At 39.5% G+C, this 288,358-nt stretch overlaps 6 protein-coding genes and 5 pseudogenes across 20 annotated transcripts; 9 read left to right on the top strand and 2 right to left on the bottom strand.

The window, feature by feature from the left end:
* Positions 1-5,694: 5,694 nt before the first annotated feature.
* CCAR1 (cell division cycle and apoptosis regulator 1) lies at positions 5,695-55,954 on the top strand. 4 transcript variants are annotated; one of them, XM_079135758.1, is made up of 25 exons: positions 5,695-5,793; positions 6,965-7,087; positions 15,935-16,107; positions 16,531-16,575; positions 18,831-18,863; positions 21,542-21,735; positions 23,011-23,125; positions 23,226-23,418; positions 26,703-26,832; positions 27,393-27,554; positions 30,742-30,967; positions 32,303-32,416; positions 32,956-33,122; positions 33,846-34,056; positions 34,862-34,945; positions 38,401-38,586; positions 41,508-41,699; positions 43,232-43,471; positions 45,304-45,415; positions 51,633-51,715; positions 52,047-52,193; positions 53,398-53,518; positions 53,616-53,801; positions 54,568-54,773; positions 55,612-55,954. In XM_079135758.1, exons 2-25 carry the CDS (start codon positions 7,015-7,017, stop codon positions 55,669-55,671), a joined length of 3,453 nt encoding a protein of 1,150 aa, XP_078991884.1. In that variant the 5' UTR covers positions 5,695-5,793; positions 6,965-7,014; the 3' UTR covers positions 55,672-55,954. The 4 variants fall into 4 exon arrangements, with proteins under 4 accessions (XP_078991884.1, XP_078991883.1, XP_078991886.1 ...); XM_079135757.1 differs by having other exon boundaries at positions 5,740-5,920; XM_079135760.1 differs by lacking the exon at positions 18,831-18,863 and having other exon boundaries at positions 5,740-5,920.
* LOC306658640 (thioredoxin reductase-like selenoprotein T) lies at positions 43,482-44,575 on the top strand (annotated as a pseudogene). Its single transcript has one exon. The product of its transcript is annotated as a thioredoxin reductase-like selenoprotein T (transcript).
* Positions 46,547-50,964, bottom strand: LOC306658635 (ethylmalonyl-CoA decarboxylase-like; annotated as a pseudogene). The gene has a single exon. The product of its transcript is annotated as an ethylmalonyl-CoA decarboxylase-like (transcript).
* A 9,776-nt stretch (positions 55,955-65,730) lies between the features above and the next one.
* Positions 65,731-70,129, top strand: LOC306658631 (heterogeneous nuclear ribonucleoprotein A3-like; annotated as a pseudogene). Its single transcript has one exon. The product of its transcript is annotated as a heterogeneous nuclear ribonucleoprotein A3-like (transcript).
* Positions 70,130-82,400: 12,271 nt separating this feature from the next.
* Positions 82,401-137,738, top strand: STOX1 (storkhead box 1). 3 transcript variants are annotated; one of them, XM_079135766.1, is made up of 4 exons: positions 82,401-82,797; positions 130,241-130,393; positions 132,389-134,678; positions 136,734-137,738. In XM_079135766.1, the coding sequence occupies exons 1-4, from the start codon at positions 82,488-82,490 to the stop codon at positions 136,879-136,881; spliced, it is 2,901 nt and encodes a 966-aa protein (XP_078991892.1). In that variant the 5' UTR covers positions 82,401-82,487; the 3' UTR covers positions 136,882-137,738. The 3 variants fall into 3 exon arrangements, with proteins under 3 accessions (XP_078991892.1, XP_078991894.1, XP_078991893.1); XM_079135768.1 differs by lacking the exon at positions 82,401-82,797 and adding an exon at positions 113,041-119,313; XM_079135767.1 differs by lacking the exon at positions 82,401-82,797 and adding an exon at positions 123,425-124,452.
* Positions 137,739-143,045: 5,307 nt separating this feature from the next.
* On the top strand, positions 143,046-178,971 carry DDX50 (DExD-box helicase 50). 5 transcript variants are annotated; one of them, XM_079135783.1, is made up of 16 exons: positions 143,046-143,308; positions 147,605-147,658; positions 148,025-148,324; positions 151,421-151,496; positions 151,990-152,168; positions 155,154-155,271; positions 155,388-155,573; positions 156,047-156,192; positions 158,597-158,746; positions 169,187-169,348; positions 169,802-169,921; positions 170,685-170,758; positions 170,978-171,137; positions 174,466-174,600; positions 176,312-176,356; positions 178,482-178,971. In XM_079135783.1, exons 1-16 carry the CDS (start codon positions 143,222-143,224, stop codon positions 178,758-178,760), a joined length of 2,271 nt encoding a protein of 756 aa, XP_078991909.1. In that variant the 5' UTR covers positions 143,046-143,221; the 3' UTR covers positions 178,761-178,971. The 5 variants fall into 5 exon arrangements, with proteins under 5 accessions (XP_078991909.1, XP_078991907.1, XP_078991905.1 ...); XM_079135781.1 differs by having other exon boundaries at positions 143,048-143,308; positions 147,547-147,658; XM_079135779.1 differs by lacking the exon at positions 147,605-147,658 and having other exon boundaries at positions 143,048-143,308.
* An 8,479-nt stretch (positions 178,972-187,450) lies between these two features.
* On the top strand, positions 187,451-212,133 carry DDX21 (DExD-box helicase 21). The gene is made up of 15 exons (XM_079136922.1): positions 187,451-187,623; positions 189,617-190,069; positions 191,548-191,623; positions 192,590-192,768; positions 194,131-194,248; positions 195,556-195,741; positions 197,230-197,375; positions 198,136-198,285; positions 198,758-198,919; positions 199,411-199,530; positions 201,117-201,190; positions 203,846-204,005; positions 205,303-205,437; positions 207,751-207,795; positions 208,403-212,133. The coding sequence occupies exons 1-15, from the start codon at positions 187,537-187,539 to the stop codon at positions 208,667-208,669; spliced, it is 2,358 nt and encodes a 785-aa protein (XP_078993048.1). The 5' UTR covers positions 187,451-187,536; the 3' UTR covers positions 208,670-212,133.
* A 1,976-nt stretch (positions 212,134-214,109) lies between these two features.
* On the top strand, positions 214,110-237,632 carry KIFBP (kinesin family binding protein). The gene is made up of 7 exons (XM_079135784.1): positions 214,110-214,608; positions 220,564-220,662; positions 226,049-226,128; positions 226,569-226,752; positions 229,396-229,480; positions 233,190-233,305; positions 236,079-237,632. Exons 1-7 carry the CDS (start codon positions 214,183-214,185, stop codon positions 236,952-236,954), a joined length of 1,866 nt encoding a protein of 621 aa, XP_078991910.1. The 5' UTR covers positions 214,110-214,182; the 3' UTR covers positions 236,955-237,632.
* Positions 237,633-243,640: 6,008 nt separating this feature from the next.
* LOC306660219 (eukaryotic translation initiation factor 2 subunit 2-like) lies at positions 243,641-247,465 on the bottom strand (annotated as a pseudogene). The gene is made up of 2 exons: positions 247,460-247,465; positions 243,641-244,692 (listed from the first exon to the last, which is right to left on the bottom strand). The product of its transcript is annotated as a eukaryotic translation initiation factor 2 subunit 2-like (transcript).
* On the top strand, positions 247,033-248,081 carry LOC306658711 (protein MIS12 homolog; annotated as a pseudogene). The gene has a single exon. The product of its transcript is annotated as a protein MIS12 homolog (transcript).
* A 9,837-nt stretch (positions 248,082-257,918) lies between these two features.
* On the top strand, positions 257,919-258,808 carry LOC306660003 (histone H3.3A-like). Its single transcript, XM_079138065.1, has one exon. It carries the CDS (start codon positions 258,046-258,048, stop codon positions 258,445-258,447), a length of 402 nt encoding a protein of 133 aa, XP_078994191.1. The 5' UTR covers positions 257,919-258,045; the 3' UTR covers positions 258,448-258,808.
* The last annotated feature ends 29,550 nt before the right edge of the window (positions 258,809-288,358 follow it).

Raw genomic sequence — 288,358 nt, 5'->3', positions numbered from 1 at the left:
CTTTATTTTTAGATGTAGTCTTATTAAATTGCCCAGGTTGGCAATGAACTTGCAATTCCTGGCCTTAGACTCTCCAGTAGCTCCCCTGTGCATCACCACATCCTGCAAGACAAGCTTACTTTACAGTTCATATGGAAATTGGGCACAGTAATGCAGGTTTGTAATCCCAGCAGCTGGGAAGTTGAGGCAAAAGGATTGAAGGGGCAACCTCAGAAATTTAGCGATACCCTCACTCAAAATTAAACAACAACAACAACAACAACAAAATACTGTTTTTTAAGGGTTGGGGATGCAGCCTAGTGGCAAAGTGCTCCTAAGTTCAACTCCCAAAATGAAAATAAATAAATAAATAAATAAATAAATAAATAAATAAAACCATGCACCATGGTGCATGCCTATAATTTCAGTTAATCAGGAAGTTGAAGCAGAAGGATCTCAAAATCAAAGCCAGTCTAGGGAACATAGTGAGTCCCCCATCAAACAAAAAGAAAACATTATAACAAGAATACAACCAACCAATTTTAAATTGGAGAAAGGAGTAATGGTTTCACAACAGTGTGAATGTATCCAATGCCACTAAACTGTGTTCTAAAAAGTGGTTAAAATTGTAAATTTTATGCTACATATATTTTTTATTACAATTAAAATATTTACCAAGGCTGAGGTTGTGGCTCCAGGGTAGAGTGCTTGCCTAGCATGTGTGAGGCACTGGGTTCAACATCACATAAAAATAAAACAAAATAAAATAAATGAAATGAAATAAAATAAAATAAAGGTATTGTGTCCATCTACAACTAAAAATTTTTTTTTAAATATTTGCCAAGGGAACTAGGGTTGTGGCTCAGTGATAGAGCACTTGCCTCACGTGTGAGACACAGGGTTTGATTCTCAGCACCACATAGAAATAAATGAGGTCTGGGGCTGTAGCTCAGTGGCAGAGTGCTTGCCTAGCATGTGTGAGGCACTGTGTTCGATCCTCAGCACCACATAAAAAAAAAAAAATAAATAAATAAATAAATAAATGAATGAATTAAATAAAGGTACATCAACAACTAAAAGAAAATATATTAAAAAAAAATTTGCCAAAACATGGAGAAAGGGAGAGCAAAGGAATTGAATAGACGTTTCTCCAAGGAAGATGGTCAATAAACATATGAAATTGTGCTCAACATCTTTAGTCACTGCATAAGGGACTTGCAAATCAAAACTGCTATGACATTTCACTTCACGCCCATGAGGATGTCTATTTATTTATTTAGTTTTTATTTTACAGACTGCATTTAGAGTCATTGTACACAAATGGGGTACAACTTTTCATTTCTATGGTTGTACACAATGTAGATTCACACCATTCATGTAATCATATATGTACATAGAGTAATAATGTCTGTCTCAGTCCACTATCTTTCCTTCCTCCACCCACTCCTGCCCCATTTTCTTCTACACCACCCGAAGTTTCTCCATCCTTCTCTTGCCCCCCTGAGCTGTCTATTTATTTTTAAAAAGAAAAAAGAAAAGGCAGAAAGAAATAAAATAAGGGTTGGCAAGAATATGGTACAGTTCTTGTGATAATGCAAAAGAGGGTAACCACAGTAAATATAGTTTGGCAGTTACTCAACAAGTTAAATATACAATTATCATGTGATTCAGAATTCCATTCCTAGTACATACCCAAAACAATTGAAAAAAAGGTCAAACAAAAACCAGGTGCAGTAATGTACTCCTTTAGCCCCAGGGACTGGGGAGGCTGAGGCAAAAAGGTTGCAAGTTCAAGACCAGCATGGGTAACTTAGTGACACCCTATCTCAAAAAAAAAAAAAAAAAAAAAAAGGCTGGGAATGCATCTTAGTGGTAGAGCACCTCTGGGTTCAATGCCCAGTATTATAAACAAACAAACAAACAAATAAAAATAACACTGTCTGAATTGGGATTTGGTAGTAAAGAATGATATTTGCTGAATGGTGCTAGAAGCAGGCTTTGTGTGTGTGTTTGTGTTTGTGTTTGGGAATTGAATCCAAGGACGCACACATGCTTAGCAAGTATTCTACCCCTGAGCCACATCCCCAGCCTTTTTTGTATCTTCTTATTTTAAGACAAGTTCTCCCTAAATTGCCTGGGCTGGCTTGAACTTGTGATCCTCTTGCCTTAACTTCCTGAGTAGGCTGGGATTATAGGCCTGTGCTAGCAAGAGGTACCCAATGGGATGGGTGGGTGGGGGGTTCTATGAAAGAAAGAAAAACAAAGATTAATAGTTGGAAGCCCAGTTTAAGACTCTAGAGGGCAGTAGTGAACACTTCAGGACCTTGGCCTTGAGGGTGGCATTGGCACTCTCACTTGATCACTTACTTCAAATTTTGTTTTGCAGAAACATTTTATTTAAAATTTGTTTTGAAGTTGTAGATGGAACAGAATGTCTTTATTTTATTTATGTGGTGCTAAGGATCAAACCCAGTGCCTCACACATGCTAGGCAAGTGCTCTGCCACTGAGCTATAGTCCCAGCCCTTGCAGAAACTTTTTTTTTTTTTTTTTTTTTTTTTTTTTTTTGCAGTACCGGGGATTGAACTCAGGGCCTTGTGCTTGTGAGGTAAGCGCTCTACCAGCTGAGTCTCCCCAGCCCGGGGGGAACTTTTGATAAGGAATATTAGACTGTACTTTTTTTGATGGTGGTGATGCTGAGGACAGAATCTCGAGTCTTTTACATGCTAAGCACAGGATCTGTCACTGAGCTATCCTGAGCTATCCCCAACCTCTCAGATGGTATCCCCCTACCAGTTTTTTTTTTTTTTTTTTTTTTCCAGACAGGATCTCACTATGTTGGCCAGGTTAGGCTCAAGCAGTCCTTCTGATGCAGCTTCCTAGTAGTTGAGATTATAGTCATGTACTACCATATCTAGCAGATTATATGTTTAAAGCCCTAGAGACTAGAAAGTCAAGTCAAACACTTTCCATCAGATTTTTCGTGAAATATCTATAAACTGGGTGAATTCTTCCCTTCTCCAGAGGCAAAAAGTATAAGTCACAAGGTATCTTAAACGCCAAAGTATCTTAAATGACATTTCTTACTGTACAGTAACCAGTAAGGGAACCATATTTACCAAATACCAGGTATCAGGCTGGTATTCTTCCAAAGAGCTTTATTGGCTCCATATGATTACCCTTAGTTCTTTAAAGTTGCCTGGTTATGGGGCTGGGGCTGTGGTTCAGTGGCAGAGTGCTTGCCTGGCACATGTGAAGCTCTGGGTTTGATCCTCAGCATCACATAAAAATAAATAAAATAAAGGTATTATGTCCATCTACAATTAAAAAAAAATTTTTTTTTTAAAAGTTGCCTGGTCATATGTGAAAATATGACATTCCAGTCAAAACCTTGGAAATATAAGCACTAATTGTGTCCAATTACAAGAAAACTTATTAAATTTATGCAAGTTACTATATAAGAATATTCATTAATAGTTTCTGAAATCTGGAGGGGATAGGTAGGGAGAAAAAAGTTTGTTCCATCTTTGCTCACAAAGGCATACTTTACTAAATTTACTGCAAGCTATACATAGCTTAGTGGAAATAGTTTCCTTAAATCTGGGGACTGGGGTTGTAACTCTAGAAAAAGCTTGCCAAGCTTGTGCGAGGCCCTGGGTTCAATGCTTAGCAACACACACACATACCCCACTGCTTAACTCTGGAAAAACAAAACATTAAAGAACAAGTAATATTTATGATTTAATGAAAAACTGATAATGTGACAATACCGTCAAACCCTGAAATTTTTGAACTAAATCAAAGAACCCAAACATGTGAAAAGTCACATAATGCATGATTCTACTTATATGAAATGTCTAAGATGGGCCAATGCAGAGAAAAAGATCAGTGGTGACCAGGGATTTATTGGTGGGGTTAGAGGGGCAGACTGGGCTCTGTTCAGAGATATCTATGATGTATAGACCAGTAGTTCTTAGACTGTCACAATCTGAGTTACTGTTTTGTAAAGCAGTAGCTTGCCATAAGTTACTCTAAGTGTTAAGGTAGAATGACTCCGGACCTTGTTTGTTCAAGTAAACCCCCACCATCTGCCTGGCACAGGCACAAGGTACCAATCAATCAATAAATCCTACTAATAAAAATGACTACCTGTGAACTGATTAATCAGAAGCACATGAATACATGGTATATCAAAGTCATATCAGAAAACCAGGTCCATGAGCTTACAGAACATACGAGACCACAGAATGAACAGATCTCCTACTTGAGATCCATAAAAGAAGGAGCACCCGAAGACTGGACACTGCAGTACCCCAACCTCATCACCTGGTCACTCATCATGGACCTTGCCCAGGAAAATCACCACAGCACAAACCTCTGAATTCCTGTCCTCAAGCGTTAGCATCGTGTGGTTTCTCCGACCCATGGCCCACTCCAAGTTGACACTCTGAAACTGTGGTCTAAACACACCTTGGCCTAAAATAAGGTTCTGTGCTCTACACCCGGAACAAATTATTACAATGGTCCTTAATCTTTTATTTTTATTTTTTTGGTACCAGGAACTGAACCCAGGGGCGCTTTACCATTGACCCACATCCCCAGTCCTTTTTATGTTTTGAGACAGGGTCTCACCAAGTCATTTGGGGTCTTGCTAAATTGCTGGCCTTGAATTTGGGATTCTTCTGTCTCAGCCTTTTGAGCCGCTGGGATTAAAGAACTATGCCACCCGCTGGGCCTGGACCTTAATCTCATCCGACCCCCTACAGTGGCTATCTGCTTTCTGCCTTCGCTCTCAGTTCAGCCTCAGAACACCTGTGGCTGCTTTAAGGCTCTTTTAGTCTTCACTGTAACACACACACACACACATACACACAGTGTAAAGTGTATGACGAGTGTTTTAGCTATTAAAAATTAAGACTGGCGTAAGGAACCTGTGATTGTCTGGTTTACGGCTATCAGGTGACCCACAAGGATTCAGTAAACTGGCACTGATGAAAGAAGTGTAACCTGTGAATTTATCGTTATTCACTAAATTGTGACATTGTGGAAAGACACCAAACGTATTTCGTCTATGCAAATGACACTGCTCACTCACGACTACTTAATGGGTGCAGGTTTATTTGGGTGATGGAAAGGTTCTGATAATAGTAGTGGTCATGGTGGCACAACCTTATGAACACACTAAAGGCCATTAAATCGTACACTTTAAAATAGTCCACCTTTGGCGCAGCGGCGCGCGACTGTGGTCCCAGGGCTGGAGGCTGAGGCAGGAGGATCGCTTGAGTTTAGCAGTTTGGGACCGGCCTGAGCAGCACAGCAAGACCCGGACTCACAGAAACGAAAAAACCCAAATAGAGAATTGTACGTTAAGAGAAATTTACCTCAATATAAGAAAATACTTGAAATGTCATAGAATATACCCATTCTTCCAATTAAACGTACTAAGTTAAAAAAAGGAAAAAGAAAAATCACAAAATGGCGTCGGGTCTCGTCGGATCACGTGACCGCTGATTCTTTCCTTCCACCCACTCAGGACAGCCTTTCCCTCAGAGCTAGCGCACAGACGTAGCTCGCTTATTGTTAGGCTAAGCCAAAGGTAACCCTTCTCAGGCGCGATCTACTTCTAGCCGCACAGTCAAAGGGGCGAGCCTATTGGGGGCGAGCCGGGAGCGCGTGCGTACGACGTCAAGCCGTAAGCGTTGTGCCTCTGGGAGATTGGGAGGGGGGCGGCGAGGAGCGAGAGGGGGAGTTTGGCGCATGCGCACAAGGCTGACGGGTTTGAAATGGCTTCGGTGTTAGCCGGGACCCGACTCAGGTGAAGGTCTGGTCAGCGCTTGGTTGGAGCGCGGTGGGCGGCCGAGCCAGGGTTCTTAACGTCCGTCCTATCGCGGAAGGGCTGGGAGCCTTCGTTTTGAAGGCACAGAGGCCCCGGACCGGCATCGGTGGGGCTCTTGTGGGACTGGGGCGGGAGGGACGCGGTCCCTTTTGTGCCGGTCGGACCAGGCCCTGTGCTGCCCGCCCCTCCCCCACCGCCTCGCTCTTTCCCGGTCGCCCCTCAGGTGTCCGTCCCTAGCTCTCCTCCGCCTTGGTCTGACCGGCTACACTCTACCGTCCCCTTTCCGGAGCTGCTGCGGCTTTAGCCTCGAAGCCCGGGGCGGGGGTGGGGGTGCTCGCCGTGGCGTGGGTTCGGGGATGGAGGCTTTCTCTGTCGAGCGCGGGGCTTAAGGAGGCCTGAACTCTTGAGTATCCCCCTGTTGGCTCTTCACCCAGTGTTGTGGGGCGGTGGGTTCCGCCTTCCGCCGTCCGTGGCCCACGAGGAGCTGGGGCCGGAGGAAGATGGCAGAACCCTGGCTGGTCAGAGTCGCCGCGCCCGGGCGATGTGCGGGCGAAGATAATCACATTTTCTGACTTTTCTTTGTCGGGAGGGGGGATCTTCGCATCGGTTCTTTAAGGGGCATCCGTTATCTCAACTGCCTTTCCACACGAGGGAGAGGGGGGCGAAGGCAAGGGAGGTCCTAGTTGATTTCCTACCAGAGAAATTAGAGATGTTCGTTATTTTTAATAATTACCTTGGTTCGGGGTCTCGTCCAATTTTCCATTATCGATTTCACCACCACTTTGGCCCCAATCTCCATCTCCATTGCCTAAAGAAACACGAAGGCTAGATATCATGTGAATATAGAGTTGTGAACTTCTTGTTAATAATCCAGTGGATACAGCAGATTGTCTTCTGTTTAAATGTGACGGTTTGTAGTCGCAGAAAGAAGTGCCCTTTCAGTCTGTCCCTAAAATTAGGGTACTTTGGTGATCTAGTTGATGTAAAGTGTTTTTGCTGCATTTGAAGTGTTGTTCATTTGCCCTTCTCCTACTTCGTTGTTATTTCTACTTAGGAAGATGTCCTTGATACGTTGAACATTTCTTTTAAACATCCTTTTGTGATATTTGTAGTTTGGTTGAACTTTGAAACGTGGATCCTTTCTTAATAGATCGCTGCTATAGAAGAAAAACAAGTGAAGGTTTTTTTTCCCCTTGCATCATGGCTCAGTTTGGAGGACAGAAGAATCCGCCATGGGCTACTCAGTTTACAGCCACTGCGGTATCACAGCCAGGTCAGACTGCTGAACACATGTACTGTAGATGAGTTTGTGGGTGTTGGGGGAATCCTGTTATAACCGAATTAGGTTATATATGTTATGATAAAATGTTTTGCAAATGATGTATCCTTTATTTGTGAAGACCCTTTTAAAATTTTATAGATCAACTAGGGAAAAAGCTGTTTTGTACTTTGGACAGTTTTATGTTTTGTTTGTTTTGCAGTTCTGGGGATCATTCCCCCCCTCCCTTTTCTTTCTGGGTTGAACCCTACCATAGAGATACATTCCCAATCTCCCACCCCACTTTTTTTTTTGAGACAGTGTCTCCCTCACTTGCTGAGGATCTCACTAAGTTGCTTAGGCTTGCCTCAGTCTTGTGATCCTCCTGCCTCAACTTCCTGAACCACTGGGTTTACTGACATGTGCCACTGGGCCTGGCTAAGAAGTAACTTAGATTTGGTGAAATGAATTAGTGTCAACCACTGTATGTCCAGAAGCATGTATTATGTTCTCATTCTTTAATATACTCAAAGTGTGTTTTAGCTGACTTTTTTTTTTTTTTTTTTTTTTTGGGTGGTGCTAGGGATCAAACCCAGGGCCTTCTAGATGATACTTCTAGATGCCACTGTAGCATGTCTCCAGTTCTTAGCTGACTTATGCTCATGTTTAGTTTTGGATTCATGTATATTGTGCCAATAAAATAGCTGTTTTTACAGACTTATGTTCTCTATAAATATTTACATTTACGTTGTGATCATTTGAATGTATGTCATAGACCTTTGTTTTTATTTAAAGATGGAGCAAAGGACACATCAAAGGTTTATACAACTTTTTGGAGACAGTAATATATATGTATCCTCTTTCCATATTTGACAATAGAGACTCCAAATGTAAATAATGGAATTTTGTAAATGGAAATTCTATAAAATATGTGCTATATTAAATTATTTATGGAAATTCTTGGAAATATCCATCATAATTTTTCAGAGCCTAAATTTATTTTTTGCTGATACATCATCACTTCAGTTAAATAAGCAAGTTTTGTTTTTTTTAGTATCTCTGCCTAGCTTTCCTCTTAAAAGCCTAGAGTAGGTACCAGTGAAACTCTACAGTGTTATTGTTTGAATAAAATATTAGGTTCTAGTTGCCATATTTTGGACCACTTCCAGAATGTTTGATATTTTCTTTTCTTCCTCTTCTTTTTTTTGAGATGGTGGTCTTGCTGTGTTGCTCACACTAGCCTCAATCTTCCCAAGTAGCTAGGATTATAGATGTGTGCCACTGAGAGAGTTTTTTTTTTTTTTTTTTTTTTTTTTTTTTTTTTAATTTCAACAAAAGATATTAAGACTTGAGAATCATAGTGCCAGTTATACTATATTAAAGAAGTACACATAGCTGGGCATGGTGGTGCACACCTGTAATCCCAGTGATTGGAGGCTGAAGCAGAAGGATCTCAAGTTTGAGGCTAGCCTCAGCAATTTAGAGAGGCCATAGGCGTTAGTAAGATCCTGTCTCAAAATAAATAAAAAAGGGCTAGGGATGTGTCTCAGTGGTTAAGCAGCCTGGGCAACTTAAGTGAGACACTGTCTTGAAATACAAGCCAGGTGAATTGAAACACTCAGAAACTAGCTGGGCTGTTGAGCAACTTAGCAAGACCCTGTCTCAAATTAAAATGAAAAGACTAGGGTTATGACTCAGTGGTAGAGTAGTGCCTAGCAGGTACAAGGCCTTGGCTTCAATCCCCAGTGTTGAAAGAAAAGAAAAAGACATTGGCTTACTGTTGGTGAGGCAGTTCAGTGCAACCATATGCCACCTGAATTCAGTGTCAAATTGGTGATCATACAGACCATACTAGAGGAAAAGGTTAAAAGAATTGGTCAACTTTTATTTTCCTTTGTGGTACTCAGGATTGAACCAAGGGCCCTCACAAATGCTAGACAAGTGCTTTTTCCCTGAACTACATCTCCAACTCTGTGTTTTTGGTATGGGGGATTGAACCCAGGGGTGCTTAGCCACTGAGCCACATTCCCAGCCCTTTTTAAATTTTATTTAGAGACAGGGTCTGGCTAAGTTGCTGAGGCTGGCCTTGAACTTGGAATCTTCCTGCTTCAGCTTCTCAAATTGCTGGGATTATAAGCATGGGTCACTGCACTTGGCCCCAGCTCTTTTTTTTTTTAATTGGTTTGAGATAGGGTCTCCCTGAGTTGCTGAGGTATCCTCCAACTTTCTGTCCTCCTGCATAGCTCTGATTATTGGCATGGGCCCCAGGCCTGGTTTTAGCATTTAATTTTATAACAAGGTTAATTTGCATTTGTACTAAAAAGTGACTAAAATTTTAATGCCTTTACACAGATGAGACATGTAAAATAATGCTACAAACTTTAATTGAAGCTTTGAATTGTTGCTGTTTAGCTTTTATACTGAGCCTATTCAGTTCCGGAGTCAGTAATTCCTGGGTGTTATCATCTGTCATCTTTAATATTCTTTTCCTTTAAATCTCATATTCAGTCATTATGAAACTTTGATCCCCTCCTCACCCCTTGCCCCACCCCTCTTTTATTTTTTTTCCTGTAGGCCTGGCATTTGACCCCTGTGTCTACCTTTGAGCTATATCCTCAGTCCTTATTAGTTTTTATTTTGAGATAGGGTCTTGCTGGGTTGCCCAAGTTGGCCTCAAACTTTTTTTTTTTTAAGCTGTAGATGGACACAGTACCTTTATTTATTTATGTGGTGCTAAGGATTGAACCCAGTGCCTCACACATGCCAGGCAAGTGCTCTACCACCAAGTCACAACCCCAGCCATGGCCTCAAACTTTTAATTCTCCCGTCTCAGCCTCCCCAGTCACTGGGATTATAGAAATGTACAGCCATGCCTGCCTGACTGTTCCCCCTTTTAAAAATGTCTTGTATTATTCCTCCTCCATTTTACATTCAGGTCCAGTGCACTACATCAGTAGCAGATTTCTCTGGGGTACTACTCTTACCTAAAGTTTCCATTCCAAAGTCACTTATCTAACTCAGATCCTTTCATACCTTCACTAGACCTTTATATCCTACTCCATAGTGTTTAGCATAGATTCTTTAGTCACGAATTCTTTTCTCTTTCTCTGACTTGAGGAGATACTGTATAGATATTGTCCTTTATTGTCTTCTATTTACTTTATTGTCCTCTATTTACTTTTTTTGTTTTTAATTTTTTTGTAGTTGTAGATGGACAGAATGCATTTATTTTGTTAATTTTTATATGGTGCTAAGGATTGAACCCAGTGCCTCACCAGTGCCAGGCAAGCGCTCTGCCACTGAACTACAACCCTGCCCTCTATTTACTTATACTTAGTTCTTACTACTTACTTTTGTTTTTTTCCATACTGGGGACTGAATCCAGGGATGCTCTACCACGGAGCTACATGGCCAGTCTTTTAAATTATTTTTTATTTTGAGGCAGGTGCTCACTAAATTGCCCAGGCTGGTCTTGAACTTGTGATCTGCCTGCCTTAGCCTCCTTAGGTAGCTGGGATTACTGGTGTACCTGATTACTTTTACTTGATTACTCTTTTACTATAAATAGTACTTCTTATATCTCCTAAATAATCATAGTTTGCTAAAGCATGATTTCTATCAAAATTGCTGATTTTAAAAATGTATTTTTTTGTGGTGCTGGGGAATTAAACCCAGGGCCTCATGAATGTTTTGCAAGTACTCTAATTTTGAGCTGCCACCCTAGTTAAATATCACAGAGTTTTTGAAAGCTGGATAGAACTGAAGTTATACTCTGTTCCAATTCCTTTCTTTAAGACATGACAAAATTGAGATTCACAAAAGCAAAGGAATTTATTTAGACCTAACAAAAGGTTATAGAGTCAATGTTAGGGCGTCAGAATTGTGGTTCATTGTCTCTCCCATTACTCCATTCTCTCATTCTTCTATTATTCAAAGTGTTCTATCTTTCCAGCCCAATTTCACATTTCTTTCACAATTGAAATAGTGTTTGTTTTTTATTATTTATCTGATTTTCCATATCCTACCTGAAGTGCTGTCATATGTCTTCAGTGGTAACAATACTAGGGAACAGAACTTCAACTTCATTTTTTGTTTTTTGGGATGCTGGAAATCAAACCTTGCCTTGTTCATGCTAGGACTCGATACTAGACTCGAACTTACAATCTCTTTGCCTCAGCCTTGCAAGCTGTTGGAATTACAGGGGTGCGCCACCCCACCCAGCAAGCTTGCAATTCTTATTTGTGAAGTTGTGAACTGTGAGTTTTATAATCTGGGAAATTTTGATCTATTATAATGACACGTATTAGAAGTTATAGTGAAAACTTAAATATTAACTTTGGGCTGGGAATGGAGCTTGGTGATAGAGTGCCCACCTTGCATGCATAATGTCGTGGGTTTAATTCCCAGTACCATGCGAAAAATAAATAGTAAATACATTTTAAAAATAAATAAATGTTAGCTGGGTGCAGTGACACATGCCTGTAATCTCAGACGCTCAGGAGGATGAGGCAGGAGGATCATGAGTTCAAAGCCAGGCTCAGCAAAAGTGAGGTGCTAAGCAACTCAGTGAGACCCTGTCTCTAAATAAAATACAGAATAGGACTGGGGATGTGATTCAGGGGTTGAATGCCCCTTCATTCAATATCTGGTACCCCCAAATGAATTAAATAAACAAACAAACAAACGAATAAATACGTATTAACTTTTGGTGTTATAGAACTCCGGAGCAGACCAGCCTAGACTTGTCATGAATCTTAGACTTTTTGAAACACTGTCAAATGCTCATTTTGAAATTATGAAAATGTTTTGCTGCTTCTGTGCTGGTTTAAATTCTGGTTTTGTGACTTCTGGCAGGTTTTTTAACTTTTCTAAAGTTAGTGTTTTCATCTGTAAATTGAGTATAATTACTTCTCATGGGTAACTTTGTAAATCAGATTAACCAGGCATGATTGTGCCCCTGTTATACCATTGAATCTGGATGCTAGGCAGAGGGATTTCAAGTCCAAAGCCAGCCTCAGCAATTTAGCAAGGCCCTAAGCAATTTAGCAAGACCGTCTCAAAAAATAAATTTTAAAAAATGACTTGGGTCAGTGGTTAAGAACTCCTGGGTTTAATACCTGGTATCAAAATAATAGTAATGATAATGATTTTCAAAAACCAGTAACAGACCAGGCGTGTTGGTGCATGTCTGTAATCCCAGTGATTTAGGAGGTTAAAATAGGCAAATTTGAGACCAGCCTCAGCAGTTAGACCTTTTCTCAAAATAAAAAATAAAGCTGAGGGTGTAGCTCAGTGGTAGAGTGCTTGTCTCGCATGTATGAAGCCCTAGGTTTAATCCTAGTGTGGCAAAAATAAATAAGGGCCAAGGATATGTTTTAGTGGTAGAAGGTTGCTGGGTTAAAACCCCTCCCCCTTACTGCAAAAAAATAAAATAAAACTCTTTGAAATGAAGGAATGGGAAACAATAAATGTCAGAGGTAAAGAAGGAAGACGCACTTGAATGGTACCTGATGGAATATACCAAAAAATAATTCACGTAGAGGAGTTTATGACCTGGAGCACTAGCCATCACTTTCAAGGGACTTCAAGGAAGTGGGAGAGCTGTTGTCTGCTGGGATATTAATTTCTCTATCTGTCTATTTATCTATCTATTTATTTACTTATTTTAGTTTTTGAGATGGAGTCTTGCTGTGTTGTTCAGCCTGATTTTGAACTCATGGGCTAAATTAACCTTCTTACCTCAGCCTTTGAGTGACTGGGATTGTCGGCATACTCTACCACACCCAGTTTTGAATTTATCTTTATAGAGATTCTCAGAACCCCCATGTAACACTGATTTAGTTAGGACTTCACATTTTCCTTACAGTACAGCACTGTTCAAAATAAATAGAATATTCTGTGAAGATTAATGTGTTCTATATCTGCATTGTCTGATAATAGTACTCACTAGGGCTGGACTGTAGCTCAGTGGCAGAGTGCTTGCCTAGCATGCGTGAGGCACTGGGTTTGATCCTTAGCACCGTGTAAAAATAAATATGTAAAATAAAGACATACTGTCCGTATACAACTACAAAAAAATTTTTTTTAAATGGTACTCAATAACCACATAAGGCTTTTGAACTCTTGAAATGTGATTAGCATAACTGAGGAACTGAATTTCTTTTCTTGTTTTATATTGAGAATTGAACCCAGGGGTGTTTTACCACTGAGCTACATCCTGAGTCCTGTTTTAATTTTCAGTTTTTTACTTTGAGGCAATTTTTTATTTTGTTCAGTTTATGAGACTCGTCTTGGATTTGCATGTTCCTCCTGCCTCAGCCTCCTGAGTTGCTGGGATTATAGGCATGAGCCACTGCCTAAATTGCTAATTTTGTGTAATTTTAATTCAGTTGAATAGCCACATGCAGGGTGTGGTGGTGTACACTTGTAATCCTAGCTACTCAGGAGACTAGGCAGGAGGATTGCAAGTTCAAAACCAGCCTGAGCAACATATCAAGACCCTAAGCAACTTAATGAGACCCTGTCTCAGAATAAAAAATTTTAAAGAAGGGCTATGGTTGTGGCTTAGTGGTAAAGTGCCCCTGGGTTCAATTTGTGGTACCAAAAATAAATAAATAAATAAATAGAATGACCACATGTGGCTGGTGGCTAGTATTTTGGACAGTACAGTTATAGAAGTTTATAGCACTTGGGATATATTTAAAAGGTGATTTCTGTGGCATAACTTCTTATTCTTAAATTAATGATAATGAGTATTTCCTATCATTGAGTTCTATTTTATGGACATAGCCGAACACCTCAAAAGCTGCAACAGTGAATTGACCAGGGAGCTATTTGATTGTGATAAAGTTATTTGTGTATAGAATAATCAAAGGTTTTTTGTTTTTCATAGTGTGTATTGGATCCATAGACACTTTACCACTGAGATACATCCTCAGTCTTGTTTTTGTTTTTGTTTTTGTTTTTTTCAAATTTTTGAATTGTCAGTGAACTTTATTTTACTTATTCATATGTGATGCTGAGACTCGAACCCAGTGCCTCACACATGCTAGGCAAGTGCTCTACCACTGAGCCACAACCCCAGCACTGTTTTTCATTTTTTGAGAAATGGTCTTGGTAAGTTGCTGAAGATCTTGCTAAGTTGCTGAAGCTGGCCTTCCAATCCTCGTGCCTCAGCCTCCCTAGCTGCTGGGATTATGGGCATGTACCACTGCACCTGGTTGGTTTTTTGTTGTTTGTTTGGTACCAGGAATCCTTAACCACTTAGCCACATTCCCAGCCCTTTTTTGTATTTTATTTAGAGATAGTCTCACTAAGTTGATTTGGGCCTGGCTAAGTTGCTGAGGCTTTGTTTTGTGGGGTGGGGACTGGGGATTGAATCCATTGGTGCTTTACCACTGAGCCACATCCCCAGCCCTTTTTATTTTTTATTTGAGATAGGGTCTTGCTAAGATGCTTAGGGCCTCGTTCAATTGCTGAGGCTGGCTGCTGGAATTATAGGTGTGCAGTACCATGCACAGCTGTTTATTTTTTGAGACAGGATCTCACTAAGTTCCTGAGTCTGGCCTCAAACTTGTGATCCTCTTGCCTCAACCTCCCAAGTAGTGGGGATTATAGGCGTGTGACACCTTGCCCAATTCTAGTTCTTTCTTTCTGTTTTGTTTTTGCAATATTGGCAATCTAACCCAGAGCCTTGCATGCGCTAGGAAAGCACTGTACCACTGAGCTATATCCCCAGACCTAGAAAATGACTTGCTTATGTAGGAGAATTCCCTATATCACTATGTTGTTTTCTCTTTAAATAGTAGGAGATTGCCCCCCCCCCTTTTTTTTTTTTTTTTTTTTTTTTTTTGGTGCTAGGGATTGAACCCGTGCACTTAACCACTGAATTACATCTTCATCCCATTTTATTTTTTATTTTGATAACAGTGTCTCACTAAGTTGCTTAGGGACTCTGATTTGGGGAGGCTGGTTTCGAACTTGAAAACCTCCTGCCTCGCCCTCCTGAGTCACTGGGATTACAGACTTGCAGCACTGTGCTTGGCTGAGGCTGCCTTTTAAATTTTAAATTATATGTATTTATCGAGAATGCTTTTTTTTTAATTAATTTTTTGTTCTAATTAGTTATAGAGACTGCTTTTGTGGTATATGTCCATATGTGGAAATACAAATGATAAGACATTAATTTAGCTTTTGTTTTTTTCTTGGTACTAGGAATTGAACTCTGAGCTATACCTCCAGCCCATAGGGTCTCACTGAGTTTGTTAGAGCCTTACTAAATTGACTGAGTCTGACCTGGAACTGCTTATTCTCCTGTCTCACCCTCCCAAGTCACTGGGATTATAGGTGTGAGTGTATCACCACACCTGGCTCATATAGCTCTGTGAGCTGCATCCCCAGTCTTAACACAGTAAATTCTATATTAGTGAATGAAGATAATTTCTTTTCCTTTTTTTTTTTGGTCATGCTGGGGATCGAACCTAAAGCCTCTCTAATGCAGAGCTTCTATGCATGCTAGGCAAGTGGTCTACCACTGAGCTATACTCTCAGCCCAGACAATTATGTTTTTATACTTCTTCCTAAAAATACTTCCTGAGGACATGGTAATCACTTTGTCTAGATAAGTTTGTGTGTGTTTATTCTGATGTTTAATAGAATAATGTTTTCTTACATTTACCATGGCATGAACATAAATAGAAAATCTTTGGCATCTGGAGGGATATAAATCAGCTAAATTCAACAAATATTACTGAAATTGTTCTTTTAACTTTTTAAATTAGCAGACTGAAATGCTCAATTAAGCATTCTTGGAAGGGATCCAAATAATCTTAATTTTTCCCCACCCTTTTAATTTCATTTTAGCTGCACTAGGTGTTCAGCAGCCTTCACTTCTTGGAGCGTCTCCTACCATTTATACACAGCAAACTGCATTGGCAGCAGCAGGCCTTACCACACAAACGCCAGCAAACTATCAGTTAACGCAAACTGCAGCATTGCAGCAACAAGCTGCAGCTGCAGCAGCCGCATTGCAACAGGTAAATTTTTAATAGATTTTAATATGTGATATGGAAGATTGTAAAATCTGAGTAACTAGGATTGCGATCTCCATTTTTTTTAAAAAATGAAGAATTGTGGTTTTTGCTATGATTTTTTTTTTTTTTCCTGACGATCAATATTACACTGTGTATGCCCATCACATATAGAGAAGTATAGTGGTATAGTGAAAATTCTTGAGTTCTTAAATTGGACAGTTCTTATACCTCAGTTATTTGAAAAAAATTCAGACTTTGATGGATTCTAGAGTGTAAGAAATCATAATTTTATGTATGTTAGATGTTTATTTTAGCAAATTTCAGAGTAATTTTGGCTGTGTATTTCTGTATATGTATATCACTTTTTTGAGAATGAAATTAATATCTATATTTTTCTTTGAATAATCTTTTGTTTTAATCTTTCAGCAATATTCACAACCTCAACAGGCCTTGTATAGTGTGCAGCAACAGGTTAGTTTCTATTTTCCATGTTAAGAACTGATTTTAAAATAGCCATGTGTTACAAAATTCAGTTGACACAGATTTATATTCTATTAGCTACCTTAATATGTGATTTGAATTCTTTTTTGGAGGCTAGGGATATGGAGTAGAAAAAAAGGGAAGGTCCTAAAAACTCAAATCTTCAACTCGTAGCCATTCTTCTAAGACAGTATATTGAGGATAATCTAGAATGAACCAGATTCTCTCTCATTATTTGGACTGTACTCCTATATGGAACTTCTGTGCCCACTGTGCTGAATTAAGACAACTTAGGAAAAGTAAAACCTTTTTCCGCTTGAAGCCTAATCCTTTCGTGGGCCACTGGCTTTCAACCTTTATTTTTTAGGTAGTAGAATTTCTTGGTTCCTCCTGCCCCAATGAAATGACGAATGGAATTTAATATATAAAATATTAAAATAGAGCTGTTGAAAATGGGAGGAAGCCTCTCCTTATAGTTCATACCCCTATACCTAAGGCACATTCGAACACTTTGAAAATTCCTAACTTAGACTTAAAGCATGTTTCTTTGGCCCCTTAAACTCATAGTGTAACCATTTCCTCAAGGTCTTAACCTCTGGGAGCTAGAAAGAGGTAAGAAAAAAACTCAAAGAAAAGATTGTCAAGGAAAAATTCCCTCGCTGGAATTTAGAAAAATTCTAACCTAAGTACCCATTCTTGGATTGTCCATGGCTAGTAGGTAGTGTTCAATCCTTATGAGTATTAAGAAGTTTTAGGAATAGGGGTGTAGCTCAGCAGTAGAGCACATGCCTAGCGTGTATGAGGCTTGGGATTCATTCCCCAGCACTGACAAAAAAATTTTTTTAAGGAACATAAAGCTCTCAGAAGAAAAAAAGGGAATATAAAAGAGGATCTAAAATTTGAATCCAAAGACAATATTGAACCAGGTGTGGTGTTGCACACCTGTAATCCCAGCTAGTTGAGAAGCTTAGGCTGGGGGATCACAAGTTTGAGACCAGCCTCAACAATAAAGTGAGAGCCTATCTTAGAGTATAAAGGGCTGGGAGTGTTGCTCAGTGGTAAAACACTTGCATTGCATGGGTGAGACCCCTGGGTTCAATCCACAGTACTGCCAAAAAAAAAAAAAAAAAAAAAAAAGACAGTGTGTAGGAATATTAGGGCCTCTCAGTCCACAAGCTCTTTTCTCTAGATACATGGTCCATTTTCATCTTTGGCTTAAGCCCTTTGGGGCTTCAAAAGCATTTCATTTTCTCTAAAGATTACAATATTTCACTAGTAATTGCTTTAAACTTCTGAAAATGGACTAGAGATTAATTTCACAATAGTTACCTTGTTTTTAAAATACCTTGAGAGGGCTGGGGGTATAGCTCTGTGGTAGAGCACTTTCCTAGAATGCACTGAGGCCCTGAGTTCAATCCCAGCACCACACAGAAAACTTGTTTTAAATTTAAAATACCTATAGACTTATATTAGTGTTGTTATGAAATACACTCTTTAAGATTATACTGGGTTAGGTTGAACCACATTAAAATGGTGGTACCCAGCTACTCTTAGAGAAAAATATAGTATGTTAGTAAAATTGAAATTTTTAATACTGGTGACTGCAGGTAATCTGAGTAGTTTGAATTAGAACTTTGTAAAGATTCTTTTTCCTCACATATGTTGTTTTTATTCCAGAGTTTATGTTTTCTCCCTCACATCAGTTTCTTTTCTTTTCTGGTAATGGTATATTTTTCTATTGCCAGAGAAACCATATGGCAGAGCGTATACTTCTTCATAGTATGCATGTCTATGGTAAATACAACCATTAGGAATGCTTCTCATTTTGTGAGATATTTATATATGAATTGGATGGCCAGTTCTATTCTTTGGCACAATTATTAAATTGATGATATGGAATCATTTCTGTAGCATGGTAATGAGCTTATTTTGGAACTAGAAATCTTTTTTAGGGAATTGTGGACTTTTTAGAAAAAATTTTTATGGGTGTTATTTCTGTGAAATAACAAAAAATCAATTTCTCTATTAACTATAGCTGTGTGTGTTCCTTCTTTATACTAGATCTGCAGTTAGAAATAGTTGTAGGTAGCCTTAGGCCTAATGATGTGGTACTTTTCACATTTAAAGAAAAATTATACTTAAAAGTAATTTTTCCATTTATGAAACATCTATGAAACAAAAATTGATTGCTCCTTTTCTTTTGTATGTTTTTTGTTTTTTTTTTTTTGTTTTTTTCCTTTTTTCAGTTACAGCAACCCCAGCAGACCCTTTTAACACAGGTTAGTTTGGCATTACTTTATTTCTTTTGAGTGTCTGAATAGAGAGTAGACTAAAGTTTTATTTCTATTCTACTTTTTATTTCACAGTTTAAAGAAATTTGTTGGACTCACATAATAGTTTAGCAGTATATTGCTAAATGAAAATGGAACTTTGTTACTGTGTTTGATTGCAAGCCCAGCTATTATATAGCTTGAAAAAATAAGAATTTATTTTAAATGTAATGCTGATTTTTTTACTTTTATATTTTCTTTATAGCTAAATTTTTGGAAATTTTTTGACGTTTAATTTTTAGCTTGACTTTAGTAGGTAAAGTCATCATGTTATCAGTTTGATTTTTGAGCACTATTAAAATGTTTTAGAACTTTTGGGCCTGATGGTGTATTTTGGACCTGATGGTATAACTCTGGTAGAGTGCATGTTTAGCATGTGTGTGAGGCTCTGGATTTAATCCCTAACACAAAAGACAAATGAAGTTTTGAACCTTAGGGTTTGTTACAAACCACTTAGTTCCTGTCACATAATTCTTTTTCTTTTCTTACAGCCCTTTAAAAAGTGTTAAAAAAACATTCCTTGTTTATTAACTCAGGCTGTGGGCTGTATTTGGCCCATGGACCATAGTTCACTGGTATTACTTACAGTAAATACTATGCGACTCTGAAGAAATGGAACAGAATCCCCATGCTGGGGATTGAACCCAGGTCCTTGCACGTGCTGTGTACCCCCTCTTAAGCACTGAGGTCCACACTCATCCCTAGAACTTAAGTATGGATGTAAAATGATATCTCAGATAATGGGAGGTAGAAGTAAAAGTATGGTGCAGTATGCACTGTATGCTTCCATTTACTTAAGAGGGAAGAGTAGGTGCATTATCTCTATGAGACCCTTGATAATAGAAGGTGATGTGATTGCTTCCTAGGTAGGGAACTGGGTACTGAGGAACAAAGATAGAAGAGACGCTTTTCACTATGTGACTTGTATCTTTTTAGTTTTCAGTCTGTTTTTTAAAAGTAAAGTATTAGAAGTATTTTTTAGCAGTAAAATGCATTATAATTGAAAAATCAACCACACTATTCTTTTTAAAGAACTAAAATCCAATAACACCAATCTTACTTTCAATTCCTAACATGAGAATTTCGAAATTAAGTAGAATAGCTGTAGAAGTTTCTTTCCTTTAACAGCATCTCCCGGTATGTGTCCATAAAGTATTAACATGTTAAAGAAACTTTTTGAGGTGTTTTTCCCACTATGGGAAATTGAACCAAGGGGTAATCTACCACTGAGCTATATCTCCAGTTCCTTTTATTTTATTTTATTTATTTGTACTGAGGATTGAACCCACTGGTGCTTTACAACTGACCTAAATTTTCCAGACCTTTTTTTTGTTTTTTATTTTGAGACCGGATCTCACTAAGTTGCTTAGGGCTTTGCTGGGTTGCTGAGGCTGGTCTTGAACTTGTGATCTTCCTGCCTTTGGCTCTCAAGTTGCTGGGATTACAGGCATGCACCACCACACCCTGCCCTTTTATTTTGAGACAAGGATTTGTTAAATTTCCCACAATAGTCATGAACTTCTTGTAATCTTCCTGCCTCAACCTCCTGAATTACAGGTGCATCACCAGGCATAGTGTGTTTTTTTTTTTTTTCTTTTTGAGATGGTGTCTTTGCCATGCTGCCCAGGCTCATAGCAAACTTAATGGATTCAAGCATTCTTCTTTCTCAGCCTACACGCTACTTGAACTACTTAACCACTGAGCCACATTCCCATTTCTTCTTTTTTATTATTTTTGAGACAGGGTCTCACTAAGTTGCTGAGGGTGGTCTCAAACTTGCCTAATTTTGTGGCCTGTGGCCTAATTTAATGAAATGCTGAGTTCCTCTACTATATTTTGGAGTTTCCTGAACCTTTAGTGTGCTGATAAGAATTTTGATTTCTTTTCCTTATTTTGGGGGTATTGGGATTGAATCTAGGGGTGCTTTACTACTAAACTATGTTCCCAATCTTTTTTTCAGAGTAAATATTTCTTTTTTTTTTTTTTTTTTTTTTTTTGGAATAATTACATTTTGGATGTTTGTGAAAGCCATTGTACTTTTTTTTTTTTTTGCAGTACTGGGGATTGAACTCAGGGCTTTGAGCTTGTAAGGCAAGCACTCTACCAGCTGAGCTATCTCCCCAGCCCCCCAATCATTTTTTTATTTTGAAAAATGGTCTAAGTTGTTGAGGCTGGCCTCTAACTTGTGATCCTGCTGCCTCAGCCTCCCAAGTAGTGAGGATCATAGAGACATGTGATACTGTACCCAGCTTTTTTTTTTTTTTTTTTTTTTGGTGGTGCTTAACCATAGGTTCTTGCATATGCGAGGCAAGTTCTCTTGCACTGAGCTACATCCCCAGTATGTCCTGCAGCTTGAATTTCAAAGGGTGAGCTAAAATAGAGTTTTAAAAACTCATTGCACCATAATTCTTTTGCCTTGGAGCAACCTGAAAACTTGTCTGAGGAAACTTGTGAATGAAATAAGTTGAAAATAATTTGCAAATTTTCAAACTTAATTTTCACAAGATGTACATGTGTATTTTTATAACTTCATATAGTTTTTAACATTTTGGGTTAAGAGTTGTCATTTTTAATTTTTAGGTGATTTCAAGTCATTATCTTAATATGATGTTGATTTTCTTCAATAGCCGGCTGTTGCACTGCCTACAAGTCTTAGCCTGTCTACTCCTCAGCCTGCAGCACAGATAACTGTATCGTATCCAACACCAAGGTCCAGTCAGCAACAAACTCAACCTCAGAAACAACGTGTTTTCACAGGGGTGGTTACAAAACTACATGATACATTTGGATTTGTGGATGAAGATGTATTCTTTCAGCTTAGGTAAACTTCATTAGGTGTTGAGATGACTTCTTGAATTTGTTATAAAGCATTCATGATGAAGATAAGCTATAATTTTCTGTTACCATTCCGCTTGTATTATAGTCATATCTGTGATGTTTTTTGATAGAAAAATGTAATTAAGTATATGTTTGATTGTTGAACACCAGCTAGTTGTGAATTCTTTATAAATGTTTTGTTGGAGGTAGGTGGTATTTCTAACTAACTCTTCATGGGTAAACTCTGAGATTGGGGGTTGAAAATTATATGACTTTTAAAGCTTAATATTCTTGTTTGGCATATCTGACAATAACAGTCATAAGAATTTTTTTTTTTTTCCCCAGCAGTGGGGGTGGAGGTACATGGGATTGAACTCAGACACTGGACCACTGAGCCACATCCCCAGTCCTATTTTGTATTTTATTTAGAGACAGGGTCTCACTGAGTTGCTTAGCACCTTTGCTTTTACTGAGACTGGCTTTGAACTTGAGATCCTCCTGTCTTAGCCTCCCAAACTGCTGGGATTACAGGTGTGCTACACCGCCCCTGACATTTTTGTTTTGTTTTGTTTTTTATACTACTGGTGATTGAGCCCAAGGCCTATACATGGGCCACTAGTGCTGTAACCATTGAAGTGCATCCCTGGCCCTTTTATAAAATTGTACTTTGAGAAAGGGTCTTGATAATTTTCACATGTTGTCCTTGAACTTGCAATCTTCCTGCCTGAGCTTCCCAAGTAATTGGGATTACAGGCATGCATCACCATGCCTGGCAAGGATTATTTTTTTAGTTGAAAAGTTAGTGAACAGGAGATGGACTAACATTCACATTATTACTTTGGTAGCTTTATGATAGTTGAAGGAAATATGAATGTCTTTAGATATTTCAAGTATATTTCTAATGAGCTTCATTAGAAGGTGTCACATTTGGGACTCAATTACTGTACAGGATTTTTGTATAAAATGAATTCCCATTTTTTGTCTTTTCTTTCCAAAGCCTGAAGCAAATCTTACTCTTGGGCTATAAAAGCTAGTGTTATAAGCAGAAGGGCATAACATTTGGAGATTATGAAGTGGTCACTTATTTCTTGCATTTCAAACCTTCTGTTTATATATAGAGGTCAAAACGTTCAGTTCTAAAATGAGTTTACAAATATAGCTACTTTCATAAGATCTTTCCAGGCTTTCATTTCTGGTATAGTGTATTTTAAAATGCTAAGTGTGTGAATCTTTTGTGGGGGCAGTCTCTTAATTGTGTTTGATTTCTTTTTTTCCTCAGTGCTGTCAAAGGGAAATCCCCACAAGTGGGTGACAGAGTATTGGTTGAAGCTACTTATAATCCTAATATGCCTTTTAAATGGAATGCACAAAGAATTCAAACCCTACCAAATCAGGTAAATAAAATATTGAATTATTATGGAAACTTGGTAATTGAATCTTCCATTTGACAAAAGTATTTTCTTAAAACATTTTTATCTTTTTACTTTTGTTAAGAATCAGTCCCAAACCCAACCTTTACTGAAGACTCCTCCTGCTGTACTTCAGCCAATTGCACCACAGACAACATTTGGTGTTCAGGCTCAGCCCCAGCCTCAGTCACTGCTGCAGGCACAGATTTCTGCGGCTTCAATTACACCACTATTGCAGACACAGCCACAGCCTTTATTACAGCAGCCACAGCAGAAAGGTATTGAATGCCATGTGTCCTTGTTTTTAATTTCAGACTAATATGTTATTATTTATTTGTTAAAATAAAAAAGAGTATGCGTTTAATTTTAAAATAGGCAGAAACATCCAGGAGGTTGAGAAACAAGGATCTCTTGAGCCAATGAGTGTATGACAAAACTGGGCAATATAGTGAGACCTGTCTCAAAAAAATCTGACAGGGACTTTGAGGAAACTTGGAAGGAAGCTTAAATATCTTGAACACAATGTCCTGTAGTTCTCTAGCTATATGGAAATAGTTTTGTTTTATTTCTTATAGTGATAACAAGCTCAATGAATAGGAAATTCAAGGGTATGCTCCTTGTGTATCTATCAGAACTGTTATCCCTTGTCTGCCCCCTTTTGGTATATCCCATACCAGCAACATTTTATTTATACATGTAAATCTTTTCTTTTTAATTAACTAATTATTATTATTATTATTATTATTTTGATATCAGGGATTGAGCCCAGGGGTGCTTAACCACTGAGCCACATCCTCAGTTTCTCTTTTCGTTAAATACATTCATGTAATTTTACTTACTCTAATTAGGATCCTATTATTGTGGTTGTAGTTATACATGATGTGGAGTTACCCTGGTTGTGTAGAAAAGAAAAGTTATGTCTGATTAGTTCTATTGTCTTTCCTATTTCCCTCTCTCCTCCCTTCCTTTCATTCCCCTTTGTCTAATCCAATGAAATTCTATTCTTCCCCTCCCACCCTTGTTGTGCATTAGCCTCCACATATCAGAGAGAACTTCACCCTTTGTTTTTTTGGGACTGGCTTATTTCACTTAGCATGATATTCTCCAGTTCCATCTATTTACCAGCAAATGCCATAATTTCATTCTTCTTTATGACTGAATAATATTCCGTTGTATATATATACCACATTTTCTCTATCCATTCATCTGTTGAAGGACACTTAGATTGGTTTCATAGTTTAGCTTTTGTGAATTGTGCTATGGACATTGATGTGGTTGTATCACTGTACTATGCTGATTTTAAGTCCTTTGGGTATAAACCAAGGAGTGGGATAACTGGATCAAATGGTGGATCCATTCCAAGTTTTCTGAGGTATCTCCATAATGCTTTCCATAGTGGTTGCACCAATGTGCAGTTCCATTATCCATGTGAATCTGGTGTCAGTATTTCTGTTATGCTATTGGGGATCCCAATTCAGTGCTCAACAACTGAGCTACATGCTCTAGCCCATTTTATTTTTGGTACTGGGGTTATTGAACCCAGGAACACTCTTCCACTGAGCTAATTTTAGTTTTATTTATTAATATGTGGTGCTGAGGATCAAACCTAGTACCTTACTTATGCTAGGCAAATGCTCTGCCACTGAGCTGCAGCCCCAAGCCCCCCTACTTTCTAATTTTTTTATGGGAATTTTTTAGACCTTTTTTAAAATTTATTTTTATGTGGTGCTAAGGATCAAACCCAGTGCTTCACACATGCTAGACAAGCACTCTACTACTGAGCTACAACCACAGTCCCTTCCCAGCTCTTTTTATTTTTTTATTTTGAGACAATATCTCAATAAGTTGCATAGGGCCTCACTAAATTGCTGAGGCCAGCCTCAAACTTTCTATTCTCCTGCCTTAGCCTCCCAAGTTTCTGGGATTACAGGTGTGTACTGGATGAATCCAACTCTTTTTTTTTTTTTTCCCTTTTATTTTGAGACAGGTTCTTGGTAAATTTATCCAGGCAAGTTGTCTGGGCTTGCCTCCAACTTGTAATTCACCTGTCTCACCTTCCAGAGTAGCTGTATATACAGTTGTGTGTCACTGTGCCTGGCAGTAAACAGTGTTTTAAATGTCAGTTAGCCCCCTGCATGCAGTGGTGCATACCTGGAACCCTAGCAATTTGGGATACTGATAATAGGATGATCAAAAGTTGAAGGCCGGGCTGGGGATATAGCTCAGTTGGTAGTGTGCTTGCCTCGTAAGCACAAGGCCCTGGGTTCAATCCCCAGTACCGCAAAAAAAAAAAAAAAAAAAAAAAAAAAAGTTGAAGGCCAGCTTGGGCTACTTGGTAGGACCTGTCTCAAAACAAAAAACAGTAAAGATCTAGGGATGTAGCTCCATATTAGAGTACCTCTAGGTTTAATTTTTTAAAAAAATATTTTTAGTTGGAAATGGATGTGATAACTTTATTTTATATACATATTTTTATTATATATATATCTTTATATATGTAGCATATATATATGTCTATATATAATTATGGCATTCTCTTTTATTATGAGCTATGATATAAGTGATAAAACATTGTAGGACTCATTAATGGCATATTTATAGCAAAATGATAAAACAGGTTACAGTGTAATAGATTATTAATTCTAAATGAACACCTAATTGTTCACTACTCAGGTCAAAAAATGCACATTGCTAATACTTTTCTTTGTGTATAGTGCCTTGCTCATAACAGGCAAGCACTCTACCAGTGAACTACATCCCTCAGCCCCCGCCCACCTCCTTTTTGATAGTTTATTCTCAAAGTATGTATCCTGAATACAGTGTAGCTTTTTCTGCTTTTGAACTTAATGCGTGATTCCATTTATATAATAGCTTGTGTAAGATTTCTTCATCATTATGTTAAAGTTTTTCCTGCTGTTTATTCCATGCGGGTCTAGTTTTTTCATTTTCATTGTGCATTTGCATTATATGAATATTATATATGTTCTCCTTTGGTGATCATTTTGGTTATTCCTCATTTTTAGTTTCTTTGGTGATCATTTTGGTTATTCCTCATTTTTAGTTTCTGTAAACATTCTTGTGTGTGTTTACAGACAATGTGAGTTTCTAAAGGATATAGATCTTTGAGTGGAATTGTTGGGTGTGAGGAGTATACATATCTTACACTTCTTAGAGGATACCAAACGATTTCCAAACTTTTTTTTTCCTCCAGGTATCTGACATTTATTTCTCTGATTTCTGTTTTTTTGTTTTTCTTATATTTTTCTTAAAATATCTTATTTTCCAATTGTGAATTGGAACTTGAATTCCTATTTTTTTGTTGTTGTTGTTTGTTTTGATACTAGGTTTTCAAACTTGGATCTCGCACATACTTAGCACTCTATCACTGAGCTGTATTCCTAGCCGTAAGATAGTACCTGTTCTTCAATAAAATGTAATTATGATAAATTTAATGAACAATTTTATTCCCAGTTGTTAGACTATCTTCATCTAATTTAATCTCATAATACTTTTGTACTTTCTTTAAACGTGTTAATTTTATTTTTTCTATATTTTTTTGAAGCTGGCTTATTGCAGCCCCCTGTTCGTATAGTTTCACAGCCACAACCAGCACGAAGATTAGATCCACCATCTAGGTTTTCAGGAAGGAATGACAGAGGGGATCAAGTGCCTAATAGAAAAGATGACCGAAGGTATGTTTTAAGAATATAATATAGATGGTGGTGGTGATTACACAAAAATGTGAATGCACTTAATGCCACTGAACTCTGCAGGTAAAACTGGTTAAAGTGATAAATTTTGTGTCATGTACATATAGCTTTTTTTTTTTAATACTAGGGATTGAACCCAGGGGTGCTAAACCACTGAACCACATCTCTAGCTCTTTTTTCATTTTTATTTTGAGACAGGGTCTCACTCAGTTGCTTAGGGCCTTGCTAAGTTGCTAACATGCCCAGCAACATAACATTAAAAAAAATATTTTTGAACAGTTAAAAAAAGGTATATTGTAGGGCTGTGATTGTGGCTTAGTGGTAGAGCGCTTGCCTAGCTTGTGTGAGGCCCTGGGTTCATCATCAGCACCACATAAAAATAAACAAATTAAATAAAGGCATTGTGTCCATCCACAACTAAAATATATATATATTTTTAAGTATATTGTATTGGCTTGTTTCTATTGCCTATTACATTTATTTCTTTAAAAAACTACCATAATGCCAAAAATATTAGTAATGTTAGAAAAATTTGCTTTAAGTCGTGAAAGGGAGAGAGAAAGACGTAGATCCAGAGAAAGATCACCTCAAAGGAAACGTTCCCGGGAGAGATCTCCCCGAAGAGAGAGAGAGCGATCACCTCGAAGAGTTCGGCGTGTTGTTCCACGTTACACGGTGCAGTTTTCAAAGTTTTCTTTAGATTGGTAAGTTCTTTTCTCCTCCCATTGTTTATTCAATTATTAATAATTTGTAATTTTGTGTAGTTTAGTGTAGAACTTGTTACAATATCAGGATATTTTTCCTGCAAAAATCAATATGAACTGATATTTAGTGCTCTTTATTTAAGGTAAGAAATTTGAAGTAATTTATTTCCCTGCTAGAGTGTATTATTTATATATACTCATTTAAGTTATCAACCATTGAAAAAGAAAACCTCTAAAATAAATTCTGTTGTGATGAAATTGTTGCTTAACGTTAGGATTATTTAAGATCCACATTTATTGATGAATAGTCCATTATATATGATGAAATAGTAACAGAAGAGTGAAGTGGTTGTTTCAAGCTTATCTATAACAGCATAGTATAAAATATAAAATGGATCTATATGTATTCTGAGACCTATATAATATACATGTGTATGTATATTTAAATACATCATTGAGTCTTTAGAATCAGGTTGGAGTAAGTTACCAAGAATTTCTCAACTTTAACTATAAAATCTCATCAGCTTGCAGAATTATTGTTTGGTTCAGTTTTTCTCTCTGGAGTACTTTTTTTTTGGGGGGGGGGGGGGGGTGCTGGGGATCGAACCCAGGGCCTTGTGCTTACAAGGCAAGCACTCTACCAACTGAGCTATCTCCCCAGCCCCTCTCTGGAGCACTTAACCCTGTGCGTGGCAATTTTAGATTTTCCATAATTGATGGTAGTAGTGAGTTGTGATGGAAAAGTGTAATTTTAATGTTGGCTATCAGAAGTTGAAATTTCTACGCATTCCATTCTAGATCTGATAAAACAGTGTAATTTAAGATACTGAATACCAAGAAATTCTTAACTGGTGGCTTTGCTTATTTATATTATTTCATTGTTCATTTACTCTTGCTTTGGCCAGACCAGCAAGTACTCTTAATTTATACTAGTTTTATTGTTATTCTTGTTTACTATTATACTTAAAAATAGCCTGTCTGTGTTAGAGAAACCAGTTGGTATCAAAACTGCTTCTCCAACCACCAACATACTAAATAGAGGAGCTCTCATTTTTATGCATCTGTTCCCAGTGTTAAACGCTATTCTAGGAAAAGTTGGTAAGATATGACATTGAGCCAGGTACCATGGCTCACACGTGTAATACTCATGATCAGCCTCAGCAATTTAGGGAGGCCCTAAGCAACTAGTGAGACCCTATCTCTAAATAAAATATTAAAAAGGACAAGGGTTGTGGCTCAGTGGTTAAGTGTCCCTGGGTTTAATCCTGATAGTAAAATAAATAGATATGAAATGGAACAGCTCCTACTAGGATCACCTTCACAATTTCACTTTTATGACTAATAGAACATGAAATTGAACCCATTACAAGTAAAAATCCTTTTAAAGTTTCTGTGTCTCCTTATGTGTAGTTCAGGAAAATAAAAATTTTTTCTTATACTAATACAATTGGAAGCACTAATTGTGCAATTAATGATTTTCCTGTACTTATGTCTGTTTTATCATATCGTTTTTTTCTGATTTTTCATAGGTTTTATTCCTGTGGGGTAAAACTTCTAAAATTCTGGTACCGAGGAACTGTTACCTATACTTTGTTCCTTAAAAATAAAACTCAAATACATTTTGCACACTTTTGACAGAATCTTAACCAGATAAAGTATAATTATATCAGCAATCACAACAGAGTATTGTCTATATTCCTTTTATTTTGTGATGCTGGGATTGAACCTAGGACCTTATACATGCTAGGAAGTCAATCTACTTCTCAGCTATATATCCCTAGTGTGTATCTATTTTTTGTTTTTAGGTGTCAGATAAAGACATCTCTACACGGAGATTAGTTCTTTTTAATTCTTTTTTTCCTCTTTTTCTTTCCTCTCCTCCCCCTCTGATCACCTCTCCTCTCCCTCTCCTCCCCTCCCTTCTTCCTTCCTGTATTAGGGATTGAACCCTGGGGTACTGTACCAATGAAGTATATCCCTTGCCCTTTTTATTTTTTGAAATGGGGTCTTGCTAAGTTGCTGAGTCTGTCCTTGAACCTGCCACCTTCCTCTTTCAGTCTCTTGAGTTGCTAGGATTGCATGTGTTGCTCCAATATGCCTAGTGAATTTCATTTGTGTTTTTTGAGTTGTTGTTTTTTTTTTGTTTTTTGTTTTTTGGTTTTTGGTTTTTTTGGTACTGGGGGTTGAACCCAGGGGCACTCTAGTGAGCTACATCTTTACATCTCTAGCCTTTTTAATTTTTTATTTTTTTAGCTGCAGATGGACACAGTGCCTTCATTTTTAAAAATTTATTTATTTTTATATAGTGCTGAACCTAGTATCTCACATGTTGGATAAGCACTGTACCACTGAGCTACAACCCCAGCCCTCGATTATGCATGTCTTGGCCTTTTGCCTGATTCATTTATCTTTGAGTTTCTCTCCTTTAAAATCTTCACTTCTTGGGAAAAGGAAATGCCAGTGCCAGATTTAAAAGGCATGCCTGCCTCACATGCTCGAGGCCCGGGTTCGAGTCCCCAGCACTGTGGGATTGCGGAAATAACGAACAGATATAAAAGGCAAGAATTCTATCCCCTTTTTACAAAATAATCAAGTATTGATATACTTACATCATTCCTATAGAGGATTATAGAGATGTGGTTCTCTAAAGAAAACTTGGATTTTTTTTCTCATGTAGTTTGGTATTAGATTTTTAATTTATGTACTGATCTAGGAGCTTACTCTAGAATAGGACTTAGATTTTTTCTGTGCTGTATAAGTCTGATTGATGGGTATTTGAGTACTAATTTGTTATTACTTTTTCCCCTTCTTTGTATGTATTTTGTGTGAATTATAATTTTCTCAAGTAATATGCAGTTCAAATGAGTCAAAACTACTTTTGTTTCAATCTTCTCTAGAGCGTGGGTTGCCTTTGTTTCAAAGTGTCTTCTCTAATGAATTATAAGCTACATACAAAAAGTAGAGAAGTAAAGGTAACACTTAGATACTGTTTATTCAGAGCTGCAACTATACAGATTTGAAAAATAAGATTTTTCCAATGTCTCCATCAGAATTTGTAGTTGATTTAATTAATTGACTGTGTTTTCAACTTGCTTTTTACTGTTTAAGGTTACTTAGCTTCAGAATTATGTGGATGTATAACCTTTGATATAAGGCTGCTTATTCACTACTTATGTCTGTTTTTCAGTCCTAGTTGTGACATGATGGAACTAAGGCGCCGTTATCAGAATTTATATATACCTAGTGACTTTTTTGATGCTCAGTTTACATGGGTGGATGCTTTCCCTTTGTCAAGACCATTTCAGCTGGGAAATTACTGCAATTTCTATGTTATGCACAGAGAAGTAGAGTCATTAGAAAAAAATATGGCCATTCTTGATCCTCCAGATGCTGACCACTTATACAGTGCAAAGGTTTGTATTTGTGATTTACAGCTTAAGTTTCTTCATAGTTGTTCAAAAATAGGAGAATATGTGGAGCTATTCTTTAGAACATTATTGTTAAATACCTAAATACCTATGTTGTCTTCTTGTTGATCTGATTATATTTCACATAAGTAATTCAACCTCTCTGTGCCTCACTTATTATGCTATAAAATAATGGTTATTTTAACATTAATGCTTATAAAAATGTGAAGATGAAGTTGAATGTTATATGACTTTTGTGGGCTTTTTTTATATTGGGGATTTAACCCGGGGCATTTTTCCACTGAGCTATATCCCCTATCCTTTTTAATTTTTTTTATTTTAGGTTCTCACTAAGTTGTTGAGTCTGACCTTGAACTTGTGATTCTCCTGTGTCAGCCTCCTGAGTTGCTAGGATGTCAGGAATGTGCCACCATGCCTGGTGTTACATTATGACTTTAAGCCCCAGATAAAACTTAATGTTGGGTGACTGTACTAAATGTTAGTCTTTAGGATAACATTCAGAATATGGCTTATAGGAATTAGTTTTCTTCTGGCATTGTTTGGTCTAAAAAGCATCCCTAACAACATCTCAAGTAGTGGCAAGAGAGGCACTCATGGTCAAGTAATGCAGTTTGTTGAGCCAAGTTGGCAGTTTGAAGATCTCAATTTGTTTTGTTCAAAAATGCCTCAAGCTAGACTCAGTGGTATTTGCCTGTAATTCCAGCAGCTCAGGAGACTGAGGCAGGAGGATCATGAGTTCAGAGCCAGCCTCAGCAACTTATCGAGGCCCTGTCCCTAATAAAATACAAAAAGGGACTGGGGATGTGGCTCACTGGTTAAACCCCTGGGTTCAATTCCCACTACCCAAAAAGAGAGAGAGAAAGAGAGAGAGAGATGTCCCAAACCTGATAGAAAAGAATTCCAGAATATTTCCATAGCAACAGCAACAGATTTTGCTATAATGGGATTCATTTGGTTCTTTGTAAAATTAACCCATATCCCTGTTAATAACATCATTGTGGGTGGTTGAATACTTTTTGGCAAGGGGTTTGAGAAGCTCATGAAGTAAAAATTTGCTGTATGCTTTACTTACCTCATGAAGTAAAAATTTGCTGTATGTTATTTTCTATTTGTAAACAAATAATTTCAAAATTTTAAAAAACCTTCCCTTGACAATTTAAAACTTTGTGAGGTACTAATAGCAATTATTTTCTATAACATTTTGCATCCATTTTTATAAGAAATTTCACATATCTAAAATGTAAGGTTAAGTAGTAGTACTTCTCATTTTTTTACATTACTTTAGACTTTTGACAGGATTGAATTATTTGACTATAATAGGTAATGCTGATGGCTAGTCCTAGTATGGAAGATTTGTATCATAAGTCATGTGCTCTTGCTGAAGACCCACAAGAACTTCGAGATGGATTTCAACATCCTGCGAGACTTGTTAAGGTAAAATAGATCATTTGTTTTATCTGTAGGTGTATATTCACTTATCTTAGTGCTTACTATGTATGCATAAATTTAAAAACAGCATATTTTTAATCTTGTTACTAAGTTATTTTAGTATTATTAAGGTACTAACAATTTAATGATACAGCTGTTTTTCTCACTGCAGATTGTGGCTATACCTTACTTGTATATTACTACTTCAACTGTCGTTTTGATTTGTTATATTTGTAGCATATTAAAATCTTAGTGATAATGGGATTTAGAATGTCTTTGGATGCTGTTAAAGTTTGTATTATAGCTTGTTTCTTTAAAAGAATGCTATCTGAAGAAATATTATAGAAGGATGAGTTATGATGTGTAAATCCTATTCCATTGCTGAAATGCAGTGTGGAACAAGATGAACTGAACTCTTCCTTGACTGACAGATATCTGAGGTAGTAAAATGATATTGGAAAGGTTTGTACCTTTCCTTTTCAAGTATTTATTTGTAATTTGACAAATTATATAACATATGTAAATGATTCTTTGTTTTGAATTAGTTTTTAGTGGGCATGAAAGGCAAGGATGAAGCCATGGCCATTGGAGGGCACTGGTCTCCTTCGTTGGATGGACCAGACCCAGAAAAAGATCCCTCTGTGTTGATTAAGACTGCTATTCGTTGTTGTAAGGCTCTGACAGGCATTGATCTAAGTGTGTGCACACAATGGTAAGTATCAATTCATTTCTTGATTAGAAATGTTTAATAGATTTGTAGATGTTTTTATCGATCAGTCTTTTCCCCTTCCTTATTTTAGCAACACTGGTCATACAGGTAATCTCAAAGGAAAATCCCCAGTTGTAGCAAAAGTTTATTTGGTGCCAAAAATGTTTTGGGGAAAAAGGATTAAGAACTAATCAAAATATACTGAAAATTTAAATGTTTTATTATGCTGTACTTCGGAAGTTGGTTGTATGTTGAAAATACTTTTCATTTCATGTATAGCTGGAGAAGATCGTCAAGAGAGAACTTCATTTCATAATTCTTTTGTTATAAAATGATGTAGTTGCTGATTATTTTTGTTCAGCCATATTTTCTCTTGAGGCTTATTTGTCCTATGTACTTTAGTATATTTCTTGTGATTTAATTGAGAATATTCTTTTTTAGCACATGAAATCTGAACAGCTATCCAGCTTCTTCAGGTATTCTCTAAAATATGGGTAGCTTTGTAATCAAACTTGAAAATGCCTTGTGGGAACATATTCTTTTATTTGATAAAATATTGTACAAATGTACCAAAAGAGGAACTATGGCTTCTATAATTTTTTTTTCTTTAGACCAACCTCAAGTTCTTGCAGCAAAATTTCTTTACTTGATGTGCTACAAGTGAACTAGGGTCTTTAAAATGTATTTTAGAATTTTTTTTCCAACATGCTTCTTCCCTTGCAACAGGTACCGTTTTGCAGAGATTCGCTACCATCGCCCTGAGGAGACCCACAAGGGGCGTACAGTTCCAGCTCATGTGGAGACAGTGGTTTTATTTTTCCCGGATGTTTGGCATTGCCTTCCCACCCGCTCAGAGTGGGAAACCCTCTCCCGAGGATACAAGCAGCAGCTGGTCGAGAAGCTTCAGGGTGAACGCAAGGAGGCTGATGGAGAACAGGCACTGAACGCTAATCCCTTTTTCTATTTCCGCTTCTCACAGGCACAGGAACACAGGCACAAATGCACACCACACACTACATAACAAACACACATGGAGGAACATAACTGGTAACAGCGACTGGTAATCCAGCTTTCAGCAGTATAGTCGAATGTTCTTTTCTCTAAAAAATTCTGTCTATTCTAACATTAAGAGTGTTGAGACCTCAAAGGAAAATAAGTTGTGCTTAAATTGCACAGAATTTTGTTTCTATCATAGGTCTAGTTGCTGGAATCTGGGACCAGTTGTTGAGCAAGATTCAGTATTAAGCCATTTTAAACATTTTGCCATTTTCTAAAATTTAAAAGATTTTCTCTTTCACGGTCATCAGTTCTAGTCATGGATATTTGAAATTGGACAACCACAAGTCTGAGAGATTTGAAATTTCAGGCTATGTGGCAACGTCTTTGGTACATTTCAAAGGTCTGACTAAATCAGTCTTTGGGTGGCTTGAAAATTGGGGCAAATCACACACTGTGTGGTTAGTGGAGACCGGCAGTGTTTGTGCATCCCTGATATCCTTTGTGTTGTAATTTATCACCCTTTTGTGTTTCACAGATCTGGCTTTGATTGGCTGATGAGTGTCTTTGTGATCAGTTAAAAGTGATAGAATGTATGTACGTGGACTTGCCTAAATAATAACTTTAGGAGAAGACAATCTGAAACATTTGTGACCTTGCACAGATCAGCAACAGACTTTTAAAAATAAATTACTTTTATTTTAAGGTTTCAGAATAGTAATTATGTTCTTAACTTTGTATATTAGGATGAAGAAGAAAAGGATGATGGTGAAGCTAAAGAAATTTCCACTCCTACCCACTGGTCTAAACTTGATCCAAAGACAATGAAGGTAACTTTGAAAATTATGTTTTTTAATTTGAAATCTCTTATTAGGAATACATAACTTTGGTGAGAATGATGGTAGTATTTTTTTCAAATAAAAACCATTCAAGATGAATTCTGTCTTTGCACCAGGGCACACATCTATAATCCAATCCCAGCTTCTTTGGAGGCTGAAGCAAAAAGATGGCAAATTTGAGGCTAGCCCAGGCAACTTAGTGAGACCGTTTCACAATATAAAATAACAAGGGCTGAAGATTTAGCTCAGTGGTAGAGCACCAGGGATGAAGTCCACAGATTTTTTTTTTTTTTTTTTTTTTTGAGGTACTGGGATTTGTACCCAGGACCTTGTACATGCTAGACAACCACTCTACCTCTGAGCTACATCCCAGCCCTTTTTATTTTATTCTAAGACAGGGTCATGCTGCATTGTCCAGCCTAGCCTCAAACTTGGGATCGTCCTGCCCTCAATCTGTGCCATCAGGTCTGGCTGTTCATTGATTTTATTTTATATAACTATAATATGTTGCATTAACATGTGAATGTACACATGTATGTGTAAATAAAAGGTGACTTTAAGTATCAGTCTAGTTGGTATCTGTTAAATGCTTGCACTATATAAATGCCTGTAGTGTCAGGAACATTGTTTCCTGGTTTTGTAACTGGGAAGGCAGAGTTTTACTGGGCACAGTGGCACAAGCCTGTAATCCCTATGGCTTGGGAAACTGAGGCAGGAAGATCACAAGTTCAAAGCCAGCCTCAGCAAGTTAGTGAGACCCTTAGCAACTTAGTGAGACCCTGTATAAAAATAAAATATAAAAAGGGCTAAGGCTGCTGGGTTCAGTTGTGCATGCCTATAATCCCATCTGCCTGGGAGACTGAGGCAGGAGGATCTCAAGTTCAAAGCCAACTTCAGGAAAAGCCAGTTGGTAAGCAACTCAGTGAGATGGTGTCTCTAAATAAAATACAAAATAGGGCTGGAGTTGTGGTTCAGCGGTTGAGTTTAATCCCCAGCACCCCCGCCTAAAAAGGGGGGGTGGCTAGAAATGTAGTTCAGTGGTTAAGTGCCTCTGGGTTCAATCCTTGGGATTCCCCCCACCCAAAAAAAAGCATAATTCTACGCTTATATAACTTAAATTCAAGGGGAAGAGAAGAAACGTAGGAAAATGATACCTTGTTTTAAGAATAAATTTAAAAGTAAAATATAGAAGGTATACTTCTAAACTGGGAAGGAAATAATTTAATAACTTCTTTTGAAAATATTTGGTTAACCTGCATTCATTTTTTTCTTTCCACTGTTTCTAGCCCAGTTATCTTAGTTTTCTTTCTGCAATTTTGCAACTCTGAAACTATAATGCTATTACAGGTGTATGGTCAAGATAGAGACTGATCCTTACTTCACATTTTAGTTTGTTTTTAACATATGCCCTTCTGGTTGACTTGTTCTTAGCACAAAATAATTTTTCTATTTTGTTAGAAATGATTTCTTTCTGATTTTTTTATTGTTTGTGTTTTGTTTATTTTTGAGACTGATTGTTGCCCTTTGGTCAGCTTGGCTCATACTCTTGGATTCAACTAATCCTCCTGGTTCAGCTTCCCATGTAGTGGTACTACTGAGTGAGTCATGACACCTGAGTAATTGAACCTTTGATTTTTTTTTTTTTTTTTTTTTTTTAATTCTTGGCAGTACTTAGGATTGAACTCTGGGGTACTCTATTACCAATTTACATCCCCAGCACTGATTTCATTTTCTTTTGTTTGGGTTTTTAGGACAGTTAGGACAGGATCTTACTTATTTCTTAGTGAGATTGACCTTGACTTGTTACCCTCCTGTCTTAGCACCCTAAGTAGCTGGGATTACAGGCATGCTCCACCTAACAAGGCTTGAACCTTCACTTTAAACTCATATTGCTTTTTAGTAAATAGAGGATGTATGTCATAAGTGTTTGTTATTCTTTCATTACTTGAAATTTTCATCATCAGTATCAGGCTTCATAAAGGGTACTCAAGATTATGAAAACATTGGCAGTAAGACTAAGCCTGTACCCAACATTTTTTTTTAAACTGATGGTTTTGGTGTTAAGTTCTGTTTTGTTATTATTTATATACCTTTTGGTACTGGCGAGTGAAACTGGGGCCATTTTACCACTGAGCTACATCCCACAAGCCTTTATAATTTTTATTTTGAGATAGTCTTGATAAGCGGTATCAAGACTAAGTTGCTAAGTTGCCTGTGGTGGCCTCAAACTTGGGATCATACTGCCTCAGCCTCCCATGTAGCCACAATTACAGGTGTGTGTCACCACATCCAGATTCTATTTTCTTTTCTATAGGATGCAAGCAATGTGTTTGGTTATTTGGCTGGCTCAGATCATGTTGTATTTGAAAGTTGTATCTTAATCCTTTTCATTTAACATTATTTTTTCTCATGTAATTATTTTAAAATATTCTATGCCATTCTATGTTGTTTATTGTATTGATACTTCTTAGATAGTTCTCTTTATTGGAATGTGCAGATTCTTTTTTGAAGTGAAGGACAACTGTAAGTAAATCTACCAAGGTATGGTGGTGCAACTGTGTAATCCCAGTGTCTAGGGAGACTACAGTAGAAGGAATACAAGTTCCAAGCCAGTCTCAGCAACTAAGTGTGACCCTATCTCAAAATAAAATGAAAAAAAGGGCTGGGGATATAGCTTAGTAGTAGAGTGCTTGCCTAATACCCACAAGGTCCTGTGTTCAATTCCTAGTATTGCCAAAAAAAAAAAAAACAAAAAGTAAAAAATCTATTTTTCTCCCTGAGTTCAGGACTTTTTTATATAAAAAACTTTTTTAAAATTTATTTATCTTTATATGGTGCTCAGGATCAAACCCAGTGCCTCACATGTGCTAAGCAAGCGCACTGAGCCATGACCCCAGCCCCCTGGGATGTTCTTTAGGTAAATTTCCAGAAATTAGAATTGTTGGGTCAGGGGTTAGAGAGCTGGATCAGTGGCAGACTACCTGCTTAGCATGTGTAAGGTTCTTGGTTCAACCCCTAGTACAATTAAAAAAAGGAAAAGAAGAAGTAGAATTACTGAGCCAAAAGAACATTAAAAAACTTCTGACTTATCTTAAAATGTTTTGAATTATTTTCCAAAATATTCTATCCATTTCATCAAATTTTTGGCAGGGAGGGCATGGATACTGAGTATTGAACTCAGGACCACTGAGTCACATAACCAGCACTTCTCAAGTTTTTATTTTTTATTTTGAGACAGGGTCTTGCTTAGTTGCTTAGGGCCTTGCTAAATTGCTAAGGCTGTCCTTGAATTTGTGATTCTCTTGTTTCAGCCTCCCAAGTCACTAGGATTATAGGCATGTGCCACCATGCCCAGCTCCTTTCACAAAGTTTTTTAAAAATCAGTTAAAGGTATTGTTTGTTTATATCCCTTTTTGTTTCTGTGTTTTTATGCTGCATACATTTAGGTAAATGATCTCCGAAAAGAATTAGAAAGTCGTGCTCTTAGTTCCAAAGGATTAAAATCCCAATTAATAGCTCGATTGACAAAACAACTTAAAGTAGAAGAACAAAAAGAAGAACAGAAGGAATTAGAGAAATCTGAAAAAGAAGAGGAAGAAGAAGATGATAGGAAATCTGAAGATGATAAAGAGGTATTTATTCAACATTTGAATGTAGTTGTATTGGTATTTCTGTTGGTATATTGGGTGTTCTGGGACCGGATGACTTAGGTTTGTGTGTGTGTGTGGTTTTATCAAGGTATGTATGGTAAAATTCAAATTTTTCCCCTCAGTACTGGGAATTGAACCTACGGGTGTTTTGTCACTGAGCTATATCCAACAATCCCTTTTATTTTTTGAGACAGAATTTTTTCACTGACTAGCTCTGAGGAACTTGCTAAGTTGTTAAGGATGGCCTCAAACTTGTACTCCTTCTGCCTTATGCTTCCAAATAGCTGGGATTACAGGCATGTGCCATTGCGCCTTTCTAAAAATTCATACTTAAAATGAACAGTTCTATAATTAAAAAATAAATTTTTTTTTAGTTGTAAATGGATACAATGCCTTTATTTTATTTATTTATTTTGTATGTGGTTCTGAGGATCAGACCCAATGCCTCACCACTGAGCTACAGCCACACCCCAGTTTTTTTTTTTTTTTTTTAAATTCTAATTAGTTAATATATGACTAAGTAGAATGCATTTTGACACATCATACATATATGGAATATAACTTTTATTCTTCTGGTTGTACATGGTGTAGAAGCACACTGGTCATGTAATCATATATGTACATAGGGTAATAATGTCCATTTCATTCTACTACCCCTATTTTCTTTTCCCCTCATTTCACTCCCCTCTGCCTAATCCAAAGTACCTCTATTCTTCTCTAGTTCCCCTTCCTCCCCGCTTACTGTGGACTAGCATCCATTTATCAGAGAAAACATTTGGCTTTTGCTTTTTTGTGATTGGCTTATTTTACATAGCATAATATTCTCTAGTTCCATCCATTTACCTGCAAATGTCATAATTTTATTCTTCTTTAAGCCTGAGTAATATTCCATTGTGGATGGATTTTCTGTATCCATTCATCTGTTGAAGGGCATCTAGGTTGGTTCCATAGTTTAGCTATTGTGAATTGAGCTGCTATAAACATTGATGAAGCCATATCACTGTAGTATGCTGATTTTATGTCCTTTGGGTATAAACTGAGGAGTGGGATAGCTGGGTCAAATGGTGGTTCTATTCCAGTTTTTCTTAGGAATCTCCATCCTGCTTTCCATAATGGTTGCACCAATTTGCAGTCCCACCAGCAGAGTATGAGTATACCTTTTTCCCTACATCCATCCTGGCCAACATTTATTGTTGCTTGTATTCTTGCTAATTGGCATTCTGACTGAAGTGAGATGAAATCTTAAGTAATTTTGATATTCTTTTCTCTAATTGCTAGTGATGTTGAACATTTTTTCATCTATTTGTTGATCAATTGTATTCAGTTCTGTAAGTTTTGATGAAAGTATTTGGACATTAACCACTGTGACAGTCAAGATATAAAATATTTCTATAGAAACCACTCAGATTGAATTCCAGTAAAATGCTTATGACCTAATTGTGATGCTTCTAAAGTAATTTTGATTGGATCCTACTTGAGAATGGAGAAATATTCAAACCATTTTTTTTTTATTATAACAGATCATTTCCTTAGTGTGTAAGCTTGTTTTGATCTCTGAATTTGAGAACTAGTGTGGTTTAGCCCCAGTAATTGGATAAACCATACTTAGAGTTTTTGAATGTGATGCATTATAAAGATACCCATCTATAGTTCTTAAAGTACTCCTGTGAGAAATATGTGACCTAGATCAAATTTCGAGGGAAAGAATCAGGTAAGACTGTAAAGTGGACAATTGTATAAAGCAAGTTACAAGAACTTTTTGAAAAATGTCCATGTTAATGGAAGGACAAAGGAAAGAAATTTAAAAGCTGTCTTAGATCGAAGAAAATTAGTGAACATGATTGGATCTGGACTAGGAAAAAAATGTCATAAAAAATGTTTGGTATAGGGACTGGAGTTGTGGCTCAGTGGTAGAGTGCTTACCTAGCTTATGAGAGGCACTGAGTTCAATTCTCAGCACCACATATAAATAAATAACTAACTAAATGTCTATTGAAGAGGCTGGTGTAGTTCAGTGGTGGAGCACTTGCCTGGCATATGTGAGGCCCTGGGTTTGGTACTCAGCATCACATATGAATAAATAGATAGATAGATAGATAAGGTCCATTAAAACAAAGTGTGTCTATTGACAACTAAAATATATATATATATTTTAAAAAGAATATTTGGTATAGTTGGAGAAATTTCTTTATATATATAGGTGTGACGTTAGATATTATTGAAGTCTTGTTAAATTTTGTGGATGTGATAATGGTTTTGTGATTCATGTAGGAGAATTACCTTGTTCTTAGACAACATATGGACTTGTGATTTCTTATTCAGTGGCAAATAAAATACTTATTTTGGTGATAAAATTTTTTCAGAGTTGACCAGTGGGAACCCTTTAAAAATGTTATATGCCCTCCTGACATATCATCATCAGTTTTTGAAGGATTTCTTACTTTCTGGCCTGATACGATGCTTTAGTCTTACTGTGTATATTTTTCATTTTTGCCCTTCAGTCTCTTATGGTCAGAAACCCCGAAGAACTTGATGTGGTCTTGTAATCCTATTCACTAGGGAGGCAGAGGCAGGAGATTCCAAGTTCAAGGTTAGCCCAGGTAACCTAGTGAGATTGTTTCAAAAAGAAAAATAAAATGGACTAGAAATATTGAGTAGTATAGTACCCCTGGGTTCAATCCTTAGTATAACCCCCCCCCCCAAAAAAAAAAAAAAAAAAAGATACCTGAAAGAAAAAGAATTTGGACCCTTCATAAATTTGAACTGTTCCTTCTTTTTCAACCCTATGGTCATTTTGATCACCCTAAAGAATTTTCCCTTTTTATTTATATGGCGTGTATTTTTTGAATACATACATATTGTGCATGAAAGTTTAAAATATGAGTTAAATTTTCAAAATCTAGGAAGAAGAAAGAAAACGTCAAGAGGAAATGGAACGCCAGCGTCGGGAAAGAAGATACATTTTGCCTGATGAACCAGCCATCATTGTACATCCAAATTGGGCTGCAAAAAGTGGCAAGTTTGATTGTAGCATCATGTCTCTTAGTGTACTTTTGGACTACAGATTAGAAGATAATAAAGAACATTCATTTGAGGTAATATTTTGTGTTTGAATTAGGATCCACATAAGGTCCACACATTGTGACTGGTTAATCTGTCTCTTAAATCTGTTTTTTCTCCCCATTGCAGATTGGGAAAATCAGCAGTTCTATAAAGTTTTATAATTACTTTTTTGATTTCAGTCTTGTGGTATGGTTATATCCGCTGTGGTATGCTTAAGTCCTCTGTATTTCCTGTAAATTAATAGTTGGATCTGAATTCTTAATCAAGTTGTGGTCTCTTAAAAGAATTTTGAACTTCTTGAAGAATCTGTTGAAATCACTGAATATTAACTTTAAAAATATTTAGATAGAGCCTGGCACAGTGGTACACACTTGTAATCCCAGTGATTCAGGAGGCTATGGCAAGAGGATCATTAAGTTCAATGCCTGCCTGGGCAACTTAGCCAGACCGTTTCAGAAAGTTTTTAGGAGAGGGCATGTTGCTCAGTGACAAAGCAGTGCTATAAATAAATAAGGAAAAGTGACAAATAAATTTACATAGAAATTTTAGTATATAACTTTAAGTTGATGAATATGTGGTAGCCATTATCCATGGATCCCTGCATAATAATAATGGATATTCCCTATTCAGGGTTTTGAATTGTTTTCATTGCCTGAATTGTTCTTCTCCTAGATATCTTTATGACTCATTTCTTCACTGTCTTCTGGTCACTTTTCCAGTGTCAGAAAGAGACCTTGTCTAACTATTCTTTCTCATGATACTCCCTCTTTTTTTTTTGTGGAGTGGGCAGTGCTGTGGATTGAACCTAGGACCTTGTGTGTGTTAGGCAAGAACTCAGCCAACTGAGCTATAGTCCCAGCTCTTTTTTTTTTTTTTAAATACATGCTATGCAAATGTTTTACTTCTGAACTGCATCACCAATCCCTTTATGTGCTTGTTTTTCTTATAATTTGATATTAATTGGGGTATTTCTTTTATACACTAGGTTTGTTACCTTTGTGACAAAAAAAATTTTTTTTTTTTTCTTCTTCTGCTATATTCCCAACCCATGGTACATAGTAGTCATTTGATTAAAAACTTATTGACCAGGGCTGAGGGTTGTAGTTCAGTAGTAGAGCACTTGCCTAGCATGTATGAGGCACTGAGTTTGATCCTTAGCACTACATAAAAGTAAATTAGTAGAGGTTTTGTGTTAATCTACAACTAAAAAAAATTAAAAAAAAATAAAACTTATCAACCAACCATTGGAAATATAAATTTAAAGAAAGGTTATTGAATAAATAAAATATCATGATGATTAATGATTTCATTAGGATGGTGTAGAATTCTTTCCTTTCAGATTTTCTATAGTGGGATTATTATTCATAGTATTTGACTAAAACTATACTAACCCTATTATTTTATATCTTTGAAACATTCTTTTTAGCCTTTTGAGTCTTTGACATCAATTATTATAACTACATTTTAAGTATACATAATAGATTCAGCAAATTTTTATTCAATAAATTACTGCTACATGTAATATTTCTGTTGAATTTGTGTTAATGTTGGTATCGTTTTATAGGTTTCATTGTTTGCAGAACTTTTCAATGAAATGCTTCAGAGAGATTTTGGTGTCAGAATATACAAATCACTACTATCTCTTCCTGAGAAAGAGGACAAAAAAGAAAAGGATAAGAAGAGCAAAAAAGATGAGAGAAAAGATAAAAAAGAAGAACGAGATGATGAAAATGATGAGCCAAAACCCAAACGGAGAAAATCAGGAGATGATAAAGATAAAAAAGAAGATAGAGATGAAAGGAAGGTCTGTATTTATTTCCATCATTCCGTCTTTTAGGTTGTAACAAATATGTTATTTCCATGAGAATATTAAAATATAAAACCAAACTTAAAGACTTTAAAAAATTTGTCTTTGAATTAAGCCTGCATAAAATAAACATTTATAGCTAGGTTCCTGATACTGATATTTTATTTCTTTTTTTGGTAGTCTATTCTTTTTTGTACTGGAGATTGAACTCAGGTGCTTTAACACTGAGCTACATCCCCAACATTTTTCTTTTTTTTAATTTTGAGACAGGGTTTCCCCAAATTATTGAGGATCTCACTAAGTTGATAAGGCTGGTCTCCAACTTGAGATTCTCCTGCCTCAGCCTTCTGAGTTACTGGGGCTACAGGCATGGACCACCACACCCAGCTGTAGTTATTCTTAAGAAATTTATAGTTTTTGGCTGCCACTGGCTAGTCTCTGGGCCAGCTGCAGTCTCCATCTGATGGTGGCTGAATCGGCTGTCTTGTTTAAGACGAGGCTTCTGCTGTTTCTCTTGTTGTCCATGTCAGCAGTGGCACAGAGGGACGCCTTGGCCAACTTGGGCGGCATGCCCAGCAAGAGTTAAAGATGTAGTACACCAGGGTACCACTGCTCAAGTTCCAGATTTGTGTTTCCTGAGGTTACAGGCGGGTGTTTGAAGAGTGCATGTAGGTTATTAGTTAGTGGTACCCAGACATCTGAATCAAAAGAGAGAATTACCTCCCTCAACCAGTTTGTAGACACACAGCATCTTTCCTGTCAGTCTTCAAACTAGTGTTAATAGGCTTAATAATTTTTGGCAAGGATCCTTTTGCTTTCTTTGGCATGCAAGCTCCTAGCATCTGGTAGTGGGCCAAAAGAATAAGATATTTGCATGCATGATGGTTTTCATCTTGAGCAACATGAATGAGAACCATTGTATGTCAGTGGGCATTTAAGATAACTTTAAATGGCATACCTGTATGGTTTAAGCTGGAATATGGTCATCTTCAATCCATGCAACAACTTGTTCAAATTTTTTACAATGAAATAAAGCGCAGTGTGCATATGGATTCAGTTCCACATCATTGACCATGGCCCCACCTTAAAAAGAGTAAACTCTTTTTTAAGTTAAGGGATCTTAGCGGGCTTGGGATATAGCTCAGTTGGTAGAGTGCAGGCCCTGGGTTCAATCCCCAGGACCGCAAAAAAAAAAAAAAAAAAAAAATTAAGAGATCTTTGCAAGAGCATTGTGACTGACACTACAAAGGCCTGTACTGAAGATAGCAAGCTGTTAGTACAGACCAGATGCTGTTTTGGCAGGCTTGTTGTACCTCTTCGAAAACCTCAATGTAAGATAGTTTTTCAGTGCTGGCACATTCTGGCATTCTGCATATTCGTGGAGTGCAGTAATACTGCAAAGCTTTCCCCAACCCAGATTCACCCAATTAATAGTGTGTCTTTTTTTAAATGTAGACGTTATTACTTGTAACTTTTTTCTTAGTCATATTTAAAAAGTAGAAAATTGAGTTACAATTTGACTTTTTTTCAAGGTGTCTGTTAAATCTTGTCTATTTTTTAATGAGTTTTTTCTTTTTTTTAATATATAGTTTAAAGTCAATCTTTTGGGGAATACAGAAGTTCCCAAATATTTATGAGTTTGTCAGTCATCTCTAAGTTGGTCATGTCCAATTTATATAGTTTTCAGAATACTGCAGGATTAAATCCAGGGCTTTGGACACATGGTAGGCAAATGCTCGACCATCAAGGTACTTCCCCACCCCTTCAAATAAATAAATTTAATGGATTTAATATTTTCTTACTTAATTTTAAGACATTTTAAATTACAGAAAGAAGATAAAAGAAAAGATGATTCTAAAGATGATGATGAAACTGAAGAAGATAATAATCAAGATGAATATGACCCAATGGAAGCAGAAGAAGCTGAGGATGAAGAAGATGGTATGATTCAAATTTACTTATTAGTGATTAGATTTGAAAAGAAGTTTGCTGACTTTATCAATAATAAAATAATTTTAATATTTTTTATTATATGTAATAGAAAGTTAAAATATTGTCTAATGAAAATACATTTATATTAAGTAATTATTTACTAATTATTAGATGAGAAGGCTACATTTTGGTGCTTTTGTTAGTTTTTTGTTTTGTTTTGTTTTCTTTTGGGTACTGGGGATTAAACTCAGGGGCATTCGACCACTGATCACATCCCCAGCCCTATTCTGTATTTTATTTAGGACAATGTCTCACTGAGTTGCTTAGTTCCATGCTTTTGCTGAGGCTGACTTTGAACTCGAGATCCTCCTGCCTCAGCCTCACAAGCTGCTGGGATTACAGGTGTGCTCCACTGCCCCTGACATTTTTTTTTTTTTTTTCATACTACCGGTGATTGAACCCAAGGCCTACACATGCGCCACTAGTGCTGTAACCATTGAAGTGCATCCCTGGCCCTTTTATAAAATTGTACTTGGAGAAAGTGTCTTTAAATTTCACAGGCTTTCACAGGCTGTCCTTGTCCTCCTGCCTCAGCCTCCCAAGTAACTGGGATACAGGTATGCACATTCATGCCCAGCCAGAATATATTCTTTAGAAAAATAATTTAGGCTTTTTGGGTTTTTTAAAATATGAAGACTATCATAAATGCAACGAGAACATACAGTTGCAGTTTAAAGGCTAGTAATAATAATCACTCATAATACCTATTAACCTATGTCTTAAAAGCAAAAGCAAGTAGGGCTGACATTACAAATACTTTTAATAAATATGCTGACCAGTAATTGATGTTGGCCATCTGTGATATGTATTATCAATTATCTCTTGATAATACCTTACCTGTATCTCTCCATGTTGATTTGTGACTTGAAAATTTTGTCTTTTTCTCAGATCAGAAAACTAAAAACCCTTTTTGTTTTGTTTTTTGTGGTGCTGGGGAATGAACCCAGGGCCTTGTGCATGTGAGGCAAGCACACTACCAACTGAACTGTATCCCTAGCTCCTTCTTTTGTTTTGTTTTATGCTACCTGTGATGATGATGATGATGATGATGATGATAATGATGATTTAAGGTAATTTTGGTTGGCAGCTTTTCTTTTTTTCCAGTACTGCAGATTTAACCCAGAGGCACTTTACTACTGGGTTACATCCTCAGTCCTTTTATTTTTATTTTATATTTTTTTTATTTTGAGATAATCTCACTTAAGTTGCTAAGGACCTTGCTGAGTTGCTGAGGCCTACCTTGAATTTGCGATCCTCTAGCTCTACCTCCCAAATTGCTGGGATTTTGGGCTTAAGCCACCATGGCCAGCTACATCTATATTTTCTTCTCATGTCATTTTATTTTTCTTCTCATTGATGAAAATATTCACATTTAAAATGTTGAGAGAATTGTGCAGTGAACACCCATATGTCTTTCAACTAGGACTCAATAATTGTTAATATATGTCTTATTTGTTTTGTCTGTTTTTCCAATCTTTTTGAAAGTATGAATTCTTAACTTGCTTAAGAAAGAACATGCTCTTAGCTGGGAATGGTGGAGCTTACCTGTAATTTCAGTGACTTGGGAGGCTGAGACTGGACGATCACAAGGTTGAAGTCAGCATCAACAACTTAGTGAGTCACTAAAACTTAGTGAGACCTTGTCACAAAAAAACAAAAAGGAATTGGAAATGTAACTCAGTGGTAATGTTCCCCTGGGTTCAATTTCCAGTACCAAGAAAAAAAAAAGCAAAGAAAGGACATACTTTTAAATAACTATAATTCCCCAATCATACCTTTATTATGCAGTAATGTTATAAAACATTTAATACCTATTTTTTATTTTCTCTAATAACTCAATAGCAATGACACACTATGCATATACTAGTATCACTTCATTTCTCTTTTTTCCTTGCATGGCTCAGTGCAGACTTAGCCCTATTACAGCCATGTTTTCTTTCTCCAGCCTCCCCGTATTGTTTTATCACTCCTTTAATTAAATCACTGAACTGTGATTTCAGTTTTTTTTCCTGTGTCAGGATGTCCTACCTGTCAGCCTTACTTGACATTTCAGTTCTTCTTTAACTCACATAGTGGTGGTTTCATCTGTTCTTTTTTTTTTTTTTTGTCCTTGTGCCAATGGGGATTGAACCCAGGACCTTGTGCATGCAAGGCAAGCACTGTACCAACTGAGCTATATCTCCAGCCCTGTTTTTCTGTCTTTAAATAATTATCTGTAGACTGATAATTCTCATTCATATCTCAAGTCAGACATTTTTTGCCAGTTTACCATATTCAGGTGTCTGCTTGACATTTCCACTTAGTTATTTGACATTTCAAAATCAACATGTCTAAAACTGAACTCCAGCTGTCTGCCTTCCCCGAAAAGAAAACAAACAAATATCTTCTACCCTCATCCTTCTCCACCTCATTTGATTGCAGATCCTTCTAGTTTTTCAACTAAAACCCAGGAATCATCCTTGATTCTTTTCTCTTGGTCATATCCTACTTTCAGCCTGTCAGGAAGACATATTGGCTCTACTTTGTTTTCAGAACATCCTGGAGTCAGACCATTTCTCACTAGCTTCACTGGTCTTTGCTAATCCAAGCCACATTGTATAACATTATTAGCCTCCTAACTAGTTTTCCTGCTTCTCCCTTTCTTCAGTAAACTGTCTCTTCAACATAGTTGCCAGAATGAACTTTTTTTCCCCCCTTTTTTGGGACGCAGGATTGAACTCAGGGGTTCTCTATTCTCACTGAGTATATTCCTACCCCTTTTTATTTTGAGATAGAATCTCACTAAATTAACTAGGCTAAGTTGCTGAGACTGGTTTTGATCTTGTGATCCTCCTGTCTCAACCTCATGAATTGCTGTCATTTGAGGCATGCATCACCAGTATACCTAGCACTAAAGTTAAAATCATAACTTTCTTTTGTTTAAACTCTTCTAGTGGTCCCTGTTATTTTACAGATTTTTTTCAAAAACCCATTGGTTAGATGTATAATTACACTGTTTTTTATTTTTTATTTTGAGACAGGCTTTCGCTAAGTTGCTTAGGGCCTTGCTAACTTGCTGAGGCTGTCCTGGAATTCATGATCCTCCTGCCTCTGAGATTTCAGGTGTACACCACTGTGTCTAGCTACTCACGAGCTTGTTTTTCATTTTATTACATTTGAATAGATGCTTTCCTAGTAAATTCACATTCTAAGATACTGTGTGTTAGGGATTCAGCAAATGAATTTTAGTAGTCTTAATTCAGTCTATAATGCACAAAGACTTCAATATCAACTCTGTAATAAGCTGATGAGGGTGACTGTCCTGAAAATAGTGACTGAAGAATTGTGTTGTGTGGCCAAGGAGATGGGTAAGACAAGGAAGATTTTACTTTTTACTAGCTACATTTTGAATATTTTTTGAATTTTATACAAGGTTAATTGTACTATAAATATCTGTGTATTAGTAAAGATAGTATTATAACCTATAAAATAAAATTAGTGTCATGGTTTACATAAATCACTCAAGTATTCACTTCAATATTTAAGTTTTATTAAGACTTTAAACCAGGCACAGTGGTACACTCCTGTAATCCCAGTGTCTCAGGCTGATGCAGGAGGATCAGTAGTTCAAAGCCAGCCTCAACAACTTAGCAAGGTCGTAAGCAATTTAGTCAGACCCTATCTCTAAATAAAAAATAGAAAAGTGCTGGAGATGTGGCTCAGTGGTTAAGCGCACCTGGGTTCAATCCCCAGTACCCCTCTGCCTCCAGAAAACACAAGGTTTTGTGTGTGTTACTGGAGATGAAACCTAGGGCCTTGCACATAGTAGGTAAGTGCTCTGCCAGTGAGCTACATCTATGGCCCCACGGTACAGATTTTGAGTCTTACCTTCCACAGTTTTGGATTTGCCTTAACTGTGCTAGAGTGTTTTGGTTTTCCTTTCTTTTAATGAATAAATTATGAAACTATCTTTTTTTTGATACCAAGGATTGAAACCAGGGGTGCTTAACCTTTGAGCCACATCACCAGTCCTTCTTAAATTTTTTTTTATTTTTAGACAGGGTTTCACTAAGTTGCTTAGGACCTTGCTAAGTTGTTGAGACTGGCCTTGATTTTGTAATCGTTTTGCCTCAGCCTCCCTTGCCACTTTGATTACGTGTATGCACCATCTCACCAAGCTCCAAGTCAATTTTTATCATACCAATTTTTATCATAAAATACATGTTAATTTCAACAAATATAAATTTTAACAGTTAGATTATCTTTTTGTTTTTTAAAATATTTACTAAATTTTCCTTTCCTAGCAATAGCCTCTAAATTTGCAGGTCCACCCCATACTGTTCCTAAAAGATATCTTCCATTTTGTAATTTCTCCTCTAAACACAGCTCTCTGCGTGAACAGATTTTTTCAAAGCTGTAATGCCCTCTGGTGGCTCGTTGACAAATTGCATTTGGCACCCCTGTACTTGAAGAGATTTGTTTCATCTGAAGACTACAAGACCTCTTCTACCATTCTTATGTTTAAAACTTTTTGTGAATTCAATTTGAGGGCCCTACTTAATGCTTTGAGAGCCTGTCTACTGCTGATGATTTTGACCAGCTGATTTCAAGCTGGCCCCACCCCACCTTGGAATTAAGCCCTTCTCCTTGGGGACAAATCTGATCTCTCTCTCTCTGGAGTCATTAACCTGAAATTGCATGCTGTAGAAAATTCTGCACCCAGTACCCAGCCTTCAACTAGTACAATACTTATTAAAGGAAGTCTCATAAATCTCATTAAGGTGTTTTGCATGAACATAGGTAAGTCCACTCCATCCTCTGGAGCTCCTAGTGCTTTCACAGCATTCAGATCAGATCCTAAAGAGAAGGCCTTTTCCTTTCCATCCAGTTTTCCAACTAGTCATCCTTTGCAAATATAATAGCATCATAAACCTGAGAAGACATTAATTTAATTGGGATTGTTCAGAGTAACAATGCCAGCACCATTGTCTTCCTTGTGCAGATCAACAGATCCACCAGGAAACCACTGAAGTGTCATTTTCACTTTTTCCTGCAACTCATAAAACATATTATAAAGTGATGCTCTGACTCAATGTAGTAGTTTTGTCCTTGCAGACAAAGATGATGTCTTCAAAAGACTTACTGCCATTTCTAAGTTAGCACAAGGCTTTGAAGTTTTTCAGAAATTAAGTAAGTGCTTTTTTTGAAATTAGGCCTTCTTATGTTTTAAAAGTGCTGAATGCATTATTTCTCCACTTTCCCTGAGAAGTTTTTCAGTACCCTCCTGCTTCTCTGCATAAGCCTCTGCTTTCCCCATGCCCAGGAGGGGGCTTTGGGTCTGAGCTATCACCTAGCTGGGAAGCCTGGAGGCTCTCTGTTTGAGATTCACTGGGAAAGGTGCTAGTATCCATTCCACAACCACTCTTCCTGATGACACTTAAAAGTTATGACCAGCTCCTACAAAGTGCCCTGGAAACCGCTGGGGTGACTTTCCCTTCTTTCTGCTTTCCTAGATCATCTTAATTATTTCAAAAACATCTCAATTTCTCATATCCTTTTTCTTTCAATTTTTAGAAAATACACTTGTTTGTTCAAGTTTGTTATTTTTTCAATTTTATACAGTTAATTTTATCTTTTGAAATATGTCCTTCAGATATTTATAAAATTAATACCATTTAATTGATTATTTAATAAAGTCTGTATGGGCTTGGTAGGGTAACTTGGTGGCAGAATGCTTGCTGGCATGTGCAAGGCCCTGGGTTAGATCCTTAGCACTGCAAAATGAAATAATGTAGTCAATTTTTTCCTCCAGTTTTTCTCCCACTCCCAGTAGTGGGGATTGAATCCAGGGGTCTCTACCAGTAAACTGCATCCTCAGTCCTTTTTTCTGTTCTGAGATAGGGTCTCACTAAGTTGTCCGTGCTGTTCTCAACCTTGCGATCCTCCTTCCTCATTTTTTTGAATCACTGGAATTATAGGCATGTACCACTGTGCCCAGTCACCCTCTATATATTCTTCCTCTTATTTTTTGTAATTGTTTCTTATCACATCTACATATTAACATATTTGTTTACTACTTTGTCATCTGAAAATTTGTTCTGTAGTAGAGGAAATAGTTTTAGCTTCTACAGTAATTAAAAATATCTGTGGTAATGAGTTTTTGCTGCTCTTATATTTGTTTTTATAGATCGTGATGAGGAAGAAATGAACAAACGAGATGATAAAAGAGATATCAATAGATACTGCAAGGAGAGGCCTTCTAAAGATAAGGTATTTATTGAATGTTGTATTCTTTATAATCTGATGATTTATATCTTACATAATTAAATTTTATTTTAAAATACAACATAGTCATGAAGTTCTTAGTATTTATATGCCTGTGTACTACCACTAAGCAAAATGCAATTGATGGGTTTTTGCTATTTGGGACAGTCAATAACCCTTTTGTGTGATTTCTTTCTCCCATAGTCATTTACCAAATGAACTTATTTTACTAGTATGAAGCAATGATCTTTTAAGATTATTGCTATTACACTGACATAGTCTATTTCTCATTTTTCAATGGTAAAAAAAAGTCTACATACTTCTGCATTTTCTTTAGGAAAAGGAAAAAACTCAGATGATCACAATTAACAGGGATCTGTTAATGGCCTTTGTTTATTTTGATCAAAGCCATTGTGGTTACCTTCTTGAAAAGGATTTGGAAGAAATACTCTATACTCTTGGATTACATCTTTCTCGAGCTCAGGTAATCTATCCTGTGAATTTAAAATAAAAGCCATTTTTATTAACTTTTTTTTTTTTTTTTCCCCTATACTTGGGATAGAACCCAGGGCCTTGTACTTACTAATAAGCAAGTGGTCTAGCACTGAAATCACCACTCCTGTAACTTTCCAAGAAGTTTTTTTTTTTTTTTTTTTTTTGGTACTAGGGATTGAATCCAGGAGTGCTTAACCACTAATCCATATCCCCAGCCCCTGGCTCTTTTTAGTTTTTCTTTTGAGACAGGGTCTCACTAAGTTGTTTTGGGACTCACTAAGTTGCTGAGGTTGGCCTCAAAACTTTTTTATTCTCCTGCCTCAGCCTCCTCAGTCACTGGGATTATAGGCATACACCACCATGCCTGGCTAAGAAGTTACCTTTTCAAAAGAAAAGATAGAGTAAGTTTATGTATTCAATTCCATAGGCAAGTGCTCATCTTTTTTTTTTTTCTTTGTTGACTTTTTTATTTAAAAAATAATAATACAAATTAATTGTAAAACAGTCACACAGCACTGAAATTTATAAAGTAAAAAGATTAAAAGCCCCTCTTACCTCTTCTACTCCTCAGGGCTGACATATAACCTTCTAGATCATTTTGTAATCAACTAAGTTCCATTTTTATAAACAAAATATGAAACCATTTCTTACATATTGTTAGAGCCCTTTTTAAAATTTCCAACATATCCTGGACATTCATACCATGAAAATAGAGATCTCATTCTCATAGCTGTATAGTATTCCATTATATTGATGTATAATTTACTTAACTACCCCTTACTCTGCTTATGGTTATCATATTTTGGAATTATAAACTGTGCTGTAATAAAACATTTTTTTACTTTTTTTTAATATATATGTTAGTGTTCCTATCAGTGTTGCAATTTTTAACAATTAAATTTTTTTTTTCAAATGTAAATTGATCTTAGATGCTTAAAAGTAAACAGCTATGGGGCTGGGGAGATAGCTCAGTCGGTAGAGTGCTTGCCTTGCAAGCAGAAGGCCCTGGGTTTGATCCCCAGCACCCCAAAAAAAAAAAAAAAAAGTAAACAGCTATAATTAAGTAGGAATAAATAACCTGACAAAGCAGTTTCCATGGATGTTCTTCATTTCTGAAAATTAGAACACAGTTTTTCAAGGAAAATCAAAAAACACTTTGATCTTATTACTGTGTTTACTTGCTTGTGTTATAGGTAAAGAAGCTTCTTAATAAAGTAGTTCTCCGTGAATCTTGCTTTTATCGGAAACTAACAGACACCTCAAAAGACGAAGAAAACCATGAAGAGTCTGAATCATTGCAGGAAGATATGTTAGGTTTGAGTATATTGAGATCTTGCTTTTTTATTAATATGTCATTCATTAGTTAAAAAAGAAGAAAAAACTTATTAAAACATGGTGTCTTTTATTATAGGAAATAGGTTGTTACTGCCAACACCAGCAGTAAAACAGGAATCAAAGGATGTGGAAGAAAATGTAGGGCTCATTGTGTACAATGGTGCAATGGTGGATGTAGGAAGCCTCTTGCAAAAATTGGAAAAGAGTGAAAAAGTAAGAGCTGAAGTAGAACAGAAGCTGCAGTTACTAGAAGAAAAAACAGGTGAGGGACAATATGGATATGTTAGTACTTTTGAAACCCTCAGGGGGCGGGGCTGTGTACACATATATGTAGACATACCTCACATTTTACTCTATTTATTTTATTTTATTTTTTTGCGGTACTAGAGATCAAACTCAGGGCCTTGTGCTTGCAAGGCAAGCACTCTACCAGCTGAGCTATCTCCCCAGCCCTCACATTTTACTCTAGACAATGTGTAACTCTACTTTTGTCTATTTCTGTTGGAGATTATAAAATTGCTTAGTTTTATAAAAATTTGTTTTTCAGCTGGGTGTGGCAGGGCACACCTGTAATTCCAGCAACTAGGGAGGCTGCTATAGAAGGATCACAAATTTGAGGTCAGCCTAGACAGCTTAATGAGACCCTGTCTCACATTAAAATTTAAAAGGACTGAGGAGGTATTTTGGTGGATTTTAGTTGTTCATGTGCATTCTCATGTTCACTTGATATTGTTGCATCCCTTCAGATCTCTGCTAGTTCCACTTAATTTTTACCAGTTTCTATTTTCACGAGTTTGTATAGTCATCTAAAAATTGAACCTGGGTTTAGAAATAATACTACTTAAAATTTAATTTCAATAAAAACAGTATCACATCATACTTTATGTAACTAATGAAGTTGTCATTTATGGGCCTTTTAAAGAATTGCATCTACTTTTTATTTTCATAGCTTAAATATTTTTAACCTCAAGCTATACTGGGAATTATAGGGGTTGAAATGGTTTGTTTTGGATTTTTTTTTTCAATAGATGAAGATGAAAAAACTATATTAAATTTGGAGAATTCCAACAAAAGCCTCTCTGGTGAACTCAGAGAAGTTAAAAAGGACCTTAGTCAATTACAGGAAAACTTAAAAGTTTCAGAAAACATGAATTTACAGTTTGAAAACCAACTGAATAAGACAATCAGAAACTTGTCTACAGTAATGGATGAAATCCACACTGTTCTCAGAAAGGTTTGAAATTTTATGCTTTCAGCATTTTTGGAATTTACTTAAATTTTAAAAATTATTTTGTGGGGGATAAGGGAAGAATGGAGGACCTTTGGATTGTGTAGAGGGAAATGATGGGAGGGGAGGGAGCTGTCAGGGGGAGAAGATGGTTAAATGAGGCAGACATTACCCTGTGTACATGTATGATTACATGAGTTGTGTGACTATGTAGTGTACAACCAGAGAAATGCAAAGTTGTACTACATTTGTTTACAATGAATCAAAATGCACTCTGCTGTCTTGTGTATCTATATAGAACAAAGAAACAACAAAAAAAACCCCAACTATTTCTGGTATTTTTTTATGTACTTTAATGTTATTTTGCTCTTCATAAAAGTTTTTCCTGGAAGCAAGTGGTAGCATTCCATCCTTCTTGAAACTAGTCAAAAGTAATTCCCAAAAGATTATATTTTCTAAAACTTAATGAGGAATGTCAGTATGTTTTATGGGTATAGATTGCCTGAAGCAGGTGTTGAACTGGAGATGTGGCTCAGTGGTAGAGTATATGCTTAGCATTGTGTGAAGCCCTGGGATTATTCCCCAGCACCACACGATTTATTTGTATTTCTTCGGAACCCAAAGAGTAGTTTTTAACTAAGATACAAAATCATTTGTTTCTTTTAAACCACTTATTGTGGGGCAGAATTTAGGAAATTGTTTGGCATCAAGATACTAAAATTAGTTTATTAGTATTTTTTATCACTAGAAAAAATTTTATAACAATTCCATTATAAACTATGTTCAAAGTAACATTTAAGAAAATCTAATAAAATATACCTTTTCCTTATCTGTTGTTTTACAGGATAATGTAAAGAATGAAGACAAAGATCAGAAATCTAAGGAGAATGGTGCAAATGTATGATAAAATTCGTGTCGTGATGAAAAATGGTGTTAAATAATGTAATATATAAAAATCATGATACAAGAATGTTTGAAGGTGATGCATGTTTTAGTAGTATAAATTCTGTTAGTTCAAATGATGTATAAAGTTTTATGAATGTTGAGTCTGCTTTTGAAAATTGCTTGTAATTTCTAGCATTCAAATTATTAAACACTCCTTGAGTGAAATAATTTTGCATTGCAAAATGTTTTAGGATGAACTTTGTTATAGTTTTAACCTCAATAAAGTTCATCAATTTACTTGACAGTAGTATTTAATTACCAAATGTCTTTTATTAAAATGCCTAAAAAAACTTTTGTTTTTATTAATGCCTAAAAATTTTATTTATAGAATTATTATTAACCTTTTAATTTCATAGTCTGTATTTTAAAATTTCACTATAAATCATAAAATAGCATGGTGCTTCATTTTTGCAACTTTTGAACCAGAAATTATTTTACTTCACCAAAAATTCCCTCTAATTATCAATATCTAAAAACATTTATTAAAATTTCAGTTCATCCAAAAGACAGTATATCAAGAACTAAGAAAGCAGTGGACAACTAGTATTGTTATTATATCCGTGAGGCTTTACATAAAATTCATAGACCTGATGTTAATATTAACTACTTTCAATTAATTGTTCTGTTTTCCCAGAGTAGCACCTCTTATTAATTTAATTATGAGGGTCTCTTTTTTTAAAAATTCAGTGTATGTCAAATGTACAGTTTAGTTCCAAACCATTAGATGTCAGTATATGCCTTAAGTTAAATTTTTAATTAAAAATAATTTTTTAATTAGTCTGTGTATGTACTTCAAAGTTTAAGTGGATGCTTAAGAATTCATTAACTATTGAGTAAAAAAAGAAGGAAATGTGATGTACTCTGCAACAGTGTTTCTCAACAGGTGGTGAATTTATCCTTTGGAGGGCATTTGACAGTGTCCGGAGATCTTTTTAGGCATATAGTTGTTTGGGGCTACTAGCATCTCTTTGGTAGAGACTAAGACTGCTGTATAGGACAGTTGCCCACAATGAGGAATCATGCAGCCCAAAATTCCAGTAGTGCCCAATTTGAGAAATCTTACACTTAAAGAAATATAAGGTTAAACAACATTTTATCTTTAAAGTTGTACGTAGGGAAAACTTAGTTGCATCTTTAATTGATTTTTTTAAACTTAGAAAACTCTTAGAGGAATGTTTTGCTCTCATAAGAATACATACTATATTAGAGTTTACTCTTTCATTTTGATAGAATAATGGCCAAATATTCTAAATAGGTGAATATGAGGCTGTAAAGTGCCATGTTACATGTGACTTAAGACAAATGGAATCCACATGGCTCTTACTAAGAAATGGATTAAAACGCTTCAAATTCTTCAAACCACTTTTTGTCTTAAATTGATATTTCTGCTCTTCAGGTCTTTTTTACAATTTTATTTTTAAGTTGTTGATGAACCTTTATTCATTTATTCATATGTGGTGCCGAGCATTTGACTCAGTGCCTCACACATGGTAGGCAAGTGCCTTACCACTGAGCCACAACCCAGCCTTGCTGTTTAGGTCTTGTTGAACCTCTCCAAAGTCATTTTACCTCTTGAGCCATAATTATATTGTTAATATGTAAATATTTCTCTATCTTTAAGATGAGATGAAACTTGATAGGCTTTTAGTTTGTTTTTTGGCAGTAGGGATTAAAACCAGAGGTACTTAACTATCCCCTATCATTTTTATGTTCTTCTTGAGACAGGATCTCAGTAGGGTTGCCCAGACTGGCCTCATTACATGGGGTCCTTCTGCCTCAACCTCCCAAGTAGCTGGGATTACAGGCATGTCCTCCATAACCAATAAATTGTATGGGGTTTTTGTGTGTGCTGTACTGGGAATTGAACCTTGGGGCTCTCACATGTTAGGCAAGCATTTTACCTCAGAGCTATATCCCCAGTGCTACATTTTGAGACAGGGTCTTACTAAGTTGCCTTATCTGTCCTTTCATTTGCAGTCCTCCTGCCTCATCCTCCCAAATTTCTGGGATTAGGAACTGGTGGTGTAGCTTGGTGGTAGAGTGCCTGTGAGAGGCCCTGGGTTCAATCCCTAGTACCACAATAAGAAAAAAAAGGTTTTACCAATTTGCTGGGATCGCAGGCATATGCCACTGCACCTGACTGGAAACTTTTAACTAAAATATAGTAATGATAGATTTCCTTGAAAGAATATATTTTTAAATGAAAGATCAGGGCTGGGATGTGGCTCAGTGGTATACTGCTTGGTTAGCTTGCACAAGGCCCTGCATTTTATCTCTGTTACCATAAAAGAGAGAGAGATCATATGAATGTCACTGTCAGCTTTAGTTTTGTACAATAAAGTTTAAATAAGCATAAAGTTGTGATGATGAAAGGAAAATCTAAACCTCCCAATTTTTATTTTTATTTACAGGTATAATTTCTTTTTTAATTCAATTTTATTTTATTTTTTTTAGATACTAGGATTTAATCCAGAAGTGTTCTACCACTGAGCCACATCCCTGGCCTATTTGTATTTTTATTTTGAGACAGGCTCTCACTAAATTGCCCAGGCTGGCAATTAAGTCTCTTGTTAAATGAGAGCGTCATCGCCTGGAGTAACAAAGAAGTAGTCCTAGTAGAAGAGAGAACTTGTGTTTCTCTTTGTGAATGAACTTGATGATGAACTGTCATAAGGAGCAGTGAACTACTTGTGATTCCAGCATCTTTTTTGTTGTTAAATTTAATATCATGATATGATACCAAATTGTATAGTTTGGAGAAGCAAAGATCAGGCCATGATGCTTTGAAAATATTCAGCAAAGCCATTAAATAAAAATTTTGAAAATAACCCAAAGAATTAATGAAATGAGATATATATCTTTCAGAATATTTTGAATACATTCTATAAACATTCTGGAGAAATGAACAGGGGAAAAGAACTTAGTGTAGACTCAGTTAAGTAGTATTTAAGTCATTTAATAAAATTGAAATAGGTGATTTTGGTAGTAATCTAATAAATCATCTGATTTTTGGATGACTCCAATTTTTATAGTTTTTTTTTTTTTTTTTTTTTTTTTTTTTTTTGGTGCTTGTGATTGAACCCAAGGGCACTTAACAACTGAGCCACATCATAGACTTTTTTATTTTTTATTTTGAGACAGGGCCTCAGTGAATTCTTAAGGCTGATCTCAAACTCGTACTCTTGTCTCAGCCTCCCAAATCACTAGGATTACAGGTATGCACCATTGCACTGGGCAATTTTTATGGGTTTATAAGATGTGTTTTAATTTTTTTTAGTTGTCAATGGATATTTATTTTATTTATTGGTATGCGGTGCTGAGAATTGAACCCAGTGCCTCACAGGTGCCAGGCAAGTGCTCTACCCCTGGGCTACAATCCCAACCCCTATAAAATGTTTTTTTATGTAATTGACCTCAATAGTTAAAATTGCATCCAAAGGAATTCCAAAAGCTGTGGCAAAAATAAACAGAATATCCAGGTACAGTATTATATGCCCGTAACCCCAGCAGCTCAGGAATTTGAGGCAGGAGGATCTCAAGTTCACAGCCAGTCTTGGTGCAACTTAGCAAGACCTTATCTCAAAATAAAACATGAAAAACAGGCTAGGGATGTGGCTCCGTGAATAAGTACTCCTGGGTTCAATCCCAGGTACCCAAACAAAACAAACAACAAAAAAACAGAACTAATCCACCCAAACTCCATGTGGTAGTACCAACCTGTAATCCTAGCTACTGAGCAACATAGTAAGACCTTGTAGCAAAAAAAAAAAAAAAAAAAGCCAATCCAAGGCCTTTTCCAACTTACTTTTCTTTCTTTTTTTAACTTTTTTGTAGTTGTTGATGGACCTTTATTTATTTATTTATTTATATGTGGTGCTGAGAGTCAAGCCCAGTGCCTCATGCATGCTAGGCATGCACTCTACCACTGAGCCACAACCCTAACCCATCCAATTTACTTTTCATAAATTGAAATTCTTTGGAAAACATTTTCTCAGTCTATATGGAAATTTAAAAAATATGTAAAGACCCTGAATTTATGGATGAGCCAATTGAGGTTGTACAGGATAGCTAACGCCCTTGTTATCTTCCTTTCTGTGTACCCTGAGATCTCGTAGTAACACCATGTCGCTATATAAGCACACCCCACCCTGACACATAGCATGAATTTCAAAGAACACATCAACAACGTGTAACCTTAGGCTTTTTTTTTTTTTTTTTTTTTTTTTTTTTTTGCGGTGCTGGGGATACCTTGGGCTATTTTTTCTTCAAACTCAGAGAGTGGCCAATATAGGAGTGTACCTTTGTTTAGGTGCCAAACTTCGGGAACTTTTACCAGAAGTGTACTCAGGAGGAAAAACAGAGATTCTTATTATATTTTTAGTAAATTTTAATGTTTATATTCAGCATCAGAGAGGACATGTGAATTTGAACATGAATCCACAGGCAATGGGCACTCTTGAAAATCTCAACACTCAGGGAACTCACCTGTACTTCAGGGGAAATCTCAAGTGTCTTAGTCCCCTGGGCCACAGAGTTGTAGCAGAAATCAAAAGGGATGAATAGGAATTATTTCTGCCACAGTGAGAATTTGTGTTGTACCTCACTACAGAGTTGTTCACTTCTTTTTGTTAAGAAAGTAATGTTCTGGAAGTGTCCAATTTTCTGCTAAAGGTATTTGTATGGTTAAACAGATGGAGTTGGCATATTAGAACGTGAATAAAATTTATAATAATTGTATTAGGGAATCTACCCCTGGGTAATGTTCACCAGCCATGAAAGCATTTGATGAAAACATCGTGCTACTTGTACATAGCAAATAGCAAAGACCCAGTGCCCCTGGGTTCAATCCCCAGTACCAAAAACAACAACAACAACAACAAAAAGCTGCTAGAGGGAGTAGGTTACTGGGCTAGAGGGGAAAAAAATTTAAAGAACCAAGATGGTCAGCAGAGGGAAGAGGTAAATTAAGACAACAGTGCTTTGTTTTGACAAGGGAGAAGTCAAGAAAATGGCAAGGCAGGGATTAGGCAGATGTAAGAAGAAATCAGGGAGAATCTCTTAAAGAGATATGAATTATAAAGAAAGACTTTCATTTCCAGAAAGATAAGGTCTACTCATCTAATCAAATTTAGGGGGTAGAAGTATGCATATGCCTTTGTAATTGAAAATAGGAATTTTCAAGGTTCATTTAAAAAAATTCACTCATTTGTCCTTTAACTTTTAGTAAGAAATTTTTAGGACTATGCAAGGGATATGTCTAGAAATATCCCTTGAAACGTCATATCAACTGAATGTCATATCAAAACAAGTTTCTCAAGCAAAAAATTATGCCACTTCTAGCTGGGCATCATTGTACATACCTGTAATCTCAGCAACTCAGGAGGCTAAGGCAGGAGGATCACAAGTTTGAGGCCAGCCTCAGCAACTTAGTGAGATTCTGTCTCAAAAGAAAAAAAGGACTAGAGAGATAGCTTGGTGGTAAAGCAATCCCAGTACCAAAAAAAGGTAACTTCTAACATCTCATCATAAGTACCTTTATTATGTACAAAGAAAGATATCTATCTGCCCACAAAAGTTTTTGTTATTGTAATTAGGATACCCTCAGGTACCCCTTGAGGCATAAGGAATAAGAATTAATGAACTAGGTATGTTGGTAGTCAGTAGAACTGATGATGTAAGGATCATTAGATTTGTGTGTACAGGCCAACTTCACTATCCAGAGGTTTCATCTGGTAGGTGGAAAGAGAAGGGGGTGAAGATATGACAGTGAAAAAGTCAGTGTTATTATTACTAAGTCACATAAATTTTAAACTTAATGGGAAGCATTTCTGAATGATACTTCAACTAGTGGCAGAGCTGTGAAGGCAGAATCTAGCCCTAATGTAAAAATGTTGTAGATTGTCAGGGAAGATTCAGACCTGGACTCCAGGTTCAGCAAATGACTGGGGCAGAGGCCGGAAACCATAGTAGGGGTTCATCTACACACATTTTAAGAGCTTGAGTAGGCGGGTGGCATTTGGGTTCTATACTTAGGGCACTCAAACTATAAATCCATTGGTGTGATGCATACCTAATATGTCAGGCACAATTTAGATTATCAGAAATCTAGTGAGCTTAAATCTGTAGTTTGAAGTTGGGGATATATAGCTCAGTGGTAGAGTGCTTGCCTAGTATGTGCAGTGCCCTGGGTTCAATCCCAAGCACTGAAAAAAAAAGAAATTTCAAACTGACAGCTTGAAGAAAACTAGTACTTAAGCTAGGCAGGGCTGAAATGCAGGTTTAAATTCAGGTTGTGGGGCTGAGGTTGTGACTTGAGTAGTGCACTTGCTTAGCACATGTGAGACACTGGGTTTGATCCTCAGCACCACATTAATAAAATAGAACAGTTATAACTTTTAAAAAACGTGGTTTTACAGACATTAATTTACAAAATCTATCTTCGTATATTTAATATGTTTTGTTAATCAAGTGAACCTAATTTCAAATGGAGTGAAACTGTAACTCTGGTTTTGGAATAAAATAAAAATTCTACCATTCTAAAGCTAATCCCCCTTTTTAAAAATTTTATTTGTTGTTTTGAGTTACACATGATAGTGGAATGTTTTTTGACATGTCATACATACATGGAGTATAACTTCACTTTTGTGGTTGTATATGATTTGGAGTTACACTAGTTGTGTATTCATATAGGAACATAGGAGGGACTGGGGCTGTGGCTCAGTGGTAGAGTGCTTGCTTAGCATGTGTGAGGCACTGGGTTCAATTCTCAGCACCATGTATAACTAAGTAAAATAAAGATCCGTTAACAACCAAAAAAAAAAAACACATTAAAAATAAAAGAACATAGGACAGTTATTCGATTCATTCTACTGTATTTCCTATTCCTATCCCCCTCAAGCCCTTAATTCCTGTTAATTTATTTTTGTTTTGAGACTGTCATGTTTGGCTGGGTTGTCTAGGACCTTCAGTGGTCTGCAGATAAAGATCACTGTAAGGCAACTGAGGCTCAGAGGTAAAAGCTGTGATCCATAAGCTTCTTGCTTTCCCATGCATTCAGCATTGCTCCAGCAGTATTCTTCCTCTCAAGTGAATTCAAGGCCAATAAGCAAAACTAATGTTTTTATAGAGTAAATATGTTTTCCATAGGAGATCCTAAGCTGCTGTGAAGTAAGAAATTTAGCTGATGCAAAGTGCATGAGTTTGTCAGGACAGCTGCTTTTTTCTTTTTCAATACTGGGGATTGAATCCAGGGCACTTAACCATTGAGCTACTACCCAGTCTTTAAAAAATTTTTTAAAATTTTGAGACAGGATCTCATTAAGTTGCAGAGAACTTAATGTTCTAGTTAGAGGACTTGAACTTTGAGATCCTCCTGCCTTAGCCTCCTAAGCTGCTAGAATTACAGGCATGTACCACCATACCCAGTTCCCCTCCTTTTTTCTGAGTGGATATTTTAAAACATCTATTCCTTATGAAGATATTTAAACTTTAAAAATATATATATTTGGGGGGTTGAGGGTGTAGCTCAGTGGTTGAACATGTGCTTAGCTTGCACAAGGACTGGGGTCAATACCTAGCACCAAAAAATATATAGATAGCATTGAAGTATAGGTTTAGGTATGTATCTCAGTTACCTTTTAAATATTTGGTTGTAGGCATTGTTTTACAGTGTCTTGAGAGCAAATGGCTTTCCAGTTCACCAGTAGCCTAAACCAAACATCAAAGAATGCCACATAAGCACTTTAATTTTTATTCCTTGTGGCACTAATACAGCAGTTTCATTATTTGCAGGTGGTTATGAGGGTACCTGTATGGAGTTTATTATAATTGTCTAATTTGGAGTATTTAACTTCAGAATTTAATTCTTTCCAGAACCCCACCTTTTTTGAGTGTTAGCATTTATTTGTATTTTCATGGCTTTTGCCCTAAAAGCTGAGTGCAGATTTTACCAAATACACATGTATTTGGTTCCAGCTAAAACAGATTGATATTGTAGTGTTGTTATAGTCGTTGAGGAAAAGGAAAGTTCATAAAGCACAGGGAACAACTAATATGATCTATAGGAAACCATTTTTTAAAAACCATTAAAACACTGATCTTAGAGTTTAGGACTTTTAAAAAGCTTTCTTAGCCAGGCACAGCGATACACACCTGTGAACCCTGTGGCTCAGGAGGCTGAGACAGGAGGATCATGAGTTCAAAGCCAGCCTCAGCAACTGCAAGGTGCTAAGCAACTATCTCTAAATAAAATTCAAAATATTGACTGGGGATGTGGCTTAGTGATCAAGTACCCCGAGTTCAATCCCTGGTACCCAAAAATAAAAAATAAAAAGCTTTCTACATCTAAGGACAGTAAAGGGGCTGGAATTACAGCTCAGTGGTAGAGTGCTTGCCTAGCATGTGCAAAGTCTGGATCTGATTCTCAGCACAGTATAGGGATTGAACTGGGGTTGCCCTACTACTGAGCGACATCCCCAGCCCTTTTTATTTTATTATTTTGAAACAGGGTTTTGCTAATTATCTGTGCTGACTTTGTACTTGTCATCCTCCTGCCTCATCCTTCAGAGTTTCTGGAATTATAGCATATGCTGTGGTATCCAGCACAAAAAGAAATATTAAATATGAATAATTTGCATATCATGACTCATGATCTTTCTAAAATTTCAGTTTGAAGATAAACTGAAAACAGTCTTGGAATAAGTTTGCTATAACAAATTCTCCTTTGCAAGGTCTTATTAGAGTTTGGAAAATTGATGTAGCAGTAATGTAAACATCAGTGAAAAATTGCTATGTTTTAGTCCCCATTCTAAAAGTGAGAAAAGGCAACAACAAAAATAATTTCTTTCTTCATGGTCTCCAGGTAAATAGTAAAGGAGTCAATGTTTCACATCATGTAGCCATAGTAAAACCACAATTCCTTGTCCTAATTGAACCTGGCTTCCTAATCTATTCAAGGATCATATTTCTAAAGGCATATTATTGGTTATCTCTAACAATTTTTATTTTCCTTTAGGCAGGAGAAAAAAAGACTCTCCTAATGTAACAAATTAATATTTCATGGCCATTCATTTTTTTTCTTAGATGTATAGACCTGGCCACACAAAGACCATTTGCTGTTTCTGGCTATAACATAAATATTTAATTAAAGGAAAACCTACTTTGAACCATTCTTCCATAAGGCATAAAGTGTACTAGCCTTGGGCTACACCATTGTCATTTCCCAAAACCATCTGTTACTTACCCCAGGGTTTTTAACCAGTTTTGCAAACTAAGAAAGCATTTATCTGGCTGTTGAAATGTCTTAGGTACTAAGGATTGAACCCAGGGATGCTTAACCACTGAGCCACATCCCCCAGCCCTTTTTTATATTTTATTTAGAGAAAGGGTCTCTCTGAGTGGCTGAGTGGCTAAGTGCCTCGCCAAGTTGCTGAAACTGGCTTTGAACTCTCCATCCTCCTGCCTCAGCCTCCCAAGCCACTAGGATTACAGGCATGTGGCACAATACCCACAGGGAGATGAATTTTTAACCTTTGAGCTGCTGTAGCCAGAAGAGAACAGCCAACCAACTACCACTATTAGAATCTAAACTTAGAATAAAGTGAGAGTCCTCCTAAAGCCAAACTTTTAGCTCCATTGTTTCTCTGTTTTAGTTTGGTCACATTTAACTCTTGATAGACTGGAAACTCCGGTAATCCACAGATATTGCTTTGCTTTCCCAGACATTCATTGTTGCTTTAGCAGTATTCTCATTGTAATTGCTAATGATGTGTTGTAAATAAATGATGACTTAAAAGATTCTTTTTTTTTTTTTTTTTTTTTGTGGTGCTGAGAATTGAACCCAGGGTCTTGTGCTTGAGAGGTAAGAACTCTACCAACTGAGCTATATCCCCAGCCCCCAAAATATTCTTTTTTAATAAATAGTGAACTAGTTCTTCTTTTCTGGGAGCCAATCATTATTTACCTAGATAGGACAAAGATTTTAAAGAAAGTTATTTATGTGCAGTGGCACATATATTGATCGCAGAGGCTCGGGCTTAGGAGTCTGAGGCTTGAGGATCACAAGTTCAAAGCCAGCCTCAGGTTTGAACTCAAGTTAGAAGAGGCGAGTTTGGTCTCAGAATGGAGGGCCATGATCCAAAAGAAGCAGAGCAGTTGAGGAAGCTGTTTACTGGTGATCTGAGCTTTGAAACTACAGATGATGGTTTAAGAGAACATTTTGAGAAATGGGGCACACTCACAGATTGTGTGGTAATGAGAGACCCCCAAACAAAATGTTCCAGGGGCTTTGGTTTTGTGACTTACTCTTGTGTTGAAGAGGTGGATGTAGCAATGTGTGCTCAGCCACACAAGGTTGATGGGCGTGTCGTGGAACCAAAGAGCGCTCTTTCTAGAGAGGATTCTGTAAAACCTGGTGCCCATCTAACAGTGAAGGAAATTTTTGTTGGTGGTATTAAAGAAGATGTAGATGATTTAATTGGAGAGATTACTTTGAAAGATATGGCAAGATTGAAACCATAGAAGGTATAGAAGACAAGCAGAGTGTGGAAAAAGAGGATTTGCTTTTGTAACTTTTGATGATCATGATACAGTTGACAAAATTGTTCAGAAATACCACACTATTAATGGGCATAATTGTGAAGTGAAAAAGACCCTTTCTAAACAAGAGATGTAGTCTGCTGGATCACAAAGAGGTCTTGGAGGTGGATCTGGCAACTTTATGAGTCATGGAGGAAACTTGGGAGGTGGTGGAGGTAACTTTGGCCATGGTGGAAACTTTGGTGGAAGAGGAGGCTATGGTGGTATAGGGGGTAGGTATGGAGGAGATGATGGTGGATATAATGGATTTGGAGGTGTTGGTGGCAACTATAATAGTGGTCCTGGTGATAGAAGTAGAGGAAGCCATGGTGGTGGTAGACCAGGATATGGAAACCAAAGTAGTGGATATGGTGGTGGAGGAAGACGATATGATGGTTCCAATGAAGGAGGAAATTTTGGTGGTGGGAACTATGGTGGTGGTGGGAACTATAATGATTTCGAAAATTCCAGTGGACAACAGCAATCAAATTGTGGACCCATGAAGGGGGATAGTTTTGGTGGAAGATGTTCTGGCAGTCCCTGTGGTGATGATTATGGATCTGGTGGTGGAAGTGGTGGATATGGTAGCAGAAGGTTTTAAAAACAGCAGAAAAGGGCTACAGTTCTTATCAGGAAAGAGAGAAGATTGTCAGGAAAGCTGCAGGTTACTTTGAGACAGTCGTCCCAAATGCATTAGAGAAGTGTAAAACTGCCACAGAAGGAACGATGATCCATAGTCAGAAAAGTTACTGCAGCTTAAACAGGAAACTCTTCTTGTTCAGGACTATCATAACCACAGTTTGCAAAAAGTGCAGCTATTGATTAATGCAATGTCATGTCAGTTAGATGTACATTCCTCAGGTCTTTTGTCTGTTGGAGCTTTTTCTTTTCATCACATTAGGTATATTGCCCTGTAAATTGTGGCAGTGGTACCAGGAATAAAAATTAAGGAATTTTTAACTTAAAAAAAAAAAAAAAAAGCCAGCCTCAGTAATTTAGCAAGGCCCTAAGCAATTTACTGAGATCCTGTTTCAAAAAATAAAAAAGGGCTGGGGGTATGATTCAGTTTTAAGCACCACTGGGTTCAATCCCTGGTACCAAAAAAAAAAAAAAAAAAAAGTTATTTCTTTCAATTCCATTGCCCAAGATTATAAAGTCACACATACATTTCTCTTATGATTATAGAGAAAAGTGGTGGTTAGCTCTGTTAACATAACTAGTCCAAATTATAATTGGCAAAGAGTTGAAGTGTCACAGCATAAGCTAAAGGGATAGGAATTTAATAAAGGTGTACAGTGTATGGCATTAAGTCAATGTGGATAGAAAGGCTTGATTGATCTAGCATATTAAAATGGGTTTTATTTTGACTAAAAAAATTAAGAATTCAACCTCTGGTTCCATTATACAACTTTTAAAAAATTCTAATTCAGGCCAACTGTGATTTAATGTGCATTTTGAGTTAAACGTCTTAAAATAGAGTTGAAAGTCTAAATTGCACAATAAGAGCCACCTGTTTTATAATCTTAAGTGCTATTTTTTAAAATATTTTTAGTTGTGGATGGATACAATACCTTTATTTCATTTATTTATTTATGTTTATGTGGTGTTGAGGATTGAACCCAGTGCCTCACAAGTGCTAGGCAAGTGCTTTACCACTGAGCCACGACCCCAGTCCCTTAAGTGCTATTTTGACCAGCTTAAAATGTTGTCCATATGCAAAGGGATTGCTCAGTATTAACTTTTTTCGGGTACCTGGGATCGAACCCAGGGTTGTTTAGCCACTGAGCCACATCCCCAGACTTTTTAATTTCTTATTTTGAGACAAGGTCTCACTGTTACTGAGGCCTCTCTGAGTTACTGAGACTGACTGCAAACTTTCCATCCTCCTGTCTCAGCCTCTGGAGTCCTGGGGATTACAGGCATGCACCACCATCCCTGGCCAGTATTACCTTTTTTTTGGGGGGGGGGGGGTCTAGGGATTGAACCCAGGGTTGCTCTGCTACTGAGGAATATCCCCATTCCTATTTATTATTTGCTTGTTTATTTATTTTGGTACCAGGAGTTGAACCCAGGGGCATTTTACCACTGAGCCACATCCTTAGAACTTTTAGTTTTCATTTTGAGACAAGTTCTTGCTAAGTTGCTGAGGCTGAGCTTTGAATTTATAATCCTGCCTCAACCTTCTGAGTCATTGGGATTACAAGTGGGTGCCACCATGCTCAGCCAGTATTAACTTTTTAATGTAAATTATTTTCAGCAAACGTATATTATCTGCAAAAGATGTAATACCATATAGGTAGCTACATTCTCTCACGTTAAGGCAAAGAGTTTCATACCTTTGCTGAATACCTTGAAGACAATGTAATCTTTCAAATAAAAGTGGTTGTACATTGTTACCTGAGAGAGTGATGAACAAATAAAGATGGAATTATCTAATCCCAGTGACTTGGGAGATGAGATAGAAGAATTCCAAGTTTGAGGCCAACCTGGGTAACTTAGTAAGACCCTGTTCAAAAAAAAGAGTAAGTGCTGGGGATGTAGCACAGTGGTAAAGCACCCTGGGTTCAATCCCCAATACTACAAAAAATAATAATGATCCTTTGGAATTCTGTATAAACTTCTAAAGCTTCTATTTTGTAGTATAATGTATAGTCTTCATCTTATTGTAGTATTTCTGTACTCCTTCCCTAATCTAATCCTTAACCACAAGTCATACTTCAGTTAGTCAACCTTTTAAGGTTATGTGATGTGACTCTTCCTTATTCTCCCACTTTGCAGATGAGAATACTGAGGCAGTGAACCAAAACTGTGGGCACTAATCTCAGGTCTTACACTCAAAGAATGTTTACCTTCCAAATCACGTAATGAAGTTCCTTCCTCCCCAGCTGTATAAAAAAGTAAAAAATTTGGGGGCTGGGGTTGTGGCTCAGTGGTAGAGAATTTGCCTAGCATGTGTAGCACTGGGTTTGATTCTAAGCACCACATATAAATAAATAAAATAAAGGTCCATCCACAACTAAAAAAAAAAAATTAAAAAATCTGGATTGCTTTCTTTCTTTCTTTTTTTTCCCCCTTTTGGCTGTGTGGGGAATGAAACTCAGGGCTTAATGCATGCTAGGCAAGCACTCTACCATAGAGCTACATTGCTTGGATTGCTTTTCTTGGTTCATATGATAGGCACCAGATAAATACAAGATGTCTTAGATTCTCTTCATAATAAAACTGAATTCAAGGAAATTTACTAAAAAATTTCCTATGCTATTTTTAGAAAAACAATTTATGGTAGGTACAGTATAAGAATGATATAAAAGGGTTGGGGGATGGTAGCTCAGGGGTATAGCTCACTTACTAGCATGCATGAGACTCTGGGTTCCATCCCCAGAACTGTGAGGGGAAAAAAAAAAAAAAAGAATGATATAGCTCTATTGAACTGGTCAGAAACTGATACACTGCCACTTCATTTTTCTTGCCCCTCTTGCTCATAGTATTTCCTCAGTGCCTAACATAGTGTCTTAGTTCATTTTCTATAACAGAACACCACAACTGAAAAACTATAAAGAGTATTTGACTCCCTCTGGAGATTGGGAAGTTCAGAATTGTACCATATCTAGTGAGGGCTTTTGCTACTTCATATGATGACAGAAGAAAAGGAAACTTAATTCCCCCTTTTTATAACTAACCCATTCCTGCAATAATAGTCTTAATTAATTCATGAAGGCACAGCCCTCATGGCCTCATCACACCTTTAAATTCCCCACCTCAGGGCAGAGAATGTAGCTCAGTGGTAGAGCAGTTGCCCAGAGTGCAGGAGGCCCTGGGTTTGATTTTCCAGCACCAAAAAGAAAAAAAAAAAAAAAAAAGAGAGAGAGAGAGAGAGAGAGATTCAGTTTCTGTCTAGGTGATAAACCAGGTCACCCCTGCTATTTGTAGCTTTTTAACTAAGGAGGAATCGTATAAGTGAAATGAAGTGAAGGAGGTGCTGTGGTAGCAATAGGCAGAGAGCCTGTGACCTAAAGAGCTTTTCAGGTAGGTCAGCTCTCTTGAATCCTGAGATCTGAGGGGAGATGTATCCACAGAGAGCAAAGGTAAACAACAGCTTTGGTGAAAGGGCATTTGAGATAACCGGGAAGGTTCCCCAAAGAACACAGAACCCAAGTGTAAAAAACATTGTCTCACCAAAGGAATATAAGCAAAATGCTGATGAAAAATATGAATTCACAAAAGAAATTCCCTCCAAACTCTGACTAATAGTTCTCTATGACCCTTAAAATTTCCTTTTTTGAAAAAGGTTGAGGGCTGGGAACATAGCTACATGGTAGAGCAGTTGCCTAGCATGTACCAGGCTGTGGGTTTAATCCCCACACCACAAAAATAAATCAAAAAGTTTGTAGAAATTTAAATGTCCAAAGAAGAAGTAAATAACAAGAGAAAAATGCACCAACAGTTGATGACAGTTAATGGAAGTCAAAAATTAAAGCTGATAGAAAAAGTCACCTTAGAAGCAAACAATATAAGAAGTTGAACCAGATGAGACTGCAATATCCAATTTTTTTTTTTTTTTTTTTTTTAACAAAGGCGATTTCTTAAGGTTCAACCTTAAGTTTTCCATACGAAATTGCACTTATTAGCTGGGTGCAGAGGTGCGTGCCTGGTAATCTCAGCGGCTCTGGAGACTGAGGCAGGAGGATCACAAATTCAAAGCCATCTTTGGCAACTTGGTGAGGTCCTGAGCAACTCAATGAGACCCTGTCTCAAAATAAAATAAATAAATGAAAAGGGCTGGGGATGTAGCTCAGTGGTTAAGAACCCAGGGTTCGGTCCCTGGTACCAAAAAAGAAAGAAATTGCACATATTTGATCATTCTGACCTGTGAAAATGCCAATTTCATATGGTTCAAAAGAATAAAAATGTTGCTGGAAGAAATGGTAGACCCAACCAAAATGGGAAATCCTCTACAGTAGCTCTCAACGTCAGGGGACAGAGCAAAGGGCCTAGGGCGTTGGCCTCAGCAATTTAGCAAGGCCCCAAACAGTTTAGTGAGACCCTGTTTCAAAAAAAAAAAAAAAAAAGAGTCGGGGCAGGGTAGGAAAGACAGTGGGATTAATTGGTCATAACTTTCATAGCCTTGCATTTATATCCACAACCAGGGTAACTCCACATCATGTATGACCACAAGAGTGGGAACCTAATAAAGTAAGTTATACTTTATGTATGTATATTCTGCCAAAATACATTCTACTGTCATGTATCACTAAAAATAAAAAATAAAAATAAATAAAAAGTGCTGGGGGGCTGGGGAGATAGCTCAGTTAGTAGAGTGCTTGCCTCTAAGGCCCTGGGTTCAATCCCCAGCACCGCAAAAAAAAAAAAAAAAAAAAGGGGGGGGGGGAAGTGCTGGGGACTTAGCTCAGTGGTTGAGTGCCCCTGAGGTTCAATCCCCAGTACCAAAAAATTTGAAAAAGGAGAGAGAAATGAGCCTTCATATAAAAATAATGTAATAAAAATTAAAGGTATCCTAATTACATCTTTCATTGTAAGGGAACACTCAATATCTAAAGTTTAAAAGTATTCAATTAAGCTGGGTATAGTGCCATATGCCTGTAATCCCAGTGTCTTGGGAAGGTTAAGGCAGGAGGATTGCAAATTCAAGGTCAACCTGGGCAATTTAGTGAGACCCTGTCTCAAAACAAAATCTAAAACTGGGTACAGTGGTGAATGCTTGTAATCCCAGCACCTCAGGAGGCTGAGGCAGGAGAATAAATCCAAGGCCAACTTCAACAAGTTAGCAAGACCCTGTCTCAAAATAAATAAGAAAGTATTGAGCTCAGTAGTAAAGTGCCCCTGGTTTCAATATCAAGTACCCGCCCCCCCCCCCCAAAAAAAAAAAAAAAAATCCCTTAGATGTGAGTCCCTGATTCCCTAAGAAATTCAAAACTCTCAAGTGGAGACCTACTATCTGGTGCTGTTGAATTGAATTCCAGGGAAACCGAAGACTGTATGGCTCCAATAAAACTTTGCCATACACATCTGTGGGAAATCTGAGGATGAACTTGTAGAGGGATGTTACATTTGCAAGACCAGTTGGCTCTTCACTCCTGTTGTTAGGCCCTTTGGCAAATGAGCTGGATGCTTTGATACTTTTCCCTAAGGAGTCTAGAGAACTCCTGGGATTGGTAAAAGTGCTACACCACCACCACCACCCACCACCCCTGCCAAACCCAGGGGCACTCTACCACTGAGCTATATTTCCCCAGCCCTTTTTATTTTTCATTTGAGACAGTGTCCTCCAAACTGGCAATTCTGCCTCAGCCTCCTGAATTGCTGGGATTACTGGCAAGAACCAACATGCCCAGCTAGACTTTTAACTTCTTTAACAAATGTGTTCAGACAGAACTGGGAGAAACAGGAAAAGATTAAACAAAGTTCCTTTGACTACAGTATTAGATATCCTGATTCTATTATAGGAGCATAAATCAATCGAAACACTGTTATGTGTGCAATGGAAACTAGTTTACTTAAAAGTAACAAATCTTAACATTGTCAATGTAAATCTATTCCTGTGAGGAACAGTGTCTAACTGATAGCTGTACTAAATTTTGCAGCCTTCTAACCCTATTTGGAGGTTCATGCCACTTTTATTTTTTCCAGTGCTGGTTTTCTTTTCTTTCTTTCTTTTTTTATTTTTTTATTTTTATTTTTTGGTTGGGGTGGGGAATATATATGATAAGGAGATAGAGTTTATTGAACATTTTTCTCCTTCAAAGATGTTAATTAGAAAAATGTTTTTTGAGGTCTTATTTACAAATATATTTCATAAGCATTCTGCTAGCCACATGCACCTTATTGTAGGAGGTGTTGATAGAAGGTTAGTAATCAGAGTAGAAGATCAGAAAATCATGAAATTTATCCACTACACAGATATTTTTAAAAAGTAAAGGTCAAGGACTGAGGCTGTGACTCGGTGGTAGAGTGCTTGCCTAGCATACGTTAGCAGCACATAAATAAATAAAGTTATGTCCATCTACAACTAAAGATAATTTTTTAAAAAGTAACGGTGGAACTATTTTAACAGCATATTACATGCCGGTAATCCCAGCAACTGGGGCAACTGAGGCAAGAGGATGCAGGTTTGACACCACCCTCAGCAATTTAGCAACGCCCTATTTCAAAATTAAAAAAAAAAAAAAATAGTAAGAACCAGGGTTATAACTCGGGGTCTCTGGATTCAATCCCCAGTACCAAAAAGGGAAAAAGAGAACTTGTTGAGTGTGTGGGAGGTTCTGGGTTCAATCCCCACACACATAAATTTCTCCATAAATTCATATTTCATGTATCCCTTCATTTTCCCTCTTGTTCTCCACATCAAATATCCAATGTTTGAATTTCTCTATTTCTCATAAATTGCTTTACATTTGACTTGTTCAACATCGGATCTGATAAAGTCCACACTTTCCACTACATTGGTTCATTCATACATCTCACATCTCTCATATATATAACCTTTATTTAATTTATTTTTATGTGGCGCTGAGGATGGAACCCAGTTCCTCACAAGTGCTAGGCAAGCGCCCCTGAGCCACAACTGCAACTCATTCACATCTCTTTTTAATTTAAAGGATCCCCAACTTTTGCTTTTCTTATCATGATTTGTTGAAGAGGGCTGTGCTGTTTTGAGAAATGCTAGAGAGCACAGTGTGTGTATGTATTTTAATTTTTTGAGACAGGACCTTGCTATGTTGCCCAGACTGTTCTCAAACTCCCGGGCTCAAATGATCTTCCTGTCTCAGCCTCTCAAGTAACTGGATTACAGGAGTGTGCCACCACCTTAGTTTGTCCTCTCCTTTTTCACTCAAAGCAGTACCTGGAATTTATTATTTTATTTTATTTTTTTGCGGTGCTGCGGATTGAACCCAGGGCCTTGTGCTTGCAAGGCAAGCACTCTACCAACTGAGTTATTTATGGACTCAACATGTATTTATTTCTATAGTAGTATATAGTTTTTTGTTTTTGTTTTTGTTTTGTTTTTGTGTGTGTGTATGTGTTTTGTTTTTTTGGTGGGGTTGTTTCTGCAGTACAGAGGATTGAACCCAAGCTACATCCCCATCCCTTTTTATTTTGAGATAGGTCTTGCTAAGGTGCTTAGCCTGGCTTCAAACTTGGGATTTCTCTGTTTCAGCCTCTAGGTAGGATTATAGACATGGGCCACACCTACCTTCATATTATAAATATTTCTATGAAGACTTTTACATTTTAAGATCCTCACATTTTTTAAAAAAATACTTCTGTAGTTGTACATGGACATAATATCTTTATTTTTTTATTTTATATATATATATATATATATTTTTTTTTATGTGGTGGTGCTGCGGATAGAACCCAGTGCCTCACACTTGAGAGGCAAGTGCTCTACCCCTGAGCTACAGCACCAGCCCAAGATCTTTACATTCTTATTAAACCTCCCAAAGTAGGATCTGAGTAAATTTCATTTCTTTATTTAAAAAAAAAAAAAGACTTTTACATTTTATTTTACTCCTCTATAGACTGTTGAATAAACTAAATCTGTTCAGTTCCAAATCAGGGTTGGTACCAACTTGATCTAGTCATCCTGCGTCACACCTTTGTCTTTTACCATTTTGTTCAGAGAACCATTTTCTTGATTTTCACAGGTACTATGGGGATATTCTAGAGATATATGGATGAATAAGTGAAATCCTGGATTACTGCTGTTAAGTTTAAAAAAGCCAAGCATAGTGGCATTTGCGTGTAATCCAGGCAGCTCGAGAGATTGAGGCATTGAGGCAGGAGGATCTAAGTTCAAAGCCAGCCTCAGCAATTTATTGAGGCGTTAGCAATTCAGTAAGACCCTGTCTCTAAATAAAAAATAATAATAATATATTTTTTGGGGGGGGGGAATACTGGGGATTGAACTCAGGGCACATCCCAAGCAGCCCTTTTTTGTATTTTATTTAGCAATGCAGTCTCACTGAGTTGCTTAGGACCTTGCTTAATTGTTGAGACTGGCTTTGAATTCACCATCCTCCTGCCTCAGCCTCCTGAGCTGCTGGGTTTACAGGTACGCCACTGAGCCCGGCAAGAACTTAAGAGGTAGAAAGAAGGTAGAAAGCAGTAGTTCATTTTTCAATCAATAATAATTTCAGGATGCAGAGGGGAGGTGCCTTAGCATTTTTCTTTCCTGTCCCCATAAAAAACAGGAGAAAAACTCAGACTAGGAGGCAGGGGCTTCCCTGAAAACAGAGTTCCTTTTAGGATCTGGACACTGGGAGTGGGGCCAGCTTATATTTAGTAGAATTTGCAGGTGGTGGAGTACTGGAGACCCAGTTTATACCCTTTGCCGCAATAAAACTGAAGAGAAGTGTGGTTTCTCCTTTAAAATCCTGGGACTGGGCTGTAGCTCAGTGGTAAAACCCTTGTCTAGGGTACGTGAGACCCTGGAGTTCTAGCCCCAGCACTTCCAAAATAAGTAAAATCCTAAACTGGGTTTAGCATCTTGCCTTACACCTCCATACTTCACGTGTGTGTGCGCGCGCCTGTGTGTTAGTCTGACTTTCTATATTTCACATAAGAATTTTGCTAAACTTGTTCAGGCTCCAGGGCACTTGTGGCACAAATTTTTGACAGGCTGGTGCTCTGGCTTTCCTTTAGGAAGTAATATTTTTCAGACTCTGCAACCTGCCTTCTGACCCTAAGTGTACTGGGGTAATGGAGGGGTGGAGTCTCCTCATTGAGTTGAAGACTTTTTGGCTTTGGTGGTCCAAATGCAGAAAAGCCAGCTGCCTTTTCTCCACTTGCTTTTGCTGGAGTCAGTACAGCCCAGTCTCTCTTCCCTCATTGCAGTCATCCACCTTGAATAGTCTTTGCCATATTTGGCAAGTGTTATAAATAATTCTTTTTTTAACATCCCCATCCCTCATCTCTTTCTCTGTCCTCTGACTCGACACAGTTTCTTAGTGGAGTCTCACATTTCCCTTTGAGAAGACAGTCTCCAGGTAAGTTTGTTTTCTGGTGAAGAGAAGGTGCTATAGAAGAGCATAATACAGAGAATGTAGATGAGAGATGCTTTCTAGCAGAGTATGGTGGTCTACACCTGTAATCCCAGTAACTGGGAGCCTGAGGAAGGAGGATCACAAAATTGAGGCCAGCTTCAGCAATTTATCAAGACCCTCAGCAACTTAGAAAGACCATGTCTCAAGATAAAAAAAAATTTAAAGGTCTGGGGATATAATTCAGTGGTAAAATGACCCTGACTTCAATCCTCATTAGCCCCCTCCCCCACCAAAGAGAGGGGGGGGTGGAGAAATACCTTTTAAATTAGCCTTAAGTGTCAGGGCTTGATTTTTCTGTGCTAAAGGGAGGGAAATTCAGCCTATGAACTTTGGTGTGGAAAAAATCTTGAGGCAGTTAATCTAGACATCATCCTCGCTATGTGTGCAGTAAACCCTGATGTCTAGGTATGGGATGAGCTGCTCCTTGAGGTTTTGCCTTGGTCACTAACTGTTGGATAACCAAGCAGTTCACCTTTACAATGAGAACTGCTCTTGTGTATGGTGACATAATACAGTGATAAATTCACAAAAACTGTAATCCTACATCAAGTACTAATTAAATTGGATTTGATTTAGGCTGAACAAATTTATATACCAAGCACTGGACTATGGCTGGGATGCAGAGATGAATCAGGCAGGAACCTGGCCCTCAGGTTCCTGATAAAACAGGTAACTTAGTATTGCCTGATAAAACAGGTAACTTAGTATTCTAGCTCCTTAATGCACAAGTGTTATGAAATGGTTAACGACGTGCTTGAGAGTAGATGGAATCTTTCTGGATGTGTCACAGATTTATGAGCTGGGTTTTATAGGATACCACCTGGTAGAAAAAGGGCCTTCCCTTCTAGGCAGAAGAAATAGTGTGAGGGGCTTGGGTTGTGGCTCAGAGGTAGAGTACTTGCCTAGCATGTGTGGAGCACCGGGATCAATTCTCAGAACCACATAAAAATAAATAAATTTGAATAAAGGTATTATGTTCATCTATAGCTAAAAAAATATTTTTTAAAAGAAAAGACATGGTGTGAGCAAAGACAGGAACATTTATTCTTTTTTTTTTTTTTTTTTTTTTGGTGCTGGGGATCAGACCCAGGGCCTTGTGCTTGAGAGGCAAGCACTCTACCAACTGAGCTATACCCGCAGCCCTAGGAACACTTATTCTTAGAAACTAATTTGTGGCTGGAACACAATGCCATGGTGTGGATTGGGAGAGAAAGAGATGGAGTTGGAGAGGAAGCTGGAAAGATAAGCTGGGTCAGAGTATGAGTTATACTGAACCGCCCCCCTTAGGACAGACACAAGAAAGATGTGAGTATCAAAGACTAAGTTTATCTTCTATAGCAATTATCATTGGCAGGTATGAATTTGTTTCCCTTTGATTAATTTTTCTAAACCAAAAAAATTTTTTTTCTTTTTTTGGAATCAAGGACTGAATCCAGGGGCACCCGACCATTGAACCACATCCCCAGCCCTTTATTATATTTTATTTAGAGACAGGGTCTCGCTAGTTACTTAGGGCCTCACAAGTTGCTGAGGGCTGGCTTTAAATTTACCATCCTCCTGCCTCAGCCTTCCACGCTGCTGGGATTACAGGCATATGCCACTGTGACTGGTTTCTGAACCAGATAAAATCTAACTCCCATTTTTGTTTGTCTGAGTTGGAAAAATTGAATTTTGTATGGGGTATTAGTGGGAGGCACTCTCTTGAGTTTTCCAAGAATCTCAGGGTGGGGGAAGTTTTCACAGTGCTCAGGAAAAGTGGGGAAAGGAGCCTAGTCTTTTGCTTGGGGTGCTCATTAAAAATACCCTGGTACCTGCTACCACACTATAGTGATGTTGAGAGCTGCTCCTTTATCTTCTTCAGTCACCCAGCTCCATAGATTTGTATTGGCTCAGAGAGGCCTCCCCAGTTGTCCTTCCTGCATTGAGTTGCTTTGGAGTCTTATAAATATAGGCAAGTGTCCCTCCATCTAGGGCACTCTTGGGAAAGGAAGCTCCCAGTAGTGTCACCCCTCAATTCAAAGGTACTAGCTTCCCATTTTTTCCTTTCTAGGACAAACCATCTTAATCCTCAAGTCCAAAAGTTCTTTACAAATCCTGTTCCTTGAAAAACTGCTATACTTTTGAAGTCAGTGGCAAGTTGGATGAGCTAAATAAGTCTTCATCAAAAATATAATGGACTGGGCACGGTGGCACATGCCTGTAATCTCACAACTCGGGAGGCTTAGGCAGGAGGACTGAAAGTTAAAAGCCAGCCTCAGCAATTTAGTGGGGCCCTAAACAACTCAGCCAGACACTGTCTCTAAATAAAATACCAAAATGGGAGAGGTCATGTATCTTCATAGTAATATCTCCTTTTCTAAGATGGAACTGCCTCAGTAGAAATTTCAAGCCTGACAAAGGGGAAAAATTGAAGTTGCTATAAATTATTTACTATGGAGGGAATAAATTGGATAGTTATATTATTTCTCTAAAGGACAATATTTAATCTCTTACTGTCCTGAAATATGTTTTTGAGAGTTTTTTTTGTTTTTGTTTTTGTTTTTTTTCTGTGCTGGGGATTGAACCCAGGCCCTTGAATAAGCTAGGCAAATGCTTTATCACTGAGCTACACCCTCAGCCCTTTTTTATTTTGAAACAAGAGCTCACTAAATTGCCCAGGTTGACCTTGAACTTGTGATCCTTCTGCCTCAACCTCCTAACTAGATGGGATTATAAGCATGAGCCACCAAGCCTGGTTTCTATTTAATTTTTACAACATGTTTCATTTTATAGCAGTTTGGGCATATGTAGGGATTAGCTAATTCTTTTGGGAAAAAAGTAGGTAAGTATCTGGCTATGGTTTAAAATTTCTCTCCTTATATTCTTTTTAGTCTTCTTTTGCTAATTGAACTAGCTTAATCAAAATGGTTAGAAGAATGTCTTACATTTAAACAAAGGGTTCCAATTCTTAAGATAGTTCTACTTCATAATTTCACACCAAGGACTGGGGATGTGGCTCAGTGGTAGAGCGCTTGCTTAGCATGTGAGGCCTTGGGGTTCGATCCTCAGCACAACAAACTTCTATAATTTCAGGTCCTGAAATAGCTGTCTTCTACCTTGTAGTATCTTTTCAGCTACAACCCTGCTCAAGTCCTGTATATCCCTGTGTATTTCCAATTCAGATTCTTAGAAGAGGGAATCAAGCTCAGGACAACTTTTCATACCAGGCCATAGGTCCATTGCACCAGGCAATAGTCTCTTGGCCTCACTCTCTCATGTGCATGGGTAAGAAGACTCTGGAATCACTGCTTCACCATCTAGTGCTTTGTCCTCATGGACCAGTTGCCTAAACTTGCTGACCTTTTGTTTTGCTGTAGGAGATGTGATTTAATAATATTACCCTTTCAGAGGATTAATTCTGTAGATAAAATTAGATCATATGTACGAACACTAGCAGAGCCCAAGTACAAAGTGAACTGAAAGTAAACAGAAATTATCACCATCCTTGTTATTATGAGAATGACACTGTCCTAGATGCTAGAGATATGGAGATTGAAGTCCCAGTTCTCCAGCATAGGGAACACAGGAAGGTCACCCTTGATCCAGTAAGGTGAGTACCATGGAGAACCAGAGAAGGAAGTGTTACCCCCAGTGGGATTACACAGGCAGAAGAGATTATTACATTTGTCCTCTGTATTTATCCACCCATCCATCAACCTGGAATCAGAATTCAGATGTGAATTATTATGTCAGGTTCATGTCCTTATTTATTTATTTTTGCGGTGCTGGGGATGGAACCCAGGGCTTCACACATGCTAGGCCAGGGCTTTATGATACATCAGCAGCCCTCATGTGCTTATTTGAAAATTAAGTCAGACTTATTTGTCATAAGGAAGCCTGACATAACTGGTTATCTGACTTTATTTCCTACACCCCATGTGACTGGAAAATACTTCATAATCTAATGAGCTGCAATTTCTTCTGTGGAAAAACAGGGATAATAATGTAGGTTGAGTATCCTGTATTCAAAATGTTTGAGGTCAGAAACATTTTAGAGTTTAGAATTTTTTTTCTGATTTTTTAATATTTACATAAGCATAATGAGCTATGTGGGGATGGGTCCCAAATCTAAAGGCAAAATTCATTTGTTCCATATTCACCATATGCATATAATCTGAAAGTCATTTTATACAATATATGTAGTGCACCTGTTTTGATTGTGTGGAATTTTCCATTTGTGACATGTTGGTGCTCACAGAATTTCAGACGGTAGAGTTGTGAAATTAATGCTATTGTTATTAACATCATCTGTCATTTATTGTGGGTTTACTAGGGGCAGGGTATGAATTAACCCAAATTATTATAGTTATCGATGATTGATGACTCCTGGGATGACTCCTAGATCTTGCTAAACATCTTTATTCCCTCACAGTATTGAGTTCTAGTGCTAAGTTGGATGCCCTGCCTTTCCCTTTCTGAACTAGCGTGCTTGCTTGCTTGTTTGCTTTTCTTTCCTCTCTTCTTTCCAGCTCTGAGGTCACTTTTCAAATGCTCTTTTTCCTCAAGGAGCCCTCATCCAAGGCCCCTCAGGGTTCCAGCCTCTTTGTCCCTGAACATTTGAATTGTCCTTGGTTGCTCTGAGGCAAGGGCCATAGTCTGTCCGGGCAGATCAAAATCTTTCCTCCCTTCTCCCCCAGGGGATCCTGGGGCAGGATGGCGTGGATCTTCTCAAAGTCCCGGTTTCAACTCCCTGCTCAGTTCCATGAGTTTCATCATTGCACCTCACCAATCGAAGTGGCACCTCACTAACACTTTACTTTTCTCATCTCTCAAGAGTATGGAAAATCTCAGGGGCGGGAGTAGGTTCCAGAATTTAAGAAAGTCATAAATAAAGGGATCCTTGGTTTAGCTGGGCGCGGTGGCACACGCCGGTAATCCCAGCTGCTCAGGAGGCCGAAGCAGGAGGATCGCAGGTTTGAAGCCAGCCTCAGTAATTTAGCGAGGCTGTAAGCAACCTAGTGAGACCCCGTCTCTAAATAAAAAATAAAAAGGGCTGGGGATGTGGCTCAGTGGTTAAGCACCCGAGTTCAATCCCCGGTACTTAAACAAACCACACACACACACACACACACACACACACACACACACACACGGGGCGGGGGGGGGGGATCCTCAGTTTACTTTCCTGTAAAATGAATTTCTCCAGTGCTTGAACCAGACTGAACCCCCATCCCCATTCCCTGCAAAGTGGGAACAAAATTCCTTCTGAGAAAGGAAGTTGAAGGACTGCAATCCCTCGCTTTGACAGCCAAAAAAAGCCCGGAGCCGGGATCTGCCAGCTGGCCCAGTTCTAACACCGGATAACTATATCTCCATATGTATAGCACCTGATTTTTTTCCCCCTCTATAAATTGAACTGCTTCTTTGGGACTGGTAGGGAAAAGTAATCAAGTTGCTTCTTCCCACTTTGATCAAACTGCGTAAAATTCATCGTTTTGAGTATTTCTTATGCGGGTGGGAGGCCGAATCTGGCAAGCCGGATCCAGGTAGGGTCCCTGGGCTAGGCTGCCAGTGACATTCTTAAGTTAGAGAAGCAAAATGACTTGCGTAAACAGGTTAGGAGCAAATTTGAGATTCAAACCTGGGTCTCTTGCCTCCCGACCACAGAGAAGTCCACGATCCCCAAGTCCTGGTCCTCACAGAAGCAGCCCCAAAGCCAAGGTGATAGGGACAACCCTGATCCGCTCAGCTCTCGGTACTTTAGCGCTACATCTCGCGCTGCCGTTGGCGACAGCTCAGCTATCCAGGGGACTGTGGAGCTCCCCAGAGATTTGGAAAAGCTTCAGCGCGGGCCCTTCCGGGATAGGGGAATTTCTCCGAGGCGCCGGAGGCTGGGAAGTGAAGGGGTCGCCCGGGGCGGCGAACAGAACTAAGGCGGAGATGTAGAGACAGAAGCTGAGCCCTTGGAAACCCCTTCGCGGCGCGGGAGCAGCAGCCGTCCCACCCCCGGCCCGTCGGCCACGCCCCCTGCAGTCAGTTCCGCGGCAGCCCCAGCGGCGCGCAGTCAGTAGATCCCTCCTGCCGGGAGTGCGGCGCCTGAGCCACCAGCACCGCCGGCCGCTCTCTAGGCTGCGGTTTCTCGGCCGCGCGCGGCAGCATGGCCAGGCCGGTGCAGCTGGCGCCGGGCTCGCTGGCGCTGGTTCTGTGCCGGCTGGAGGCGCAGGAGGCGGCGGGGACCGCGGAGGAGCCGGGTGGGCGCGCGGTGTTCCGTGCCTTTCGCCGAGCGAACGCGCGCTGCTTCTGGAACGCAAAGCTGGCGCGCGCCGCCTCGCGGCTGGCCTTCCAGGGCTGGCTACGGCGCGGGGTGCTGCTGGTGCACGCACCCGCCTCCAGCCTGCAGGTGCTGCGCGATGCCTGGCGTCGCCGGGCGCTGCGCCCACCTCGCGGCTTCCACATCAGGGCGGTGGGTGAGTGCGGGGCCCCAAAAGGAGCGGCGTTCCGCGAGAGCTGCAGGGACCGTGTGCGAACCTCGGCCCGGGCCACAGGGACGAGACATAACCCTGAGAGAGCAGGAGCAGAGGGTGTGGGGCCAGGAGGGTGACTGGAGGAGGGCTGGCTTGCCGAAACACTCTAGAGACTGTTCCTCCTGTTAGGACTAAAGTACCAGCCCCCAGGGTGTGCCTAGCTCCAGGATGCCTCCTTTCCGCAACTCTTAAAAGTTTCAGCACAGGTTCCTGAAGGAAGGAACTTTCTATTTAGAAAAGTAATGCTGTGGGTAGAGCAGTTCTGGGCCCAGATTACCAGAGCTGCAGTCAAAAGGAAGGGGCTCCCGTGTAGGCTTCATGGGACACCTTACGGAGGAAGAATCAGCCGAATCTGGTTGCTGCTCTTTTTTTTTTTTAATTACTGACTTGGAGTGAATGACACTCTGTTGTTTTCGTGTCCTACTGTACTGCATGGTGTGGTGGTCTTGGTTCAGGGTCTAGCAGGCTTCTTAACTGCTGGGCAAAGAAAGAGGTGGTGCTCCCGCACACAGCCCCTCCCATTAACTGAATAGAGAAGCTTCCACCTTCCCATTCTTTGTTAGAAAACAAACGACAGCTTTTTGCCTGCATAATATAGCCTCTTATTTGAGAAACTAAAGACTGCACCGGTGAGTGGTCACTGATACTGGCCACTAAACTCAGGTAAACAATGCAGCAACCAATAATAGCCTAGTATTTATGTGGGCTAAATTTACATGGGCCCATGAGGGCCATTTGATGGTATGTTGTTGACAAATCACCAGTTGCTCCAGCCCTGAGTTTTGATTCCAAGGAACCCCTCTATCTTAGTGCATAAATCCTCCTCCTCCTTCCATCTGAGGAGGAGGAGCAGTAAGTAAACCTTTGCTTTAGTTCCCAGGGACAAGGGAACAGGGCAGCAGGAGGCACCTGAGGCTGGGTGTCATCTCTCCAGGGATGGTGTCTCCACACAGCCCAGGCAGCTGCAGGCCAGTGCAGCTAAATCTTGTTTGTTTGTTTGTTTGTTTTAACTTATTTGTTTGTTTATGTTTGTGGTTTGGGGGATTGAACCCAGGGGCCCTTTTACCACTGAGCTACATCCCCACCCCTTTTTATTTTTTAATTTGAGACACGGTCTTGCTAAGTTGCCCAGGCTGGTCTGGAACTTGTGATCCTCCTGCCTCAGTCTCCCAAGTAGCTGAGATGACAGGCGTGCACCACCAGGCCTGATCAGTGCAGCTTCTCATCTCCATACTGTCTGCTTCCTCCCCACTCCCACTTTTCTTTCCTTAAAAGCAGCAACTACAACAAAAAGTGCTCACTGCAAAACCACATAAGCACATTTCGTCTTCTTTTACATGCAGGAGTGAGTGAGGAAAATAGTTTTCTGGCTCTGAGAACAGTGAGCCAAGTAGCCAAGCCAAAACCCTCGCAGGGAAGGGGTCTTTCAGACAGGCTGGATGAAAAACTCTTTTCAGTTCTGTGTCCTGGGTTTTTCTGGTTTGAATTAGTGGTTACATTCTCTGGTTCTCCCACCCCCCTTTCAAAGGGTAAGCATAAAGTATATTGCAGAGAGGGAGTGGGCTGCCGTGGGGGTCTAGACCTGGGAATGAAATAAGAGAGGGCTTATGCTAAGTCAGAGGCAGCCTTGATGCTACTATCTGGGCCCACCAAGCATTGGTGAATACTGATACAGAAAATTTGCTTCCCATTATAATGAATGTGACTGAGATTCCTGTAACAAAAGACAGATGGTGGTGCATGCTTATAGTCCCAGCTATACTCTTGAGACTGAGGGAGGAGAATGGCAAGTTCAAGGTCAGCTTCAGCAATTTAGCAAGACCATGTCTTAAAAAGTGGGATGGGGCTGAGGTTATAGCTCCATGGTAAAGCACCCCTGGATTCAATCCCCAGTACAAAAATAATCAAACAAAGTAACAAGAAAAGCATAACAGATTTATTTAATCAAAGTTTTACGTGACTTGGAAGCCTTTAGAAATGATTCCAAAGATCCAGGGAGAACTGCTCATTATAATGCTTAGATCCAGTGAAGAAGGGACAGCCATGTAGAAATGAGACCGGGCAAAAAGCTTCTGACCTGATGGTAATGGACTGATGGGGGAATCTCAACAAGACCTGTTTGTTCAGATGCTTCTTGGCTTCTCTGTGGGGCATTCCTTCCTCCAGTATGTAGGGCAGGACCCCTCTGGAATGAGGGTCTTATGATCTACTATCTGACAAAATAGGTCAGAACACTTCTTTATGGCCAGATCTTAACACAGAAAGGTGGGGGGAGGTTAAAGTAATATTTCTAGGTTTTATGGTTATCTTTGGAGGAAAAGGATCTAGTCTCTGTGACCCATCTTGATGAAGAGGAATCCTTAGATTCTGTGGTCTGCCTTGGAAAAAGTGGAACTGGAGAAAGGAGGGCTAAGAAAGTCAGAAAGAGATGCTTCTGAGGCCATCCTGTATTCAGAGTCTTCATCATGCCAAAGCACCGTTGTTCTTCTGAGCCCTGATACTGCTATCTGGGTTAGTGCTCTGTGTTGCCATATGAAAGATGGGGTACACATCACCAGGTGTCCCCATCCTGCACCCACTAAGTAGTGCTACCTGTAGTCCAACTCAGGATGCAATGAACTCTATATTCTGTGTCTTTCTTCTGGGTCATAATACCTAACTTGCATCTCTGGGCAGGAACGATTTTGAGGTTTTTTAATTATATCCTTACAGGAATTTGGACATTCAGCTGGAATTTGGACAAAACCATTCATGAATGTGGTGCCCTTGGGTTAAAAGTACCTAGTGCCAAAAAAAAAAAAAAAAAAAAAAACAACAAAAAATGGACCCATGAGGACCATTTGAAGAGCAAAGCTGGAAAAGAATGATGGATGCACCAGGGGTATTTGTTGGGGTGCTCTTGTTTTGAATAGTATTGCTAATTACTATCCAACTTGGGGTGCTCTTGTTTTGAATAGTATTGCTAATTACTATCCAACTTGGGATCCTGGGGTCAGATCAATAGAGAACAGTTGTCAGGGCAGCTTTCAGGCCACCATGGAATCCCACAGGGTGGTGAAGGCAGAAGAAGCTGCATTTCCCCAAAGGAAGAAGTTCTAGTCTGCTTGCTCTCCCAACTCAGGCAGCATGGGCTTTCAAAGTCAAAGTGGGCTTCCAGGAAGGTGAGGGAAGAGCTGCTGTGGACCATTGCAGGTTCTCTCTCTTGTTACTTTGTGGGAAAGAGCAAAATGCTAGAAAAGGACACAAAGGACCAATGTGGTCTCTTCGCTGTCAGATTTTTATTTTCTTGTTTTTTTAAGGTTCATGTAGTCCTGCCTAAAACCATTTGGGCACGGAGTATTGCTACTGATCACTACAGACAGACAATGCAGGAAGAGGAGGAGGAAGGCCAGTTTTACAAACCCAGCACTTCTCTCCTGGGTCCTTGAGGGCTGGACCTGCGGCCGGAGGGAGTACCCTGGCTCTGCTGACAGGAGAGACCCAGGCCCCCAGGTGCAGACCTAAACATAAGGCCTGCATGTGTGTGTCCTCCAAATTTTGTGCCTTTTCATTTCCTCTTCACTTTCTCTACCTCAGCTTTCCTCTAGTGAGAAAATAATCAGGCAGAATATTTTTCTAAAAGGAGGACAGTTGGATCTTTAGTTTGATGACAGGGAGCTCATTCTTCTTTTGTGCACTAGTCCTCAAGTGTTTTGTTTTTCATTAGCAAATGGCATTAACAAATAAAAGGGTGCGCCCATTCTGGAAACTGCCAAGAGACAGCCGTTTACCCAGCAGCTGTGTGTGCAGGGAGTGGAGCAGTGGGGAGGGACACCTGTCTTTGTTTGGGAGACTGTTGCTACTCTGAGGACACAAAAAGTTAATGATGGGAGGCCACTTGGCCAAATAAGTTTGTTACATTCTCCTGAAATTTAGAGCAGAGGTGTCCCCACCCTTTTACCCCCAGTAGGGCCTAAAGCATCTATTCTCATGGAGTAAAAGTGCCCCAAATGTCCGTGACTCTTTCATAATACTGGCTTCATGAATTCATTCATATGCTAAGTACTATTCTAGATGTCCCTGTGCTGTTTGTTTTGTTTGTTTTTTGCGGTACTGGGGATTAAACCCAGGGCTTTAGGGCCCACGTTAGGCAAGCTGTGGTCATCTACTACTGAGCTACATCCCCAGCCCTATTTATTTTGTTTTGAGACAGGGTCTCCCTAAGTTGCCCAGGTTGGCCTTGAACTTTCACTCCTCTTGCCTCAATCTCTTGGTATTATTGTTAGGGTAGCTGGTGCAAATATCCACGAGGAACACAGCTCTGAGTTCAAGCAAAGGTTTATTGACGGAGAAAGTCTGCCAGGGTGCCCTCTGTAAGGGGCAGCAGCCTGCTGGAAAAACCTTCTTAACTACATAGTCATGTACAGTGGAATAGTTAAAAAATACCTCTATGATTGCTATTTGGCATCTTTGCTGTATTTCGGTAGCTAGGACTCTTTGGGGGTGGGTCTACAGGGAAGATCATGCCTGGGTGGGCAAGTGCTGATTGTCAAAATGGAGTTACTTTGGCCTAAGGACCTAACAGATTATAGGCTTGCATCATCACACCTGGCTTGCTTCTGTATTTTAATGTATCTTTCATTCAGACTTACCTGTGCTCAAAGATAAAGTTGAGTCTATTTCTCCCATTCAATTCAAGAGGGTATAGGCTAGTCTGGAGCTGGGGCTCAGTGGTAGAGCACTTGCCTAGCATGTGGGAGGCACTGGGTTTGATCCTCAGCACCACATAAAAATAAATAAGTAAATAAAGGTATTGTGTACATCTACAACAACAACAGCAACCAAAAAAAAAGAGGGTATAGCCGAGTGGGAGGCCATGTACCAGAAGCTGACTGGCTCACACAGTCTCCTCCATCCCACAGTGATGCATGTGGGCCCTGAAGATTCTGCCTCTGCTTTGGGCAAGAGTTCCCTGGTGTGCACTTTAGTGGGTACTGTTGGTCAGGCAGGCAGCCTGGCCGGGGGAAGTGATGGAAGGATCTTTCCACTTCTCCTGTACCTCCTACCTGCTCCTCCAGACACCTCTGAGCACAGCCTTCCAGTCATAGAGATACCAAGGCTGAGCTGCGAGAGCTTTGGGCTGGTGGTGTAGCTCAGTGGTATTACTCTTGCCTGACATGGGTTTAATACCCAACACTACCAAAAACATTTTTTTTAAAAGTTTTAAGTACTACAGGAGTGTAGAGGCCATCACTAATTCATGCTACATGTCAAAGGATCTATCTTGGGATCTGGTTTGGGAGAGGAGGAACCGTTCAATGATACTTGGTGCCTGATGGCAAATCTCTGACTCATTTTAACTCTCCTGTGACTTAAGAAATGGTGTGTGGGGGAAGAAAGGGAGTGAAATGACACCTATTCTGGCTTTTCTTCTTGAAGTCCTCCCTTGAATAGCAGTAGGGCTTCTTGTAGAGCTTGGTAGCTAATGGAGTTTGTAGGTGAAATTTTTATTTAGTAAGATACACAAATTTTTTTTCAATTTTTTTTTTTTTTTGAGACACATCTCAATATGTTACGCAGGCTGACCTTGAATTTGCCATCTTCCTACCTCAGTCTCCTGAGTTGTTGGGATTCCATGTACCACAGCACCCCGCAGGAAATGCGCAGATGTTAGATATACTTTTTTATTTTTTTGGTGGTGGTGGTACTGGGGATTGAACCCAGGGGCAGGCAGTCTACCACTGAACTATATCCCGAATCTCTTTTTATTTTTATTTTGAGGCAGGGTCTTGCTAAGTTTCTGAGGCTAGCCTTGAACTTGCCATTATCTTGCCTCAGTCTCTGGAGTAACTGAGATTGTAAGCATGTGCCACTGCATCTGCATTCTGATTTTTTTTTTTTTTTTTTTTTTTTTTGGTGGTGCTGGGGATTGAACCCAGGGCCTTGTGCTTGCAAGGCAATGCATTCTGATTTTTTTAAAACCACAAATTAGTTTCACCTGTTCAAGGATGTCAAATAAATGGCCTCAGGTAGTATGAACTCTTTTGTATGAGGATGCTTTCTCTCAGCTTATTCCTGAATTCATCCTGAATCCTGAAATCCATCCCTGTTTTTGTTTGTTCCTTTTGTCACTGAATAGTATTCTATTGTATGAATATATTACAGTTTATTCATTTTCCCTTATGTGGACACCTAGGATGTTTCTAGTTTATGACTATTATGAATAAAGCATCGGTGACTATTTGCATGCAATTTTTTAATGCTTTTATTTCTCTTAAGTAAAATACCTAGCAGAGGAATTTCTAAGTTGTAGTATACATTTAGTATTATGATTGTACCATTTTATACTCCTAACAACTGAGTGAAAGTTCTAGTTTCTCCACACTTTGCCAACATTTAATATTGTCTTTTAGCTCTTCTGCTGAAATTTGGTTGTGTGTTTGTTTATTTTTTGAGTACTGGGGACTGAACCCAGGGCCTTACACATACTAGGTAAGCAGTCTACCACTGAGCCTCATCTCTAGCCCTTCTTTTTATTTTGATACATGGACTCACTAAGTTGCCCAGGGTGTCCTTAAACTTTTGATCCTCCCACCTCTGCCTCCCAAGTAGCTAGGATCATAAAGGTGAGTCACCATGTTTGGCAAGACTATCATTTCTAAAAAGAGGGCAGTCTTAGGGAAACCAGAATAGATTAGCCATGTAATTTCAGACTGATCTGTAATATATAAAGATAGAAATAAAAATAAAATGAGGGAAAGGATAGATTTGTGTTGGAAAAACTGGAATGGTTGGTCTCTAGTCTTTGTTCATCATCTATTGCTAATAACACAGTGGCCACATGTGGTAATAGCCTTCTTGCTGGCAAGTTCCAAGATGGCATAGAGCTTAAGAGTGCGAGTGTGTATTCTGGTCTCTCTCCTCACAAGGCCTTCAGTATCCAATAATGGGGTTCCACTCTGATGACCTTTTCTAATCCTAATTACCCTTTAAAGGCCCTATCTCTAAACGTCACAGATTAAATTTCTACCCTCTTAATATCTCAGAATGGGGATTAAACTCTTTTGAAGGGCACAAATGATATTCAAACATAGTATCATAGTATTTCCATTTAAGTTCAAACCTAACCTCATAGTATCAACCTAATTTGGGGAGAAATGTCATCTTAATATCATGTTTTTCATAACCCATGAACATTGTCTATCTCTTCATTTATCTGAGTGTTTTGAATTTCTCTTAGCAGTGTTTTGTAATTCTTTTGTTAAATTTAGATTCCTGGGAACTTTGTTTTTCAAATGCTAGTATGATTTTTTTTTTTTTTTTAATGTATTGGGGATTGAACCTAGGACCCTGGGTATGCTAAGCAAGTGCTCTACTACTGAACTACATTCCCAACTCTTAAAATTTTATTTTGAGACAGAGTCTTGCTAAGTTGTCCAGACTGGCCTTGAACTTGCAGTCCTCCTGCTTCAGCCTCTTAAGTGCTTGGGATTACAAGCCTGGGCCACTGTCCCCAGCATACATATAATTTTTAAAATAAACTTTTAATTTTGGAATGAGTTTATATTTATAGAAAACTTGTAAAGATAGTACAGAATTCTTCTATGCCCATCAATCAACTTCTCCTAATTTTTCTTACATTTTTAGAAAATCAGTGTTACCCAGCTTTCTGTCACTTTGATAAAATTCCTAATAGTAGCAACTTAAAAGGAAATGATTTAATTATCATTATTATCATTCTTTTGGTATTGGGGATTGAATCCAGGAATGTTTTGCCATTGAGCTACATCACGAGTTCTTTTTATTTTTTTATTTGATTATTTAAGTTGCTGAGCTTCTCACTAAGTTGCCTAGGTTGGTGATTTGTGATTCTTCTGCCACAAACTCTGGAGTTGCTGGGATTATAGGTGAGCCTAGCACTGGCTAAAAGAGTAAAGATTCATGTTGGCTGATGGTTTCAGATGTTTCAGTACATGGTTGCTTGGCCCTGTCTCTGGGTCTGTGGTGAGGCAGAACATCATGGTGGGAGTGCATGGTGTAACAAAAGCTGTGAACTCATGGCAGCCAGGAAGCAAAGAAAGGGAGCTTACTTTTAAAACCAAGTCCCTCCCATAAGCCCATTAAGCTAGGAATCTAATAATGGATGAATCCATTCATGAGGTCAAAGCACATGATCCATAACATTAAGATGTAATTCATATAACATAAAATTAGCCATTTCATGGACTTTTTTTTTTTTTTTTTTTTTTGGTGCTGGGGTGATGGAAATTGAACCCAGTCCTTATGTATCCTAAACATTTGCCCTGAACCAAGCACGGTGGGCACATGCCTGTGATCTCAATGACTCGGGAAGCTGAGGCAGGAGAATCACAAGTTCAAGGTCAGCCTGGACAATTTAGTGACACCTTGTCTCAAGGTAAAAAAATAAGGGCTGAGAATGTAGCTAAGTGGTAAATCCCCACTGGGTTCAATTCCCAGTGCTGAAAAAAAAAAAAAAAAAAACCTTTATTTTTATTTTTATGTTACATCTCCACTGTATATGGATATACCACATTTTGCTTATACATTCTTCAATGGAAGGTCACTTGGGTTTAGGGTCGTTTCTGCTTTTCAGACACTGAAACAATGTTGCTATGAACATTTGTGTGTAAGTCCATGGGTAGACCTATGGTTTTATTCTTGACTGGATCTTATTTGCTTGTTTTAAAATAATTTCTGTTTCTACGATGAGATTTCCAATTTGTTTACTACAAGCATATTTCCCCTTAAATATAGTTATAATACCCTCCTCAAAATCCTTATAATTCCAGCATCTGGATCATCTCAGGTCATCTCATTGGTTGCAGTTGATCTTGGACATGAGTCACATTTTCTTGTGTCTGAATTGTCTAGTAACTGTGGATTGTATCTCTGATATTGTATGTTGTAGAGACTCTGGGCTATTAGATTCCTCTGTGGAGATGTTGATTTTTGTTTGTTTATTTTATCAGGCAGTTAACTTGGCTGGATTCAAAACTGAACTCCATCTCCCTTGTAGGGAAATGACAACTAAAATCTCTGTCCAATTTTTTTAGCTTAAGGTGGGCTGCTTGAGCCCTGTTCATGGTTCAGTCACAGAGTAGGGCAGAGTTTATATGCAGAATTTGACATTCCACTTCTATGGCTTTATCCTTATCCCTCTGTAACTTTTCAGTTATAACTGCTCCAAATTCTGCCCTTAATTTTTATTTATTTTATTTCTTTCTTTTCTTTTCTTTTTTCTTTCTTTTTTTTTTTTTTTTTTTTTTTTTTCCAGTTGTTTGCAGTACTGGGGATTGAACCCAGAACTCACACATGCTAGGCAAGGGCTCTGCCCCTGAGCTACATCCCCAGCCCCTTTTAAAATTTTGAAACAGGATCTTGCTAAGTTTCCCACCTTGGACTTGAATTTGTGATTCTCCTGCCTCAGCCTCCCAAATAGCTAGGATTACAGGTGTGTGCCACCATGCTGCCCCCACTGTCCTTAGATTCTTAAAGTTAGTAAGACTCTGGATTTCTACCAGAAAAATTTAGCTTCTTTCCCTGACTGCTACTGAGGACGTCCCCCAGGTGAAGAATTATGAAAAAATGTGAAACTTATCCATAGTATTCCCTTCCAAAAGGGACCTCTCCTTTCCCAGATGGCCTCTGATTTCCAGTGGTTTGGGTTGACTTCAATACCTTCAATAGGTATTGTGTTTACTATTTGGTCCAAAGTTTATAGTGATATTTACAATAGGGTCGATCTAATAGAATTTAGCCCACTATTGGAAACAAAACTCCTTGAATGATTTGATTGATTGAGTTACTGGGGCAAGCATTCTATTACTGAGTTACATCCCCAACCCTTTTTATTTTTTTATTTTGAGACAGAGTCTCATTAAGTTTGCCCAGGTTGACCTTTAACTCTTGGTTCTTCTGCCTCAGCCTCCCCAGTTACTGGAATTAAAAGCATGCACCACTATGTCTGGCCCATGAGTAAATGTTTTTAGTTCCTGGCTTCTCCCCTTTTAAAATGTCTGTTGGTGAGAAATGTCTAACCATGAGAAACTAATGGCCATGACAAGATTGTTTGGACAATCACTAGAAACAAATGCCTCTGTTTTACCTTACTTTCTTCTAGACACATCTTGGCATCTCTTGAGCCATTAGGAGCTGGATTATCCCTTCTTCCTGATAGGTGGTAAGCTGGAATGATTCTGCCCATTCTGCAGACAGGAAACAGGATCAAGGGTATGATGGGCTGGTGCTGCTTGAGTTTCTTGTCTCCCTGTCCACTTTGGTCCTCCCAGTTCCCACGAAGGCTGTGGTATTTCTCACCAGTCAGTGCTAGCCCTCACACTCCTCAGGAGCTTGTCAGATTCCCACCAGGCTGTTGAGCCCCTCAAGGCCTGGGAAATGGCAGAAACAGCTGCTCTGAGCACACCCCTGCCTTCATCTCCCTCCCTCCTTCCCACCCAGGATCTTCAGCCATGATTTTCTAGTTTTGTTCTGCCACATGCTGCCTTTTACCCTCTTCTCCTGAGGGCAGCTGGAGGGTGACAGCAGGATGCCTTGCAGGCTGTCTTGTGGGCATGTTGTGGTTCCCAAACTGGCTGATCTGTGTGTAGCATCTGGGTGATTAGCGATTGCCCACATTTTGATTTAGCAGCTGGTGGTTCAGAGAAGACACCTCTAATTGCTGCCCTGTAGCATTGAGGTCCAGTAGCATGAAAAGAGGCAATCATTTGAAATCAATTTGGGTTCCTCCACCCTCCCACTGTGCGCCAGGTCAGTAGGCCACCAAGTACCATAAGGCTTAACTCCTCTGTGTCTCTCAGGCCCGTCCTAAGCCTGAGTGCATGGCTCAGTGCTCCAGTTCACTCTCTAGCCTGCAGACTCCTGACATCTAAGATGCAGATTTTTTTTTTTTTTTTTTGTGGTGCTAGGAATCGAACCCAGGGTCTTGTGCTTGCAAGGCAAGTACTCTACCGACTGAGCTATTTCCCCAGCCCAAAAATGCAGATCTTATTCCACCCTTCACTTGCTCACATCCTTTCTTCTATTCCCCTTCGTTTTTTTTTTTTTTTTTTTCCCCCATTGCCTGTAAGTTTATTGCCTATAGAATGAAGTTCAAGTTCTTTTAATTGACATTGTTTCTTTTGGTCATATGCCAGCCTTCCTCTCCACTCTCATCTTCCAGTCCCCTTGATTACAGAAAGTTTGGTTATTTTCCTTCCACACAGAGCATCTGGAAACAAAACAGATCTGTCCTGGATGCTTCTTGTAGACCAGCACCATCTAGTTCCAGATCTCTGGTCTTCATGCTGCTGAGGCCTTTACTTAGCCCACTCAAGGTCACTTTTGATGATCTTCAAATTGGCTTTACTTGGACTGTGGTTCTTAAGTTTGAAGCTATGAAAGTTTGCCTGAGATATACTATTTTCAAGCTAACAAGTGTCATTATCTATATTTTTATTCATATAAATAATTTTTATATGCATAAAAATAATTTTATCTAATTTATATATAGGTTGAGCACCCCAATCCAAAACCCCAAAGGCCCCAAAATCCAAACATTATTGAGTGACAACATGATGTCACTTGTGGAAAATTCCACAACTTGATCTCATGGAATGGGTCACAGTCCAAACACAGGTGAACTAAAAATAAAATTACTTTCAGGTTAAGTACAAGAGATACATAAGAAACAATGAAGGGCTGGGAATGTAGCTCAGAGGTAGAGCATGTGCTTAGCAACATGCACACCGAAAAAATAAAAGAAGAAGAAAAAGGAGGAGGAGAAGGGGGAGGAGAAATGTAAGTAAATAAATCCATTCACATGTAGGATTGAGTCCCATCCTCAAAAAGCCTTATTATATATATGCAAATATTCCAGATTCCCTCCCCAAATTTGATACATTTCTGGTCCCAAGCATTTTAGATAGGGGATATTCAACCTACAGCTTTATCTACATTGCTCTCTTGGTCTGTATCTATAAACATAAAGTCTCAAGATCAGGAAACAGACTTTTTACTCACAGAGCAGCTGGCATCTGTTTCTCAAGCCCTAATTCCCTGTGGGGCAGTGTGGTGAGTGCCAGATGTACCTGCCCATGGACAGTGTGCACCACAGGAAAGGAACCCCTGCATTATGAAACTTGGAGTTGCTGGCACTCTGGGTGCTTGGAAGTGATGGAGAAAAAGAGGGATTCAGGGCTTTTCTACATTTCAGAGAAATCCTCTCTAGGATGAGGATGGAAAGTTCTCTAATTGCCTCCCTGGAATGTAAACAAATGGTTTCAGGGAGGTAAGTTTCTGTACACCCCCAGAGGCCATCCCCTTAGTTTTTTGGGAAAAGTTCATGGCCCTCTATTTTTTTTTTTTTTTTTTTTTTTGAGACTTGGTCTGAAACTTACTTTTGAGACTTGGTTTGCCAGGCTGAGCTCAAAACTCGTGGGCTCAAGCAACCCTCCTCTGGAGTAGATGGGCCTATGGATGTGCACCACCAAGCCCAACTCAAGTCCAGAGTCTTTGACATGCACCTCAAGGCTCTTTGGAATTCAGTCCCAGCCTGAGTCTCCACATCCCGAAAAACAGCTTCCTTCCTGGATCAGTCAGGGTGCAATAGAGAAATAGGACCAGTATGAGAGATATAGGAGGGAATTGGCTTTGTGCGATTGCAAAGTCTGAAATCTGTGAGGCATCCTGAAGGGCAGCCTGGAATTGCCATTCAACCTAAAGCTGCCATTCATAGGTGGATCTTCTTTACCTAGAAAGCCTCTTCTCTGTTTTTAAGCTTTTTGGCTGATTGAATCAGACCCACTTAGATTATTAGGATAATCTCCCCTTCTTAAAGTAGACTGATTATAGACTTTAGTCACAATTACAAAATACCTTGACAGCCACACCTCGGCTAGTGTTTGAGTAACTAAGGACTGAACCAAGGCCAGCGGATGCTAAACTGACCAATGCATTTTCCTTCAGCCAGACCTAACTGCAGTCCTCTCAACAAGCTGGGCTGTCCTGCAGGCCGTTTGTAGTTGCCCCCTCTGCTAGGTGCTTGAGGTAAGGGCAGTCTGCTTTGCTGGGCCCCATGCCTGCTGCTAGTAGAGTCTTCTGTCTCTGGGCTGTGCTTAGTACACTGTTGGCCCTTGAGGGCAGAGGTCTTCTGCACAGTGCTGGGTGTGAATTGGATTCTCCTTGCCTATCATATGTGTTTTTCATATTCCCTGGGGCTCCGATCTGCCTACCCTGGGCAGGTTGCTGTGCCAAGGCCCATACGCCTCTGCTGTCCCTCACCTGACCTGGAGTAGTTGTTGCTTCTGTGTCCTGGGGTCTTTTTTTTTTTTTTTTTTTTTTTTTTTTTTTTTTTTTTTTTTGTGGTACTGGGGATCGAACTCAGGGCCTTGTGCTTTCGAGGCAAGCACTCTACCAGCTGAGCTATCTCCCCAGCCCTGCTTCTGTGTCCTGGATCAGAGGAACCCGCACAGCTTTCCTAACCCACTCCAGTGCACCAGGATTTCATCTGTTCAAAGCTCCAGAGAACTTGTCTGCATTGGTCATTCAGGACTCTCTCATTATACTGGCATTTAGTAGTTTTGAAATTTTGACTTGTCATCCAAGCTTGATTGGAAGCTTCCAGGTTCTAGGCCTTTATGGCTCTTGTGGCAGATCATTGTCCACCAGAAGTTGTGCCCTCTCTCCATGGAGTACAGTTTTACTAGTGTGACTAGTAAATGGTCACACTTAAGAGTCTGTATTTCCCTGGACTGGGCCTGTCATCCTAGCATGCGTGAAGCCTTGGGTTAGAACCCCCCAGCACAGCAAAAATAGTCTGCATTTCCCTGACTTCTTAACAGCTAGGAGGGGCAGAGGGGCCTAGGCAATGAAATGTGAACGCAAGTGTTGTCTCACTTCTGGACCAGGTGCTTGAGCACTACATTGCCTTCTTTGTTCTTTCCCTACTTGCAGAGGACCCAAAGGCCTTTGAGAGGACACAGTCAAAGACCCTATGACAGCATGATGGGCTGCCAGCCTCTCTAGGAGCTGGAGGCGGCTTTATCTGTGGTACCCTCCAGGTGCATTGAGGGGTATCTCTGCACGTGCCCTCTGGGCCTGTGTCGTGCACTCCACTGCCTTGCAGATCCTCTCAGCCTTTCCCGCTGTGCAGCCAGGACACCTGTATCCCAGTCCTGCTGTTCCTGCTCTGTGGTGTAATTGAGCATGTCAGCTTCTCCTTACTGCATTTTCCTCATTTGAAAAGCAAGTTCAGTTTTCTGCTTCCCTAAAGAGGTCACATGACAGAAAGTAAATAGTGTTTAATAATGGTTTAGATTAATTTGATTAAAAAAATATTTTTTGAATGCTGGGATAGTAGCTCAGTGGTACAGTGCTTGCCTAGCATGTGTGAAACCCTGGGTTCAATCCTTAGCACCACATAAAAATAAATTAAAATAAAATATAGATATTGTGTCTGTCTGTGACTTTAAAAAGTGTTTTTTAAAAATGGGTTATTTAAAAATTTTTTTTTATTTTTTGAGATGGGGTCTTGCTGTGTTGTCCAGGCAGGCCTCAAATTTTTGATCCTCCTGCCTCAGCCTCCCAAGTTCATGGGATAATAAATGGGCATCACCATATCCAGTCTTTTTTTTTTTTTTTAAATACATCGGTCATCTTCTTCTCTTGTGGTACCTTGCATTGAGCATTTTTACTATCCTTGTGAACTTATGTGCATACTAGTAAACAGCACCAGTGCAAAATTATTTACAATTACAGGCAACCAGCCTGGGGTTGTGGCTCTGTGGTAGAGCACTTGCCTAGCACGTGTGAGGTACTGGGTTCCATCTTCAGCACCACATAGAAATAAATAAATAAAATGAAGGTATTGTGTCCATCTACAACTAAACAACAACAACAACAACACAAACAATTACAGGCAGCAAAACCAAGACTTAGGAGATACTGAAATCTGAAGTTTAAAGTTTCCAGAACCACTATGGGTAGTGAAAACTCAGGTTCAAATTCCTTCCCTGCCAGTTATAGATGTGAGACCTTGAGCTAGTGACTTAATTCCTCTTAGGTTCATTGCCTGCATAGGCACAACTGAGGATAGAATAGCTACTTTTCAGGTTGTTTTGAGGATCAGTTATCTAAGAGCACTCAGCCAGTGCCTGGTACAATCAACTTTAGCACATGGCAGTTTCTAGTATGAAGGGAAAAGAGAACGGGTCTCTGGGTTCTTCTTCTCTAGACAGCCCGTCTTCCTTGGGACCATGCTGATTATTGCTCGCCTGGCACATGCTCATGTTAAGACCTGATTATCCCTTTATACTGTCCTTCCTGCTATCTTTTTTTTTAAATTTTTTTTAGTTGTAGATGGGCACAATATCTTTCTTTTTTTTTTTTTTTTTTTTTTTTTTTTGGCGGTACTGGGGATCGAACTCAGGGCCTTGTGCTTGTGAGGCAAGCACTCTACCAGCTGAGTTATCTCCCCAGCTCCAATATCTTTATTTTATTTGTTTATTTTTATGTGTGCTGGGGACTGAACCCAGTGCCTCACACATGCTAGGCAAGTGCTGTACCACTGAACCACAAACACAGCCCCTTCCTGGTATATTTTAGACCCTTGGTGCTGGCCAGGTCCACAGCTCCTTGTGTGGTGCTGTAGAAGGAGCTCTGCCCTGGGATTCCAGTCCTGAGTTTGGAACCAGCCCTGCTGCTCAGTCTCTGGGAGCCCCTGGCCAGTCCTCTCACTTCTCTGGCTCTCTGGCTCTGTGGCAGTGAACAGCTTCTCCCTCACTTTGGCTCTGTTGACTGCCGAGATTTCCTGGCCAGTCACTGCCTTCCCCCTCACCTGTGTCAGGAGGCCCTGGGAAGAGCAGACGAAAGCTTGCATTGAAGTTACTTGGGTTAGTTTCCAGAGAGAGTGTTTGGGCCTTTCCCCTAGTCCCTCACAGGCATCTGGATTCTGTTAAAGCCCCTGCACCTGCTGGGCCTCCCTAGCTCACACAATCACTTGTTAGGTATGTATGGAGCATTTGCTGTGTGCCCAGCCCTGGGATGGTCAGTTGACACAAAGGATCAAAAGACTCAAACTCTGACCCTAAGCAGCTCACAGACCAGATGGAGGAATAAGTGATGTGTAGTCACTGCGAGCAACAGAAGAACTACTGACCAAGGGTCCATCGTGTGCGTGTTTTGAAGGAAGGCTTGGGAAGCAATGCCTATACTAAGATGTGAAGAATGAGTTGATGTCAATTTTAATGAAAAGCACGTTTTAAGCAGAGAGGGAGGGCATGTATCCCAGTTGAGTACGGTCAGAGCATGAAGTGAGAGGTTTTGTTTTGGTTTGGTTTTGGTACCAGGAATTGAACCCGGGGTTAACTCCTGAGCCACATCCCCAGCCCAGCCCTCTATGTTTTATTTAAAGACAGGGTCTCCCTGAGTTGCTTAGGGCATCACTAAATTGCTAAGGCTGGCTTTGAAGTCGCGATCCTCCTGTCCCGGCTTCCCAAGCCGCTGAAATTATAGGCGCCCACCACTGTGACTGGTGAAGTAGGGAGGTTGCACAGTGGCAAAAAGGGCCTGGAGAAGGGCTGGCTTGTGATAGACCTTGGCTCCTGGACTGAAGGGTGTGGATTGGAGCTTGAGGCTCCTGAAAAGTATTAACCAGTACAGTGTGTGTATGTGATTACATTTATCATCTTGATTACATAGCGCACGTTTACCTATTATACATGATAGTTGCTTCCCTGCCTCATGTGTGCATTATCTTCCACTGAGAGCGTCATCTGAGCTAGTGGCGCCTTTGAGAGGTTAGGTAAGTTCCCATGCACCTCTTAGAGCGTATGCTACAGTGCTTGTTAAGTGGCAGATCTGTTATCTGAGTAAGGCCATAAAAACAGCTCATGGGCCATGCAGGACAAGATCTAATCTTCTGTTACTAATCTCATCTAGGCCTCTTGGGGCTTCTTGGGACCTCATCTGTTGGTAAGCATTGCACCTGGCCCTTCTACTTCCTAGAGTTGGCATCAAGTTCAAGTGAGATATAATCTGTGAAAACACTTTGAAAAGTATACAATGTAGCTGGGTGCAGTGGTACACACCTGTAATTCCAGTGAAATCACAATTTTAAGGCCTGCCTCAGCAATTTAGCAAGACCCTAAGCAATTTAGTGAGAACCTATCTCAAAATAAAAAGAAAAAATGTCTGGTGGTGGGTTGGGAAGCGCTCAGTGGCAGAGCGCTTGCCTAACCTGTGTGAGGCACTGAGTTCGATCCTCAGCACCATAAAATAAATAAAATGAAGGTATTGTGTCCATCTACAACTAAAAAAGGGGTGGGGGTTTGGTGGTAAAGCACCCCTAGGTTCAATCCCCAATAGTAAAAAAAGAAAAAAAAGTATACAGTGCAAATGCTAGGATATCTTTCCATTTATTTATGTCATCTTTTCATCTTTGATCTGTTTTATAGTTTTCTTTTCACCTATTAGTTAAATGTGTTTGTAAGTTTTTTTTGTTTGTTTTTGATTTTGTTTTTGTTTTTCCTTTTAGGTACTATGAATGGAACCTAGGGGAACTTTACTGAGCTATGTTCCCAGTCCTTTTGGTTTTTTGACTTTGAGATAGGTCTGGCTAAGTTGCTAAATCTGACCTCAGACTTAGAGTCCTCCTGCCTCAGCCTTCTGAGTCATGGGGATGATATGTGCCACTGTGCCTGGCTAGTATTCTTTCTAATGGTATTACCAGTGGGGTTGTTTTTTACATTTCCTTTTTGGATAGTTCATTATTTAATAATTTAACACAACTGATTTTTTGCATTGTGTATCCTGCAACTTTACTGAATTCATTTATTCTAACATCTAGAAAAAAGAAAAAATACACACTGCAAATGCTAGGCTCTCTTTCCATGTGAAGATTTTCTTTATATAAGATCATGTCATCTGCAAGCACAGATGATTTTGCCTCTTTTCAGATTTGTGTGCCTTTTATTTTTTATTTTTTCCTTGCCTAATTGTTCTGTCTAGAACTTACAGTACTTTGTTGAAAAGAAGTGGCAAGAGTGGGTATCCTTGGCTTATTCCTGATCTTAGAGGAAAAGTTTTCAGTTTTTCACTGTTGAGTATGATATTAGCTGTGGGCTTTCCATATATGACCTTTATTATGTTGAGTAATTTCTTTTTTGGTAGTGGGGAATGAACCCAGGGGTGCTCTAGCACTGAGCTACATCTCCAGGCCTTTTTAAAATTTTATATTTTGAGACACTAAATTGTCCAGGCTGGCCTTGAACTTGCCTCTGCCTCTTGGGTCACTGGGATTACAGGCATGTGCCACCACATCTGGCTACGTTTAGTAATTTCATCCTGTGCTCATGAATTGGAAGACAATATTGTTTAAATGTCCATACCACCAAAGTGAGCTATAGATTCAGTACAATTCCTATCAAAGTCCCAGTGGCATTCTTCATAGAACTAGAAAAAAAAAAATTCCAAAATTCCTATGGAATTCTGAATAGCCAGAGCAAGGCTGAAGACATTACACTTCCTGACTTCAAAATGTCCTACAAAACTACAGTAATTAAAAGAGTATGGTATGGTTAGCAAGGCCCTGAGCAACCTAGTGAGACCCTATTTCAAAATAAAATCTAAAACAGGCTAGGGATGTGGCTCAGTGCCCTGGGTTTAATCTCTAGTATGGGGGGGTGGATTATGGTACTGGCACAGAACAGCTGTATACAGCAGTGAAACAACAAAGTCCACAAATAAACCATCCCCCACACAGTCAACTTGCCAGTGATTGTCAGTGAGGATGCCAAGAACATAAAATGGGGAAAGGAGAGTCTATTGGAAAATCAGATATCCACATGCAAAAGAGTGAAATCGTCCCCTTAAACCATGCACAAAAATCAACTCAAAATGGATTTTAAAGACTTTTTTAAAAGACAGATTTGAAACAAACTCCTAGAATAGAACCTGGAGGAAAAGCTTCATGACATAGGTCTGGCTATGATTTCTTGGGTATGACAGAGAACGCAAACAGAAATATACAAGGCGCATACCTGTAATCCCAGTGGCTTGGGAGGCTGAGGCAGGAGGATTGCAAGTTCAAAGCTGACCTCAGCCACTTAGCAAGGCACTTAGCAACTCAGGGAGACCCTGTCTCTAAATAAAACATAAAAAGGGCTGGGGATGTGGCTCACTGGTTAAGCGTCCCTGGGTTCTATCCCTTGTACAAACACACACACACACACACACACACACACACACACACGACGAAAGTGAAAACACAATTATTAATTAACTGTGGCTATTTTATCTCTGGTGTGGATTATGCCCTCAGGGAATGTGTGTGTGTGTGTGTGTGTGTGTGTGTGTGTGTGAGTGTGGCGCACGTGCTTGGCGCACCCTTTTAAAGTCGTTATGTATATTTTTAATCTTTGGTTTGTCTGGTTGCTTTGTAGTACTGGGAATCGAAGCCAGAGGCACTCTACCACCAAGCCACATCTCCAGCCATTATTAAACTGTTTTAAATTTTGAGATAGGGTCTAAGTTGCCCAGACTGGACTTGAACTTGGTGATCTTCCTGCCTCAGCTTCCCAAATCCCTGGAATTACAGGTGCACACCACTGTGCCAGACTCTGTGTGTGTTTTATTATTTATTTAAAATATTTTTTAGTTGTAGATGGATACAGTATCTTTATTTTTATGTGATGCTGAGGATCAAACCCAGTGCCTCACATGTGTGAGGCAGGCACTCTACCAGTGAGCTACAGCCCCAGCCCTCTAGTGTTTTAATATTTAAGAATATGTTACTCTCAGCTTTGTGCAATGGCACATACCTGTAATTCCAGCAATTTGGGAGGCTGAGGAAGGAGGATTGCATGTTTGAGGTCAGCCTGGGCAATTTAGTGAGACTATCTGGAAATAAAATAGGAAGAACTGGGTAAGAGTGCCCCCGGCAGGGCTGGGGATATAGCTCAGTTGGTAGAGTGCTTGCCTTGCATGCACAAAGCCCTGGGTTCAATCCCCAGCACCACAAAAAAAAAAAAAAAAAAAAAAAAAAAAAAAAAAAAAAAAGTATGTATTACTTTTTTTCGTTTCTTTTTTCTTTCTTTCTTTTTTTTTTTTTTTTTTTTTTTGGTACTGGGGATTGAACACAGGGGCACTTAACCACTGAGCCACATCCACAGCCCTTTTTTGTATTTTATTCAGAGACAGGGTCTTGCTGAGTTGGTTAGGGCCTCACTGAGTTTCTGGGGCTGGCTTTGAACTTGCAATTCTCCTGCCTCAGCTTCCCGAACTGCTGGGATTACAGGTGTACACTGGGCTGATCCCAGGACTTTCAAAGGCACCCTGGTGGTTCAGTGAAATTCTGTGCTGATAGAGAAAGTGTCAGACTTTTAAACCTTTACAAAATGCAGAGGAGCCTGTAGCTCAGCCAGCCTTGTACAGACAAGAAACAAACTGCTTGCCAAAATCATTTGCAATATTGAGCTCATTCTGTGATAATTGACTTTTTTTTTTTTTTTTTTAATTTGCTCATCTGTTAGAAAAAATTGCTGAATCTTGTTGATGCAAGGCACCTCTCTGTGGCTCTGTACAATTCTATAGCAGTTATTTAAAAATCAGGAGGCCCCTTGTGAAATTCTTTTTGAAACAAAACAACCTTTGACTCACCACATCTATAACCATCAGTGGTGACTGTATTCATTCCATGGAAGGGAGGAGGCACGGTCTGGCAACACAGATTTTTCCATGGCTACCTGGTCTTATATACCAGTAATTACTTATAAATTATATATGTGTGTGTGTGTGTGTGTGTGCGCGCGCACGCATGTATTCCCCACCCCACCAACAACACACAGCACTGGGGATTGAACCCAGGGGTGCTTTACAACTGAGTTACATCCTCAGACCTTTCTATTTTTTATTTTAAGATAGGTCTTGCTAAATTGCTGAGGCTGGCCTCAAATTTGTGATCCTCTTGCTTTTAGTCTCCCAAGTAGCTGGGATTACAGTTGAGCACCACTGTGCCTGGCTATAAATTATACTTTTAAAATTAAATATTTGTATTTCTCTTTAGAAGTTTAGTGGTGTATAATTTACATTCAGAAAGATATACCTTTTTCAATATATTGTTCTACGTTTTTAACAAAACAGTTTTATAACCACCACAATTAAGATACAGCATATTTCTCTTTTTAAAAATGCCTAGCACCTCTCTTTTCCTGAGGCTGGCTTTGAACTTAAGATCCTTCTGCCCCAGTCTCCTGAACTGCTGGAATCACAGGCATGCACCACCGTGCCTGGCTTCATTTAGCATGTTTTTGAAATTAATCAATATGCTTATTGGTAGTGTTCCCTTTGGTTTCTGAGTAGTATTAAATTGTGTAGATGTTCCACAGTGTGTTCATCCATTCACCCAGTTAACGGCATACTTGAGTTGCTAACAGATTTTAGTGATTGTGAATAAAGCTATAACAAACACTACAATAAACACCTGGACATGTTTTCATGCCTAGCATGCATGAGGCCCTGGGTTTCATTCCTAACACTGGGGGAAAAAAAGAATCATTTCTTGAAATGACCTCCCTTCTCACAGGCCTTTATTTATTTACTTATTTTGGTACCAGGGATTGAACTCAGGGGCCCTCAACCCCTGAGCCACATCCCCAGCCCTATTTTGTATTTTTTTTAGAGACAGGGTCTCACTGAGTTGCTTAGCACCTTGCTTTTACTGAGGCTGGCATTGAACTGGTGATCCTCCTGCCTCAGTCTCCTAAACCACTGGGATTTCAGGCGTCCACCACCACACCTGGCTCATTGTCCTTTTACTGATTGATTGACCACATTGTTTCAGTCTGTTTCTCCACTATTCTGTTCCTATACATCAATACTCTCTTACCTTATGTAATAGCTAGAGTAAATCTAGAGATCAGATATTGAGTCCTTTTATTTTGCTATATAAACTTCAGAATCAGATTATTCATTTCTTTGTTTTGTTTTTGGTGCTGGGGATTGAACCCAGCCTTGTATGTGCGAGGCAATCACTCTGCCGACTGAGCTATATCCCAGCCCCTCCATTTCTTAAAAGAGAAATTCTGTTGGGATGTTTATTAGGATTGTGTTAAATCTATAAGTCAATTTGGGGAGAGTTCATATCTTAACAATATTGAGTCTTCTACTCTAAAGAGTTGGTAGCTGTCTGTTAAACCTTCCTTGTGGGCTGGGGAGATAGCTCAGTTGGTAGAGTGCTTGCCTTGCAAGCACAAGGCCCTGAGTTCAATCCCCAGCACCACAAAAAAAAAACAAAAAAAAAACCTTCCTTGTTTTTAATGTGTTACAAATGTAAATTTTGACCTTTGGCTTTTGAAGTCTTTGAACACCTTCTGTGAAACTAAATCCCTCCCCAGTACCCAGGAGTGGCAGTGCAGGTGCACGGGGAAGCAGAGAAAATGGAAACTCCAGAAGACCCATTTCAGTTCTTCGGAAATGCAGGGGCACGGAGGATCAAAAGGAAAAAACCCCTCAGGGAGAATTAGAAAATCCCTCTCAAACCGAGGGGGGAAATATTTTGAAAGGTAACAAAGATGTCTCCAGTGTAAGTTTTAAAAGCATCAGCAGACATGTGCTATTGTGGTGGCTTGGGTTACTGACGAGGATGTTTGTTTTCTTGGGCCAGGAGTGGGTTTGGGGATTAGAAGGTAGAAATATTTTCAAGTTTTCTCCTGCTGCAGGCTGTCTGCAGTCAATCAGGCCTTTCCTTTAATTGTTCATCAAGAACCATGCTGAGGAGCTGGGGTTGTAGCTCAGTAGTAGAGTGCGTTAGTGCATGTGAGGTACTGGGTTTGATCCTCAGCACCACATAAAAATAAAATGAAGGCATTCGGTCCATCTACAATTACAAAAAAAAAAAAAATTTTTTTTAAGTTCTTTTAAAGAAAAACATGCTGGGCCAGCCCTGACCTGGGTGCCAGGTGGGCACAGGGAGGGGTACTGAGTCTCATTGTCATGTGTTTATAGGCCAGGCAGGATTTACTGCCCTGGAAAACACATGTGTCATTTTTCTTCTCATTTTTCCTTCAGGACAGAGGCACAGAGCCTGGCCCTTAGTTCCTGCTTCTTAACCATAGCTAGAAGGGGCAGCTCCAGCTGACCTCAGTCAGGTCAGGCCCAGCCCAGTCACATTGCTGCCTACCACCTAAGACCAAGTGGCCTGCAAGGCATCCTTGCACCTGCCTTTCTGGGGCTATTCATGCCATTGCTTGCACCTCTGATGCCACTGGTCAGTCAGATATTTAAGAAGGGGATGGAGGAATTTCAGAACAGCACTCAATGTACATCGGTGGTCAAGAGCACCAGCTCTCGAACTAGCCTGCCTGGCTTTGAGTCCCATCGCAACTACTGACTGTGAGACAGGGGGCAAGTTGTGAAACCCCGTATACCTTTGCTTCCCCTTCTGTACAATGAAGGCACGAAGACTGTCCATCACAGGGCTGTTCTGCACATTAAATGCAACGGTGCTGTGGGTGATGTTAGCAGTTACTATTGTGGACCTCACTGGTCTAAGGCATGGGACCCAAGTGTAGCCTTCTCATACTGTCCCAGAGTTCTCATTCTGTCATTCTGGAGTGTGTCCTTTCACTATCTTGATTTCATGTGCTTAAAAAATATCACCAGATTTTTAGGCACAGATACAGCTTTCTTCCTTATTAGGACTATAGTTATGTGGCCCTGGTTGTGCTTTTTCAGATTCAACCAGAAATTATTGACCCTATGCATCCATGAGTTTTGGATTCCAATCCTAACTTCTCCCCCAACTGGCTGCTGAACTTTAGCTTCAGTGTGGAGTAGATATGTTCCAACTGATTCTCCTAGGTCATTAATTCCTGACTTCCTATTGTGTGATTTATAAATCACTGGTTCCTAAAAACATGGACTGATCCATATTATTCTCAACTTAGAATAAAAATTTTATCTTGAAAAATGGAAAATTGTGTGATTTCTGCTCACTCCCCATTCAAGAGAGACACTTTCAGTCTCTGGGATCTGTGGAAGGCACCTTCAACCAGAGAAGAGTCATCGCTGGTTCATGCTGCAGGCCCAGGGAGCCCAGGGCACCCTGCCCTCCTTCTGGTCTGTAAGGCCTCTCATCCCAGAAATAGCAGCTAGTGAGGGTGGGAGCTTCCAGGATGAGGTGTGTACCTCAAATACTTTCCGTGATTGTTCTTTCATCCCTCAGATTTTGATTCCTGTTGGAATACAGGTTAAAAATTACCTGAAAAAAGTAGTTTTGTTGTCTTTCTTTCGTTGGTTTGTCTCAGCATTTGCCAGAATCCTTTTAAGCTTTCCATCATCTGACTCTCTGTAACCTTAAGAAAGGTATAAAGGTCTGGCATGTTCTTTGAGTGGTAACTTCAGGTCACATTCCATAGCCAGATTTTGGGTAATAATAGAATTTGCTTATGGGGCTTTTCAGAAAGCCCAGAGCTGTGGTTTTTTTTTTTTTTTTTTTTTTTTTTTTTTTTTTTTAATTTTAAACTGACCTTATCTGTCTCTGCAGTTGCTCATAGTTATATTTGCTGGCTGAAAGCTTTGGTAATAAGAACTTCCTTCTCTCCTCCTTTTTAGTCTTTTAACTGACTCAAAGTACTATAGAAGTTAGTGGTGACTTGATATGTCAAGAATTCAGACAAGTCAGATCTCCTTCTCAGAAAGCAGGCTGGTTCTCAAACTTAGGGCATTTCACAAAGTCAGTGCCTTCTATTGCCATCCATACCCTCTTATCCCATGCAATGGATTAGGGCAGTATTACCGGAGGGTGACGTATATATCACTGTGGAGGTGCACAGTCTGATTTAGATAGTTAAATATACTAAGGAATATCTCCTATAATAGCAAAGGATAGTGCTTTTATACTTAAGAGTATATAAGGTTTCTTTTCTAATGATTTAAATAAAACTGATTTGAAAACAAATATTACATATGTGAATAGATCCCAAGACCCAAGCCTGATCCAAATAATTGAGGTTTAGGAAACAGAATATCTAAGACACTAAATTTTCAATTTTCCTAAACTATAAGGAAACCTCTGGTGGGTTTTGTGTTGCAAAAGGTTCTGTGAAATTCATACTGTGGGACACTTTTTTTGGTATAGGGATTGAACTCAGGGGTACTTAACCACTGGGCCACATCCCCAGTCCTATTTTGAACTTTAGAGACAGGGCCTCACCGAGTTGCTTAGTGCCTTGCTGTTGCTGAGGCTGGCTTTGAACTCACGATTCTCCTGCAGCCTCCTGAGCCACTGGGAAGTACACACTTATTTTAAAGATGACACTGTCATTAGCTGAGACCCCATGAAGTTCTTTTATTGATTTTCATGACATGATTTGTATTCAGACTTTTTGTGTTGCTTTGTTGGGCCTTTTGGGTTGTAGGAACTGTGTGGAGGGCTGTGGCTACAAGAACGTCACTGACTCTGCCCACAGCCTTGATTACCCATGGTGGCAATAGAATTAGGGGAAAGCAGGGGAAAAGGTCTCCATATAAAGTCAAACCCAACTCTGTCCTTGAAAAATGAGTGGGACATTCTAGAAACGTTCCATAAAGCTTAACATTCCATAAAGCTTTACCCCATAAGTAAACTTAGGTGTGTCTTGCTTTATAATTGTCCTCTGATTATGGTGATCAAAAGTCATTTTTAACTGGGGATGCTGGTGCACACCTATAATCTCAACCACTTGGAAGGCTGAGGCAGGAGGATCCCAAGTTCAGCCTCTACAACGTAGAGACCCTGTGTCAAAATAAAAAGGACTGGGGATATAGATTGGTGGTAAAGCACCCCTGGGTCTTTCTAGGACTAGGGGAAAAAAAACTATCTTAAAATAAGTTGTTTTTAGTATTATTTTCTCTGGAATGAGCAGATTGTTCTTTCATCACTGATGGAATTCCCCTGTATGTGATTAGTTTTTCTCTTTTTGCTTTCAAGATTTTCTTTTGTTTTTACTCAGATGCAGCCATGTGTAGCACAGCTTATTTAAAGCCCTTTGAGCATCTTGGATGTATAGATTTTTAGCCAATGCAAATTTTTACAATTTAAAAATTTCTTTTTCTTTCCTTTTTTCCTGTCTTTCTAGTATGCCTCATTGCATGTAAGGTTGGTAGGCTTAAAGGAATTCTGCATTCTCTGAACCTTTGATCATTGTTCTGTTTTTCTCCCTGATTCTTTGGTTTACTTATGTACTTTGCTGATTGGTCTTTTCTCAGTTCAAATCTCCTTGCGCTCCACTGATGTTTTCATTTTGGTTGTTGCACTTTTCAGTTCTAGAATGTCAACTTGGTTTTCTTAATTTCTCTTAATATTCTCTACTTGAGACATGGAGGCCCATACCTGTAATCCCAGCTACTCAGGAGGCAGATGCAGAAGGATGGTGAGTTTTAGGCCAGGCTGGGCAACTTAGTGAGACCCCCATCTCACAATTTATTCTGTAATTGAGATGTCTTCATATCTTCCTTTCCTTAAGCATGGGTTTCCTCGTTTGTAAATGGCTACTTGACAGTTCAAATCTGACATATCATCCCTCTCACAGGCAGTTTCTGTTGCTTTTTTCTGTATATGGACCACACATTCCTGGTTCTTTGCATGTCTTGTGATGTTTCTGTTGAAAACTGAACATTTCAGGTAATTTTTTTTTTTTTTTTTTGTTCTGGGGATTGAACTCAGATTTTCTTAACCACAGAGCCATACTCCCAGCCCTTTTTATTTTATTTAGAGACAGGGTCTTGCCGAGTTGCTAAGGGCCTCAGTGCCTCGCTGTTGCTGAGGCTGGCTTAGAACTCACAATCCTCCTGCCTCAGCCTCCTGAACCACACTCATGGGAGGGACACACTCATTTTAAAGATGACACTGTCAGTTGCTGAGACCCCATGAAGTCTTTTATTTATTGATTTTCATGATATCTGATTTGTATTCAGACTTTCAGTTTCAAAACTGAAAACTTGCAATCCTCCTGCCTCAGCCTCTGGAGCTGCTGGGATTACAGGTGTGTACCACGGCACCCAGCCATGGGTGGTCATTCTTATTAGCATGGTTAATTTACCAGTTTATGCCTCATGGTTGTGCCAGGGAGGTGATGGTTACTTGTACAAATGAGGTATGGAGTCATTCCACACTAAACTCAAAATAGAGTAGCTTTTGGCAAAGTACTGCTTTACAAAATGAAATGTGACACAAGTTTAGGCACAGCCTGAAAACTGCTGTTCTCTACATCACAGAGCAACTCAGAGCAGCCTGCTCTCTACATCTATCTAAAGTGGCTTAAGTCATGCTGAGTTGGAGCTTGGGTCCCTGTGTGGCAGGAAGTGGGTCGAAGCTCACTTATCACAGACTCACTATTCTAACCAAGTTTTAGTAGATTTTCTTGAATGTTTGTTATATTCCCTTGGAACAATTCCAGAGACTTTTTTTTTTTTCCTGAGATAGGGTCTTGGTATGTTGCCCAGGCTAGTCTCAGATTCTTAGGCCCAAGTGCTCCTCCTGCCTCCCTAGTAGCAGGAACTTGCAGGTGCATCCTACTGCTTCCAGAGACTTTAAATTCTTTTATTTTTATTTTTGTGGTACTGGGGATGGAACCCAGGGCCTCACACATGCTAGTCAAGGGCTCTACCAGTGAGCTACATCCTCAGTCCTAAATCATGGTTTTATATAGCCAGCTTCGTTTTGCTGAGGAGCGAAATCCATGGAGTTTTCAACACTGATATCCTGAGATGTTTCCAGGTTCATTATTATGTAACTACATCACTTGGGGTGTCACCATGAACAGCAAATGGAGAAAGCTCTCATACAAATGGCTAAATGAGAGACAGGGAAAAAGAGGCAGGGTGGATAAGCTCTTGGGCCCTAATACATAACTTATTACCTGCTGTAATCTTTCCCTAGCTTTCTGCCTGCTCTTCAACAACATGAAATGTGCCTTCTTCTATTTTTAAGCATAGAGACCAAGTGCAGGATGACACCATCATGTCTCCAAGGACCTTCTACAAAGAAGAAATTCCTAAAGAAAAAATCACTATACTCATGACCAGTGGAAAAGTAGCAGACCCTAGGGGACTAAACTCGGGGGCACTTAACCACTGAGCCACATCCCCAGCCCTATTTCGTATTTTATTTAGGAGACAGGGTCTCACTGAGTTGCTTAGTGCCTCACTTTTGCTGAGGCTGGCTTTGAACTCGCAATCCTCCTGCCTCAGCCTCTGGAGCTGCTGGGATTACAGGCATGCGCCACCTCACCCAACCCTTTCTCTTTTTCCTTTTCCCAGTAAAAGTCTTCTCTGTATGTTCAGTACTTTTGGGACCATTTTCATTTCTATTGTTGAAGGTTCCTGTCCCTATTACCACGTGCTCCATAGGCATGGGACTGATAAGCATCAGTTTTTGCTTCTTATGCACAGGAAAAAGGCAGTGTCTCTCCCTCCTCTCCCCTTTGCTGCTTGGAGACAGGATGGAAAGGATCTGGAGCCTCTCTACCCTTGTGGAATGTAAATACCCCTCTCCAGGAGTCAGATAAACCCTGGTGACTCCAGCTTTATGACCTAGAGCTGTATCCAAGTCTTGGGCCTCATAGTCCCTTAAAATATATACACATCCCCTAGAGCTAGGTAAATCTGTCTGGCATCCCCCAACTATATAGTTGTAGCTTAATTTTCCAAGGCTTGCCCAGGATCCTAAGTTTTCAGCACAATTTATTTAGAAAGCTCTAATGGTGCAAAAACACAAAACTCTTTTGTCCCTTGTGTTTCTCCATAGTTGGCTACTGGTAAATTTTCCATAATATGTTATTCCACCGGCCAGCAGTTGCTGGGACTGAATCCACTGGGTTTGTTTTAAACAGCACTTACCCAGGTGTTGCCTGCAGAACTCCAAAGGCAGGATGAGGTCAATCCCACTGCAATTGTCTTCACTGTACCATCCAAGACTTCTGCTTTTAATCTGTTGAACAAATCTCACTTACCATGAAAATCCTACCTTACAAAGCCTTGCAGCTTCCTCAGGGTCTGGATTAATCTGATAGAAGGCAAATACCCACATATAGCTAGATATATCAATAATGTGCACAGACTTTGTGATGGCCTGCAAGGAAGAAACCTACTGCAAAATTTGTCTTCCAGGTCCCCTGCTTGTTCTTGAAAGCCAGTACTAGGGAGATGAGGAGTTGGTGGGGAGTAAATCAGTTTTCTTCAAGGGAAAGATGGAGGGTCGGTGATCCTCAAAGCTCCATCTTGGGGAACTCAGATCCATGAAAGGGCATTTATAGGAAGGGAAAGGAGGTGCAGTGGGCAGGAAGGCTATCTGCGGAACAAGGTCTTCATCATTTAGTGTGTACCTCCTTTTTTTCTTCCCTCTGGCCCAAACATCACAGTGGACCTGGATCTACTGGGTCTAGTTACAAACATTAGTTTTCTGCAAAGTAAACAAAGCAATTTATATGCTTTGTGTTAGTTACTGCACAGGACTAAAGGCTAAGGAGGGGTGTTACACATTCTGATGTTATCTGAAGGTCAGTAGGTGTTCTGGGTGCTGTAAATCTAAAGAAAGATTATTTAGCTGGGCTTGGTGGCGCATGCCTGTAATCTGTGATTGGGAAGCTGAGGCAGGAGAATCACAAGTTTGAGACCAGCCTCAGCAACTTAGCAAGATCCTGTCTCAAAAAGGGGTGGGGATGTAGCTTAGTGGTAGAGCACCCCTGGATTCTATCCCCAGTATGGTTAAAAAAAAAAAAAGTTATTTACAGTTCACGTCTGAAATCATCTAAGTGCAACTTCTTTTTAAAATATGGAATGCTGGACAAAGGGAGGGAAGTACCTTGCAAAGGACAACTTGTAAGCAATGGCCACTGTTATGTAACTGGTCAGTGAGTTGAAGACAACCTGAATGTCTTCAGTCTGAGCAGAGTCACGAATGGCTTCAGCCAAAGTGAGAAATGGATGTGTTCCACCTTTCTAATGATGGATGACTCATTGTAGGCAGGCACACTGTTCTCAGAGCACATCCCAAGGCTGCTTGATCTACCTGGGGTTTCCTAAAAATGTTTTTTTTTTTATTTTTTATTTTTTTTTTAGTTGTAGATGGACACAATGCATTTTATTTATTTATTTATTTATTTATTTATTTATTTATTTATTTATTTATTTATTTATTTATTTAATGTGGTGCTGAGGATCGAACCCAGTGCCTCACACGTGCTAGGCAAGCACTGTACAACTGAGCTACAACCCCAGCCCCCTAAAAATGTTTCTGATTCCTGTCTAGGTATGAATCAGGTGTTTTAACCAAAGACAAATTAGTGCCTTTTGTGCACATGACCCCAGAGAGCACAGGCATGTGGCAAGCCCTGGGAAACAGAGTTTACAGTTGTTAGTGTCGTATACCAAGCCGCGCGAGTATATAGGATTCTTAATGTGGTGTCTCACACCTCATGAACTGATAAGTTTTTGGGACCCCCAACTTCATCCCTAATAATGTGGGTTAATTCAGTGCTTGCTTTCAGGGGGACCACCTGGAGGCATTAATTTTCAAGCAGTTCTCACAACACCAGCTCATCTGTCCCCACTGTATGGATGACATCTGGAGGTGTTCTGTGTGGAAAAGGCAGAAGTAGGAAACCTCAGCTCCTCTGGGAGGAGGGCTCCAGAAGCAGATTCTGAAAAACAGGCCCACAATCTCCCAGCCTATCCTCCACAGCCTAAAGTTTCCCTCCCTGGAGACCTGCTCTATGTTTTCCTTCCATTGCTACAAAATCAGTGTGTCTCATTACTATAACTTCACAATTTTTCCAGTCATCTTCTCAGCCAGACCTTTTTTCTAGAAGGATTGGGTAGGAGAGGACGAGTCTTCACAAAATATTTTCACGTGATTTTTATTATTATTTTACTTTTATTTGCATTTATTTTATGCTGAATTTATTCTTGTGCTATAAGAATTTGCTTCTTCAGTTTCTTCTGGGATATCTTTTCCTTCTGTGCAAACTTCTCTTCTGGTTTAGGAAGTTGGTTTCTTTTCAGGGAGCATCATCTCATTGAGGCACTGGAGCTCACCTATGGGTTAAATCCGGCCATGAGCTCTGTAGGTGTGTGGGTGCATCTTGCTTTGTTTATCTGGATCCATTCAGTGACCAGAGAATCAATATCTAAACCCTTAAGTTCAGCATTACTCTCTATTTTAAGCGTGTGCAGTTAAAAACTTCAGCAGCACCCTTTTTGGGCCACTGACCCTGTGTCCAGCCCCACTGTTTGGCCACGTCCACCGTCATAATGCTGGAACAGCACACCCTGCCTCTGTCAAATGACAGCTTTCAAACTGTTGGCGACTGGTGGCTTTTCAGATATGCATACCCTTGATGTCCTAGGCAGTTTCACAGGTGTTCTTAAAGTGAACACAAAGATTTGAACCTCTTGACCTGCATGATTTTGTGAGGTTTTCTGGGCCAAGTGAATAGGGAACCAGTTTTACAGGTCACCTCAAGCCACTTGCAGGAAGAGTCATTTTCACACAACTTAAACAGACTTACTTAAGTCTGAATCTCCCAAGATCCTTTCCAGGCAAGCTGGTTTAGGATTACTGCAAGAGGAGAAAGAGAGAGAGATTGTGTCCAGGAGAATTGTCAGGACAGAATTCTGAGTTTAAAACAGTTTTTGCCGAGGGACTCTGTTGTCCTCTTCACCCACCCCCGTCCTTCTCATCCTGACCACGACCCAGTAACAGGCCTAGAGAGAGGATCAACCCTGTCTGATCATGGCTGCATTGAATAATCAAATACCTTTCTGAGGTCGAGTCACTAGCGGCTGATTGTTGAGTGACAGACTGCAAAAAGCCAACCGCAGTGAGATTTCAAGAGGAGGCCCAAAGTCCCATCTGACTCAAGAGCCAGCGGAGGGGTTCAGCTTCTTGTGATTTGACCTTCCCCGCCTTTCAGCTTCCACTAGAAACCCCTGCAGGCTCAATCAGCAGTGGCCTTACTGGAGAACAGCCCTTTCTGTCTGCAGTCCAGACAGACCTCCAGCGTTCATGATCTGTTTCCACAGCTCCCAGCCCCACAAAGGGGTGTTTTTTAAAAAAATACAGCCTCAAGAGTCTGAGTCCTGCTCACTGAACAGGGTGACCACACCTGTTTTCAGCTTTGTAGAGCTAAAAATGTGACAACAGTTACCCAGGAGCCAGAGCCCAGGTCACTGGGGGAAACCTTGTAAATCTAAGATTCCCCTGGGCCTTCAAAAGCCAGTGGCTTTTCCTTGCTTCACCAAAAGAAGGGGGTAGCCGCCCCCTTCTCATTCAAGCAGAGAGGCTGCCTGGCTAGGGAGGCCTTTTTGGAAGCAAGAATTTTTTTTAAAGCTCCTTTCACCTGTCAGTCATATAATCTGAGTGGACCCACCCACTAAAGAGGCATCTGATTTGAGCTCATTAGCAAGCCTCAAGTCTGCTTTTCAAAAGGCACAAATCTAGTAGCCACATCACAAACTCCCAAAAATGTATCTCCATCTGGAAACTGCTCCCTTTTCATGCTTTTTTGGCATACTGCCTTTCCTTAAACAAAAATTGAAAAAATCTAACACTGAGACCTGGTCTGTCTCCCACTCCTAGAGTCTAATGAGATTCCAGGCCTTCATTTGGTTTCTTAAGTCAGCAGTTTTCTCTGTACTGCCAGAACCTCAGGGTTAATAGGCCTTTATCTCACCCAAGGGTGACGAAGAGAGTCTTTGTAGACTGAGTCTCTTTTCAGTATCAGATTGATCCTTATAAGGATATAACGTCCAAATCAATTTCTGCCACACATTCAGATACAGTGGCACAGAAAACAATACAAAGCAATTTTTAAAACTCTTTTTTTTTTCCCCACTACAAAGTTAGCACATACCCCTCTTAGTTACATTCAGTGTTTTGAGGGATTAAATCACAGCTGCAGAGAGAAGCTGCTTCCTCCCTGCTGGGGAATGCAAAAGTGACACACGTGCGGGTTACAGGTGGCATTTGGGAGTCCCCTCCCCGCTTTTGGGTGCTCATAGAATTTTTACTCTACATTCCTTGGCATCTCCATCGACTCTGTGTTCCATGTCCCCTCTCTGCACAGGCATACGGATGCTGGTTTTCAACAGAGCTGTCAATATCTCTGCTCCACCCTCCTGTTTCACCTGTGTAAGGAGACTAGTGTTCCTGTTAATACAGGAAAATCAGCCAGAGCCCAAAGGGAACTAAGGTTCAGAAGCTTCTCCAACTCAGGAGGCTGCACACCTTCCCTGGAGTACCAAGGCAGTTTGGCTCTGCAATCTCAGACCTGCTCTGGCTGTGGCCACTACTCTACCCTTCCTCTCCTCACCTGTAGGAGAGAGTGACATAAACTTCTCTTTTCCCACCTAAAGCCCACCTATAAAAATTTCTGGGGCCCTTCCCCTCCCACGCAAAGTAGGGCGCCAAATCCAGAGGTGCCATTCGGGCTGCATTTTCTAATCCTATTTCCTAATACCTGGCTAACTAATTTCCCATGGAGCCTGGTTCCCATGGATATTGCTCAAGTCTTGCTAACCAGCCCCAGAGCTCTCCGCTGTCTCTTCTAGTCAACCACGTGACAAATAGGAGCCTATCCTCTTTGCCACTCACTGTAACTGTTGGGTTTTAATATTTACCCGTATTAATTTTATTCTGAACACATAACCTGAGGTGTTCTAGTTCAGAGACAGATTAGTTATGAGTTACACCATAAGGTGAAACTAATATTATGCAAATGTAACTGTGTAGGCACCCTTGCTCCAGTGTTGACCCTAGGGCTATGTGAAGAAACATGACATAGACCCAAGGGGAGGATGGAGAAAGTGGATTTTTTAATATACACAGGAGAAAGAGGCAACTGGTTCCTCTCCTAAAAGGAGGGAGGGAAAACTTTTGCCGCTTGGAGACAGGGAACGGGTCCTGGCTACTCCCGCTAACCTTTTGGAATACAGATACATCTCTCTAGGAGCCAGATCAGCTCTGGGGGCTCATTTCCCCTTGAGATGTACACTCATCTTCTGAGTTAGGTAAATCTCTCCAGAGTCTCACTAGTTACAAAATAACTTAGCTGAGGATGCTGAGTGTTCAACACCGTGTTTCCAGAAAGTCCCAGCTCTTCAAGAACGAAGACTCTGCCCTTTGCCCACGGTTGCTCCATCAGGCCATGCTGGAGCAAGATTGAGGCCCAGCAGTCTGTGCTGCGCAGGCTCCCAGGAGCTGGTTTTGCTCTCTGCCACTGGATCTGCGGCACCTGCAGCGGCCCGGTTGCTCCTCCACTGGGCTGCCAGGCTGCAGCTTGGGGTGGGGAAGGAAGCAGAGGCACTGGCCAGGCCCTGGGTTGATGAAGTGAGTTGGAGTTAAGAAAGCTTCAGCTTATAGAGAGTGGGAGTATTTATTTGTGGTGCCTTTGGGAAAGAGGACAGTTTTTGAGTAAATGGAGAGTGTTGTTGACCTTAGATACCTAAGGAGGAGGAGGAGGGGACAGAGAAACAAAAAGCTAGGAAGCAAGTGTATTTTAAAAGATTCTGGAGCTCCTTCCCTGGGCTGAAACCCAAGAGAGCAGGCAAAGAATTTTTTTTTTTTTTTTTTTTTTTTCCCCAGTAGGGGTGGTGGCTTTGAGCCATGTCTGTACAAGACCAAGGGAGAGGTCAGATAACCTCTGCAGGTGGTTCTAGTGGGTTCCTCCTGGGCCACACTCTGGGGACATCTTCTGGATGACCTCGGTCAAATGTGCAGTGACGGATGGCTTACTGTGAAGTAGGTGGTCGGCTCCTAGAACTAGCAGCAATCAAGTGACTGCTCTCATGTGGAGATCAGAGTCAATGGCCTATAGCCCTTCAAGACTTCTCAGGGGTTGTGAACTTTATATCTGATTTTTAAGGCATTGGGGCCTTCGGAAAACAGACTGAAGTCCTGCTGAGGTACAGTCACAACTGCCCAGATGAAGTATGAAGACTTTTACCTCCGGGCTGAAGAGAAGGAAATCTGCAGTTTAAAAAGTTGAACGCTTTATATCCTTAAAAGATTCTACTGGCCTAGAAATGCTTCTCAGTGAAACGACATTTGTGTGAATTGTTTCCCCAGAGTGGCTTATATCCTTTAAATGTTAATATTTTGGAGGCCAGAAGAGTCTGTAATCAACTCAAAAGCAGCTGGGGCAGGGCAGATGGTCTGGGGACCTGAAAGGGACTGCTGATGCAGAAACTCAGTAATGCTTTTCAGATTGGGCCACGAGTTCAGAGGCCAGGAGGGAAGGTGGCCAGCCTGGCAGAGCAGCCCCGCTGAGGCGGCCCAGTGAAGTATCTGTGGGCATGGAGAGGCCTGCTGCATCCTGGGGCAGATCCTGCTCATTGCTCTGGTTTCCCTGACACCCTCCTCCATCTGTAGGAGGTAAGCAGGCAGCTGATTTCTGTGATGCTTTTGGTAGAGTACAGTCTGGGGCAGGAGGTAGTCTTGTGTGTCTATCTCATGATGCAGTGTGGAGCCCTCTGCCAGCTCCTGTCACTACAGAGCCTGCTTCTCATTGGAGCAGGAGGCCTCTGCTGGGCTTAATCCACCTCCAGGCAGACCCAGCCACAGAGACCGGGGGCCAGGGTGCATGCGGGGTCTTTCAGGATCAACAAACGGCAGGGGATTACCCACTCCTGAAATAGAAGAGGGGTTGTCCATATTTGCTTCTAAGACCAGAGTTAATACATAAACATTAATGGTGATATTGGCTTCCGGTCTCCATTTCACAGATTTCCTTTCAGGAGAGACTGAAAGGCATCCTGTTTTCAGGGATGTAACTCTACCCATTTCCAAAGCAACCAGTTCTGTGATTCACGTACAGTAAGGAAACCCTTTCTCCTCTAGAAGAGTGCTTATTTTAAGCTTTTTAGTACAGATTTCCCCACGCAGTTTAAACCTAGCAATACTAGTTGAAGTTGAAGCTTCTGCCTCTCCAGGCTTCCGCAGCCCAGCCCGATGTGGTATGTGCAAAGCTGCAGGAACCCAGAACCTTTTCTGTAAATATCCATCCACGTGACATTCTTGCTTTACAGCAGTGAAGGTGCCAAAGAGGGCATCTAATGGCGGTCAGACCCAGAAACTTGAATCAAGCCCTTGGCAAGACAAACATGTTGCTTACAGCAGAAAAAAATGAGGCCATAAATGTCGATTGTCTTTGAGTAGGGATTTTGGTTAGAGATGTGTTATGCTGCAGATTATAGAAAGCCCTCTTAAAAATGACAAACAAGTGAGGGGTCAATTTGCCTCCCATGGGAGAAGCTCCAGGACAGGTGGCCTGGTGTGAGCACAGTTCAGCAAGGCTGGCTGGCAGAGCCCCAGGCTCACTTTCTCTGCTCTGACTTCTGTAGTGGGTGACATCATGCTTGTCTTCTCAAGGTGGCTGCTTCCTCTTCAGGATCCAAGGAGAAAGAAAGAATCAAGGAGGAAAGTAAAAGGTGAAGGAAGGGTCTTTTTAAATTTCATTGGCTACAATTGCGTCCCATGCCTTCTAGTTTTCAGTGAGGCTGGAAATTGAGTTTTGGGCTTTTCTCTTTCTTCACTGGAAGAAGAGAGAAAAGGTGACTGGGGGTGTGTTGAGTGGGCCAACCTACATTAGTTGTGTCACAGTGAAATATTAATGAATAGGATGGACCGTGGAGGTGTACCTCTAAAAACAAGGTACAGTTAACAGGAGGCTTTACCCAGCATAAATTGTTACCTCCTAAGTGAGCAGAAGGTCATGATCAGATCTGGTGTCTGGTCAAATAGGCTATGGGAGGTGGGAAAAGTAAAGCCATGATTAGCCAAGAAATCCACCCATGTACTTAACGAGTGCCCTACAAGAACAACTTGGGAGTACTAATAATGACATGGAACAAGGGATGATCAGGTTAATATCCTAATTTGGGAAGAAAATTAAAGAGTTGCTAATATGGATGCAGGAACTGACCTGTGTCAAATCTTATTCCAGGTATTTTCAAGTGTTTTCCCACAAAAAATTTAACCAAATATTGTTATTCATATTGAATAGCTGAGGTCAATAATTAGTACTCAAAGAGGGCACACAGTCAGTGGAAGTGGAGGATTTGAGCCCAGCTCTGCTTAACCAATTCCAGGGCTTCCCTTATTATACCATGCTGCCATAGGTGCTACAAGATCCCACAGGGAAAATCTGGCTCTTCTTCCTCATGACCGTCCTGCCCAGGCTCTCAAAAATGTCTGAGAACAGCATTCAGGTCACGATTGCCTCTAACCTCTGCTCTTCACTAGAATTGAAGCTCCTTGAGGGCAAGAACTGAGTCTGGTTTGCTGTTGTTTCCCTGGTAACTGGCATATAGTAGGTACTCAATAAATATTTGCTGGATAAGGAATGATCGAGGGACAGTGGTGTTATATCAGTGTACTATAAGTACCCAGTGCTAAACCGTGGTACCCTCACATTAAATATTTCTCAAATAGGGAACGCAAGGAAGACACCATTTCCAGCTGCTGGGGTCAGAGAACATTCCATGGTAGTCACTCAGCATTTGAGCCAGGTATTAAATGATAGGGAGGCTTTTGAAACTGACTCATGGGGAAGACTGCTGTAAAAGAAGGAAATGGGGACAAGGACATAGAAGTGGGAAAGTGTGGACTATTCAGTGAAAGGGTAGTATGAGTGGAGAGAGATTGCAGCTGAAGGGCAATAATAGGCATTACTTAGGAAAAAGGAGTTTGTTGTCAAATATGATCAGAAACACAGGGTTAAATAAACTAGATTGTTCATTACAGAAGTTCTTGGAGCCTTTTACTGTGTCATGGTGACTCCAAGCAGGATTTCTCAAACATTTGGCCTTGGGGCCTTTTTTCCTTGCAGAACATTCATGGATTGAATATTCCTCAGGACACATTTTGGGAAATGCTGATCTAGCTCAGTCCCACACATACAGGTGAGGGAAACAAGAAGAGAGGTGGCTTAACCCCCCTCACCCTGCCCTGGTACAGGGCTCATTTGTAATGTGAGGACTATGTGAAGAGAAAAAATACTTTTTTTATTTTAGAGAACTTTTTATTAGTCTATTATTCAAACAACATTGGTCTGAATTTTCTTCCTCCTTTTTGTACAGTGGTATTTTAATTCATCACCGTGACTGACAGTAATAGCTGCCAGTCACATCATTGCCTATTTGGCCTCCAGAATTTTATGAAGAAGATTCACTTCAAAGCTGTCCCCAATTTGCCTGAAGGGCAAAGAAAGGATTGCCCAGCATTTTTGGGAAAAGTGGGGACCAGGGCAGTTTACAACTTCTGCCTTTTTCTTTACAATTCCTTGTCCCCAGTCCTTATGCCTGTGGTGGGTCCACCAAAGATGCCCCCATCCTAATCCCTGGAACCTGTGAATATGTTACTTTGTGTAGGCAAAAGCGACTTTGCGGAGGAAATGAGGTTACAGACTTTAAGTTAGATTATTCTGGGTTATTGGGATGGACCCAATCTAATCACATGAGTCCTTACAAACAAAGAAGTATCTCTGTCTAGAAGCAGAAGAGACAACGTAAGGGCAAATCAGAGAGAACTGAGGTGTGAGAAGGAGCCACTGCTCCTTGAAGATGAGGGGGGCAACATGACAAGACATGCAGATAGATGGCTTTGAGTTGCTAAGAGAGCCTCACATCTGACAGCCGTGGAGGACATAGGGATCTTTAGTCCTCAGTCCTACAACCAGAAGGAACTGAATTCTGTCGAAAACCTGAGATTCTCTCCCAGAACCTCCAGGCAAGAGCACAGGCTAACCAAATCCACCAGTCAAGCTACCAGACTTCTGACCTGTAGACTGCGAGATAATAGATTTGTGTGGTTTTAAGTCACTAAGTTTGAGGTAATTGCTTGTCAGTCATAGAAAACTAGTACTACTGGGTGACATTATTAGCATATCCAGAGTGGAAACCTTGAAGAAGAGGTTAGGAAAGGGCACCTCAGAACCTGACTTGGCTTTGGGGCCCAGTGGGAGTGGGTCATAATGGGTTTTTAAGAGTCAGCTGATTTGAGTCATTCACCTGCTTTCCTCCCAGCTGAGACCTCCCTTTATCTCTATGCAAAATGAAGGTGGTCCTCTCAAAGAGCACCCCCAAGGAACACCTGTCTTCTCTGGGGGTCCAGGTGTTGTCTGACAACAAGGCTGGAGTCTCTGTCAATAGTTTGTCCAGGGCCTCTGTGACTCAACTGATATTTGACATTAGTGGACAGATCATTTGAAAAGGAGGCTTCTAATTTAGGAATCCAGACAGGCTGAGATGTGATTATAAAAGATCACTGAGGACTCCTGCTGTGAAACAGCTCAGCCTTCTAAGGGAAGCCCTTCCCTTTCAACAGAGGGCATTTCCCAGAGGGGAGCCATTTGTCTGAGTGCAAAGTAAACATCACCTTGCTTGAGAACGAATTTCAGCTTACATGTCAGATAACCCGACTACCCTTAGATCTACAGCCAGCTTTTAGTCTTGGCACTCTTATTTCTACATGTGAAGGAAAGTGTTTGCATTCTTCTACTAAATTGAAAGGGAGACATGGAGGAGGGTGGTTGGCTTTGCTGGCCTGAAATCTTTCTTCTTTTTATTTCCATTTTGATTGATTTTCTGAACCTATTTGAAGTTGTGATATAATAGATCTAATTATTTAAAGTCATTGAGGTTTTTGCATAGGCTCTTCTCTCTGATGGGGAGTGCATTGTAACAAATTGCTTTTGGTTTTACAAGTCCAGGATTGATTTTAATGTTCAAATAAATTTTGCTGGAAATTCTGTATTGGATATAAGAGCAGTTTAAAATCAGGGAAACTTCTTGGGTTACTTTGAACAAAACAACCTTTTTTAAAACTAAACTCAAGTGTATCTGCAGGCTGTTTTATTTGTGCTCTATTGACATCTCTAATGCGCGGAGAAGATACCTTTCCCACAGTGGGATTTGATACTGGCGCCCAAAAAGATGGTTTCAGATTTCATGTGTCCGGGTAATTAGCCCAGTTAGAGAGGCTCAGTTAAACCATTTGAAGGTCAATAATGCATGAATTTCTGGCAGACTGCCTAGCACCTAGCCCATAAACACGTTTGTATGGGGATTAAATGTTTTCATAGTAAAGGTTGTATTTTAAATATGAGATAGTTAGGATTAGTTTTATATAAAGTTTAACGCTATGACAAATTCATGTTTTAATATGACACATGAAAGTTCAGATTTGAATGTTTTCCAAATTTCTGAAGAAATCTTTCCTCTGTTTTGCATATTTGGTAGCAAACGCCCCAAATTAAAATATCAATTTAAATTCTAAGAGCAGACACTCTTGGAATTTGTTAAGGTCTGTAGGGACATAAGATAAATTTAAATGCAAGCATGGTAGTTTATTTTTTTTTTCCCCTTAAAGGTACAGTTTTGATGTAAATCTTTCATTTTCTCCCTGCAATTTTACTAGAGCATTCAGATATAAAAATAAATAGTTGTCATAAAAATGCATTTACTTCAAGGGTTTCCTCAGTAAACAAAGAAAACACAGGATGATTGGGTCAGGCAGATTATACCTTGATTTTGGTTCTGTCTTTTCTTACTTGGTGACTTCAGGTCACAAACTTTCTTTTGTCTGGCCATTTCCTCTAAAATCATCATGATACCAAACCTCACCTTGAACTACTCAATAATCACCTTCAAGTCATGGAGTGAACATGTGGTTCGAACCCTGGTATTGATGCCCTGTGTTGGAGATTCACTTAGGGTGCTGGGTACCCTTCTGTTGGCTTGTGCTTCCCATACCCACCAACTCTGGGGAAAGTGACCTCACTGCCAGACCAGTGTGCTGGCACCAACTTTCCCACTTGAGACAGTTTTAAGTTGAGGCTTGTTTTACTAAAACTTCCCACTGATAATCTGCAACTGGCAGATTTCAGGAGTCTACTGTCCCTGGTTGAAGATTCTTCCAGTAAGTTCTTGGGGAGGCTCTGCTTGGTCTACTGCAGCTGCTCCACTGTGTCTGATGAAAGGCAGTCTTGCTGTGACCATACTTGTCATGGGTGTCCCTCTTGATACATTGATACATGGGTGTCTTGATACATGGGTGTCTCTCTTGATAACATTGAGGCATGAGTATTCACACCTCATGAATTGGCCAGGAAATGGATCTTTGAGCAACTTCTTTGGTCTGTGGCTTCTTTTGCTGGAAAATAGTCAGCATATGATATTTTTCTAGAGGTCTTCCAGCTAGAAGACTTTGAGGGGGCCTTTGTGTCCTCACAAACAAACTGCCTCTTTTTCCTCAGGACTTTGATGAGGGCTTGGATTGCATAGGATTATTGTTGAGTGATTGTCATCAACTCCGGGAGCAGGTCACACTTTCCTAGGGGCTTACTCCCACTGGACAAGCACTTTCTAGGCCACTGTCATTAGAGGCATGGGGGTGAGGGGGACAGGGACTGATTGTCTGGGGTTATATGAGTCTGTGTCCATCACAGAGCAGGCTGATTCTAGTCACCCTGGACTTTCCTGGATGTCATCAGTTTTCAACAACGAAGAGCTTAATTATTTTCACGAAGGGCATCCATCTACAAACTAATTTGCCTTTCTCCAAAAATGGTATTTTTTTAAAGAATTTTTTTTTTTTTTTTTTTTTTTTTTTTTTTTTTTTTTTTTTTTGTGCCTGGGGTCATCATTCTTTGCTTTCATCATAATTTGGGAATTAAAAAAAATTAATACACCAATCAAATTCTTTCGGAGTAAAGAATCAGTAAATTAACAACAGTAAAATCCGTTGCAGAAAATACATCAGACACAATGACCTCATCTATATAGGACTTTGTTGATATTTGCCTTCCAGCCTAACCTCTTTTTCCATTTCTGAAGCCCCCTAGAGTACAGAGCTCTGTGTTAACAGAGGGAACATTGTTGTCAACTCTACTCTGGCCCACAGTCTCTTTTCAGCCTTCTGATCCCTTCTGTAGCTCCAGGGTCAAAGGTCCACAGCAGGCCTGGACTTAAGGGTGTTCTTTCATTACTGCATGGTAGTTGAGGATAAAGCCTATGGCTGACCACCACTTATTGTAAAATCTGGTTTACATCTATAAGTGGGATTTTTGTGCACAGAAAGTTCATTTTGCATTCCAAAAACCAAAGGAGGGCAACAGTAACTGAAGCGGACCGGTGCTGTAGCTTGGAAATGATCCCCGCATCTGTCACAAAAGTTCCCTGTTAGGGTTCACTCTGCTTTCCTGCACAAAGGAAACTTGATTTATGCACCTGAAGGACGTATCTTAGCAACGGCTGTGAAGGAAATGTACTGAGAAACTTTCTCTAGGCTTTGTCTAGAGGGAGTGCCACAGTGGAGGTTAAAGCAATTTAAAGTGTTCTCTACAGTGCAGTTTATATGTAGCTGTATTAATTTTAAGGAGAAAGAAAGGCAATTAGTCTTCCTATTTGGTAATTGATTTGTTTATTCTTAAAATACATATCCCCATGCCATGGTAGGAGTTATGAATAAATTCTTTTAAGAGAATTCTGATTTTCCGAGAAGTGTTAGGGTTCTTTTTGAAAAGTTGTTTAGAATTCTTAAAAGAAAAAGTAAGAAAAAAATTCTATTTTTCATACATTTCTGTTTGTTAAAGTTTTTGAAAAAAAATCTTTAATTTTGAAATAACTAGAAATTCACAGGAGGTGGCAAAGAAATGTACAGGAATGTCCTCTGCACCCCTCTGCCAGTCCCATAGAAAAAATCTTTGACTGTTGGTTTTCCTGTGAAATGAAGAAACAAACTTAAGGATCCAGGTAGAATTTGGGCTGCTTCAGTTCTGGCTCCAGGGTGAAACCGGAGACCAGAGCACAGCTTGGCTTCTGATTCACTTACATGGAAATGGAGAGCCACAGCAAGTGGGCGCAGCAGGGGCCTCAGACAGCACCCCAACCATCCAGCTACTCATCTGCTCCTTTCAGGGTCCTCCCCTGCTCTCATCTCAAAATTCAAGCCACTGGGTTTAGAGAGAGTGTGAGGCAAGGCTCTCCTGGGTATATAGTGCAGCTGGGCAGTCTTTCGGTTTGTCCCCTATTTTCCCCCAGGATGCTAGCCCTTGTCTTTGAAAGCAGGCAGACCTACCCACCCACCCCCTGCTTTGAAATTAAGGGTCCCCACCCACCCCCAAGAGTAATTAATTTAAGAACACAGGCAAGGAAAAATGTTTGCTTGGGGGAAGTTGGAAAGAGATGCAAAAATTTAAAGTCACATATTTTAAACTAAGCACATAAAATTCTACCAAAGATGCATAAAAATATTTGAAATTGTACTTTAATTTCATATTTGTCTGGTTAAGAAGGGAGGTGAAAAGAGAAGAAAGTGAATGTCAGTTGCAGAGGGAAACAAAGGGAAGGAGCGAGTGAGCATGGGGGGAGAGGTGTCACCCTTAGCTCAAAGGTGGAGTTTCAAGCAGGATTTTGAGTTTTAGGTAAGTTAATGTCCCACTAGAAGAGTGAGTTTCAGGGCGCCACGTATTGAAATGTTAATTAATTGGTTAACCATTCATCTGACCTCTTGGGAGCTTCACCCAGCGAGCTATCCACAACTGTGCCACTTGACCTGCCCCCTCCTCCCATGAAGCCCCAGGACCAACTTTGTTGAACTGTAGTTACTTTCACATTGCTATCCTTAGCACCCCATCCCTCTCTTGCTCCAAAGAGTGGCACTTAGATCTGCAGTAGGGAGTCCCCTGGGAAGTTGTTAGAAATGCAGAATTACAGGTTCTGCCCCAGACCTTCTGAATCAGAATCTGCACATTAGGCAGGATCCCCTGGTGATTCTCATATGCACATTAAAGTTGTAGAAGTGTGTGCTGGTCCCTGCAGCTCTTTTCTTATCCTTTTCCCTACCAGATTGCCTATGTCTTGCAGAAATAGGGCTTAATCACCTGGAGACCCTAGAGTTCCTTCAGAGTCTTCCTTCCCTTTTGTATTTTCTAGTATACCTCCTGAATAGATTCCCCAGCTGCCTTTCACCCTTTATGCCCTCCTTCTTGTCTTTTTCTGCTCCCATGCTTGTCCCCTCTAACGTTACAAAGATCAAAGGACTTGGCTGTGCAAATTGCCCCCCCCCCCCATCCCCTCACCTCCCTTGCCATTCTGCTTATACCTCAAAATACTTCTGGTCTTTGCCACCCTCTATTCTGAAGTCTCAGGTAAAGTACCATCTTCCTCATATCGAAGCTAATCCTCTACTGAGCCTTTGAAATGCTTTCCCTTTTCCCTTCTCAGAGTTCTTGCGGTCTAACTCGACTTCTTTCTCCAGGAATCTTTTCCATCATCTCAACTAAGTTGTTCCTTTTTGCATCCAAAGGTGCCCCAAGATCTTCCTTTAAGACAATCACAACACACACAGAGTCATATTACTTGTTCCTATTCTCTGGTTTGTAATCTGTTTCACCCCTTTCACAATCAGCTTTCTTATACAAGTGCTCTGGAACATTGTTTTTCAGCTTGAAGGATTTTGCTCTCCCCTCCAGGGACATTTGGCAATGTCTGGAGGCATTTTTGGTTGCTGCAACTTAAGGATATTCTGTTGACGGTCCAGTGAGTAGAGTGGAGGCACGCTATTAGATATCTTACGGTGCCTGTGATAGCCCTCCCGCCAACAAAGAATTACTGGCTGGGCTAAACAACCATCCTGTGATTTTCCCAGTGATAGCACTGAAAATCCTGTGACCCGGGAAAACTCTTAGTCCTGGGCATAACTGGGACTATTGGTTGCCAGATGGTTCCATATGGTCAAGAATGCCAAAGTTGAGAAACCCTGCTCTAGAAGGAAGACCTATTAACTTCACATTTTCTTACCCAATCCCTTTCCTATAATGTGACCTTTAACTTTATCTTTTCTATTGAGACTATTTTATTTCTTTCCTTTTTTTTTTTTTTTTTTTTTTTTTTTGGTACTCAGGATTGAACCTAGGGGTACTTCACCACTGAGCCCACATCCCCAGCCCTTTTAAATATTTTATTTAGAGACAGAGTCTCCCTGAGTTGCTAAGCACCTTGCTAAGTTGCTGAGGCTGGCTTTGAACTCATGATCCTCCTGCCTCAGCCTCCCAAGCTGCTGGGTTTACAGGCATGCACCACTGCACCTGGCTCTTCTTTCCTTCTTTTATTTATTTATTTAGTTTTTGGCAGTACTGGGGATTGAACCCAGGGTGCTCTACCACAAAGGCTACACCCTCAGCCTCTTTTTAAAAATTTATTTATGTGTTTATTTATTTATGTGGTGCTAGGGATTAAACCCAGGACCTTGCGCATGCAAGGCAAGCACTCTACCAACTGAGCTATATCCTCACCCCCAATTCTCAGCCTTTAAAAAATCTTTTTTGAGACAGGGTCTTGCTGAAGCTGACCTCAGACTTGAAATCTTCCTGCCTCAACATCCCGAGGCACTGGAATTACAGGCATGTAATGCCCTGCTCTATTGAAGCAGTTTTCTTGAGAGTCAGAGATTACCTTCTCCTTTGACCAAGCATTTGACACTTGACTTTGTGTGTGTGTGTGTGTGTGTGTGTGTGTGTGTGTGTGTGTGTGAGAGAGAGAGAGAGAGAGAGAGAGAGAGAGAGACAAACCCTCAAACATGCTAGACAAACACTGTACTGCCAAGCTATGCCCCAGCCCACCCCCCTTTTTTGAGATGGAGCATCTTATGTGTCCCAGGCTGATCTGGAACCCCTGGGCTCAGGCAGACCTTGGCTTCCCACTTTATTCATTTTGAAGCCCTTTTTTCTCATTTCTTGGTTCTTCCTTCTACCTTCATTACTGTGTCTTCTCTCTTTTGTGTGTTCCTATTTATACTGTCTCTTGAATGCATACAGTTTTTAGCAATATGTTCCTTGTCTCTCTTCTTTATTAGTCTACCCCTTAACTTTAGATTTCATTTCTATTGGTTGATTTTCAAATCTCTTTGCTGAGTCCTAGTCCATTTCTAATTTACTGACATTCGTGTCTGTCCAGTAGAATCTTAAAGGTAACCCAAGTAATGGCAGGTTAAGAACATTTAATGTGTTGGCTCAGAGGAAAGACAGTATGGCCTGGCTTACATTTCCAGTCATATTTTCTACTTTGGTCCTATGCAGTTCTTAAACTCTATCCAACCAGGATAATTGCCACATCCCCGGTCCCCCCACCTTTTTTTTTTTCTAATATTTTTGAGACAGGGTCTCATTAAGTTGCTTAGAGTCTTGCTAAGTTGCTGAGGCTGGCCTCAAACTTCCAATCTTTCTGCCTCAGCCTCCCAAGTCACTAGGGTTACAGGCTTGCACCACCATGCCCAGCAGGATAATCATGTCTTATGTGCCTTGTGCTTTCTTCTTTCCATAGTTTTTCTCCATGTCTTCTTGCTAATGCGAAAATACTTCTGCCCTTTCCTGTTTCAATTAGCTAGGAGTGGTGGTGCACACCTGTAATTCCAGCAACCCGGAGAGCTGAGGCAGGAGAACCTCAAGTTTGAAGCCAGTCTTGGCAATTTAGCAACTTAGAGAGACCCTGTCTCAAAGTGAAAAAAAAAAAGGGGGGGGTGGATTGGAATGTACCTCAATAGTAAAGCACCCCTGGGTTCCATCCCCAGTACCAAAACAAAACCAAAACAAGACCAAAAACAGAAATATCTTCCTGATCACCCCCATTAGGAAGATGTGGAATGGTGAAAACACCAAATTAGGAGTCAGAAGACCTCTGTCACTTGCTTTTAGACTTTTTAAATTTATTTTAATTTTTTTTTTTGGTACTGGTTCTGGGGATTGAACCCAGTAGTGCTTTACCACTGAGCGTCATCCCTAGCCCTTTCTATTTTTTGAGACATAGTCTTGCTAAGTTGCTTAAGACCCCTCTAAATTACTGAGGCTGGCCTTCAACTCGAGATCCTCCTGCCTCAGCCTCCAGACTCACTGGGATTACAGGTGAGCACCACTGTGCCCAGGAAGTTTTTTGTTTTGATTTGTTTTATGGTGCTAGGGATGGAACCTAGGGCCTTGCACATGCTAGGCATATGCTCTACCACTGAGTCACACCCAAGCCTGTGAAATATTCCTTGAAAGATGTGAACTTCTACATAAGCCTGTCTGACTTCCTGAATTCTGATAACACCTTTAACCTTCCTGTGGCAACTTACTATTTCTTGTTTGTAAATTAGTGACAAGACACGATGAACTTTTGAAAGTACAGACCATAATGTAAATCTTTTTCTTCCATAGGTCTGTGATTGTACATGATAGATTATATGATCCTTAGGAAAGACTGGTGAAAGAATAATGATTCAGTGACTTTTTATAACTGTTCTTGGTTCACTAAGTCCAAACACTTTTTACTGTGTCATATTTATCACCTACCCTCCTCTCTTTGATCTCCAATTTAGGTGATGTCTTTCCAGTGCAAATGAATCCAATAGCTCAATCTCAGTTTGTACCCTTGGCTGAAGTTCTTTGCTGTGTTATATCTGACATGAATGCAGCACAGATTGTAGTAACACAGGAATCACTTTTGGAACACTTGATGAAACATCACCCAGGTAGAGTGATAAACTTTTCTGTATTTGCAGTTCATGGCATGTTTCAGTTTCTATTTATAACTAATCTTAAACACATAAGTAAATTAGGAGAGATCCTTTTTTTCTTCTTCTTGAGAATCTTATATTAGAACTCTGCTAGAAAAAGTCCGGCATCAACAAATGATAAGGGTATTTCTCTTACTTTCTAGATGTATTTTTCTTTCTTTCTTTCTTTTTTTTTTTGTGGTGCTGGGGATTGAACCCAGGGCCTTGTGCTTGCAAGGCAAGCACTCTACCAACTGAGCTATCTCCCCAGCCTTTTTTTTTCAAAAGTAGATGTTTATGACAATAAATTAAACTCTGTAGAAAGGAGTCAACAAAAAAAAAATTAAAAAAAAAAAAAAAAAAAAAAAAAAGAAAGGAGTCAACAGAAAAGTTCATCTCCCCCACCTTCCATTTTTCTTTTTTTTTTTTTGCGGTACTGGGGATCGAACTCAGGGCCTTGTGCTTGCAAGGCAAGCACTCTACCAGCTGAGCTATCTCCTCAGCCCCCACCTTCCTTCCATTTTTCAATTCTCATTTCCTAGAGATGACAACTGCTATTGTTTATAGCTTTTACGTATGCTTTCATAAATTGCATTTAAATAAATATATACAACATTTTATAATATAAATGAGATTATTCTATACATTCTCCTTTGTATGTTTAATTTTTTTTTCCTTTGAAATCATGAAGCTAGGGCCTGGTAGCACCCGTCTGTAATCCCAGCCATTTGGGAGGCTGGGGCAGGAGGATTACAAGTTCAAGACCAACCTCAGCAATTTAGTGAGACCCTGTCCCAAAATAAAAAATAGCTCAGTGGTGGGGCTGCAGTTGTGGCCAGTGGTAGAGCACTTGCATCTAGAAAGTTCAGGGGCTGGGATTATAGCTCAGTGGTGGGCGCTTACCTGGCATGTATGAGGCACTGGGTTCAATCCTCAGCACCACATAAAAATACATAAATAAAAGAAAGACATTGTGTCCATCTACACTAAAAAAAAAAAAAAATTGAAAAAAAAAAAAATAGCGCAGTGGTAAAGTGACCCTTAGGTTCAATCCCCAGTAGTGCAAAAAAAAGAGAGAGAAAAGTTGAAGTCATAAGACTGCGATTTTTAAAAATTCCCATGTTTACTCATCAAGAATCTTTCTTCAAAGATTAATTTTTTAAGGTGCTTAGTTTGAATCCTGGGCCTCATTTATTGAAGGCAGTCACTCTACCGCTGAACCACATCCCCAGCCCTCAAAACGTTTAAAATTAGAATGGATTTGTATTTTGAGTAAACTCAGATTTTTTCTCTATTTAATCATTAACCTAGCCATATGTCTTTCTGGGGACCAAAGTATATTGATGCTGTTCAGTTAAACTATGAATGTCATTTTTGCTTCTTTGGCATTTTAATTGCATATATTAATGGTGCTAATGATTAGCCTTGAGTTCATCAAGCAAATATCTTTTTTTCTTTTTTGGGTACTGTGGATTGAAACCAAAGGTACTTTACCAATGAGCCACATCCCCAGCCCTTTTTATTTTTGAGTCTGGGTCTCACTAAGTTTCTTAAGGCCTTGCTTAGCTGCAGAGGCTGGCCTTGAGCTTGTGATCCTCCTGCCTCAGCCTCTGGAGCTGGTGGGATTACAGGCAGGCCCCACCATGCCTGGCTATGTGTTATCATTTCTTTTTCTTTTTCTTTTTTTTCTTTTGGTACTAGGGATTGAACCCAGAGGTGCTTAACCACTGAGTCACGTCCCCAGCCCTTTTTTATATTTTATTTAGAGACAGAGTCTCGCTGAGTTGTTTAGGGCCTTGCTAAATGGCTGAGGCTAGCTTTGAACTCGTGATCCTCCTGCTTCAGCCTCCTGAACCATTGGGATTACAGGCATGTGCCACTGCACTGGGCTGTGTAGTCATTTCTAAGTCACTGATTTTACTCCTTAAAATGTTTCTTGTTCAAAATCTATAAAATGCTTGCTTGTTTCAGGTATTGCAATTCCATCTCAAGATATTCTCTATACCACTCTGGGAACTCTGATTAAAGAAAGGAAGATTTATCACACCGGAGAAGGATACTTCATAGTTACTCCTCAGACTTACTTCATCACAAATACGGCTCAGGAAAATAAGAGAGTCCTCCTATCAGATGAAAGTCACCTGGTGCCTGCCTCTGTAACCTATCTGGTGAGCATGGAGAACTGTGCAGAGTACACCAAAGAGAATGCTGTCCCCATTACCCATTGTCGGTCTTGCCAGTGTTTCCCTGACATACGCGCTCAGGGTGTTGAGGAACCACCAACGGCTGCAGACATGAGTAGAAAAGGCCAGAAAGGTCTTGGGGAATCCACGCCTTTGGTTCAGAATCAGACAATTTCACTATCTGAAGAGAATCATATCTGTGAGAGCCCTAAACCTTTACCATGCACAAAAGACAAAGAAAAAGGCAAGAAATTTGGTTTTAGTGTCCTGTGGCGCAGCATATCTAGAAAGGAAAAGCCCAAAACAGAGCATAGCAGTTTCTCTGCCCAGTTCCCACCTGAAGAATGGCCTGTTCGAGATGAAGATAACTTGGACAATATTCCACGAGATGTAGAACATGAAATAATCAGGAGAATTAACCCCATTCTGACTGTTGACAATTTAATCAAACATACAGTCCTAATGCAAAAATGTGAAGAACAGAAAAAATATAATAGCCAGGGCACTTCCACTGACATGCTGACAGCCAGGCTTAAGTATCCTTCCAAAGAGGGAGTAAAGAAAAGGCACAGTCGGTCCATCAAGAAGACTCGCAGGCGGGGCCATTCCCATAGGCATAGACACAAAGTCCGGAGTTGGGGGAGTGATCTTCAGCCAGGAAGTGTTAGATTGGAGAGGTACCCCAAGCTCCCTGCTACCCAGCCTGGCCCCAGAATTAAAAGCCCCAATGAAGTGGAAGTTCAGAAACCACTTGTTGAGAATCCAACAGTGCTAGATTCCCACTTGATTTACAAAAAGCGAATCAGTAATCCTTTCCAGGGCTTGTCTCTCAGAAGAAGCCCAATAACCAAAGGGTACAACATCCAAAAGATCAATGATCTGAAACCCAATCAGATTGGGCCAAAGGAACAGCCTTTCCAAAAGTCAAAGCCTTATGAACCATGTCACGATAAACCAAAAGCAGAATCCATTTATGTGACAAATTCTACTGTCCAACCTGTCAGTGATGACTTCAGAGCTGACCTCCTAAATTTCCCTCAATGTAGTGTTTTGCAAAATGACCATCAATGCTGTTCCTTTAGGGAAAGCATGTTGAGATATGATATGCATGGTGGTGAAAATAAGGTGATCTCTGAAGTCTTGAGGAAAAGTCATTCTCACTTTGACAAGTCATGGGAGACCAAAGAAACATGGCATATCCTGCCATCACGAGGTTCCTCCTCAGTAGACCCAACATCCTCTGCTAGTAGATTAGTTGATAAAACAATACACCAGTTTCAAAACCTTGGTCTCTTGGATTACCCAGCTGGTGCAAGCTATTTGAGACAATCTGAGAGACAAGACAGAGATTCAGAAGATCTAATGAAAAAGGCATTTGTCCAGGAGGCAGAGACTGCAAGTCTAGAAAATGAAGGGCTTTCTGAGGATGACCAGGCCTTATATCAGGATGAAGTGGAGGATGATAATGGGGCCTGCAGTTCATTATATCTAGAGGAGGATGACTTTTCTGAAAATGATGGCTTGTGTCAAATGCTGCCTCGCCATACTCAGTATTCCTTTTTAGATAGAAGCAAGTGGAATCATTTGGAAAGACCACAAGTGACTGAGAGATCACTGACTGAGCATAACAGCAAAATGGATAGGTTTGAGCTTCAGTCACTTACAAGAAATGAATGTTACAAGCCTACTGGGTTGCTTATAAACCCTGATGAAAGACAAAACCAGAATCTCCCTCCTGAAATCTGTACCCAGTTTGATTTCAATGATGAAGAACCCAGTGTTACTAAATGTGAACAGGCTTCAGCACCTGCTGATGGAAGTTTATTTGATTACTATAGTGCAAGGAAACCCAATTCTGAGGCTGAAATCCTGCAAGACTCTGTTGGTGACACAGAAAAGAAATCAGTGAGTCAGTGTCCTCAGAATCAGGAAATGGGAAAACTTTTCACTCAGAAGTTAGAACTTTTCAATGCTTCATGCATGCCAGTATTGGCTCAGAATATCCAGCATGAACAGAGTCTCTTAGAAGGAACAGAAAACCAAAGCATGGCAGGAGACAGTGGAATAGATTCTCCACGGTAAGTGCATATAAAAGTGATTAGCTACTATCACAGGAGTTATTAAAATCAAGGGCATATTGAATTGCCTAATGAGAGACTCCTGAATAAACTATTTTATGATACAAGTCCACCAACCTTAGTGAATAAATTGTATAATGTCACAGTGAGAGCTCATATAATAGGATAGAGTTTTGTTTTTGTTTTTGTTTTTCCTTTTCGGTGCCCTCTACCACTGAGCTACACCCCCAGCCACTTAAATTTTATTTTGAGACAGGGTCTCACTAGGTTGACAAGGCTGTCCTGGAGCTTGTGATCTTTCTGTGTGAGCCTTCCAAGTCACTAGGATTACAGATGTGTACCACTGCACCTGACAGGATAAAGTCTTTTTTTTTTTTTTTTGGTGCTGGGGATTAGAACCCGGGACCTTGCGCATGTGAGGCAAGCACTCTACCAACTGAGCTATATCCTCAGGCCCTAGAGTTCATTTCTAATTTTAATTTTAAATTTTCTTTCTTTTTCTTTTCTTTTAAATTTTCTTTCTTTTAAATTTTAAATTTTAAATTTTCTTTCTTTTTTTTTTTTTAGTGTCGATGGACCTTTATTTATATGTGGTGTTGAGGATTGAACCCAGTGCCTCACACATGCTAGGCAAGAGCTCTTCCACTGAGCCACAACCCCAGCCCTAGAGTTCATTTTTAATGTGAACCAAATTGTACTGGTCCATTACTAATTAAACCTCTAAATATAAGTAATTTTTTTGTTGGTACATTATAATTTTACATAATAGTGAGATTTGTTGTTACATATTTGTACATACACACAATGTAACAACAATTTGGTCAATTTCCTTCTATATGTAAAATATATATGTATATATTTAATTTATGTATCTATTTTTTGGTACTGGAGATTAATCCGGCAGCACTGGGCTATGTCCCCAGTCCTTTTTATTTATTTACTTATTTTTAAGACAGAATCTCCCTAAGTTGCTAGATCTTCCTGTTGCTGAGGTTGACCTCAAACTTGGGATCCTCAGCTTTGCAAGTACCCAGGATTACAGTTGTGTGCCACTGCACCTGCTGAAGGTACATTTTTTAGATATATCTGACATTTTTGTTTTGTTTTATGTTATTGGGTATTGAACCCAGAGGGGCTCTACTGCTAAGCCCTTTTTATTTTTCATTTTGAGATAGGTTCTTGCTAAATTGCTGAGGCTGACCTTGAACTTGTGATCCTCCTGTCTCAGCCTCTCAAGTAGTTGGGATTACAGGTATGCACCACTGAATCCAGTTGTATCTTTTTTTTTTTTTTTTTAGTTGTAGATGCACACAATATGATTATTTATTTTCATGTGGTACTGAGAATTAAACCCAGTGCCTCACATTTGCTAGGCAAGTGTTGAGCTCAACCCCAGCCCCCAGCTGTATGTTAAAATTTCTAGATGGAGAGGAGCAATGCATGAAAGGGGGAATGTGAAAAGCAGAAACAACAGTGGGACCTGGGAGTGTGGCTCAGTGGTAGAGGGAGTGTTTAGTCTGCAAAGAGGCCCTGAATTTGATTCCCAACACCAAAAAACAAAATTAAACAAAAACAAAAATGGTACTATGACATGCCTGAAGCAAGGCATATGTGTTAGATAAGGAACATAACTTATAGATCCTGGGAAAACAACATTGTCGATATGAAAAATGTGATGATTGATTTTTCCCTTTTACGATGTCCCAAAAATAATAAATGGCACAGGAAGCTAGAGATATTGGCCACTTTAGATATACAGAAGAGTTTTTCAGGGAACTTATTGTTTCTGACTAGCATATACTTGATATTGGATTGATGTAGGATCTGAGAATAGATGTTCAGAAAATGTGAACTTCTTTGAAAGCAGTACAACTGAGGCACTACTGTGAAGCCTTTAAAGTGTAAAGAGAATACTAGGTTTTTAAAGGTTAACTTATTTGGTAAGTGTACTTCCATGTTAAAGTACTGTTTCAACATAACAAATGAAAAAAAAAATGCCTTGACTCCAGGTTCCCTTTGAATGAAATAAAATTATCTTATTTTTAATACATTTAGGACACAGAGCCTGGCATCTAATAATTCAGTCATTCTGGATGGACTGAAAAGAAGACAGAATTGTCTACAGAACTTTGAAGGCACAAAGAGAAGTCAAGCACTCACATCCAGTTCCTTATTACAACTAACTCCAGTCATAAATGTTTAATTTTCTTTTGGAGAAAAGTTTTTTTGTAAAAATGTACAGAAGCATTTTACAGAATCAATCGAATATGTAAAATTCCTCTAAAACAAGTATATATGCTATTAACCTCATTACATATTTTCTTCTAATTTTTCTAATTTTCTATTTTTCTCCTTTTTTGATATTTTAAAGCAGATTTTAACAGATTAGGAATTTATTGGGAATATTTAGGTTGCAATAAAAAAACATGGAATCATTAATCCTTTTCCCATTAAATGTCATTAATTTTCATTCATTGGTTTCTCAAATACACAGGATGCTAATTTACTATCCAGTAGTATTTTTTCTTTTTTCTTTTCAGTATTGGGGATTGTACACAGAGGATGCTCTATCACTGTGTTACATTCTCAGCCCTTTTAGTTTTCATTCTGAGACAGGGTTCTCACTAAGGTGACTGGCCTTGAACTTTGGATCCTCCTGCCTCAGCCTTCTGAGTAGCTGGCATCATAGGAGTACACTTCCATGCCTAGCTAGAGGGTGTTTTCTCTAAAAGGTTTCTAAAAATTGCCAATTCCTTAAAACTTAAAGGTGATTCAATAATTTTCAGAATTCTTCTTTCTGATTCTCACAATCCAGAAGGTCCAAGTATAAAGCTCAGCACTGTTGGGAGCTGCATGCAGCTTCTGTGGAAGTACAGAAGAGGGAGGTCAAACTTACTGCTCTGTTTAGCATCAGACCACTCCCTCCTGACTGTTGGTTTTCAGTGAGCCCTGAAACATATCATGGCATTCTAAGATTAACCATGGTCACAAGGACCTGCCCAAAGTACCTGCACAAATTACTAATAGGAGTAACCTAGCATCAGAACTTGTGGGGGAGGTATAGGCCATACTACAGATTTAACCCTGGGGAGCACTCTACTGAGTTACATCTGCAGCCTCCCCACCCATTATTGTTGTTGTTTTTGGTACTGGGGAGTGAACCCAGCTTTACCATCCCGTCTTTTTTTATTTGGAGACAAGTTATTGCTAAATTGCTGAGGCTGGCTTTGAATTTGTAATCCTCCTGTCTCAAGTAGAATTATAGGCATCCACTACCTCACCCCACTGTGTTAGGGAGACTTACAACAAGGAATCAGTACCAGTGAATGGAAGTTAGAAAGAATTCTACTTAGTATGAAGAACTTAACTATTAGATAAAACTCTCTAAAGATGAAGTAGGTAGCTTTGTAAAATAATGAATTTTCTATTACTTAGGGTATTCAGCCAGAGAGGCTTGGTGATCTCTTTGCTGCTATGCTGCAGAGGGCTTTCACTATTTAGCTTAATATAATGGCTAACCTAGGTGATTGTGAAGAGTCTTTCATATCTAAGGTTTTATGCTTATGAAATCTGGTCAGGATCTTAAGAAATATTGAACTCATATAAAATTCCTGAGTATTCCAGTTCTCCATTTCTGCATCTACCTCTGCCAATTCTTGGGGGAAAAAAGGTTTTATCTTTGAGTTTTGGACTGAGACAAGTATCTTACAGAATGAGGAATCCAAAAGGAATCCTTTTGTGACTCTCACTAGGAATTGATACTCATTCAATTCTGCCACCGGATGTATTATGACACTCTAATTAGATATATTAAGTGAAGCTGATTGTGAAAGCAATAAAGTTCCCTTCTCCTACAATATTCAGAATCTCAAATATTAAACATAGGAACATGTCCTATTAAGTTGTTTTGGAGATTAATCTTTAAATTAGGTAATTTTTTCTTAATAGTGTGTGTGTGTGTATATGTGTGTGTGTGTGTGTATGTGTCTAAACGTTTAGTTATTCATTTTTAATCCAGTTGCAGTCTATTTTCTAATGAGAAAACTGGTCTGTGGAGGCAGCTTGATTATTTGAGCTTAGGAGTAAGACTCAAATTTGAATCCCAATTCCAGTTTTTAGTAGATACATGATGAAGCAAGTTACCAACTTTCTCTGATTCAGTTTTTTTTTCATCTATAACAGGGAGATTAGGGTGATTATGAGGTTTGGGGATAATCTATCAAAAGTTTCTGATGTAGGAGGTGTCCAATATTTGTGTGTGGTTGTGTGTATGTGTGTGTGTGTGTATACACACTTTTTTTTTTTTTTTTTTAAAGCACACTCTGGCAAGTTTTTGGTTGTTGTTTTTTGTTGTTGGCAAGATTTTGTTTTTGGTACTGAGGATTGAACTCAGAGGTGCTTTATTACTAATCCATACCCCCAACCCTGTTTTTAGTTTTAAGAGAGGGTGTCTCTAAGTTGCTTAGGACTTTGCTGTTGCTGAGGCTGGTTTTGACCTTGTGATTCTCCTGCTTCAGCCTTGTGAGTTGCTGGGATTACAGGTGTGTATCACTGCACCTGGCTGCAAGTTTTATTATTGAAGAAAATGTTTTGCACGGTTTTCTCTTCACCAGTCTGTTCTAGCATGCTATCACCTGGATCAATGACAGCCAGTGTGCATACTCTAGTATTTTTTGCATGCTGTGTCCAATTCAATATTATTGCCACTGTAGTGATGGACACCAGTTTTGGCTAATGTAGCACAGTACTCTATTTCAGATTTCCTCAAAACTGGGCAGTCAGCAAGGATGACCCATTTTGCTTTTCACTGTCTGGTCATCTTCAGAGTCTGCTTGTACCCCAGAACACACTTTCCACTTTTTCTTTTTTTTTAACCTTTTTAGTTGTTGATGGACCTTTATTTTATTCATTTATTTATTGTGATGCTGAGAATCAATCACAATGCTTCACACATTTCAAGCAAGTGCTCTATCACTGAGCCACAACCCCAGCCCTTCCACTTTTCAAAACAAGCTGGAGCTTAGAATTCATCAAATCCAGAGAGCTTTTTCATCTTCTTTGCAGCCATCATCTTTCTCCTTTAGGTATGAGACAGTTCCCAACCAAGAACAGCTACCAAGATAGCCTGGGAATAAGAAAGGAAACTATGTGTGTAGGTGTGTGCATTTAAATGTATTTCTATAGTAATAAAACTTGCCTGAGAGATAAATACATGACCCATTATGCAGGTCCCCTGTTTTGGCAGGTTGTCTAGATCCTGTTATAGATTTACTTCCCAATGCTAGAAAAAAAAAATGGGTATCAAAGACAAACTCAGGACTACTTTGCTAGACTTCCACTTATCTTTCTGCATTATGAAACATTAGAATCTTTCCCTCTAGCTGAAGCAGCTTCCAAACATTTCTTGGGTAATGGTGCCCCCTTCTGGGATAACTGATGTAACTGAAACTCTTTCTATAGCTTGATTCAGAACATCTACTAAGTGACTAATTTAAGAAACAGAATTCCCTCCAAAGGTCAAATATTTTAAAACTATAATGATTTGAATTAGGAGCTAAATTCATAAATATACATGTTCTAAATGTGCTCAAAGATGCCTCCTTTCCATTATTTCAAAACCTTAAGCTCTTTACCTCGTTTCTATAGTACTATTTTTTATTAGCAGATCCTCCCAATTTCTTGCACTGTCAGAATCACTGTTCTCACTTTAATGACAGATTTTTAAAGTTGAGTTGGCCAAGGTTACATGGCTTGTATATCCTCTTCCCTTATTTTCTTTGTGCTTCTCCTCAGTACTATCTGCACTCTGTCCCCAGTCTCTTGATCAGTTTGTAATTACTCCTTAAACTCCTTTCCTGTCATAGTATTTAAAAAATGGTTACATTACTGTAGTCACAAAAGTTTGACATGCAGATGTAAAACGTTATATTCAATGGCTCTTTTTACCTTCTACTTTCTAACTGTAGAATAAAAATTAAAATCTCACCCTGTAGGTTTGTTTGTTTTGTGATGCAGGGTATCTAACCAAGGGCTTTGAGCATGCTAGGCAAGCATTCTACCACTGAGATACACCCCCAACCCTAGCCCTGTAGTTTTGAAAATAACCAGAGAGAAGCAAGTTTAGAATTAGTCATCTTGTTTTAGATCTCAAAGGCCACAGAGTATAATAAGCTAAGGCCAAAGGCATGGAAAATCTTTATAGAACTTTGAACAGAGAGCAATGGATAAAACACAAACTCTTTAAAATTTTTACAAAACAAATTGTATCAGTGACTCTGGTAAGATAAATGGAAAATAAACATGTTCTAATAATAAGATTGTATTTTGGAGCAAGGCACTATGGTACATGCAAGTAGTTCTAGCTACCAGGGAGGCTGAGCCAGGATTGCTTGAGCCCAGGAGTTCATGATTATATTTTGAATTATTGTGAGTTTTAATTATTCACCCATAGCATGCCTCCCCTTGTTTCCAGATCTCATCATCAGACATAAATTTTTGAGGTTTTTTTAAAATGGAAAAAATAGCTCTCCATTTCCAAGCTTTCTAGTTGGTTGGCGCAAGACAATAGCCACTGAGAATATACGTTATGTCACCCAAATTTTTTGCACCTATGCCACTCCTTGGTCAAGTTACTCATACATAGCTTTACATTGATCTTTTCCACTTCCACCTGGCACACATTAGGTAGTCAGAGAAAATTTAGGGATTAGAAAGGGCTTGTAGAGTATTGTGGCTGAAGGTCATTCTGGAACATACTATTGATTGCTTGAACAGGGAGCACAGAAAATACTTTTTTCCAGACTGCTGTAATGAGCTCTGAAATACAAATGAGTGCCTACAGTCCTGAGGAGCTAAAACTTTATTTCATATTTAATATCTCTGACCACAAGATATTAACATTTGTTCCTTTTATCCCATCTTACGTGGCATTCTTAGCCACATGTACTTCATATTTCTATGCACATTATACCCTGTTGTAGGGCTACAAAAACTACTACAGTAGGATTGGCAGTGGGAGTGAGGGATTGGGAGAAAAGAATGTAGAAAAGTACAAATCTAGAAATACAACTAATCTCATAACTTAGGGAGAACCAAGATGCATTTTCCACCAACATTAACTGAATACTCCTTGTGTTCATTGTATAGAATCCATAAGGTTAAACATGTTAGCCCTTGACTTCAGGCCAATCCATAATTACACATAAGGCCTGAAGCAATCAATTCGAATTTGAGGTTCCAGTTGTTACTCAGGACCAACCCTAAATTCCACATATAATTTTGCTAAGGCTCAAGTTTCACGCTCCTGTTAAAAGGCAAGTGTGTTAAGACACTGTCAAGTGATTTGTGAGGTTGCCTTCTATCTACATCAGTTTGTTTTCTTGTTCCCCACGCAGGAATACAATAGAGGGATTGAAGAGATCATGAAGAGAAATGGTTCTGAGAAGAAAGCCAGGAGCTAGCACCAGTGATATAAGGTGACATGCTAAGACAGTTACTTTTTATATTGATAAAAGTTTTCAGTTGTATAAGATTGTGATTCAAGGGTAGTTAATTCCCATGTTTTTCATTGTAAATAAATAATCTGTCAATGGCACTTAGACTTGTTAACCCCAGCAGAAACTGTTAGGTTTCTTTGGGGTTTCCTATTCATTCAACGATGTGTGAAATAAAGAGCTTTCAGGTTGGTGTGGCAGAGAAAGCACTGATCTTTGATTCAAGGAATACGTCCTCTAGTCCTGACTGTGCCACTAACTGATTGTGTGACTTCAGACAAGTAAATTCCTTTCTCGGGTGGGTTTAGTTTCCTCTCCAGGCAAATGAGAAGCGTCAGACGCACTAACGAAGCAAGGACGAAATCGGTGACTAAAACCTGAGACTGCAGGGACGGATATCCGTCTGGCCTCACCTTCACCTCTGGCCCACACCAGACCCCAGGAAGCCCCTCTGCAATAACGCCCGGCCCCAGCCCTCGCCTGAAGCCGTTGGACGTTAACGCCTCCCCCCGCAGTAGGCTGGGGGGAGACTGCAGCTTCCGGCGGCGAATGGTGAGACGGCGCGTGGCGCTCCTCACCCACCTCGGCGCAGGCCTGACCGTGCGCAAGCCCGCCGCGCGCATCAGCCCCTCTCCTTCGCAGTTGAGGGGCGTCCTAACCCTAGCGGTGCATGCTGGGAAGCCCCGAAGAGCCACTGTGGTCCCGAGGAACCTCTGTGGGGGAGGGGCCAGAAACCGAATCATTTATGCTAATCAGTGAGCTCGTCCTTTATGGAGATTGGCCAGGTTTTTACTCTAGAAGCCAATCACTTCACAATAGGGTGGGCCGGTGGAGACCTCTCACACTCATTGGGTGAGAGCTTGGGGCGGATGGGAAGAGTTTAAACTGGAAGTATCCGGGATGATTTTCTCCCCCGCCGTGCTGTGCGTGTCCCGGAAGTGACGCGCGGCCCTGGCCGGGCGGCCGCCCTGCCCCCGCTTCCTTTCACGCTGTCGCTGCCCGGAGGTGGTAGTGGCCACTGTGCCCTGAGGAAGCTGGCGGCGGCCAGTAATGCCTGGGAAACTCCTCTGGGGGGACATTATGGAGCTGGAAGCACCCTTGGAAGAGTCCGAGAGCCAGAGGAAGGAGAGGCAAAAGGTGCGCTAAGGATGGGCCGCGCCTCCTTATGGGTTGCGCCGGCTTGGGTGGGGAGGGGAACTGTCCCTGATGATGGCCTGTCAGGACCCAGTTCGAGCATCCTACGGCTTCGCCTCGCGCGGTGTAGGCCTTCTGAGGTCGCTCGGGGGCCGTTACCAGTGTCACACTCCCAACCTGGAGGAGGACGGCCCGTGGTCCTTCAGCTCTTCTCGCTGCGTCTGAATCTCTCCCAAGAGATAGGCAGACTCAAGCTCCCTCCCATCACCGCGGAATCTGTTCTTTCTCTTTTCTTCCTAAAGCAGTGAAGCCTGTCACTTGGTTCTTCTAGACTGTCTTAGAAGATGATTAAGAAAAATGATTGCCTTGAATATGTGTTTTGCTTCTTTGTCACTCTGTCCTGTGTGCAAGAATCTTGAGGAAAACGATCTTAGGTTTTCAGATCTCTATAACTAGTTTACAGAAAATTTAAGAAATATTGTCACAGCCAGCGTTGCCACGATTTGGCTGTGGTGGAGATCGTGTGGGTATTTTCATTCAATCCACAGGTATCTATTGAGCCTGATTTATACTAGACTCTGCTGAGTACCAAACTAATTGTGAGGTGTTTAAACTAATTGTGAGCAATAGTTTCTGCTCTTGAGTTATGAGAGACCCCCCCCCATCCAAAGAAAAATCTTGAAACAATAGAGCATTGCAAGGTGCTGAAAAATGCACAGGTACTGGAGACATTTAACCTGGAGAAAGCAGAGCTGAGGAGGATAAGGTAGCAGTATTCGAAGTCTGGGTTTGGATGAAATAAGGTTTATTCCGTATAGCTGAGGAAAGCAGAAAGTACCCCTCCAATTTGTCTTTAAGGTAAACTTGCCATTCCAACCAACTAGTTTTTCTTTTATTGTGGTGAAATATATAAAACTGAAAATTTACATTTTAACCATTTTCAGGTATGTAGTTCTGTGGCATTAAATACATTTACATTGTTCTGCAGCCGTCCCCACCATACATCTCCAAAACTTTTTTCATCTTCCCAAACTGAGGCTCTGTCCTTTAAACACTTAACTCCTCATTCCTTCCTCTTCCCAGCTCCAGCCACCACCATTCTACTTTTTGTGTCTATGACTTGACTGCTGTATGTACCTAGAATAGACTATACATGGAATCCCCAAACAGTTACTTTAAATTTGGCTCCTGTTGAAACTTATTTTCCCTTTTTCATTCAGATGCTCTGTTGAGGTCTAGTTTATGTCTTTTCTAATCACTCCAGCGTACAGTGATTTCTTTCCTTTTTTTAAAAAAAAAATTTTAGTTGTAGATGGATACAGTACCTTTAATTAATTGATTAATTTTTGGTACTGGGAATTGAACTCAGGGGCACTGAGCCACATCCCCAGCCTTGTTTTGTATTTTATTTAGAGACAGGGTCTCACTGAGTTGCTTAGTGCCTTGCTTTTGCTGAGGCTGGCTTTGAACTTTCCATCTTTTTTTTTTTTTTTTTTTTTTTTTTTTGCGGTGCTGGGGATTGAACCCAGGGCCTCATGCTTGCGAGGCAAGGACTCTACCAACTGAGCTATGTCCCCAACCCCAGAACTTTCCATCTTCCTGTCTCAGCCTCCCCAGGATACTCCTGTCTCAGCCTCCCCATCCGCCGCACCTGGCTTACTTATTTATTTTTATGTGATGCTGAGGACCAAACCCAGTGCCTCACACATGCTGGGCAAGCGCTTTACCACTGAGCCACAACCCCAGCCTTTTCATTCCCTTTTGAAGTCTTATTCCAATACTACCTTTATCATGCAAGTGACATTTTATTATGCACTCCCTTGTGAAATTCATTTTTCCTCAGTGTATCTTTTCTAAATGTTTCCCAAATATTCTTGAGGAAAATGGCCATATCTTCGTCTTTCTTAACATTTCATTATATTCTTATATGTTGGTGAATTTCACATTGTGTGTCCTCTAGAAATACTTGTTGATTGTACTTTATGAAGATAAACTAGAGATTTGGAAATGAATTGGAATACCAACTAATAGAGCATTAGGCTAGTTTTGGCATTGAGATGAAGATAACCTTGATTTGGATTACATTGAGGTATGGAGCTGAGTTGTAGGTTTTTAAAACTGGAATGCAGGTAAGGAAGAGTCAAGAAGTGTGTGTGTCGAAGTCATGAAAATGGCATAGAAGTGAACATGGACAACAGAGATTTAAGGAGTATGCACAGAAGTGGAAGGGAGAGGAACCAGAAGATGTGACAAAAGTAAGACAATAAGAAGGGCATACATCCCAGGGACTCTGAAGGGTGAGGCAGGAGGATAGCAGGTTCAAAACCAGCCTAGCAACTTAGAGAGGCCCTCAGCAACTTAGCAAAACTCTGTCTCAAAATAAAGCTTAAAGTACTGGGGATGTGACTCAATGGTTAAGCACCCCTGGGTTCAATTCCTGGTACCACCAAAAAAAAAAAAAAAAAAAAAAAAAAAAAAAAATAAATAAATAAATAAATAAATAAAGCCATACAGAATGTAATGGAAATCAAGGAAATCGAAATTATCATTTTGGGTCTGAAGTGGACTATTGTGTTTTATCACCTTGGGATGTTCCTGGGCTTAGACTTAGAGGTCTCAATTTGCCTTGTTTCGTCTTCTCTCTGCCGTGCAGGGCCCAGGAGCAATTCAAACTTTAGGGCTGACTCTAAATAATTTTGTTTTTCAGTAGAACTTAATGGGATGAATGAGATGTGAGTTAGTGCAGTTAATCAAAGAGCAAATGATGTAACTGCAAAGCGTTTTCACACGTATTATGTTACTCGGGTTTCACAACATTTTTATGGATGAGAAAATTGTATGCTAGAGCACTATAAAATTGTATAAGTCATGGTGAAAATTTTGGTGCTGCTGTTTTCGTTATCACTGATCTCTACTGCCTGATTTATTTTGAATATCTGACCAAGTAATTCTGGAGAAGATCTAAATTTCTAAGTCATTTCTTATGGGCTGCAAGTATTAAAACACTTGCCACCAGTTTGGCTTTAAAAAAAAATTGTTTTTTTTTAGTTGTTGATGGATCTTTATTTTATTGATGATTTTTTTTTTTTTTTTTTTTTTTTTAAACCAGGGATTGAACCCAGGGATATTTAACCACTGAGCCACATCCCCAACCCTTTTTTGTATTTTATTTAGAGACAGGGTTTCACTGAGTTGCTTAGTGCCTCACTAAGTTGCTGAGGCTGGCTTTGAACTCAAGATTCTCCTGCCTCAACCTCCCAAGCTCCTGGGATTACAGGTGTGTGCCACAGTGCTGGGCTCCTTATGACCTTTATTTTATTCGTTTATTTATGTGCCTCACACATGGTAGGCAAGCGCTCTACCACTGAGCTGCAAACCCAGCCCCACCATTTTGGCATTTTAAAATTGAAGGTGCAAGCTGGGCATGTTGGCATGTGTCTGTAATCCTAGTGGCTCTGGAAGCTGAAGCAGGAGGATTGTAAGTTCAAAGCCAATTTAGGCAACTTAGCAAGAATCTGTCTCAAAAAAAAAAAAAAAAAAATTTTTTAAAAGAATTGGGAAGGTGGCTTAGTGGTTTAGTGCCCGTGGGTTCAATCCCTGGTACAAAAAAACAAAACAAAAAACATACAAAAAATGGAAGGTGCAGAATTGTGCCTTTTTGTGTTGTTGGTTTCTTATGTTCTGTTATCTAGATGATTTTTAAAAAAATTTCCTGGGTTATTGTCCTTCCATGGAATATAGCAATTGGGAATTTTATATAAATTATGTAGTTTTGTTTTTCTTTGACCTGTTAATTATTAAAGTTAGGGAGGAAGCATGATGTGAAAAGAGCATAGGTTTTCAAGTCAGACAGGGCTAGATTCAATTTCTAGCACTTCCACCTACAGGAAATCCCACATAGGGATCTTTGGCAAGTACTTAACCTCTAAGAACTCCTGTTTCCCCATCTGTAAAATGACAAAGGTAATACAGGTTCACTATCCCTTATCCTAAATCCCTGGAGCTAGGTATTTTATAATTCAGAATTCTGGGGGTTTATAGGATAACACCCCAGCAGGGTTTGGGACCTGCAGCATATAATCAAACACCTTAATATTAAATATGAATAACCATATATGGGGGGATAAATAAAAACTATAAATAGCCTCACATTAGTTCTGTTCAAGTCTTGCTATCAAATGAGTTCAAAGCAGGTAAGGTTTTGACTCCAAATAAGTTACAAAAAAACTTTCGGTTTTCAGAGCTTTATGGATATCGGAATTTCGGATAAGGGATTATGGACCTGTACTTCCCTCATAGGGTTGTTATGAAGATTTAAACAAGATAAGCCGAAAACACATTACACAATGCTGGGTAGGTACTCAATAAATATTAATTTTTTTCTCTTGGAGATACTAGAAGTTTTTATTTGTATTTTAATTTATAATTTTGAGTGTCTCATTTGTTTCCTAAGAAGGAGCTAGTTTAATTTTGCTAAAATTTTATGTTGGGATTAGAAATGGAATAGAAGCTGAGCCTGGAGAATGCAGGAGATGGAATGACAATTACAGTAACAGGTAAGGCTTAGAGCTTGAATTACTAAACAGTCTGGATTTCTACCATGTAGGTTTTCATCATAACTATAGATTGAGCTTAAGTGGTTGGGAAGTCATGTGGTAACTTCTCTAGAATCCTAAAAGGTCACCTGTGACCTTCTTGTTACTGTTTCTTTGTCTATAGAGTGACAGAAGGAAGTCCAGGCACCATCATGACTCGGATGAGAAAACAGAAACAAAAGAAAATGGTATTACAGATGACCTGGATGATGCTCCCAAGCCCAAAAAAGCTAAAATGAAAGAGAAGCTAAATGGAGACACTGAAGAAGGATTTAACAGACTTTCAGATGAATTTTCTACATCTCATAAGTCAAGAAGAAAAGATCTTCCAAACGGAGATATTGATGAATATGAAAAAAAATCAAAGCGAGTATCATCCTTAGAAAGTTCTACTCATAAATCAAGTGATAATAAATTAGAGGAGGTATGGATACTTTTTATTCTGTATTTGACATAATCCCTGAAGTACAGACCCATTTCATGTTTTAGACTAAGAAGAATTGATTCTTTATTTTTTCTTAGTACACTCTCATCCAAATGAGATAGTCTGTATGCTGAAATCTGAACCCTTTTTCCTTTGGCCTTTGTTTCATTCATTGTATTGTCATTTTTGGAGGGTAGAAGTGGAGGAATGCTCAAACTTAAACTTTTTCTGTACATGTCGGTTCCTAAACAGTTTTTCCAAATTACTGATGGTCTCCTACTTATTTCTTATGTTCTTTCAATCCCTACCAGTACTGGAGAATTGACTTCTGATTTTGTAACAAGAGACAGAAGGCTTTTTGACTTTGTGTATTTTAACTTCTGCTTTTTGTGCTTCTGAAACAGTAGCAACTTTAGATGATCTTTATGTTTTACTGTCCCTTGGTGTTAAAGTCATTTGCATTTTTTAATATATTATTTTAGTTGTTGATGGACCTTTATTTATTTTTATTTTTTGTGGTGCTGGGGATTGAACCCAGGGCCTTGTACATGTGAGGCAATCTCTCTACCAACTGAGCTATATCCCCAGCCCATTGACCTTTATTTTAATTTATTTATTAACATGCAGTGTGGAGAATTGAACTCAGTGCCTCACACATGCTAGGCAAGCGCTCTACCAATGAGCTATGACCCCAGCCCCAATCATTTGCATTTTTGAAACTAGAATGAAACATAAAAGTGATCTGAAGAAATCTGTTCCTCTGGCTATTATGTTTTGGGGAAGTATAATAAACATGGTTAGTATAGAATCTGCATTCTTGAACTTGCTGTTTTTGTCAATACCTATTAAAGTAGTTATTTTCTTGGGCAGAAATTGTTAAAAAGTGCCTTACAGTTTTCCTCTACAGAGTTCACAGGCTTATCTAGGTGTTATAAATTATAAGTTACTTAGAACCTCAGAATGAAACAACTTTGATATTCTTGCTTTTTTTTTTTTTTTTTTTCAGTGCTGGAGATTGAACTCAGGTCCTTGTACTTGCAAGGCAAGCACTCTACATGCTGAGCTATATCCCCAGGCCCAGTAGTCTTGCTTTTTGATAATTTTTTAAATTTGACAATAGCTGATAATTTAATCCAGATACATTTGAACTTTTTTTTTTTTTTTTTTTTTTTTTTATCCCTGTGCTAGAGATCAAACCCAGGGGTATACACTGAGCTTAATTTAACCTATAAACCTTGGGTGCTTTGGGAAAAAGATGTTGGTTGACTCCTTGTTTTTACTATAAGGTGTTTTTAATTTGTGAATTTGCTAATTTAGTAAGGCTCCACAAATCTATATTGGTAGTAGTGGAATGTACAGATTGCTTTTTGCTGTATTTTTTTTTGTTGTTGTTGTTTAGTTGTAGATGGACATAATATCTTTATTTTATGTATTTATTTTTATGTGGTGTTGAGTGCCTCACACATGCTAGGCAAGCACTCTACTACTGAGCTACAACTCTAGCCCTTGGTTTGTTTTTGTTTTGTTTTTGGTCCAGAGGATTGAACCCAGGAGCAGTTAACCACTGAGCCATATCCTCAGCCCTTTTATATTTTTTATTTTGAGGCAGAGTTTTGCTGTGTTGCTTAGAGCTCTGCTAAATTGGTGAGGCTTTGAACTTGAGATCTCCTGCCTCAGCTTCCTGAGTTGCTGGGATTACAGGAATGCACCCCTGCTTCCAGCTCTGTTGGGGTTTTGCTTGAATTTGCTCTGCATTATAATAAGTTTAACTGTCTGTTGTTTCTGTTTAGATCATAGATTTCATGAGTTCTGCTTTTAGGAATTTAGCCTAAGGAGGTAATTTTGAGGTGTCCAGAGCTGTATGAAAAAGTACTCTTATCACAGGGAAATATAGATATTAGGGAAAGATTTAAATATTATAAATGTCTGGTAGTAGGCAATTGGTTTAATAAAATATGCTATGCTTATGGAATAGAATACAGCTATCCCAAGGGTATATGAGAATGTTAGAAAGGTAGTTCATTTTTTTTTTTTTTTTTTTTTTGGGTAGTTCATTTTGTTGAAAAGATAAAAAGCAGATTATAAAACAGTATATAAATTATGATGTTGCTTTTATTTTAAAAACTTATGTGTGCATAGACTAAAGGTTGGAGCGTGTTTCAAATGTAGTTTTAACTGGGTTATAGATAATTTAAAAATTTATGTTTGCACTTTCTAAAATTTCTACAATGAAAATATATAACTTGTAATTTTTTTCTTTTAATCTTAAAAAGAGGACAGTATTGAGGTTTATGTACATGGTTTACAATTTGAATTTGATATTGTCTTTTATCTGGTTCTTAATTTGAAAACTACTATTGTGTGTGGTTCTATAACTACTTTCTTTAAACATACAAATAATCAAATTTATTGGATCTTTGTTCTGTATACCCTTTGGTAGATGAGAGTTTTTGATAGATGTTAAATGATAATGTTTTGCTGACCTATATTCGTGTTAAAGAAATTCTTAAGCTTATACAACTTTTCCCTGAATTAGTGACCTAAAAGGGAAAAAATGTTTTTTAAAGCCATAGAACAAATTAACTATTTTTGGAAAAAGTTTTAATTTCCCCATTATGTAATTTTTAAATTTTATCTTAGTTATAGACGTGTTAATTTTCATAGTTAATATTATCTGTATCTGTATGGTTTAGATTATTAAGTGACAATAAATGTATTAGTCAAATGGAAATACATTTTGATTTATGTAGTAGACATTTCTAAAGGGTGGAATTAAACATTTAAGATGTTTTATTGGGAAAATGAATTAAGTTAGCTTGCCAACTAAGGGGATATTTTTTAAAAAATATTTTTTAGTAATAGATGGACACAATACCTTTTTTTTTTCCTATTTATTTTTATGTGGTGCCAAGGATTGAACCCAGTGCCTTACTACAAATCCTACAAATTTTTCTTTTAAGTTAGTCTATATACAGTTTTTGCAAGTACTAATTAGGTAGCTAGTTAAGTAAAATGGTAAATGAGTAAAAGTTGAACAAAAACTATATTATTAAAAATATATATATATTATTTTGAATTTTCATTTCCTTTTGACAGACCCTAACACGTGAACAGAAAGAAGGAGCCTTCTCTAATTTCTCTATTTCTGAAGAAACTATAAGGCTTCTAAAAGGTACTATGAATTTTAATGGGTATGCAGCTGGAATCTGTGACTGGATTTTATAAAACTCTTGTGCCTTTTTTAATCAAAGAGAATATAAAAAAGAAATAGTTCTTTTTAAATTGCAGTTATCTCTACATCATTCTTTCCAGTATTGTGATAGGGTTTTTTTGATCAGTATCTATTTTTTTACTTGTTCTTTTTATATATACATGACAATATATTTTTACCTATTTATACAAACATGAGGTATATTTTATTCTAATTGGGATCGCAGTCTTGTGGTTGTTGTGATCTGTTTTTAATTTTTATTGTTACATGTATCTGTCAGAAGATTGTTAGTTCAGACTAAATTTTTTATAACTTCTGTTTGGGGTCGGAATGACCATAGATATTACTTGATAGTGTAGCTTTAGGCAGACACGAGAAAGCAGGATTGTCGTTTTTAAATGAATATATTTTTTTCCTAGTCTTAAAGAAATATTTTGGAAATCTCATTTTACAGGTCGAGGGGTAACATATCTCTTTCCTATTCAAGTTAAAACCTTTGGTCCTGTATATGAAGGAAAAGATTTAATTGCACAAGCCCGGACAGGAACAGGAAAGACATTCTCTTTTGCCATACCCTTGATTGAAAGACTCCAAAGAAATCAAGAAACAATTAAAAAAAGCCGCTCACCAAAGGTAATGGTTGTAAGGGAGGAAAAACACTAAACATTACTCAATGACAAGGGACAGAGGTTATACTTGTTTTTTTTTTTTTTTTTCCTCCTGGTATTAGAGATCTAACCCCAGACCCCATGTATGCTAAGCTCACACTCTTCTATGGAGCTACACCCCGAGTCCTGAAAGAGCATATTAGTCTTAAATGCAAGTACCTTTGAGAGAAAAGTAAGCCCTGTGACATAAAGTAGAAATTTGGGTTTTAAAGTAAAAACTTGTTCATTTTAACATAAAGAAAATTCAAGCAAAGCTAAAGTGTAATAGTTATTGCATATGAATGTAATGTATATGGATCCATAGGCATCTTTGATAATTTTGTGTATTGTGAAGCCAAACTATCTTATTTTAGGAATACTTACACATAGTATATTTAGTGACCCTGTTCATTGCTTTTTTTCAGTCCTGACTTTTGCTTTCAAACAATGAATTTTCTAAAGAGGCATTCATTTATTTGGTCATCCCATAACTGTTCAACATTATTTACTTCACTGGTTGACTTTTTGTGAAGAATATTATAGGAATGGAACAGCTAGTTGGTGTGGTGGCACATGCCTATAATCCCAGCTATTGGGAGGCTTAGGCAAGAGAAATTCAAGTTTGAGGCCAACCTGGACAAGTTACCAAGACCCCATCTCAAAATTATAAAAGGGATAGGGATGTAACTCAGTGGTAGAGTGCTTGGTTAGAATGTATTGGACGTTGGGTTCAATCCCCAGAATGACCCAAACAAACAACAAACAAAAGAGGTATTGCTAGTTTCTTTATTATTGGGGTACTGAAGATCTGTCTTAGTTTATAAATAGTAAAATCAACTAGTAAAATTTTAGCTTGAAGTTTGATCCTTTAAGAACCTGTGTGTACTTTGGACAGAGCACTAATCTCCAAAGTTTATAAAGAACATAAAAAACTTTACACCCAAAATAGAAAGAACCCAATCAATAATTGGGCTAAGGAATTGGGCAGACACTTCACAGAAGAAGATATACAGGTGATCAACAAATATATGAAAAAGTGCTCATCATCCCTAGTAATTAGAGAAATGCAAATTAAAACCACCCTAAGATTTCATCTAACTCCAATAGAATGGCTATTATCAAGAACACAAACAATAATAAGTGTGGGCATGGATGTGGGGGAAAAAGGCACACTCATATGTTGCTGGTGGAGTTGCAAATTTGTGCAGCCACACAGGAAAGCAGTATGGAGATTCCTCAGAAAACTTGGAATGAACCCACCATTTGACCCAGCTATCCCACTCCTCGGTTTATACCCAAAGGACTTAAAATCAGCATACTATAGTGATGCAGCCACATCAATGTTCATAGCAGCTCAATTCACAATAGCTAGATTGTGGAACCAACCAAGATGCCCTTCAACTGATGAATGGATAAAGAAACTGTGGTATATATGTACAATGGAATATTACTTGGCCATGAAGAAGAATAAAATTATGGCATTTGCTGGTAAATGGATGAAGTTGGAAAATATCATGTTAAGTGAAATAGACCAAGTGCAAAAAACCAAAGCCCCCGAATGTTTTCTCTGATAAGTGGATGACAATATATAACAAGGTGGGGAGGTGGCGGGGAAGAAAAGAAGGAAGGAGCTTTGGATGGTGTAGAGGAAAAAGGGGTAGGAAAGGGTGTGGCATGGAAAAATAGTAGAATGAAACAGACAGTATTACCTTATGTATATTTATGATTAAATGAATGATATGAATGTACTTTGTGTTCAGTCATAGAAATGAAAAGCTGTACCCCATTTGTGTACAATAAATCAAAATGTAGTCTGTAAAAATTAAAAAAAAAAATTTAATTAAAAAAAGAACCTGTGTGTACTTTAAAAAAGTGGAGAAGAAAAAAATCAGCATTATAATTTGAACATGTATATGACTAAAAGTAGTTTGTTCTTTCAAAGACTCCTAAGTGGTATTACAGTATAAAAGCAAATTCACATTTATATTAATAGAATTAAGTCAAATTGGTGACTCAGTGGTAGAGCATTTGCCTAGCATGTGTGAGGCACTGGGTTTGATTCTCAGCACTACATATAAATAAATGAAATAAAGATCCATTGACAACTAAAAAAAAAAAGTCATAATGGTCTTGGATCAGCCCAAGTCAGGTTGGCTTGTTTGACTTATAGGATGACTCTTTTTTCTGGGAGTTCTGCTTCATGTTTAAGTTAGGAAACACTACAAGTAATAGAAATAGGAAGCAATCCCAACACTACCTTAAAAAACTTGTGTTAGAGGTTACTGGAGATTCCAGCTCCACCATTTCTAGCTGCTTGATCTTGTGCAAGACAATGAGACTTAGGTTCTTTGGTTATAAAATTGGGATAATAGTGCCACCTGCTAGGATTTTCATGAGAATCAAAATGAGATATTTCATGTGAAGCACTAGTGTCTGGCACGTGGTAAACATTCATTTGTTTAACAAATACTATTTGAGTATCTATTGTCTATTAAACATCGTTTGAAATCCAAGGAATACAGCAACCCATCTGACAAAAATCTATCTCATGGAGTTTACATTTTAGTAGATGAGATAGACAGTCAGCAAATACGTAAAACATAAATGTCTCAAGTGGTATAAGTGCTAAAAAGAGGGTCATGATTATATAAACAGATGTTTAAGAACCTCACTGAAAGTGACTTGAGGAGACTTGACAAAAGTCAATATTTACTCAAAATAGTAAATATTCTATTTTTATGAATATAAAGTGGTTGGTCTTGTGCTATTTGTGTTGTCTTTTACAATTTTTTTTTATTTTTGAATAGTGCTAGGGATTGAACTCAGGACCTCATGCAAGCTAGGGTACTCTGTCTTTAAATACTTATGATATTAATGTTGAAATTCCTACTTTAAAAAGTGTGGGGGGCTTTTAGTTTGCATTTATATGTTTTTAGAAAAGTATCTTTTGTTTTTGAAATCTCTTACTCAGGTACTTGTTTTGGCTCCAACAAGGGAACTGGCAAATCAAGTAGCCAAAGACTTTAAAGATATAACTAGGAAACTCAGTGTGGCATGTTTTTATGGTGGAACATCATATCAAAGCCAAAGTGAGTACATATGCATGATAATAGTGCAAAGATGCATTTGCTACTTAAATGTAAAGAATAATGTGAAGGCGTATGTTTGATTTTTACATATTACTGGCATTTTTCTCCTCTCACAGTTAATCATATTCGAAATGGTATTGACATCTTGGTTGGGACTCCTGGTCGTATCAAAGACCATTTGCAGAGCGGCCGTTTGGATCTTTCTAAACTGCGTCATGTTGTGCTTGATGAAGTGGATCAAATGTTAGATTTAGGTTTTGCTGAACAAGTTGAAGATATTATCCACGAATCCTACAAAACTGGTATATCCTAATTCACAATAACCACATTAACAATTCTTTGGTCTTAAAAGCTTATGAATTTTATAATTTTTTATTACATTGTCCCCTGGTGTTCTAACAAAACTAAAGTTATTCAGTATCTATACTTTTCCTGAAAAAACAGAAAGTACAATAGCATACTTTATTTTCTTAGCTTTCTATGTTTCTTTCATGTATTATTTTTATAGTCATTAGATTTACTAACTCATTTTACTGATTTCTTTGTTCATTGTTTTTTCTTGAATTCTCACTTTTCTTCTGAGTTGAATTTTCTTGGTATTATCCCCAGTTTTAGAAGGTGAAAGTTTCAATAGTTGCAATGCAGTCTGTATGTTAAAAACTCTCCCCCCAGTTTTGAATTTTTCATTACTTCTTTGAAGCCTGTGGTGATTTTTAAAAGTTGGCTACATCATGGGGTATTAAGAAAACATTTGAATTCTTTTTGTTTATTTAAGATTCTGAAGACAATCCTCAGACTTTACTTTTTTCTGCAACTTGCCCACAGTGGGTATACAAAGTTGCAAAAAAATACATGAAATCCAGATATGAACAGGTTGACCTTGTTGGAAAAATGACTCAAAAGGCTGCAACTACTGTGGAAGTAAGTGGCTTTCCAGCATGATAGATGTTAGCTTTTAGTTGGTATTTACTTTTGAAATTTGTTAAAGCTTAACTCAAGTTTTGGGGACCCATTCACACCTAAGCTGTCTTTTCTACCCTTAGTTAATAAGATACATAAGTATTTTAATAGTCTGAAACTGAGGAGCAGAATAGAATAAATAGGGGGAAAGAGTTTGTGAATAATGAAGTTTCTAATAGAAGATCTACAAGCAGCCATAGAGACTATTTAGAATATGACAGAGAATGTGATTCATATTGACTAGAAAAGAATAGTGCTGGACTGGGGATATAGCTCAGTTGGCAAAGTGCTTACCTTGCATGCATAAGGCCCTGGGTTCAATCCCCAGCACAACCAAAAAAAAAAAAAAAGAAGAAGAAAGAAAAAAAAAATAGTGCTGAGATAATTTGTTAAAGATTAGTTCAGGGGCTGGGATTATAGCTCAGTGGTGGGCGCTTACCTGGCATGTATGAGGCACTGAGTTCAATTCTCAGCACCACATATAAATAAATGAAAAAAATAAACGCCTATCAACAACTAAAAATATATAGAAAAATAATTTTTAAAAAATATTAGTTGAAGAAAGTCAAATCTTCACCTCATACCCTATACCAAAAGAAATTTCAGAAAAATTTTTAAAAATTAAGCTGTAGTAAAGCTTTTCCTTTTTCTCCCCCCCCCCCCCCCCCATACTGGGATTGAATCTAAGGGCCCTTTCCATTGAGCTAAGTCCTCAGCCTTTTTGTTTTTTTTTTGTGATACAGGGTCTTGCTAAGTTGTCTATGCTGGCCTTGAAATTAAAGTCCTCCTCAGCCTCCTAAATAGCTTACCAGCATGTGCCACCATACCCAGCTCTATTTGTAAAGGAAAAGTAAGGGTATTTAAAAAAAAAAGCCAAAAGCATGTAGTCATTTTCATCTAAGGGGAAAAAAAAAAAAAAAAAACTTTTATTTTTTTTCTTTCTTCCTTTGTTGTTTTTATTTGAGCTGGATATTGAACCCAGAGCTCTATGCATGCAAGCATGCTCTCTACCACTGAACTACAACCTACAACCCTAACTCCATCTTATTTTGATTAATTTCAAGTTGCAGAAATCAGTATACTTCCCCATAAGTATTTTAGCGTGCATATCTTTAACTAAAGCATAGTATTTGCAGTATTAAAAAATTGAGGTAAAATTCACATAACTAAAACTATAAACTTTGGGTGAAGGCGAGTACACAGTCCTTGGCTTTGTTACAGGTTTGTCTCAAACTTGTAATCCTTCTGCTTCAACCTCCCAAATAGCTGGGATTATTTATACATGTGCCATTGCACTCAATTTAAAACTATAAATATTTAAAAATGTACAATTCAGTGTCATCTAGTACATTTATGATGTACAACCACCACTTCTGTACAGTTCCAAAACATTTTCATCACCCACCCCAAAGATAACCCCATAACTATTAAAGAGTAATTCCCCATTGTTTTCTTTTTCCAGTTCCTGGCAACTACCAGTCTTCTTTCTGTCTCTATGGATATGCCTGTTCTGAATATTTCCTATAAATGTAATTATACATTATGTGATTTTTATATTTCATTTCTTTCCCTTAACATGTTTTTGAGCTTCTTCCATATAATATTTATAGTTTTTTAGACAAGATTTATGTGTAATGAAATGAGCATACAGTTGCTTAGTTTTGACAAATTTATACATGTATAATCCAAATCTTTTTTTGAGTGTGTGTATGTAAATCAAGATAATCAAATATTGCCAGCTGCAGTGGCACATGCTGGTAATCCCAGCAATTTGGGAGGCTGAGGTAGGAGATTTACAAGTTTGAGACCAACCTCTATGACTTAGCAGTACCCTATATCAAAAAATAAAAAGGACAGGAAGATGTGGCTCAGTAGTATAGTGCCTCTGAGTTCAATCCCTAGTACCAAAACAAAACAAAAGGTATTTTCATCATCTTAGAAAGTTCCCTCATGCCCTTTCCTAGTCCTCCCCCAGTCCAGAGACAATCACTGTTCTGATTTTTTTCCACCATTGATTAGTTTTGCCTATTGTAAAATTTCATATAAATGGACTCATACTGTATATATGCTTTTCCTATAGACTTCACATTCACTCAGCATATTATTTAAGATTCATCTATATTTTTGTGTTATTAGTAGTTGGTTCCTTTTAATTGCTATGTAGTATTCTGTTTGAATATACTAAATTTGTTTATCCTTTCACCTGTTGATGGCCATTTGTTTGTTTTTAAATGGGGTTGAGGAGAGTCTCTGTCTTACAATCTCCCAGGAAGGCCATTTGTTGATCAGGTAGAAAAAATGTACAAGAGAATTCTTTTTCAACACTTTTGATGAAACAGATATTTCACCTTGTCTTTCCTCAAAGCATTTGGCTATCCAGTGTCACTGGTCTCAGAGACCAGCAGTTATTGGAGATGTCCTTCAAGTCTATAGTGGGTCTGAAGGGAGGGCTATTATCTTCTGTGAGACCAAGAAGAATGTAACTGAAATGGCAATGAATCCGCACATAAAACAGGTAAGTCTTTTTAAATGCTTTTTCTAATTGAGATGATGGGAGGAATCACTGAGCAAAAATCGTATTGTCAGCTGGATGCAATGATGCATTCCTGTAATCCCAGCAACTCAGGAGGCTGAGACAGGAGGATTTAAAGTTCAAGGCCAGCCTCAGCAACTTAGTGAGTCCTTGTCTCAAAGTAAAATAAGAGGGCTGGTGATGTAAATCAATGGCAAAGTGCCCCTGGGTTCAACGCCAGATACCAAAAATAAACAAAATTATATATATATATATATATATATATATATATATATATATATCTCTCATCTTCTGTGGATCAAACTTGATAGTCATTCTCAGAATTGTTTCTAATTTAGAAAGAAGTTGTATCCAGCCTCTTACAGCCTGTTAAGTATCTTGAAAGATACTTTGACATTTCTTCATAATTATGAACATAAAGAATGTATCCCGCTGGGCATGGTGGCACATGTCAGTAATCCCAGTGGCTCAGGAAGCTGAGGCAGGAGGATTGTGAATTCAAAGCCAGCCTCAGCAACAGTGAGGCACTAAGCAACTCAGTGAGACCCTGTCTTCAAATAAAATACAAACTAGGGCTGGGGATATGGCTCAGTGGTCAAGTGCCCATGAGTTCAATCCTTGTACATACCCCCACCAAAAAAAAAAAAAAGATAATATTTTAGATTGTAAGAGCAAATTATATTTAGTGAACGAATAAATTAAAAATTAATCCTATTAATCCTATTAATCATCCAGCTTTATTATCTCATTTCATCTATATGCTCACTTATTTCCTTCTCCAGGTTGTTTTTATGTAAGCTCTAGATATTATTACATCCATAAATATATGGTAACTATATCTAAAAAGGATTAGCACAGTGAGTTGGAAGGCTGGCACAGAAGGATAGAAAGTTCAAGACCCTGTCTCAAAATATAAAAAGGGATGGGGATGTATTTCAATGGCAGAGCCCACACTGGATTCAGTCTCCAGTACTGGGAGGAAAAAAAGAATTAAAAAATGAAACCAAAAAAAGCCCAAAACCAGGCGTAGGGTGTAGCTCAGTATTAGAGCATTTGCTTAGCTTGTGGGAGGCCTTGGGTTGACATACACACACACACACATAAAAAAAAAAAATAACAAAAACAGACCCCACAATACTGTTATTATTAACAAAATTAACAGTAATTAATACTTTCAAATAACAATTGGGTTTAAATTTTCAACTGTCCTATGAATGCTTCTTTTATTGTTTTCTTGAATCCAGATCCAAATAAGATTCTTATATTATGTTATTTTATTAAAGCATGTTTAGTATATGAATTTCTCCTGTATCTATTCTTTCTTAATAGTTTTTGTTGTTTATGAAAGCCAGTTTCCAGAAGTCTGGAATACCGCTTCCCTATGATGTCTTTTAACTTGTTTCTCTGTTTTCTATACTTTCTCAAGCTTTAGGTTTTTAAATTAGAGTGTAGGTACTTCACAGGTTGTGTACTTCAAGCAGAAGATATATGATTTCTACTTTTATTTTCGTGATGCTAACATCCATCAGTACTCAGTGTGATCATTCTTTATGTCAATATCTCTCTAGTCTTTTTTGTTATATATAACTTGGTACTTCGTTAATTCCTGAGAAAGTTCTTAAGGAAAAATATTGCTCATTGATAATAACTTGTTTGTGACTTTATACCTGAAAGTTATTTTGACTGGTCATGAAATTCTTGGTTCATATTTTCTTTTCTTTAGTATTTTAAAATGTTATTCCATTATTTTGGAATAATACATTGCATAAAAATTCACTTGCCAGTCTGATTTTTTTAAAAGTGATTTTCCTTTAAAAATTAATACTTTTGCTGGGTGCAGTGGCACAGTATGTAATCCCAGGGACTCTTGAGGCTGAGGCAGGAGGATGCCAAGTGCAGAACTAGCCTCAACAATTTAGCGAGGCCCTAAGCAACTTGGTGAGACCCTGTTTCAAAAATAAAAATATAAATGGTCTAGGGATGTAGCTTAGTGGTAATGTGCCCCTGGGTTCAATTCCCAGTAAACTCCCACTTCTCCAACCCCTACCCCACCCCCACCCTCACACACACACACACACACAGAATAAATCAGTAGTTTTGCTTGCCGAATTAGCCAGTGCTTGTGGTTTCAGGCAGTTACTCTGAAGGCTGACACTGGAGAATTGCTTGAGCCCAGGAATTTGAAGTCATCCTGGGCAACATAGCCAGACCCTACCTGTCTCAAGAAACAAAATCAGTCAGTGCTGTGACACATGCCTGAAATCCTATGGGCTCAGGAGGCTGAGGCAGGAGGATCGTAAGTGTAAAGCCAGCCCCAGCAACTTAGAAGCCCTAAGCAACTTAGTGAGACCCTGTCTCAAAAAATAAAAAGGGCTGGGGATGTGCCTCAGTGATTAAGTACCCCTAGGTTCAATCCCTGATACACACACACACACACACACACACACACACACACACACCCAAAACATAGCTTTAGTAGTTTTGTTTTTTTCTTTTTAAATTTTTGAGACAGGGTCTAGCTAATTTGCAGGCTGGCCTGGAACTTGCAATCCTCCTGTGGGAATATTATTTTGCTTCCCCTATCTCCATCCCTAATTACTTTTTTTTTTTGAGGTAGGTACCAGAGATCGAACTCAGGGACACTCCACCTCTGAGCCATGTCCCCAATCTAATTCTGTATTTTATTCAAAGACAGGCTCTCACTGAATTGCTTAGGGCTTTACTAAGTTGCTGAGGCTGGCTTTGAACTTGTGATCCTTCTGTCTCAGCCTCCCAAGCTGCGGGATTACAGGTGTGAGCTACTACGCCAGGCCCTAATTACTTTTTATTTATTTTTATTTTTTTTAAATTTTTGTTGTTGTTGATGGACCTTTATTTTATTTATTTATATGCGGTGCTCAGAATCAAACCCAGTGCCTCACACATGCTAAGCAAGCGCTCTACCACTGAGCTAAAGCCCCTAATTACTTTCTATGGGATTTGACTGGGACCTTTACTATTGCTCATTTTTAGATGAAATTTATCTTTCTGAACTTTAAATGGGAAGGCATGGGTCAGAATAGTTTTCTGTCTTTCAGGTTTAGAACTTCTGTTTTTTTTTTTTTTTTTTTTTTTTTTTGTAGATGGACACAGTACCTTATTTTACTTATTTTTATGTGGTACTGAGGATTGAACCCAAGGCCTCATGTGAGTGATGCAAGCGCACCATCACTGAGCACCAGCACCAACTCTCCTATTGTTTTTGATAGTGTTTAAAAATATGGACGATAGATATCTCAATAAAGCTCTCCCATTTTCTGAGCCCCAACCGTGTCCTTCTTCACTTTTATGTGGATCTTTTCTTTGCTCCTGTTTTTCTTGGCTTCCTTAGTTTGGATTCTAGGCCCAATATTTTCTCCTCTGTGTGGGACTTGGTTCTGGAAAGGGAACTTTGACTTATTAGTGTTCATGCAGGGCTGAGCACCAGGGCTGCTCTAGCTCCTACAGACCTTACCTTTGGTGCGTTGGCACCCTCCCAATGTCAGTGGCTGTTCGTAACAATTTGCTTGAGAATATGCTTGTTCTTAGGTCTAGTAAATCCCCTGCCCTCCCATACATACAGGTTTTGCCCCTATTCATTCTGAAAAATCACTGGAATGCCTTGTCACTTAGTTTTGTCATAGATGTTGTTTGTGGACTTTAATTTTCCTATCCTAGTTGCTATTCGTTTCCATGTAAGAACTGGAGATTGAAATACTGTGCTGTCACCATCTTCTACAATATCATTTTTAATAATTGTATAGCATTAGTTGTCATGTTTAAAATGTTTAAACAGATGGATGCTAAATAGTGAAAATGTTGAAAGTAGTTGATTTACCTTTCCTGTCATTGCTTTAGGACCTTCATAGTAGCTGCCCCTAGAAGTCGGTGCTTTTGAAGGAGGAATTGTCTTGCCAAAAGGACCAGCAACAATACCCCCTTAGTGACAATAATCAGTTTTTTTGTTTGGGAGTATGGAATTTTTCCTTTACATGATGACTGCTGTTTAGGCAAAAAGTAGTAGTAGCATCTCATTATGAGGAATATGAGATTTTATGGACTAACTAGGGAGTCTAAATGGTTAGTTTATTAGGTATTTACTTATTTTGGGGTGTTAAGACTTGAACCCAGGGGCCTGACATATGCTTCACATGCATGAGCTATACCCCTATACCTAGTTTCTCTATTTTTTATTTATTTATTTTTTATTTTTTATTATTTTTTTTTTGCGGTGCTGGGGATCAAACCCAGGGCCTTGTGCTTGCAAGGCAAGCACTCTACCGACTAAGGTATCTCCCCAGCCCTAGTTTCTCTATTTTTGAATTTTAACTTCATTTATTTTTTTTCAAAAGGTCAAGTTTTACTTAGTTTTCTCAGTAAAATGCCTTATAAATTCTCAACAGTTTCTCTCTTTTACCTACATGCATATACTTTTTTGGAAAATAATTTATTCAAAACTTGGAGACTGGCCTGTGTGGTAGTGCATACCTTTAAATGTAGCAACTTGGAAGACTGAAGCAGGAGGATCACAAGTTTGAGGCGGCAACTTAGACCCTGTCTCAAAACAAAAATTAATGTTCCTTTTGGCAGCACATATATTAAAATTGGAATGATACAAAGATTAGCATGATCCCTGCGCAAGGATAAAATTCATGAAGTGTTGCATATTTAAAAATAAAAAAGTCTAGGGATGTATCTCAGTGGAAGAGTGCCCCTGGGTTCAGTGCCATTAAAAAAAAAAAACTGGAGATGTGAAAATTATTACTGATACCATGAATGTAATATGTTCTTTGTAGGGCTGATTATCAAGTTAAAAAAAACCTGTGTTGAATTTTTTTTCCTTTATTTTTATTCATATGCAGTGCTGGGAATTGAACCCAGTGCCTCACACATGCTAAGAAAGTGCTCCACAAGTGAGCCACAACCCCAGCCTGAATTTGTCTTAAAATATTTTTTAGTTGTTGATGAACCTTTGTATATGTATGTATGTATGTATTTATATGTAGTGCTGAGAATCGAACCCAGTGCCTCATGCATGTGAGGCAGGTGCTCTACCACTGAGCCACAACCCCAAAGTAAAAAGTAAATTTGAAAAATGGACTATGAAAACCTGCCCAACTTATTTAAAGTATGCTTGCTTATATATATAACTGTTTTCTTTTTTGAAAACATTTCTCTTAATGGGTTCCATGATAAAAGTTTAAAAGTTTTCTTCCTTTTTTGGCTATGTTTTTACTGAGATCTTTTTTTGTTCTTACCCATACCATACTTCTTTTTTTTTTTTTTTCCTTTCTCAGTGTTGGGGATAGAACCCAGGGTCTCACACATGCTAGACAGGTGTTTTACCACTAGGAGCACTTCCAGCCCTTGTCCTGAAATATTGGCATTCTTCATAGTTGTGATTATCAGTCTTCTGAAGGGTGACAAGGAACCAATTGAATAACCCTTATCCCAAATGCTAGGGAGGTCATCTTGGTGCTTAAAATTTTTTAGATTTCATAGGACTGGGAGTTTAGCTTAGTGGTACAGCTAGCATGCACAGGCCCCCAGCACCACAAAAAAGAGAAGCGGGGGGAAATAAGAAGTTTCAACTAGGTTGCTGATGCATATCGGTAACCCCAGCTATTCCAGGGGCTAAGACAAGAGGATGATAAGTTCGAGGGCAGTCTTGGTAGCTCTATGAGACCTATTTCAAAATTTAAAAACTGAAAAGTGATTGGAATGTAGCCTAGTAGTAAAGTGCTTGCACAGCATGTGTGAGGCCCTGGGTTCAATCCTCAGTACTACAAAAATAAACAAAAAAATCCAGTTTAGAGTTCAGAGTATTTTGGATTTCAGATTTCTTTTCCTTTTTTGTGGTACTGGGGATTAAACCCAAGTATTTTACCTCTGAGATACATCCCTAGCCATTTTGAAAATTATTTTGAGACAGGGTCTCCCTAAGTTGTCAAGGCTGCCTTTGAACTTGTAATCCTCTGCCCCAGCCTCCCAAGTTATTGGGATCACTGTCATGAGCCACTGCCCCCAGCTGGATTTCAGTTTTTTGAATTAAGGATATTTAATCTGATAGAATAGACTTTGGATTCAGATTAAGTTTTAAATCCCAGTTGTGCTGCCTTCTAGTTAGGTAACTTGAACAAAGTTATTTCATATTTCTATGCCTGTGCTTCCTTTTTTTAAAGAAATGGTACTAAAATTCACTGTTATTTTTATTTTGTTTATTTTTGTTTGTCTTACCTTTTAACATTTCAGTGAGCCATTAATTTGAGACATTTAGCACAGTGGTTTTGTAACAAGCAGTCCATAAATGTAGAAATATAGTGTGTATGCATAGAAACACATACTCCCCTGACTTTAGTCATTGTGTTTTTGCTGATAATCCCAAATCTTTTTCCAGTTAGTTCTGTCTTTACAATACTAGGCCTATATTTATTCTACTGGCCACACACTCCCCAACTCATTGTGACCTAAAATTGAATTCATTCTTCTTTATACTCCTGTAGTTATGCCACTCTGTCTCCAATGTTCCAGGTGAAACTTATGTATTACCCTTGACTTTTCTTCCGCACCATTTGCCATTCAGATATCTACAAAGTATTTTTGCATACTATATCCTGTGGTTTAGAGTGGTCATTTATTATCCATTCCCATTGCAGAAGCTCCAAACCTGAGAATAATGAATGTCTTTTTCCTTTATACCTCATTTCCATTCCCTTCACCAAGATCTCCCAATTTTGTCAAGTAACAATTCTCAAATTTAGCTATGACCTACCTACTAGCCCCTGTTTACCTTTCCAGCCTTATCTATTATCACGCTTGCTCCTCAGTTTTTGCCCTCTCTCTGTACACGTCATGCTTCCTGTTACCACCGGGCCCTTGAACTTGCAGTCCACCTTGCTTAGCAAGTCCTTCGTATGTGTCAGTTCTCAACCCAAAGCATCACCTTTCAGGGAATTCTTCCATGCTTCAGACTAGGTCAGGTTGGCCTCAGGTAAATACTCTTTGACTCTTAGTGGGTTTTTTTTTTTTTTTTTTTGTACCAGATATTTTGAACGCAGGGCACTCAACCACTGAATCACATTCCCAGCCCTATTTTTTTTTATTTTATTTAGAGACAGGGTCTCACTGCATTGCTTAGTGCTTCACTGTTGCTGAGGCTGGCTCATCCTCCTCAGCCTCCCTAGCTGCTGGGATTATAGGTGCCTGGTTCATGCTTCATTCTTTACACTTGCTGGCTAAATTTATTTCTGGGTATAATTATTTGATTATTGTCTATCTTCTGCACTGGAGTATGAAGACCATAAGGACAGGCAGTCTTCACCTCTCTTTTTTGTTTTTTTTGTGGTTTTGGGGATTGAACTCAGGGTCTCACACATGCTAGGCAAGTGCTTTACCACTGAACCACATCCTCATCCCCCTTGTGTTCACCTTTTAATCCCTGATGCCTGATATGTTGTATGTCTCTAAATATTTGGTGAGTGAATATGTGGTCATTGTCACTATGCTAGCATGCACTATGCTTAACATCTCTTGTGAATTTTTGCTAACTGGTTCTCCGTAGTTTTTTTGGGAGGGGTGGGTGGATACTGGGGATTTAATTCAGAGGCACCTGACCACTGAGCCACATCCCCAGCCCTAGTTTGTATTTTATTTAGAGACAAGGTCTCACTGAGTTTCTTAGTGTCTCACTTTTGCTAAGGCTGGCTTTGAACTCATGATTCTCCTGCCTCAGCCTCCTGAGCTGCTGGGATTACAGGCATGTTCCACTGTGCCCAACTTTCCCTAGTTTTTTTCTTGTCTATTCTATATACAATAGCCAGAATATTCCTTCTGTGTTATAAATATGTTTGTGATAGTTTTCTTAGAATCATTCAATTGTTCCACCTTGTCCTTGGGATAAAGTTCATCTTTCTTTCCCTGTCTCATCTCTCATCACTTCCCCTTTCTCACTCTGTGTTTCAGTAGTAGTATACTATAACATTTGTAGTTCCCCAGATATACTAGTTATGTATGATATTTCTTACCTGAAACTCCCTAGCTTTCTATTCCTTCATTTACATGACTCCTAGTTCTTTATTATCATTCATGTCTCAGTTTCAGTCCTGTCTGCCCCTCAAACAAGATTTAATTTTCATTCCCCACTTAGCAAATATGAGGCCCTGGGTTCAATCCCCCATACTTCCAGAATAATAATAATAAGATTCCCCCTTAGATATTCTTGTAGCATCATGTAACTATATCATATAATACTGTATTGAAGATGCTTGTTAAATTGTGTGTTCTAAGCTGTTTCTTTATGAATGTTCCAGAAATTAACATAATTTCAGGCACATAATAGGTACTCAGTGAATTCACTCATGTATGCAGTAAGTTTATATACTGTTGGGGCTAAATCATTGTTACAAACTTTTTAATAATGACAAGGAATACTAAGGAATTTATTTATTTATAGTGTTAGGAAAATTATTTGCAGCACAAATGGAAGTTCAACCCAGTTTAAAGAGGTTCAACTTCACTAAAAATAACAGAAATTTGGTGGTGGTGAACACCTGCAATCCCAGTGACTCCAGAGGTTGAGACAAGTTCAAAGCCATCAGCAACTTTGTGAGGACCAAGCAACTTAATAAGATCCTGTTTCAAAATAAAAAGGGCTGGGGATATGGCTCAGTGATGAAGTACCCCTAGGTTCAATCCCCAGTACCCTACCGCCGCAAAAAAAAAAAAAAAAAAAAAATTATAAAAGTACAAATTAAAACAGTATTAGGGAATCTTTTTCCCCCCACATTACTAGGGTTGGAGCTAGGCAAAGTACTTAGCTACACCCCAGACCACCCTTTTTAAATTTTGAAGAAAGGGTTTACTAATTGCCCAGGCTGGTCTTGAACTCAAGTTTCTCTTGTTTTAGTCTCTTCAGTAACTGGGATTACAGGTGTGTGCCACCATGCCTGGCAGAAAGTCATTTTTGACTATTAGATTAACAAGTGTGATGATTCATAATATACAGTGTAGGGAGGGTATGATGAAATAAATTCTTATAGTATATTGAAAAGCTAAGAATGCACAACTTTTTTGTATAAAAGTTTGGTAGTAGCTAGTAAAATGTTCAATTTTCTTTTTCATTTTTTGTGATGCTGGGTTAAACCCAGATGTGCATGATAGGCAGGTGCTTTACCACTGAGCTACATCTCTAGCCCCAAATGTTAATTAATTTTTACCCAGAAATTCAACTTCTAAATATATGTTCTACTGAAAGATACATATACAGAGGCATCCAGAAATATAAGCACAAGTTTGTTCATTGCAGTGTTGTTTCTGAAGGGGAAAATTTGGATAAAATTTGAATGTTCATCAGTGGGATATTGTTAAAATAAATACCACTGCATCCATATGAAGAAACTATATGCAATTTTTTTTTTTGCAATTTTTAAAAATTAAGTAAAGTTGCCTCTATGGATGTGGAAAAGGATTTACATTATACTATTAAATTTATAAAGTAGGTTGCAAAACAGTATATTTGATTCCTTTTTATTACAGAAACACAAAGCTGAGTGCAGTGGTACATGCCTGTAAATCCCAAGAACTCAGGAGGCTGAAGCAGGAGGATCCCAAGTTTGAGGCTAACCTGGGCAATTAGCAAGACCCTATCTCAAATTTTAAAAAGATAAATTCATTAGTTAAAAGGTCTAGGGATGTAGGTTAGTGGTAGAGTGCCCCTGGGTTCAACCTCTAGTACTGAAAAAATATATATATATAAAACTGTATTATATATTAGTAATGTGGAAAGCATGGCATAGTATGTATATGTATTTTATAAAAAAAAAAAAAAATCTGCAGGCTGAGGATGTAGCTCAGTGGTACAGTGCTTGCCTAGAATGAATTCTCGAGGACCTGGGGTTAGTCCCCAGCATGGCAAGAAAACAGACAATAACTGAAAAAAACCAGTGACAGAATATCTACCAAATTGTTAGCAGTGAAATATTTCCTGTTTTTTTGTTTTTTGTTTTTCTCTTTTGGTACCAGGTATTGACCCCAGTGATGTTCAACCACTGAGCCACATCCCCAGCCCTTTTTTAAATTTTTGAGACAGGGTCTTGCTAAGTTGCTTAGGGTCTGGAGAAGCTGAGGCTGGTTTTGAGCTTGAGATCCTCCTGTCTCAGGCTCCTGAGCTGCTGGAATTACAGGCATGCAGCAGTGAATTATTTCTAAGAGGGTGGTTTTAGAGACACTTTTACATTTTAGTTAAATATTTTTATAATGTTTGAGTTTTCAAAAAAAAAAAAGCATGCATTTTTATAGTTGTTGAAAACAAGGAAATAAAAAAACAAGAAAAGCAATGACTGAATGATGTTCGGGTGCTATCAGGTGCAAATATGAATTGTATGCTTTTCCCCCTTTTTTCAATAGAATGCCCAGTGTTTGCATGGGGACATTGCACAGTCTCAAAGAGAAATTACACTAAAAGGCTTCAGAGAAGGTAGTTTTAAAGTTTTAGTGGCAACCAATGTGGCTGCCCGTGGTTTGGACATTCCTGAGGTTGACCTGGTGATTCAAAGTTCTCCTCCACAGGTAGGAAATGGAATTTGATCTGGGGAAAACAAGAGCAGTTTTATAAATTGCTATCTTATTTACAAATATTGCTTGGAATGTGAAAAATATGTCAGTCACTCTTGCTTTTAGTTATTTTTTGTTAGTATGGTGTTAAATTGATCAGAATCTGATGATCTTGTTAGTGATTAACCTCACTATTTGAATTTGAAGTTTGAATCAACAAAATCATATAAGGGAATTATATATAAAGTTCTATGTAAAGAACCCTGGAAGAGATGGATAGAAAGCTTTAAAACTATCCTCCTTACCCTAAAATTCTAGCATATAAATTTTTTGACATGTTCAAAAGCCCAACAGGATTGAAATAAAAATTTTATTATTGTTATTATGATTAGCATTATTATTTGAATGTTGGAATGACTATGGAACTTGTCATAATTTTAGAAAGTGTTTTCCTTTTTTTATTTTCAGGATGTTGAGTCCTATATCCATCGCTCTGGACGCACAGGTAGAGCTGGCCGGACAGGAATTTGCATATGTTTTTATCAACCAAGAGAAAGAGGTCAACTAAGATATGTGGAACAAAAAGCAGTAAGTAAAGTTGAATTATTTCAGGCTTATTATCTAAATGGTGCCTTAGAAAAGAGCTCTTTTTATATTTGTTCTCACAAATAGATCTTCCTAACTTTTCTCAGTTTAAGCTGCATTTGGATGTGAAGCATGTGGAGAGCTAAATTTATATTAGCTGCAAGATTGTTTTAATACAGCTGTTATTGTGAAGACAGAAGAGCTGCCTTTCTCGTTTTTCTCTTGAATTTCTCCCTTGATATTGCAATAAGAAGTGTGTTGTGATTTCATACATCAGTACAGAATTATAAATGGGTGACTGTGACATTGTTTTGGTATAATAGTTAGAATTATATTAGCCATAATATAATTATGTAGTAGCCAGTTTTTATAAAATTGAACATATTCTGTGTTCCAGATTTTTTTGTAGTATTTCACATTTTTTCCTATTTTATAATGTTTTTATATACTATCTCATATACTTTGTAAAGTGAGATGGGAGTAATAAGCAAAAAAGTTGATACACTTAAACAGTGTTCTCTTTTTGTGAGTCAGTTTTGTTTTTGCAAGTCAGATTCCATAATTGTATCTAAGGGTCAATTAAAAAAATTTGTTTTTACTTTTTAAAATTTATAATAGATGACTTACTAGAAAAAGCAGATCTTTTTATCTGCTAAGGCTTGGAAATCTTTTAAGTCCAAGAAATGGAAATTCAACAAGCTATATTAGTTTAGGAATTAATTGTAACGACTTCCATTTTTCTTTAATGTAATTCTTTCATTTTCAGGGAATTACTTTTAAACGTGTAGGTGTTCCTTCTACAATGGATTTAGTTAAATCTAAAAGCATGGATGCCATCAGGTATGCTTTCTGACCTTGCTGAATAATTTTTTCTTTTGTATTAGGCTATTCATCTGTAAGCTCTTCTAGTTCAAATATCAGAAAATTTTAATCACCAGTTTTACCAGCAGACATTTAGTTATATTAAAATATGAAAACGTTACTCTTTCTTTTCCCATTCATTCTCTTATCTTTTTTTCCCTGTCATGACCAAGAAAATTTACTATTTTTAAACCGTAGGTCTCTGGCTTCCGTTTCTTTTGCTGCTGTTGATTTTTTCCGACCATCAGCTCAGAGACTGATAGAAGAGAAAGGGGCAGTGGATGCATTGGCTGCAGCATTAGCCCACATTTCTGGTGCATCAAGCTTCGAACCAAGGTCTTTGATCACCTCTGATAAGGTAGAAATCTGTGAGAAAATTGTATTTGGCTGGGATCCATAAAATTGGTCCATAAAAATTGATCCATAGCAGTAATTGTATAATAAATGAATGTTGCATTTACTCCTTTCAATATATTGCACTTTCTGTGCAGAGAAAACTCTTTTGGTCTATTAGTAATTCATCTTCTTATTTTCTTCCACCTCTAAATTTTGTGTGTGTGGTGGGGGGGCAGGTACCAGGGATTGAACTCTGGCATTCTACCACTGAGCCACATCCCCAGTCCTAGTTTGTATTTTATTTAGAGACAGGATCTCACTGAGTTGCTTAGTGCCTTGCTTTTGCTGAGGCTGGCTTTGAACTCGTGACCCTCCTGCCTCAGCCTCCCGAGCCACTGAGATTACAGATATGCACTGTAAACTTTTTTATGACAGCCATCTTTTACAAATTTTCAAGCCTACAGAAAAAAATATGAAAGAATGTTGCAGTAAATAACCACTTAGATTCAACAACTGATAATATTGTGTTACATCTGCTTTGTTTTAAATATTTAATTTTTTTTTGCTAAACAAACCATTTGGAAATTGAAACATTACAACTCTCATCTTAATCACAATATCATAGTCTCACCTACAAATGAGTAATAATTTTACATTAATCATCTTATATCTAGTCAATATGCAGATTTGTTTCATTATCCCAAGAATGTGTATGTGGAGTAAAATATAGGAAATCCTCACTTTTCACAGTACTGTGCAAACTGAAAATTGCATACCAGAACCTATTCTTCATTTTGTTGCCATGGAATCATGCAAAGTGAGAAATAGATTCTGTGCAGTTGACATTGTAACATAGTAGCACGCAGAGTAAGGACTCTATGCTTGGAGGGATATGTGTGTAACATTGACCGACATGGCCTACTGCCAGGTTGGTATCAGATATCAAAACATACTACATCAGAGCCATTGGCTGCAAGTGGTTTAAAGATTTATTACTTATCCAGGTATAAGTGAGCAGAATCCCAGAGTGAGGGGAACTCTCAGTAAAATCTCTCTGATGTCTGAGTCTAGAAAGACAGGGGGCACGTGAATTTGGTCCTGGAACCTTTATAAGACAATAGACTGTTGGCAGGATTTTAGAATGACAGGGCAGAGTAATTCTGGGCAGCTTGTCCCTGTGGCAGGGAGGAGGGAGCAATGGGGCAGGGCAGGTAAATTTGCATGTGACTTGTTTTGGTGTAGCACAAATGAGTGCAGGTGGAGCATCTGATGGTTTTCCTGTGGCAGATATTAATAGTTGAGCCAAATGTCATTTTGTTGGAAGTGTCTCACAATGCCCAATTGTTTCTCCGTTCATATAGTGTGTGTGTGTGTGTGTGTGTGTTTTAAAAATCAGAATTCTAATTAAGGTTCTTATGTTATATTTGGTTGTGTATCTTTTTAGTATATTTTAGTCTGGAAAAATTTTCTGTCTTTTTTATTTTTCATGACATTGAATTTGTGAAGAGTTAGTTCAGTTATCTGGCAGATCATCTCACCTTCTGGATTTGGCCAAATTTCTTGCATCATGTACTTTTGTCTTCAGAGTTAAATTGAATGTGTCAAAGCTTGCTTTTATATTCAGACTAAATGTCTTTTGACAAGAGTATTTAGCTGGGTGTGATGGCTCACACCTGTAATCCCAGCAGCTCTGAAGGCTGAGGCAGGAGGATTGAGAGTTTAAAGCCAGCCTCAGCAAAAATGAGATGCAAAGCAACTCAGTGAGACCCTGTCTCTAAATAAAATAGAAAAAATAGGGTGAGGATGTGGCTCAGTGGTTGAGTGCCCTTGAGTTCAATACCTGGTACCAAAAAAAAAAAAAAAAAAAAAAAAAAAAATACAAAGAGCTTTTATATGTAATATTGTATACTTCATGGTGAATCATGTCAAGCATATGTCATATTGTTCCAGTAGTAGTTATACTTAGTTTGATCGCTTGTTTGATGACAACTGCCATATATTTCCATTTTACTCTTTTAATTAGTAACTAATCTGTGGAGTGGTTCTTTCAGCATCAAGAAGATATTCCATCCCAATAATTCACCAAATATCTAAATGTATAATATCTTAAAACAATATTTAATCCATACTGATTTTGTTTGTGGTACTGTGGATTGAACCCAGGGGTGCTCTACTCTGGGGCTGCATCCCATCCCCATCCCTTTTTATATTTTTATTTTGAGGCAGTGTCTTACTAAGTTGTGAAGCTGGCCTCAAACTTGCATCTTCTTGCATCATGCCTTCCAAGTTGTTGGTATTTCTTGCACGTGCCATCATACCTGACTTTTTGTTTTTGTTTTTGTTTTGGTATTGAGGACTGAACCCAGGGGTGCTTTACTACTGAGCTATATCTTCAGTCCTTCTTCCTTTTTATTCTGAGACATGCTTTCACTGAGTTGCTTAGGCCTTGCTAAATTGCTGAATCTGGCCTCACACTTGAGATCTTCCTCTCAGCCTCCTGAGTCTTTCGGATTGTAGATGTGCACCACCTCACCTGGCTAACCTATTTAATTTTACTCAAAACATTTACCTACCTCTGCATAATGGCTTCCTCCTTGACTTCATTCATTACCAAATCAGAGAGGTCTTTACTTTGTGTGTGTATGTGTGTGTGTGTGTGTGTGTGTGGTGGGGTGCTCGGGTTTGAACCCAGGGATTTTGCCATTGCGTTGCATCTCCAGAGAGGACTTTCCTAATCACCCTGATCCATTCTATAATGTCTTATTCTCCCTTTACTATTTTGCGGTGGTGGGGATAGAACCCAGGGCCCTGTGCTTGCAAGGCAAGCACTTTACCAACTGAACTATCTCCCCAGCCCCCTCCCTTTACTTTTCTTTATCTTCTTCATGATGGTTCTTTTTTTTTTAACTGTTCAGTGAAGCTTTACAAAACAAGAATTTTTTGGTTATTGTAATAGTCCTTCAAAAGTTTAGAGGTTTATCCTCTTTTTATGTTCTTCCACTCCAAGGTAACTTTTAAAAAATTCCTTCAACATTTCCTTAAGTCTTCACTACCTTATGGTTAACTGATGCTGATTTGTTTAATTTTCTTATAAAGGATGATGGTGAGAATTAAGTAGTCTTTACAACAATGCACAGAAGGATGATACTTTCAAAGATCTATAAACACATTAGTCTTCTAATTTAGTTACAAAGAAGTTTTTTGTTTTGTTTTTTTTTTGTTTAGCAGCCATGTTATACTGTTGGCTGGTGAGAAATGCAGTTAAGTCTTGAAGGTGTCTAGAGTTAGAACTTCACTGTCCTGTGCTGCTGATGATTTTTCCAAACATAATGTGACTTCTGTTTCTTAAGGGATTTGTGACTATGACTCTGGAAAGCCCAGAAGAAATACAGGATGTCAGCTGTGCATGGAAAGAACTTAACAGAAAGCTGAGTAGTAATGCTGTGTCCCAAATTACAAGAATGTGCCTCCTAAAAGGAAATATGGTAGGCTTTTCTAGATAATTCAAAAGATTTTTAATCAACTACCACAAATATTTATGAAGAATAGCCTAACAGGATGGAATAATACTGTTTTTTTCTGAGTGTTGATTTGTTTCCAGTTACTGAATTTGGGGAATTATATAAATAATCCATTTCTTTAGAGCTGTAAGTCATCCTGCTTAGTTTGTCTTTCTGGTTTGTTTTTTTTCCCCCCGGTGCTGGGGAGCGAACCAAGGGTCTTGTGTGTGCTAGGCAAGCACTCTACCACTAAGCCACATCTTCAGCACTGCTTTGGTTATCTACTACTCAAGTTATCTAAGCTTCTGCTCTGGTATATATATCATGTGTGGTTGTGTGTGCTTATTTTCTAAGAGTAAATAATTATGATTGCAACAGTTAAATAGCGATATACGATTTAGAGAACACACAATATTTTCTTTTATAATTAGCCTGCTATTTATTGTTAATGATTATGGTATGAATTAAATAAGTATTTTAACATTTATTTATATAGCATAATTAAAACTGTAACCGTGTGTGTGTGTGTGTGTGTGTGTGTGTGTGTGTGTGTGTGTATTGGGAATGAACCCAAAGTGCTTTATTACTGAGCTACATTCCCTAGTCCATTTGAGTTTTTATTTTGTGACAGGGTTTTTGCTAAGTTGCTGAGGCTGGTCTTGAACTTGCAATCCTCCTGCCTTAGCCTCCCAGATTGCTGGGATTATAGGTGTGCACAACTGTGCTCCATAAAACTATCATCTTAGTGACTATGATTTCTTCTAATGGTTTTGAGAAAAGATGTTATAGTTATTCATCTAACTTAGCTACATAGGCTTATTCTAGCATAGAATTTATTAACTAAATTGTTTATTGGGAATAATCATTTCTCTCAAGGTATACTGTTATTTCTCCTCATCAAAGATTTGAGGCAAATAGGGAAAACATACAAACATTAACAAAAAAACGGGGGAGGTAAAGAAGATCCATAGACCAAACTAGTTATTGAGTATTAAATTAACTTTCAACTTATAGGCAATCAGGACTGAAGAGGAAACATCTCAGGCTACATCAGTATCATTATGTGATAAACATTCCAGTTCTTTGACAGAAACTTTGACTCTAAATTTTATTTTTTTTTTTAATTTAAAAAATTATCTTTATTTTTATTTATTTTTGCAATAAATAAATGGGGGATCCAACCCAAGGCTACCTACATGCTAGGCAAGCATTCTACCACTTGAGTTGTATCCCCAGCCCCTGCCTCACTCTATCTTTTCTCTTTTTGGTACTTGGGGCTCACTATCTTTTTGAGACAGGGACTCACTAAATTGCTGAGGCTGGCCTCGAATTTGCAGTCTTCTTGCCTTAGCTTCCCTAGTCATTGACATTCCTGCTATACACCACTGTGCCTTGCCCCTCACTAAATTTTTTAAGAATTTATTAGAAGGATCATTTTATAAGGGACATGGAATAAAATTACAGTATCTGAAAAAAGAATACTTGAGAATTTTCTAGATTCTTGTTAGATTAAAAAAAAAATTTTAGATTCTTATTAGATATTATATTTAGTTACTTTTCTGATTTAGAAAATGCATTAAGCACACACTCTGGAACACACTTCATACTCTGCAAAGATTATCAGCAAGTATTAGTTTATTAATAAAAATTAACTCATGTATCTAAATAAAAATGTTTTTATTTTGCTTGCTTTTAGGGTGTTTGCTTTGATGTTCCTACAACCGAGTCAGAAAGGTTACAGGTATTTAAAATTTTTTTATCTACTTCTCTAAAAGATTGTTTGGAGAAACATAATTGATGAATCATTATCATGCCTAAATCAGTTAAGAATTCCTTAATGTGAAATGTCCAGTCTGTCTCACAATCAAAAAATTTTTATTATAATTTTAATCAAATAAGAATGATAGAATTGTATGTATCCCCAGGTACATATCATCCAACTTCAGCTATTACCAATTCGTGGCTAGTTTTATTTCATCTCTGTTTCTATCCATTTTCCCACTGTCTTTTGAGAGAAATTATAGGCATTCTGTCATTTCAACCATAAATATTTCCATATATTTAAATGTTATAGACTTATAAAAAGTATTAAATCCTCCCCCAAAATAATTCCTAAATATTTTGTATTTAAATTTCCTTTATTGTCTCCCCTTTTTTTCCTCCTTGTGCTAGGGATTGATCCCAGGGCCTCACACATGCTAGTTAAGTGTTCAAGTGAGCTACATTACTAGCACTTCAGAAGAGTTTTCATTATAAGGTTTATATATTGTAATTTGAGGTTTCCTATTTCTCTTTCAATTTGTAGGATGTTCTTCCTTTTTCTAAAAAATTTCCTCATATTTTATATGTTGAAAAAAACAAGTTCACTAAATTCCTACATTGAAGAATTTGCATATTCATATTTTTACATGTTTTGGAATAAGAATAGGATTAATTTTGAAGCCTTTTTTAAAAATTAGAATATATTATGGATGCATTCTACATCAACTAGATACTTTTTTTTTTTTTTTTTTTTGTACTGGAAATTAAACCCAAGGGTTACTTTACCACTGAGCTATATTCCTAACCCTTTTTAAATTTTTTATTTTGAGACAGGGTATCTTTTAAGTTGCTGAGGCTGTCCTCAAACTTGCAATTCTCCCGATTGCAGGTCTCCCAAATCACTGGGATTAAAGGCATGTGCCACTATACCTGGCTATAGTTGCATATTTTTTATGATGCCCTGGTATTTGTCCATATGGGTGGCCCAACTTTGACCAATGTCCTATTTTCTGAAATTTAGATTATTTCCAATAATTCAATATTATAAACAAAACTGCCCTGAAGATTGATATAGGTAATTCTTTCAGCATTGCTGTGTTTATCTCTTTAAGATGAATTTTTTTTTTTCTTTTTTTTTTGTGTTGCTGGGGATTGAACCTAGGGCCTTATGCATGCAAGGCAATTACTCTACCAACTGAAGTATATCCCCAGCCCAAGATGAATTTTTTAATATGAATGTTGGCCAAGAGGTTCATGTATTTTAAGATTTTGATCATATATTGCCAAACCCACCATTAGTTTGTGTGGGTAAAGTTTTCTCTTCTTGTCCTTATCAACAGGGTATTTTATTGACTTTCCTTGGCAACTTGTGCTCATAGTGAACAATGGTTAAGGTACCAAGATATCACATAGTGCTGCTTTTATAGGCTTTTTTTTGTTTTTTTGTTTTTTTGAGGGGGGCACTAGGGATTGAATCTAGAGCAAGCACTCTACTACTGAGCAACACCCCCAAGCCCCTGATTCATGTCTCTTGAGTTGATTACTCTAGTAAATTATTTTCAGTGGCTATATTTTTTAGTCCCTGGTTGGTGTTGACAGGTTTCTAATCCCTGTCATCAGCTCTTATACATCCTGGTTCTGTCAGTATACCTCCTGAAAATAATGCAGTGCTTATTAATGGTCTTTTTCTTTGTCCTGAGAAAGCAGATAGTATTCTCCTTTAGACTGTGTAAATTGAGTATGAATTTAAAGTCTCAAAATTGATCAGAGTTGGGCTGGGGAGATAGCTCAGCTGGTAGAGTGCTTGCCTCGCAAGCACAAGGCCCTGAGTTCGATCCCTAGTACCGCAAAAAAAAAAAAAAAAAAAAAAGTTGATCAGAGTTTCTCCTGAAACTAAAACTTAGGAACTTTAGTGAGTGAGCATTGAACATGTTTTCTTTTTGATTATTTTTTGGTTTTCATTTTTGTTCCAGACACTTTGGATTTAAGTGATAGATGATCTTTAGCTAACAGATAAGGACATGAAAAAGGAATCTTTTTTGCTTATTTGCTTGCTTATGGTTTCTTTTTTGCATTTCTATTAATCCTGTAAATTCCCCTAATAGGCAGAGTGGCATGATTCAGACTGGATACTCTCAGTGCCGGCCAAATTACCTGAAATTGAAGAATATTATGATGGAAATACATCTTCTAATTCCAGACAAAGGAGTGGCTGGCCAAGTGGCAGGTCTGGCCGGTCAGGCCGATCAGGTGGTCGATCCGGTGGCCGGTCAGGTAGACAGAGTCGACAGGGGAGTCGGTCAGGAAGTCGACAAGATGGTAGAAGACGAAGTGGGAACAGAAATCGATCAAGAAGCGGGGGCCACAAACGGAGTTTTGACTGAGCATTTGATAGTTTATCTACCAGTGTGAGCTTGCCTATTTCTGCCTAATCATGTACATTATCCACCAAAAATTAGGTCATCATAGTTGAGGTATGTGTCTGCTGTTTGCAAAGAAGTTGGTCGTATTTTTTTAAAAAGTATTTCACAAAAATGGTTGTAAACAAATTTACTTATCCAGTTATACCTTTGAATAAAAAAAACCCTCCTTTTATTGTCTGTTTTCACTATGTGTTAAGAATTTTCTCAATGTAGTCTTTTGAAATTCTTCCAAGTCTCAACAGTCAAGTTAACCTTCCTTAAGGTTTACATTTTACAAAAGGTAGCATATTTGTATTCAGATCATTTCTTCCATAGGTTATGTGATAGAAAACAAATCCCTTCTACATTAAAGGGCTGTATAAACTGATGACATGGTTAGTTAGGTATATTATTTTGAGTTCTGGATATATTTAATTAAAAAGATATGAGCAATGCATACTCATTAGTTTATTCAACAGTTTATTAACTGTCCACTATCCATTGCTATGCTAATCACTGGGATAGACCTTGAACAGGCATAGTCATTATGCTCATGAAACTTTTTTTGGTACTGTGGATTGAATCTAGGGGTGCTTTACCACTGAGATACACCCCCAAATATTTTTGTTTTTTAAATTTTGAGACAAAGTGTTACTGAGTTGCTTAGGGTCTGGCTATGTTGCTGAAGTTGGCTTTATACTTGCAATCTTCCCGCATTAGCTTCCTCTGAATTTCTGGGATTACAGGAATGCATCACTGTGTCTGGCTACTTACTGTCTTAATAGACAATCAGCACTTACGATAGAGATTAACAAATTAAGAGTAAGAAAAATGTAGATGTGAAATGCTTAAGGACCTCATTATGTACCTAACCAGTTTTAGGAGTCATGAAGGCTTCTAAAAGTAGAAAAGCAGAAGTATCAGTTGATCTAGCCCTATATATGTGTATGATAGGAAGAAGAGTTCAGAAGGAAGAGAGCTTGCAGACAGAACAGCACAGCATATGTAGGAACACAAGAGTGTAGGGTTGAGGACTTAGAATTAGTGCTAGGCAGAGGACAGAAATAAGAGAAAGGATTTAGTATTTAACAGGGACCATATTTTACAGACCTTATCTGCATTGTTACAGAGTTCAAAATTTTTCTTGAAGACAATAGCAAACCATTAAAGGGTTTATAGTAAGGAGTAACATGATTAGATGTATATTTCAGAAAGATTACTGGCTGCACTAATTAAACCGGATTAGAGGAGGGCAGACTGAAGGCCAGGAAACCTCTTAAAGAGGGTCAAGGGGTAATCCAAGGTAGAAATGCTCATCTGATAGGTTACTGTCCCTCGCCCCTCTGCTAGGATTGAACCCAGGGGTACTCTACCACTAAGCTACATCCCCAGGCTCTTTTATTCTTTTGAGATAAATTGCTGAGGTTTGCCTTGTAATTTTGCCTCAGCCTCCCAAGCAGCTGAGATTGCAGGCATATGCCACCAAGCCCATTTGATAGGTGATAATTTAAGTGATGAGACTGAGGCACTTGAGAGCTTGTTACTTGTCCAAAATCACTGCTGGCTAATATGTGGTATAGTGAGGGTTTTTACCTCAGTTAAGTCTCAACACCAGTGCTTTTAACCGCTGTGCTAAATAGTAGCCGTGAACATTGAGAAACTGATAGATTTTGGAGGCTTTATGAGATAGAATTATTAGTTATTGATCACATTGGAAAATGAGAGAGGCATAAGAATGAAATCAACATTTTTGTCACTAAGCTAGGATACGCGGAGGAAGAACAAGTAAAGTTATGTGGGGAAGGAATAGGAATATGATAAATTCAGGATTAGATGTATTTTAATATTGAGTAGCCTATGATATCTGTTAAAGGAAATAAAGCAGTAGGCAATCGAGTTTATAAGTCTGAAGCTCAGGAAATACTTGTTTTGGAGAGATTTGGGGATTAAATTTAAAAAAATTTTAGTTAGGGTGGTAAGTGAGATTATCCACGGAAAGCCTCATAAGAATTGAGAACTGTGGAAAAGAACCCAGAGGTAAACCAGTGTACCTAATACATGGAAGAAAGGGGAGCCCATGGAGAAGGGATGATGATAAGAGAGCAGAAAGCTCAGGAATATGAGGCTTCCAAAGGAAATCAGGAGATGAATCTGAAGTGACCACTGGACTTGGGGGGGAAAAAGGAAATGAGACATTGGGAGCAACCATGTCAATAAAGTATTGAGGGTAGAAGCCAGTGAGCAGTGGGTTCAGCAGGAAATGGGAAGAAGTGGGGGCAATAAACACGCACATCTCTTTCAGAAATTTGACTGAATTAGGAAGAATAACTTAAATGTTGGAGGTGGAAGAAAGGACATGAGGTTGTGGTGAAGATTTTGTGTGGGTGGTGGTGGTGATGGGACTAGGGAATATCTGAGAATGCTGAAATACTAATGAAAAGGCAGGAGGGAGGGCACTGTGAATATTTGGAAGACTGGGTTCTGTGACCCAGGACTGTAATCCCTATGACTCTGGAGACGGCAGGACTACAAGTTTAAAAAAGCCTTTGCAACTTAGTAAGACCTAAGCAATTTAGTTAGACCCTGTCTCAAAAAGTAAAATGGTCTGGGGATGTTGCTCAGTGGTTAAGCACCCCTGAGTTCAATCCCTGGCACCCCCCCGCCCCACCAAAGAAAAAGATTTGGAAGTAATAAGGTCCCTATGAAGGGATAGAATGAAGGGCAAAATTAGAGATTTTATGGGCTGGGGATCTAGCTCAGTGATAGAGTACTTACCTAGCATATGTGAGGCCCTGGGTTCAATTCCATCTGGCAGAAAAAGTTGTGTTGAGACAACTAGAGATTTTAATCTTAGATGGGAGAAGCACATCTCAACATTTGGTCAGCAGAGAAGTATTATGTATGTTTTTCCAGATGTTAAGGTCAAAAGAGATTGAATCTGTAGCAGCTACAAGTAGAGCAATTAAATGATTTCCTGTAACAACACTCAGCATTCTGGATGTAGGAACAGAAATAGAAGATAGTTGGTTGACTAGGACTGGGGTTTTCATCTGTGAAAGGATGAGAACTTTGGCAAAGTTGAGGACTTTGGCAAAGTGATTGAAATAATGGCCCATGGTGTCTAGATTGCCTAGGGACCGAAGTGGAAGTGGGGTTGATAATGTAGAGGGGGCAGGGGACTGAAGGTCTGTGCAGATTGTTTGAATTTGCAATTTCAAAAACAAAGGGTTTGGGGATGTAGGTCAGTGGTAGAGTGTTTGCCTAGCATCCATGAGGCCCTAAGTTCAGCCCCAGCATGGGGTGGGGGTGCAGAGAATGGATCAACTGGAGAGAAGATAAGCGTAGGCTATGATAGTATGTCTGTTGTGGGAAAGGTTATTTCATTTGAGCCGGTCAAGGAATGTAAGGCCTGGTGTTACATAGTGGTTTTCATGAAGACAAAGATGAAGACAAGCCAGGACTGAGGAGAGAGGAAGACTAAACCAGATTGCAAATTAGCAATAAATTATGGAGGTTGGTAAGTTACCTGAACAAAGAAGAGGTATGGGGTAAAATTACCATGTATCTTCAAAAACAAAGCTTTTACATGAAGTAGAGGAGTAATGCTTTGGAAATAGATTTGAAGAAAAAAGAGCACTGATACCAACTAGGGTACTTGGAATGTCAGGGAATGAGCAACATCTATTTGACAAAGCTATAAGGGTGTATTTTTTCAGAAGCTCCAGATTTCATTTAAACCAAGAAGGGGAGGACTTGCAGTGCTGACCCTATTAAATTACATGAGTACTAGTACATTCAATCAGATTAGGTTGTGTGTTTATAATGTCCGAGACAATGTGTTTTGGGTGAATAAGGAGTGCTCAATCTCTGCCCTGAGGAGCTCAGAATGTAGTGAAATAGATGGATACAGAAACCTAGGTCCATGGCAGTGACTAAGTGCAAGCTCTGAGCAATGATGCCCAGGCCAAGAATGGGAGAAGGGGTTCAGAGAAAGCTTTTTAGATATGGTGATTGAACAAGTCAGGGGACAAAATGAACAAGGAACTGAGTATCCAGGCAAAAGCACAGAATAGCTAATAAAACAACATGTTTGAAAATGTGGGGGAACTATTTTTTTTTTTTTAATTTCTGGCAGTACTGGGGATTGAACTCAAGGCCTTGCACATGCTAGGCAAACAGTCTATTAGAGCTACATCTCCAGCACTATAAGTAGCTCTTATGCTTGGAGTCTTCAATGTAAGGAAAGCAGTGGTGAGAGCAAGGCAAGCATCATATCTGAGCTTTGTAGGTCTTGTTTTGGATAACCTTTGAAAGTGTTTCAGGGAAGAGTAAAAAAGCAAGTAGGTAAATGCTAGCAAGATGGGTGGATTTAAAGGGTTCATCTGCTAAAAGTTACCTTCCCATTTGCAAGGGTCCTAACAAGATTAAATAATAACTTCACATTTCTTTTTGAAGGAAGGAGGTGGTAGAGGAAACGTCATCAAATTTTCTGCTTCAAACTGTATCCATCTACTTTGCTTTGTTCCTTTTAGAACCCAGAACCTTTACAGACTTCTGCTTTTGGCCTCTAGTTTGCTACTGTGTGCTCTAGTGTGCTCAATTAACAGCTATTTGAACTTGAATCAGTTATTCTGATTCTCGGATTTTTGAATTTGTAAATGGAAATAACATTTGTTTTATTCTATTTAGCATTAGAATTTAGAATACTGAATTCATAAATAGGTATGGCTGAGAGTCTTATTTTTGTTTTCTGTTTTGGTAGTATTGCTTAACAGTAGTTTTTAAAAAATCCTTACTCCTTTTTTTTTTTCTTATTAGTCATACATTTCCATTGTTGAGAAAAAAAAAAAAAGAAAATGGAAGAAAATAAAAACCACCCATAATCACATCACTTAGAGATTAGTACTGCTAACATTTTTACTGTATAGATTTCTGAATTCAATGTGTGTGCGTGTGTGTGTACCCTCGAAATAGAAATTCTTCCACTAATTTTATGAAAACAGTATATCACTTAGATCAAAGGAAACTGGCCTAGTAGAATTGACATTTGAGAACTTCACATTTCCTGTCAAATATATATGACACAATTCTTCAAACTTGTTAAAACTGAATTTTATGCAGCTGTTTAGTCCTCATTATGTAATATTGGACTACCATTGAGCCAAAAAGGCCTTTTGCATATTTCCTGTTGGAATTTTGGGTTTGTGCCTACATGCAGATATGTAACAAAGGAACTTGCATACATGGTAAGCTTTAACAACTTGTTTTCCATTTGTTCTGGGGCTTACTTTCTTATCAAATATCTGTTGGTAATAAACCTGTCCCTGTACTGTATACAGCGGTATCAAATACAGCAGTTATCACAAAGTTTGGTGGTTTATCAACCAGACTGCAAGTTCCTTGAGTCAGGGTCTGAACCTTCACTTACATACTCCAAATTCTTTAGTACAATACTGAAATCCCAACTATGAAGCACTTTCTTGTTTAATTGGTTGATTGTATGGCTCTCCTTACTCTCTCTCATACCTAATACCAGAATGACTAAAATGCTTTCCTGCCTGGGCATATAGTTATTTCCAAGGTCTTTATGTGCCCACACCCCATTGCAATCGTAATGTTCAATAAACATTTAGTAACAAGACTTTTATGTGGCAGGCATTGTTTGCAATTTTAAGGACACAAAGATGAATATAAGGATATCACAGTAAGTTCAAGCATCATTGCACATTAGCCTAAATTGTGTAAAAAAAAATTGAGATTGAAACATCAAATAATAGCTTATATAAACATTTTTCTTTAAAACTCTCAGATTAAAAAAATGTGCAGTAAAAACTAATCTCATGGACGAAATAAAACTAAAAGCATTAACCTATCATAAAATGCAATATTTTGAATTTTCTTTCTAAATGTTTGTGAGTTTTATTTTATTTTGGTACTGAGGATTGATCCCAGGGCAATTTTACCACTGGGTTACATCCCCGTCTTTTTCATTTTTTATTTTGAGACAACCTTGCTAAGTTGTTGAGGTTGGCCTCAAACTTGGGATCCTCTTGCCCGTCGTCCTCCCGAGTTGCTAGGATCACAGGAGTGTGCCACTATGCACTAATTGTGAGGGGTTTTTTGGCAGGGGAAGGTACAAGGGATTGCGCTCAGGTTGCACTCAACCACTGAGCCACATCCCCAGCCTTATTTTGTTTTATTTAGAGACAGAGTCTCACTGAGTTGCTTGGCGCCTCACTCAGCCTCCTGAGCCACTGGGATTACAGGAGTGTGCCATTGTGCACAGCACAACTGTGAGTTTTAATAGCTCTTTTTTATCGTGCTTTTCATTCATTCTTATTTAATTTTCTCAAACTACATTTTTAAAAAAAAATCAATAGTCCACTTATGGATTTTTTTATCACAATTTTTGTGCATTGTTGTATTTCAAAGTGAGTTTCATTCTGATATATTAATAAATGCATATAACATAGTTTTCTCTATTTCAATCCACAGTACTATCCCCTTCCCTGCCTTCTTCCTTCTCCCTCATCCCTTTCCTCAATTCTATTGATCTTGCTTCTACATATTTATTTTTTAATTGGTGCATTGTACTTATATGTAAAATTGGAATGCATTGTGGTATATTCATAGATGGACATAGCATAATTGTCAACTTTATTCCCCAGTTATTCCCCTTTGCTTCTGTTGCTTCTTGGCCTCCTGCTTCTACACTATTTATTGCTTTTCCTTCTATTTTCTTTAGATTCCCCCTGCTCCCTTTTCTTTGTACCAGGGATTGAACCCAAGAGCACTCAATTACTGAGCCAGATCCCCAGCCCTTTTTATATTTTATTTAGAAACAGGGCCTCTCAAAGTTGCTGAGGTTGGCTTTGAACCACGATCCTCCTGCCTCAGCCACCTGAGCTACTGAGATTACAGTAGAATGCCACCATGCCCAGCATAGATCCCCTTTTTTTAAATTTCTCATTTCTCTCCAGCTTCCACATATGAGGGAAAACATTTGACCTTTGACTTTCTGAGTCTGGCTTATTTCACTTAGCATTATGTTCTCCATTTCTATCCATTTACCAGAAAATGACAGTTTCATTCTCCTTTATGGCTGAGTAGAACTTATTCATCCATGTACTGATGGGCACTAGGCTGATTCCATAATTTGGCTATTCTATGCTGTGCTGCTATAAACATTAGTATGTGAACATCACTACAGTATGCAGATTTTACATCTTTTGGATAAATACCAAGGAGTGTGATAGATGAGTTATATGGTAGGTCCATTCCTAGACTTTTTTTTTTTTTCCCCCCCCAGGGGATTGAACCTAGGAGTGCTTTACCACTGGGCTAAATCCACATCCCTATTTATAGACAAGACCTCTCAATTGTGTAGGCTGACATTGACCTTATGTGATCTCTTGTTTCATTCTCCCAAATACCTGGGATTATGGAGCCCAGGTATGAAGTGGTTTTCTTATTCCTCTTTCATGCCTGAGAAAGTGGTGTTCAGCTTAATTACACAGCAAATAGTGGCAAAGGCAGATTTTCAAAGCCAGATGATATTCAAAATTTTATTTTGGTGGTATTAGGAAATAAATCCAGGGCCTGGAGCAAGCTAGGCAAGAACTCTATCACTTATCTACCCCTCAGCCCTCTAACACATAATTAACCTACCTTGAGAATCTCCCAATTCTTTGAAGAACCACTAGTTCTTCAGAAAAAGCTACCATTACTGTCACTGACCATTCAATGGACCACTTTCTCTTAACAGTTTTAAGTAGTATAGTGTCCAAATTAGGCACAGAAGCCTGTTTATTTCTAATGGAGAGCTAAGTAGTTTTGGCGCCCCTTTTACTGGTTCCAAGGCCAGGTTAGACGTCTCTGTAAGCCTTTCAAAACAACTGACACTTGTCTCTCTTCCACCAGTCTAAAGTTTCTTGAGGACGAGGCGTGGGTGTTGTTTGCTGGTGAATGCTAGCCCTGATTTTTATACCTCATACCATATTAAGCGCACTTATGTACGAATGACCCAGACCTTTTTTTTTTTTTTCTTTTTCTTTTTTTTTGTACCAAGGTTTGAACTGAGGGGCGCTTAATCACTGAGCCACATCCCCAGCCCTTTTTAGTATTTTATTTAGAGATAGGGTCTCGCTAAATTGCTGACACTGGCTTTGAACTCATAATCCTCCTGCCTTAGTCTTCCGAGCTGCTGGGGATTACAGGCGTGAGGCCTTTCTTAATTCTGGTTCTTATCTAGGTGAATCTGGACGTCATCTCTAAAAGGCGACGAATATTATTTCACACAAGATGAAAAGCACACATCCTCTGAATATGCAGAAGATCCCTGCAAATACGAGCTAACAGTACTGAAGAGGCGCCGCTCAAAGCAATTAGTGGTCATTTATCAAGCGGGGCTGGCGAGAATCCGGCCAGCGTTTGACCGAGAATACAAAGCTAACCTTTGTGGTTCCCTCCAGTTCTACTCTGCGAATTCTTTCAGGTCAGTCCCTGCACCGTAAGCGACCACCAAGTCCCAGGCTGCTGGTGCGAGGTAAGCACTCTACCGACTGAGCTATATCCCCAGCCCCTGGCTGGTACTTTGAACCCACCTCGTGGACCCCGGACTTCCTTGTGCTTTGTGCTTCCGGCGGAAATGCTTTGCCACAGGACGTGACGGAAGCTGGATGGCCCAAGGGGGCTGTACTTTCTCTTCCTCTGCACGCGGTTGAGGAGACCGGTAGGCCTAGGCAAGGTGTGCCGAATAATGCCGGGAAAACTCCGTAGTGACGCCAGTTTGGAATCAGACGCGGCCATGGAAAAGTTGGAGACCCTGCGAAAGCAAAACGTGAAGGTGATACCGAGGGACCTGGGGCAAGGCAGGACCAGGGGCTGGGTCAACGACAGCAGCGGGTCCCTGCAGTATGGGAGACATGCCGGGCTGGGAGCGTGTGGCACGCGGCGAGGACGGGCCGGGCGTGGGGCTGGGCAGGCGGGAGTCCTGGAGTGGCCCGAGAAAGGCCACATTGGGCCCTTTGGACGCGTCGTCTCTCGGACCGTGCCGGCACTGTAGCGTGGACCTCTTCTCTCTGCTTTTACGCACCCGCAAGCTCAGGGAGCTTTTGCAGAGAGGCAGCATTGAGCGGGAGAAGGACCACTGTCCCTCCGCACCCCATGCACGAAGTTGAACATCCACGGTTAGGCCCCACGATGTTGACTCAGACTTAACTCCAGGAGTGAGAGTGCGCAAGGGGATTATAAGTAAGTCTACGTGGAGACTGAAACTTTAGACTGAGAAGATCTTAAGCCCGTCCGCGCAGCACACGTGGGCCGCTTAAGCAGTGACATTTTTGTCACTTATTTTACTACAATAAGGGAAGTACAGTTTGTTTCTCGGCAAGCAGCTCATAGAAGACGAGGTAATCCAATTCTTAGTATTTATTGGCAAAATCGTCTTATGTGGAAATGTAGTGAGGGGTGTGCGAACGGAACACCCTGTGTCTTATATAGGTTGGCAGTGTGTAGTAGTCTTAAATTTCCCTGGTAGTCGTTCGATTCTTGCCTGTTGCTTCTTTAGGTGATGATTTAACTTGTGACCAAATCTGTTCTGAAAGTCAGTGGAAACAAGATTGTTCCTGAATTTGTGTTGTACACGCCTTAGAATTTACTTTCTTTGCTGTTTCTGGGTCTTTTTGACGGGGAGCTCTTAAAACAGCACTATTTTGGCTTTGTAGGAAGCCCAGGGAGCACCAGATTTGTTACCCACAGTGCTGTGGTAGTGGCTTTGCTTTACTCACTCTCCATCAGTTAAGTGGAGATGCTGCAGTCAAGAGGGACATGAGCAGGTCTGAGGATGTGGCTCAGTGATAAAGTGCCTCTGGGTTCAGTCGCCAGTACCTCCCCCTACCCCCCCCCCCCCAAAAAAAAAAAAAAAAAAAAAAGCAGAAGAAGAGAGACATGAGCAAACTCTTGTTCCAAACTTGACCTCACAGATGGAAAAGGGGATGAGAGACTAGCTTATTTTTCAAATATTTGAAGGATGATCATGTGGCAGAGATTACCCCCAATCAGTGATTTGAATGCAGAGGCCAGACCTGAAGTTTCAGGGAAGGAGATTTTAGCTCAGTATAGTTTTTCTGCTTTTGGGATTCACCTGAGGCTCTGTTTGAGAGATGCTAAGTGACTACAGCACATAATTGTTAGATGTTTACAGTAATATTAAAAGTTGGAGAGGATCAGAGACTGTGTACTTGTAACTTGCACATTTATTTGTTTTACATATATATGTATATTTTCACACAGGATGATAGATCGAATTTTTACAGTTTTTGTTTCAGAAAGTGTCTTTGTATGTTAGTTCATTTGCTCTTGAGATAGGCAAGATGCAGATATTATAACATGATTTTACCTGTATAATTTTAGCAGGGAGAAAGAACTCTTGATATCACCCATCTGTGGACATATGGCCTTATTTCTGTATTTAAATTAAATTTGGACAGCACCTGATCATTACTTCCTATAGTATTTAGTTCAGGGCCTGTGGAGCTCAGATCTCTAAGGAAAATTCTGATTTATAATTATTTGTCCAAAAGGAATTGTATAGTTATTAAGAAGTACTCTTAGTTTTTCCAAGCTAATAAACCTATTGATACACATTTATCTCCACATATCTAAGAAGTGGTAGTAAAAAGCATACTGACTTCTATCTTGTCACAAGAGGAATAACAAAAGTTGAAATGCCCCAAAATTGTATTCTTCATAATTGTGATCTTAAAATGAACCAGAATTATCATACAAATGTATAGATGTTTTGTTCAGTGTTTGTGTTTTCTTTATTAATTTTTTAGAAAGATAGAAAAGAGAAGCCAAAGTCTAATAAGACTGAAGAATCTGCAGAAGGAAAGGAAGAAACTATTTCTTCCAAAACTAAAAATGTTAAAAAGAAAGCAGGGCCTTCTGAAGCTGACACAAATTCTCCTAAATCCAAAAAGGCAAAAAAGCAAGAGGAGCCTACTCAAGATGACATTATTTCTCCTAAAACCAAAAGTGCCAGAAAGAAAAAGGAACCCCTTGAAAAGAAAGTTGTCTCTCCTAAAACCAAAAAATCAATAAAAAACGAGGAACCTTCTGAAGAAGATGTGGAAGCTCCTAAACCCAAGAAGATGAAAAAAGAGAAGGAAGTGAATGGAGATATTGGAGAGAAGAGTCCCAAACTAAAGAATGGATTCTCTCATTCTGAACCTGACTCTAACTCCAATGAAGCAGCCAGTAGTGAAGAAAGTAACAGTGAAATAGAGCAGGTAAAGTTGCATATGTAGAATGTATCTTTCATTGTTAATGTTTCAGAAAAAGAAGTAGATAATTGCTACACATACACATTATTTTTTTAATATTATTATATTTTTAATACCTTTATTTTATTTATTTATATGTGGTGCTGAGAATCAAATCCAGGGCCTCACATATACTACGCAAGTGGCTCCACCACTGAGCTACAAATGTAGCCCTGTGCACACTATTTTAATAGTAGAAGGGAATTTTATATCTCAGCAATCAGTGGGACTCCCTTGAGCTGTACTGTGAGACTTCATCTTAAAAATTGTAGTGTTAGGGGCTGGGATTGTAGCTCAGTTGTGGAGTGCTTGCCTGGCATGTGTGAGGCACTGGGTTCTGTTCTCAGAACCACGTATAAATAAATAAATAAAGATTCATTGACAACTAAAATATTTTTTAAAAGTTGCAGTGTTAGAAAGCCTCCTTTGCAAATAAGTAGATCTGTTTTGGCTTAGGGAAAGTCTTGGTCTGCTTATTTTCAAGTCAGAAAGAGACACAGTTGTGTATTTGAGCGCTAGCTTTCCTCTGAGGGCTTTCACCAAACAGATTTTGATTTGATAGTTCCACTGAAAAGGGTTTTACATGATTGCATTTGTTTGGGCCATTAAGTAATTTGAGTTGAACAGGATTAAATGTCCTTATGGAACTCAGTTCTTTTACCATTCAGAAACTTAGGTCATGGAAGAAAAGTCATGGACTGGTCATGTAGCTCAATAGTAGAGTGTTTGTCTAGCATGCCCAAGGCTAGAATTTTAGCATTCGTTCATTCAGTAAATACTGGATACTTTTCAGGTACAGAGACAACCTGCTATTAAATTTTGATGTTTCTTATAGTACTCTATATATATAGTCAGTGTAGGATTGTACCTTATGTGGTCTTATATCCTGCTGTTTCCACTTTTATGTAAGCATTTTTCCTTGTTTTTAAATATTTAATGTTAAATGGCTACATAACCTCTTGTAAATGCTTACAGATTCATTGAATCCTATTGTTGAGCTTTTGGGCTTTGTATTATTATAAAAGTCACAGTAACTGCTGTGTCGTAGACTTCTGTTCCTGGTTTTCTGTGGTTGTATATGAGGGATGTTGCTATGAAAAAGGGCTAACAACCTGTTCAACAATACTGGTTTGGAATGGTTATAGGATAGTTATTAGTTGAAATTGATTCTGACTTTATGAATCACACATTATAACATAGTATATATATTTGCTGGTATATACTACCTGCAGATTTTTCCTTTCGTCAGGGTTTAATAGATTACTTTAATATAGTTCCTTTTTAGATGTTGATTTACTAAAAGGTTTTGCCTTTTTTGGTGGGATTTAAACTGATGTTTTAAAAAGTTGTTTTTGAGCAGATTTTTTTGTTTGTTTGTTTTTTCTCAGAAGGCTTCTTTATTATCTTTTATGTGAGTTATTATTTCCCTCTGTGATCCTTGATAGGAAATACCTGTGGAACAAAAAGAAGGCGCTTTCTCTAATTTCCCCATATCTGAAGAGACTATTAAACTTCTCAAAGGTAATAATCTTGGAAATATCACATAACATCAGAACATATTCAGAAGCACTGCAGTATTTTTGTTGAATGAACTGGGACATATTCTTATTGTAGGACAATATAGGCAGTCAGGTAATGAAGTAGACCATTATGTTCAGAGTAGAACTATGGTAGTGATAGCTCTGGTTGCCTCTAACAAGTGATTAAAATTTATCCTTCATTCAGGAGGAAGGAGGGACTGTATAGAGGGAAAAGGGGGGTGGGGGGAGGGAAAAATAATAGAATGAATCAAACATCATTACCCTATGTAAATGTATGATTATGCAAATGGTATGCTGTTACTCCATGTACCAACAGAAACAACATGTATCCCATTTGTTTACAATAAATATAAATTAAAAAATTTGTCCTTAATTAAGAAGTGTAATGATACTGCTGGTTAATGCCATGTTCAGTTTTCCTTTTCATCTGTTTGGGGCATCTCTAGGTTAATATGAGACTAATTGTGAATATATCTTTGTCTGTCTGTGAATTATTGGATAGTCTCAGATACTCCACAAAGTGTTTTCTGAATCAGGTACAGCATAGTCTGAATTGCAAAGTATCAGATTTTTCAGGCTCACAAGATTTTATGACAGGTGACTTGCTCTCTTAAAATATTAAATATTTATTATAATTTGGTGCTTTAAAAGTTTATAGATATTTTCCAGATTCTTCATTAGCAGAATGTATTTGAGCCTGACTTTGTAGTTCTCAAACAAAGGTACAATTCCTTAATTCTGTAGGACTAGAAATCTGAGAATCCTTCAGTCTTGGTTATAGCTGATATTTTAAGAATTACAGTACCAGCATTGGGAGTATAGCTAAGTGGCAGATTGCATGTTTAGAGGGCAAAAGGTCCTGGGTTTAAACCCCTTCCCACAAAAAAAAAAAAAAAAAAAAAAAAAAAGAATGCAGTGTTGACTAATGTGATTTGTTTGTTCATAGCCCGTGGAGTGACCTTCCTGTTTCCTATACAAGCAAAGACGTTTCACCATGTCTATAGTGGGAAGGACTTAATTGCACAGGCACGGACAGGAACTGGGAAGACATTCTCCTTTGCCATCCCTTTGATTGAGAAACTTCAGGGTGAGCTGCAAGATAGGAAGAGAGGCCGTCCCCCTCAGGTAACTTTTTTGTTTTTTGAGAAAAAGGTAAAAGAAGATTTATTGCTTTTCTTGCCCCTCAGGTAACTCTAAACACAGGCCTCAGGCTCCAAGTCAGCACCCAAAAAACATCTCTGGGGATGGGTTACATAGCCAACTATTTTTTATTGAATTCCCCTTAAAGCCAACCATCATGTTTACTATAGATCTTTACCTGAAGGTAAACCAGGATAATTCTTTTTGACACTGTTATCCACAAACCCTATATATTTAAGTATTGTACTTAAGTATATTTAAGTACTGTCCTGTGATTGTGATTACCAGTAACATTAATGTTCATCATACTCCCTTTATTGATTGTGCCTGGAGCTCACACATTTGGTTAAGTGTTTGACACTAGACAAAGTATTTTTAGTAGAGGAACTTGACAACAGGTTTCATAGCCAGACTGCCTGAGTTTAAATAATCCAGACTCTGCTTCTAACTACCCTTTTGGTCTTAGTTAAGTAATTTGCCCTCCAGTTTCTACCTCAAAAGGCTGTTGTGAGAATTAGATCAGAATAATGCATATATAAAGTACTCAGTAGAGCATAAATCACAAGAAAAGCAAAAACGTTAGCTAACAGTATCATCATCATGAGTATGCTCTTTGCTCAGGTTATTTTCCTGTAATGCTGCTTTATGAAATCTACAGTTCCCTCCTGGAATATCATACATTTGAACATCTACCTCTTTTTATTTATTTATATTTGGTGCTGGGGATTGAATGCAGGGGAATTAACTACTGAGTCACATCCCCAGCCATTATTATTTTTTATTTTATTTTATTATTACTTTTTGGTACCAGGGATTGAACTCAGGGGCACTCAACCTCTGAGCCACATCCCCAGGCCTTTTTTATATTTTATTTAGACAGGGTCTTACTGAATTGCTTAGGGCCTCGCCATTGCTGAGGCTGACTTTGAACTCACAATCCTCTTTCTTCACCCTCCTGAGCTGCTGGGATTACAGTTGGGTGCCACTGTGCTGGGCTTACTTTTTATTTTGAGACAGGGTCTCATTAGGTTGCTTAGGGCTTTGCTAAGTTGCTGAGGCTGGCTCTGAACTTGTGATCTTCCTGCCTTAGCCTCCTGACTTGCTGGGATTATAGGTGTGCACCACCACACCAGCATCTGCTTCTCTTCTGATTGGTATGATCACACACTTGTGAGTGTATTTGTCAGGAACCATATTTACGATTTTTATAGCACATTAGAAAGCACATAATAGATGTTTTGAAAATGTATCAAAAGTTTAACAGTGAGTTGAACTTTCAAGTGAATTCCCAAGTGATAAAGAAACAATACACAGTATTTTGAAATCAGTGAGGTTTTTCTATTTCAGGTACTGGTTCTTGCACCTACAAGGGAGTTGGCAAGTCAAGTAAGCAGAGACTTCAGTGACATCACGAAAAAGCTGGCAGTGGCTTGTTTTTATGGTGGAACTCCCTATGGAGGTCAAAGTAAGTAAATTCAAAAGCAGGAGAAGGGATGTGTCATCCATTGTTTTGAATACCATGATGGGATTCCTTCTGATCTTCACATCTATCTTCTCTCCCTTGTCTAGTCACTTATTGTGTTTGTCTTTTACCATTATTGTTTAAAGATGGTCAAAAGCATGTTTCTGAGTTATGATGAGTTAATTTTGTACGTGGTTCGTAGGACTTTTGTGTTACCTATCAATATTTATGTAAGGATTCCAAAGGCAACTTGTTGAAAAGTCAAAATTTGAGGTTGTTCTCTTTTGTCTTATCAGTCTCTGCCTCCTGCTTGTTTTCTTTCCTGTGGTGAGCTGGCTGACTTTCTTGGGACCCAAGGGTCTAGTGTTGTAGCTCCTGTTTTAGCACTCCATCACTTCCAGTTAAGACCTTGCAGCTTTAATATGTAGAGTGGATATGAAGAGTTTGAAGGCATTAAAAAAGTCTCAGTATTGGCACACAAAGCTTGTGATTTTTTTTTTTCTTCCCCCAGCTTTGGTAGGATGAATGTAGCTTGGCATCAGAAAGGCATTTGAATCTAGACTGCAAAGTGCCTAGTATGATTCCTAAAGTATAATGGAAACTTGAGAAAGGTGGATGGGATTTAGCCCAGTGGCAGAGTGCTTGCACAATACACATAAGGTCCTGAGTTCAGTCCTTGCCCTGAAAAAAGAAAAAGGAAAAAAAAAAAAACCTCATCCCATGGCATACATGGAATACCTCCGTTTTCCCAAATGTTTGTGTACACTATGAAAGTATTGACATTCTACCTGATTTCATCCTCCCTATACCTGTTTACATTATAGAAAGTTCTTAGTTAAGTTTTTTTCTTTTTCTTTTTTTTTTTTTAGTTGAACACAATGCCTTTACTTTTTTATTTTTATGTGGTACTGAGGATCGAACTCAGGGCTTCAGACGTGCTAGGCAAGCACTCTATCACTGAGCTACAACTCCAGCCCCTCTTAGTTAAGGTTCTTATTCCGACTCTGTGAAACTTTGACACTTTCTGTCTGCCACCTAAAGAGTCATTCTTTCCTGATGCTGCCATACGCCAGTGATGCACTTTGCTATTGTGTAACTTAATATATTGACTGTCACTTCTTACATGTTTTCCCCACTGGATTAGAAGCACCTCGAGTGTTTTTGTAGCTGCCTAGTAAGTATTTGTAGCATATTGTTTTGTAACTGTCTAATCAGTATTTTAGAAGGGAAGTGCATTTAAATAGTACCCCAGAATGATAAAAAGATTTGCTTTAAACCACAGCTAATCTTTTCTTTGGTGTTCTTTATAGTTGAAAGAATGCGGAATGGGATTGATATCCTGGTTGGGACGCCAGGTCGTATCAAAGACCACCTACAGAATGGCAAGCTAGATCTCTCCAAACTTAAACATGTTGTCCTGGATGAAGTTGACCAGATGTTGGATATGGGTTTTGCTGATCAAGTAGAAGAGATTTTATGTGTGGCATACAAGAAAGGTAAACCCCAAAGTTGAATAACTGATAAAAAGAACCTGAGTGAAGGTGGTGATGAAGTAATTTTCTAAGAGATAAATGAATGTTTGGGGACTAGCAAGGGGATTTATTTATTTAGGAAAATATGCAGTTTTTAAATAATCATGATTTATCATGTAATTGCAATGGGGAAAAGTAAAATAAAAATTACATATTCTGTAAAATTGTCATATTTTGCTTTTGGGGTATTCCAGATGTTCTATGTGTCATTGTGTGTATGTGTGTATATGCTTATTATAATCTTAACCTTATGTATTAAAACTAGGCATAAAAGCCCCCTGCATGGGAGCACATGCTGATGAACCTTGCTACTGAGGAGGCTGAGGCAGGATAGGTTGCAAGTTTAGGGCCAGCCTAGGCAACTTAGCAAGTCCTTAAACCAACTAAGTGTGACTCTGTCTTCAAAATATAAAAAGGCTGGGGATGTAGCCCAGTGGTAGAGTGAGTTCCATTCCCTCTATTGGGTGGTGGGAGTTCTGCTTACAATTACTTATATAGATTTCCTTCCACCTCAATATCTGAATTAATTCTTTTTAATTTTTTTATTTGTGGTGCTGGGGATTGAACCCAGGGCCTTGTGCATGCAAGATAGGCACTCTACCAACTGAGCTATATCCCCAGCTTGAATTAATTCTTTTGGATACATTTTCAAGTGTAGAATTATTGCCTTAAATTAAATTATGACTAGTTCATGCTTTCCAATATACATTGTCAAATTGCTCTTCAAAAGGAATTCTGCCAGCTTATATCATTTGAAATATGTGAGAATGTAATGATAATCTTAAATGGAAACAAAAAATAGTAGGTGACCTCAAGGAATGAATAAATATGAATTCAAAGTTGATAAAATATTAAGGAAATATCAAGGAGCAAATAAGTGGGTATAGAATCTCTTGAATTTTTTTTTTTTGGTACCAGGGTTCAAACCCAGTGGTGCTTAACCACTGAGCCCTTTTTGTATTTTATTTAGAGACAGGGTCTCACTGAGTTGCTTTGGACCTCAGTTGTTGAGGCTGACTTTGAACCTGCAGTCCTCCTGCCTTAGCCTCCCAAGCTGCTGGGATTACAGGTGTGTGCCACCATGCCCAGCTTGAATAGGTTATTTGCTCAGAAAACGATGCTGGCTGGTTACTGGTCTTTTTGAGTTGATATTTTTCACTTGGTAGATCTCAGTATATTGGAAAAATCTCCTTCATGATTCTTAAAGACCAGTGATCAGAAAACAAAATAAGTTTAAAGTACTTTGACTGTTTCAGAGATCTTTTATATAAATTATTCCAGCAGTGTTTCTTTGCATGTTGGAATCTGTTTTTTATTTTGTGTCCTTAATGCATGGCTAGCCTCAAAATAATTTCTGATTAATGTTGGTAGACCATGGAAGTATTAGGTGAGGTAAAATACTGTGTAGGCTTGTTTGGATTATTCATGATGACTTTTTTTTCCCCCCCAAAGATTCTGAAGACAATCCCCAAACATTGCTTTTTTCTGCAACTTGCCCTCATTGGGTATTTAATGTTGCTAAGAAATACATGAAATCTACATATGAACAGGTGGACCTGATTGGTAAAAAGACTCAGAAAACAGCAATAACTGTGGAGGTAAATGATTCATTTAGTTGCCGGAATTGGTATAAAATTGTCTATAATTTGTTTCCTTTCTGATAATATTAGGACTGGCAAATACAGTCTTTCCAGATAAATGCTAAATCTGTATGAAAAACAAGTAAAGATATATTTCTATTTGAGTTGCATATGGTTGTCTGTGTTCTCTAAATTCCATCATCTGGTAGCCTGATTTCAGAATCATTTGAACCCTAAAGTGTCTGAATTATGTAAACAAAGAAATTACCCTTAGAATTTAAACATTAGAGGGCAACTGAGAAATCTGATGTTTTAGCCTGAAGCTATTTTCATCTTAGGGTCCGGTACCTAGATGAATTCATTTCACCCAAGGAACAAACTTAGTTCAGTAACTATCGGTTGTATTTTTAAACGAATGAAAGAACAAAACTTACAGAAACTTTTTTCTTCTTTTATTCTTAGTTACTTGACTTCCTGTAGAAATCTGTGGAATCACATTTCTTTTCCTACATTTTCTGCTTAAGTCAGAAAACAGAAGCCAAATACTCTCTGGAGAAAAGGGAGAGACACAGGGGAACAGATCATGTTGCTTTTAACTTTCATGGTGTAGTTTCATTCATTTTTTTTTTCCCCCTTAGCAGTGGTGGCAGCAGTCTGCCCTGGTAGGTTTGAGCCCTTGCTTCCAGTACCAAGGCATTAGACCATTGGTATTGAGCATAAAGTTTCAGGTTCCATCAAGGCTTACTAAGTCAACTTTTTTTTCTTCCTTTCCTAAAAGCATCTGGCCATCAAGTGCCACTGGACTCAGAGGGCAGCAGTTATTGGGGATGTCATCCGAGTGTATAGTGGTCACCAAGGGCGTACTATCATCTTTTGTGAAACCAAGAAAGAAGCCCAGGAGCTGTCACAGAATTCATCTATAAAGCAGGTTGGTTCTTCTCATGCCTGCGAAGCTGGGGTCATCAACAAATCTTGACCTTGGGCATATCTGCTCTTGGTCTGTTCATTCATTTAGTGATTCCCAATTTATCTTAGGTTAGAAATTGGAGGATACTTTTCTCAATGAATAGTCAGGTTATCCATCCATGTTAGAGCTTATCTAATCTTATCAGTCTCATCATACAGAGAGAAAAGGGTGACTTGAACCTAAAACTACCTTAACAAAGTAGTTTGGATCTCTGGTTTGGTGTTTTCAATCTTGATGGGTATGTTAAATATAGTTGGTTTAATGGTAGAGGATTTAGAAATAATTTGGAGGTTCCTCCATGTAAGAAGATGTGTATGTTTTCCTCTTTATTATATTTTTGCATGATTATCATTAAAATACTGTCTCTTAACAAACCTAGCTGAGGATGTATTGGTGATGCTAGTATTCTTAGGCCAGTTTCTTTCTTTGGCAGGATGCCCAGTCATTGCATGGAGACATTCCACAGAAGCAAAGGGAAATCACCCTGAAGGGTTTTAGAAATGGTGATTTTGGAGTTTTAGTGGCAACCAATGTTGCTGCACGTGGGTTAGACATCCCTGAGGTTGATTTGGTTGTACAAAGCTCTCCACCAAAGGTATGTGTTTTATACCTAGATTTTACTTTGTTACTTGCATGTACTTGGTAATAAATAATCTTTTCAGTGCCAGTATGCTAAGGGTAAATTTAAAAACGAACCTGTTAGAGTTGACATGTGAGTGTAAGGACAGTCAGTGGGCAGAGGTTGGAATGATGGACTTTCTGGCTAGATGGGGGAGTCCTGAGAGGCTTCATGGAGGTAGTACAGTTTTGAACAGGACCTTGAAATTGGTAGATTTAAATGTTTACTTTAGTTGTAGCTACTTAAAAATTGGAAATACATATGTGCCTTTGTAGGAAAAAGCACTGTTTACACAATGTTCTTTGTATGTTTGCCTATACTTTTTGAGGATTTAAACTGAAGTGCTAAGGGACCTCCTCCCTCATGAACCAGGCACACCACACTTGCTAGCCCTCGTTCACCTTTGCATAGGCTTCTTAGGTGTTTTTCTGTTTCTGTTGTGTCACTTATGTGTTTTACCCCAATAGGATGTAGAGTCTTACATTCATCGTTCTGGGCGGACGGGTAGAGCTGGAAGGACAGGGGTTTGCATCTGCTTTTATCAGCACAAGGAAGAATACCAGTTAGCACAAGTGGAGCAAAAAGCGGTAAAAATATTTTCCTAGCTTTCATCCAGCAGATACCTTGTTCTAAAGTTTATCTTAGACTTTTTAATTTTATTTTTATTAATTCAAATTATTATTTTTACTTCTAGCATGTGACCCTGACTGAAAACTAGTTAGATATACATTGTTTTATATTGTCTTACAAAGCCCATTTTGAAATGATTTTGTATTTGAAAATGGTTTCCTTTTCATGTTTGAAAAGCATTTTTTGGATTATGGTAATATGAACATATTAGAAATATTGAATCAGGTGTAGGAATTGCTTGAAAACCAAAAGAATGGTGTGGTTACTGTCAAAAGGGTAAAGGGAGAGGAGAGACTAATTTTCCTTATAGAATTTTATTTTATCTTATTTTATGCATATTTTGCAGAGGAGTAGGCAAAACAATCCTTTACTTCTGGCAGAAGGGTGTGCTATGGAACCTGGCTAGCAAGGGTGCCTGGGTAGGCATTCCATCTGCTTATATCTTGAACCTAATGCAGTGCTGCTGTGATTGGAGGTAGAATTTTTTGTGGAGGGAGTACCTGGGGTTGAACTCAGGTACACTCAACCATTGAGCCACATCCCCAGCCCTGTTTTGTATTTTATTTGAAGACAGTGTCTCATTCAGTTGCTTAGTGCCTCGATGTTGCTGCTTTGAACTCAAGATCCTCCTGCCTCAGCCTCTGAGTGGAGGTAGAATTTTTTAACAATATATATAGTACTTCCTCCTCTGGGAGATGAAGCTTAACCTCCTCTTTTCCCCTTGTGTGGACTGCATTTCATGCCTGAATAGTAGTAACTGACTTACAAAGATAGGAGTATGTGTCAGGCATAAGTGTACCCTCCTATAATCCCAGTGACTTGGGAGGCTGAGGCAGTAGGATTGCAATTTGGAGGTCAACCTCTGCAATGTAGTAAGACCCTGTATCAAAGAAAAAGGACTGGGCTATAGCTCAGTGGTAAAGTGTCCCTGGGTTCAATCCCCAGTACCAAAAGAAAAAAGTAATGAAGTATGAAGGAGGTTGATAACTTTTTTCCTTTGTACTGGGGGTTGAACCTAGAAGTGCTCTGTCACTGCACCATCCATCCCCAGCCTTTTTAAAACTTTGAGACAGGATTTTACAAAGTTGTCGAAGCTAGCCTTGAATTTGGCAGTCTTCCCCTCCCTAGTAGCTGGGACTATAGGTGTGCTACCTCCATATTTCAGTTTTGGGGGTTGGAGCTTTACAGTGGAGAATCCAGCAAACGTTACCTGAGCCAGGGAATCTCAAATTAGGCCAGTTCCACAAAATAACTGTTTAAAGCTGTTAGGATCATGGAAAACCAGGACACACAGTCTAGGATTTAGTTAATAGTAATTTTATCCATGTTGGTTTCTTAGTTCTTAAAAATGTACCATAGTAATGTAAACTGTTAACAATGTCAAGAATTTGGTGGGTGGTATGCAGGAACTCTACTGTCTTTGTACCTTTTTTGTTTTTTATTTAATACTTTCATTTGGTAGATATAAAAAAGGATGGGACTACTTAGTCATGGAAACAAGTGATGACCATCATATGTTAAACTATGGATCATTTTCTTATAGGGAATTAAATTTAAACGAATAGGTGTTCCTTCTGCAACAGAAATAATAAAAGCTTCCAGCAAAGATGCCATCAGGTATGTTCCTTACCATCACTGTGGACTGTTTGGTCTATGTATTGAATGTGAATGCTTTTGTGTAGTACAAAATTTGGGATTTGACCTTTTAAAATTTATTTTTTACTTTATTTGTTTTTATTTTCTGCAGTTCTGAGGCTTAAAATCCTACCTCTCTCCCCCGTCCCCTACATACACACACAGTACTGGGGATTGAGCCCAGGGGTATTCAGTAGTCTACTACTGAGCTATATCCCCCAACTCTTTTTTTTTTCCTTTTGAGACAGGATCTCTCTAAGTTTCCCAGGCAGCTTCCCAAATCACTATGATTACAGGCATGTGTCACCATGCCCAGCTTTTATTCATTATTTTGGCGAAGTACGTATTCTCATTTAAAGAATGATAACTAAGATGTGATAGAGGTGCTTCCTATCCAGGCACTGATTAGACTGGATCACAAATTACATTCCAGATCTTCATTAACTTAGTCCCCAACCTGTTAGAAAGAAAACTGATTTTTTTGGTAGTGGGGATTGAACCTAGGACCTCACACTTGCTAGGCAAGTGCTGTACCACTGAGCTATATCCCAAGCCCTAAAAACTGATTATTTCTGTAGGTTCTAGTAAATATCTAGATGGTGAGGATTGGGTAAGCTAAGTGTTTGTCAGTGGAGGTGTTATTGGCATTGAGAATAAGAGCATCTTTGTATGAGATTATCCTACAAACTGAAGGATATTTAGAATTCCTGATTCCCCTATGCAGCATATGCCTGGGGTAAGTAGGGTTGGCATTATAAAAACATTTTCCTCCTAATGTTGAGCTGCATCCCCTGCTAAGGAACTACTGAGTTTGAGAATCAATTCGAGAGTACTCATTGCACATACTGTTATACATGTGTGAAATGCTTGTTTGAAAAATAGGCAGGGGGACTGGATCCAGCCTGTCCTTCATGACTTAACCCCAGAAAGCGGTGCTTTACTCTCAAGTCAGAATGACAAGCAGAAGGACTGGGGTGTGACTCAGTGGTGCCTCTCTTGGCTAGCATGCAAGACACCCTTGGTTCAATTCCTAGCATCACAAAAAGGAAGAGTCCACAACAGAATGGCAAGCAGCCCTACTACTGCAGCATCAAACTGGTGACTGGGTGGTATTCAAGTATGGTATAATAATGCTCAGGATTCAATAAACTGAGGTTAATTTAAGATGATACAATATATGAGGATGAAGATGTAAAATGGCTATTTCTTGACAACCTTAATAATGAAAGAGTATTTCACATTAAGAGAGCAGCAGGGGCTGGGGTTGTAGCTCAGTGCTTGCCTAGCACATGTGAGTCCCTGGGTTTGATCCTCAGCCCCACATAAAAAAATAAATAAAAAGGTATTGTGTCCATCTATAACTAAACAATATATTTTAAAAAAGAGAGTGCAGCAGCAGACATGACCATAGCATCAGATCTCACTGTGAAGAACAGTGGTAAGATAGGGGATAGATTCTACCAGGAACCATATCCAAAAGAGGTTATTTGGGGTAGGGGTAAGGGTGGGAAGAATGGGCAGAGAAGTAATTGTGTAGTTGAAATCTATGTACACTGCTGTCCTCAGTGTAGTTTTATAAAGTTTATTAAACCTGAAATATAAAGTTTTCAAAGAATTTGATCTGTAGATATATTACTTTTAAATGTCCATTATAATTTTAAAAATAGGGACAATCCATGATTAAAAGAAATGCTGAAGAAGAGCTTACTAATGATAGCTTAGCAAAGTACAGCAGATGAAGATTTTAACTCAATAGTTTTAAAAATTATTTTAGTTTCACATGCTTTTCCTTAAGTGGTCTGTAGATGAGGTTCTTAGGGTACTGGCTCAGGAGGAGAAAAGAGATAAAAGATGCTAGTTATATATAAGAGACAGGCTCTTGAGTGGTAGCCCTGTCACAAGAGAAGCCTTATATAACCTGGCTTTTCCTTTTACTGGAGGATCTTTCAACTTTGAGATGTGTTTATTATTTCTAAGACAGTAGTGAGCACCTACCATATGTATGGTTTCATAAAATTCCCTATCAATTTGAACCTGAATGGGTACAGGCATGGTGGTGCATGCTTATAATCCCAGCAACTTAGAAGGTTGAGGTAGAAAAGGATTGAAAGTTTGAGGCAAGCCTCAGAAACTTAGGAAGACCCTATCTCAAAATTTATAAAAAAGGCCTGGGGATGTACGTAAAGTGCACTTGGGTTTAATCCTCGGTACCAAAAAAAATAAATAAGTAAACCTAATGTGGGACTTTTTTTTTCTTTTTTTCTCAGAATGTAAATAGCTATAGTATTTTCTGATTCTAAAAATAACAATTATTGGGCTGGGGATATAACTCAGTTGGCAGAGTGCTTGCCCCACATGCCCAGGCCCTGGGTTCAGTCCCCAGCACCACAAAAAAATTAAATAAAAATAACATTGGCGAAAAAATGTTTGGTTTTATTTATCATTGTTTTTAATGGCAGTATGGCATTTCGTTGAATAAACATTTTTCTTTTATCTGTGTATATAAAAAGACCCATCTATAAAAAGACCATCTTGATGTACATTTTCAAATTCTTTAACTTTCAGCATATTGTTAGTCACACTGTGCTGTTACTTGTAACTTTTCTCCTAACAAATATATGCTCAATCAAATCATAGGCTTTTGGACTCTGTGCCTCCCACTGCCATTAACCACTTCAAGGAGTCAGCTGAGAAGCTGATAGAGGAGAAGGGAGCCGTGGAGGCCTTAGCAGCTGCGTTGGCTCATATTTCAGGTGCCACATCGGTAGATCAACGCTCCTTGATCAACTCAGAAGCGGTAAGTTTTTTGTTTTTTGTGTTTTTTTTGCCATGCTGGGGATTGAACCCAGGGCCTTGTGCTTGCAAGGCAAGCACTCTACCAACTGAGCGATATCCCCAGTCCAGAAGCAGGAAAATTCTGATGCTTTATAGTTTGGGGTTTTAGTAGGATTTGAAAGGGTTTGCTTAAACTTGCTAGTTTCTGCTTTCTTGTGAAAGTAGGACGGTACTAACAGTATTTTACCATTTTTCTAATGAAAATGTATATTCAGATTCATAGAGACAAAATAAATTAGTGTTTGTCTATGGTGGGTGGAGGTGTAGTAATGACTGCTAACGGGCCTGAGTTTATTTTTGAAGTGATGAAATGTACTAGAATCATAAATAGTTGTGATGGTTGCAAACTTAGTGAATGTACTTAAAAAACTCACTGCATTTTATACTTAAAATTGAATTTTGAGGTATATGAATTATATCTTAATTCTTTTAATTCCTTAAGAGCCCAAATATATATATACATAAATACAGTATAATTTAGCCAGCATATCTAGAAACTTTTTAGAAAATATATGCTTCTAGGAAGGATGGATTGTATAGAGGAAAAAGAAGGGTGGGAGGGGTGGGGGGAAGGAAAAATAATAGAATGAGACAAACGTTACCCTATATACGTGTATATGATTACACAAATGGTGCGACTCTACTTCAATGTACAACCAGAGAAACAACAGTTGTACCCTATTTGTTTATAATGAATCAAAATATTTTTAAAAAGAATAATAATAATAATAAAAAGAAAAAGACAATACTGAAACAACTACTTTCACTGACATTTAGTGTAAATTATTTAAATGAATTAAAATTCAACAGAATAAATGAATAGAGTGATAACCTCAAAAAAAAAAAAGAAAGTATATGCGTCTATTAACCCTTTTTTATAACTTGAATATAATTTAGCCAGGCTATCTAGAAACTTTTTAGAAAGTAAATGCTTCTATTAACCTTTTTTTATAAGTTGAAGTTTTGAAGTTTTTATTAAGATTTATATTTACATGCAGTTGTAAGAAATAATATGAGGTCCCTTGTACATTGCCCAGTTTCCCCCAGTGGTTATATTTTAGAAAACTATATTACTACAATAAAGATGCTGACACACTGATGCAATCTACCAGTCTTATTAAGAGACATGCTGACTCTGTGTCTCTCCAGGGGGCAGTGTGTGCTTCTAGAGAACTTCCAGAAATACTGTAAGGCTAAGTGTTTACAATGTAGGTTTGTTGTTGAGACCTTTTTGTTGTTTGTTCCCTTTCTTCCATAAGGGTTTTGTGACCATGATCTTGCGGTGCTCAATTGAAATGCCGAACATTAGTTATGCTTGGAAAGAACTTAAAGAGCAACTGGGCGAAGATATTGATTCCAAAGTGAAGGGAATGGTCTTTCTCAAAGGAAAGCTGGTAAGGCTGGGCCCTCTGTCAGACTTAACGTTGGTTCAGTTGCTTAACGTGGGCAGAAAAACAGAATGATGTCCTCTCAGCGTTCTGTGGGGAGGGTGCCTTTACTTTTTCACTCTATCTGCTCTGGGTCCTACAACTGAGAGGCTCTTGGTTACTGACAATTACCTGTGTCTGTCTTTATCTCCAGCCCAAACCATTATGTATACCATGCCAGCCATAAAGATCAAACTGTTTCACTGATACCTTCACATGGCTTAATTAAGTAACTAATTCAGAACTTTTTTTCTTTTCTCTCTCTCTGTCTCTCTCTCCCTTTTTTTTTATTTTTTCCCTGTGGTACCGGGGATTGAACTCAGGACCTTGCACAGGCTATGCAAGCACTCTTAACACTAAGCTATACCCCCAGCTCTTTTTTGTTCTTTTGAGGCAATGTCTCACTAAGTTACTGAGGCTGGCTTCTAACTTGTAATCTTCCTACCTCAGCCTCCTGAGAAACTGGGATTACAGGCATGCACCACCATGCCCAGCTTTAGTTCAAATTCTTGAATTCAGGTTCAAAATTTAAACTTCTGTTGGGTGTGGTGGCGCACACCTATAGTCCCTGAGGTTCAGGAGGCTGAGGCAGGAGGATCATAAGTTGAAAGCCAGTCTCAGCAACTTAGCGAGGCCTTAAGCAACTTAGTGAGACCCCGTCTCAAAATAAGGCTGGGGATGTTGTCAGTGGTTAAGCACTCCTTGGTCAATCCCTGGTACAAAAAAAGAAAAAATTCTTGCCTACCAAACCTGGAAAACTTCATTGTTCCTTTGTGGGAAAATGGGAGTGAAAAGCACAGGTTTACTATGAAAATAGTTTTGACTGGAATCCTGAAGAGTCTGAAGTTTCCAAAAGTGCACTGCTAATGGAACAAATAAAATTTACCCCAAAGTTTATGTGGAGTTGCTTGAGGTAAATAGTATGATCAGACAGGCAGTAAGCTGTCTTGAGGTGAAGCTAAACCTGCCCCAATTTCTAGTTTCAGCTCTGTCTCATCACTCCCAACTCCTTTTACTCTGGCAGTGGCAAATGTACCATGCAGTCTCATCCAGAGTGAAGACTGAGCCCCTACTTTTCTAGTATTTTACCCTCCACAGTGTCCTTTATGACTTTTTCCTTAAATCTCCCTGTGAAACTTTGATAGCCTTAACAGGCATAATTAGGGGCATCTTTATCTGTACTTCAGAGTTCTTAGGACATAACATTTATTTAGGTGATCTTTACCTTGCTGTCTTTGTTTTCTGACTGAAATCCTCAAAAGCACTGTGATCTGCTCAGTGGTAAAATCTGCTTTCTGATCATCTATACCCCAGTGAATGGTGTTGTACTCTAAACACTAAGTAAGTATGTGAATGAAGAGTCCCACAGATGACAGAATCCATCAGTACTTAATGATACTTGTGTTAATATTGTGTGAACTGCTGGGCAAAAGGAGTGGTTTCTGATAAAGTCCTGTAGTTAAAGATGATAGGGAGAGGAGTGGCTATGCTTGTAGAGGATAGTTTGACATGCTTGTGGACATGCCCTTGAACTTACTGTCAAAGGTCTTATTATATAAGCTATTAACTTTTCTTACTCTTTCACAGGAAGCTGAATTATGAAAAACTAGAAAATTAACAGTTTTGTTTTTGTTTTTTCCTGCCTCTTAGTTTGGTCATTCTAAATAGCTGGCAGTGCTTTTCTAATGGAAGGGAGTAAACCATAATGGTTTTTAAACCCTACGCACCATATTTTAAATAACTTAAATAGTTGCAGGGCCTTATACAAGTCAATTAGTCTCTCCAATCCTGTTTCCTCAGCTGTAAAATATAGCTAGTAGCCTTTCCGTACCACCCCACAAGATCCAAATTAAATCCTCGTTATTTAAAAAAACAACAACAACAACAAAGTGTAGTTTGAGAGGTACTTGAGGATTAAGTACAGTGTGATAGCCAAGAATATGTTTACAGTAGGAAGTTACAAATTATTTTGAGTCCTTCTTAACTGTTCCTTGGCTTTCTGCTGTTGTGCTTTTGGGAGCTAAAGTGTATTGGCCTTAGACTTAAAGTTCATCTAAAATTAATATCCGAAAGCCGGTTGCAGTGGTATGATATATGCCTGGGAGACTGAGGCAGGAATATCATGAGTTCAAGGTCAGCCACACCTTGTCTCTAAATAAATAGATAAAAACCAGGTAAGTTTTATTTATTATTATTTTTTTTTGTATTAATTTATATATTGTGGTATCACTTGGTGCATATTGATTAGTTTAACTTATTTTTTTTTTTTTTGGTTTCTAGGGTGTTTGTTTTGATGTCCCTACTGCAGCAGTCACAGACATACAGGTATTTTTCTCTTGGATTTTGTTTTTGTAGTACTAGGGATTGAACCCAGGGCCTTACATATACTAGGCACGTGAACCACACCCTCAGCCCCTTTCTCTTGGACATTTAAAGTTAACTACCTAAGTTATGTAGTGTTCATTATGAAAATGATGGGGTGGTGGACACAACAGCTCTGGTCTCTTACCAAAGGACAGTTGAGAATTACATTTTGGTACTTTTTTCCTTCTGTTGTTGAACCCACCTTTTTTCCTTTCTAGAGTTGTGAATGATGTCCAGGCCTTCTCCACCCACGTTATATATGTTTTCATACACGTTTTAACTTGAGAAATGCATTTGTAAACATGTATTTGTTTAATTACCTCTGACAGTTAGAGACCACATAGCAGTTGAATTGAAAAAAAATGATGCAGTGAGGAAGGCTCATAATGAAAATTACTTTCTAGTGACTTTTGGGCTATGAGGGTCAGTATTTGGAACAGTGGCCTTTTAAGCACTTACGTTATTAGCCTAGTTGTTTGAGAAATGGCAACACATATGTTATCTTTCTCATGCTGTAACCAATTTAATAAAAATCAAAGCAGGTGAAAACAAAAGTTTCTCTCAACAGGAGAAATGGCATGATTCACGACGCTGGCAGCTCACTGTAGCCACAGAGCAACCCGAGCTGGAAGGACCACGGGAAGGATATCGAGGCTTCAGGGGTCAGCGAGAAGGCAACCGTGGTTTCAGAGGACAGCGGGAAGGAAAAAGAGGCTTTAGGGGCCAGCGAGGAGGAAATAGAAACTTCAGAGGAGGATCAGGAGGTGGAAACAAAAGCAACAGATCCCAAAACAAAGGCCAAAAGCGGAGTTTTAGTAAAGCATTCGGTCAGTGATTAGAAATAAAGAATTTATATGGCAGAAACAGGACTGTGGCACCATGGAACTGAGTGGTATTTTTCACACAAAATTGAAAGCTTGTTGTATTCTTTTGACCACTTGGCCAGTTCCCATCCCTTGAAAAGAGACAGGCTTAATCTAAATTATTTCATCTGATCATTATAATTGCTAATTTTATTGCTTTTATTGGGTTTTCCTTTTGAAAAGTAAAGAATTCATTACACTTTTATTCTGATATACTTTCTGTAGATACAAGATAAAATCAAGCATGTATGTCTATACTTGTAAGTTGATCTATCTTTTTTTGTGTGTGTGTTAGGGATTGAACCCAGGGCCTTCCACATGCTAAGCATGTGCTCTATCACTAAGCTACATCCCCAGTCCCCGAAAGTGTCTCTTAATAGTATGTTTCCCTAAAGTAAATACCTAAGGGAATGCAGCAATCTCTGGAGGACCATGTTAGCCTTCAAAAGTGAAAGCTTCGTTTTGTGATTGGCATTTTTCAGCCTTCTGCCAGACATTTACTTGTGTGGTCCTATAACTTGTCTTCTGAGAATTTATACTGAACAATGTTTTAAAATGAGGTTTCAAACTTAGCTGGGTTGTGATGGTTTATGCCTGTGTATATGCTGTAGATTTGGAGGATGAAATACATTCAATATAGATTACCCATGACTGTGTTCATTTTTAAACGCTTTTAGCTTCTCACATAAGGTGAGTCATGCTTCAGTAAATTCTTCACAGATAATATATATATAGAAGTACATTTTGATAGAAAGGTAGTGTCTTTAAGGAATTCCAAATGTATAAAATGGCTCCATATCTTTCCTTGTGATAAGGAGGCTGGATAAATACTGTTTAAATGATTGTACGCCACTTCTTCCTATTGGAAGATCAACATTATTTTTCAAGAAGAAATTAAGGGAGTAGGGGGCACAGGTTTGTGTGGAGTATGTCTAAAAAACTCTCAATGAAAATATTCTTCACATGTGAGAAGGAAATTAACTGGAAAGCAAAGAGAACAAGTGAAGATGCATGATAAAGCATTATTTTAATGGTGACAATTTAATGATTCATGAGTATTTCAAGAGGTTAACTTCTAATGGGCAAGCTAGGGTTTTTAGGGAGAATGGTCCAATTTAGTTTCTCAATGGCCTAGATTTTAAAATCACAAAGTAGGACCTGTTTCTGTAAAACTGATTATCTGTTGAAACATTTTCACTGTTTAGAGACTTCCTTTTAAGATAAATTGTATGGTTATTTTTAAGTTGTTCCTTTGTGGGAACTGAATTCTTAATATTGCTCCTCATCAGATAACTATACCTGAGAACTCCAGTATTTGTTGGAAACATCTACTTAACATGGGAGCTTAAGAGTGGCATTGTCCTCTTGCATTAATTTCCAGAAATTATCTTTGATATGTTTTTTTTCCTCTGACTGCCTCTTACTCTTTAACTTCAGCTCCTGACCATTGAAAACATCCTTCTTCTGTTTGAGCTTCAGTTTTATCCTTAAGTCTGGGACCAGGTGTTTCTTGCTGTCTCAGAATTCTCTTGGCTTTTATTCTTTGAACCATTTGTCAATTTTTATCACTTTGTTTATATTCCTGAATTTCTATTAAGCCACAGAGAATTAGAAGGTATTTGATGACAGTCCACATGTGCCTTGAGGGTTATAATGTATTAGATTCTGGTTTTGTCCATATACTGAACATGCTTAAAAAAACAACTAAACATTTCACAATTTGGATACAAATGGATATCATGCAGTTTCAAAGAATATAGTAACTGCATAGTGGTACACATCTGTAATCCCAATTACACTGGAGCTAAGGCAGGAGCATCACAAGTTTGAGACCAGCCTGGACAAATTAGTAATACTTGTTCAAAATAAAATTAAAATAAAAGTAGCTGGAGTGTAGTTTAGTGGTAGAGCACTTGTCTAGCTTGTGTGAGACCTTGGGTTTTATCCCCAGTACTAAAAAAATATGGTAGCTGTCTTTCAGGAAGTAACAGCTAAAACTTTTTATTATGGGTTAGCCTGAATTAGAAAAATGATCAGGCATAAATCAAGAATGAAAAGGAAGATTACTAGAAATTTCACTCTATACAACTTAATTTTAAGAAAAGCATGGCTCTTTCAATAAACAAAGCTAACATTTTTTTTGGATTCCAGAGTTCAAATCATATTTATAAATGTATAATTGAGCTATTATTCGGTTTAAATGAACTTGTTGGGCTAGCCTGGGAAATGTTACCATTTTTACTATTTTCTACAAAGAAAATATTTTCAGAGCTATATGTCAAATAATTCAATGGACTTAAAAATTACAACCCATTTTTGTGTTTGAGCCCTGTGTTATTTCCTCTGCACTGTACATAAAATTTATGTTTTTACTGTAAATTAATTGATATAACATGCTGCTTTAAGCCATAATAAAAAAAGATGTTAGTACTATATGGTTTGGGTGACTTTGTTTTCTAAAATGAAAATACCCCCAAATGTTGAATAAAACAAAGTCACCCCATATCTAATATTTTGGTGAGCAATTTTCCATATATTCATTTATAAAATCAGACTCATCCTGTTTTGTGACTCATCTGGAATTGTTTCCTTACCCCCAACATTCTATATATACCTTTCTGTAAATACAGATCTACAATGACTGTTTTTTAGTTTTTTGGCACAGGGGATTGAACTTGAGTACTTTACCTTTACCTCTGAGCTATATATCCCCAGCCTTTATTTTTTTAATGTTTTTAATTTGTGGTGGTCTTACTGTGTTGCTGAGCCTGTCCTCAAACTTGGGCTCCTCCTACCTTAGTCTCTTAAGTAGCTGGGATTACAGATATGTGCCACCATTCCCTACTCCTGTGATATTTTTGAAAACTTTTCTCAAATAGATAATGCCACTATACATTTAACTCAGACTGGCTAGCCACATTGGTTTTTCCTCATTTTTCACTATCATAGCAACCCTAAAGTTAATATCCTCCTTTATATCTGTATACTTGGCTGTCATTTTAGGATATGTTTTCTAAAAGAATTGTAGAATGAAAGTGAATGTACGTGAGATTTTGGTGTAAACTGCTCTCCAAATCAGTATCAATTTACACTTCAACCATTGTCTCTGAGAACCTGGTTCTCCACAGCATTGCACAACTGAATTTTATCTTGTCTTTCTCGGTTTGCAAGGCACCAAGTAAAATTGCATTGTTTTTGTGTCTTTTAATTAAGGATTAACATCTCACAATGGCTATAATTTGTATTATACACTTAAATTGGGAGCTGTCTTCTTGATAAGAGTTCTTTATTATTAACATGTAACATACCATTTTCAGATTTTCATTTGTATTTTAACTGAAGTGTTTTTACACGGAACTTTGTTTTTATGCTAATGTAACCAGTCTTTTATTGTTTTTATTACCAAGAAAATGCCTAAATAAACCCTCTAGCTTCACTTGCTCATAATTGACTTTAAAATCACTAATTTTGGAGGTTATGCAGCTGGGCAATACATTATTATTTTCTCACTGGCTTTGCTGTAGGTAATACCTTTGATGTGATAATGGTTGTCTAGGGTAATTTTCAGGGTCTTGCTGAAAAATTTTTACTTGGGCTTGCAGATAATCTGGTGGGTTACTGGAAAGGAATGAAAATGCCTACCATTTCTGTCTTCATAGTGTCTGTCTGCTTTGTAGCCTTTACCTTTGAGTCAGATTCCACATACTTCTGCATGTAGACATGTTGATCAGTTGAAAGATGTTTTGTCCAAAACCATAATACAGTGGTAACCTAAACTCCCATAGTGTCTCTCCACACCCTTCAAGGCTAAAGACACCTACCAACTTCCATGACTACAAACACCAACAGTGCAAGTTGAGTGACAAGAAGTGGCAACTTTCTTTGCCTATACCCAGTATGCATGAATATTTCTCCCCTATATTAGCCTATCTGTCCCACGTTAGTCCTATCCTGTATCTTTGCCCTGGAGTGGAGAAGCTCATTTGTGAATATGGGTTCTTCCCCATTCTTGGAACATCAAATAAAGCCTTTCTCCCCAACTCTGGTCTTTCAGATTTGGTTTTTCTGTGGGATAAGCTTCTGAACCTGGGTTCTGATTATATGTCTTTAATTCATCCTAGTTTATGAGGATTAAGTAGGGATATAGCTTTATTTGTCCTCCCAAATGACTAATAATAATTTACACCGTTTATTGAATTATATGTTTCCTGTTTTTGTAAATTTTTAGTTGTAAGTGGATGCAATACCTTTATTTTTATGTGGTGCTGAGGATCGAACCCAGTGCCTCACATGTGCTAGGCAAGCACTCTACCACTGAGCTACAAACCCCAGCCTTCCTAACTAACTTTTGAAATTCCGCCTTTACTGTATAATTTACAAAATTTTTCAGGTGATTTTTAAATGTTTCCATTGGAATTGCATAGAAAATTTTTATAAAATGTATTCTATTTTGGGTTTGAAGTAATTTTAAACTACAAAAAATGTTGCAGAAATAGCTGGATGTGGTAGTGCATGCCTATATTGACGGCTACTTGAGAGGCGGAGGCAGGAGAATCCAAATTCAAGGTTAACCTGAGAATATAGCCAGACTGTCTTCAAAAAATTTTAAAAAGACTGGGATTGTAAACTCAGTGGTAAGAGTGCTTGCCTACTATGTGCAAGCTCTGGATTTGATTCCAGGTACCGAAAGGAAAAATGCCAAAATAATGCTTCTCATGCTTCACCCAGTTTCCACCAGTGTTAACATTTTATATAACTCAGTGCTAGAATACCCCTGGGTTCAATTGTCAGTACTGGAAATCGTAAATGAATACAACCCTTCATAAATTATTTTCAACATTTTGGTTTTATATATTTTTTTTCATTTTTGGTACTGGGGATGGAACCCAAGGATGCTTTACCACTGAACTTCATTTCCCTGTCCTTTTTATTTTTTGAGACCTTCTCACTAGATTGCCCAGGTGGGCCTTGAACTTGTGATCCTTTTGCCTCCCTTCCAAGTCACTCGGATCACAGACATGCGCCACCGCACCTGGCCATATTTAGAGACTTTCTAAAAGAAATTTTCATCCAGTCATAGGCTGGGCTATACACTAATGTTTCTGCCTTTCAATTTATGTCAGCTAATACGAGTATGCTACTTCTGTAGACAGTCTACCGAAATGTTTCATTAAAGTAATACGATATTGGACGTTACATACACACTGTACTTACATCCTCCTGGTGTGGAGACAAGATTTACACTGCAGGAGGTGGGAAAAGCCTCATTGACAACTTTATTTCCATGACGACGGTTATTATAATGACCGCCACAACGCCTTCCCATTGGCCAGAATCACATTGCGGTTCCCTTGACGAACTTCATTGGTTACCGTTCCTCAGCGGCCCGGACTCGTCGAGGGCCGTAAGTGAAGTGTCGCAAAGCATAAGGAAGGCGGGAGTCCCAACTACAAGCATTGAGCTCTTCCAGGCTGTGGAGGCCGCTATGGCGAGCGTTCCGTGGGTCGAAATTCGTGAGAAATTCCAGGCGGCTCTGACCCTGTCGCGGGTGGAACTGCATAAAAACCCGGAGAAAGAACCGTACAAGTCGAAATATAGTGCCCGAGCACTGTTGGAGGAGGTCAAGGCGCTGCTCGGCCCAGCGCCTGAGGACGAGGATGAGCGGCCTCAGGCAGACGACGGCTTGGGCGGGGGTGACCACGCCCTGGGGCTGCCCACCGAAGTGGTGGAGGCCGAGGGGCCGGTCGCCCAGCGGGCGGTGAGGCTGGCGGTGATCGAGTTCCACCTCGGAGTGAACCACATAGACACGGAGGAGCTGTCGGCGGGGGAGGAGCACCTGGTGAAGTGCCTGAGACTGCTGCGCAGGTACCGGCTCTCGCACGACTGCATCTCGCTGTACATCCAGGCGCAGGTGAGAGCGAGCCCTGCCGGCCGCTGTGCTGCCAGCACCCGCCGGGGGAGCCGGGACGCGGGGACGGGCGGAGGAGCCCTGGCGGTGGCCGAGGGCAGTGGTTATAAAACGCCGCGTGCCCTCATGTTTTTGAAGCTTCGGGATGAGCCCCAGACAGGCTCTCTGTGGCCTTCAAAAAAAGTCTTAAGGGGGCTGGGGTTGGGGCTCAGTGGTAGAGCGCTTGCCTAGCATGTGTGAGGCACTGGGTTCCATCCTCAGCACCACATAAAAATAAATAAGGGTTTTTGACCATCTACAACTAAAAAAAAATTTTTTTTAAGTCATAAGTATTTATTGCGTTGTTACTAGATCTCCCACCGTGGGCTTCCAAACTCCTCTGCACCCCCATCGTCCACTCTAACATCATTTACTTGCTACTTACTCTACTTAATCGTGGGCAAAGCATCGATTTCCAAAACCCCTCCATTGTAATGTGCTTTCCACTCTCGTTCAAATCCTGTTTGTTCAATTAAGAAAAAATCCGAACTAACCTATTTTGTATTTATTTGTTTTTTATTTTTGGTTCTAGGGATTGAACCCAGGAGCTTTACCACTGAGCTACATCGCCGTCCGCTTTCCCGTTTTTATTTATTTATTTATTTATTTTTGAGGCAAGGTCTCGCTAAGTTACTGAGACTAAATTTGAATTTGCTATCCTCCTGCCTCAGCCTCCCACGTCGTTGGGATTAGAGGTTTACACCACCGTCCTGGCTCCAAAGTAGTTTAAACCTTAAACTCTTGCCAGGCACTGTGGTATATACTGCTAATCCCAGCGACTCTGGAGGCTGTTTGCAGGAGGGTCGCAAATTCAAACCCAGCCTCAGCAATTCATTGAGACCCTAAGTAACTTAGCAAGACCCTGTTTCAAAATTTAAAAAAAATAAATAAAAAAGGTTGGGGATGTGGTTCAGTGGTTAAGTACCTCTGGGTTTAACCCCTGTACCAAAATCATCATCAACTTAAATTCTCAAGGAAATGCCACAGAATGACTGGAGTACACTCTGTTTTTTTTGTTGTTGTTGTTGTTGTAGATGAACACAATACCTTCATTTTACTTATTTTTTTGTGTGGTGCTGAGGTTCAAACTCAGTGCTTTACAGGTGCTAATAAGCCAGGGCTTTACCACTGAGCTACAACTCCAACCCCAGGAGTACACTCTTAATTCCAAGCAAAATGTTAGAATCTTCAGTTTCCATTGTTATCATGTTCTCCAGGGAATTCCTACCCATTCTTTAAAATATATTTTAAAAATCACCTCATTTTTTTGGGGGGGCGGGGAGGTGCTGGGGATCGAACCCAGGGCCTTGTACTTGCAAGGCAAGCACTCTACCAACTGAGCTATCTCCCCAGCTCCCAAAATCACCTCATTTTAGTAACTTTCTTTGAACCATTTTTGTCCTTCCTATTTCTTATTTATTTGATGCATGATTTATTAAGAAGTAAATCTGAGGCAGGCACAGTGACTCATGCCTGTAATCCCAGCAACTCAAGAGGCTGAGGCAGGAGAATTCCAAATTCAAGACCAGCTTCAGCAGTTTGGTGAGACCCTGAGCAACTTTTGAGACCCTGTCTGAAAATAAAATAAAAATAAAAGGGGCATGTGACTCAAGTGGTTAAACCCCCTGGTTTCCATCTCCAGCACTACCCACCTATGCCCATAAAAAGAAGTAAATCTGTGGAGTGCTATGGTGCATGCCTATAATCCCAAAGACTCAGGAAGCTGAGGCAGGAGTATCACAGCAAGTTTGAGGCCAGCCTCAGCAATTAGCAAGATCCTGTCTTAAAATTAAAAAAATAAATTAAAAAGGACTGGTATGTTGCTCAATAGGAAAGCATTCTTGGGTTCAATCCAATCCCTAGTACCAAAAAAAGAAAAAGTAAATCTGACATTTTGACATTTTGCGTTGGGAACATAACACTTTCAAATACAAGTATTAGGCTGGGGATACAGTTCAGTGGCAGAGCCAGGCCCTAGCAGGCATTAGTAGGTCCTGGATTCTATCCCCAGCACTGCCAAAATAAGTAAAAATTAATAAATATAAATATGTTTGAACTTGTCATACTTGCAAAGTACCAGGTACTTTGCATAGACTCACAAACCATTTCATCCAGGAGTTATAGTTCGTAATGTTTGTGATCCAGGAAACATTTACCAAAATTGCTCATGTGCTAAGTAGGACTTAAGAAGAATCTCAAAGTTTAGAAGGAAATTGTGTATAAGTTGTATTTTATTATGGCCCAGTAAAATTGAAAGCCATATGATAACAAGGAATCCATCTGTTAGTTCACCATTTATAGCCCAGTACATGACACATAGTAGGCATATTTTAAATATTATTTGAGTGGATGAATGATCAAATGAAATTCACAAAACATTGAATTCAAACAAAACCTGTTATTTGAATTTTTCTTTAATTGTATAACATAAAACCTTAATAAACATTTAAACTTGCTTCAATATTTCAAACAAAGACTTAGAATTAGGAATCTTCCTTATGTAGTATCATTAGTATATACTATAGTTTATTGATTTTATTTTATATATTTATTTTTTGGCAGTAGTCAGAATTGAGCCCAGTGCTTCACACATGCTAGACAAGTGCTTTACCACGTCCCCATCCCTTTTTTATTTTTATTTTGAAACAGGATCTCATTAAGTTATCCATGTTGGACTTGAACTTGAAATTTTCCTACCTCAGCTTCCCAAGTAGCTGATATTACAGAAATAGCTGGTACTACAGGTGTGTACCCTACCAGCTGTATTTTATTGATTTTAAGATGCACACATCTCCAATGTCTGAATTTGGGGTATATCTTATGGCTGATCAGTTTTATCAGTTTTATAATTTACTTGTCAGTGTTTTCTTTCCTTCTGTCTTTTTCTTTTTTTTTTTTTTTTGGAACCAGGATTGAACCCAAGAGCACTTAACTACTGAGTCTCATCTCCAGCCTTTTTTTTTTTTTTTTTTTTTTTGTATTTTATTTAAAGACAGGTTCTTACTGAGTTGCTTGCTTGGGACCTCCCTAAGTTGCTGAGGCTGGTCTCAAACTTGTAATCCTCCTACCTCAGCTTCCTGAGCTGCTGGGATTATAGGCAGGCATCACCACCAACCAGTTAGTGTTTTCTTGATATATAAAATAATTGTGTGTCTTAAAATTGTGAATCTTACAGAAGAGTCATTCTTTGATATCCAGCTGCATAGAATTGGTTGGAGGACCCCTGCTGATATTGAACATTCTCTTAAGACTTTGACTTAAAAATTCCATATCACTATTTTAAAGTAATTTTAGGCTAGCATGTGCCTGTAATACCAGCTCCTCGGGAAACTGAAGTAGGAGGATTGGAAATTTTAGACCATCTTCAGCAGTTTAGCAAGACCCTGTCAAAATTAAAAATAAAAAGAGCTAGGGATATAGTTCAGTGGGAGAATGCCTCTGGGTTCAATCCCTTGTAGCTGCCCTTCCTCCTTCCCCAAAAAAGAAAAAAAGTAATTTGAGACAAATACATAAATACCTGTGAAAATGAATGTTCATCACAGCATTGTTGATTATTAATAAAGGAAAATAATATAAATATGAGTGTGGGGATATGATTGATTAAATTGTTACATCTATATAAAATACTATGAAATCAATAAAAATAGTGATTTATATTTATCAACAAAAAATTGCCATTTACATATGTGTTAGAATCCCAGCTACTTGGGAGATCCCATCTCAAAGAAAAAAAGAAAGAAGTCACTATTAAGAGGGAGGGAGAAGACTATAAGCATGTTTAGAATTATATAGACTGTTTCAGTTTTTGTACAAGATTACATATATTCACACATATGTACATATATACATATATAAGAAGTCTATGTATAATACATGTAAATACATATACAAACATGAAAAGGTTGAAAAGAATAGATTGAAGGAAATTGATGATATTCTAACTGCTTTGTCTCAATTTGATATCTTCTTGGGAATGAACTACAGAACCTGTAGATTATCAAAAAAGACACCCCTTCTACCTTCACTGGGTTCTGAGAGCCTTAGGAATAATTATTCTCTCATATTCCTTTATGATCTTTGCTATTAGCAACATATACTGGCATTATCATTTTGATTACTTCAACTTTAGTAAAATTTTCTATAGAATTAGTGGGTCATTCATCCCACTCCATTGTTATTGTTCACAGCTGCATTAAGGTGCAACTAGCATGCAATAAACTGCACTTTTTTGTGTGTGTGCTGCTGGGGATTGAACCCAGGGCCTTGTGCTTGCTAGGCAAGCACTCAGCCAACCGAGCTATATCCCCAACCCAAGCTGCACATTTTAAAGTGTACAGTTTGATGAGTTTTGACATATGTATATACCTTTCAAAGCCAACCTCAGCAAAAATGAGATGCTAAGCAACTCAGTGAGACCCTGTCTCTAAATAAAATACAATATAGGGCTGGGGATATGACTCAGTGATGGAGTGCCCCTGAGTTCAATCCCTGGTACCCTCCCAAAAAATGTTATTTAGGATAGAACCCCAAATCCAGTCAACTCTTTAGCCTTTATGATAGAAGAAGGAAGTTGGTATAATGAAAATCAAAAAGAGATCAATACTGACAGGGTACAGTTACATAACTAATTTTAAGAACTCTATGGAAACACAAACTGTGTTGTTTTAAATGGCAAACATTTAGGAATCCAACTTAACTTATGAAAAAAGGCATATAGTATCTTCAGAAATTTTTTTATTCCTATCTGGGAGATTGAACCCAGGGGTATTCTACCACTGAGCAGATCCCCAGCCCTTTTTTTTATTTTGAGGCAAGGTCTCACTAAGTTTCTGAGGTTGTCCTTGAATTTTAATTCTCCTGGCTCAGCTTCCTGAGTAGTTGGGATTACAGGCGTGTACCACTGTGCCCAGTAAGAGTATTTAAATAAATAAAATATTTATTTAAAATGGTCTCTGGAGGAGACTGTAGTATTTTGAGGGTTTTGCTTTATTTTTTGTTACTTTTTTTAAAAATTTTGTACTTTGAAAGTATTGTATGTTTCTGGTTCATCTTTGTTTTGGGGGTACTTGGGGATTGAATTCAGGGCCTCACCCGTGCTACCACTCTACTGTACCCCTAGCTCTCTGGGTCATCTGGGTCTCTGTTATCTCAGGGATCTTGGCAGAGCTTAGCTAGTATTCCTCATCACATTGTTGACCTGCCAGGACCCACTTGAAGATTCTTACTAGGGGAAAGGTCCACTTCCAACTTATTCACATGATTGTTAGCAGAATTTAATTTCTTACTGGCTTTTTGTCTGAATGTCTTAAACTGTTGACATTCTCATTTCTTTTCCACATACATTTTCTTTTCTTTTTTTTTTTTGGTGGTACTGAGATTGATCCCAGGCACTTTACCATTGAGCTACATTCTCAGGGTCTCATTAAGTTGCCACGACTGGCCTTGCACATGTAATCCCCTGCCTCTACCTCCCAAGTGACTGGGATTATGGGCATGGGTCACCACACCAGCTTCCACATGAGCTTTTCCACAGTGTGGCCATAGCACGTCAGTTGGCTTTCCTGAAAGCAAACAAGAAGAACACATGATGGATGCCACCATGTTTCAAAGCCTAGTCTTAGAAGTAACTTTCCGTCTTTTCTGCCATATTCTGTTCATTAGAAGCCAGTCACAAAATCCAGTCCATACGCAAGGAGAAGAAATTATACAAGGGCATGAATACTAGGAGGCAGGGGTCATTGGGTATCTATTTTAGCAGTTGTCACTATACTACATATGGCCAATATTTTTGTGAGTAATTAATTAATTGTTAATCAAATTCCAGTACTATTCAGTTGGTAAACATTGACTTTGAAACTATGTAATTACTTTAATTGGAAGTCTCATTTCATTATTGTTTTTGTTTTCTTTATTTTCCAGAATAACTTGGGTATTTTGTGGTCTGAAAGAGAAGAAATTGAAACTGCACGGGCTTACCTAGAATCATCAGAAGCACTATATAATCAATATATGAAAGAGGTATGTTACATGTTACAGTTTTTTAAGTTTCGATTGAAATTAAGAATTGATAGAGGAATTCCTCATTCATAATATTGGTTGTATCCTAGAACTTCTCTATAGAGCTGTCTAAATCCACATAATAGCCAAAACATGACGACTTGGAGATTTAAAAAGTAATCCTTGGTTAGTCAGGCTTGGTGGTGCATGCCTGTGGTCCTAGCTACACAGGTGGCTGAGTCGGGAAGTTGGCAAATTCAAGGCCAGCCTCAGCAAATTAGTTAGACCCTGTCTCAAAATAAAAAATAAAGAAAGGGCTGGGGGTTTAGTTTAGTGATAAAGTACCCCTGGGTTCAATCCCCAGTACCACAAAATCAGTCAATCAATTAATCAGTCCTTGGATAGAATATAATGGCAACTTCAGTCTAAATACAATTATACAGGAAATATTCTAGTGTTAGACTAGAATATACTATTTGCATATTTTTGCATTTATAATCTAAAAATTCTATTTGTTTCCACTGCAAATAGCTGTGCCTAAAAGAAAGCAAATAAGAACTACTTGAACCAAATATCTTCAATCTTTGAGGTTAGCATGCATCAGAATCACCTGGAGGACTTGTTAAAACTCAACAGGTTGAGCTTCCAGTAGTTTTGGGATGGGTCCTGAGAATTTTCTTTTTCCAGTGATTGACCCCAGGGCCATGTGCTCTTCCACTGAGCTATACCCCCTTCCCAAGAATTTATATTTTTAATCAGGTTCCCTGTGATGCTTATACTGCTAGTCTAAGTCCTGTACTCTGAGACACTGCTTCAGAACAGTGATTTTTTCCAATGATTCCTTTTGTTTTTTAAACCTATGAAACCTTTCTGAAATGAAGCATATGAAAACTGTTTAATAAGCAGATTAGAGTCCACATGGTGATATATGTCTTTAGTTATAGCTACTTGGGAGGCTGAGGCAAGATTACTTGAGCCCAAGAATTCAAGACTAGCCTGCGAAACATAGCGAGACTCCCATCTCAAAAAAAAAAAAAAAAAAAAAAAAAAAATGGAGGTTGGAAAAGACCCTTTACTCAATCTACTGCAAATTCCTTCCTCCCTACCATGGTAGTACAGAATAAATGCTGTACAACTTCTAGGGCTCTGGGGAACTTAGGTTGAAAACTTACTTTAGGAGTTCACAGCCCTGCAAAGGTGAGAAACCACTGTTTCCTTAATAAACTTTTTTAATATAAGAAATTACATTATTTTCTGTGACTTACTATTTGTCAGTAATCTGCTTTAAAAATTTATTAGTAAAGAGCTCTCATTACATTAAAAAATGCACCACATGAAAGACTAAACATGCTTAGGATGCAATTCAATGATAGATTGCTTGCCTAGCATGTATGAAGCCCTGGATTCAAACCCCAACACGAAAAAAAAAATGTACAAAAACATATTTGCTAAATTCAGCCATCAGAATACTTGACTCCTGAAGGGTATGAAATTGGTGAAATTGTAGTTAGTAAACACATAGCTTCCATTTAAGAACTTACGTGTGTGTGAGCCAGGTGCAGTGGTGTACACCTATAATTCCAGTGGTTCAGGAGGCTGAGGCAGGAGGCTCGCAGGTTCTAAGTCAGCCTCAACAACTTAGCCAGGCCTTAAGCAACTTAGTGAGAGCCTGTCTCAAATAAAAAATAAAAAGGGCTAGGGGTGTGGCTCAGTGGTAAACCACCTCTGTGTTCATTCTCTGGTACCAAAACAAAAACCAAAAAAGTGTGTGTGTGAATGCATGTGCACTACTGGGGATCGAACCCAAGGGTGCTCTACCACTGAGCTTCATCCTGAGCTTTTTTTATTTTTTATTCTAAGATGGGCTCTTACTAATTTGTGAGGCTGTCCTCAAACTTGGGCTGCCTCAGGCTGTCAAGTCACTAGGATTACAGGCATGTGCCTACATTCCTAAGAAATTTTATGTACAGAAATTCTAATGGATTCATTACAGTTTTTAATAAACTTTTGCCTACTAAAAGTTGGTAGTCTCTTTTTTAAATTAAAACACATTCTCGTTAATTTTGTTTTGAGGTTATTTGTAGCATTTCTTTAAATAAACAGGGATATTTTGAGGTTATAAATCACTATGTTTTCAAGTTCACTACAGGTTGCTAAATTCATAGTAAATTTTTACTTTCATTTTATTTGACTTGTCATTAGCCTTTGGCACAATTGACCAGTCTTCCTTGAAACACTTTTTTTTTTTTTTTTTTTTTTTTTTTTTTGTGGTGCCGGGGATTGAACCCAGGGCCTTGTGCTTGCAAGGCAAGCACTCTACCAACTGAGCTACCTCCCCAGCCCTTGAAACACTTTTGTACTTGGTGTCTAGGACTATACTTGCCTGTTTTTCTTTTAGATGTTTAATGTTTCCTCCTTATTTCCTCAACCTCTGAACACTAGAGTACCCCAAGTTCAGTCCTTGGACTTTTCTCCTTTTTCCATGTACATTCATTGCAAATAGTCTCTACTGATGATCCTAAATTTTATCTCCAGCTTTACCTCTCTGATTCCATACTCTGTAAACTTGCTTGCTTTATTATTTATTTATTTATTTATTTTTGTCTTTGAGATGGGGTCTTGCTGTGTGGCCCAGGCTGACTTTGAATTCAAATTTGAGATCCTCCTGCCTGTTTCCCAAGTAGCTGGGATTACAGGTGTACATCACCATACCAGGCTGATATTTGCAGTTTTTGTGGAGTAGATATTTCTAAAACTACTGTTTGAAAGTAGTTTCCTGATAATTCCCACTACTACCCATTTTCTCTTGCTGCAAACACTATTTCTTTCTTTCAGTTGTTGAGACCTAAAAACTTTGGAGACTTCTCTTATTCCTCCATTCTATCCAACTGATGAGCAAATCCTGGTGGCTTCACTTTCTTTTTTCCTTTTTTCTTTTCTTTGTTTTTTTTTTTTTTTTTTTTTTTTTTTTTTTGTACTTGGAATTGAATCCAGGGGAGCTTTACTGCTGAGCTACATCCCCAGCCCTTTTTATTTATTTTTTAACTTTTGAGACAGAGTCTCACTAAGTTGCTTAGGGCTTCACTAAATTGCTGAGGCTGGCCTCAAACTTGCTATCCTCCTTCCTCAGCCTCCCAAGTTGCTGGGATTATAGGCGTGCACCACTGTGCCTGGCTTCCTTTCATGCTTTAATCTCACACTCTCATACCTGAAATTGCTAGTGTATAAGGATACTAAGGACCTATAGTATTTTGTTAAATCTAGTGTTCAAGTCTCAGTACCAAAAATCAAAAACAAATAAAAAAATAAGACAAGTGTTAATGTGGAAGCATAACATATAACAAAACTGTTTGTATGTGGTTAGATTTCTATTTGAGGTGAAAAGTGACCTAGTTGGTGTTATGTATGAAGTGTGATAGCCTTATCAGTGAAGTAGACACATAAAATAACACATTGATTAATTCCCCTCATCTGGATGGGGGAGGAGCTTATTAAATAACCCTCAGAACTTGAGGAGGTTTCTAAAGAACTACTTATCATTTGTGTGTGCCTTGACCTTGCTTCCTATCTTCTGTTTTTTTTGGGGGGAGGGGTTACTGGGGATTGAACTCAGGGGTGCTCGACCACTGAGCCACATCCCCAGCCCTATTTTGTATTTTACTTAGAGACAGGGTCACACTGAGTTGCTTAGTGCCTCGCCATTGCTGAGGCTGGCTTTGAACTCAGTCTTTCTGCCTCAGCTTCCTGAGCCAGTGGGATTACAGGTGTGCAACCACCGCACCCGGCTCCTGTGTTGGTTTTTATTTTCTGTGTTCAAGGAGCACAAGCTGTGATGCTTCTAGTGTTTATGTCAGAGTGTAAGATCTCATATTTTATGGAAAACATTGCAGCTTTGAAGCCTAATGAGTTCAGTTAAAAGCAAGGATGGGGTCCGAGGGTGTAGTTCGGTTGTAGAGTGACATGTTTAGCATGTGTGAGACTTGGGGATCAGTCCCCAGTACCACAAACAAAACAAGGATGAACTTGTAGATAGGACACTTCTCATAAAAATAGAATGAAGCAGAGGTTAACTGCTCTGCTCTTATGGAATACTTAAGATAATATTGTAAATGATTTATAGATATTAACTCAGTCCTCAAAACAGCCTTATGAAGTAGGTATTTTTTGTTTGTTTTGAGATACTGGGGTTTGAACCAGAGATCCTTTGCCATTGAACCATACCCCTTTTAATTTTATTATTTTTATTTTTTATGTTTTTTATTTAATTTATTTCAAAATATTTATTAGTGCATTACAGTTGTATAAAATAGTGGGATTTATTTTGACATATTCATAAATGCATATAATATAGTTTGCTTCATAAAAATATGGAACACTTCAGAATTTGTGTGTCATCCTTGCACAGAGAACATGCTACTCTTCTGTAAATCGTTTCAGGCTTCAATATATGTGCTGCTGAAACAAACACCCTTTTTGTTTGTTATTTTGAGACAGGGTCTCACTGAATTGCTGAGGCTGACCTTGTACTCATGATCCTCCTCCTTGGCCTTCCTGTTCACTGGGATTACAGGCATGTGCCTCCATGCCCAGTTTATGGTTTTTGTTTGTTTTGTATTGTTTTGTTTTTTTGCAGTGCTGGGGATTGAACTCAGGGCCTTGTGCTTGCAAGGCAAGCACTCTACCAGCCCCCAGTTTATGTATGTTTTTTCAAGTGCCTTTTTACTAGATAAAAATTGAGATTTAAAATAATTAAATAATTATACATCTTAAGCCTGGTTGTGGTAGCACCTGCGTATAATCCCACTATTTGAGAGGCTGAGGTGGCAAGATTGATAAGCCCAAGTGTTTGGGTCAGCCTGGGCAACATAGCTAGATTATAAATGAAAAAAAAGAAAAAGAAATACATCTCTAAAAAGCAAATTGGATTTATTTCATATTTTCAGTTTTACTATAGTAGCAGTTAAATTTTTTGCCAAGCATGAGCTATTGGGCAATCTTTTATGTGTTTGACTCTTTTGGATACTATGGTTAAGAAAATGATTTCATGGTTAACATGAACTAGTAAAAAAAAAATGAGGTGTTTAAGGTGTGTTGAACTTTTGTTGTGGGAGGTTGTAGATTGAACTCAGGGCCTCTAGCAGGCTAGGCAAGCACTCTACCACTGAGCTATACCCGCAGCCCTTTTAAATTTTATTTTGAGACAGTTTCCCACTGAATTTTACTCAGTTTGACCTCAAATTTGTGATCTTCCTGACAGCCTTCTAAGTAACTGGAATTACAGCATAGGCTAGCTAGCATGCTGCCTATGTTGAGCTTTTAGAATGGATATTTCTAGTTCCTCCAGAAGAGGGTGCTAGGTGTTTACAGTTTGAAATTTGAAAGAGCTTTCCTTTAATGTTGTTCATAGATTGGGAGTCCTCCTCTTGATCCTACTGAGCATTTTCTTCCTGAAGAAGAGAAACTTACTGAACAAGAGAGATCAAAAAGGTTAGTAAATTTAGAAATCACAGATATTTCCACACAGGGTGACTATTCAAAAAAAGCACAATGTTTGTTACTTTGCAGCATTTATCAAGGTTGCAGAGTGTAGATTCTGACATAAATAAAACTTTCATTTGTCTCTTACAAGTTACATGATCTAGTCCAAATCTGAGACTCAGTTTCCTCAACTGTCAAGCAGATACAAGAATCAAATATAACTCAAAGCGTTGGTGAGAGGATCAAGATAAATAAATGTGAGTGCTGACGATATAAGCCATCCCGTAGGGCACTGGCTTTGCAAAGTGCCAAAACCCAGCACCATGGGATGGAAAAAAGAAAAGAACAACAAGATAAATATATATGAATATATATGAACAAGATAAATATATATGAAATTTACTGATTAAAGTATAAGCCATTATGTGAATATTGATTTTTTTTCACAGATTTGAGAAGGTTTATACTCATAACCTATATTACCTGGCTCAAGTCTACCAGCATATGGAAATGTTTGAGAAGGCTGCTCATTATTGCCACAGCACACTAAAACGCCAGCTTGAGCATAATGCCTACCATCCTATGGAGTGGGCTATTAATGCTGCTACTCTGTCACAATTTTACATTAATAAGGTAAGCTTGTTATCTAACAGAGACTAATAGTGAGTATAAATATAAAACCAATAGCACCCATCTTTTGAAAATAGGTAGCTTGCATTTTATGTATTTATTTGTGGTACTGGGAATTGAACCCAGGGCCTTTACATGGTAGGCAATAACCCTAGCCCAGGTAGCTTACATTTTATGATGTAAAATCAGACTGAAAAAATATAGCCTTCTTTGCTAGCGTACTGTAGCTCTTTGTTGCATGAATTCTTTTGAGTCTTAAAATATTGAGTTTTATCATTGTCTTACATATTGCTAGCCCCTAAAATTATGAGTTACCTAAGCCCCCCTTGTTTTCATATAGGCATTCTATTTCAATTCACTTTAGTGATTTGTTACCTTAAATTGCAGATTTTATCTTGTTATAGATATAACTTTATCTTTATGTAATGGTAATCTTGTAACTATGAGAATTTGTCTGAGGAAGTTGACTGTTAAATGTGGGCTTTGATAAAAGCATGTGATACATTTCGGTTATTTTTTAGAATTAACTCCTCTATAATAATATCTCTACTGAGTTCTGGAGCTCCAGGTTTATCTGACATACTTCTGGACTGTTAAACAGGGACAAATTTAGACTTCTTAGTTGTCATTCGGAATTGCTCACAACCATATTGTTGTACTCTTAATGGACCCATTTCTTTTTCCAGTCCTTAAATTTCTAATGCTAAAACGCTTTTAAACCACCTTTCCCAACCACATTTTTATTAATCCTTAATAAGATATCTTAGTAAAAATTACTTTATTTGTATTTCTGATTCACAAGGCTCTCTGAAATTTTGGTAATTCTCTGCTTATCAGAGTTCCTTCTGTTCATTTCTTTGGTTACCTGTTACCTTACCCTTGGGCCTTTGTCCTTTTTAAACTTTTTGTTAGTGTTGGTTCTGTAAATGCGCCCTATGTTTAAAGTATTGTCCCACAGAATTTCATTCAGAAAAACTATTAGCAGGAGAGAAAGGGCTGTGGTGACTGCAGCATCGCTTCTAGGACTTTGGTCTAAGATCAAGTGTGTAAGTAACGCTACTGCATATATCAGAGCATTCAGCTAAACCTAATTCTCATGAATCCATTTCATTGTGGACATCATCAAAATGTGCCTCTGCTTGTGGCTCCTTTCTTTATAGCTATTGGATACCCCTTGTTTGTTTTGTTTAGTGACTTTAAAATTCTCACTATGATTTTAATTAACCCTTAAAACTCCATGCATATTGATAGTACTAAGATATCTGGATATGAATGTAAACTGTGATTAAGAATTTGAAGTTGCTAAGCATTACTTACATGGAGCATGCAGTAATTTCCATGAGCACTCCCTTCACCCCACACTTTTGTTTTTTACCAAAGTGTTTTGTAAGTTTTTGTTATAACCAAGTTATATTGTAAAAAGAGGTATTTGAACCATGTTTAAAAGTGCAGTTGTCATTTGTGTCATTATCATCTTCATCCAGTTCCAGTGATGAAGTTTTGCTCTTTGGTGAGCCCTACCTGGCAGGTGCTAAAGTCCCACATTTACCAGCCATCTAGAGGGCACAAAGCACTCACTGACCTTGGCAGTGTTTGCTTGTAGGGAGCCAATCTGGACAAAGCTGAAGTGATAATGATGGCTATAGAGGGGTTATAGAGGGACAATTGAAGTTTCTTTATGTAAATTGTAACTTTCTTTGGCTTTCAAGATTTGACACCAACATTTTAATGTACACGTTGCTGGGCTAATACTGTACATGCTGCCCAACTGTTCCCAAGTTATCTTCTAAATTCACTGTAATGGAGAGGTGGATTTAATGCTGAGGTTTTAAAGTCATAGCCAGCCATTCAATGTCTTTCATATTTACGAATATGAAGTAGATGTTCTATTTAATGATGGTGGTCTCCAACTAAAAGTTGGACTTTAACTTTGTATTTCTGCCGGGTGAGCCTCTGACTTACATGACAAATGCAGTGTTTTTATTAACAAGGAGATCTTTTTAAAATGTTTGAGAAGATTTTCATGCCCAGATTTGAATTATGAACTCTTTAAGTGTTAAAGAGTTAGTAAAGCATTTCTCTAATGTTTGTCAAAATTTGTTGACTTTAAAACTTGATGGGAAGACTCATTGTAAATTCCAAAGATTTTAGAAAACAGGAATCTCTTTCTATCAAAATATTTCCTTTTTCCTTTGAATTACAGGATGTAAAAGGAATCTCTAAATCTAATAAAAATTAAATCTTTAGTCCTCTGACAGATGGTCAGTGTTCTAAGAATTTATCATGCATAGAACTTTGGCTCTTTAGACTGAACCTAAAGGTCTTGCTGAGGTAAAGTCTAGAATGATAGCTGTTCCTATATATATACTGGTTACATGAGGAGAGCTAGTTTTTAAGCTTCAGTATCTTTCAGCCATTTGGGTTATTATTAAGAGTTTTGGGGCAGTGCTATTTTAATCTCTGAGGTACCTATATAATACTGTATAATATATATTTCATACCTTCTTAACAATTACACTGGGCCTCCTTAGTAGTAGATTTTACCTAAAAGTATGGTCTTTCCCATATTAATAAACTTTTTGCAAGTATCAGTTGCAAATAAAACTATACAATAGTTATATTTGTTCTTATTTATTTCCTCAACAGCTATGCTTTATGGAGGCCAGGCACTGTTTATCAGCTGCTAATGTTATTTTTGGTCAAACTGGAAAGATCCAAACCACAGAGGACAGTAAGTTTATGTGTGCATGTTTCATTATATAGCTTTTTAAAAAATATATTTTGAATTGTTTTAAACTTTAGAAAAGTTACAAAAACAAAGAACTACCATATATGCTCTCCTGAATTCACTAATTTTAATATTTGCCTCATTTGCAATCACATTTTACTTTTCTCTCCGAATCATTTGAAAGATTACCTACATTAAACTCCTTTACCCCTTGTACTTCAGAGTGTATTTCCTAAGAACTAGAATATCTTTTTGCATAATCATAGAATGGTTAGCAAATTCAGGAACTGTAACATTGATTTGATACATTTGTTTATCTGTAGTGTTTATTTTGTCAATAGTCTCCATAATGTTCTTTTTTATTTTGTTTTGTTTTGTTTTGTATCTGGGATTGAACCCAGGGGTGCTTAACCACTAGCCACATCCCCAGCCCTTTTTAATATTTAGTTTTAAGACAGGGTCTCACTAAGTTGCTTGGGGCCTCACTAAGTTGCTGAGGCTGACTTTGAACTTGTGAACCTCATGCCTCGGCCTCCAGAACCACTGGGATTACAGGCGTGCACCACCCCACCACACCTGGCTAGCCTTTCTCATTTATCACATATTTTTGAAGAATATAGGCCAGTTTCATAGAATTTCCATCAGTTGTGGTTTGTCTGGGTTTCCTTATGCCAAGATCAAGGTTATACATTTTTGGTTGGAATAATACACACATAAATGGTATGTCTTCATATATATCTTTTTAAATATAGTGTTTTATTTAGCCTCTTAAAAAGTAAGTTGTTGGAACTGGGGATGTAGCTCAGTGGTAGAGTGCTTGCCTCACATGCACAAGGCCCTGGGTTCAATCCCCAGCACCACAAAAAAAAAAAAGTAAGTTGCTGGGTGTGATGGCTGCAATTTAGGAGGCTGAGCCAGGTGAATCCCAAGTTCAAGGCCAACCTCAGCAATTTAGAAAGACCCTAAGCAACTTAGCAAGACCCTGTCTCTAAATAAAAAACAAAAAGGGCTGGGTGCGGTGGTACACACCTGTGATCCCAGCAGCTTGGGAGGCTGAGGCAGGAAGATTGTGAGTTCAAAGCCAGCCTCAACAACTTAGTGAGGCACTTAGCAACTCAGCAAGACCCCATCTCTAAAAAAAATTAAAAAGGGCTGGGGATGTGGCTCCATGTTTAAGCACCCCTGGATTCAATCCTGATACCAAAAAAAAAAGGACTGGAGTTGTGGGTCAGTGGTAAAGAGCCCCCTGGGTTTCATCCCCAGTACCAAAAAAAACAGAAAGAAATAAAAGAAAAAATAAATTTAAAAAAAATCACAGCATGTGTTTTTGAGTCATTTAATAGGTTTTGTATTAAGTTCACCATTTTCTTTATCCTCTGATTCTGTAAGTCACCATTGAACAGCCTCAAACCTAAGAGGTTTTAGATTTTTTTTAAATTTATTTTTATTGTACACAAATGGGATACATATTGTTTCTGTATGTACATGGAGTAACAGCATACCATTTGCGTAATCATACATTTACATACAGTAATGATGTTTGATTCATTCTATTATTTTTTCCTTCCCCCCACCCCTCCCATCCCTCTTTTTCCCTCTATACAGTCCCTCCTTCCTCCATTCTTGCCCCCCTCCCACCCTCATTATGTGTCATCATCCGCTTATCAGCAAGATCATTCGTCCTTTGGTTTTTTGAGATTGGCTTATCTCACTTAGCATGATATTCTCCAGTTTCATCCATTTGCCTGCAAATGCCATAATTTTATTATTCTTTCTAGCTGAGTAATATTCCATTTTGTGTGTGTGTGTGTGTGTGTGTGTGTGTGTGTGTGTGTGTGTATCACAGTTTCTTTATCCATTCATCAATCGGAGGACATCTAGGTTGGTTCCACAGTCTGGCTATTGTGAATTGAGCAGCTGTATTGTGAATTGATGTGGCTGTATCTCTGGAGTATGCTGATTTTAAGTCCTTTGGGTATAGGCCAAGGAGTGGGATAGCTGGGTCAAATGGTGGGTCCATTCCAGGTTTTCTAAGGAATCTCCACACTGCTTTCCAGAGTGGCCAAACTAATTTGCAGCCCCACTAGCAATGTATGAGTGTACCTTTTTCCCCACATTCTCTCCAACACCTATTGTTATTTGTATTCTTGATCATCGTCATTCTAATTGGGGTGAGATGGAATTTTAGTGTAGTTTTGACTTGCATTTCTCTTATTACTAAAGATGGTGAACATTTTTTCATATGTTTGTTGATTGCTTGTAGATCTTCTTCTGTGAAGCATCTGTTCATATCCTTAGCCCCTTTGTTGATTGGGTTATTTGTATTCTTCCTGTAGAGTTTTTTGAGTTCTTTATATATTCTGGAAATTAGTGCTCTAACTGAAGTATGAGTGGCAAAGATATTCCCCCACTCTGTAGGCTCTCTCTTCGCATTGCTGATAGTTTCGAGGTTTTCGATTTTAAAATATCATGTGTTTTTTACAATTAAATGTTCTTATTGTGGATTAGAAGAATGCAGAGGCTCTGAAGAGTTAAAGAAATGCACATTATCAAATTAAATAGTTCGTTTTCCCCTTTATTACATTGGATTAATTATAGATTAGTTGAAGTTTGAAAGGCCCTTGTCTCAAAAGGAAAATTAATAACAACTGAACCACCATTGAGGTATCACTTGTTTTCACTCTTTAAAATAGAAAGCTCTGAGGACTGTGGATGGAGCTCAGTGGTACAGCATGTGCTTAGCACACACAAAGCCCTGCTCCATCCCCAGCCCCCCACACCCCCAACCAAAAAAAAAAAAGAAAGATGAAAAAAAAAATGAGTGTCCAATATTTTTAAAATGCTTTCTGTGAGCCTCCTCAAATACCATTGGTATTTGCTGAAAATAATTTTGGTGGTATTTGTTAAGAACATTTAAAAATGTATAAAATCTTGACCTAGATTTTCATTCCATTTTAGGGGTCAGTCCTAAGGAAATAATCCAAAATGCACAACAGATTTATGCAAGGAGATTTTCATTTTTAAATTTGTAATAGTAAAGAACTAGAAATAATGAATTCCCTATATTAGAATGGTTCAAATATAAAATATTCATTTAATTGTTTAGAATATATACTTTAAAATGATGCTAAAGAGTTGATAATGATATGATGGACAAACTGTTAGTAGTATAATGTATGAAGAAAAGTTATGTTCAAAATCCAGTAGATAAGCTGTGTGTGGCGACCTGTAATCCTAGCAAGTAATCCTGGTGACTGAGGAGGCTGAGAAAAGAGGGTTGCAAGTTCAAGGCCACCCTCAGCAACTTAGAGAGGCACTAAGCACCTTAGCAACACCCTGTCTCAAAATTTAAAAAAAAAAAAAAGAAAAAGGATTGGGGTTATAGCTTAGTGGTAAAGTGCCTCAGGGTTCAATCCCCAGTGCCCCCCCCCCCACTAAAAAAAAAAAAAAAAGAAAGAAAGAAAATACAAATGAAATTAAGGTAATTTTCATTTGTACATAAAATGTAAGAAAAAGTTAGAAAAGTGCAAAAATGGTAGCAGTGAGTACCCTTCAGTGGTAGAATTTGGGGTGGAATTTCTTTTCCCCCTGCTTCAGTGAAAATCTGCAGCTTTCATAGGCAGAAAAAAGTGATATAAAAAAGAATACAGTACACAATGAAAATTACAATTGTGACCATTAACATTGTGACAAATCATGTGTATAATTTTAGCTCCTGAAACTGAAGGAGATGTGCCAGAGCTTTACCATCAAAGAAAAGGGGAAATAGCAAGGTGCTGGATCAAATACTGTTTGACTCTCATGCAGAATGCCCAGCTTTCCATGCAGGTAATCTAGAGGGAAGTTGCCTTTTTCTTTCTAAAATGAGTAATATATAAGTAAAAGTGGGGATTATACTCCTTGGGCTCACTGTGTGTTATTTATGGAAGGCAAATAGAACATTCTTATATTTATTTCTTGCCTATCTTATTAATTATTCAACGCCTATCTTAATTTACCTCTTCTTCCATGCAGACTTGTCTTTCGTTAGAATATTAGCTCCTTGGAGTGGTAGAATCTGCATCGTATTTTTATTATATTATTGTCTTCAGGCATAATAGGTTCTCAAAAAGTAATTATCGAATGAATAATTTTTTTTGCCCCTTCCTAAATTGTTTTGTGTTATTCCTAATTGTTTTAAGTATCTAATTGCTTTATAGTACCTTATTCCTTTATCTATTTTATCTTAGTTTTTATTTTGTTTTGCTTTGGTACAGTTTGAGAGCCTGTCTCAAAATAAATGAAAAAGGGCTGGGGGTACAACTCAATGGCAAAGCGCCCATAGGTTCATCCTGCAGTACCAAGAAAAAAAAATCACGTTGTCTTCTGTGGACTTGACTTGATAGTCATTCTATTCTGAATCCTAGTTCCTAACCATTAAGGAGGAAAATGAAATAAATTATTTGGATGCAGTCTATTTAGTGTAGATATACAGGCTTTCCCGGGGGACTTACTGTGCTTTCATTTTTCTCTGTGTGCATTAAATTATAATTTTTAATAGTAAATAATACAGAACTTTGTGAAACTACTGAACAAAAGAAAACTAAACAAATTAGATTAGCCTGGAATATCCCAGAAACATCAGTCTTGAAAAAATGAGATTATTTTAGAGGAAGAAGGTGAAGATGAGGTATATTAGGGAGAGAGGGGATATAGGGAGAAGAACCATGGACTTTTACCTGCAAAGAGAGCTGTGTCAGCTTTCCTTTGGTCAGGTGAGGAAGACTATGGAAAAAGGAGGATTTCAAGGTCTATTGGAGCAAAAGAATGGGCTAATGAAAGCACACAGCTTAGAGAGTGTGGGAACAAACAGGATTTAGAGACTTATGACCTGCATTTGAAGTAATGGTGTCAAGTGGAATGCACTATGGCTGAAGCATAACTTTTACCCTTCATTGGATTGCTGTTTCCATCCTGGGAACTAGAACTTTATATTAGATTAGTTTAAACTCAAATATTTGCCTCGCTACTAAATTACTCAGCATTTCCTTAATTGACATTTTTGTTTGTTTAACTTCAGCTTCATCCTTTGATCATCTGAGTGTTTATCTGAAAATCTTTTTCTTCATTTCAGGCTTTAAAACATGCACATTTTCTTTCATTTAAGCATTTATTTATGCTAACTCAATGCCAGTCATTGTCCAAGGTTCAAGGGATGCTGTAATGAACAAAATTAGACATGATCTTTGAATTCATATAAAAGCACAACTTTGATAGTTCCACAAAGGAGAAAAACATACCATGAGAAGGCACAACAGGAGGAAATACCATTTGAAGCAGCCTCCAGGCATGGGTAGGAAGTACCTAGCCTGGAGAAAAGGGGCACATTCCTGTGAGCTGAAACAGCATGTTTAAAAATTCTATGGCATAAGGGAGGATGCCATCGGAAGGGATGCAGCAGAAGCCAAGTGATGTTGGAGCAAAGCAGAGGAAGTGTGATATAGGACAAAGTTGGTTAGAAATGGATGGTAGCCAGCAGGCTTCAAAGGATTGATGTCTTTATAGCAAGAGCATTGAAAGCCTTGGCAGGTCTTTGGAAAGATCAGTAGTCAGACAATGTCAGGTTCTAAATTTTATTGGTCAAGAAGAGCTTACCTTTCTCTCTCTCTCTCTCTCTCTCTCTCTCTCTCTCTCTCTCTCTCTCTCTCTCTCTCTCTCTCTCTCTCTTTGGTGCTAGGGATCAAACTCAGGGCTTTGTACATACTAGGCAACTGCTCTACTGCCAAGCTGTACCCCAAGCCCCAGTATATTCTATTTTTTAATCATTTTAACTCTTTTTGTGTTTTTTATTGCCCTCCCCAACAGATAGGGAAGGTAACTTTGTGAAGGTGAAGGTAGATTTAACTGTGTCATCACTTTAGTGTCTTTTAGTGTCTTTAAGAGACACTAAAGTGTAATATATTTCACTACATAACTCATAGCATAAATATATCAATAATCTTCATGGTATCATTGTGAAAGATTTTTAGGATATAGATTACAATCTTACTACAATGTTGAAAAAATAGGGGCTGGGGATGTATCTCAGTGACTTAGCTTGTGTAAGGCCCTGGGTTCAATCCCCAGCACTACAAAACAATATAATAATAATAATAATAATATACTAATTAATGGATTACATGTATATAATATTTCACAGTGTTCAAAGTACTTAAATTTGTAACATTTATCTTATTTGAAGGAATAACTGTTAAATAAGTTTAAGTTCCCTGGAGAGGATAAGGAACATGTAGGTGGTTTATCTATTGTATCTCTTTATATACTTTTTTCACATTTTTTGAATTTCTAATATAATTGGAATAAAGTTTTAAAAGATATCTAAGATTATAAAACCTGTGCGCTGGTGAGACAGCTCAGTGGTAGAATGCTTGCCTAGAATGACCAAGGCCCTGAGTTCCATCCCCAGCACTGAAAACAAAAAACAAAAAAATATTGTACTTCCCTTAGCCAGGCTGGAAGAGTAAAAGTTTTTGTTTCTTTACTCTTAGTTTTATTCTTTAAGTTTTATTTGACACCTGGAGATGAGTGACCTACTTAACCATGACTTATCTTTTTCTTTCAGGACAACATAGGAGAACTTGATCTTGACAAACAGTCTGAACTTAGAGCTTTAAGGATAAAGGAACTAGATGAGGAAGAAAGCATTAGGAAAAAAGCTGTGCAGTTTGGAACTGGGGAACTGTGTGATGCCATCTCTGCAGTAGAAGAGAAAGTGAGATATTTGAGACCTTTAGATTTTGAAGAAGCCAGGGAACTTTTCTTGTTGGGTCAGCACTATGTCTTTGAGGCGAAAGAGTTCTTTCAGATTGATGGGTATGTCACTGACCATATTGAAGTTGTCCAAGACCACAGTTCTCTGTTCAAAGTGCTTGCGTTCTTTGAAACTGACATGGAAAGGCGGTGCAAGATGCATAAACGCAGAATAGCCATGCTAGAGCCCTTAATTGTAGATCTGAATCCACAGTATTATCTGTTGGTAAACAGACAGATTCAGTTTGAAATTGCACATGCATACTATGATATGATGGATCTGAAGGTTGCCATTGCTGACAGGCTAAGGGATCCTGATTCACACATTGTAAAAAAAATAAATAATCTTAATAAGTCAGCATTGAAGTACTACCAACTCTTCTTAGACTCCCTGAGAGACCCAAATAAAGTATTTCCTGAGCATATAGGGGAAGACGTTCTTCGCCCTGCCATGTTAGCTAAGTTTCGAGTTGCTCGTCTCTATGGCAAAATCATCACTACAGATCCCAAGAAGGAGCTAGAAAATTTGGCAACATCATTGGAACATTACAAATTTATTGTCGATTACTGTGAAAAACACCCTGAGGCTGCCCAGGAAATAGAAGTTGAACTAGAACTTAGTAAAGAAATGGTTAGTCTTCTCCCAACAAAAATGGAGAGATTCAGAACCAAGATGGCACTGACTTAATCCTTGTTTTTAAAGAAAGGAAATGTGCAATATTGAAATGATTTTTTCCTGTAGTCAAACAGGCCCAATTTCATTGTGATATTTACAACTCCAGAGCCAGATGAATGCAGTTTGAGCATGAGATTCATTCATATCAACTGAGTGTTTGTTAGGACCTTAGGTAACATAAAGTTAATTAATAATTTATGCCTAATTATGTAAATTGCATTGTTAAAGTGACATGTAATTTGTATTTTAGATTGCCTGTTTCCTATTCAAGCATAAACATTTCCTGCCTCAGTTACTAAATGTAGATTCTTTGTTGATAGATTTCCTTACAAGGAAGAATGCTGGGTAATTACCTGGTAGACAAGTCTGTTACTGTACTAAGTTTGAAAAAGTAACTTCCTGCAGTAATTCTTAATAAAATATTTACTTTCCTAAATTCCTAAAGAAATCTTTCCCTTTTGGAAATACTAAAAATTACGTTACACTGGGCATGGTGGCATACAACTGTAAATCCAGCAACTTGGGAGGCTGAGGCTGAAGGAGCTAAAATTCAAGTCTGGTCTCAGCAACTTAGATCCTATCTTCAAATAAAAAATAAAAAGGACTGTAGATGAAGCCCAGTGGTAAAGCACACCTGGGTTCAATCCCCAGTACAAAAAAAAAAAAAAAAAAAAAAGACCAAAACAAAAATTCCTAAGTTATGTTGTTATAAAGTGTTGTAAAATGGTTTGTTTGTCTCAATTACGGGGGGGAAAGACCTTGGAAATATAATAAATGAACTTATTTCAACTATTAAAAGGCTTCCATTTTCTTTTTTAATTTTCTTTTAAAAAATGGTTTTAGTTTTTGATACATCAAAGATATTAGCTTATTTAAAGCCAGAGAAGAGTATTTCTCCAATAACATTGCATAATTAGAAAACATTAAATACCATTCATTGAGTAAATGTTTTTTAAGCTAGTACTGTGTGCCAAAAAATCTTATTGGTTATAGTTTCTCATCAGAGGATCCTGCTATATTTATAAACCTTTAAGCCCTATTGAAAAATATGTACATTATAATTAATCATTGTTAATATGTTAGTCATTTTAAGAAGTGCAGAATTGAAATGGCATCCCTATCCAGTTTACCTTGGTTGTAAAATTTAATATAGAGAATACCTCTGTGTTGACTTGCCTATTAATTTACTTCTGCAAGTTTAGGACTAGGTCAGCTCGAAGATTGAATAACACACACACACACACACACACACACTCTCTCTCTCACACTCTCACACACTCACATGCACACACTCCTGGGCACAGTGGCCATGCCTGTAATCACAGCAGTTTGGGAGACTGAAATAGAAGAACCAAAAGTTTAAGACCAGTGTTGGCAACTTAGACCCTCACAACTTAGTGGGGGTTGAGGATGTAGCTATCTCAAAATAAAAAGAGCTGGGGATAGTTTAGTAGTAAAGTCCCTTGGGTTCAATACCCCATACCCCTTCCCCCAAAAACCTCATATATACATATATAACACACACAAACATGCATTTATGTATGTTTATGTGCATGATAATCACCTTGTTTTTCCTTTGAGATCAATTTGCCAAGAAAAAAACTGTTTAACAGCAATGTATAGTTCACTCAGTATTTAATATTTATTAAACTCCATTATTGGCCAGGAACTATTGTCACTTTTCTAAGCATAGACTGTACTGGTGAACAAGATAAATGAGGTTCTGCTCTCATGGAGCAAGTACATAAATATTCAGGTAAGTGTATTAAGCAAGGAAAACCAAGTGATTTGGTAGATGTTTTGGGGAAGGGTGCTTGCTGTTCAGCTATGGTGACCTGGAAAGGCCTTTGAGAGTTGAAAGGTGACATTTAACTGAGAACTTAATGGGGGGAAAGCAGCCTCGTAATCCTTGGCAGAGCACTCCAGGGAGTGTTCAGCTAGAACAAGGTTTGGAAAGAGTTTTATTTACTTATTTATTTAATATTTTAAATACGTTTTTAGTTGTAGATGGACACAATACCTTTATTTTGTTTGCTTAGTTTTTTAATGTGATCTGGGGATCGAACCCAGTGCCTCGCGTGTAATTTTGAGACAGGGTCACTAAGTTGCCGAAGGCCTCACTAAATTGCTGAGGCTGGCCTTGATTGACCAATTTTCCTGCCTCAGCCTCCCAAGTCACTGGAATTACAGGTGGTGCCACCACACCTGGGTGAGCGGCATTTTAGAAGATATGAAAGGTCAGTGTGGGTAGAGCAGATGGGGGTGGGGAAAGGAATGGAATGGGGCAGGCTTAGGGAGTTGAAATGGAGGGCCTTTGTAAGTCAAGGTAAACAGCAGGAATTTATCCATTTAGCCAGATGCCTACCTATTACAGCCTTTTTTTTTTTTTCTTTTGGGTACGGGAGATTTAAATCAGGGGCACTTTACCACTGAGCCATATCCCCAGCCTTTTTTGTTTTTTTACTTTAAGACAGGGTCTCACTAAGTTGCTGAGGGCCTCACTAAATTTCTGAGGCTTGCCTTGAATTTGTAATCCCAAACTGGTCTTAAACTCCTATACTAAAATGATCCTCCCAAGAGCTGAGATTATGGGTGTGCACCATCACACCCAACTTAAAATTCCAACTTTTTTTTTTTTTTTTTTTTTTGGTACTGGGATTTGAACCCAGGGGCTCTTTACCACTAAGCTATACCCTCACTCCTTTTTATTTAATTTTATTTCTGGGGGTGTTGAGAATTGAACCCAGGCCCGATTGGAATTTTAAGGAAACTCAACTATTCTGGCTTCTAAGGAGAGAATAGGAGGAGGAAGGGGCACACCAAGGAAATCAGGAAGACAAGCTAGGTTTTATAAAGATTAATCCAGCTGGGTACAGTGGTGCATGTCTGTAATCACAATAGCTTGAGAGTTTGGGGAAGAAGGATTGCAGATTCAAAGCCAGCCTCAGCAACTTAGCAAGGCTCTAAGCAACTCAGAAGGACCCTAAAGGGATGGGGATGAGACTCCGTGGTTAAGGACCTTGGTTAAATCCCCAGTACCAAAATAAATAAATAAATAAGAAAGATTAATCCAAGTAAGAGACAAAAGTGGTTTGCACTAGGATGATGGAGTAGGGATAGAAGTGGATAAAATCAATGTGGAATCTTGGAATTAGAACCACAAGACATGCTAAAGGGTTAAATGTAGAGCACCAGAGGAAAAGAATCAAGAATAAGTGGAAGTCAGCAGGCAAAGTGCGTTTCTGTGGGTGACATGCATTAGAATCAAGAGTTCTATTTGGGTCATGCTGAGTTTAGGATGTTAAGCTTGAGATGAAACAATTGTTATTTAATAACATCCTTTCATCGAACCTTAAAAGGAAATCAAGGAGGATCAAGAGGAAGCAAAGACAGGAGGGAGGTTTCTTGAGGACACTGATGTGGCACTTCATCTCAGCTGCTCTCATCTCTTCAACTGTCTTGAGAAGTTATTCTAGAACAACCCCCCTTTTGAGCCTTTCTTGATATAGCCACTTTCCTACTAACCTTATTCAACTTCATTTATGTATGTATTCCTTTATTTAACAACTACTTACTGAACTCTTTCTGTATGCCAAGCTTTGAAAATAAGATCTCTAAGACAGTCTTAAATCTTAACTTTTCTTCTTGACTCTCTTACTCAACTTGATTTCAAAAGATAACTTTCAAGTATAACAGGCAGTGATCTTAAAACCAGTCCTTATCCCAGTAGCCATCAACATACTCTGCTATTTGTCATTTGCTGTCTGTAATGACTTTTTATGCTTTTAAGACTTTTTTCTGTATCAGTAGAAAATCTCACCGTCTGCTCTGCAGTCCTGCCCTCTGTTCACATAGCCTGTTCCTCAAACACGGCTTCCCTGAGTATGGCTCCCGAAAGAGCCGCCTTTGGAGATGTTGCTGCTTCTCAAGATGAGTGCTTCTCAAACATTTTGGTCCTAAGGCTCCTTTGCACTTGACAAGTTAGAAGACACCAAAGAGCCTTTGTTTATGTGGCTATATCTTTCTATATTTACTCTATTTGAAATTAAAATTGAGAATTTTAACAATTGATGATAAAATAGTAATAAACCCACTACATTTAAGCATGACCTTTTGGGCAGGGGTCATAGCACAGTGGTAGAGTACTTGCCTAGCATGCGTGAGGCATTGGGTTCGATTCTCAGCACTGCGTATAAAGATCCATTGACAACTAAAAATATATTTTAAAAAAGATAATAAAATAAACATGATCTTTGGGGCTGGGGAGATAGCTCAGTCAGTAGAGTGCTTGCCTTGTAAGCATAAGGCCCTGGGTTCGATCCCCAGCACAAAAAAAATAAATAAATAAAAATGATCTTTTATGAAAATGATTACTTTCCAAAACAAAAAAGAATAAGTGACATGTGGCAGATTTTGTGTTTTGGCTTAACAGCTTGATTCTCATAGCTCTTGTAATATAACATGTCATGTAGCTTTTGGAAAATTCCGTTGTACCTTTGTAAGAGAATGAGAGTGAAAAAGGTAGTGTCTTCTTACTGTGAAAACAGTAAAATAATTCCATGAGAATCCTTTCTCCCCATAGCTGCCCCAAGGTCCCCTGGCACATGCTTTGAGAACTGTTACATTGGCCTACTCCATGTCGGGAATGACACAGAGCAGACAATGTCGAGAGTTGGTTTGGGAAACCAATGTGACGAGTGGCTGGATCTTACTATTACTTCGTACACGCTGGCTTTGGTTGAGTCTGGAGTTATGGCAATGTTACATTTAATCATTATTTTGCCATAGCATAAACCGAATTTCTTGGGCAATATTGGATCCTTTAACAAAAACTGCTTTATCTGCTTGAATTCTGCCAAAACTGTGTTTCAGTGTTGTTTGTCTCTGTTACTGTGGAATTGCCAAAAGGTAATTAGGGACCCTCTCTTTCTTAAACAATTGGCTCATTATTCTGTGTGAAGTTTGCAAAATCTTACATGAAATACTCATGCTCAGAACACTTAGAAGTGTTGGCAACGTGGTATAATTGGGGCCAGAATTAACGACTATTGGGGCCACAGTTTTACTTCAAAGAACCTTTTTGTTCTTTCCCTCACCCCATAAACCAGTTATCCAGACAAAGACTATAGACTGAGCTAATAAAATGCATCTTTGCCACAAATTGTTTGCAATATCCTTCTCAGCATTGCTAAATCTAGACAATTAATAGCTAAAGTCATGCTTCATTCATTTACTTCATCCATTTACTTTATTCACTTAGTATATATTGAATGCCTGTTACCAGAAGACTGCATATTACCTGACAAGTCTGCACTTGCCTATGAAAAAAGTTGAAATTTATAGAAGACCCTGAAGGTCTTCCACATGGCACATTTTGGGAAATCCTAGTTATTAAGAACAAATTTATGGCCTGTAATCCCAGTAGCTAAGGCAGGAAAATCACAAGTTCAAGGTCAGCCTCAGCAATTTAGCGAGGCTCTAATCAACTTAGTGAGACCCTGTCTCAAAATTAAAAGTTCTGGGGATGTGGCTCAGTGATTAAGTGCCCCTGGGTTCAATCCCCAGCACCAAAACTCAGTGTAGCTCAGTGGTAGAGTGCTCACCTAGAATTCATGAGGCCCTGCCTGGGTTCAATTCCCAGCACTGCAAAAACATTTAAAATAAACTAAAATGCCATTCTGTTTTTTGCTATTAATTGGGGATGGGGCACACTGGGTGGAGGAGAGATTTTTCCTTTTAGAATTCCTTGAGGAAAGTTGTTGAAATTGTCTAAAACTCAGCAGGGATTTCTGGGTTATCTCTCTCTTGCTCATCTCTATTCAGATCCCAGTTTGAGCCCATGTTGTCAGTTTCTCCCTGAATCATGTGAGAGGAGGGGCTTCATAAAGACATGCATTTTTGCTAGGCCTGGAGGCACACACCTGTAATCCCAGTGATCAGGGAGGGTAAGGCAGGAGGGTCACAAGTTTGAGGCCAGCCTCAGCAACTTAGTGAGGCCCTAAGCAACTTAGCAAGAACCTGTCTCAAAATACAAAAAAAGGCTGGGGACATGGCTCAGTGGTAAAGCACCCCTGGGTTCAATCCCCAGTGCCCCCCAGAAAAGAATGTCAGTTACAAAATGAAGTTGCTGTTCTATCAGGTTAATTTGATTGGACTGTAAGAAGGGATAGCTACATCTCAGGTAAACTTGCTGACTAGTCATTAAGGCAAACAGAAGCAATACCACTGAGTCACAACTCCAGGCTATATATATATATATATATATATATTGTGTGTGTGTGTGTGTGTGTGTGTGTTTTGTGTGTGTGTGTGTGTGTGTGTGTATGTGTGTGTGTGGTGCTGGGGATTGAACCCAGGGCCTTGTGCTTGTGAGGAAAATACCAACTGAGCTATATCCCCAGCCCCTAGATATATCTTTTTAAAAAGCTCATCCATTTTGTTTTTTAAGTAGCTGTTGCAGTGCTTCTTTCCGCCCACTTCAACTTTGGTACCAGAAATTGAACCCAGGGGTGCTTTACCTCTGAGCCACATCCCCAGCTCTATTCTGTATTTTATTTAGAAACAGGGTCTCATTGAATTGCTTAGTGCCTTGCTTTTGCTGAGGCTGGCTTTGAACTCTCGATCCTCCTGCCTCAGCCTCCGGAGCTGCTGGGATTACAGGCATGTGCCACCGTGCCTGGCTCTTTCCATAGTCACCTTCAATGAATATCTTTTTTTTTTTTTCACTGTTATAATAACTTAATTTATCTTGCATTTTATGATTTTGAAAAAGCACCTCCTTACCGCATCATGTTTTTCTGACAGTTGTTAAATTAGGCAATGAGTATGTCAACAGCTTGAGCTTCGGCATCCTGCAAGGATTTCAGATCAACTAACCACTCAGCAAAGAACTTTGCAGCTTTTCTATCTTGTTTTTAATACAGTGGCATATCCATTCTGACGGTAAACCTGTCCAGCCAAATCTCCACAATATACTTTGCGAAATCAGTGGTGATAAGTTAGTTTAGCTCGGAACTGTGCTTGCTTGCCCGTGACAGCCTGGAAGCCAGGCTACAACCGCATCAGAGAATGACATGTTCCACACTGTAAGAAACAGAGTCGGGAGTCCTTCTGCAGGATTGTGTCTGGTGAGTGGCATGTGTAGCAAGTGATGTATTTCTTAATGTATCTTCTCAAGACATTTTCTGTCTGTTTCTATTGGGATCTTTGATTACAAGTTGGTTATTACCATCTTCAGAACCACTTGGACCCAATTCTACCAATAAAAATGCAAGGAGATGTTTGGGTTGACAATGTAATAGTTTACAGATATCTGTAAAGTTGACGAAAGAAGTTTTCTTGGTTCCTACTCAGACAACCTGTAGAGGTTTCATAACAAATTTTCTCTCCAGTAACCATATCTAGATGATTCTTTTCCCTCATGATGTTGAACACCGATTCAGTAGCTCCTCAGAGGTGTAGTCTCTGAGTCTGCCCAAGCAGGGCCTGTCTGGTTACTGAATGAGAGCCCATCATCTTTGTTGCTATCTTCATCTTCTAAAGCTTCGTCTTTCTCTAGTATTTTATCCTCATGTGAGAACTTGACATTCTTCTTTTTATTGCCAAGCATAATATCAAGATCATCCTCTGGTTCAGATGGCTCTTGAACATCACTTTGAATCTTAAGATTCTTTACACCTTTTTCAGCTTCATCAATATCAAATCTTTTTTTTTTTTTTCCTTTTGCGGTGCTGGGGATCGAACTCAGGGCCTTGTGTTTGCGAGGCAAGCACTCCACCAGCTGAGCTATCTCCCCAGCCCTTCTTTTTCTTTTGATTGAAGAAGTTCAAGTCATCTAGATCATCAGAAGCGTCTTTTGTCCTACTGTCTCCTTCGTCCGCTTCCACATCCTTACCCTCAGTTTGTTCTGGTTCCACTTCTTTTGGTTCAGAGGGCTGGGTTTCTTCAGTCTGGGCATTCCCTTCCTCAACTAACATAAGGGCTTCTTCTTCTTCTTCTTACTCATTGTAGGATCAAAAATCTTCTTGTCCCAGACATGGCTGCAGCTCAAGTGGGCTCGGCATGAATGAGAAGTCAGATGGGTCAGCCCCTGGCCTTGGCAGCAGCGCTGCCCCTGCCAATACCTCTCCCAGCACCACACTAGCCTATTGCCTGAGTATTGCTTTTGATTATCATTATCACTTACTAATCATGAGTTAAGAAGACAGAAAAATATGTTAGGGCAACAACAGAGTGTTACAAAATTAAGTTGCTGGTTCTATCAGTATATGGTATTGGACATACACATGGATATATTCATATTGTAATAACAGTAAACAAATGAACCTTTTTAAAAGGATATTTTTAGTTGTAGATGGACACAATGGCTTTATTTATGCATTTATTTATTTATTTATTTTTGGGTTCTGGAGATGGAATTCAGGGGCACTGGGTCACTGAGCCCCATCCCCAGCCCTATTTTGTATTTTATTTAGAGACAGAGTCTCACTGAGGTTCTTAGTGCCTCACTTTTGCTGAGTCTGGCTTTGAACTTGCGATCCTCCTATCTCAGCCTCCTAAACCACTAGGATTACAGGCATGTGCCCCCTTGCCCAGCACAATGCCTTTATTATATTCATTTATTTTTCTGTGGTGCTGAGGATTGAACCCAGTGCCTCACATATGCAAGGCAAGCACTCTACCACTGAGCTACAGTCCCAGCCCCCAAATAGACCTTTTGGTCATTCTGAAATTCAGAGAAATGTAATAATCTCTTTGAGAAAATTTAATTTGGAAGCATTATATCCATTTTTTTTATTCATTCATTTTTTTGGTGTGTGTGGGGTGTGTGTGTGTGTGTTCGCGTGTGTGTGTTCGCGTGCGTGTGTGTTACTAGGATTGAATCCAACTGAGCTACATTCCTGGCCCTTTTTATCTGGGTCTCTCAAAGTTGTCAAGACTGGCCTCAAATTTACAATCCTCCTACTTCAGCCTCCTAAGTCCCTAGGATTACAAGAGTATGCCACCTATTGTTTTTATTATCATTTTTTATCATGATCATTGGATAGTTTTTTCATTCGTTCATTTTTTTGTTTTGTTTTCAGTGCTGGGATGGAACCCAGGCCCTTGCACTTACTAAGCATGTGGTCTGTCACTGCATGTGGGCTGCCACTGAACTATACCCAATCCTTATTATTAGATTTTGAAATAAAAACCTAGGACAGGAAAAAAAATTTTTTAAAAAAGAACTTTCTAAGAAAACAACCAGGAACCACATACCAAGGAGAAATACCAGAGAACTTCTAGCTCTCATAAAATCTCCCCCATGTAACCATAAAATCCAACCAGACTTTTAAAGCCAGTAACCTCATTCTCAGGAAGGTCACGACCCAGTATTAATTTTTGTATCTACGGGAGATGACGAGAAGGCCGTCCATGTGCTCTGTGTGAATGCGGGGTCCAAAAACACACTTAATAAACCTGAAGACATGCTGGAGGACAGTGAATTGCTGAGTATGACTCGAGCGGCAGCAGCCACACACCGGTTCTATCAGCCCCGAGCTTCCCCACTTCCTTCTGAATTATCACCCTCATTTTTTCTCCACGGGTTATCTTAATCACTTTGCCTTTCCTGTTCCCACCCTAAGTCAGCATTTGTTATCAGAAGATTCCTCACCCTCTGTGATCATCTGTAATTGTATGGATGAGTTTTACACTCTTAATATTCACCCAGAGGCCGCTGCTTGAATACTAAGAAAATGGTATAATCATGTGAAAAAATTCAACAACGAAAACCAAATGATCTTATCTGCTCTGTAGACAGCCCTATATTAAGAACATATTACCCTTTTAGATTTAGGAGGTTTTTTAAAAAAATTTTTTTAGTTGTACATGGACATAGCTTTATTTATTTTTTTAATGTGGTGCTGAGGATCAAACCTAGTGCCTCACATATGCTAGGCAAGTGCTCTACCACGAGCTACAGCCCCAGCCCCAGGTTTAGGAGTTTTGAACTCTTCTTCTGGCTTTTTGATTTTTTTTGAGGGGTGGGGTGGGGGTGGTACTGGGGATTGAACTCAGGGGCACTTGGCCACTGAGCCACATTCCCCAGCCCTATTTTGTATTTTATTTAGAGACAGAGTCTCCCGGAGTTGCTTAGTACCTCACAGTTGCTGAGGCTGGCTTTGAACTCACGATCCTCCTACCTCAGCCTCCCGGGCTGCTGGGATTACAGGCATGCACCACCGCCTCCAGTTCTCTTCTGGTTTTATTGTTATTTTTATTTTTTTTCCTGTATGTGGAGGCCATAAGATCTAATTACATTCTGCTTATAAATGAAAGAAATGATTCCCAAACTTTTCAGGGGAAAAAATAGTTTAGGTTTCATTCATTGAGAATGAACCAGAGTATCCCAAGTTGTAAAAAAGTTAAATAATTCAGGTTGGAATACTGAGGAGCCACTGGTGTGGCTCATATTTAGCAGCTTGTGGTCCCTTAGAGGAGGTGGCAGGAAGCCTGCACGTGGTCAACTTCATCACCTCCATGGTCACTACGAGTTTTCATAACTGAGGATAGAAAAGTAAACTAAGATGTCAGTGGATCCAATGACCTATGAGGCCCTGTTCTTTGGCTTCACACCATCAACTTGCATATTAAGGATCTACATTGCATTTCAAGACTGCCTCTTTGAAGTGACATAGGCTGTTGTACAGGTTATTCTGAAGAAACCAGAGGGAATCCCAGGCTGTGAGGTGTCCAGAGAAGTTTCTTTGCTTCATGAAAGAACATTTTGTTAACCTTTTTGGCAAAATGGAGCAGTTGTTTTTGCAGTTTGATTTTGTGTATCCCCCCAAATATCTTGCTTCCTGAAGATATGTGTCAGGAGATACATCATAATGAAGAAGAATCTCAGCTTCTCCAAAAAGAAATGGAAAAGTTACAGGAAAAGTGTAAGACTAAATTAAATTAGAAGAGCAAAATATTGTTCAGGCCCAATTCAAATTAAACCTAAATTTTGTTTGATGAGCTTAAAAACGTTGGGAGAGATCATAGGACTAGTGATTATAGGGAAAGTTTGAGGTCCCTGGTCCAGAATTCCAGGAAGCTCCAGAACATTAGAGACAATGGGGAAAGGAAGGCAAAAGACTGAAAATATCTTAATTTCTCAATAGCTAAAAACAAAGAGCTCAGCTGGGGCCGTAGCTCAGTGGTAGAGTGCTTGCCTAGCATGTGTGAGACACTGAGTTTGATTCTCTCAGCACCACATAATAAATAAATGAAATAAAGGTATTGTGTCCATCTCCAAGTAAAAATATTCATTAAGAAAAAAAAAAAAAAAAAAAAAAGAGCCAGGCTGGGATATAGCTCAGTGGCAAAGTGCTTGCCTCGCATATGCAAGGCCTTGATTTTGATCCCCAGTTCCTACCTTGAACAAGTTTGTGAAGCATCTGTTCCTTAGAGACCTCTAGTAAGTGGGAAGGGATTCTTGACTCAGTAGTGGCTCAGTTGGGGGCATGATTGAAGAAGTGAAGATACATCCAAAAATATTTTTAAAGTTGTACCTGGGTTAGGAGTTCTTGGTGATCCTGATCATTTTGGCTCATTCTTTGGATGATATCAGATGAGAAAGGGTTAAATGAGTGGCTTCTTCAGTAACTAGTCACCACACTACAGAGATGGCCTGCACAGAATGCCTGGTCTTGCCCAGTAACTCCTTTCCCTGAAGGCGTTTATAACTGGTTGAAAGAAGCAAGTGGCAAAAAAAGACATCTTTGATCTTTGGTTAAGAAGAAAGAAATTGTTTTTGTTTCCAAAATAAATCTTGTCCACAAGCAAGGCCCTGATGATGTTAAACAATTGACTACCTTAGGGTCCCACAGAAGATGACCTTGGACAAAAAAGTAGATCCCAGTGGAACAGAAAAGGAAGTATGGGACATAGTCAACAATGAAGTTTATTTGACTGACTCAGGTTTTATACCAAAATCATTTTGTAGTAAAGTTAGTTTTGGATTCTGCCTTATACCTAATATTTAATTAACTTTTTTCTTCACAGTGATCTGACGGTACTAAGCATCAAATGTTTAGTACCCTCAGATCACCTGAGGGAAGGGGAGAAATGTTAATGGTTGATCTTAAAGTATTATTTGCTCTCCATGTCTTCCTAAAGAACAGGATTTGGCGTTTTTCTTTTATGTGTATATAGAAGGAGTTATTTATTTGCATCTAAGTCAGACCTGATGACACATGCCTGTAATCCCAGCAGCTTGGGAGGCTGAGGCAGGAGAATCGCAAGTTCAAAGCAAACCTAAGCAACTTAGTGATGCCCTAAGCAGCTCAGCAAGATCCTTTCTTTAATAAAATATAAAAAAGAACTGACGCCTGTCATCCGCCATTTGGCTGCCTCTTGCCTGTCCATCTCCTGCCTTTCACCTACCCATCACCCACCACCTGAGGTCCACCTGCCAATCGTCCACCAGTAGCCAGCAGACTGACTGCAGACGACCGGATCGCCAGCTGCCTACTGTGGCTGGAAGTTCACTGTCACAGTACCTGTAGGTTTGGTTACACGTGGCTGCCACCATTTTGAGACAACAGCCAGGACCTATAGAACCCCTGGCCGGACAGACCGAGTCCCATCTCCAGGACCCTTCAGCCCAACCGACCACACCCTGCCTCCGGGACCCCCAGACCGATTGACTGCTTCCCACCACCAGGACTCCCAGACTGACCACACCACTCTGCCTCCAGGACCTCCAGCTGACTACGTCCACACCCCGAGATGCAGCTCCCCATTTGCCAACATATTTGGAAGCCTGAGCAGCCACCTTAGATAATCCTGGAAGCTGTATCTCCCATCTTTAGATGGGGTAAATCCCATCCTGAGACTCCTGCTGGAGACCAGAAGCTCATTGTCAGGTACCTCTCATGCATCAGGCTACTGAAGACTGGGAGGTTTGAATACTATATCACTGTTATAGTGTAGATTTTTTTTTTTTTCTTTTTCTTTTTCCTCCTTTTTAAAAATTTTTAATTTTTTATTTCTTTATTTTTCTCACTCTATTTTCCTTTTTTACCTGTTTCCTCAGAGTCTCTTTCTCCCTTTTTGCTAACAACCAACTTCTTTTGATTACACTTTCATTCTTTCTATGATTTAGAACTTCTATATACTCCTTTCTTATCCCATTAACAGCTACATCCTATACCCCTTCCCATCCTCTTTGTCCTCCATTAGAAACTGCAAACCTTATTGCAACTCTGTTTGTTATACTGTAGATAATAATTGAACACATTCTATTTCTTATGACAATATTGTTAACATCTTCATAGGGGCTATTTGGTACAGGGCTGAATAGTGTATGTACTGGGCACTGCTAATATTGATTGCAAACATAAAGAAGAGGTTTTGGAAACCTATAGGGTCACTATAAGCCTATAGGAGAAAACTGCAATACCCCAGATCTGCACTGCTAGAGAGGAAGATACATGGACAACATGAAAAAAACAAGGGAAGAAAATGATCCAAACAAACCTAGATTCTATATTAATAGAATCCAGTGACAGCATGGTAGAAGAAATGTCAGAAAAGGAGTTAGGAATATACATAATTAAAATGATTTGTGAAGCAAAGGACGAGATAAGAGAGCAATGCAGGCAATGAATGATCATTCCAATAAGCAGTTGGAAAAGCAATTACAGGAAGCAAAAGATAATTTCAACAAAGAGATGGAGATTCTCAAAAAAATACCAAATGGAAATCCTTGAAATGAAGGAAAAAATAAGCCAAATAAAAAAATCAATGAAAAGTATCACCCACAGACTAGACCACTTGGAAGACAGAACCTCAGACAATGAAGACAAAATATTTAATCTTGAAAATAAAGTTGCCCAGAGAAGATGGTACAAAATCATGAACAGAACCTCCAAGAACTATAGGACATCATGAAAAGATCAAATTTAAGAATTATCGGGATTGAGGAAGGCACGGAGATACAAACTAAAGGAATGAACAACCTATTCAATGAACTAATATCAGAAAATTTCCCAAACCTGAAGAATGAAATGGAAAATCAAATACAAGAGACTTACAGAATACCAAATGCACAAAATCACAACAGATCCACACCAAGGCACATTATAATGAAAATGCCTAACATACAGAATAAAGATAGGATTTTGAAGCCCACGAGAGAAAAGCATCAGATTACATATAGGGGGAAACTAATACAGATATCAGCAGATTTCTCAGCTCAGACCCTAAAAGCTAGAAGGGCCTGGAACAACATATTTCAGTCTCTGAAAGAATATGGTTGCCAACCAAGAATCCTATGCCCAGAAAAACTAAGCTTCAGATTTGAAAATGAAATAAAATCCTTCCGTGATAAACAAAAGTTAAAAGAATTTACAAATAGAAAGCCTGCACTACAGAATATTCTCAATAAAATATTCCACAAGGAGGAAATGAAAAATGACCATCTAGGTCAACAAAAGGAGGAACTACCTTTAAGGAAAAATCAATCAAAGGAGAAACCAAGGCAAGTTAAAAGCCAAAAATAAGCCCAAATGACTGGAAATACAAATCTTATCTCAATAATAAACTTGAACATTAATGGCCTAAACTCATCAAACAAAGACATAGACTGGCAGATTGGATTAAAAAGAAAGACCCAACAATATGCTGCCTCCAAGAGAGTCATCTCATAGATAAGGACATCCACAGACTAAAGGTGGAAGGATGGGAAAAAACCTACCACGCACACAGACTCAGTAAAAAAGTGGGGGTTTCCATCCTTATTTTAGATAAAGTGGACTTCAAGCCAAAGTTAGTCAGAAGGGATAAAGAAGGACATTTCATACTGCTTAAGGGAACCATAAATCAGGAAGACATAACAATCACAAATATTTATGCCCCTAACAACAGTGCATCCATGTACATTAAACAAATGCTTCTCAATTCCAGGAATCAAATAGACCACAACACAATAATTCTGGGTGACTTTAACACACCACTGTCACCACTGGATAGATCTTCCAAACAAAAACTAAACAAAGAAACCATATAACTCAATAACACAATTAATAATTTAGATTTAACAGACATATATAGAGTATTCCATTCATCAACGAGTGAATACACTTTCTTCAGACAATACACTTTCTTCTCAGCAGCACATGGAATCTGCTCGAAAATAGACCATATGTGATGCCATAAAGTAACCCTTACTAAATGCAAAAAAAATAGAGATACTATCTTGTGTTCTATGAGATCATAATAGAATGAAACTAGAAATCAATGACAAAATAAAAAACAGAAATTACTCCAACACCTGGAGACTAAATAATATGCTATTGAATGAAGCATGGATAACAGAAAACATCAGGGAGAAGATAAAAAAAAATACTTAGAAGTAAATGAGAATGACGATACAACATATCAAAATCTCTGAGACACTATAAAAGCAGGAAAATTCATTGCATTCATTGCATTGCATTCAAGAAAAGAATAAAAAGTCAACAACTAAATGACCTAACATTACAGCTCAAAGCCCTAGAAAAAGAAGAACAGAACAACACCAAAAGTAGTAGAAGATAGGAAATAATTAAAATCAGAACTGAAATCAATGAAATTGAAACAAAGGAAACAATTCAAAAAATTGACAAAACAAAAAGTTGGTTCTTTGAAAAAGTAAACAAAATAGACAAACCCTTAGCCACACTAACAAAGAGAACGAGAGAGAAAACTCAACATTACTAAAATTCATGATGAAAAGGGAAATATCACGACAGACACCACTGAAATACATAACATAACGAGAAACTACTTTGAAAATCTATACTCGAACAAAATACAAAATACCGAAGACATTGACAAATTTCTAGAGACATATGGTTCTCCCAAACTGAACCAGGAGGACATGCACAATTTAAACAGATCAATATCAAGCAATGAAATAGAAGAAGCCATCAAAAACCTACCAACCAAGAAAAGCCCAGGACCAGATGGATTCTCAACCGAGTTCTACAAGACCTTCAAAGAAGAATTCATTCCAATATTTTTCAAAGTATTCCAGGAAATAGAAAAGGAGGGAACCCGATCAAATTCATTCTATGAAGTTAATATAACGCTCATACCCAAACCAGACAAAGACACATCAAGGAAAGAAAATTTTAGACCAATATCTCTGATGAATATAGATGCAAAAATCCTTAAAGAAATTCTGTCAAAACGCATACAAAAACATATTAAGAAGATAATGCACCATGATCAAGTGGGGTTCATCCTGGGGGTGCAAGATGGCTTCAACATCTGGAAATCAATAAGTGTAATTCATCACATCAATAGACTTAAGGTTAAAAATTGTATGGTTATTTCAACTGACACAGAGAAAGCATTTGACAAAATACAACACCCCTTCATGCTCAAAACACTAGAAAAAATAGGGATAATAGGAACATACCTGAACATTGTAAAGGCTATTTATGCTAAGCCCACGGCCAACATCATTCTTAATGGAGAAAAACTGAAAGCATTCCCTTTAAAAACTGGAACATGACAGGGATGCCCTCTTTCACCACTTCTATTCAATATCACGCGTGAAATACTAGCCAGAGCAATTAGACAGACTAAAGAAATTAAAGGGATATGAATAGGAAAAGAGGAAATCAAGCTGTCATTATTTGCTGATGACATGATTCTACATTTAGAGGATCCAAAACTCCACCAGAAAACTTCTAGACCTCATAAATGAATTCAGCAAAATAGCAGGATATAAAATCAACATGCATAAATCTAAAGTATTTTCGTACATAAGTGATGAAATATTTGAAAGGGAAATGAGCCTCACATTCACAATAGCCTCAAAAAAATAAATAAATAAATAAAATACTTGGGAGTCAATCTAACCAAAGAGGTGAAAGATCTCTACAATGAAAACTACAAAACATTGAAGAAAGAAATTGAGGAGGATCTTAGAAGATGGAAAGATCTCCCATGTTCTTGGATAGGCAGAATTAATATTATCAAAATGGCCATACTTCCAAAGATGCTATACAGATTTAACGCAATTAAAATCCCTATGACATTTCTCATAGAAACAGAAAAAGCAATCATGAAATTCATCTGGAAGAACAAAAGAATAGCCAAAGCAATCCTGGGCAGGAAGAGTGATACAGGAGGTATCCAATACCAGACCTTAGACTCTACTATAGAGCAATAGTAACAAAAATGTCATGGTATTGGCACCAAAATAGACAGGTAGACCAATGGTATACAATAGAAGACACAGAGACATACCCACAAGTACAGTTATCTCATACTAGACAAAGGTACCAAAAACTTACAATGGAGAAAAGATAGCCTCTTCAACAAATGGTCTGGCAAAACTGGAAATCCATATGCAGTAAAATGAAACTAAACCCCTATCTCTCACCCTGTACAAAACTTGACTCAAAATGGATCAAGGATCTAGGAATTAGGCCTGAGATCCTTCACCAAATAGAAGAAAAAGTAGGCCCGAATCTCCATCACATTGGCTTAGGACCAGACTTCCTTAACAAGACCCCCATAGTGCAAGAAATAAAAGCAAGAATCAATAAATGGGGTAGATTCAAACTAAAAAGTTTTTTCTCAGCACAGGAAATAATCAATAATGTGAAAAGAGAGCCTACGGAGTGGGAGAAAATCTTTTCCATACACACTTCAGACAGAGCACTCATCTCCAAAGTTTATAAAGAACTTAAAAAACTTTACACCCAAAATACAAAGAACCCAAACAATAAATGGGCTAAGGAACTGGGCAGACACTTCACAGAAGAAAATATACAGGTGATCAACAAATATATGAAAAAGTGCTCATCATCCCTAGTAATTAGAGAAATACAAATTAAAACCACCCTAAGATTTCATCTAACCAATTAGAATGGCTACTATCAAGAACACAATCAGTAATAAGTGTTGGCGTAGATGTGGGGAAAAAGGCACACTCATACATTGCTGGTAGAGTTGCAAATTTGTGCAACCACTCTGGAAAGCAGTATGGAGATTCCTCAGAAAACTTGGAATGGACCCACCATTTGACCCAGCTATCTCATTCCTCAGCTTATACCCAAAGGACTTAAAATCAGCATACTACAGTGATGCAGCCACATCAATGTTCATAGCAGCTCAATTCACAATAACTGGATTGTGGAACCAACCTAGATGCCCTTCAATTGACAAATGGATAAAGAAACTGTGTTTTATATATATACACAATGGAATATTACTCAGTCATAAAGAAAAATAAAATTATGGCATTTGCTGGTAAATGGATGAAGTTGGAAAATATCATACTAAGTGAAATAGGCCGAGCCCAAAAAACCAAAGGCCGAATGTTTTCTCTGATAAGTGCATGACAATATATAACAAGGGGGGTGATATTGGGAAGAGAAGAATGAAGGAAGTTTGGATGGTATAGAGGAAAATGGGGTGGGATGGGGTGGGGGGACAGAAAGAGAGTAGAATGAAACAGACAGCATTATACCATGTATTTGTATGATTACATGAATGGTGTGAATCTACATCGTGCACAACCATAGAAATGAAAAGTCGTACCCCATTTGTGTACAATGAATCAACATGCAGTCTGTAAAAATAAGAAAGATTTTAATTAAAAAAAAAATATATATATATATATATAAGGGCCTGGGGATGTGGCTCAGTGGTTAAAGACCCCTGGGTTCAATTCCTAATATAAAAAAAAAAATATATATATATATATATATATATATACACACACACACATATCCATATACAACTAAATATTCATAGATTTAGAAAACTTGTGTTTTATTATCAAGTCCTGTACATTAAATTTATATATTCTTTTAATTATTTATTTTTATGTGGTGCTGAGGATCTAACCCAGTGCCTCACACGTGCTAGGCAAGCGCTGTACCATTGAACCACAACCCAGCCCCTCTTTTTGCCTTTTTCATTAAAAAATATGCATCTTATTACCAGAGGTGGTGGCAGAGGCCTTTAATCCAAGCAACCCTGCAGGCCGAGGTAGGATTGCAAGTTTCAGGCCAGCCTCAGCAACTTAGACCTGCAATAATTTAGCAAGACCCTGTTTCAAAATAATAAAAATAAGAAGGGCTAGAGATGTAGCTTAGTGGTAAAGCACTCCTGAGTTCAATCCCCAGTACCTATCCCCCCAAAACGTATATGTATATATCTTATCACATGAATTCGACCCAGCATGCATACCAAAAATAGAGAGTATGTGTAGAATGATCTGACTTGAAATATGGTTATGTATTTTATTTTACTTATTTTTGTGTTACTGGGCATTGAGCTCAGGGGTGCATTACACTGAGCTACCATCCCTGGTCCTTTTTAGTTTTTCATTTCAAGACGACCTTGCTAAGTTGCTGAGCCTGGATTTTTTGAGACAACAGCCAGGCCCTGTAGGACCCCTGGCCGGACTGACTGAGCCCTGTCTCCAGGATCCCTCAGCCCGACCGATCACTCCCTGCCTCTGGCCCTCACATCGACTGACTGCTCCCTGCCACCAGGACCCCCAGACCAACTGACTGCGCCCTATCACCGGGACCCCAGACCAACTGATTGCACCCGGCCTCCAGGATCCCACAACCACACCAAACACACAGGATCTCCAGGACCCCGCATCCCGCCTCCAGGACCTCCAGCTGACCACGCCCACACCCTGAGCTGCAACTCCCCATTTGCCAACACATTTTGAAGCCAGAGCAGCCATCTTGGACAATCCTGGAAGCCGTAGCTCCGATCTTTGGGTGGGGCAAATCCCATCCTGAGACGCCTGCTGGAGGCTTGAAGCTCATTGTCAGGTACCTCTCATGCATCAGGCTACTGAACACTGGGAGGTTTCATTACTATATGACTGTTATACTGTAGATTTTCTTTTTTCTCCTTGTAGAAAAATTTAAGTTTTTCTTTACTTTTCTTGCTCTCTTTTCCTTTTATTTACCTGTTCCCTCAGAGTCGCTTTCTCCCTTTTTTGCATGCTAACATCCAATTTCTTTTGATTACACTCTCACCCTATTATCTAGAACTTCTGTATATTCTTTTCTTATCCCATTAACAGCCACATTCTACATCCCTCTGCATCCTCTTTGTCCTCCATTAGAAACTGTAGACCTTATTGCAAATCTGTTTTATTGAAGATAATATTTTAACTCATTCTGTTTATTATGACAATTTTGTCCTCATAGGGGCTATTTGGTCTAGGATGACAAGTGTCTGAATTAGGCACTGCTAATATTGATCTACCCTTAAAGAAAGGGTTTCGGAAACCTATAGGGCCACTATAAGCCTATAGGGGGAAATCTGCAACACCCCAGATCTGCCCTGCTAGATACATGTACAACATGAAAAAATAAGGGAAGAAAATGATCCAAACAAATCTAGATTCTATATTAATAGAATCCAATGACAGTATGTTAGAAAAAATGTCAGAAAAGGACTTCAGATTATACATGACTAAGATGATTGGCGAAGCAAAGGATGAGATAAGAGAGCAAATGCAGGCAATGAATGATAATACCAATAAGTTGCTGAGCCTGGCCTTGAACATTCGATTCTCCTGCCTCAGCCTCTAAGTGGTTGGGATTACAGGTGTGCACCACCATTCGTGGCTGGTTATGCTTTTTTTTTTTTACAGTGCTGGAAATCAAACCCAGGACCTTGCACATGCCAGGCAGATGCTGGTTATCCATTTTAAACGAATTCCTCCTGGGTGGTTAGAGAACCAAACAGTCGCCCTGGAAACCAGCTGATAATAAGGTCACTTGAGAGACCTGGATGAGTGCTCTCATCAGCGGAGATGGTGTAAACTGCCATAGACAGAGAAAGCAAACACGCTACAAATATGAACCCCAAATTCAGCTACTGATTGCTAATGAAGCTGCTTCAGCATAGGCAACTGTGTTCCAGGCTCAGCAGCAGGGATTTGTCTATTTAAAGACAACTAGTGAGCGCAGAGCGGTTTGGTGGTTCGTTGGAGTAGCATCGTTCTTTTGCTCCGGGGCTGCGGGTCTTCACTGGGCAGCAGCTCGGCCCGGCGGTCGGAGAAGCGGCCTAAGACTTCGGCGTTGGGTGAGAGAAAATGGCCCGAACCAAGCAGACCGCTCGTAAGTCCACTGGTGGGAAAGCCCCCCGCAAACAGCTGGCCACCAAGGCTGCCAGGAAAAGCGCTCCCTCTACCGGCGGGGTGAAGAAACCTCATCGTTACAGGCCCGGGACTGTGGCGCTTCGTCGTTACCAGAAATCGACCGAGCTTCTCATCCGGAAGTTGCCTTTCCAGAGGTTGGTGAGAGAGATCGCCAAGGATTTCAAAACCGACTTGAGGTTTCAGAGTGCAGCCATTGGTGCCCTGCAGGAGGCTAGTGAAGCGTACCTGGTGGGTTTATTTGAAGATACTAATTTGTGTGCCATCCACGCTAAGAGAGTCACCATCATGCCCAAAGACATCCAGTTGGCTCACCGGTTACGGGGAGAGAGAGCTTAAGTGAAGGCAGTTTTTATGGCGTTTTGTAGTAAATTCTGTAAAATACTTTGGTTTAATTTGTGACTTTTTTTGTAAGAAATTGTTTATAATATGTTGCATTTGTACTTAAGTCATTCCATCTTTCACTCAGGATGAATGCGAAAAGTGACTGTTCACAGACCTCAGAGATGTGAGCAATGTTGCTCAGGAGTGACAAGTTGCTAATATGCAGAAGGGATGGGTGATATTTCTTGCTTCTCATGATGCATGTTTCTGTATGTTAATGACTTGTTGGGTAGCTATTAAGGTACTAGAATTGATAAATGTGTACAGGGTCCTTTTGCAATAAAACTGGTTATGACTTGAAAAAAAATAAAGACAACTAGTGACTAATGGGGATAATTATGCAAAGATCATATTTTTAGCAATAGGTTTTTATTAGCCCACGCAATAAGATATTATTTCCTAGAGTCAAGTCCCAGGAGTATCTGCATCAGAATCATTTAGAGATACATCTTTAAATGCAGATTCCCAGGTTATTGCCCAGACCTAATAATAAACTCTGGGAATGGGGATCTTGGAATCTGCATTTTTAGCAGGACCCCATGTGGTTCTTCTTTCTTTCTTTTTTTGGTACAGGAGATTGAACTCAGGGACACTTAACCAGTGAGCCACATCCCAGCCCTCTTATTTATTTTATTTTATTTTTTTGTATTTTAGAGACAGGGTCTGGCTGAGTTGCTTAGGGCCTTGATAAGTTGCTGAGCCTGGTTTGAATGTTGCAATCCTCCTGCCTCAGCCTCCCCAGCCGCTGAGGTGTGTGCTGCCACTCCCAGCCCCTGCGATTCTTGTGTTCATCTGGATGCTAGAATCCCTGCTCTTGGAGTCAAGGAAGCTGGAGGTTGAGTGTACCGGAGCAGCTTTCATAGAAACAGCCACAGAAAGTTATTCTGTGCTTTGGTTCCCAAGGGGACCCCAGCCTGGAAACAGAGGGACAGAGTGAACATTCCCAGGAGCTTCAGTTCTCCCCTTCCTGGTGCTCGTGGCTCCCCTTACTGGCAGGAGCATTCTGCAGGCCTCTCACCTGGTGCTGAGGCTGGTGACCACAGCACTCAGTGCCCCAGGGGAGGTCTCCTGGATGAAATAACTCTAATAACTCCCGATGAATATTCTAGATTGCCTCAAGGGAGGTGAGGAAAGAGAAGGAGGTCCTTTGCTTAGGAACACAGAGTAGGCAAGCAGTAATTCTTCCGGGATTTGAACGGAAATACCCAAACAGCTGCCCATGGTGTAGGATCAACTACTGACTCTGCAGATCACAGCCAGGACCATTGCTCAGGACCTTGACAAGTTTGGAGTAGAGTAAATACTAGGAATCCCCCAACTTCCACATCCCAAGAAGAGCTGAATTCTGGTGACCTCTGACTAAAACAGAAAACAGTCCCTGCCTCTGGGAAAGCAATGCTTTCTTCAGTAGCAGACAGACCCTCTCGTTCCCTGGGGGAAATCCCCAAATTGAAGCCAGGTGCAGTGGCGCACGCCTGTAATCCCAGCAGCTCAGGAGGCTGAGGCAGGAGGATCACGAGTTCAAAGCCAGCCTTAGCAACTTAGCAAGACCCTAAGCAACTCAGTGAGACCCTGTCTTATATATATATAAAGGGGAGGCTGGGGATGTGGCTGAGAGTTTAAGTACCCCTGTATTAAAAAAAAAAAATCCCCCAATTGCAGGATGTTTTAACAGATGTTTTAACCTGCCTGTAGTGTGCACACAAGTCACATCCAGGTGGATGAGAGCTTGAATGTGAGCATGCGAAAATGGAGTTCTTCCCTCACAGCTCTGCAGCCAGGCTGTCCAATATGTCAGTATCCACACATACGGAGCCTCCAGTCCTACGTATGGCAGATGGGGTCAGGCACAACCTTGCTGCTGAGCCCAGTGGCAACTTTGCACTCCTTATCACTCTTGACTTCTTATAACGTGGCATTTGCTCCCTCCCTGAAGCTCTTTCCTCCTTTTCCATCCACAACCCTGTGCTTTCCCACTGTTCTTCTACCTCACCGGCTCTTTCTTGTTGCCTCCAAGAGCATTTGCAATCTGTCATGTAACTATGATGGTCCTTAGGATTTTGACCTGTGTTTCATTTTTGTTTGTTTTGCAGTGGGGATTGAGCCCTGGGCCTGGAGTATGCTATAAGCAAGTGTTCTCCCACTGAGTTAAACCCTCAGTCCCAAGGATTTTTTGTTTGTTCGTTTTTTGGTACTGAGGATTAAACCCACAGACCCTTTACTGTGCTACATTTCCAGCCCTTTTTATTTTTTGAGACAGGGTCTCAGTTGATGAGAACCTTGCTAAATTGCTGGGGCTGGCCTCGAACTTGCGATCCCCCTGCCTCAGCCTCCTCAGTTATTGGGATTACAGGCGTGCACCACCATGCCTGGCCTAGGGAGGTGTGTGTGTGTGTGTGTGTGTGTGTGTGTGTGTGTGTGTTTGGTTGGTTTGGTTGCTTGCTTGCTTTTTGGTGGTGTCAGACATGAAACCCAGGGCCTTATGCACACTGTGCAAGAGCTCTTCCACTAAGCTGTACCCTCAGCCTGGGTTTCCTGTGTTCTTAATCTATCCAGGTTCCCCAGCATAATGTCTGCATTCTTAAAACATTAGATTCCTTCTATACCTCCTTCTCAATCGTTTTAGTTCATCTTTCTCCAATTAGAATTTGTTGAATGCTTCTCTCCCCCTCTCTCCATCTCTCTGTCTCTCTGTCTCTCTCTCTCCCTCCCCCTCTCTCTCTCTCTCTCTCTCTCTCTCTCTCTCTCTCTCTCTCTCTCTCTCATGCACAAGCTTCATTCCCTTTTTTAAATGTCACTTTATTTTGTCCAGGCATAGTAGCACACACCTATAATCCCAGTGATTCAGGAGGCTGAGGCAGGAGAATTCCAGGTTGAGGCCAGTCTTGGCAATTTAGCAAGGTTCTAAGCAACTTAGTGAGACCCTGTCTCGAAATAAAAAGTAAAAAGACTAGGGATGTAGCTCAATGGTAAAGCACCCCTGGATTTGGTCCCCAGTACCCCACAAAAGTTATTTTATCCTACATAATATTACTTATCAATTTAAGAAATACCCTTAATTAAAAAAATATAGTTTTGCCAGGTGTGGTGGCATATATATATATATATTTTTTTTTTTTTTTAAGGAGTTTGAAATAAAAAGTAACCATCCCTAGTACTCTCCTTTCCTGCTCCTCTCAACCACTCCCAGAAGGAACCTGTTTAACTGTCTTCTAGTGGCTACCCAGATATGTTGTAATTCTGTTCTCAAACCACTATTTTTTTGACTTATCAATTTGAAACATTATCTAGGGCTGAGGATGTAGGTCAGTGGTAGAGTGCTTGCTTTGCATACACAGGGCCCTGGTTTTACTCCTCAGCACCACAAAAGAAAGAAAGAAAACACAAAACTATTGACTTCTCCAGTGAGAGTAAAGTATAGTTCACTTCCAACTCCCCACCTCTCCTCCCTCTCGCGATAGATGTCCCAGTACAGTTTAACATGTTTTCATTAAACTAGATATGTTTTATGTGTCATGTGTGTACATGTGTGATTCCATTTCTTGACCATCCACTAAGATAAGGATAAAAGTCCCCCTACCATTCCCTTTTAACTTTCTTTTCGATGCTGGGCAGTGGTGCACACCTGTTATCCCAGTGGTTCAGAAGGCTGAGGGAGAAGATCACGGGTTCAAAGCCAGCCTCAGCAATTTAGTGAGGCCCTAAGCAGCTTAGCGAGACCCTGTCTCAAAAAAAAAAAAATTTTTTTTTTCTTTTCTTCATCAACCTAGCAAATCATCTCCACTTTCATTTACACATTGTCAGAGGTTGGTAAATATGTATTCTATAACACAGTCATAATTAAGTTCTGGTATCTCTGCCTACAGGGAGATTCTAAGTTATCAATAAACAGTAGCGACATTACAGTGATTGTACAAATATTGCCCGCTGCAGAATCAAGTAAAATGTACCAGGCTCGTATTGCCTTCCTGTACAAACCTGTGTTCTTCCTGGAGTTCCCACTGCCTTTCTTTCTTCTTCACTATTTGCCCTTGACATATTCTGATTGGCAGGCTCACCATCACCATCATCTATTTTCTCCCAGAAGACCTCCCTCCAGGAGCCCTCCTTCTTCCCGTCTGGACTGATTGTTCTCTGGGCCAATATTTAGCTCTCACCCTGGGACTTCCTGTCACTGCTCTTCCAGAGTGTTACCACTATTTCTTTGATCCTATATCTCTTTTCCTTGATTTAGTAGAATTTTCATTAGCCCCGTGTGGTGCTGCACACCTGTAATCCCATCTACCCCAGAGGCTGGGGCAGGAGGATTACAAGTTTGAGGCCAGCCTGGGCAATTTAGTGAGACCTTGCCTTAAAAAATAAAAAGGGCTGTGGATGTAGCTAAGTGGTAAAGTGGTAGAGGACTCGCCTAGCATGTGAAAGGCCCTGAGTTCATTCCCAAATATTGAAAAAAAAGAAAAAACTCTAAAAATATTCTGTACTTGTTGTAATGCTTCAAGTCCAGAGATATATGAAAATCTCCCCTCATTCTTCTCTAACTTGCACCCCTGAGGTAGCCCATGTTCGTGGTGTGGTGGGTGCCCTTCCTTCCCTACCATTATGCCGAGATACATACACATTCAAACATATAACACGTATGTAGGTCCCTTTTCTTTGTTCTTTAACTATACAACTATACATCTTACTCTGCAACTTGCTCCCCCACTGAGTAATTTAACACAAACTTTCCTCCAGCTCGATGCTTGATGCAGAGGATGGAATTTTTTTTTTTTTTTTTTTTTTTTTTTTTTTTTTTTTTGCGGTGGTGGGGATTGAACCCAGGGCCTTGTGCTTAGGAGGCAAGCACTCTACCAACTGAGCTATCTCCCCAGCAGCCCGGGATGGAATTTTTTAAATGGAATTATAGGCATGCCCCACGGGCCAGGCTGGCCTGTTAGTTCTTAGATTCCCTAGGTTGGATACAGCTTATTTATTTGACTATTTCCTATGATGAACATTCAGGTTATTATCAGTTTTATGTCATTCCAAACTAATAGATATTGCTTGTGAATGACAGTGCATGCAGGCCATGGACCTGAGGGCCGCAGCTGCATGTCCCCATACTTCTTTCCTGGAGGTCTAGTTTTTTGGGAGGCAAGCACTCTACCACTGAGCTCATCCCCTGCCCTCTTCTTTCAGACTTGGAATTGACATTCTTAAGGTCAGTATTTCAACAGTCATCCTTTCTTAATTTTAAATTTTATTGCAGGCATTTTAGGGCAGTGTCAATAGCTGGAAACTACTAGACAATGGAGATCTGGGAACCTATGCAGACTTTGGAAGGTAAATTGCTTGTTTTTTTGTTCGCCCCTCCCCCTCCACTGCTGGGGATGGAACCCAGGGTCTCACACAGGCTAAATGAGTGCTCTACTACTGAACTACATCCACAGTCATGTTTTAAAACTTTATAAAACAGAGTCTTGCTAAGTTTCCCAGATTGGCCTGGAAGTTTTTATCCTCCTGCCTTAGTTTGCCTCGCAGCTGGGATTACAGGCATGCCCCGCGGGCCAGGCTGGACTGTTAATTCCTAGGGAAAAATTTTTCTCTCACAGATGGTTTTGCTATAATTGTGCTTTTGTGGATCAAACCTCGTCATGTACGAACCTTCGTCTCCGTTGAAGGTCTTTCTGCAGGACTTGGATGGCTGCATCTGATGACCCTGATCTTTCCTTTAAATTGTCAAAGGACACAGGTCACTAATAAAATCCAGGCTTCCTTCAGAGAGTGCATTAGCTGCCCTGCCCTCAGGGTGGCGCGCAAGAGCAACTCAACTCATCAGGACGAGAGCGGCTGCTGACCCGCAGGGAGGAGGGCAGAGAACACGTGGGCCCCTGACTTGGAGGCTGACTCAGTTGCCATTGAGGCACGTGAGAGACTACAGAGGTCTGAGTCCCTTTCCTGCTCCCTAGCCAGAGCCCCAAGTAGATCTGACCCAGTTCACCATAAGGCAGACCTGTGTGGAGTGCCCCTGTGTGTCGCCCTCCAATACTCTTTTCTTTCTTCCTTCCTTTCTCCCTCCCTCCCCAGGCCTACTTTATTTTTAATTTTAAGACAGGATCTTGCTAAGTTTCCTAGGGCCTCCCTAAGTTGTGGAGACTGGCCTTGAACTTGCCATCCTCCTCCTGCCTGTCTCCCAGTCGCTGGGATGACAGGATCTACCACCGGGCTCATCTTCCAACACCTCTATGAAGCACCTATCATCAGGAGGCCCAGTCCTAAACTAGTAGGTGACTTTTGGTTAACTTTTTGGGTCAGCTTGGCTAGGCTATGGTGCCAGGTTTTGGTCAAACATTGTTCTAGATGTTTCTGTGAAGATATTTTGGGGAAAAGATTAACTTTTAAATCAGTAGGCTTTGAGTAAAGCAGATTACATTCCATAATGTGGTGGCCCTCGTCCAATAAGTTGAAGGCCTTAAAAGAGGAAAGGATTTTGTCTCCAGACTGCTGTTGAACTCAAGACTGCAGTTTTAACTCCTTCTAGGATTTCCAGTCTCTCAGACTCCCTGAAAATTTCAGACTTGCCAGCCCCACAATGTCATAAGCCAGTCCCTTAAAATTAAAAGTCTATTGATTAAAAATGGAGATAAATTCTGAGAAATGTGTCTGTTAGGTGATTTCTTTTTATTTTGGGGGGAGGGATAGCTGGGAATTAAAACAAGGCAGGGGGCTCTCCTATGAAGCTACATCTCCAGTCCTTTATTTAAATTTTTATTTTGAGATAGGGTCTCACTCAGTTGACAAGACTGGCCTCGAACTTGAGATCCTCCTGCCTCAGCCTCCCAAGTCACTGGCGTTACGGGTGTGCACCGCCAGTCCATGTTTGTTAGGTGATTTTGTCATTGTGCTGACATTGTAGAGTGTACTTACCAAGATCTAGATGGAAAAGGTCTGTCACTCGACCTGGCCTCTTGATGAAATCAAAAGATGCAGTAAACACCAGCTGTATGAGGCTGACACATGGCATACTGTTTTAGAGTGAATTTTTTTTTTAAATTTGGAGTGCTGGGGATTGTACCCAGGGCCTTGTGCATGCTAGATAAGGGCTCAACCACTGATCTACACCCCCAGTGCCCCTCTTTTCTAAGTACAAGAGGTACGCTAAAATAACAATAAGAAGTATAACATAGTAAGTAAATAAACCAGCAACATGGTTGTTCATTATGTATACCAAGTGTTACATACTGCACATAATCGTATGTGTGGTACTCTTACATGACCGTCAGCACAGTAAGTTTGTTTATACCAGCATCACCATAACACATGTAATACATTGTGCTATGATGGTTATGATGGTTGTGACATCCTTAGGTGACAGAAAATTTTCAGCTCCAGCCAGGTGCAATGGCACACACCTGTATTACCAGTTATCAGGAGGCCGAGGCAAGAGGATCACAAATTCAAGGCCAGCCTCAGCAATTTATCGAGGCCCTAAGCAACTCAGCAAGATCCTGTTGCTAAATAAAATATAAAAAGGACTGGGAATGTGGATCAGTGGTTGGGTGCTCCTGGGTTCAAACTCCAGTAGCAAAAAAAAGAAAAAAAAGAAAATTTTCAGCTTTATCATGATCTTACAGAACCACTGTCATCTGTGTGGGCCATTGTTGACCAAAATGTTATGTGGTGCATGATTGTAGTGTGTGTGTGTGTGTGTGTGTGTGTTCTGTTTATCTGGAACACCCTAATGCCTGAGATGGGACGTAATGGGACATGATGACCCCACTCCACCGCCACCTTCCATCTGCTGACAGTGCTTGTTTGACCGGAAGGATAATCCAGGGCTGGACTAAGCAAAGCTTCGGGGTGACAAGACCGGAGACTCACAGGGCCTCTCCTGCTGAGGGGCACTCCCAGGGCCCACGCCTGACCCTCACCGATTCTACATCAACTCTGGCTTTCCCTGATGCAGAAACCAGTCTTTCAGCCACTGAAGTGTAAACTCTCTTCTTTGGCCCCTTGAATCTTCTTCCCTGCCCTGGATGCAGACTGGTTTCATTTTGTTATTTCTGTATATAAAGTATCCAAGCTACTTTTATTTTCCTTTTCATTGAAATTTGGACAACTGGAACACCCCTGATGTGAGCAGTGTCATCATGGAAAAGCAGTTGCCTCTGGGAACCTTGCGTCTGTGGGTCCACATTAGGTGTGTGATCAGGGTACCTCTGTGTGGCTTTGTGTCTCACTTCCTTCATCTGCAGTGTCAGTAATGATCGGGAAGCATTGGTGAACCTATTTATTCCTTTCCGAATTCAACACATATAGGCAGGACCTTCTTTGTGCCACATACAGTACTGAGCCCTGGGGACCCAACAGGGGATGAGGCACAGCCACTACCCTCAGGGAGTGTGCAGTCCAAGCGTCTTCCCTGGGTCTGAAGGGAAATGAGGAGCATTAGACTGGGACCCAGGGGCTCTTTGCTGTATTACCTATTGATCATTACAACCGAGGAACTGCAAACCTGGTAACGTCCTGTTTGAGTAAAACACATTTGTCTTTTTTTAGAGCAGGCCAGCAGGAAGTGAGCTCTCCATCCACAGACCCTCTGTGAATCCTCTTCTGGCACCTTCACTTTCTGCCCCTCATATGTGGTTTGAATGATGTGGTGCCCACAAGCCGGAGTCTCAGCACCATCTAGATTGGGTCTGGGTCCCAGTCACACCACCCCCCAACTGTGATCCTGGCCTCATGACTTAATTTCTCAGCTTCCCTTTCCTCATCTGTAAAGCAAACGTGGGAAATAATGGTTCTGTCCTTTCATTGGGGAGGGCTGTTGGGGAATTTAGTGAGATGTCACACGACACAGAGGCTTGCATGGGTGCTAAGGAAATGTTCACCTCTATAATATTTTCATTACTGTTACTTATCTCCTTGCTTATCTCTTATTGATTACTCAAGGGCAAGATCATTCCCCCCCTTCTCCTCTTCCCTCGCTCCTTCCAAATAGAACATAAGGCAAATTCCAGCTGGTTAATGTGAGAGATGGAGGAAAAACAAATATATGAATGGAGTCAACACAGGGACTCATACAGAAATAGACACCCTTACTCTTTTAGGGTGGGGAGTACTGAGGATTAAACTCAGAGGGACTTAACCACTGAGTCACATTCCCAGCCCTATTTTGTATCTTATTTAGAGACAGGGTCTCACTGAGTTGCTTAGTGCTTCGCTTTTGCTGAGGCTGGCTTTGAACTTGCAATCCTCCTGCCTCAGCCTCCTGAGCCACTGGGATTATGGGTGTGCACCACCACGCCCAGCTGACACCCTTACTTTGATGGGTCACAGGGTCAAGTCTAAGCTTCTTGGTGCCAAATGAGAAGAGGGAAACTGCACTGGTTATGCAGTTCAGCACTGTTGTCCACAAAATAAAACAAGCAAATGGCTCAGGAGAAACACGCCTGGGAAGGATTTTTTTTTTCTGCTTGTTATGCTTCCTTCTTGACCTTGTGATTCATTTTACTGAAGGGAAGACCACCCGTGGGAAAGTATTTCTGAACATGACGGAGGTCCTGACCCTTGGTAGAGGCCCATCCCTCCCAGTCTCCAGCTGATCCAGTAAAGACCTAGCTTCTGGCTTAGAGAACTAACCTTGCAATAGGACTGTTTCTGAAACCAAAAAGCGTCACACTCAGATAACAAACAAGATGTGCCGCACTGTGGTTAGGCCGTTTTGTAGCAACACTTGTTTCCTCTGTTTTGCAATTTCAGGTTTAGTGGGACTTGGCCTAAACGTGAGATGTGCAGGCCTGGGGCTCAGGCTGATCTAACTTATGTCTAGGCCCAGAGCTGATATCAATGTCCACCTCCATTCCTTGGTGCAGCTTATCCAACCCAGCAATCAGCAAAGCTTTCTTGAGCATTTCTTTTGTGCAAGACCCATGCACAGGGCCCCGCCTGGGAACCCATGCTGCCAGTTTCCAATAGTGGAGGCCAAGGAAGAGGTGCAAGGAACCCAGCCTTCGGCAGCTTGGAGAAAGAAGCCTGCAAACTCAGGAGGCTGGAGAAGCATGGAAACTCCACAGAGAAGTGGGACTTTAAGGCTAAAAGGGGCACAGTGGCTCATGCCTATAATTCCAGGGGCTCAGGAGGCTGAGGCAGGAGGATCACAAGTTCAAAGCCAGCCTCAGCAAAAGCAAGGCACTAAGCAACTCAATGAGACCCTGTCTCTAAATAAGATACAAAATAGGGCTGGGGTGTGGCTCAGTGGTCCAGTATTCAATCCCTGGTACCAAAACTTAAAAGAGGGGCAGGGGCGTGGGACCAGAAGCCACCTGTGATGATAAAGACTCAGGCTGGCAGGGCCCAGTGGTGTTAGGCACCAGGAGGAGCTAGGCCTGCTTGAAGTGGAGGTCCCCAGAGGGGAGGAAGGGGAGAAGGTGGGTGTCACTGCACCCTTGGAGGCCAGCTGCTCCCTGCCCACTGCCTGTCAACTCCCTGAAATGGGGAATCGGGGAAATCCATGCTTGTTTCTTGTGTTTCCCCCTTAGGGGATCTTTGGGAATAATTCAATATGGGACTTTCTGAAACTATTTGTTTACTTAGAAATTTATGGACTTTAAAAAAATAGGTCATCTTTCCAGGCTTGGTCTTGCACACTTATGATCTGAGCGACTCAGGAGGCTGGGGCAAGAGGATCACGAGTTGCAGGCCGGCCTCAGCAACTTAGTGAGGTCTTGTCTCAAAAAAAAAAAAAAAAAAAAAAAAAGGGCTGGTGTTGTGGCTCAGTGGTAGATAGAGTGCTTGCCTGGCATGTATGAGGCACTGGGTTCCATCCTCCACACCACAGAAAAGAAAATAAATACAATAAAAGTACTGTGTCCATCTAAAACTAAAAAAAGGAAAAAATTAAAAAAAAAAAAATAGAAAAGGTTGGGGAGGTCGGTGGGTGTAGAGTAGCCCTGGGTTTGCTCCCCAGTACCCCCTACCCCATCATCATTGTCACCATCTCTTAGTAGCTGAGGTTGACCTTCACATTTCTGTCGAGTGCAAGTTGCAGGATCCCAGTCTTGGTTCTGTGGGACACCTGCCGGGCTGACATTAAATGCCTGTGTTTGCTTTTAATGCAAGAGGAACTGGACAGTGATCTTTGCTAGGAATCTCGACAGGACCCTGGTTGCAGAAATATTCTTTTTCTTTCTTTGAGGAAAATGACTCTAGTTATCTTTATTTTGGCATCTTGGAGAAAAGTCAAGGAAGAAATTTGACCCAAAATATGCCAGTCTGTGACACATTTGGTTACTGTTCAAACCACAAAAATACACTTCCCTGTTATATGGAAGAGACTGGGGAGGAGATGCTGGGGTCAGGAGGGGAGGGCGGGCCCTGGGGACTGGCATTTGCCACATCCTTACAGCTGTGAATAATTTCATCTCAAAATATCACCATTCTGTATGAAAAGAAATAAAGACCCAATAGGTAAAGGAAAACTTGCCCAGGTTACAGAACTAGAAAGGTTCAGGAGTCTGGCATCAAAATTCATGACTGCAGGTCAGGCGTGGTAGCTTTGTCCTGTAGTACCAGTTACCTGGAGGCTGGAGCAGGAGGATCGCACATTGGAGGCCAGCCTGGACAATGTAATGAGGCCCCGTCTCAAAATAAAATTTAAAATACAGGGCTGGGAATATAGCTCAGTGATAGAGTGCTGCCTAGCATGTGTGAGGCCCTGGGCTCAATCCCCAGAACCACACACCCATCAGGGGACAGCAAAGCCCAGCTGTCACTCAGCCATGCCACCTCCTTTAGGAAAAGAAAAATAAAAACAAACACCAAACCCTCACACAAACAGAACCTCCAGGAGAGCTCATTCTCAGCCTAGGATTCTTGGGTTCCCCTGGTGTTTCTGAAGACTAGCCAGGTTTGGGGACCTCATTGCCGAGAACCTTCATTGTAGGTCTACCCAGGGGTGAGAGAGAGGGGGGACACTCCTGGGAGTGGCAGGGGGACACTCCCACAGATCAGATGGCAGATTCTTGATGAGTCAGATCAGGGAGAGCAAAGAAGAGGAAATGGTGTCCTTTCTGGGGACATTTTCTGTGAGAACAGTGAAGCACAGAATGTGTCACTCTTGTAGGTGCAAGAAGCTGTGCAAGAAGCTGTGGACGCTGCTTCCCTCCCACCCACTCCCGGCTGCTGACATCACAAGAATCCCAGCTGTCCTCCAGGGCTCAGGGCAGGGGCAGTGCGGGGAACTGACCATCCGAAGCAACTGGGATCCCCTCAGTAGGGGACCCCCCTTCTCTGACCACAGACTCCTTTACTGTGCAAATGAAGACTCAATCTTCAGCCTATAAATCATACCCATGGCAGGGTTTTTAACGTCTGGGGGACCAGACTCCTTTGAAAATCTAATATCTTAATTCATAATAAAAATCTCATAATAAAATATAAATCTCATAATAAAATCATTCCCTGAGGAAACAGCAAACTCTGGCTGACAATATCAGGGAAATTCATGGGCTTCCCAAAACTCAGTCATGAAGTATAGGGACCCATGAGCTCATAGGAAGCCCAGTTAGGTACTCCATCTGGAAGCTTCTATTTCATTATGATCCAGTCTGTCTATCTATCTCTGCAGCCACATGAAGCCTTGAACACTTGAAATGTGGCTGGTCTGAACTAAATGGTGCTGTGAACACAAAGTGGATTTGAAAATTTGGTGTGAAAAAGGAATGAAGCTGGGGCATGGGGGTGTGTGCCTGTATCCCAGTTATTCAGGAGGCCGAAGCAAGAGGATTGTACATTTGAGGCCAACCTCAGCAATTTAGGAAGACACTGTCTCAAAAAAAAAAAAAAAAAAAAACAACAACAAAAAAAAAACGGAGACTGGGGATAGAGCTCAGTTGGTAGAGTGTGTGCCTCACATGCACAAGGCCCTGGGTTCTAATCCCCAGCACCACCAAAAAGAAAGAAAGAAAGAAAACAAAATACAAAAGGGCTGGGTATATAACTCAGTGGTAGAGCACTTGCCCTAGCATGGGTGAGATCCTGGGTTTGATCCCCAGCACAGGGAGAAAAAAAAAAAAAAAAAAAGAAAAGAAAAAAAAAAAAAATATATATATATATATCTGTTTCTTTTAATGTTCTGTATAATGTATACTGTTTTCTTTTTCTTTTTACTTTTTTTCTTTTTGGTACTGAGGATTGAACCCAGGGTTATTTAACCACTGGGCTACATCTTCAGTCCTTTATATTTTTTATTTTGAGACAGGGTCTCACCAGGTTGCTTAGAGCCTCCCTAAGTTGCCGAGACTGGCCTCGAATTTGTAATCCTCCTACCTCAGCCTTGTAGGTTGCTGGGATGACTAGGCTTTGAAATGCAGCCTGTGACGGGCATCGTGTATCAGCCCGACGGTGCTGCTCTGTGATGACGTCTTGCTGGCAGGGACTGGCCACCCTTTCCGCTTGGTCACCATGTGCACATCACTGCAAGCCTGTTGCTTCCTCTTTCTGGAAGACATGGTTTCGAGAATGGGTGGGGAAATCCTTGTATGCAGCAGCTGTAAGCCTTGCTCTGCCAGCCCCATGGAAAGCCCCTTCCAAGCGAGCACGTGTCAGGCTGTGGATCCTCCAGAGATGGACACCCAGGCCGAGGAGTGATCCATCTTTGGCCACTTATGAGACTAGCGTGCTGGCATCATTGATGTATTAGTTTCCTAGGGCTGTCCCAACAAAGTACCACAAGCTAGATGACTTGTAGAAATTAGTTCTCTTACTGTTCTGAAGGCCAGAGTCTAAAATCAAAGTTTTGGCTGGGCTATGCATGCTCCCTCTGAAGACCCTGGGGGAAGAGCCTGTCTCCCCTCCTCCTCGCTTCTGGGGTTGCTGGCAATCCTCCATGTCCCCTGCCTTGCAGGCACATGCCCAGTCTCTGCCCCCCCGCATGTGGCGTTCTCCCTGTCTCACATCCTCTTCTTTCTTTGTTCAAATTTTCTTCTTATAGAAGAAAATTTTGGATTAGGACCCCTCGAATCCAGTATTCCTTCATTTTAACTTAATTACATTGCAGAACAACAAAACAATAAAAACACTTATTTCCAAAGTAAAGTCACATCCTGGGGTTGCAGGAGACCAGGATTTTGGGAGACACCCTACCATTCACTACAACTGGTGAGTATCTTTCGTGAGAAAGATATTTCCAAGAATTTGGGTAGTGTTTGGGTAACTTCCTCAGCATTTTCTAATCCAGAGAAGGAGCAGAACAGAGTGGGTAGCATATGCCTGGTGCTAGTCTAGACTCTAGGGACACAATAACATGTGTCTCTAGCACCGCATAGTCTTTGCCCCATGGAGTGCATTCCGGTGATGGAAGCAGACTATCAATCTGTCTGCTGGGTTGTGGGAGGCAGGACATGAGGACAGAGGGGAACTGGGTGATAGAGGTGGTAAGTTATTTTTGACAGGATAGAAGAGGTAGGGAAGATTACTCTGAGGTGAGATGAGAATAGAACAGATGGACATAACAAGTGAATGCAGAAGGATCTGGGGCAGAGACAAGAGCAAGTGCAAAGTCCCCAGCACAGAAACATGCCTGATAAATTCAAAGAACTCTGGACACACCTGTAATCCGAGGGGCTCAGGAGGCTGAGGCAGGAGAACTGCAAGTTTGAGGCCAGCCTCAGCAATTTAGTGAGGCCCTAAACAACTTAAAATAAAATATTTTAGAAAGGGTTAAGTTCAATCCCTAGTACCAAAAAACAAAAAACAAAACTCCAACTCTGGAAGAGTACAGGCGATGTGGGTCACCCAACAAAGGGGGCCAAGGCCAGGATGGAGAGGTGAGATGGCCTGGGCTGGGAGCTGCGCGTCTGCTCCTCAGCCAATGCTGGGGCTGATGGGTCACGTCTTCTAGTTCCACTTGCCCCGTTGTTTGGCTGGGATGAAGGCTGGTCACCTGTGGCTCCTGCTGAGCACTGGAGCCCCATGCCAGTCTCCTTGTCTTTTTTGGACAATAAGAGTGGAAGTGGGCTGAGCACGGTGGTGCGCTCCTGTAATCCCAGCAGCTCGGGAGGCTGAGGCAGGAATCACCAGTTCCAAGCCCAGCTCAGCCACTTAGCCAGGTCCGAAGCAACTCAGCAAGACCCTGTCTCTAAATAGAATATTAAAATGGCCGGGGATGGGGCTCAGTGGTTAAGCACCCTTAGATTCACTTCCCAGTATGCTCTCTCTCACAGAAAGGAGTTGAAGTGGGTCTTTTCTCTGCTACAGGTTCTTGAGGCTCAAGGTCTGCCATGCCTTCCCTGTTCCTTCTTGTTACTAACAGGGATATGCCTGAGGCCTTTCACTCTGCCTCTCCAGGGTTTGAGACTGGCTTCTGCTTTCCCCAGGAAGGAGGCAAGTACAGCCCCAGGCTCCTGCCCATTGGTGGCAGGAGGGTAGCTCTCCACCCAGCTCACTCCATCACTTTAAGACTTCACTGAGATGTAACCTTCTGCAGGGGCTTCCCTGACCTCCTTCTTTGAGAAGAGGGTCCTCCGCTCATCCCCAAATGCTTGTCCATCTTTTTTTTTTTTTTTTTTTTTTGGTGGTACTGGGAACTGAACCCAGGGATACATAACCACTGAACTCAAACATTGAGCCACGTCTCCAGCCCTTTCTTATTTCTTTTATTTTGAGATAGGGTCTTGCTAAATTGCTTAGGTTCTCAATAAGTTGCTGAGGCTGGCCTCAAACTTGTGATCCTCCTGTCTCAGCCTCCTGAGCTGCTGGGATTACAGGCGTGCACCGCCATGCCCCCTGCCTGTCCATTTTGCCTTGTTCAGTTCCTCCATTAGCACACTGTACAATTTCCTTAAGCATCTCATGTTTCTTCATTTCTCCTCAACCGCCATTCCCATTCTACCAAATCGTAAGCTCTACGAGGGCAGAGATCTTGCCTGGTATTCGCTGACAGAGCCCATGCACTTAGAACCGTGCCTGGCACATTGTAAGTACAAAAAATAATAATTAAAAAAAAAAGTTTCTTTTTTTCTTTTTCTTTTTTTGTGAACTGAAATGAGTAAGTAGGTGAATGGGTTCTGGAGAATCCTGGAAGGCCAAACTGGGAGAGCTCAGGATCACTCCCCCGCAACCGAGGAACTGAGATCCAGAGAATGGAAAGGAATTCTTCAGAGAGGCAGGGGAGTGGAGGTGGACCCACAGCTTGTCCTCCAGGGGGAGTGGGCAGCGACCTCTGCTTGCACAAGTCCAGGGGCACCGTTCCTAGAGCACAGCATACGTGGTGCCCTGGAGCCGTGCCTGGGGTGAGGCTGTGGACAGAGCATGGTGTGAGGTTCAGAAGAGAGCCAACACCACAACCCAGGGTGACAGTCGGAGGGCCAACCCCAGGAAAAGCACCAGCAACGGGGGCCAGGAGGAGCAGGGGCAGAGGATGGCCTCAGCAGGGGTTCCTATACCAAGCTCTAGGCCTGGCCCTCACGGACTCCCAGCGGGTGAAGCCTCTGTGAGTGGGCAGCCAGGCCCAGGCCCAGTCCTGCAGCAGACGTGAGGGGGGCTGAAGCACCACCCTCCAAGCCGAGTGCTCACTGCTCTCCACTGTTCCTCTAGCTCCTGGCCCTTCTCTCTGGCTGCATGGGAGGATCTCAAGTCCCCTGGGGGATTTTAAAACACACTGGATTGTAGGACCCTGGATCCTAGTGATCGAGAGTGGCCCAAGCATCCCTCTTTCAGGTGATTCTAATGTGAAGCAGGTTTGAGAACAGCACTGCTAAGGCCAAGTCAAGCAGCCCAGGACAGCCCAGCTCCCTCCCAGGACTCCTCTTAGCTTCAGTGGAGAGGCTGCAGGTAACACAACGGATTCACTGGAAATCCGTGGAGGATGGTGTACAACCCCCGAACTTCCTCCACCTCCAAGTAAGTGGGAATGTTCCTGTTGTCTGAATCCCGGCTGACCCACATCCCCAAAGGGCTCAAGAGTGACTCAGGCTGGGGTGGCAGGGGAGGCTTCCAGGGAACTCTGCCTGGAGGCCCTGGGCTTTCTGAGTCAGAGGTCATTTCTCTTGTGCTCTTACCCCTCCGTTATTGATTTAGAAAGTTTGTCATTAAGCTCTGGACAAAGTTCTGGGGTGTCTTTATAGGCTGGCTTTGGTGGCGTCTCTGGGAGTTTGTGTGTGTGTGGCCTAGAGACTTCCATCCCCAGTCTTCCCTCTTGGGGCCTCACTGGTTTCTGTTAAATATCTGCTCTGGACCAGGTCAATCCTCTTCTGTTTTCTGTCTTCCTTCTCGCCTTTTCTTCTTATTGCCCAATGTTAGACACCACCAAAGGGAAGCTGGCTCTTTCTTCCTGCCTTCAAACCATTTTTCATTTCATGGTCAAATTTTTACCAATTTGGGCCAAAATACAGACGGATTAGTGAAGAATTTGTTCTCTTAAGTTCCCTTAAGTCATTAGGCACCCTACACCCGCCCCTGCCTTGATCTTGTTTGCATGATTAGTTCTGTTTCAGAAGGAGTTTCCTAAGTGAAAGTCAGTTTCAGCTCCACCCCTACCTAATGGGTGTAATTGCCTTGAGTCTGGACTCCTATTTGGGGCTTTTTTTTTTTTTTTTTTTTTTGGTACCGGGGTTTGAACTCAGGGGCACTCAATCAGTGAGCCACATCCCCAGCCCTATTTTGTATTTTATTTAGAGACAGGGTCTTGTTGAGTTGCTTAGTGCCTCCCTTTTGCTGAGGCAGGCTTTGAACTCAGAATCCTCCTGCATCAGCCTCCCGAGCCGCTGAGATTACAGGCATGTACTATCTGACCCGGTTTGGTTCTTCTGCGCAGAATTCTCCTGGGTTAACAGTCTCTAAAATACAAACCAGAGGTGGAGCAGGCCCCACTTTTCAATATCCCAAGAAGTTCAGACACAGTGATCCTCTCTGCCACTTAAAATTGCTGCAGAAAAAAATTGAAAGTATATATGAATGTATATATATATATGTATATATATATACACACACACACACAACTTTTTAATCTAAAAGCTATATTTTTTATCTAGATTCTTGCTCATCACAGCAGAAAAAAATTTGTGATCTTCTTTTAATACAAATAAGCAACTGGTCCTTATTGATGTTCACCTAAAGAAAAAAAACCTTTAGATGTAAGCAAGCACTGGGCATGATACTGTATTCCTGTAGTCCCAGCAATTTGGGAGGCTAAGGCAGGAGGACTGCAAATTCAAGGTCAGCTTCAGAAATTTAAGGAGGATCTAAGCAACTTTTTTTCCCCCTCGGATTGGGGATTAAATCCAGGGCACTTTACAACTGAGCTACATCCTCAGAACTTTTTATTTATTTTTAAATTTTGAGACAAGGTCTTGCTAAGTTGTGATCCTGAGGCTGATCTCCAACTTGCAATCCTCCTGCCTCAGTCTCCCGAGTCACTAGGCTATGGGCATGCACCACCGTATCCGACTTCCTTGTGAAAATTAAATGTGTGATGTATATTACTGACGTGTGGTTGCCTTTGCAGGGTATCACTGAGTAGCAGGAATTTTGAAAATATCCTCTGTTATAGGTCTCAAATAATGCATTAAAACGAACTCAGGAAATTTCTTAGGAACAGAGGGCAGCTTAGAAGATAGTCTTTCTTGGACTCAAGGGTTGATGACAAAGCACGCAGCCTGGGAATTACACAACTTTAATTCATAAGCCTTTCTTTTCCATTTGCTGCATACAGTGAAATGAATACTTTCTGTTCCTTTTCCCACCGAAGAGAAAATTCCATTCCATTCAACCCGCTGTTCATGACCGTGGTCAGAGGGTAACTCTGGAGAACTTTTCCTTTTGACCTCGTGTACTTCCTGCACTTCCCTGTGCTGTGGGGCTGTCGGGCTTGGTGACGGCACTGCCCACCATGCACCGGCACCTTCTTCAGGTCACTGCTCCTACTGCATTTCACAGATGATGAAAAGAGGCTCGGACTGTCTCAGGAACCTGTCCAGGTCAGGCGGCTGCAGAGAGCGGAGTGGGGGCAGCGGCCCCAGGGCTTTCTGGCTCCAGAGCCTGCGCGTGTTCAGCCCACCTTTACCTCTACTTCTTTTTCCTGTTAAAATTTTGCAGCAGTACAGGAGTGAGAAGGCCTGGCTCCAAGTAGCTCACGGTCTAGTTGAGAAAAGACAGATAGGGGCTGGGGTTGTGGCTCAGTGGTAGAGCGCTTGCCTGGCATGTGCGAGGCCCTGGGTTTCATACTCAGCACCGCATAGAAATAAATAAAATGAAAGATCCATTGACAACTTAAAAAAAAAATATATATATAGACAAATATGTAAAAAGTATATTTATAAAATATATAAAAAGTTAATATATATAAAATATATAAAATATATTATTTTATATATTAAAATATATATAAGTTATATTATTTTATATATTAAAAAGATATAAAAGTTATCTAAAAATATATAGAGACAAATATATAAAAAGTGTCTCTTTGGGGCTGAGGTTGTAGCTCAGTGGTAGAGCGCTTGCCTAGCATGCCTAATGTGCACTGGGTTCAATTCTCAGCACCACATATAAATAAAATAAAGGACCATTGACAACTAAAAAAAATATTAAAAAAAAAAATGTCTCCTTCTCTGTGCAATGAGGAACCTGGCATTCGGAGATTCTTGCTGGACCATCAAACCAGATGTGTTAACCTGCAGTTGTTGGACAGCTGCCGTGAGAATCCCTGTTAGTGTCCAGAATTGTAGGGGACGGGAAGGGGCTGGAAGTAGAAAGCACCAGAACTTGAACCTTCAGCCTTGAACCTTGCACCTTGGGTAAGGAGTAGACAGTGTAACAGCCACCTCAACAGCTAGTACTCCTTCAGGCCTTACTTGTTTTAAGTGTTTTGTAGGGTTTGGTGCTTGAATTCACTAACTACTTTCAAATTAGGCAGCAAAACTCTGCTCATTTTCCATGTAAGAAACAGAGAGGAGGCTGGGGTGGTGGCTCAGTGACAGAGTAGTTGCCTAGCATGTGTGAGGCACTGGGTTCGATCCTCAACACCACATTTAAAAAAAAAAAAAAAATAGAATAAAAATAAAGGTACTGTGTCCATCTGCAAAAGAAATTTTTTTTTTTGTTTTTTGCGGTGCTGGGGATCAAACCCTGGGCTCTGTGCTTGCAAGGCAAGCACTTTACCAACTGAGCTACCTCCCCAGCCCACTGCAAGAGAAAAAGAAAAAGAAATGGAGAGGTAGGGAGGTTGGGAAAAGTTGCCTGGGTGCCCCAGTTAGGAATGGGGAATGGGGATTTGAACCCGTGAGGGCTGGCTCCAAGCTCCAGTGCTTAATCTCTATACAAAGGACAGGATAAATTAGCATAAGCCCTCTTAGACCTCACCTTTGCTTACTGTCTGTTTTCCCCCTGTAAACTGACGCCAGAAGAACAGGGACTATGGCTGTTTGTTCTGTTCTCAGAGGCAATTCAAGCACCCAGACCAGTGGCTTACAGAGAAGTCACTAGTTTTGCAGAATGGATAAAATGCATGGAGGGAAGTAGATGACTCCTTTTCTTGAGCCACCCCCCGCAGCCTCTGGGTGGACCCTGCAGGAGCCAGGGAGTCTCAGCTAATGACCGAGCTTCTCTCCTCTCCAGCCCTGCCAGTTTTCCCACCAGCAAAAAGAGAAGGATAATGGAAGTGGACTTGAGGCTTTAGAAAACAGTCAAGCAGTTCCTCAAAAAGTTAAATATAGAGCTACCAAAATGACCCAGCAGTTTCACTCCTGGGCATATACCCAACAGAATTGCAAATACGGTGTGTCTACACAAAACTCGTGCAAGAATGTCATAGCAGTATTATACATAACTCAAAAGTGGAAACAACTCAAATGTCCATCGATGGATGAACAGATAAATAAAATGTGATCTATCAGCCAGGTGGCGTGGCCCGTGCCTCTAACCCCAGAGGCTTGGGAGGCTGAGACAGGAGGACTGTGAGTTCAAAGCCAGCCTCAGTCACTTAGAGAGGCCCTAAGCAACTCAGAGAGACCCTGTCTCTAAATAAAATATAAAAAAGGGGTAGGGATGTGGTTAGTGGTTAAGCACTCCTGGGTTGGATCCCTGGTACCAAAAACAAATAAATAAATAAATGAATAAAAAGTAAAAATGTGGTCTATCCACATGGCAGGATACTTGGCCCTGGAAAGGAATGAAATGCTGGAACAGATGTACCATGCCACGAGGGTAAACCTCAAGCATATTATGCTAAAAAGTAGACACGAAGCCCAGCCCGGAGAGTGCGTGATTCCATTGATATGAAATATTCAGAACACACAAGCCCACAGAAGCCAAAATGGATTAGTAGTTGAGGGAGCTGCTGGCCCCCCTATCCCCTGTGCCCCTCCATTCTGGGGATTGAGCCCTGGAGGTGCTCTATCACTGAGCTCCATCCCCAGGCCTTTATACTTCTTTTAAAAAAATTTGAGACACTAAAATGGCAAGACTGGCTTCAAACTTGCTATCCTCCTGCCTCGGCAGCTGTGTGCCACTGTGCTTGACTCAGGATTTCTTTTTGGAGTGCTGAAAATATTCTGGGTTAGATAGAAGTGATAGTTATAAATATACTGAAAACCACTTAGGAGCTGGGGATGTAGCTCAATGGTAGAGCATTTGCTTAGCATGCAGGGGGCCCTGGGTTCAATCCCTAGCAACTGCAAAATAATAATAATAATAGTAATAATAATAATAATAAATAAATAAATAAATCCAGGTGTGGTGCTGTACTCAGGAAGCTAAGGCTAGCCTGGCTTAGATTTAGCAAGACTATATCTCACAACAAAAAACAAAGAGGTCTAGGGGTGCAGGACAGTGGTAGAGGAGCACACCCTGAATTTCATCCCCAGTACCACACACACACACACACATAAATAAATAAATAAATAAATAAATAAATAAATAAATACCACTTAGTGACATATCTTTAAAAGGTGGACATTATGGGATGTAAATTATGTCTCAAAAAATAAAGGAAGTGAAAACAATATACTAAGTTCCAGGTTAATTTTGGCTGATTACTTACTTACATAATTGAATTTGGGGGTCTGGGCATAACCTCACAAATGACTTCTTTCCCTTTGACCTATTTCAGGTGATGATGCCTAATCAAAGGGAAGAAGGCAGGAGGAGGAGGGAGGCCTGAGCCCGGGGCTCCAGGGCTGGCAGCTCTGCAGGCCTTCTAGGTAGTGGGAAGCTGGTTGCGCTGGGGACCAGCCAGCTCTAGACCAGCTCAGCCTAACACGCCAGGCTTCTCACTGTCCTGGACCCACCTCCTCTGTCACCAGGATCTTCTGTCTGAACTACCACTGCAGCCTCTTCACGGCTTCATTCATTCCAGAAATATTTGCTGAGCATCTTGCAAGTGTTGGGACACTGTTTTGGGTACCGGGTTTCCGCTGTGAACAAAACAGACCAAAAGCCTCTGGGAGCTGACATTCCAGGAGAAGAAACAATACACAAATGAGTATGCAAATGATAGGATTGTTAGGAACCCCTGGGTGAATGAGGCGGAGCGGGGGGGAGCAGGGCGTGCGGGGGGAGGGGTTGCAATTGAGAATTCAGTGGTAGGGGGAAGGCCTCCTGGGAAGGGTGTCCTGAGTCCAGGCAGAAGCAGGTGAGCCAGCGGCCGGGTAGATATCTGCAGGAAAGACGTTCTAGTTGTGAGAAGGGCTCAAGGTAAGGGTGGCCTGGAGTGGTCTTGTCTGTGAAGAGCATGGTGGCCAGTGCAGCTTGGGGGACGGGGGACAATGAGGTTAAAGAGGGCAGGGACAGGCAGGATCCACCAGGGTGTCACAGGCATCCATTCTTTCTGAAAAATCCTACAGTGGCTTCCCGCTCCTTCTGGACCCCAAGGAAGACTCCACACGTTTTGGCCCCACCTGCCTCTCAAATCCCTGTCCCTCCCACTCTCCCGTCTCTTTGCCAAGCTCTTCCTATCTCAGGACCTTTTTTTTTTTTTTTTTTTTTTTTTTCCCTCTCCCTCCTGTTCTCTGCCTGGAAAGCCCTCTCCCCATCTTCTCCTGACTGGCTTAGTTTTGTCATTCAGGTCTGATCTCAAGTACCGCCTTTTCGGCTCCACCTGTGACTTCTATTCCATTACCTGATTTATCCTCTTCTCAATTCTTGAATATCTAAATGATCTTGCTTGTGTCACATGTGAGCGGTGTTTGTGCTCCTCCATGAGACCCGAGGTGTCCTCCACTTCGTTCACATTTGCTGATTGGATGAGGACTTCTCTGGTTTCATCTCCTGGGGTGCCTCTGATTATAGGGGTGGCTTCTGGATATCACCGTAGACATAGTCCTTCCAGAGGGGCTCAGACCACCTTATCCAGGCAGCCTTTGTCTCAGGGGAAGACCTATTGTATCTTGGGCTAGGACAAGCATTCTTTCCTCTATCTCTCCCAAGGACGTTGCCTTGTGCCTTCCATGTGCTCCCCCTTAAGTACTTCCAAGGTCACACATGTGCGTGTGTGCTTGCGTGCATGCTTTCTTTTATTTTCTTTTTCTTTTCTTCAGTACTGGGGATTAAACCCAGGGGCACTCCACTACTGAGCCACATCCCCAGCCCTTTTTATTTATTTTTTTTTAAGTTTTGAGATAGCGTCTTGGCTAAGTTGCTGAGGGTATTGCTAAGTTGCTGAGGCTGGCCTGGAACTTGTGATCTCCTGCCTCCGCCTCCTGCGTCACCGGGATCACAGACTACGCCACTGGGCCGGGCTACGTGCGCTTTCTTCCACGTGCGCTTTTTTCGGTACTTAATCTCAGAACTGTGGGCGTGTCCTGGGGAGGGGATTTGGGAGTCATGATCTCTGAGGTTTGTGAAGCTTCAGGGACCCTCTGGTCAAGTAAGTTTACAGGTTCATATTACAGAGGGGGAATTTGAGGCTTAGGCCAGGGCAAGAATGTATCCATGACAATTGGTGGTAGATTGCTGGTAAAAGTCATCGGACTGGGAAGTGTAACTCTGGAGTTTCACTCAAACTGTTACAATTACATGAATAATTTTATGGTTACAGTCAGTTTTCTGAGAAGAGATTTCATCAGTATTCTTTTTTTTTTTTTTTTCTGTAGTACTAAGGATGAAACTAAGGACCTTGTGCACATGAGACAAGCATTCTAACCCTGAGCTACACCCCTGGCTGCTCATCAGGGTCTTTTTTTTTTTGTACTGGGGATTGAACCCAGGGGGGCTTAACCACTGAGCCCCATCCCCAGCCCTTTTTTATATTTGATTTAGACACAGGATCTTGCTGAGTTGCTCAGGGCCTCACTGAATTTCTGAGGCTGGCTTTGAACTTGCCACCCTCCCACCTCAGCTTCCAGATTATAGGTGTGTGCCACTGTGCCCAGCTCCATCAGTATCTCAATGGTCGTTTTGTAATGTCTGTGGGGGATGAGAACACTTTGAGAAAGTTGTGATTGAACTGCGTGGGGTGTCATGTTCCTATTCTTTCCCTAGGCCTAGTGGTGCCGGGGTCATAGCAGATGCTCAAACCTGTCTGTTGGCCTGGTGCCCTGGCCCAAGCCTGTATTCCCAGCTATTTGGGAGGCTGAGGCAGGAAGATGGCCAGTTTGAGGCCAGCCTGGGCAACGTAGCAAGACTTTGCCTCAAAATGAAAAGTAAATAAATAAAAAGAGGCTGAGGATATAGCTCAGTGGTAGAGCACCCCTGGGTTTGATCCCCAGTGCCACAGAAAACAAAACAATACAACCAAACCTGTCTAGTGAGTGAACGAAAACAAAATGAAGAGATGAATGCGTTAATAAATGAATCGTCTCGTGCATTTAGTTCCAGTGGGTTTTCTCCTCTTCTCCCCCACCCTTTTGTTGTTCTGGGGACTGAGCCCAGGGCCTAGCAAGTGCCACGCAGGCGCTCTATCACTGACCCAGTTCTTCCAGCACTCTTTTTAACAAGTCACTAATTCAAGGAGTTTACCCTCATCCATAAAGGATTGGGGATCTCGGATCTGTTGAGGACAGTCCTCCCCTCCAGGAGGATCTCCAGGTCCCTATCTCTGGGTTGGGCAGACCTTGAGAAGCAATCTCTGAGCCCCTTTGTTGAATCAGATTGCCAGCTGATCTGAAGATGACCCTATTGTATGTAAAAGACTCTTAAACGCTCACTCTCACTGACTCTGTGAGGTACTGAGTAATCCATCCTCTTTCTCTGGAAGGCCAGGACCCCTAGCAAGCCTAGCGCTCCTCAGCTCTTGTGAGAGGTGAGTGACTGGAAGTTTGAACTTTCTGGCTTCTCTGGTCATGATCTGGTGATTCTCCTAGGGGACGGGTCCATTTCTAAGGTCCGTTTCTATTAAAAAAAAAAAAAAATCATCAGGCAGGTCTTTGTGTTTAAGATCTCGGTCATTTTGACCCAGAAATATCCAGACTAAGGATCTGGGAAACAAATGGAGAAAGGAAGGGTTGGACCCAAGGCCAGGCGAGGGGCGGGGGGCGGGGGGAGGTTAGGGGTGCGAGGGACTGGAAGGGTCACTCAGGCATTGTTAGTTTTGTTTGGGGCTGCTGTCTTTCACTGTCACCTTCCCTATTCTGAGGAGACCTTGGTTGTGACTTTCCATTGAAACCTTCCTGTGTTATCTAACACTGGCTGTGAGAAAAAGGCATTGGACATGGAGCCTGGAAGCCTGGATCTGAGTCTTGGCTTGGCAGCTCTTGGGCTGGAGGCCTGGGCTTTGCAGACACAGCTGGCTTGAAGCCCCACCCTCCCCTTGCCTAGGTGCTCCATTGTTGGACTCTCAGTTTCCACACCTGTTAGAGGGAGACCCTGATCCACCTAGAGCCCGCCATCCTATTCATGCCATATTCACATGATGGCACGCTGGGAGAAGGGAATGTCCCTAGTTCCACTGGATTGACCAGAAGGCAGCAGATGCCCTTGATTGCTTCGGATTAGGTGGGGGACTTTCTTTTTATGTTGAGACCTCCTGGCATGGGACCCACCTAGTGCTGCAGGAAAATGAAATGCTGAATGTACGCCCCACCCACAGCCTTTGGGCCTTTCTGCCTCATTTTCTTCCCCTTTCTTGGGTTGTTCTTCACAGCACTACTTCGGGATACTGTTTATGGAGGCTTTCTAAATAAGAAGGTGAGAAGGTGTTTATGCAAGTCACACCTGTTAATTACTGCTCCAGGTTCCGAGGGACCCCTAAGGATTCAGGGGCACAGCAGGAGCTCCATGTCTCGTGCTGGGATTCCGCAAATGCAGTTGGTCCATAAATGTGGTTATTTTGGGATTTAGCAAAATTAGTGACTACCAGACAGCTAGAAATCCCTGTCACTCAAGGAACAAGCTACCCACTGCCAGCTGTAAGAGAGAGGGTTGCAGTTGAGACAAAATGATGCCAAAGGCCATTTCTTGTACCCTCCTACTTCAATGAAAGCCTTTTGTATGGTTTAAAGTTGCTAGGTGCATTGGATGCCGTGGTGCATGCCTGTAATTAATCCCAGCTACTTGGGAGGCTGAGGCAGGAGGATTGTAAATTCAAGGTCAGCCTGGGCAATTTAGCGAGTCCATGTCTCAAAAAAATGGCTGGGAACTTAGCTCAGTAATGGAGCAATTACGTAGCATGTGCAAGGTCCTGAGTTCAATTCCCAGAATTGTAATAAATAAACAATGTTCCTCGGTGTTCCCGATGTGCACCAAGTTTGGGAACAAGAAGCCAGAGTAAGGGGGCTCCCACAGACTACCTGATCAACATAAATGGGCGAGGCTGAGAAAGGGGGAAGGGGGAGCCAAGGACTTGATCCTACTCCCATTCCTTTTTTTTTTTGGTACCAGGAATTGAGCCCAGGCTCACTTAACTACTGAGCTATGTCTCCAGTCCCTTTTATTTATTTTTCCTTTTCCTTTTTATTTTGAGACAGGGTCTTGCTAAGTTACTTGGGGTTTCATTAAGTTGCTGAGGCTGGCCTCAAACTTGTAATCCTCCTCCCTCAGCCTCCTGAATTGCTGGGATTACAGGGACTCGCCACTGCGCCCAGCTCTCCCACTTCTTTTATGGATACTGTGCAGCCTTGGTGAAGGCACAGTGCTCTCAGGAGCTCAGTTTCTGACTGACCTGAGGAGGAACCTGGGCCCAAATATGGGTGTTAGCCAAGAATCATCAGAGAACTTATAAAAAAGAATGCAGAGGGCTTGGGGATGTGCTGGCCATAGAGCTCTTTCCTAACATGTCTGAGGCCGTGGATTTGATCCTCAGCACTGGGGTGGGGGTGGGGCGGAGAATGCAGATAATTGGGGCCTGATTTAGGAGGTCTGACCTCATTCTGGATCTTGTCTATTCTGTCCCCAAAGTTCCTCAAGTGATTCCAGTAACATAGCCAGAGTGCATCCGAATCACTTGAAGATGTTTTTCTATTCCAACACCAGTTGTGGGCTTCCCACCAAGAGTTGCAGACTGTACACTTGGGCTGGGGTCTGAGAACCTTTATTTCTAATAAGTCCCTGGATGATGTCAAGGAGGCTGGCTGGGCCGATACTGAGACAAACTGCAGCACTGGAGTTCACCCTTGGCTGGACAAAAAGACTCACTTATAGCTCTTACAACTCATTGCACAGGACACATCAATTAATCAGAATCTCTGGAGTGGAACCAAGTCTCAGGATTTTGGGGTTTTTTTTGTTTTTGTTTTTGTGGTGATCAAACCCTGGGCTCTGTGCTTGCAAGGCAAGCACTTTACCAACTGAGCCATCTCCCCAGCCCACAAGTCTCAGGATTTTTTTCCCCCAATATTTCATGATGAAAATGTTTCAATATCTAGCAAAATGTAAAGAATTCTATGGTGGGCAGCTGTGTATCTGCCACCTAGATTCTGCTGTGGACACTTGGCTACTCTTGCTTTGTCAAATATCCCTCTATCCATTCCCCGGTCACCCTTGTCATTCCCCTATCATCAGGATTTCTTGTTCTTGTTTGGTACTGGGGATTGAACCCAGAGGTGCTCTATCACTGAGCTACATCCCCAGCCCTGTTTGTTTTCTATTTTGAGACAGGGTCTTGCTGAGTTGCTTAGGGCCTCCATAAGTTACTGTGGTTGGGCTCAAACTTGCAACCCTCCTGCCTCAGCCTCCTGAGTCACTGAGATTACAGGCTGTGCCACTATGCCTGGCAGGATTTTTTAAAGTCCTGAGTTCCTTAATATTCAACCAAGCATGAGAACCAGAAGCTAGAGTTTCTGGTTATGATCTGGGGTTTTCTGGAGATGCCTTCCCCGTCCCCTGTGCTTTATCAAAAAGGAAGACATGCCCTTACTTATTCAGCACCTGCTGGGGACCACTGGGGATCCCCTTCCCTTGAGCTGAGTCAAGTGGGAGGGAGGTTTTGTCTTCTGGAATGTTTTGTTTTTGTTTTTGCTTTTTGGTGTTGGGGATCAGGCTGAGCATATGTTTGGCAGCTGAGCTATACCCCCAGCCCCTAGGATGTTTTCAAGTGAGACAACTTCAGACCCAGGATAAAATGTACTTAGCGTATGACTCTGTGGTGTTTCACTATCACCACTGCCTGACCGGAGCTGGATGTGATTTGTCCCACATCCCCTATCTAATAAAAATGAGGTGGGGACGAAGCTTGCAGAGGGACCCTCTATTCACTGATTCTAGGACACTGACCACGCTGTGACTGGGCTCTGTGTCCTGACCCTGGAGCGCAAGTTCTCCTAGGGTTAAGTAAAGTGCCCTTCACAATACTGTGTGATCCCTACGTAATAAGTGCCCTGGCAAGTCCCCCAAGGCCTGCAGAGCCCTGGAGATAGCCTTTGGAGCCGGTTCTGGAGAAAAAGAATAAGGGGTCTGCTGTGTGGAAGCCTCCAGAAGGGCAACTCTGACCCACAGCCATCCAACCCTGCCTCCACTGTGCTGCTGGGCGCACAGCTGGTGCTGTGGGCCTCGGAGAGGAGAGGAAGAGGCAGAACCCCCCCACACACAAACTTGCTCTAGGCTGTTTCTAGCTGACCACCTTTGGTTTTTCTTCTATATCATATTTTGGCAGCTGGAGCGGGGAGAGGGAGGGACCAGAGAATTGCATTTTACAGAGACGGTCTTGGTGGGTGGAGTGAGTGAGTTCTTGTTTCCATTTCAAAGGAAACTGGAAAAATTGTTTTAATGAGAAAGTAGAAGCCACGAGTGTCTTTTAGGGCTTCTTTCCCACCCTGTTTGGATTGTGAGATAGAGAGGAGAAGGAAAGTTCCTGAAGAGGCCAGTCCTTGCAGTGATCTCCTAAGTTGGGCACAAGCCTGAATTTGCAATTCCTGTGGGCAGAAGAGAATCTGGGATTTCCTGACTGGTCAATAGGGTTAGAGAGAGTTTGGTCTGAAATTAAGGTGGGCTTTCCCCACAGTGCCAATGCGATGGCAAGAATTGCCATTTAGAAATTCAATCTTGGCTGGGCTGTGTTGTGGCCTTTGTCTAGAACTCCAGTGACTCAGGAGGCTGAGGCAGGAGGGTCATGAGTTCAAGGCCAGCCTCAGCAACTTAGCAAGGCCCTAAGCGACTCAGCCAGAAACTGTCTCTAAATAAAATATTTAAAAAGGGCTGGTTGGGGCTGGGGGGATAGCTCAGTCGGTAGAGTGCTTGCCTTGTAAGCACAAGGCCCTGGGTTCGATCCCCAGCACCACAAGAAAAAAAAAAAAAAAAAAAAAGGGCTGGGGCTGGGGCTCAGTGGTTAAGCACTCTTGGGTTTAATACCCAGTACCAAATAAATAAATAAAATAAAAAATAGAAAGGACTGGGGATGTAGCTTAGTGGTAAAGCATGCCTACATTCAGTCCTTAGTACCACAGAAAAGAAGAGAGAGAGAGAGAGAGAGAGAGAGAGAGAGAGAGAGAGAGAGAAAGAAAGAAAGAAAGATGGACTT

The sequence above is a fragment of the Sciurus vulgaris genome (genome assembly GCF_902686455.1).
Source record: "Sciurus vulgaris genome assembly, chromosome: 4".
In the NCBI taxonomy this organism is placed as follows: Eukaryota; Metazoa; Chordata; class Mammalia; order Rodentia; family Sciuridae; genus Sciurus; species Sciurus vulgaris.
Note: the sequence above shows the minus strand (reverse complement) of the source record. Positions and strands in the feature narration are given on the sequence as shown.

Coding starts and splice junctions, on each gene's coding strand:
- CCAR1 (XM_079135758.1), top strand. CDS start 7,015: ATGGCTCAGTTTGGAGGACAGAAGAATCCGCCATGGGCTACTCAGTTT. Junction 32,417..32,955: donor ATCCTGCGAGACTTGTTAAG/GTAAAATAGATC, acceptor GTTTTGAATTAG/TTTTTAGTGGGCATGAAAGG. Junction 38,587..41,507: donor AATCTGAAGATGATAAAGAG/GTATTTATTCAA, acceptor TTCAAAATCTAG/GAAGAAGAAAGAAAACGTCA.
- STOX1 (XM_079135766.1), top strand. CDS start 82,488: ATGGCCAGGCCGGTGCAGCTGGCGCCGGGCTCGCTGGCGCTGGTTCTG. Junction 82,798..130,240: donor CTTCCACATCAGGGCGGTGG/GTGAGTGCGGGG, acceptor TCTCCAATTTAG/GTGATGTCTTTCCAGTGCAA. Junction 130,394..132,388: donor CTTGATGAAACATCACCCAG/GTAGAGTGATAA, acceptor TGCTTGTTTCAG/GTATTGCAATTCCATCTCAA.
- DDX50 (XM_079135783.1), top strand. CDS start 143,222: ATGCCTGGGAAACTCCTCTGGGGGGACATTATGGAGCTGGAAGCACCC. Junction 158,747..169,186: donor TGAATCCGCACATAAAACAG/GTAAGTCTTTTT, acceptor TTTTTTCAATAG/AATGCCCAGTGTTTGCATGG. Junction 170,759..170,977: donor AAAAGCATGGATGCCATCAG/GTATGCTTTCTG, acceptor TTTAAACCGTAG/GTCTCTGGCTTCCGTTTCTT.
- DDX21 (XM_079136922.1), top strand. CDS start 187,537: ATGCCGGGAAAACTCCGTAGTGACGCCAGTTTGGAATCAGACGCGGCC. Junction 197,376..198,135: donor AAACAGCAATAACTGTGGAG/GTAAATGATTCA, acceptor CTTTCCTAAAAG/CATCTGGCCATCAAGTGCCA. Junction 207,796..208,402: donor CAGCAGTCACAGACATACAG/GTATTTTTCTCT, acceptor TTCTCTCAACAG/GAGAAATGGCATGATTCACG.
- KIFBP (XM_079135784.1), top strand. CDS start 214,183: ATGGCGAGCGTTCCGTGGGTCGAAATTCGTGAGAAATTCCAGGCGGCT. Junction 220,663..226,048: donor ATAATCAATATATGAAAGAG/GTATGTTACATG, acceptor TGTTGTTCATAG/ATTGGGAGTCCTCCTCTTGA. Junction 226,129..226,568: donor GAACAAGAGAGATCAAAAAG/GTTAGTAAATTT, acceptor TTTTTTTCACAG/ATTTGAGAAGGTTTATACTC.
- LOC306660003 (XM_079138065.1), top strand. CDS start 258,046: ATGGCCCGAACCAAGCAGACCGCTCGTAAGTCCACTGGTGGGAAAGCC.